At 38.8% G+C, this 246,980-nt stretch overlaps 1 protein-coding gene and 1 long non-coding RNA gene across 11 annotated transcripts; both read left to right on the top strand.

Annotated features, from left to right (window-relative positions):
- The first annotated feature begins 21,392 nt into the window (after window positions 1–21,392).
- Window positions 21,393–29,765, top strand: LOC126639819 (uncharacterized). The gene is made up of 5 exons (XR_007628889.1): window positions 21,393–21,488; window positions 23,414–23,499; window positions 23,882–23,966; window positions 24,088–24,161; window positions 29,631–29,765. It is a non-coding gene; the product is annotated as an uncharacterized LOC126639819 (long non-coding RNA).
- Window positions 29,766–50,536: 20,771 nt separating this feature from the next.
- LTBP1 (latent transforming growth factor beta binding protein 1) lies at window positions 50,537–239,183 on the top strand. 10 transcript variants are annotated; one of them, XM_050315045.1, is made up of 33 exons: window positions 50,537–51,113; window positions 51,567–51,637; window positions 65,597–65,885; window positions 97,879–98,048; window positions 116,804–116,971; window positions 135,950–136,174; window positions 138,789–139,066; window positions 149,343–149,445; window positions 156,308–156,379; window positions 168,547–168,669; window positions 170,195–170,362; window positions 173,294–173,527; window positions 174,420–174,442; window positions 175,465–175,567; window positions 176,174–176,272; window positions 176,918–177,043; window positions 178,182–178,307; window positions 179,011–179,133; window positions 181,771–181,890; window positions 185,871–185,993; window positions 188,032–188,154; window positions 193,383–193,505; window positions 196,045–196,170; window positions 203,791–203,916; window positions 206,115–206,258; window positions 214,860–215,042; window positions 216,347–216,433; window positions 219,635–219,763; window positions 221,091–221,231; window positions 223,501–223,671; window positions 233,337–233,459; window positions 236,773–236,922; window positions 238,145–239,183. In XM_050315045.1, the coding sequence occupies exons 1-33, from the start codon at window positions 50,662–50,664 to the stop codon at window positions 238,312–238,314; spliced, it is 4,992 nt and encodes a 1,663-aa protein (XP_050171002.1). In that variant the 5' UTR covers window positions 50,537–50,661; the 3' UTR covers window positions 238,315–239,183. The 10 variants fall into 10 exon arrangements, with proteins under 10 accessions (XP_050171002.1, XP_050170996.1, XP_050170995.1 ...); XM_050315039.1 differs by lacking the exon at window positions 50,537–51,113 and having other exon boundaries at window positions 51,573–51,637; window positions 139,020–139,066; XM_050315038.1 differs by lacking the exon at window positions 50,537–51,113 and having other exon boundaries at window positions 51,573–51,637; window positions 173,459–173,527.
- The last annotated feature ends 7,797 nt before the right edge of the window (window positions 239,184–246,980 follow it).

Below are 246,980 nucleotides of genomic sequence, written 5' to 3'. Positions count from 1 at the left end.
CAGCTTTCGGATGTGTACGTACACTGGTTGAAACTACACCCCTTTTTTTCAAAATAAAGAAGACAGAAAAACCTCTCAGGTATTAATTTTATCCTGCTTTGAAACAGTACTGCCCAAGAAGCTGTGAAGTCTCTTTGAAATTATTTGGCTTCACTTTTCTGTTCAGTATTTCTGTCTTAATATCAGTGACTGCATGACTGACAGTACAGATGGACATGATGTATTTCAGGGTTAAAAGGAAGCTAAACAAACTAATGCTATTTCCAGAGTAATGCAAGTTAAAATAATATACAAGTACCTAATTTTTCTTCATCTGCATTCATGAGGAGCTCTGTACCAGAAGTGCATACAAAATAGGGAAAAGACAACAGCTGATAGGGTACACAATTTGAGTTCTCTGAACTTAAAAATAAACTGGAATTTGATAGGCAAAATCTTACTCGAAAGGAAAAAAAATTGACATCAACTGTATGGAGTTGTTTTCAGTGTGATTACTCAGACTAAGTACTTTGTGTTTCAAAAATTATTTCAATAAATTATTTGATTATTTTTGTTAATACTGTGCATATGTATGTGTATATATGTGTATGCATGTATAAACATGAACATATACATGTATGTAGAATCTTGTGTCTGTCATAGAAATAGCTGTTAATTCTGGAGGTGTAAGAGGTACATTTACAGAAAGGTACATCTCCATGAAACTTGTATGCATTACAGAGACTGGAAATCAGGCTAGATGTAGGAAAGTCATTCCTGTACGTTTTACATGATAGGTATGGATATGCCAGCCATACGACTGGCAGATGAAGTGAATTTCACTACATGGATGGCAATAAAATATTTACTGTTATGCAAAAGCCTTTGTAATGCTTCAGTGCAGATAGTTTTTGCACTGTTCAGGAGTACTTATAAATAGATAGGTTTCAATCGAGCAGCAGCTTATTCAGGCATGTGCTCAAATATAGGAGCTGTATTCATTAGACAAACATTTCTACTAATCCTTCAGCTACGCTAATAAAAGGGTAATCCTTTATGGGCTGAATGTAGTAACACAGGATTCTTTTTTTAACTTAACATCCTTCAAAGATCAAGGTCTAATCATTATTAGTGACAGCATTTGGTTTTCAGCAAATGAATTGAAAATTGATAACCCTTAATATCATGTTGTTGGAATTTATCGCTGAAAATGGAGATAACCTTGCTCTTAGGAGCTGCTTATGTATTGTGTCTAAAGTAGATTTGTTTGGGCTCTTTAAGTGAACAGAACCATCATAGAATAGCAGCTGTCTTGTTGGAAATTTTGGGTTGGTTGGTTTTACTATTTTTGTAGCATTTGTCCTTTTACTTGCTTCTTTGGCACTTTTGATTTTATTGTTAAGGCAAGAAAAGTTAAGTTTGGGGATTCAGGTTATCTTCACTGAGCAAGACAAGGATGCCAAGTAGGGAAAGTCAAGTAATCACTGCCCTTCTCTACTGATGAAAGATATATGACAAATTTAATCCCTTAGTACTGATCTCAGCCTAAAATATGTCTCTACAAAAGCAGAGTGGTTTAGGATTAAAAATCTGTGTTAAATAACTCTGTGTAGAACTGTTTTCCAAGTTAACCTTAGTATGAATGTCTATTTTCCTGTTTCCAGTTTACTCTGACCTGAATGTTTTCTCAGAACACACCAAGAACCTTTTCATCACCAGTGAAGTCACATATCCCTTCTCAATTTTTTTTCCTATTTATTTTAAACCTTAGTGAGCTATAAGTCAACTATAGGAGTTCTTGGCCAAAACTCAGTGTAATGAACCAAGCAGAGAAATACCAGCCAAGGGTCATGCAATGGAAAACTGGGATTAACAGCATGAAAGTCTTCAAAGCTGCAAGTTAGGCTGTTAATGACATCACTACTGAAGTGAAGCTAAATTTTTCAAGTCACATTTAGAAGTTAACCCATACAATTCAACTCTTTTCCACTATCATCTCTAAATGAGCATCATATTCTTTCTGTCTTAAGTGCAATCATTCCATACACTACCAAGCATCTTTTCCTGCTTAGGAAAAGTTTTCAGTTTCTGCTCAATGGAATGGTGATCCTGCAATCACAGGAACCACCTCTGCGTTTCTTTCTCCAGCTTCTCTTGCACAGAGTTGACTTACCCATCTTTATGTGATCACTAAGCTCTCTGCCAGTTTTGTGACCTCTGGTCCCTGGAAAAGCACCCTTAATTTTTCTAGTTCTTTGTGTGCTTTTGCCTCACAGCAATTTCATTTTGTCCATTTCCAATTGTACTACTCCATCCTTCCCTCCCTCTAATCTCTTTTCCCTACTTCTTTAAGGTTTCTCTATGAGTTCTTGATAGGAAAGATGCTAGGAAGGTCCTCAAGGTTGCAATTAGTGTAGAGAGTAGTTAGTAGCAGTGTGAAAATATAACTTGTAGTGAGATGAGCTACTTGAAGGAGTGGGAAAAGGGTATTTTTCCCCTCTCTCTTGGCTGAGCCTCTTGGGGATGAGGCAGAGGGTAAGGACCTTTATGTTTAGCGAGGGTAAGGAGCACCATGAGTGCTTGCCAGAAAACTGAGACTGTGGAGGGAGAACAGCAGCCCAGAGACTGATGATGGTCCCTGTGGAACCACTGAAACAAGGAAAAAGCGATTAGCACTATTTGTCAGGCAGGAAGGCACAAGTCTTTCCTTGAGCAAAAGTTGGAGCCATGAATAACCAGACCCAACTACTACATTGCCAGAGAGAGATGACAGACCAACCAGAAGTAACAGATGCAGCTGGAGAGCAAAAGTAAGTCACAGTTTGGCAATAGCCCAAAATTAAAAGTACCAAAGGCACAAACACCAGTGTACTGTAGGGCTTTTAACAGCCCAGATGGTCTGAGGGATTGTGTCTGTTTGGGAATGCTCCAGCCATACCTACAATTTTTTGACTTGTTTTATTTGTAGCAGTCCATCTTGCAAGGTTCAGGTTTTGCTTTTGTCAGTGGTATCACCTCCTATTTTTAGAGGTTTGTAATTTGACTGTAAATTCTATGCAGTCCTAAAGCCAGGGATAGTGAACACAGCCTCAAACAGTCTGCATTTTCTGTTTGCAAGTGAAAAACAGGCAAGAATTTTGTAAGCTTGACAAGCTACTGAAACCAGGTAACTTTTGTATCCTTAACTTATAAGCACAGCAGGTTTTTTGTAGCTGAAGTATGCCTTGCATTTGATCTGTACTTCACAAGGGCTTTTAGTGCTGTAGTAATCTCTAAAAAAGCAGATAGGCGAACAAACAAAGTTGTAAAGAGTTGATGTAGAATAACTTATACAGTTTCAAATAGAACTTCAAACTGAGGCCTGTATAAATGAATGGAGGGAGAGAAAAAAAGAAAATGGCCTAGGAAGCAATTTAAGAAGTGAGGCCCATAAAATGATATAAAACAATTATAGGACCAAGAACACGTGGAGTTGTGACACTATTCAGACAGAGATGGCACAGGCAGTGAGATACTCACTACTGCTCTACATGCTGTTCTACTGCAGAATGAGTTGTCAAATATAGTTTAGATTCTGATATGTTTCTAATCAGAACTATACCAAACTTTTGGCAAACTATTAATCAGGAGAATTGGCGTTGAGGTCAGTAGGATTTTTCCAAGTTTCCTGAACATCTTGGACAAAGATTCAATCTCCTGAAGTTAAGACTTTACTTATCCTGTTTCCTTAGTATCTTGTGTCTGTTTTACTCTTGTAAGTGCCTCACTGTCTTGAATAACACCAAGAGTTTTCTGCTTTGATCGGCTGACACCAACTGCCTAACTTTCAGACTACTCTTACATGTATGTGTGAAAGAACACACAGGTAAGGCAAATGCACATCTCTTGCTTGTAGTGGTCCTCCCTCCACCTCAAGGCAAAGCAAAGCGATCTGGAATGTTCTGCTGCACAAGGTGACGTGTCTGGGTCTCTGGAGGTTATTTTCTGGTTTATTGTTCCTGCCTGTGAATGCTCCCACCTGTTACTGCAGTGTTTGAGTGCCTGTCGCATGCCATCGCTGACTATAATCAAGTCTCTTGTGGATGTCATGGCAGCTTTGGATTTCTGCTCTTTCAAGCATTCTGCCCAAGGCAAAAATTTAGAGTTTCTGTTTAAGGTTTTATTATTTCCATGAGGTTCAACTGAGTGAAAAAGATGTCAGTTTTGTGAACATCACTCTTACCGTGGTGGGGTGGTTTGTTTGTTGGTTTGGCTTCTAAAAACAAAGTTCTGCAATTTTTTTTCTAGAAGCAGTTGAACCCCATGTTGTTTTGCTGGCAGTACCTTCAGCTGAGTGGTCAGTTTGATGCTGCCTGTGGAGGCTTGAGGAGCTGAGCCAAGGAACTTTATGAAGTGTTTATCTATTTTCTGGACGTTTTCTCATCTATTCATACTAGAAATTATTTTGCATATTGCAAATTTCTCTTTTTTTTAACAGGTCTAGTTCCTTGTGAAAGTATTGGGAAGGCAGTGAAGGTAGCTTGCTGTGACAACAGTGAACACAATAGGATATGTTGTCACATACTGCCTGCGTGTGTTTTGGATATAGTGCAGATATGTTCACCTTCCAAGAAACAAATCCAAAGGAAAACCTGAAATCCTCCCTGATGCTGCTTCTTGCTGTAATGACATTTCTACAACAAGGTTCTACATCAGTGAAAACAAATGGGGTTTGTATTATGAGATGGCAAGGTAATATCTATGCACAAAAGCAGTTACATTTGAGTTGTTTTAAGCACTCATGCTTTGATTTACTGTCACTGAAATTTAATCTAGGGTGAGTTTTTTTTTTCTTCAGACTCTCTCTGTGAGAGTTCTAGTGAAAATATTGCATCAGCACTTCAGGAATGGAGCAGCAGTGTTATTCTGATCTGTCAAATGCAGAGGCCATGAACTTCCCCTGAGAAACTCAGTGAAACAGGCTTTCTACTCAATTCAGGACTTCTGGTATAAAGAATACTTCCTAAACTGAGGCCTCACAGTTTAAAACAGTAGCTCTCACAGCTTCTCCTGCATGTGAGCCTGACTTGTTTGCATATTCTTGTTGGATGCAGTAAAGTTACCGCTGTGTGTGGAGATTTATCAGGTTGAACCCCAGCACAGTAGCAAGAGCAGCATCCCTGAAAAAGTAGTGTTTCTTTAACTTACTTAAACATAGTGTTATCAGACCTTAAAGGTGCCTTTCTGCAAGATTAAATGTGTTTAGCCTTTATGAATATTTCATAACCTCTTTGGAAAAATAATTGAAAATAAAAAAATAGATATTTAAGAGGAAGGTATCTGAAATATTACTAGACACCTTAAACATAAAATCCTCACAGCAGTCGTGCATCTATTTGACAGAAGCTTAAAAACAACTTTGGCTGTAATGCTTGGCAAAATTGTGCATGTATGTGTGTCATTTTGTGTCTTTTAAAGGCAAATGATGCTAATATGTCTTTATAAATTTTGTTTGCACTTAATACCATTAGCGATCTCAGAACATCTCTGGAAGTGGTGTTTAATTGTGGCAGAATGAGGGCATGGGTATAAAACTGTTTTTCAAATCTTGCTCCCAAATACTGACCATATTGCAGCCATGGGATGGGAGTGTTTAAGAAATGGTGGTTGGAAGATCTCAGGGCTCAGCTTTGTGCCAGTGGTTAGAAAGTCAGATGTAGCAATGCTTTGACTAAGAATCCAAGTTAAGAAAGATTTGAGTTACTCTTCCGATTTTTTTTCTTCATTTAAAACCAAAATCTAGATAAGAATATGCACACACTCTCCTTGTTCTATTTGGTTTTGTTGCCTCTTAAACAAAGTAGCAGCAAAACCTCCATGGACTTTCCAGCACTTGATGCTTGGCCCAAGAAGGCATCAGGCTGTAAGTGTGTGTTGTTGACAGCAGGGGAACACGCACAAGGATTCTTGCTTTTCTTTGCTCCTTTCTTACCTGTGGCTTTTGCCAATAAATCCTCCTTTCTAAGGACCCATAAGAGACAAAACCTTTCCCAATTTCTTATTTTATCTTTTCTTCCCTGGACTCCAAGAGGGGCCTTAAAGGAAGGCCCTCCAAAGACGTGGGGAGACCCTCTGAGTAGTGCAAGTTGTTCACCTGCTGGTTCTGTTGCTTATTCCTTGCCTTCAGTCATCACTTCACGCATTAATTTCCCCTCTTGAAACTCATTTACAGCTGTCTTGTCTTCAGGACGCTCTTTGAGAGACTTTGTACCTCCCCAGAAGCCTCCTTTCTCCTGCAGCACAGCTCTTCCAGAGCCAGGCTCCCTCTAGGTGCCACTGCTCCAGCATGGTCCCTTATGAGAAACCCACAGGTTACACCGGCAGGAGTTGGATAGAAACCCCCAGGCAGACTTAGCTACTCCCTGTTAACCTTTGAGTTAGCAAAGGTAATGCAGATAGCTTGAGGAGAATGGGAGTGCAGAGACTTCTATCCTTTCTCTTGTCTTCTGTCAAATAAAAGGGAGATTGGAATTGAGTTTTCTCCATGAAGCATAAAGTGAGGTGTCTCTGTGCTTTAAGAAATGGATACTCAAGTAACGTGAGGAAGAAAAAAAGGCACAAATGTTCATATGTACTTCCTTATGCACTCATAAAATCTTAGAAATGGAAAATTACAGTCACTGGTTAGTGATTGAGGTTCAGGCAGCAAGCTGAAATCTCAGTCGTGGCCGAGATCCCCAGGGGATGGGCACTGCACACATCCCAGGCAGTCCCTGTTGCAAGAACTGTGATTTACAGTAATGTCTGGTGGGATGTCACCCTGCTCCATGGCGGAGCTCACATCCATACAGATAAACAATTTTCTCTCCCAAACAACATTGGACCTGACTGCCGTTTGGCCCATCTTAATGTCCAAACTTGAACTGTGGCCACATAATGCTTGGAAGAGAGTTAGCTGGGCTCAGCCAAAACCATGCCAGAGGCTGTGTTACCAATTCAGCAGGGTGGGTGGCTGTGGTGGGCCTGTGCTCAGACACTATTAGTTTGACCAGTCTAGACATAGCTGAAGAATACAGTTCCTCCTCCAGGAAAACCACAGCCCAAGGATTGCCAAAGAGGCAGAGAAATAAGAACATCAGTTTCTAGCACATTTATTTTATGTACAAGTTACTGTGATCTTCTGTGAGCAGCAAGAGCAGATGTGAGGTAAGGCTTTGTAAAAGGTAAAGGGCTTTGCAGGTGACCTTAGAGCCATTGGATTTAGATCTAGTTACACATGTGGAAGACGTCCCAGAAGTGACCTTGGGGAGCTGACAAGGAGAAGCTTGTTGCCTTTGCAGGACAAATAAGCCACAGATGGAAGAAGCAGTAGATAACAGCAGCCTTAACAAGAAAATGAGAGGACAAGGCTGAATTAAGCCAGTGTTGAAGGTCTTGGTCTTCAAATGACTGATAAGGGAGAATAATTAAACAGGAAAGTGTAAAGAGTTGGGAACCTTAAAATAATCAAACTTGCTAGTGAGCAGTAACCACTAAAATTAATTACCTTCTTCTGCCCCAGAACAAGGATTTTAATCTTCTGCTTTCATTTAGTCGGCTTTCACCTTCACCTTAATGCTATTTTTATATATTACACTTTCCTGAGAATATGGCACATGGTGAATATAGCAGATGTAACTTCTATATGTAGTCAAAGAAGCCTCTCGCAGCTGCACAGAGCAAACATTAATGGTTCAAATATAACTGTAAAAGGGTTTAATTCATAGGAAGGAATGGAAATCTGAAATTCATGCATGTCTGCAGTCCCCCATGTAACATATTCCAGCTACAGCTGACAGCACTGGTGGGGCAGCCAGGCCATAGCTGCCTTCTTTGTAAAGAACCTGTAAATTTAACAGCAGCTGGATCCATCCTATGGCTGACTGGCAAAGGAAGGTGTAGCTGTTGTTTTCTGTAACGCCATTTTATGGATCCCTGGTCATGGAGCACAACCTTGTGCTAGGCATGCTGCCACCATTTCAGTCAGTCTGTCCACATCCCTACCCAGAAAGGAAGAGATCTGAAAAATTTGACCCTCTGGAATATTTCCCTGGCTCCCCCTTGACACTGGCACAAGTACTGACTGAGCTATATGAAAGGTGTTGGGAAATAAATCCCAGCCCCTACTCTTAGCTGCATCTAGTGGGGCACTTTCAACACCATTTGGAAGATTTCATTTTAACTGACCTTCAGGCATGACTTATTTTTGTGCTCTGGGTATTTTTAAGATGAGCCCCGAGGAACTCCTAAATATCTCACTGGTGAGAGTGGAGGAGGACACATGGTGTTGCTGTTTCCAATACCTCTGAAGGGTCTGGAAAGTCCCTGTGTGGAGTTTTCAGCTTTAGAGAGAATTTTCTAAATGTAGAAAGCCTGAGCCCTTAAGTTGCCAAAAGATTGAGGGAAAGAGATTAGTTTATGGCGTGTCAAACCTACCCTGTCCAACATTGCACAGCTGGTGGCACCCAGTGAGAGTCACTGTACTTCAGCGTGTGGTGCACACATGCTTGCAGAGATACAAGGAGTTAGCACGTGTTGTTTATGACCACGCACTGGGGATGAGCAGCTGTACAGGAAGATAGAAAACAGTTGACTTCCCACTTTAAGTGCCGTGGAAAGAAACACTCTGTGGCCCAGGGGTGCTACAGCAGGTTTTTTGTAACATCAGTGTCCCTGCATCTCAGATGAGAAGCAGCAGCTCCAGGCTGGCAGTGTGACCGAGCAGCCATGACTGTGTGTGCTGCAGATCACCTGCCCTTGATCTCTACTTGGCTGGAACAGACAGGCTGGGGAAGCTGCTCTTCGCCTCTTCCCAGATGGTGTCTCTGTGTGGCTGGCCATCCAGACTGTACACTGAACAGACACAGAGACTCACGAGTGCTGAATGTCTTCCGACAGCCCGCTCCCAGTGGGATTAAGCTTGGAGCAATTGCATAAGGGAGGGCTACGAGACTGAATAGTTTGGATAGTCTCCAAATCTGACTAGTCTCAAGCTAGTAAGCAAAATAAATATACCCCACAAGGCACTCTCTTGGCTTGTTTCTTCCTTGGGAGTAAGGAAATGATCTGAATCAGGGCTTTGTGCTGCCGAGGTAGGGTATTTAAATGATAATTCTCCTCTCGGTTAGATTGCAGGGGCTTAAGCTTCCTTGGAGAAAAAGAAGCAAGATAAAAAAGAAAGACACAGGCTGCTGGGTGAAGAGGTAACTGGTAGTGGCTAGAGCCTAATTACTGTGTCTGCATATCTAATTAACTTTTTTTTCTGAGGTTTTTTTGAGTAATCGCTGCTATTACTTATAAACAATCATTTTATAAGGTGTGAAATTCCTATACTGCTGTGTTTATCATGATTCCTGACCTTACGCCCCAGGAGAAGGGTGTAGTCGGCTTGGCATGAGCAGTCCTGTGCCAGATGCAGTATGGTTCATATTCAGAAATGTTATTTACAGAGATGGGAGGGAGGGAGGGGAACAGAGGATCAAGGTCCCAGATAGCCTGGAATGTGCAGGATCAGATATCTGCTTTGGAACACTTACCCCCTTATTTTGTGTTTCACAGGATGCCTGACTCTTACAGATCACTTCTCTTTTCAATGAACATGTGCCTACATATAACTATTTCCATTCCAGTCGTAGCCCTTTTTTATGTCACTGACAGATCTCGTCACATTTGGCAGTGTTATTTTTACATAATGACTAAATCAGTGGAGGGCCATGGAATATGCAGTGGACAAATTTTGTAATCAGCTTAAAGGTATGTATCAACATGGTTTAAGAATTAGTGAAGGGACTTAGAGTAATGAATCTTAGGTGTCACAGGGTTTTGCTGGTGAGGATTCTGGTGTTTGTCATTTAGGTTGGAAAAGACCCTTAAGATCATCAACTCCGTCCATTAATCCAGCACTGCAAAGTCCATCACTAAATTATGTCCTTAAGTGCCCTGTCTGCACATCTATTAAATATCTCCAGGGATGGTGACTCAACCAAGATTGACTAGGGAACATATCAGTGAAATTCGCCAAAGATACTACAAGAAGGAAAAAAAAAAATTACTCAATGGCTTGATGAATGATCTGTAAACATTGGAGAGACATACGTATATATCATCTAAGAATCAGTAACTGTCTGGAATTCAAGAGACCCACAATAAAATCCTCTATCTAAACATCACCACTAAATGCAAAGTTGCATTTAATTAAAGTGATGTGAGTAAGCTCTGCATAGGACATGGAAACTTTCTCCTGGGGCAGAGCATTCTGTGAGGCAGAGAAGAGTTATAGCATGCCAAGCTAGAAAAAATAAGCAGGTATTTCTTTCATTAGAGAATGCTCATTATCTTCTCAGTTTCAGTGTTTCTTCTAGCTCATCTGATGCTCAGTTACCTCCTGCATTCTATTGTTGCTCCAATCACTTAAAACCTGGGTGGAGAGAATTGAAAATTAGATTTGAAGAATTTGTGACAGAACAGGTCCCATAGTAGGGGAATAAGCAGGAAATGGTGAGACAGGGAACTGAATCAACTTTTAAGGTGCAAAGTGAAAAATTATGGGGACGTTACTTAGAAAGGGATGGAGGAAACAAAGGGTATTTAAAATAAAGACTTAAGTGAGGTTTCAGAAGGGTAAGGAAAATATTAATCTATAGAAGTTTTGATCTGGCTACAGCCTAGAAGTGTTTTTCTGTCAGCCTACTAACTTGGAACAATACAGACAAGGGACTAAACTAAGGAACTTATTTTGAGCCATATTCACATGACTGCAGCCCTTCATAGACTATACTTTCTTTGCAAAGAAAATTGAAAAAAAATAAGAAAGGGATAAGAAGTTAAAAAAAGTAAGTGCAATCATGGGGTGTGAGAGAATTAGTAAATCCTTGAATCAATTGCTCTCCAAAGCCCGTGGATGGATCTCCTGTGCGTATTTCATGTATGGGACTGCAGCCACATTCACCCTCCCCGTTTTCTGAGGCTTTTGAGACAGAGCCCCACGAGGTTTATGGTTGTTGTGTTTTGGTTTGAGGTGAGTTCAGGTTGTTGTTTTTCTTTAAAGTCTGTAGCCTGCTTCCTGAAGTGGACCTGAAAAATGTAAACCAGTATATATCCATACTAACAGACCACCAGGGAAGAAAGCTGCTCAGCCTTACTTTTACAGACTGATGATACTGGAAAGCACAGAAGATTCAATTCTTTGACCCTGGCCAAAGTCTCCAGTGTGTTTTTGTGAATGCTGCTGCAATCACAATTGCAAAAGATTTCCACGACGTTGAGGGTAATTTTTGTGTGTGTACGTGTGAAATCCAGAATTTGAAGGAGAGATTATTACAGTTCTGTAACTTATTTTAGTGTTTTACAAGTACTTACTATCAAGAATACACAGGGACGTTTGTGATCAAAATTCCTTTTCTCCCAAACAAAGTGAGAATTCCGAGAAGCAAAAAAGTATCCTTACAACACTTGATTAAAATTAAAATCAGCCAAGATTTTGTATGCCTCATTTCTGAGTTGACCACCTATGAGATGTCAAAATAGATTTAGGTTTTTTTAATCTGTATTTTCAAAATTTGCTCTTGTTTCAGATGTTTTGGCATGCAAAACCACTGCTGAAAATTTAGGACAAAATGTTCTGCTGAAAATTCCGAATAGCTTGATTTTGCCTTTTTTTCTCCTCTCTCTCCATGTTCTTCTAAAGATTTACTTGTTAAAAATCAGGCATAATGTGTTGGCAAAGCAGGCGGGTAGTTTAAATTGTTCATTCTTCGTTGTTCTCAGTAGATTTGTGTCATGGTTTGGTTGTGCAAACATTTGCTCTACTCTCGTGTGCTTCATAGGTCACTAGTTTGTCTTCCTATTTACGGCAGTGAGACCGTGTGTTTTGGTGCATTAGGTGCATAATTTATAGCTTAATAAAGAGAAGTACTGAGTGAAAAAGGAAAAAAAAAAATCCAGGCTTGTACATGCCTACAGTATAGTGCTTTTTTTCAGAAATCCTGGAACAGCCATTTTGTTAAACAAGTAATTTTGTGGCAGCAGAGCTAATGAAGCCTGGTTTCCTATAGTTTTTTGTCTCATGGGTGATTGACTTTCACTATCTAAGAGGATGTGAGCCCCAGGCGAAGCTTTTCCCATCAGTGGGGTGTTTATATAAGGGCTTTCTCCCATGAGGCTTCTCTCATATCTTGAACTCACAACTGCAAGTTTTCTCAGAGCCAGGGCTCTGATAGCATCTCTACCCATCTGTCTATTTTCAGGGAAAAAAGGAGGAGGAATTCAGCTATCTTGCTCAAGTCTACCAATGTTAGAAGCTGGTTGGACATATCATTAAGAAAATGATGGAATGAATACACAGGTGAACACAAAATGAGTGATGACATAGGCTCCAATTTTGTAGGAAATTATTTACTGCAAATAACTTGGGCATTTCAGGATGCAGTACTGCAATGACTATCAGAAATATTTTGTGTGCTTGAAAACCCTGGTGCAAACTTTTTCCCATAAGAGAAGGCAGATTCGATGATTTTTTTCCCAGGTTTTCCATGTTGTATGCACAACAGCAGATGCGTAATATACTTCCAAAATTGTGGGTTTGTCCTTCTCTTTTGGTGAGTCCACACAGCTACCACCATCACCTGTTGATTAACTATGCTGTTTAATCCAGATTTCATAGTTTTGCACTTTAGAACAGAAGATTTCCATTTCAGCCCTACTGTAAAAGCCTGCACTGGTAAATGTTAAATTGAATTTTTTAGTTTTCACAATTGCACACTCATTTATAATTGTGTAGATGATTATCCAAGTATGCACTATTATTTTTTTAAGAAAGATATTCTTCAGTGCAGTCCACTAAAACAACTTCGAGCACTTCATGTATATATTTGGATAGTAAAGGCAAAGTCATAAAGAGGTAGTCCTAGAGCAGCCAGAATATAGCAATGCCTGTATTAAAGTCAGTGAAGTAAAACTCTAGCATGTATCCTTTGATGCCCTGCCTCAGTGATGCAATACAAATGTATGTTTTAATGGCGCTTTTATGATATTTGAACTCTTAGCTATATTGAAATGCAATTTTTCATCCCTGATGTTTTTGGAACATATTGAGAGCATAAAATGCATGTTTTTTATAGATCCCAGAGGGACCTCCCACTAACTTTTCTTTTGCCCATTCACAGAAAATCCTGCCTTGTTTGGGTGCTAGTGATCTCTTGCAAATTAGTCATAATCAGTGAGGTAAGAAGTGGAGTTCTTCCTTTTCTTCTGTGCAGACACCTCATATTTCTTTTAGATACTCTGATCCCATGTTTTACTAGGTAAGCCATTTGATGCTTAATCATAACCTAAACAAGCTTATTCTGTCCATGTGTATTACAGTAGGATCCTGGGCAGGACAGGCCAAAGTTTGAACTACTGTCCTGGATTGTGCCGTCCTACCTGAGTTGCCAGAGGTGGAGAAGTATTTGTGCTACTATTCTTACCTCCAGTGCCTGGAATCACAGACAGGCAGTGCCTTTTCAGCAGACAGAGGATGATCATATCTCATAGTTTATTTGCTTCTCTCACAGGCTTCCTTAGACAGAGAGGGAGGCAAGCAGCAGAGTAACAGCTTTACATGCTCTTCTGCAGAAGGGGAGAAAGAGCAAGAAAGTACAGTGGGGAATGATGAGAAACTACAGACAGAGAAACTCAGTTCTGATATATTTTTAAGTGATTCTTTTTTGTTTATGGCATTCAGAATCTCAGTGGCACCCATTATATAACATGGTCGCAGCACAGGACCTTATATGTGAACTCCAAATACACAGTAGAGAAGGGGGTGCTTGCATTTGTTTTAAAGGGGAAAAATTATGCTGAAATCTTCCTGTGAAATTTTCTTAACAACAGTGAAGAGGAAGCCTGTATAAGGAAGGTTGCCCAACAACAGTCCCTGCTTTAAAATATCCCCATATTCCCAAAGCTGTGTACTATTGTTTTGTACTGGTAAACCATCTTCTCTGTGTAGTCAATTTTTTTTTCCACTAACAACCCGAGCTGTGGGCCAAGGGAGATCAAGATGAGGTTTTCATTTCATTCAGAGCTCTGGAATCCAGCCCACTGGAACTTGTATCTTTTGAAGCTCTAATAATTAACATGCCTGCATTCCTTAAACTGGAGCACTCACCAGAATGTGCTTCCTGCAGAGCTGAATAAGGGTGAGAACATTGTCTGGCCAGCAGGAAGAAAAGGATGGCATCCCTTCCTGGAAGGATTCCTGATGTCTTTGGGCTGATTGGAATAGGGGATTCACCTGAGCTGAGGGTGGCCAGAAGGCTCTTGGCCCCTTTGCACATACATGGTGTATGTGTGTGTGGCTCTCTTTAGTTCTCTTTTTTTTAAACTTATCTAAGAAACAGGCTATTTTCCACCCCAGGGCTCTGCTTACTGTAGAGATGCTCCGGGTCCTTGTTAATCCAAAATTGGAAGCAGAATTAAGAGATTTCTGTTGACCCAAAAAAAAAAAAAGCTGTGATTTCTAACAACTGTTATGAGGATACAGCTTCTTTACCCAGACCCCTTTCTCCCTCATGTGAGAGGAGGCCAAGCGAGACCCTAACAATGACTGAAATACTGTCTTCTGAATCAGTTCCCAAATATGCAGAAATTACTTGGATATGGCAAAGGGAAGTGAGTGTCAGTAGGTAGTGTTTCACACACAATATGGCCTGAAAGAAGTACCCACAATCCTCCTCTAAAGTGCCAAGGAATCCATTTGGCCTTTTAGTATGGCACAGTCCTTGCTGACCTTCATTCACATGTGATGTCTCAGGGTCTGTAGTGTGACCATGACACATAGTTCATCTCATTAGACTTTTCTCAAACTATGCTCTCAGAAAAGTTATGAAGTCCACTCCCTGTCTCAAGGAAGGATCAGTTAAACCAACATCACTTGTCATAGAGATTTGTCTGATCTATTCTTAAATACCACCCATAATGAGGTCTCCAGACAAATTTACCAGTGTTTTATTTTCTTCTTTGTTAGAGGACTCATCTCCCCCAAATTTCTCATACTGCAAATCAAGCATATTACTTCTTATCCTGTCCACACTGGAGCTGGATAACAGTTTGTTCCTTTTCTTTTTGCAGCCTTACACACTGAAGGCTCCTGTCAACTATCTTCTCCATCCTTTTCTCTAAACAACTGTTTGTTCAGTCTTTCCTTCTGTGTCAGGTTTTCTGGACCTCAGATTAATTTCCATTGTTCCCCTGAAGGCTATCTCCACTTGGTTCCATCTGTGCAGAGTCCAAATGGGGCAGAATACTTCAGCTGAGTTCTTTCCCATGCTGAGAAGGGGGAATCATCTAGCCTTTCTGTGTGTTTCACAGTCCTAGCTGCATTCACTATTCCAATACTTAGGCCAACAACTATTCCTCAGTTTAAGGGTGAAGCAGAAATCTCCAGCCCACAGGCAAAGCAAGTGGACTGGTAGTTGAATCCACAGAGGGATCCTATTTAGCTGCCCTTCTTCTTTCTTTTCTGTCTGCACAGAAAGGGTGACAAGGTGTGACTTGCGTAGGCAGGCTGCCAACAGTGGAAATTTCCTATACATTGTAGAAATAATAAACTATTGAGTATGCCTGGTTCTCACCACACCCTTTCCCTGGCTGTGCTTTGCCCCCTCTAGCTGAAGTACCCTGCTCTGCCATCTGCATGTGCAGGAAGGCACATAGGGTCATGGAGGATAATCCCAGTCTCTTCCATCTCTCTTCTTGTGCCCACTTTTTTTTCTTTTTTGGAGGGGGGAGGAGGGGAAACACAGATCCCTTGGTATGCTGGGCTTTTTCTAGTATTTTAAGGAGATAAATTCTTCTGGATTGGTGGGTTTTATGTCACTCTCACGTAGTAGGAAAGGTGCCCCATAAATTAAGAACTGGGTGACATATCTCTACTCTGACACAATGCTTGAGCCCTGTTTTTTTCCCTTTTTTTTTTTTTTTTTTTTCGGTACAGGACAACCAAGGGATAAGACTCAGCCAGCATGGGTTTAGGAAAGACGGGTCCTGCCTGGCCAAAATGATGTTCTTTAAAGACCAAGTGTTGCACCTGGTGGATGAGGGAAAGGCTGTGAATGTAGTTACCTTGAGTTCAGCAAGCCTTTGACACCATCTCCCATGGCATCTCCTGGAAAAGTTGGCAACCCACAGCTTGGACAGGGGTACTCTGTACTGGGTTAGGAACTGGTTGGAGGGCCGGGCCCAGAGAGTGCTGGTGAACGGGGCTGCATCCAGCTGGCGGCCGGTCACCAGTGGTGTCCCCCAGGGATCAGTGCTGGGCCCAGTCCTGTTTAACATCTTTATTGATGATCTGGATGAAGGGATCAAGTCTACCATCAGCAAATTTGCAGATGACACCAAGTTGGGGGAGAGTTGATCTGCTGGAAAGCAGGAGGGCTCTGTAGAGGGACCTGGACAAGCTGGAGAGATGAGCCAAGACCAATGGCATGGGGTTCAACACGACTAAATGCCAGGTCCTACACTTTGGCCGCAGTAACTCCATGCAGTGCTACAGGCTGGGGGCAGAGTGGCTGGAAAGCAGCCCAAAGGAAAAGGACCTGGTGGTTCTGTTTGACAACTGGCTTGATAGAAGCCAGCAGTGTGTCCAGGTGGCCAAGAAAGCCAATGGCATCCTGACCTGTATCAGGAAGAGTGTGGCCAGCAGGACTAGGGAAGTGATTCTTTCCCTGTACTAGGCACTGGAGAGGCCACACCTCAAGTACTGTGTCCAGTCCTGGACCCCTCAATTCAGGAAGGATATTGTGGTGCTGGAGCAGGTCCAGAGAAAGGCAACGAAGCTGGTGAAGGGTCTGGAGCACAAGTCCTGTGAGGAGAGGCTGAGGGGGCTGGGGTTGTTTAGTCTGGAGAAGAGGAGGCTTAGGGGAGACCTTGTAGAAGGTGGGAGTCAGCATCTTCTTCCAGGCAACTAGGGACAGGACAAGAGGACATACTCTTAATGTCCTCCAGGGGAGATTCAGGTTGAACATTAGGAGGAATTTCTCCAGAGAAAAGGTGATTACATATTGGAATGGGCTGCCCAGGGAAGTGGTGCAGTCGCTGTCACTGGAGGTGTTTAAGGAAGGCCTGAATGTGGCACTTAGTGCCATGGTCTATTTGACATGGTGGTGTTCAGTCATAGGGTAGACCTGATGATCTCAGAGGTCTTTTCCAGCGAAATTGATTCTGTAATATTTAATGAAAAGTCAATGCTTTACTTCACTGATATCCCTGGGAGAAGAAGGGAACAGGCAGCCTTGAAAACTACTTTCAAAGCACCTCTTAGTTATGTTGTGACCACATCTGAAGCTGTGAATGCAGGGGCTCAGTCTTTTCAAGATGCTGAGAGCACTCTACTGCCCAGAGGTCAAAAGAAGTTAGTCTCTAAGCATTCCCTAGGAGGCTCTTACCACCCAGTAGGACAGGAACCAACTGAAATCAGTAAATGGTTGGCCTGGTTGCCCGTTTGTATTAAAACCACTTGTATGAAACTGATCCAGCGAGCAGAAGAAACTATGAGCTTAATCTGAACAGGGGGAGAGTTTAATTACACTTGGATGTGGGTTTGGTGAGAGTGAATACAGTCAGAAGTGATGGTGGGGGTTTTTATCACCGAGAACACTCTTGTATATCTTGCAGAATAAGAAAAACATACAAGCCAAATCTAATGGAGGAGGTACTCCTAGCTATGCAGAGAAAGGCAAGGGTTTTTTTCATTCTTCTTACAGAAGGAAAAGTGTATCTTTTTTCCTAACCTTGCATAACTTAAGAAACAGTTGGATATATTTACATCCAAACTTTTCAATAAAATCTACCTTTCAACTGAGAGTAAGCATGAAAAATTTAAAGAGAATTTTCAGACAGCAGAGGCAGGAAATGTTGAGGTTCTCAACCCTGACTAGTGCTACTCTTGATAGGTGATACTTTCCAAAAATAAGATAAAGACACATAAGGAAATGATTCAATATGATTAATATTCAGCATTGCAGGAGATCAGTGTTATCTTGTCAGAATTGTTCCCCTGCCCAGGGAGAGTAAAAGGAAGGTATACTGCTTAGAGCATATGAAAGGGAAGGCTAAAGAAACAGTAGTATCACATTTTTACCCAGCATAGACCTACACTCAGCTATTGTACATCAAGTGGTTTGTCACATCCCGCCTCTGTGTCCAATTAAAGCAACGACAAATCTCCTGAAGTAACAAAGTAGTTGGTCATAGGATCAGGCTCATTATAAGGTAAAAAGAAAAAAAAATCTTTACCTTCAAACGATCACATCTTTATTTACATTTAGAGTTTCTTAGCAATAAGCCTCAGTCCTCCTCAGAATCATAAAAGCTGTGGCTTGGCTACATATATGGTGCTTCACAATGCCAGAGATAGTCTTTCCTGTGTCATCTTAACTAATTAAAAACATATGGAAACTGATAGAAGGATTAATGTTTTGACTGTCCTCTCTGCAGATGCTATCGGAGACTTTAATTCCATAGCAACAGATTGCAAATATCCAGTGACTGACAATGCAAATATGCCATGATTTCCTCTCACCGTGGGCTTCATTTAGGTACCTAATGTCAGTCTGTGGTTACCATACCCAGTCTTTGAAAAGCAGCTTTTATAACTATTCTTTGCTGTAATGAAAACCAGAATTCTTTCAGGAACTGAACAATAAAATTGTTAAGCGTTTGTTTTTCTAGCTAAACTTCCAATGACAAAATATTAAAGGCATATATTGCAATTGTTTTTCATCAGAGAGATGGGATGGATGATGTCAGGCTATAAAGAGTATGTTATTCTTTATGCATACACTTTTGTATTATGTAAGTAAATATATTTTAAAAAAATATATTGAATAATCTTTCAGTCAAAACAAATATTCTGTTCTATGTGTTTACAGGATCTAAAGATCTGCTCTTTCTGCCTTTTTATTTTAAAACTCTGTGGCTTGAACTTGATTTTCTAAATTTCCATAAGACTGTCCAAATTGGTTTGCTATTAGAGCCATATTTTAAAGTTTATTTTCAATTTTTCTTGCAGTCTATCTAGTATTTATCAGTTCCAGGAAAAATCTTGACAGAGAGACTGGGTCACTTTTCATTTCAGTGTGTTTTTAGTGGCTTTTTTCTTCTTACAGATAGAGCATAATTCTATATTGTTTAGCTTGCAGATGAGAACCTCACTTACAAACAAGAAGGCAGAGACACAGAATTCCAACAGCAAAACAAAGCCATAACAATATAATGAAACAATGCAAATATAATTGTGATTTATGGCTTGTGTGATAAGCTGTCCAGCCCCTTTTAGGAGGGAGGGCTGGAGACTAGTTGTGGGACATGGCATAGAGATAATGTCTCCTAGGTTGAAGTGCCTGGCAGCAGCAGAACTCCCGGTCTTCTCCTTAATCCGTGGGTGACAGAGAATGGCAGTAGTGGTTCTCAGGGGGCAGAGGCAATCTTTTGCGTGGAACTAACAGGAGCCTGGATGGCAATGGCACATGCAGGCAGCCACTTCGTGTGCAGCAGATTGGGACTACACAAACACTTCTGTCTTAAAAATAAAAAAGGTATATCAATCGCTGTACAGAAAATAGTTTTGTGGGCAGTAAAGCTACTGAGATCTAGTATATAGCTTTCTGTCTTATGGGCGTGTCTTCTCCAATCTACAATGCAATTGCCAATCAAACCTGTCCCAGAGCTGGTATGCCCACAGTATTTTGCATTCACTAATCTCTGAAATGACTGTCATTTTTCAGTGGAGCAGTAATAGAGGCTTCTCTCATTTCAGTTTAAAAATCTTGTAGAACTGAATATATTTGACATCCCTATTCCTTTTAAAAGGTGATTGAAATTGGCCCTATACTTAGAAGTTATTAGGGGAAGACACATATCACAATTACACTTTTTTCAATGTCTTAGGAAATGAGGCCAAGAATAATAATGATATGAGTTTGTTGGATAAAATACCGAATCGCATCAGGATGTTTTTGCACATGAACTCTCCAGGTTTGGCAGGATCTCATTTGGAAAATGAATTATGCATTATAGGGGTTCGCTGGAAAGTCAGTTGTCTGCAGATTCCTTGGTAGGATAGATCTCTATCTTCTGCTCTTCCTCATATGAAAGACAGGTGATGAAAAAAGATATGCATTAACTTATTCAGATTGTAGGAAGTCAAAGGGGAAATGAGTTCAGATGGTTTATCTACTCTGAATATTATATAACAGAATAACTCTAAGTTGGTCAGCCATGTCAGAGGGAGATGATCCACTATTTATAAAATTAACTTTAGGATTCTACTTTTTCAAACATTTAGTAAACACTTAACACAGTAAGTGATGCCTGCGGAGATGTTTAGCATATGCCCCACTTGAAGTGTCTGTTAATTGCTGAAATAAGGCACCTGAATATCTTTGGAAAAAACTGTTTAATTGGCATTTTAGGCAATTGGCAAGGTTAAGCAATTAAAAAATTCCTTGTACCATCTTCTAATGAATGCATAAACCCGAGGTTGCATCTGAAGTAGACAAAACTATTTAGTAGTTTAGACAGATCTTTTGGGGAAAGTTTTTTTTTTTCGTTTCATGTCCCTCCCTTCCACCCCCCTCAAAAAAAAACCAAACAAAAAAACCTCAAAAACCCAGGAAAATAAAAAGTGGAGCAAACACTAAAAACAGGAGCATATTTCCAAAGTTATAAAATTTTAATAGTCTGAAAACAATAGCTTGGAGAATTCTTCCAAATATCTTGGTGGAATTCTGATCACAGGTCAAATAACTGGTAGATTTTAAAGCCATGAGGGGCTATCAATATTCATCTCTTTTAGCTTTTCTTATAGGACAAACCATGGAATTTCACTCTGCGGTTCTTGGTTTGTGCTTAGAACATTTCAGCTGTCAAAAAATTCGGTATTGACACAAACTTGAAGTAAATGCCTAATTTCCTAACAGTAGAAATCCGTGCACTTTACCATTTCAACTTCTGTAAATTCATTTTCTAGCCATGGAATCTTGTTATTGTCATTATGCACAGCATTTAAGCATCTGTTTTTATAATGTGAACACCAGTGCCTGCATGAGGTAGGGATATCAGCTCAGCAAAATGAGGTTAACACTGAAATGTTTGTCACAAGCTCTGAGTACAGGAACATTTTTCCAAAAGTTAAAGTATCTTATGAAGCACAAGAATGGGAAATCTGTTGAGTTACCAGCAACAGAGGTGAAAGATCAAGCAGTTTTAATACCAATTACTAGTTTCCCATGTGCCTCTCCTTAATGATAGTCTCCTATGAGACTGTGATTTAACGTAGCCACCACACTGACAGATAAGAACTACTACGTCTAAGAGAGAAAAAACACTGGCTCAGTTGTTTGTGTCCTCTTTCCAGAGCTGAGAGTATGTTGCCTGACACAAACCAAGCATCAGTCTGGTCATTTCTATCACCAGGAACACGCTCTGTCATTTTTGCTGGGGTCACCAAGGTAAGTAATGTGATTCTGTATCTTCCATGTCTGACAAATATGTTTTGAAAAATATGCTTGATATTTCTGGTCTCCTTTCTAGAATACAGACTTAGCATAAATACGAACTATTAGGTAAGCAACAAATTTTGATTAAAATTCTCCATCTAGAGAGAGAAAAAGGCAGAAAAATATTGCTATAGTGAGATTCTGATTTTCACAGAACCATAGAATCACAAAATATGCTGAGTTGGAAGGGACCCAAAGGATCATTGAGTCCAACTCCTAACCCTGCACAGTACCATTCCCAAGAATCACACGAAGTGCCTGAGAGCATTGTCCAAATGCTTGTTGAACTCTGTCATGCTTGGTGCTGTGACCACGTCCCTGGTGAGACTGTTCCAGTGCCCAAACACCAGCTGGGTGAAGAACCTTTTTCTAATACCCAACCTAAACCTCCCTGACACAACTTGATTACCTCTTAGGATATCAGAGCAAGTTCATGACTTTCAAACACTACAATTAAGAGTTTTGGGCACATGGAATTAATTAATATTTTCTTTGTGAAGCCTCCATTTCATCAGTGTCTAGTACTTTACCTTTGCAATTTAAATGGTGTGATTCTTGGGTCTGTCCTGTGCAGGGCCAAGGGTTGGGCTCAATGATCACTGTGGGTCCCTTCAGCTCAGAATGCTCTGTGATTTTGTAATTTCTACTATCTGTGTTACAAACAGGAACGTAAGGTACTTTTCAGATCAAAAAGCAGAATCTGTACCCTGAAGGCATAGTTTCACAGATTTCCACCAAACACTCAGAGTTGTTGCTAAGCTTCTCTGAATGTGAATGTTTACTAATAAACAGTGTTCTCTGAATACTAATGTTTTGTGTGTTCAGGCTAGTTTATTCCATGAACTGAATCCCATCATAAATAATAGGAGAAGTGGTAGTTTTCAAAGAGAGAATATTCAAATTATATGCATCCTTCACCCTCTGCTCATCTTTCCATCAAGCTCCAAGTGCATGTATCCCTTCTCCTTTGTTTTAAATATTCTCACTAAAAGCAGCTGGTCTTTACAAAATAATTGCTGTTTGTTTGAAAGTTTATCATAGATACAGTGCTTTATAGTATTTGCTTCTTGAAAACAATTTGAAAAATATATTTACAGCATAATTCAGTTACAAGTATTTGTAACAATAAAGATAGGTTCTCATCCATCAAAGCCAACCATCTATATGGTGCATGATATTGCTGTGAACTTGGAGCTCAACCTCACAAAGGGTATAGGTGCTCAAGCTGGAAATACCAAAATAAAAAGCCAGAAAGCTCCCACTTTGCTGCCTCACAGTCCTATACTCATCAAGTCCACCCCATCTTGAGATGTCTGGATTTCTATTCTCCATGGAGTTTGGAGCCTCAGGAGCAGTTACTTTACTGACTATGCTTGGCATGGTCCTGCAGCCCTCAGAAGGGACCCTGTGCAATCAGCAAGCTGAGATCCTGTTTAAAACAAAGCCAGCTGGATCAGGCCTGCACAAACCTAGGTGCAACTCCCTCAAAATTTAAATAGTGCTCATTAGTACCTTGTACTACTTCCTACAATAAGCTGGAGGTACCCACCCACAGCAAAAGCTCAATTAGTTAAATACATCTATCTGCCTGTATATGTATATATGCATATGTCCATTGTTTATTAAAAAAGAGCTGCAAATTATATCTGGCACAGATACCAAGACCAGAACTCTTTCCTCCCAGATGGATGCCCTGACAGCTAAGACAGAGGTAAGCTCTGTCCTGGTCATGTCCATACTGTATGTGACTTGGCTTTCACCAATCTGAGGAAAAGACTGAGCTTGTGTCTGACTGACTTGGCCCGATGCTCCCAGTAGAGACATATCAGTGTAGCACTGCATGGGCATCTGATGTCCTGCTGTTCCTGTTCCTCCAGGTTCATGGTAAAAGCCTCTCTGGAAGCCAGGATGGCTGGAGGATGCCATAGGACATGTGGCTCTGAAGAGACCAGGTCAAGTCATGGTGGGCTCAATTGCTCTGCTCTCCTAGCATGCTGGTCCCATAGGGAATCTCTGAATCACTGCATGCATGTTGGTGGAAGGCTCCCAAAACATGTTAGCTGGGGGTATCTTGCAGTCCAGGGCCTAAATGTGAGGAGGTGGGCAGCAGCTTTTCCTGCTGCTCTCAAACATGAAAGCTCCTAGCTTCCAAAAAGGAAAAGATCAAATTGTGCAGTTTCAACATTTCAAAGTGGGGAAGAAGGGGAGCATAAAGAAAAATGGGGAAGTTATAGTCTTGTTGCATGTGTGGGTCAATCTGCTTATTTGTTTTCAACCACTTAATTAAAAAAGGACACATTAAAATTGTTTAATGATTCCGAGACAATGTGTTCTTCTGTTTTCAGTGGAAGTTTGGAGAAGTTCGGGTGACAAGTAAAATTTGAATCATAGCCATGTGGACTGATGTCAGAGGGTTTTGCCTCCTACAAGGTAAGTTAGCACACATAGCATAGTGTCACTAATTCTCTTGTGGAAATGGTCCTGTTCACTTGGGGAACTCAGCTTTGTGTGCATATCTGCTATCTCACATATCGGGTGTTTTTCTCTACAGTTGCTTTCCACTTGTTTTGGTTTAACGTGTCCATGGATAGCTATGATATCCACTGTCCTGGAACAGGGAAACAGGTAATGTTTGTCATTTCGCTAAATCTGTCTCCTCTTGTGCATATTACTGCTTCATTTGTTGATCCTTTAGTGCAGCAGCATTCATGTCAGTATAAAATAGGAAAGAATCAAAATTTCCTAGTGCAGGCAGAGACCCACACACAATGACTAAACTGGATTTGTCCAAACTTTTGCCTTTTAATTCTTTCTCAGATGTTTTGTGGGGAAGCTGTTTGTGCTCTGACAAGCAAACTATTGTGTTTGTTTGTTTGTTTGCTTTTTAAGCTTTAGATATTTTAAAAAGTTCATTTTTATGCTCCAGTGACTACACAGATTGCTACTATCCGTTAGTATTTGCCTGGAGGATTAGGACTAACATTTAGAATAATGTACCCGGCACGTCTCTTTGATTATTACAGAACTACCACATGAAGTATTATTTGGTGGCAATTTTATGATGTTCCCAAGTGGAATAAAAAGTCAATTTTATTGAAAAAAGAATGCACCCAAGGACAGCGCAATGGGACCCCAATACAAATGTTTCGCAATAGGATACATTCTCATGAAGTGATTTAGTGTCTCAGCTGGGACTTAACTCCCAGGGAGAATTCCAGAATTGTCACTTACTGACACTGGTTTATTTTCAGTGGAGAATGCTGACTTCTCAGAAAAGGAGGAGGGGAGTGAAGAACCATCTCATTTGTTTTATCACTGTGTTTGGTGGGTCAGGGCAAAGCTATTTGGGGGCAATTCTTCTGCATTCCTTGTCAGATACTCATTCCTCAAGTGCTGAGCAGGGAATTTTATTGCTTTCACTTGGGCTGGTTAAAAATAATAAATTGTACCAGAGAATACGAGACACATTTTATATGTCTCTTGTAAACTTTGCGCTCAAAGATCTCTGTGAGCTGTGCAAATGCACTGCAGCAATCCTGTTAACATCTGGCAAGCAGCAAAGAGGGGGAAACAAATCTGTGGAGCAGTATTGCAAAGCAAGTTTTGAATTAGCTGGGGTTGGTTTTTCCCCCTTATTTTGTATAAACCTGAAGTGATCAGTAATTTTTTAGTCAGAAAATGAGCTGCTTCCACTGACAGTTCTGGTTACAGTGTTACAGTGTAACTACAACTACTGCACTGTGTTGTTTGAAATGATTTGTCATTACTGCGTTTTGAAAAACAGTTCTTGAGACTGACAGGAGTGGTGCAAGCTTGCAGGACTGTGTGTGACTACATCTACAGTCAGCACATGCCAGGAGTAGATTTAAAGATGAATGACCCCTTGAATTTCAGGTGGCATGAAACAACACTCATTTCTTGAGAGCTATGTTAAAATTGGAAACCATTTGAGTTCTAATTCATGAAACAAGAAAAGTAACTCCGAGCATTATTTTCTTATAGGAGGATGTTTTTTAAATGGTAAAACACATTATGACTGCTGTTCTTGTATGTGAGTCAGTCCTTGTAAACACATACCTAGACACAGAGGCACACCATTTCTTCTGGTTTTAAATCATGCCTAAGAAAAAGACCAATTCTAATTTATAAAATCAACACATATGCAACAATGTGTATTTTGCTTTGGACTGTTAACAACAGCTCTTAGTACTTCATCTCTCTATGAGAAATCCAACTTAGAGTTAAAACATACTTTGACATTTTTCAATATTGGTATCATTTTGAGAAAAGATGTCCTTGCCTCATGCTCACAAAATTCAGATATTATTTAAGTGTGCTTTCTCATATGTTAGAAAAGACTTTTCGGGTGGATGATTTGTTGTATCTTAGGAGGCCTGAAGATTGTCAATACCTATTTTACTTACATGTGTGTGCCTCCCTGGTACCCAGAACTATCCATTCCACCCTTTTCAGTGAATTAATGTTTAACTTTAGCCCAGCATGAGTATGGCAGGGCTCAGGCTGGACACTGTTTTGAGTGACACACACCCCCATGTGTGAGGTAATCCACTGCAGTGGTGATGCTCTTTCTAACAGGAGTCACTGGCTGTGACATGCAGGTATTTCTGGCAATCCTAACTCACTACATGGTTTTAAAAGACTTTACTGACACCATGGAGATCAATTAATACCATTTTAGATGTAATATAATTTCTAAAAGCTATGGGCAAAATTATTTCTTACATCTATCCTTGAAGAGGGTCCATGGAAGGGGAAGACTTTGGGTTCTCCATCTGCATTGTCTTCGCAGGCAGGTTCTCTTCTTTTCTTCTTGCTGCACAGGAATGGTAGAACAGGTGACTGTGTGATGGAGTGCAGAGAGGTTTGGACAGAAGTGCAAAAGAAGAATGAGTGAGGATTGAAAGAGAGTAAACATTACTTCCACTGCCTGCAATCCTCTGTGAGACAGGAAATGTTTTGAGATGATCCAGGCTCCTTGAAGATGTTTGACTTTTTTATAGGCTGCTGAGAAAGAAAGGGAGAAATAGAGAAGACCTGCACATCCCTACCCAATGGAAGGTCTGACCTTGATCTTGGGGAATGTCTCAATTTTAAGTCTCTCTTGGGCAGCTTAAAAATACTGGGAACTCCAGTTCAAGGGCTTAAGGGTTTACAGTTTTTGGGTTTTGGAGTAGGTCAGCTTCAAATAAGGAAGCCACTTAGGTATGTAAATGGTATCCTTCTTCCTTGTAGGTGAACATGAACCTAAGTACTGATGAATCAGAAGCTAAATTATCATAAAATTAGCCAGTGATGGTCTTGCTTCACTGGAATGGAATGTGATATGACCAGTTTAATGTATTGTTGTGATATGCCAGGACCAACGGACTGGAACTGTTTAGAGTCAATGCTTAAAGTCAACTGCAGAGCTTAAAGTATCAAAATGCAAAAAAAAGTATTTGGGAGCTGCAGTTAGTGGAAGAAAACACTCTCCAGATTGTCTGTGCGTAGGCAATGTCTTCTTTCTTTTCTCTCAACATCCAAAAGATAACTGATAGCTGTGAGGCACTGCTCTCCTTCATTGTCTGCTGCCTCTGTGGATCCTTTTGAGCAGGTATATCTGTGTCAAGTCACAAAATGTGGGAGAGTTTAATCAGAACATTCTAAAAGTCTTAGCAGATGCCAAGCAGCCATATTCAGAATTGCCAACACCTTTATTTTTATCTTAGTTTGTTTTCAAGCTTGAACATGTGTGTACACTAAGATTAGAACTATTTGCATGCCAGGTCTCAGAGTTCAGTTATTTTTGAGTTAACTCTATAAAAATAAAAATTAAAAAAAAAAAAGAAAGTGAGTGACATTTGATCAGGAGAAGATGGGGAGATGATTTTATTTAAAGCAGAAATAAAATATGGTTTTTCTTTCAAATCAGTTAATAAAGAAAAGGCGAAGTTATGCATGGAGATCAAGCACAGAAAAATTTGATTTCCTGAGGAAGGTATTCTCTCTTCCTCCCTTCTCTGAATGTAAAAATTTATCTAATTTCTAGATCCATGAGAGCTTGTCCTTATAGTCATTATGGGATGTCTGCTGTTAGAAGTAATCTGTGGCACTTTAAGGGAAGTTACGGCCCGATGCACTAATGCCCTCTACTTCTATACCAACATTCATCTATTTTATTTTTTGTTTCATTTATATTAAAAAAAAGATTGAAGTACATTTGAAACAAATATCCAACCAAACTTTTCTGATACATAAGATATTTAAGGGGTAAATTGCAAATGTCTTGCAGTTCACATCCGCTTGCAGATGTAGGCTGTGCGTTTGTGCATGTAAAAATAGGATTTTACACTCAACTAACTGATTGTTTAATAAGACTACTGATGGCATAATCTAGCTTTATAAAGTGCAATGACTATTAATTTTCTTTAGGGCTAATCCTGAGGTTATGGAATTTTTATATATGAAGGTCAGAAACAGGAAGAAACCTTCTGTGAATTCAGAGAAGCAAAACAGCCACTCTCTGTGGCTGCTACTGTGTTAGGCTGGCTGCAGTTACAGCCAAGCCCCTGTAGAAAAGCGTCTCTATTTCTACTTGGCTATTAAAAACAGTGGTGCAGATGCAACATCTGGCTCAGGAAATCCCTAAACTGCTGATTGTCGGAAGCAGGGAGGATATTAAGGGGGGGCGGGTTGGTGGAGGGGGAATCACTCTGCATGTACCCTGTTCTTATATCCTTGTCCTAAGCATCTGCCTGTGTCCGCTGTGACAGGCAGGATATTGGACCTTTCGTCTGACCTGGGATGGCAGTTTCCCTGTGTTTGGGATCTGAGGATCCCAAACATGACTTTCTACTCCTGCTTAAACCTTTATGGCTGTGGTGCTTCATCTGCTTTTCTCAAATGCCTGCTCACAGTAGAAGTGCAGTATAGGGGAGGGGAAAAGCTGGCCCCCTCCTCAAGGGCTGTGTATTTTTGTGTTTATGTATTTATTTTGGCTTGGATGGAGATTTTTATTCTTTCCCCATCTGAATAGGGAATTCAGAAAAGTGACATCATTTTTAATCCTTGACAGTTTATGGGCTTTGAAAGAGATTCGGGATAACACTGAGCAATTAAGATGCCATTTTAATAGTTCTTTCAAGTGAAATCAAGTGAGTAATTAAATAAAACTGAATGAGGACCATGTCAGGCCACCCACAAGCTCTCACATCCGCTACAAATAGATGAATAAGTCAGGGTGGGGGACAAATGCTGTGCTAAGTGGTCCTATTTATGTATTATTGGATGACTCTAGGAATGAGGCTTTCAGCTGGAAGATTTGTTTCCTTTGAACAATGTTTCCAAGCAAGAACATGCAAGATTGTAAATTGCTATTCAAGCAGCAGTAACTTTCCCATCTTTTCAAATTCTATGTGGTAATGTTAATGCCATTGTTTTGTATAGATGGCCTACTGTAAAAGTCATAGGACATAAACAGGATTTCTTACATTAAATACTGGATTAGAATTTCTGCTGCCTTGTTATTAATATGATTATATATGGATGCTTTTCAAAGTTGCTTTAGACCGCAAGCATGGGGTATGGTATTACACATGGTTTGCATTCATTCTACACAGATAAAAAAAGCAAAGGGCAGACAAAGGGAAAACAAGTGCTTTTGAGATTTACCGTATGATAGCTAAGTAGATATTGAAGAAAAGTGGTATCTCTCAGCTGTGTATCAGTTCATTTTCTTAGGGGAAAACCCCTTTTTTTTTAGGCTTTTCCATTCTTACATGTTAAATTCTGTGCTAGAATTTCTCACTGTAATTGAAAGCATTTACTGGAAACAGTATTTCTGAGGTCCGTTCTTTGTACTGTAGCTGAGATGCCTAACCCTGTCTTAGATCTCTGCAACATATTGATAAAATATTGATGATTGAAAAATATCCTATTTAAAATTAGGACAGGGACACTAGTACTGTGACATATGATAACAGCTTTGAAAACTTGACTTGTGTTAGTTGACAGTATTTCTTTCACTGAAATGAACATGGGGGAGGCAGCAGTTAATACAACACCCAAAATAATCTCACTGTATTTCACATACAGATTCACAGAAAACCTCATATTATTCCTCAAGAACTTCCTCTGTAAGACAGCTTCTCGGCACAGCTGATGGGGTGAGTACCAGGCAGCACTCCCTGCTCACCCCACATAAACTTATTTTCCCTTCACCTTGTTGTGTGTTGCAATCAGCTGATCATCACTCCATACCTCTAGGTGCTACTCTAGTACAAATACATACTTGTTGTTTTCTTTCTCTCCTAAAACATGATATTCTGGTTTTACTTGAAATCTGGGACAATGTAGGCCCCCTCTGGTGGTCAAAACATCTTCTGTACATTTCTTCTACTCGACTCAAGAGATGTTTTGCTGAGGGGCCAAAATGTCTGCTTTACATTTTAAAGTAATATGACCGTAGTTAGTTCATTTTTCTAAGAAAACCACTTGAATGAGCCAAAACTGGAGGAGAAAAATGCATAGGAGAGGTGTTCCAGTGTGTGTCAGGTCCCAGGAATGTAGTTGGTGACACTGATGGGTGGACACAGAGAATAGCTGCAAAATTCATTGCACCGATTCTCCCTGCTGAGCTGGCGCGTGGGAGTGGGGATGGCGCTCAGGATGTCAGGGTAGAGTCTGCTGCTGGAGACAGGACTCAACATCAGAGAGAAATTGAAAACAAACTCCTACTGCTGAGAAAAAATACCTGCCTAATGTCACAGGCTACTCTGATCACTGAAAACCACAGGGATACTGGATGTGGTGTGTTGAGGTACAGAAAGCAGGCATAGGTTGATTCACTGCTTTCTATGGCTCCCTTTAATTTGGTAGAATTGCGCTAAAAATAACAAACATTTTTGGACCTACGCAGAAGATTGTTATGCAACATGTATATTTAAATCACTTTTCCTCTATTATGTTTACATGTGAGAAACTGGCATTACTTTTTACGGTTGTGTTGGTGTTGTCCTCTCTGGCAAGTTATTTCAGCAGAGCCTGATTTCCTGGAGGTTGAGGTGATTTCTGAAACTGCCGTGAAAACCAAACAATGTTTGAAATTACTACGGCATCTTTAAAAGCAACCCTCAGCCATGTCATCAGGAAGGTAAGCCCAATGGCTGACCAAATCAGTCTTAACATTCACTAGGCGGGGTTTCTCCTTCCCTCCTGAATCTGGCTGATTCTTACACATTGCACAAACTTCCACTGGCATTTCTTAGTCTGTTCTCTAAGCCCTTGACTTGACTTTCTGTCTGCTGCCTCCCAGCAGCCACACATACCATCCGCCACTCAAAGGATAAAAGAGTCCTGTCAACACAACAGCTGACCAAGAAAAAGAGTAATTCACCAATGTGTTTATTCACTGAAGAGCACTCGATCAATTCTATCAATGGTGACAAAGAGGATTTAATAGTAACATACAATAATTCTTTCGTTGTTTTAAAACCCCAATAGCCACAATAATGGCTGCTGAAGCACTTATCATTGTCACATGATTCCTATTAACCTATTCTTAAGGAAACCAAGAGAGAGAGATTGTACTGTTTCATAAAAATGTATTTAATGTTATTTAAGTCTTTATAATTGCAAGGGTTGGTTTCCCCAAATCCCCTGCTTTTCTTCATCTCCTAATGGCTCTTCGGCATACCCATGGACTGCAAAAAAATTACTCTGTGCCTTAATTCACTGTGAAGTTTTAAAACTGCTAGCAGAGGTCATCCTAGGGGGCCTTCTGAATTTTTTTTTTTCTTTACCAAATCTGAAGGTCCTGCCCATTTTGCTGGTAAGTGTGTACTGTGGTGGCAGGTATGTGCTACCATCAGAAGAAGGGTGAGCTACCAGAGTAGCTGGACTACTTAGAGCTTAGGGCGTGGTTCATTTATGCAAGTTTATGAATTCTTATGTCATAAATAGATATTTCCAAAGTAGAAAGTTAGAAATGGGTATGAGAATTTTATTTGATCTTTTCAATGTAGAGAAAAAACATTTTTATGAGATTTCTGTTAGTTATACAACTACAGCCATTCACCATGTGAATAAGCAATACTTTCTCATACGGTTGTGCAGAGGAGAATGGCTTTAAGAGGGAAAATGAGTTTATGGCTGCCTTGAGATTTCTTTTTTAAAATTTCAAATGCTGGATTGCATTCAAAGAGTGTCTTCACCTTAAGAAATGGGATCCAACCTCATTGAAACTGAAACCTCATTGAAATTCAACCTTCACAGTCCTTCTCCTTTGCTGAATTGAAACAGTTATCAAAGATTTGTTACTCACGTATGAGACTCTGAACTCTGTCCTTAACCTTCTTTTTGGTGAGCTAAATAGTCTGAGTTCATGGGCTTTCTCCTGTATGATGTTTAATTTCCAGGTGGGCTAATTAGTAGTGCTTGAGATACATGAAATGCAAGCAGTTAAAGGTGCAATCTCATGCCAGGACCATGAAAGATGAGGAGTCACCAGTCCATCTTCTATAACGGCCTTGTCTCATCTTTCATGCAGTGTGTGGGAGTCCCAGGGGAACAATTTTGTCTTCTACTGATCATTCCTGGAGTTCCCATTTCCTGGCTTTTAATCAAACAAAGATTTTGGCCCAGGGCTTACAGGACAAGGAAGATTGGTCATCTCTGTGTTAAACATTGTTGTGGTTTTTCTCTGAACTTACTATAATTTATGAGCATCCCTTCTGAACTGCAGACTCTAATCCAGGACAGTATTCTAGCAGAATTTGCTCAGGCCTGCGTGCAGACATACGATAGCTGTCCTCCTGGATAGACCCTTGGGTGTATGCTTGTGTATCCAAGAGCAGCATTGTCTCTTTTAGCAGTGTGTCACATTGGGAGCTCCTGTTCAGCTGACAAAGCAGCATGACTCCAATACGTTTCCAGTGACCTAAAGCTCTTGTAAGAGATCCTTTTTTTTTTTTTTTTTTTTTTTTCCTAGCTGCAGTTAATCATGAAGGGAAACAAGATTACATTGAGGTCTTTTCAACCATTTTTTTTTCCTGGGGACCAGCTTCATTCCTGTGCCCCAGAAACAAAGACCTTAGGTATGAATTACTAGATGGCTGAAAAGACCCATTCTCTTTCTTTGTTCAGGCAATGTATAACAGATGCCAGCTAAGCTATTGAAAGAACTTTTGGTATGGGCATATGCATTCCTCTGACTGGGTGCTTGCATGCAAGAAAGTTTATAAAATTATGATAGTAAGAGCTGATATTTGAATACTATGCTTGCTGCAAACTACAAATTAAAGTTGAATGGGACTACTCTATTTGTCCTGCTGCTGATACTGAGAGCTACTCCAAAATACCATGCAAAAGATTGGGGAAAAAAAATTCTAAGATAAACACAGTATGCAAGTGAGCTTTTGGGCAGGCATAAAGGATATGCCTATAAAGGATATCCAAGCTGTTATGAGGTTCCTAATTACTGTAAGATAGTATATTGATGTGACAGAATCCAGCTAAGATTCTCCTTCCTTCTTCCTCCCTCCTGCCAGGGAAATCCAGCCCCACACTGCTGTGTGCTGCATGCCCAGAAATGTGAACATCAGAGGCTGATAAAGATGTCAGGTCAAGATCAAGGGACAAAAGGAATTAAGTGAGGAATTTCACAGCCACACACAAGGGTGCTCCAGAGGAAGAGGGAATGGAGACAAATAGGATTTTTCAATAGAAGTGCCTAGTTTACCGGCAAAATCAGCTGAGGGACTGAAAGGAAGATGAGTGGGTAGACCTAAACAAAACAAGCCACATAAGGATGTTCCTCCATAGCAGCAAGCAAATGAAGACAAAGAATCATGTGCAGGCTTCATTGCTTCGTTACAAACTCTCCCTCACAGTGCTCTGTACTTGGCAGGCTCCTGAATCACCCTGTGTGCCAGAGGATTTTCCTGGCTAAAGCAGTCTGCTGGCAGATGCTCCCCCACCTCAGACCCAGAGATACCATCTCCCAAACAGCCTGTGTGACTAAGAGGAGGCTGACTATACTATCATTCGGGTATCCTGAAAAATACAGATAGGGACAACTGATTACAGGGAAAGCTTTAAACATTGCCATACTCGCAGGAACAGAGTGCTCTAGTGTGTGAGGTTACTTAGAGTCAGATTTTCCCTTAAAGACAAGGCTTACTTCAAACCATAAATCTGTATTACCAAGGTAAGGAAAAAGTAAAACAAAACCCATTCTTAAAACAACACTTGATAAGCATACTCTGTAAGGCTTTCACGGGCTTGTGAAGCTTCAGGCCACTGTGTATTCCAGCTGTGGTGCACGCTGGTGGGCACTCAGAGACATTATACATGACTTTTAGGCCCAGGCAGAGCCACTGCCCTAGTGGAGACAGCTTTTCCCAGCCAGGATGGCAGGACTGTTCTTGTCCTGTCTCTCTGTCTCCTTTTTCAGGGCACTGGAATATCACATGGTACTAAGGGGACTATGTCATGTCTTCCCTGTTCCTTCTGCCTGCTTCTCACCCCTAAGGTCACTTGGTTAATAATTCTATTGTATACTTCAATTAGCACAGTCCTGGCTGCAGGCTACCCTCCCTTGTTCCTGGCCTCTTTAAAACGCAGCAGTTGATATAATATACATTATTTTTAAAATGTTAATTGTGCAAGGACCTTTTAGGATTTCTAATGTTTAGCTTGCTGCGACCTTTGCACAGGATCTGCCTGTGACATACATTCAGCATACATTGTTTGTGGTGGCAGGCTGCCAAAACTATCCTGCCTCTTATCACCTTGTCCCCTGCTTACAGTTTGTTATGTTGCTGGGGAGCCCTGCCACAGGTGTTAATGCAGTGAAATCCTACCTGTATGTGTTCCTTAACACCTGTGGTGTGCCAAACTAAAAGGTTGCTTTTGATTGACATCTGAGTGTCAGATGTATGGTACAGCAGAGTCTGAGAATAAGGGCTAGCCCAGCACACTGGAGTAGAGGTTTCCATTTCTCAGGAGGGGTGAACAAGAGAGGTTCATGTACCCAGGGGGGTTTGCCAGCCCCTCGAGACAAGAAATGCTTCCAATGACTTTCTGCTGCTGTAAACTCCAAACTCCTACAGCAGCCTTAGCCACACTATTGGGTGCAGGCATTAGCAAGCCCAGCGACCAGTCTCACTCTGCTTTGGTTGCCACCCATGAAAAACTAAAAAGCTAATGACTATGCCTGATCTAAGGAAGACACGGGTGGGATTGTATCTGTACTGCGAGTACCTATAAAGAAGAATCTATGATAAAGCAATCATGACAATGACAACTATGTAATTTCACAATGCCAGCCTAAACTTTCAGTGACAGAGGCAGATCTCAGGGGAGGGTAACCTCTGGCACTGAAAAAGAAAATGCAACAGTGAGCAGCTGGGAGGGTGCCCAGGAGTTTCAGTCACTGACCCAGCTCAGCAGCAGATGCAGAAACACACCCAGGCAAAGCCTCATTAGCACCTTTCTAAATTTTTGCAATATCTGAATGTTTCATAAGGTTTGCCTTGAGCACACCCACCCGATCAGAGGCCCAGTTCAGCTGTAGAATGTAGAGGAAAGAGTAACAATGCTTCTTTTTAAGAAACAGATATCAGCATCTGAAATAAGTCACTGTGCTTGACTTAGCCAAACCAAATTCCTGGTGTCTGGAGTTTTGTCTATCTAGTGATAGCAGGATTAAATACAATATGCATGAATATACTGTGCGACCATGCAAAACCAAATAGTGCCACAAAGATAATTGTGGTTTAATTAATACAGTCTGCTGCTCCATGCTCCACCAAGTTTTTGATTATTTGTCCATCTTTAGATTTTCAACAAAGCATTCCTGCACTGTTGGATGCCATCAGAAAAAGAAAAAAAAATGTATCTTCCTTTCCATTTTGGAAGTTTGGCTTGTTTTCAAGCCATTTCATTCAATAAAATAAATTTTTTTGGTTTATTAACAACACATTTGGCATGTCAATTTTTCAGAACTTTTAAAGATCTAAATTTCTGTGAATTTCAAAGTAAAGAACATTAAATATTTTTTACACATGGTATAAAAAACTAAAGCAGTTTGAAAACACATTTTAGTTAAGGACATAAACAAGTTTCTGAAATATCATTGTTAACTGTGTTGAACAATTTCACTTTCCTGTCTCAAACTCCAGCTTTTGAAAACATATCTCTCTTAACTACAAAATGGTACTTTTGCCCACTCAAAGCAGTTGACACTGGATATTTATTTTTTTCATGGTTATTTGGTGTAAAAGACTAAAAATAAAAACATATTGTTCTGAGCATTGTGGACAACTTTTCCAGACAGGGAAAACAGAGGGTTTTATGACTTAGGAAAGCAGAGTTCCCAGAGGGCTGGTCTGCTTTTTTTCCACTCTTCCCTTTAGGATTTTCTGAAAACATTTCACTTACTTTTGACTCTGCAGTACATTTATAGCCTCTTATTTTTAGGGTTTTGTGCATACCTCCCATGTGCATGTTCCTGCCTGTTTTCCCATGCACACAGAGGTATCACAGCACACTTTTCTATGATCATTTGCTGGAACGTGACCAAAGATTCGAATTGGTGGAGATGCCTGGTTTTGGTTTTCCCCTCCCCAACCACAAGGCAGTGTCCAGTCTCTGAGACTGAGCAGCGGCAGTGGGGCAGGAGCCCTGGCAAGGAGAGGAGCCCTTGGGTGTGTTTGCTCATGCAGCTGGCAGAGGGGCAGTGGAGCTGGGCTGCAGCTCTCTGTCTTCCTCACCCCACACCATGTTTTTACCCGAGTCTGTAGCCATATGGATGAGGGGGCAAGAGCTTTAAAAAATGGGTATCTGTCCAACAGCTCCCTGGGGTATGCCCCAGCCAGGAGCCGGTATCATCCCATCATTTTCCGAAGGAAAAGCTAAGCAGAAGCAGAGCAGCAAGGTTTGAAAGGATGAAACATGCCTTTGTCTGGTCCCTTGTTATCCTGAACAGCTGGGTTAGAGCTGCACACAACCCATGGCCATGAATGGCAATATTAACTTTAAAAAGAAAATCCTATTTTTGATTGGCTGAGCCAGCTGTCTGATGGTACAGCTTTCCAGCAACTCAGAATTTCTTTGTAATTAGGGAATTGTTATAAAATAGGGAACAATATCATTATATGAAGACTGATATTTAAACTGGGATAGCCAAATTTACCTTCTAGTTGCATCTAAATTAATAATCTAATTTTGAAAAGAAATCAGAACCTAACAGCTGCTGGTGACTTTCTAAAAACTGTTTTAGGAAAACTCAGATTATGATTTTTCTGAGTATTTGGATGCATATGCTATAAACATGTAATAGCCTATTCTTAGAGTATACTTCTGTTCATTGTTGATTTTTTTTTTTGATCTAGGAGTCTAACTGGTAAACGTACAAATGCCTTAAAGCTTAAACCACATAAAAACTATTTTGTACTCAACAGAGGGGTCCAGTGTGTATTTCTTGTTCAACACATGAGCTGTGATGTGATTAATTGTCAGGTAACGGTATGCCAGTATTTCGTGGGGTTTTAAACTGATGAGCTTCACTGTCAGACTAAACCCTCTAATATTTGGTGTTTTCTGCAGTGTTATTGAAGTGTGTTTTCTCTAATGTCTCTAATTATTTAAGCCTTAATTCCACACTGTTTAAATATTTTGTTAAGGCTATGTTATTTAAATGATTTTTAAGGCTAAAGCTTAGTTATTTAACTGATAAATCTGTAGTAATTTAAACTGATAAATCAGTCTACTTAGTAATTCTTAAAAATGACACCTCTGCTAGTGGTTTGAGAGAAGAACACCTCTGTAAAGGAAATGAATATTTTATATTTACACTTCCAAGGTATTAGGAAGTACACTGGATATAAAGTTCTGAATAAACATAGATATTGTTATTAATCCGTAAGTGATGTGCTAATAGACTTGCAGTCAACTCGACATACCTGTTATCCACTCAGAAAAAGCCTTGAACTTTGCTAAGGTGGAAAGAAAATTCTCATGCAGAAAGCAGGGAATCAGAACAAAGTGGTGATGCACAAATGGAGGCTGAAAATTAAAAGAGGGTGTCAGCCTTACAAAGAAGTGGTGGGGCAGTGAAATTGAGGCTGTGAAAATGAGATTGATTTGCCTGTGCGTTATGGATGATTGGGTTTCTCCAAACAACAGGGACTGCACTGTTGGCCAGTCTCACCCTGGAATCTTGCTTTATGGTCTGTCTTATTCTTGCATAATGATAGTGGCTTGGCTTCCTGCTCTGTTAAGCTTCCATTTACCTGGGCATGGTACTCAGGAGAACTGGGCTATAATTCTGTGAATGTTTCCAGCACAGGGCAGAACACAGACATCTCTCCATGGAAAAATGTAAGTGGAAAAATGTAAGGACTGCAAAGCTCAGGCATCTTTGTATTCCAGCTTCTCAAATTTAAAGGACATTTAAATGATGCTTATGCTTATGTTTTTCTGGTCGATCAAAACTTAAATGTACGAGATGGAGCGTCTGCCCCCCCTGCCCTCTTCTTCCCTGAGTGCATTTTAATTTCTCCCAGAAACACAGGAGCAGGCTGTGTTTGGGTGCAGAAGATGTGCTGTGCCCTGGGGCTGTGGCAGGAGGCTGCTGCCACACTTTGGGCTGAGCCCCCACGCCCGCAGCACAACCAGCTGCGCCTGTGAGACATGTGGGAACCCTGTGGGGCCCTCAGCCCCGTAAATGGCTGCACACTTGAAGCCCGCTGTGGCTAATTAAACCCTTTTCCAGCACACCAGAGGAAAAAAACAATATCCGTCAGGCTCTTGCCACCCAAACTGCAGCGTGCCTTAAGCAGTCCAGCGTGGGCCTCCATTTCCTTGATTTTTTCCCTGTGTAAAATGGGGGTACAGCTGTGCCAGTGTGTTGAAGTCTGTAAATTAAAAGTGTTGCATAGGTGTGAGTATTATTAGCTGCTTAATAGAACTAGACAGTGTTAGAAATGACATTGAGCCACAGCAGTGTCAGCTTAAGCCCAGATAAGTTGACATTTTTGCTGAGAACTACTGAAGTACAAGGAAAAAAAAATTGCTGTAGCATTCCTGTAATTCAGTCAAAAGATTCTGTCTAGCTGGGCCAAACACAGCAGGGACCAGGGATAGCTGCAAGGTTGCAAAGATCACTTTCTGGCTCACATTTTTCAATATCTCCTTCAAAAAAATGTCATTTTGAACAGCTAAGCACCTTCTCGTTCCTTTAGAACCTCACAGAAAGATGTGCTGACAGGCAAATAGTACTACTGGTATTATGACAGGCATCCTATCATACTACTGGCATCTGTTTGCTCAGTGCATTCGTCCCACACAGGTGCTTTCCTTGAGTTGTGATGACAAGCCCAGTTTTAAACTCCAGGAAAGCAGAAGTATGAATTGCCATCAAGGAAAAGGCTTAGAATGAACATGTCACCAGAATCTTTCTGTCTTACAACCACTGACTGAGAAATGTCTGTATGCAGAAGTGGCTGGACTGTGATCCATGCAGTGTTAGGGAGGTTAAAGCCTGTGAGGCTAAGCTAGGAAAACCTTTGGGGGTTTCCAAGTGAACTTCACTGAACTGAGGAGCACCAGGCTGTGTACAGTTATACACCATATATCACAACTGCTACCAGCACAGGGAATTTTATTCTAATGGGAACAAATGTGGGGTTTTTTTCTCCATTACCTTGCACTGTTATTTTTTGATACAGTCCCTCAGCCCCTTTTCCCCTGACTCTCTAACATCTCGTAAAACATAGTGCTTGGTTCACCTGCTGGTTTGTAAAAATGAGACTGGTCTATGTAACCTGGAGGTTTTCTTAGAAAGCCTTTTTTCTTTGTTTGTTTATGTTCCACCTGCTGCTTCTAAATCTGCATGCTACTACAGCATTTTTACTGAATTTAAAAGTTTTTGTCCTGTGTGCCAGCAAATTGTGCCCAAGCTTTAATTTGAAGATTTTTTTTTCTTTTTAAGTATTATAAGTTACAGCTAATTCAGAAATAACCCACTGAAAACTTTTCTACAGTATCTAGAGAGGTAATATCATACCAAAAAATCTGTACTGATTTTTTACCTAAAACACTGTAGCCATTGTATTTCAAACATTAGAGCAATTGTTCAGTATGTGTGGTGCAACCCTAAATTTCTATGTCAGAACACAGTGCCAACTCTGAGTCTCTGTAAATTGTGCTACTGTGGACATGACATGTTTAAACAAGTGTTTTCCTATCTCCAGGTTATATAGTCATATTTATGTGTATGGCTTGGAAAAGCCAGACAACACTCTAAAGTGATAAGAGGGAACCTGAAACATGTGCTGAGCTTTCACATCACTGTACTTTTAAAACAAAGCAAAACCTGTCACAGGGCTTGGATTTTTCCTCTATGTATACTGGCATTTGTTATATAAAAGTCCTAATGAAGTTTATTCCTGTATGCTGTAAAACATGTAGATAGAAAAAAGAGACCTAGTAAAACAAACAGAGATAAACAGAGAATAATTATTGCCTGCAGTTCAAAGGATTCTGTCCTGTACTTTCTGTTACTTCAGTACACTCATAAACCTGTGACTCTAAAAATCTTTAAATTACAGGTTTAGGCAGCCAAACTATTAATGTAACTCCTTTTGGACTCAACAGGCTACCTATTGGCTTAACCTACTACTGAAGGTCAGGAGAATATCATTCATCTTCCACAGTGCCTAGACATCACCAGCTACACTTCTGGAGATATCCTGGAAAATGAAACTGTGAAAACATTCCAAGTGGTTCACTGGGATTATTGTCTATGACAAGATCCTCTTGGACAATACACAAACCTTTGTGCATGTATCACCATAATACCCAATAAAAACCAAAGGTCCCCCTTGGGACTGCTCTGCTTTCTGTTCACAGTATTACAGATGGCTGGTAATATGTGGAATCAGCTCACTCACATTCTCAATTTAAGCATTCTTTGTTCTTTTCAATGTGTTATTTTCTTATTTTTGAAGAAAGGTTTCCTATGTACAATCCTTAACAGCCAGTCCTGGAAGATGCTAATCACTGTGCTGTATGTCCCTCTTTGGTTAAAACAGGTTGTTCTCTGAGACTGTTTCTGGTTTATTAAGTCACAAAAGTAAAAACATTTTCTTGTTTATAGGTCTTGCTGGAATTACCTGTGGAAACAATGGTTGTATATAACAGTTAAGACACTGTGCAAGATTAATTGATTGCAGGATCAGACAGTACGCTCAAAGAACATTAGCTTTTCCCCAAGACAAAATCTTTTTTCAAATTAGCAAATGGACTGTAACAAGTGGCACTAGCCCTGGAAACCAGGCTGTGTCCACCCCCACACTGCTGCTGATTTGGGTCTAAGCTTTGTACAATGGGGTGCTGTGAGGAATGATCACATGCCAACAACAAAATTTCCTAACAGAGACATGATCAGATAGTATAAGAAAAGAAGAGCATCTCGTCGAGTGATAAACATTAGGAAGATTGGTGGCTGCTTTAGAAATCATCAGTGTGAGAAGGTAAGCATGCTGTTTTCATTAGAGAGCCAGACCTAGGAAAACAGTAAGAGGAATGAGAAAATGAAGAAAACTGCAGAAGGAAAGAAGAAAAGTGTAGTTTGTAACTGCAGAGGGCTTTTATTCTTGTTAGTATTAGAGGTTAGTATTGTTTTCGGCTATGAAGGATAATTTGGATTATGCTCATCTTATATTACCTAGACAAAGAGCTGGACAGATTTTGCAGAAGAGAAGTGTGTGACTCATGGAAAGAGTAACTAGTGAAGAACTTGCTCGACTTGAACTTTTGCTTATAGGGATTTTATTTACCCCTGGGGGAGGGTGAAGTTTTCCAGTTTGGCATACAGCTAAACTACTTTACCAGTTAAAGAGAACTTAAAGCCTCCTTTGCTGAGAAGATAAGCTTTCATGATACAGGCTAATGCGCACTGAAGATTAGTGCACAGCCAGAGAGGAAAAAGATGCCCTAAAGCACGTTTCTTTTAACTGAAAACCAGATAATGGAGTATTCAACACATACTTATATCATCACATTAACTCTGTTTCATTCAATACACAAGACAAAGCATTCACCAGTTATTTACAGCAGGCACACTTATCAAAAAAAAATTAAGAAAAACGCTTCCTACTTTGAGAATTCCTAGTAGCTCTTTCAACAGCATGATACCCATATTCTCCTTCACAAAAAGCTCCGTTAGAGAATCAGTCAAAACTCCTTTTTCTATTTTTATTCGTAATGTGGATAATAAGCTACCTGGCTGGTGGCAACACTATGGTAACTTTAAAAAAAATTTGCTGTGCAAACATTTGGAAAAAGTTACATTTAATTACTTGCTAAAGTGGTTTAGTTTAAATGCAAATTCAGCCTCAGCTCATCTGTACAAACAGGTTTTAAAAGAAAGGAGGAAAAAAACCCACTTCCCTAATGTGCTGATCAGAGCCCTTAATAGCAGTCTAAAACATGCATAAGTTAAGAAAAACTCCCCAGTTTCTCCAGAACAGGGCAGAACTTAATCCTCAGGCAATGCCTGCTTGAAAACTTGGAGATCACAGAAGTGAGATGAGATTTGGATGCAGATTCCAAACAAATACTGTAAGTTATGAATGTGAATTTTTTTCCATCAAATCGTGAGGAAATACTTAAATGGCTGTTGTGAATCTTTTGTTCAACATAACTATTTGTAAAAAGACTTTATTCTACCTCACTGTGTTGTCAAATCACCAAGATCCTCTCTGAAACAAAAACAAATCTTAAATTCTTTCAGAAGGAAAAAGCTCACCTCATTTTAAAACTAATAAAGCATAAGAAAAGGTAGTAGGAGTGAAAGTTCAACTTATCAGCCCTATCTTTGAGCAGAGCTAAATCAATTAGTATAAACCTCTTCTAGTCTTTGAAAGATACATAATAACACAGATGACAAGAGAAGGCTGATGAAATGTATGACTGTGGCCTGCAAAAGTTGCTTTACATAATGAAGCACCGAAGTTGAAAATGTTGATGAAGATGATGAGCTGAACTGTAAAGAATCACAAGAGATTCCTGCAGCTCCTGAAAATGTTATGTATCTCTTTCAAAACTGGCAAACACTCAAAAAAAACCACTGGTGTTTTTGCCAGTCAATGTTAAGGACTTACGTATGGTTTTTGTTCAGATTTTCTCAACTGGAGAGGATTTCTATCAATTTAAATAGCTGGCAGTCATAATGTCTGATTTTTATAATTGCAATTACCTTTGAATCAACTCCGGAAATCATCAAACTTACTGTCCTGGAGTAGAATCCTGATCCGTGGCTACAACCCTACAGAAAATGAGGGGCAAAACAGATGAGTTCAGCTTAGGAGTATAGGTATTACTTAGTTTGAGGTCAGAGAGGGCCATCCATGTGCTCTGAATAGGAACAGATGAGAATCTTCTGTGCAAAGGTAGATAACTCTTTTTTACTTCAGTTCTTCATCTTTTCAGTTCAGGATGGTACATACTCTGATAAGTCAAAACTCTGGTTCTTGAAAATGCTAAGCTTGTTTTGGAAAACAAGAACAGGAAAAAAAGGATAGAAATTTGCTTTTTTTTTCCTGAAAATTTCAAACTTTAATATGAACAAAGCTAGCAAATTCATCTACACATGGATGCTGAATCTAAGATAACTGTCTGAATTTTCTGTGTGCTGCTGGCTAAAAGTCAACACAAAATGAGAAAAAGAAAAAAAGGCTACATGAGATGAAACTTCATGCTACAAATGCTTGCTTTCCTGGACGACCCTGATCTGGACAGATAATAGTTGTACTCTTTACAGCCCAACTACATGTGATCCAAACAAGAATCTCACTCACAGACAGACAATTTAGCACTGAGGCACATCTTCAGACTTTTTCTTCAGATAGGAATACAGATGAGTATAGCTGAAAGACTTTCTGCATGCTGTTCCTATCTGCTGCATGTGATATTATATTCCCCCCGCAAATCTGTGTATTCCAATAAATCAGCCTGCAGATGTGTAGCAGGAGTGCCTGCTTTTGTGTGCTAAAGGCTTCTGAAGAGACCGTCAGCACGCCTCTGCCGAGACACCGCCTGTGCCGGAGCCTGGAGCCCCACTGGGAGAAGTGAGTGCCTGAATGAAGGAAGGAGTGAAAGGCTGCCCCTCAGGTGGGCTCCGTTTGCCAGCAACGAGGAGCTGCGGTTGCGTGACTCACCGGCTGGCCGTCACGGGAATGTCTGAGAGCAGGACGGTGTCCTGGGCATGCTGTGGACAGAACCACAAGCCATGCACTGTTTAGATTCATCTGCTACTGCTTTAGGGAAGCATGGTAAATTAGGATGGCAAGCTTAAATCAATCTGACAGTTATAGAGACTTATTTTAAATACAGCTGTTAAAGGAGGATAGAAATTTATGATTTTCATATTCATACTTTTTTCTTTCTTTCTTTCTTTCTTTTTTTTGGCTCAGTGTTCTGATCCTAACAGGCAAACATTGCAAAATTTACTTTAACCTGAAAAAGGTTCTAGTCAAGCAGTCACTCACATCACTTTGATTTGGCTGGTTACAGACCAAGTTTTGATTACCTGGTGCAGTCAGCCCCTACCAGGCCCTCCTTGGCTAAGCCTTTTTACTATAAGGCCAGACTGAATTTCTGTTTTCTGAATAAAGGTGTGTCTCTCTATAGTACTCTTACATTACAACCTGCCCAGTGGCAAGATCAATTCAGACTGTGCTTGGAGTCATCTGTTAGCCCAGGTTTTCAGTCTTTTCCTAGGGTCTGCTTCATCCCTTCTGCCATGTCCTAGCTCTTCCAGTCCTCAATCTGCTTCCCACCTGTAGCGCACACCAGGAAGGCATCTACAGTGTTACCCTGCAGACTTGCTTTCTTGAAAACGGTTTCTGACCCACTCAAAAGGGGCAGCAGCTGTGCCTGTTTGCACCTGAGGCTGCTTGTTAGGCATGATGCCACACCTCATCACAGATGCATATGGTCACTAAGGGTGGAGGGGACCCTCAGAGGTCTTTCTGCTCAGACCAGGGTCAGTGCTCAAGCATCATGATGCAAAACACAGACACCCTGCAGACTGACATTAAACACCTCTGCAAACACATTTTGCTATTGGAGAAAAAGTGATGGAAATGAAAGCCCAGCATTTTTCTCCCTACCTACTTTAAAAAAAAAAAAAAAAAAGCTTGTAATTTTCATTCCATCACCTTCCACCACAAACCTTGAAAGAGCAGCAGACAGAGAACCTATACACATACTCTCAGCCTCTAACATTGGTGTGCTGGGAGCTGCTCCAAGTGCATCATTAGAAGTAGCATTCTGCCCTTTTTTTAATTCAGACAGTCAAGATGCGCTGCTCTGTGTGCCCAGTTGGTCTTTAAACAATTGTTTACCCTGACAGTCAAGCTCAGGTACTAGTCTCCAGCACAGCAGCCTAAGCAGGGCTGGGTTTCTGCCTCTGCAACAAGGAGAGCAAGTTTAAAGCGGACAGTAGATACCAAAGCCATCCACCAAGCATCATCCCAGGCTGTCAGAGAGGGAGACCAAGCACAGACAAGGGTGTGAAAACCTTTCAAGTTACTAGGCAGCTGCTGCAGGGGTAATCATGGCTGGTGTTCCCATGAGCCATGGCTCCTCTTTCCACAGTCTCATACCCCTTCTGTCGGCTTCACTTCCACTTATGCCGATTTGCTGGTCTGCCTAGATCATGTGTAATTAGGAAAACTTTAAGATGTTCTTCAGTGCTAATTCAAGTCAGGAGCAGCTTTATTTTACACAGACTCTTTTTCCCTCAGCTTTCAGAAGTTTGAGCAGCATGCAGCAGAAGAGTGAAAAATCAGGATTCAGTGCTGAAGTTTGTTTTTGTAGAGGTAAGTATTCTTGCATACAACATAGACACACTGTGAGAGCTTTCAAATACTAGTTATAATATTTACTTTGCTTTTTTGAAGAGTATGTTAATTTAAACATGTCTTCTTCCAAGGTGAAGTGAAACAATGAAATGTATTTTCTTATTTTTATACGCCTTTCCACCTAATTTCCTCTGCAGTTTATTTATTTTCAGTGTACATGTGATTGTACAAAGAAACAAACAATTGCAAGGATTGGTATAGTGAAAAAGTTCAATGGGTATTTTAATAGTTTTCGAGGCCAGATATATTTATTTCCTTGAGGGGAAGAATAATTGCAACAGCACAATGTGGAGATTTTCATATCTTGGAAAAAATCTTGTATTTCTGAATCAGTTATTTTGTGTATATGAGGATAACTGTGAAACTGCCAAATATTCTAGAAGGTATTTCTGCCAATTCAGGAAAATGGAATTCAAGACTATGCAAATCCATACAACTTCTTTTACTAGTACTGTTACGTCAGAAACTTACAAAGAGGCTGACTCCTACTTGCCTTGAGCATGTATTTTGCTGGACATAGTGGTGGTCAGTAGTGACAGACCAGCATCAGACTTTTTCCAAATGGATCCAACTTTCAGTGTGATTTAATGAAAAAAAAAAAAAAAAAGTCTTGATTACGATCTCTTTTGGTAGTAGTCTAAGGGGGACTGATGACCCCTACCCCCACTATCATTAGCCTGTTTTCCCATCCAGACTTGTGGCTCTGGACTATCTGCATGCTAATCTGTGTGCTTCAGAAACCCACTGCCACACAGGATGCTCCAAGATAGAAAATCATATCACAGACCAAGCTCATCATAAAATTTCCTTTGTCCATGAAAATCTAGTCTTCTTCAGGACTGTGTGACTCCCAGTCGGAAAAGCTGGTATGATTTATTGGCGCGTGTGTGTTCAGTGCCTAATGTGGCAAAGACCTGACTGCAGTTGCAAGATCAATGCTTTGGGAAATGATAACATTTTTCAGAGGAGGTGCTGGGAAAGGCACTACAAAGGTGCATTCATGCATCTTGAATTCAGTAAATCCAAGGAGGGGGAGGTAGATGGTTGTTTATCCAAGGTGGAAGGTACAGTTCTATTTGAAAAATACCATGTAGAAATTATATGAATATCTACATGGTCTTACTCTGCAAACCATGTATGTATTCAGAATCATGTGTGCTATATACTTTAGTGACATAATAAATATCAATTACTTCTTTTCCCTACTCTGATGACAATGAGACTAAGATGTTCCCTTTTATTCAAAAGAAATACCCTCTAAATTAGAGTCATGTTACCTGTACAGAGCTATGGCTAAATGTATAATTTAGCCAGCAAAATACAGGACTTTTTTGCAGATAATTGTATAGTACCGGAAAGAAGAAGAGCAAATACAGGTCTCCAGCTGATTCTCATCTTATTATAAGTTAAGAGACTGCTTTTCCTTCTTTAGCTCAAAAGAAGTTTCAAGTACTATTATTTAAGCTAGTGGAGCTACAGTACTGTAAAATTTCTCTTCTAAAGCCTAAATTGAGGCTAAACACAGCATTCAGCCTTGTCAAATTCTAATGTTAACTGTGAACTCCCAACCCAGCTTTCCTTACAGGCTAAGGCTTGCTGCCTGGTGGATCCACAAGACCACCAGGGCCACTTACTGGCCCTGTAGCTCAACACCTTGCCAATCATTCAACTTCCTACCTGGCTAACATGAACGTGGAGTCACAGGGGGGTGGTGTGGCACTATGATGCATAAGGCTCGCTCAGTGATCGCCCGTGCTCAGAAGACTTCACCCTCAACATAACGTACATCTTCACTCAAGCATCCAGCAAAGTTCCCTCGTTGCCCTGCAAGCCTGTGCACCACACACATCCTCCATGAGATAGGGCCATAGTCCTGTCTACTTTGTTTGATGACAAGAACGATGGAGGTCTGAGTGCTGACAACTTTGACAGTTCAAAACAATTGTCCTTCCTCATTCAACTCATGGGACTGGCCTTAAAGTCATGAGATTTCAACAAAAACGTACAGGGCAGTTTAGTTCTTTTTTTTAGTTCTTTCGTTTTGGTTTGAATAATGCTATTTTGGTTCTTGTTGTAGATACTCACACTCTCAGACTCGCTTCTCCCCTATCCATTAAGCCTTTAAACCTTGAAGCACTTCTGCCATCTCATCGGGCAGCAGTTCTGCCTCCTTCATATGTGATTCCAGTCCTTCCATCCAGTCCTTCTGCCTGCCTCAGCCTCAGCTACACCCTTAGAGCAGAGCACCTGGAGATCTGCCCCTCTGGTGGATGGGTTATAGACTAAGGAACTTCTTTTATGTTTCCTTAAGTTCCTTCTTGAGTCACAAACCACAGGGGAAAGAACAAAAACAGTGCAAACTGCTTTTCCAACTCTTCTTCAAGAGACAGGTGTGCCTGAAAGGTGATGTGAGATACTAATTCCTGTTTGCCACTGCTAACTCAAGTCAGTGCCTTTTCCACAGGAAGTGGAGAGGCAGCCAGAGCAAGTTTCCCACCGGCAGTCATGCCACTTACTAAAGAATCCTCGGTAATTTTGGCAGCCACTTGGCTTAATTTTGAAAGGCCAGCATCTGGCTGTTTGGTGCTGGATGCACTTTTTGTCCTTTGGAAGCACAAACTTCTACATATGAAGAAATTTTGAGCTGAGCTTTAGATTGCAGTGGTGGTTCACTGAAGTTCTTTTTTTGCTGGTAAAACTTCTGTGGCTGATCCAAGGTATTACTGCAACCAGACCTGGTCCCTAACATCCAAGACTCTCCAGACTTGTGGAGGAGGAGCAGAAAGAGGGAGAGAGCAAAATCAGACAGTAGACAAATGGAGAAGAGTGGATTTCCTTGCTAGAGGAAAAAAGAGAACACTGAAAATCAGATCTGCCATGTAAATTTGTGAGGAGTGCTTGACCTCAACCAATTAATTTCAGATAATACTAAATATTTTTTCAAGAAAGTTTTTATACCTCAGTGATTCTATGCAAGGCATCTACCTTTGTGGATATATTTCCCTTGAGGTTCCTTACCATTTGCTGTACAGTAGCCAGTAATACACTGCATTTGTCCCCTGCTTGACATGACTTAAACCCCACATTTCTTAAAAGCAACTGGCTTCTGCTGTGGAATGATGCAGTTTTTGCCCTCTGTTCAACAAATCAAGCCACACACGTAGTTGTGATCTCATTCTGGAAAACTTCTGAGGGACAGCGGCCTTGTGTAGAGCAACAATCCCTAGTACCACATCGATTTCTCTCTACTTAGTCCTCACCACCCTCCTCTGGTTTCAAGGTATTTTTTTGTTCCCTAAATACTGTTAAAACATTTAGCATGCTCGGGATTCACAATAATTAGCCTTCGGAAGGCTGAACAGTTCACTTGCTGAGAATGTCTTCCAAGTTGAAAAAACAACAGATGTATGTTTGCTAAGAGAAGAGGCAGTGGTCTCTCAGTTAACTTCTTAGTTATCTTCAAAATTTAGGCTCTGAAACTTTCAGGCTTTATCTCAGTTTTCCTCTGAAGCACTACAGATTTTCATTCTCATTTAACCCACTGTGGATTTAGAAACCCCAAGTGCTTGTGGTATTTTCTTTTTGGGTTTCAGTTCAGACCGCTGGAGGCACAGGAGCAGAAGCCTTTAACATAGATATGGCTCCCTTACACTGTGACTACAGCAAGCTCCAAACTCTCATCTATTTAAAACATCTATTTATTTTTGAGCAGTTTTAAATAGATGAGAACTAAGGAGGAAGGGACTGTTGTGCTCCCTAACACTGGCTCTTGCCTGGAATCTTGTCAATGTAAAACCCTCCTGCTTCCCTTGCCGGCTGTGTAGCTGTGCCAAGAGCATGTAAGAGCAAAATCTCATCAGTTTGGAGCTAGGGTCAGTGTCCTTAAAGCTTTGGAAAAGAGCAGAGGAGAACCCGGCGAGGAGGACCTGAAATTCCAAGCTATTGGATTTGCAAACTGATTCACCACAAAGTTTCTTGGGAAGAACTCGGACACATCAACTTCTGAGTATTTTAAAAGATGTAACCTTCGGGTTATTTTGCGAACTTTGTGGGTTTTTTTTTTGTTTGTTTGTTTGTTTACAGTGCTAAAGGGTAAGATCTGTTACGACACACTGGAGAAAAACGTGGGCAGTTTTGATTATATATTAATTGCAAGTGTACAATTGTGGTTTGTATGTACAATTTTGTTCTTTAATAATACATACTGCTTTACAAACATAAAGAAAACCAAGAAAGCATCTAGTCTCTCCTAATCCTCCTAGGATTTCTGCTAAGAGCAACCTCTGGCTCTCATCAAGCTGAGACTGAGGAATGTGCTTACCTTTAGTGTGTGAGGGCTTTAATCGGGTTCCTACCTAGACAGTGAAGCATGTATCTAAACGCTTTTGGGGATTTAGAGCCTCCATTAAATTAGAACAGAAAGGCTCAGCTATTGCAGAAGTACAGGTACGCTACCCCAACCGCACGGGACAGCTGTGCCGTCTGTGTCACCGGCAGACGGCAAGTCGGCGCCTGTAAGTTAAAGCAGGTATTTCCGAGGCTTGCTTAGCGGCGCAGGCTCGCAGCCGGGACCCCCGCGGCCGCTCCCCCTGCGCCCCGCGGTCACCTGGCCCGGCCCCGGCCCCCTCCCCAGCCCCGGGAGCGCCGCCTGACGTCACGGCGGCCCCAGATTGGCTGCGCGGGGCCGGCACCGGGGCAGGGGCACCCAGCCCCAGCCCCCTCCCCTCCGCACACGCTCAGTAGCCGAGAAACTCTTAAAGACGGGGCTTTGGAGCAGCCCGCACCGGTTTGGGGGCCGTTTCTCCCACGCGCGCGCAGACCCCTGGCAGCTCCGGCAACCGAGACATCTGCTCTCCATTGCGACCACCCCCCTCCAGCAAACACCCTTCCCCTGCTGCTCCTCCTCCCTTCCCGCTCCGGCTCCCAGCTCGGCTCGCACCCGTCGCTTCCTTTCTTCCAACGATGTTTTCCTGCTGCACGGGGCGAAGTGTTTGCTGAACTTTACAAACAGCTTGGGGGTGGGCGGGAGGATCCTGAGGCTTTTTTCCTTTTTCTCCCCACCCGGAGCAGGTTGAGGGGCAGCGAGCGGAGGAGGGATCCGCGCCCCGGGCGCAGGTCGCGCACACACACGGAGAGGAAACCTTTGCACGGCGAGTCCGCGAAGCTCGCCGGCTGCAGGGGCTCCCGCCGTGGAAATGGCTCGGATCAGATGGGGGTTCCTTCTCCTGCTCCTGGCTGCCTGTGCACTTTTGTCACCAGCGGTCGCAGCCTCTGAAAAGGGCAGGCTAAGGAGGATCACGTACGTCCTGCAGCCCGGCCGGGGGGGCTCTTCTGGCAGCCGGCAGCAGCGCCCGACCCTCCTCGGGGGGGAGCAGCAGCAGCGCACGTTCAATGTGCAGCTGAACACGCGCTACGGCGCCGGCGGTTCCCTGGAGCGGACCCGGAGGATGAGCAAGCCGGGCGGCGCGGCCGTCCAGCTCCGCGTGGGCCCCGCCGGGCAGGGCCACCCCAACTCCGCCGCTCACGCCTCCTCCTTCGCCAAGCCGGCCCGCTTCGGCCCGCGGCCCAAGGCGCCGCCGGGCCCCCACGGCAACAGCAGCGCCGCCCTGCCCCTCCGCCAGAAGCACCAGCTGCCGCCGCTGCCGGGGTAAGGCGCCCTCCCGCCCCGCGCGTCCCCCGCGCCGCCACCGCAGCCTCCCGACCACCTCCAGCATCTTCGCCACGGCCGCTGTCGCCCCCTTGGGTAGGGGTCGGGGGCAGCCCGTGCAGGGTTCCTTGGGGGGGACACCGCGGCGTTACCTGCCCGCCGCCGGTGCCCGCCTGGCCGCGAACCCGCTGCGGGCGCGGAACACACCCCCGTTTCTTTGCCACCTTCCCGCGGCAGCCGAAGTCGGGCACGGGACCAGCTCACCCCCGTCCCAAGAGTCCGCGGTGGGGCCCGGGCCCGGCTGAGGCGTCGAGTTTAATCGGAAGGTTTAATTCTTCCCGCCTTTTCTCACCCCAGGCCAGTGCCCGCCCCGCCGCCCGGCTCGGGATGGGGGGAACGGGACTGACCGTGCATGCACCGCCGGACACTCGTCCCTCTTTGCTGTTCCCGCAGGGTCAATGTGTGCGGGGGGCAGTGCTGCCACGGCTGGAGCAAGGCCACGGGCTCCCAGAGGTGCATCAAACGTGAGTAGCCCTGCGGTCGGGGAGGTGGGTGTGTGAAGGGACGCCCCTGCGGTCAGTAGCGCCGTGGGGACCCGAGGGGACCATGCATGGCATCTGGCGAGGTGGTGGCTGCTGGCATCGCCTGTAGGCAAAGAGGTGCTGGCTGAGCTACAAAACCCACAACAGCAGTTGTAACACTTCATCCCTAAATCCCTCCTTCCTAACTTTCAGAATTGCTAAGGGATGAATAGAGGATGCCTGTTACAGTTATCCTCAGCGCAAAGAGTGACATTTTTGGAGAGAGCTTTGTGGAGGCTATTTGTTTTGTGAACACCTTCTCCCCTCCATTAGTGCTTGTTTTTTAAGAGTTTTTTGAATGGGGGCTTAACAGGGTAAAGAATCCACCAGAGGGGCACAGGTGGGGAGCAAGAATTTGCCATCTACCCACACTGTCCCTTCAACCAGCAGCCCATGTGATGATCCCGTGCTTAGGGCATGGAATTCTTGAAGCAGTGAACAACGCAAAAGAAGTAGGTTTGGAGAAGGTCTTGGTGGGGGATGTATCTCTGCTTTGATAACTAGAAACACAAAATGCGTGCATAAAATAACACTGATAGAGTCAATACTGTGATACTCAGGTTGTGCTTTCTAATAAGAAAATGGAAGAATTTCTAGTAATTTAGGCAAGATTCAGAATGACTGCAAATGGCTAAAGTGGAGTAGTGTTGCCCTGAGGTCAGGAAACACTGAAATAGCATACCTCTTCAGGAAACTCTTTAGGTATCAGTGAGATTGGGCAGGTCCTGGCACTTTAGTTCAGCAGGACAGACTTCTGTCCTTGAGAGAATTGGAGTAAATGCTTCCAGGATGCAAATGCTGGTTTGCTGCCTTTTTTTTTTTTTTTTTTTTTTGGGGGGGGTGGTGGGGGGAGGTGGCTTTTGTCCCTGTGTGGGATTTTTCACAATGGAGAGCAATCACTTTTGTAATACTGAGTAAGGTCAAGTACCTTTGACCTCATGGACATGTTGCTAAGAAGCTAAGACTTTATTACAGTAGTTAAAGACAAAACTTCATAGTTTCCCTGACCAATTTAGACATGTATTTAAGATACTCTTCTAAATTAACATTTTCAGTTTAAAATATATGCTGCTGTGTTAAGTTTGTCACCTTTTTTGTTTAACATCTTATTAGTACTGAAGTGATTTCCTTCAGCTTACAGTGATATTTTAAGGTTAATTTCAGAGCTTAATAAACACCTACCTTAGCTGAAATACTAATCAAAGTGAAAATATCTCTCAGTAACTTTGTGAGATAAAGTGAAAAACTTATTTCAACTGCTATGCTATTGTGAAACAATTTTATTTTCACTGTTTTGAACAGAACCCAAACAACGTAGCTGTTTGTGGCTCTTCTTCTGTCTTCTAGTAACTTTTATTTTCATATAACTTCATCCTTTTTAATTTTGTTTATAAATTAAGTTTTCTTTACTTTCAGTCCTTTGTTTTGTCTTTTTAATTTTTCTGATTATTATTCAGCTCTTCGCTCTTTTTGGTTTTTATTTTTAGAGTCTTCAATAAAGACCAAGTCAGCCAATTGGATTTTTTTGGGATAACTACATAGAATTTAATTTAAATCCATTATTACTTGGTTCATTCATATAGTTACTGGAGGAATGGGGCAGCAGAGAAAGGGTTAAAAGAAAGGTGGGGGGGATTTTCTCCTTGACCTTTCTTTCTCCTTTTGTGCTTCTGATATTAGGGTCTCTTTAGCATTAAATATTTTTGCTGTCTCCTCTAATGCTACTCTAATACCTCCTAGCACTGGTATAATACACTTGGCTTGGATCTTCTCAGTTTCACCCCCCCTCTTGGCAGGCCTGTATGTATTGAAGCACTGAATGTACTGAAGTTGTCTGTTTTGTAACTTAGGCAAACCATGAGATAGCATTGACTTGATTTAGCTATGGAAGATTAGTCTCACAGTCATAAAAGCCAGATATCACCTTTTCTGGAAGCTGCTGATGTTCCTTTCAGAAGACCAGAAACCCTATAACTGAACAACAGTTAACCCCTTTGTTCTCTGTAAAAAGAAGTGATTTTTAAATTCAGATAGTGCGCTCTGTTGTTTTTGAGAGGATTATTGCAGTAGTGGATTAATTGTGCCACAGATGTCAGCACACCTGAGCTGACTTGATGCAAAGGCAGTTTGGATCTGTCAGGGTTTATTAGCTCAGTCTCAGTATCACTTTAATAAGCTATTTGGTCTCTAGGGCCAGATTTTATTTTTTTGCATGGTGCAAAGCCTGAGCTAATAAACCCCAGACCTACACTGGCTTTTTCCAGAGCCAACTTCCATTTGTCTGCATCCTGCTTCCAGAACCAGAGTGCTGAGAGCCAGCTCTGATCAGCAAGGTATATTAGCTCAGGTGTAATCCCAGGCTGGAACAAGCAGCATGTGTTTCTGCTCTGCTGCACCTGTGTGAATAAGCCTGCGTGTAACCCACAGAAGGAGGGGGTGAAGGGAAGAGATATGGTCTTGCAGTCCAGGCTGCTTCCCATTCCCTTTCTCTTGCATGGTGGTGTTTGCTAGCCCTACTTTCTCACGCATTAGGTTGAGGCTGCCATTCCCTCGGGTGGCTTCTGTCCCAGGCGTGTGGTGGTCTGGCTGGAAGCACTGGCGGCCCACATTGCTTTTCCCTCAATAGCAGCAACAGGGGGTATTTGAAATGTTTCTGTGCAGGTCAGAGGGCAGCATCTGTATGGAGGAGGCAAGTGGCCTTCTCAAGTCCTTTTTCTAAGTTTTAGTCTGAAGCTGAACTGCCTGCTGTGTTTACAGTTATTCATGTTCTCTTGGAAGCCTGACCATCCTTAGAAGGTGAGCTTCTGTCTTCCTCTAAACTATGAGAGTGCTTACTGTATCTAGTTTAGGCATATAGGGTTTTCCCCCCTCTGTGCCTATTATTTCAGTTTTTACATTGTTAAATTTTAAGAACCTCTTTTTTCAAACTTGGTATGACTTCAATTATGAAGAACTACATCATTGTAATTAAAAAGATGAACTCATAGTACTCAGTGTTAAAAGTATTCAGAATTGCTTTGTGCTGGGAGAATAATGTCTAACAATCCAAAGCAACCTTTTTGAAGCTTTCAGAACATCCACCTTTGGATAAGGACAAAGATGGGAAAAATTGAACCACAGCAGTAAATACCTTGGAAAGTTAGAAGTGCATGAAAGGGTTTATGGCAAAGACTGTCTTCCAGTCATAGTTATCATAGGTTATGATCTGTGTAAGTGCAGTAATAAGATACCACCAAGGCTGGAGACACCATGTTTTGTTAGTACTTGTTGCATAGGAGAGCATTATAGAAACATTAATTAGCTCTATAATATGGCTGTAAGGCAAGTAGAGCTTGGAGTGTGGGGTTTTTGTTATTTATTTCATTTATGGAAATTGAACCATAGATTAAATGTGTCCTTGGACAAGTTTTAACAAGTGTTGGGAAGGCTTGTGCTGGAAATTAGTTCTTGCTGCCCAACTGTGTGTTTACCCTGTTGAAATCTGTTGTCTCCTACTTTATTACTTGCTACTAAATTTCTATTAGTTAAAGCTACTTCCTTCTATTTGTCCTGGTTTTGTTTTTTTAATGGTTACAAGGAGCTGTTTTTTATGTTGGGAAGTTAAGAAAAAAATTACCTATTGTATGTAGGATCTGATATCTTAAAAAGATAAAAGAACTAACTTACTGTAATAGTGGATGCCTTATAAAATGTGTACTATGTTTTGTCTGGAGTATTAATATCAGTTGTTTGAGAGTGTTCTCAGTGTGAACTGAATGGTTAAAAAAGTGGGAAGGAAAGAGCTGGCTGTTGTTAATGGAGTACTGAAACATGAGCTCCTTACTGCAGAGGTGTAAGAAAGGCTCTGAGGGCAAACAGGTGAGGAACTTGGATTTTGCAGGATCATGTTTAGAGGAAGTTTCCTACAGGGAGATGAACTGCTGAGTGTGTAAATGTAGAACCCATGTACACCATCATTGTCAATTAAGATAAAAAGGATCTTCTGTCTTGCTTAGCTGAGGGTGTTGCATGTGTGCATGCATGTATTCGATGCATGGGCATAAGGAGAGGATTTTGCTGTTGGAACTGGATGGAATTATGTGAGTTTGATCATGAACTTTTCTTGTCTGTCGTGTGTTTGGGCACCTTGGAAAGAAAATAAGACAAACAGTCTGTTGTCCTTTTTTTGTATTAAAAGATTATGGTGCTAATTCTCTTCTCTTTTAAAAGACTTCCTGACTCAACATTAAAATAAACACACTGTAGAGGTTTAATTTATTTTTCAGAATAAGAAAATATACGACAGTAGATTCTTGCTGATGTAAAAGCAGGAGACTGGAAAATTGTGTGAATACTTGCCCATAGGAGGGGTCCACCTTGTTCAGCTCCTGAATCTGCATGGCCTCTGCTTGTGTACTCCTGTTTAATTTGAGCCATCTGATCCCTAAACTTCCAGAGCTATACGTCTTGATATGGATGACTTAGCATGCTACAGCTTCGTGTCTCCTCCAGGACATGGGCACTTCACACTGTGACCAGTAGTTCTAGATCCCCAATTGTCCAAGACCTGGATGGATTATGCCCTAGGTTGCTTCTATCTCGTGTTCCTGAATTTCTTGAGGAAGGTGAGGAAAAGGTTGCGTGCTTAGGTCTTGTTCTGATATAGGTTAAGGATCCAGACCTGGAAGCTTGGAAGCATACATGGGTCCTGAACTTTAGACATAAAACTCTGTATAACTAAGTATTTTAATATTGGTTGCTCAGAATCTACTCTTTTCTGTCTTCAGCTCTTTGAAATGGTATGCAAGAGAGCTGTACTTCCAGTCATGGGAACTGTGTACTTCAAATGTTTGCAGCTGTACTTTTTGGAGGTTTTCAGTCATAAACAGTTCCTGAGGCTTGTGCTTTATCAATTTTGTGGCTTTGAGTTTTACCGAGGTCTGTTTATTTACATTGTGTATACAAAGCCTAACTATAGCATACCGTCCCCAAATGTTGTTTCTTCTCATTCTAAGACCATCATCTCAGTAAAAGCAGTATCAATCTACTTCAATTTATGTCTAAATCAAAGTTAAATGCCTCAGTTTTAAAGGGGCATAACTACTTTGACCTCATGTAACTGACCTGTACATTAGTCCTTTTTAATCTATTGTTTGGTGAGGTTTTTATACAATTCAAAATTTAAACACCGAAAGCCATTACTTGAGGAGCTGGGTTTTGCCTCTGCTGTGCTTGTTACTGTAATATGTAAATAAAACTTTTGAATTTCATGTACAGGGAATGGATGGGCTTTTGCAGTGGGAAAGCTCTTGTTTGCAGTCAGTGGTGTTTCTACTCTGCCTTATTTTCTGCTTACTGCCCTTGGGAAGAGGGAGTAGTATGACAGGGTCCAAATTTTTGTAGTCTTAGTCTACATGAGCAAGCAGCATGGACTAACAGGAGCTGATCTATAAACAAAAGCCTTTGGTTTTGATGAAACACAGGGCTTAGTGTTTTATTTTGGTCAAGGTGTACTCTGGTCTTGTGGAATGAGGCTGAAATACATTAGGTGCTTTCTTAGCGTTCGTGTTTTGGGTTTAGCTTTTTGTTATTTAAACATGTTTTTTTTCTTTGCATCTAAAAGAGATAGTGCACATAACTAAGAATGGCCCCACAACTCAATAAGTGCAATTGGTAAGATGTGTTTCAAGAGAAAATCGGACCTGAATCAACAGTAATGCAGACTTCAAGCACAGTGTCCATCTCCTGGGCATTGGTTGTAGCCAACCTCCCTCCTGTGAGAGGAGACAGTAAAAGAGCTGTGAGAAGATGGAGGAGCTGTTAGCTGCTGCCTGTTGTACATGTGACCATGCCATGTGCCATTCCCTCATGTCAGTGAGGAAAATAAAGTCCACAATTAGTATAAGGGGAAACCTACCCAGCCTTTTCTTTGTGAGACACTTGGGACTTTACTGTAAACAAGCGTATAATGATACATAGTCTCTGTTTCCTACAAATACTACAAGTGTATGCTGAATTAAGACAAAACAGAACACAAAAAAGAGAACCTTAGAAGCTTCTCAAAATGTTGTGCTCCTGCACTGAAGTGGATGACAGATTGATAGTGAACTTACTCAGCTCATTGCAGCAGTTGGTGTTAACAAAAGAAGCTGGGGATGTAGTAAAGTTATAAAAAGTCCTAAATGCTTCCTTTCTTAATACATAATCAGAAGAAACCCAGAAAACCGAGTTTGGTTTTTTTTTCTCCCTTTCATGTTTCTTGGTTGTTTTTTCTTTTTTTCCGTGTGTAACTTGAAAGTTACACACAGAAAACTGTGTGCGTGCCAGGGGAAGCTGTGGTTCAGCCATCGATTGTGCGCTCTTCTTGTTCTGCATGTGCGCAGGAACAAAACTATGTATTGACAGCAAAGTGATACTTTGGTACTTACAGTACTAATCTTATACTTTTCTGTACAGTTTCTCTTATAGCTTCTCTTCCTGAGCATGGAGAAGGGGAGAGCTGGAAGCGAGGCATATGCCCCTTTCTTTCCTCTCCTGCAAAGTGAGAGAGCTGGGCAAAGTGACTGTGTACATGGGATCAGCAAACCTCCCAACCTTCAGGAGAGCAGGGCTGTAGTGAGCGGTGGGGTTCTGCTCTCTGTGGGGCCTTGAGAAGAAGTTGAGTGCAGCACCTCTAATGATACCCTTCTTTGCAGCATTCACCATGAAGGGCTGCTTGTTCCAATGGATCTTACCTTAAAGGAAGCTTGCATTGCCTGGGACATATAGGATTTGTGGAGGGTGGATGAGGAGGGATACACCTCCCTAAACTGTCTCCTTGTTTGGATTCTGCAGTACTGGGTATTAGTAGGTTATCCTTTGTTCAGGGTGTCAAGTCAGTCCATGTTCTGTAACCAGCATGGGCTGATGCTGGGTTGGGTTTGAGGTTTTTTGCTTTAGTGGTGTTTCTTTGGTTTGGTTTGGTTTTTTGTTTGTTTGTTCTGCCTTTAAAAGCACCAGTACTTGATTTGCAAAGCCTAATTTATTCCTAGAAAACAGATCCTCCCCACTGAGGATAGGAAGAAAGCAAACCTTCAGCATCTTAGCATTTATGACTGCACATAGAAGGGAAACAATTTTACATCTTAGCAAGGCAAGATGTAATTTAAATATAGAGCTAAAAATCGGTCTGCTTGCCCATGTACTTTTTTTGTGAATCTCTGCATAAACCTAGGGTTTTGGAGAGCTGGTTCCTGATAGAGGCAAATTGTTTTGTGTCCTATGGCAAGACTGCCTTTTTTCATAAATAAGATAAAGGTTTTTTTATTATCTCTAGATGGCAGTTTAGGCCTGGATTTTCAGAGAAGCTCAACTAAATGGTGAACTCTTATGGAGAGTTGCTTGAATTTAGGAAAAACTTTATTGTGCTTAGCATTTTACTTACTCTATTATGATTAATAGTCTTTTCTCCACTCTTTTTTTTTTGGTAACTCTTCAGTTGTCTGAATTCTGCATCCAGTTAAATAATTCCAGTTGTCTCTTCACAACTGCAATTTGTCTTAGTTTGTTCAGTTTCCTGCATATTTATTATGAAGGATTTTGTAACAAAATGAGTAGGCACTGTAATGAGAAAGGTTAAGACAATTAAAAGGATTGCAGACTGGAGTGTTAACCACTCCAGCAGCAAGAACAGAGTGGAACATGAGAATCTGCTGGTTTCCTTGACTTAGTCCATTCTGTAGTGTGTGATTTCTTTTTTTTAACACTAAAATGATAGAAAGATCTATGGCATGTGAAATGTTTGTATTGTCAGAATATGTATAATTATGATCTCATATAATTAAATAAAGTGTCTCTCAGATTGTGCAGTCTTAAGTATTTATACTATATAAACTGCAGTAAACAGAACATGAATGAAAATGGCAAGTATCAAAGAGCATGTTATATCCTTATGACTGATAAAATAATGCGTCCTTTTGCTCAAGTTGGTTTTTTGAAGTATTTGAGTATAGTTGCCATTGAATTCTGATGGATCTTGGCATTTAGAGATTGTACTATGAAGATAAATAGAAAATAAAGTATGTTATGTTGTCATTGGTTTAGGAGAGAAACTGGGGTTTTTTTGTGTGTTTGTTCTAAAAGATATGTGTATGCCAAAAGCATTGTTTTTTGTTTCCCTTCCTTCATGGAGGTCATGTTTACATGCCAGTATGGGAATGAATTTGATGTTTTGAAGTGGACAAGCAAAGACTTACAACACATGCTTTCATTTGAAGTATATTTAGGGAAAGAATTCCTTAAGATCTTATAGTTAGGCTACAAAGTTCCTGTGTAGAAAGACACAGATGGTTGTAATACCTCCTCCATTAATAGTGTAAAGGTCATACAGGTTTTCTGCAGTTAATGTAATTTCTAGGATTATTTAAGTAATTTAAACTTTTATTTATAGAATGGTCTTGCAACATGATTATATCAGCCTTAGTTACCAATTTCTGTCTCCTCCATTCTCAATGAATCTTTAGAATTGTTGGATATATTTCTGGTAAAGTTCGACTTCTGAAAATTGTTTGGAGCGAGATACTCAGAGAACTAGATTCCCAGAAAAGCATTAGATGGTGAACACCAGGTATTCCTTCAGTTAGCTTCTGGGTTTCTAGATTCCAGTATTGCATCCTCAGTCCTGACAATGATTAAAGGCTTAAAATGGTATCCAGAATAAAATCATAAAATTAAATGGTGAGCTAATCAGTAGGGTAATTTGCAGAACAGGAAATTCTTAGAAACATTGCTCTTCCCCAGGATGTCAGCACTGTATTCAGATTTTTCTGAGGGAAACTGGAACATGTCTCTTTCCTTTCAGAACCCACAGCTTGTTGCTTTCCAAAGAAAGCGCTTCACTACTTTTCTTCTGGAATCGGTGGGGGATCATCACTCTGTCTTTCAACACAGCAGGAGTTAAAGGTGCCTTTGTGTCACAACTTTTTGTTTAGGATGTGCACTCAACCAAGATGAGCTTTGGTTTGGTTTCCTTGTGTGCTTGAGGAACAGAAATCTTGGATTAATAAAATAAGAAAGATGGTATTTATTATGCCCTTAACAGTATTCCTGCGTGTCATGTGAAGCAACTTGACATTTCTGCTCTAAGCACAGATATATCCATGCCAGAGTGCTGGTTTTCCCCCTTTCTGTAAACTTGATGCATGCATCATTTCTCAACCATTTTATGCTGGAATCTGAAACAGCCCTGTGCTTATAATCCTCTTCCCAATTACTGTATTTTCTATTATTTGCCCTCTACCATGTATTTTGCCTGACAGGATTTATGCACTCCTATGGGAGAAGTTGATATGTGCACTGTGATGAAAATTGTTGAAAGTCAGTGCATCCTGTTTTAAACTGGTGCTTGACTATGTGTGCTCAAGAGGATGAAAAAGAGATAAATTTCATGTGGAAACAGGAAAAAAAAAAACAGTGGATGGGTGCTCTAGATATAGCACAAAACTCACAACACTGTTGTAGTGTACTTGTTGTCACAGTATTAGAAATGTGTAGAAATTAAAAAAATATAGAAATCTATATAGAAAAACTTCTGTGGACATTTAAGTACAAATCACCAGCAGTTGCTTGATAAAGGAAATACTTAAAAGTGGAGCTGAGGCTGAAAGGCTAGAAACTTACTTGAGTGCAGGAAACTTCTGGGACATGTAAATTTGTCTATTGTGATTTTTTTCTCACTGAAGATACATTTTTGTGAATTTCAATTCTCAACATGATCTAGAGACACAAGGAAATAAGTGTGGTGTTACTTTTGAAGGAATTAATTGTGAATCAAGATAAATGATTAGCATAGGAATGAGATTGTCATGATCTAATTCAAGAATTAGAATTAATTTAATACAAATATTGTTTTGTGACAAGTGGAGTCAGTTATTCCTGCATTTTGAGTAATTTGAAAGGACAAAAGAGAAATTATCTAAACTTTGTCCATACATGACAATATTTTATAATTACTGATTTCATATAATAAATTATGCTTAATTTAGCATGTATTGAAACACATACATTTTGTATATGTAGAGGTTTTTAAATATTTACATATTTTGAAACTATTATAAACCTTTTATTTTAGGTCCTTGCAAATATTCTTTAGCAATAATAACATGAACACACGGACAGAAAAGTGTGTATGTGTAGATCAGTCCCAAAACAACATAAGATGTTTTGGGTGTGTTTAAGCCTAATGGTAATAGTTATTTTAAACTTGCTTTTCTGAAAACATGTTGCAAATACAACCATACCAGTCCCAATGTGGTTGTGTCAAACCCAGTAGTAGTCTGTGAGAGTGTTGAGCAGCAGTTGATTAGGGAAAGATGCATAAAAAGTATGAGCGTCTTGGAATACAGGTTTCAGCTTTTTGTGATGTAGGTAGTTGCAGAGCAAATGCATCTCTGTGGCTTTATTCTTAGTAGATAGAGATGGCACCTTCTTTAAAACACAAAAACCAACCTGAAGAATCCCTGTTCCTTCACCATGCTTTTGGAAAGTGAGGGAAGATTGCTTATATTGTCTATGCCTGGACTTCCAACGTGGCCAACTTCCTTGGCACAGAAAGCTTTTGATACTGAAGCTAGGAGGTTCAAAAAGCAGGTTAGTGAACCTTTGACAGAAAAGGCTGCTGAGGGCTATTAAACATCAAAACCAGCAGTCTTGCTCAGGAAGTTGCTGAGCCTCTAATACTTGAAGGCTGTAGTGGTGCAAACTTTTACTGCATCTCACCGTGTCCTTAGGCATCCACCTTGGTAATGGAGGGAGAGGACTGAACTAAGTGGATCTTTAATCTGACCCACTAAACCTGATCTCATTATCTGCATCTTTGCCAAGCTCTATTTTGAATTTCCAGTCATGACCACCTTGAATTGAACAGGACCAAGTCAATTATCTTTAACAGGAATATATTGACCTGCTTTTCAGTTTTGAATTTAGTGCTTCTAGTCCAGTTTTCGAAAGCGTAGCTTTTTGGAAAATATTGGTCTTTTCAATTGTGTGCCATTATTGTTGCTTTCCAACAAAATAATTAGGTCATTCATTTGGCACACTGCAGCTGTCTTGGACAGTTTTGAAGCTAAACTGCTGTATTATGTAAATTAAAATGTTCAGTTTAATTCTTTCGTAAAAAATATGATCTTTTATCCAGTTTTGTAATATTCTACTACACAACATTAATGAAGGATTTCAGTCAAAGGGTTCATTTCTGTAGAGATCTAATAGATAATTTTTTTTAACCTGTTGTCACTGTTCATATGATCTGAGACAATAGTTGCTGTATCTCATGACACTTGTTTTGTTAGAGGCCAGTTAGAGTAATGCAGTTTGTCCTGCAGAGCATGTGCTTTATGTATATGTAATATGTATATAAACCTTCGGAGTTTATGTTGCTGTCAGTGAAGAAGTAAGAATCGTCAAGTCTATTGGGGTAAAATAGATAAGGTAACTTAAAAACAGGTTCTGTTTTCAGCTTCATAGTTTTAAATTCACTGCAACATTAAGTTCACTTTCATAAGTAGAAACTTAAGTTTTCTTAGGCTTCTGAAGCACAGCTTTGGTTCTTAACTACAGAGAAAAGAGTTGCAGTTTTTTCAGTGTTGTCTCTTGTGTACGTATATGTTATTTCCCTTCTGAGAGGAGATATGCCATGATCAGTCTCCTAGAAGAGTGTATATTTTGTCATATTGGCTTTTGGGGTGATCTTCTTAGCTAACTTCTCTGTTCAGTTTTTGTTTTTTTAAGTAACTTTTTGAGAAGCTCAGAGGCTTATATAGGTGCATGTCCAGAAGTATATGTTCAGTATTAATGTTTTTTTCTAATGTTGTAAAAATGGGACCTTTGAAAGTCCTGCTTTTTTTTTTTTAAGCATTTTTAATCTGATGTTTTTCAAAAGCACTCCCAACTGTGCCCAAACTCTTTCACTGTCATCTCTACTCATTTTCTACAGATGACCCAGATGATGGGGGTCACTGTTCTGGTCTTAAGTGTCACTGGCTTTGGAGAGATTTTTAATTAAAATTTAAGGCTTCTGAATCTATTTTCCAAGATACAATTAATTTCATTCATGTGCACATAAGCAACTTCTTACTGTTTTGTAGCATAATCTAAGTCTTAGAAGCAAGGCACAAGGAAGACTTGGCTGGTATATCACAGCATATGCTTGTTACGAATCCCTTCTCAAGCTTCCAGTGAAAATGGTCTCTAGTCTTCCAGCAATCAAAGACAAGACACAGTCTCAAAAATAAACAAATATAAGTAAGCAATGATTACTTTTGTGCTGCCAGGGAGATGCATCATTTGCAATTAAGGTAGCCCAGCTAAGTAGTGTTGAAAAGATAAGTTTCTGAACAACACATGGAGGGGAAGGTGTATGTGAGAATAACCCCATGCAAAACTCGGGTTAAAGTTGTTTGGCAACCACGTACAGTTGATATACCATGATAGGTTTGTGTCAGAGGTTGGTGTCACTTGAAAAACTAGTCCTCCAAATTAACACAGTCCTATCCAACTAAGTTTTTTCATATGTATGCTTGTGCATTTATTTTTTATATATAAATGGGCGTATTAAAACGTGACTGAAGTGCCAAGTACTCTAATTTATTTGCTCCAGGGCTGTGGACTGACTTTTTTTTCTTTTTTTTAAATAATATACCTGTGCAATTGGATGAATATAAATATGGTGTAGAATCCCATGTTATAGTTTAAGGTATGAACTTACCTATTTTAGTAAAAACTGATCTTGCATGTCATTTTGTCTATGGTTAAAAGGTCTTTAACAATATTAAAAATCTACTTAGTTTGTAGAAGCAAAGTAGATCAGCAGTGATTTTTTTTTTAATAAATGCTTCATTGTATGCCATCTTTAATGGGACAAATGAAATTATTTTGATGTTTATATTAATTAGGATTATATTTTAATGTTAAATTCCATTCTCTGAGTAAGAGAATTAATTTTGTTTTGCCATCTTTGTGTTATTTTAGCATTCTCAAAATGCAATAGCATTGTAAATTTAAATATCCAAAATAAATCCTCAAATTAGATATACTTTTGCAGTATTATGTATACATATGATCAGCAATTTTTTTTTTCCCTTTTTTGTGGGATTTACTGCTTCTCTAGGGTTCATATTCAGAGTGGAGCTGATCCTGCTAGGTCTCTGACCTGGGTGTTGAGTGTAGGCTGACTATTCAGGCTCCCTCAGTAGTCACTAGATAGAGCAACACAAAGCAGTGTAATTAATCCTTTCTGAAGGCAAATTGTCTTTTGAAGAATCTGACCCCTTTTCACTGATGGTACAAAGAATGCATAGAAGCTGCTTGGGATAATCACAAGCACCTGTCTGTTTGTTCAAAGAATGTAATCCCCAGGTGTAGTCATGTCTTTGTAGCAGCAGTTCATGCATCTCTTTTTTTTGTGTTGTTTTGGTGGTGGTAGTGGAGGGAATGTCATTTGGGGTTTAGTGAGGGAAAGGTTGAATCACTTCATGCTGCTCTGCATCATTTTTGTGGTCTATAATGTAACTATAGGGATTTAGTCTAGGTACCTAGACCAGGATCAGTAGGTTGTTAAAGAAGGAAGAACGCTGGGAAGAGAGTGTAAAAGGCCACTAACAGGAAGATTTGAAATAATGCTATATTTCTTGATTTAACTTGAGCATTTCCTGTTTTTTAGATCACCAGCATTTTACTTTTCAAAACTGTTCAAATGTTGTGCATATCTTATGTAGGAAAGCAGTAAAAGCTGTATCAGCTTGTATACTATCTTTTGTGGAGCTGAGCAATGCTGCTCTCTTGTACTCCAAGTACATTAACCATTAATGCCTTTTTTTATGATGGGGAGGGTTTGCACTGTCCTTTGTGCTTTGTTTCACAGGTGCTTTTTAAAATGTCTTTTCTTAGCTAACTGTGCACCACCATGCCAAAATGGAGGGATGTGCCTGCGACCTCAGCTTTGTGTGTGTAAACCAGGAACAAAAGGTAATTCCTGTGAGGATACAGTCGTGCAAGACACATCTTCCACTGGAGGCCGGAGCCCTGTTGTTCCCCCATGGCCCATACCCCAGCAGGCTGCCCAGCAGACCTTCTCTCAGAAGGTGCAGGTCCCACCAAAGGTTGGCCCTATGACTCAGATGGCATTCACCATCAAGCAGAAGCCTCCTGTTGGGTTACCTCAGCAAATGCAACCACAGTAAGTGTTTTCTTTGCTTTCCAAGAAGTCCAGTGTGTTACATTTGTAAAAAGTTGTTCCTTGCAAATGTTTTCAAACAATCGTGCTTGGAAACTTTCACAGACTTGATTTTTTTAAGTGCTTCTTGTTTTAGGTGTCAGATTTTAGTGGATTTTTAAACTTCTGTTACTTATGAGCCAAATTTTTTCACCTGAACAGAATGTCCCATAATATCAGTCAACTTTTATTTTCCTTAGACTGACAGTGCTGTACTAATGTCAGAGGAATTAGTTTTAATTTACACTAGTGACTTTTTGAGTTTAGCCTAGAACGGAGTCAGGCATGGAATTTCAATACCTTGCATGACTGAGGAGAGAAATTTCGTTCTTGTTGTGTTCTGGTTTCTTCTATTTGCAATACACTTTTTTCAGAAATAAGTGTATATGGCTGTACTGCAGTGGACGCTTCTGCTTGCTTGTGTTTGAGGTTCAGGATTGTATCTGACTGTCATAGGTATCAAGGAAACAAACATCTTATTGGAGAATTTTTTTCTCCACCTCTTCAGTAGCTATGACTGAAGCTAATGTGAAAGTAGCTTCAGTAAGCTGGTGACTTAGCCTGTCTTTGATATTATTTCCATTACTCACTTAAACTGAGCCTGAAATTTCTCTGTGGTGTTTTTATTGATGTGTCTGACCTTAACTTCTTTCAAGGCTGCATTTCATATGGCGGGGAGGGAGGTGCACAGGAGGGTGGCAAACAAGCTGAATGTGAACAAGTGCAGATGTCTGTAGCAACTGCTGTCCCTCCAGTTTGAAGTGAAGTCAGCGACAAAAAGTGTTTCTGTCCTCTAACAGGCCTTGCTTTTGGAGAGCTGCAAAGAGGGTGCAGTCTGTCTCACTTTGAGTCTCCAGAGCAAGATAATCAGGAATAGGAAATAAACTGTGTTTTCCTGTGTTCAAAACTGTAAAAATGGAAGGGTGGCATGTGATTAGAATTCTGCACCTGAATAGTCATATGCTTGTGACTACAGAATACATCCTACCACTCCTTTGCAAAGCTGCATTTGAGACTAGAGATCACTGGGCATTGTCAGTGTTGTTTGATGTCTTGTAACCTCTTTATCAATTTTTTTTCCTCCTAAACTCCTCCAACTCTTTTTACTGTTGTCTTGGTTCATCTAACTCTGGATCCACAAGCTAAACTAGGTTCCTACATATGTTGTAGGAACACTTTTAGAAACACAATTCGCCTGAACTTCCTTGGAGTTCTAAACCCTAAGCTAGGATGTTCTTTGAGAAAGTTAGAAGGTAGATCAGGGTGGCCTTTAGGAACAAATGCTTCCATAGTCTTGAAAGACAGAGAAGTTTCCACCCAATTTTAGTGGGTGGCAGTTTAGTATTTCTTAGTACTTGGAGTCCAGTTTCATTCCTGTAAGTGAAGCATGGGTTATTGAAGTGACTAATATAAAGGGGAAATGACCAGTAAAATCATCAGGCTTTTTTCTGCTCCTTTCCATGCAGACCAGGAAGACTGCTAATCCTCATCACCTGGTGTCTCAGGTTAGCCCCACAAAATGCAGTGCACAGCACATGAGTTCAAAGAGGCCAGACAATTCCTGTCTTATCAGTACTGATTCCTGTAGAGGATATTGCATGTCTTTTTTCTTCCTCCCTCTGCCCGTAGCCATTCTCAAGGAATTTTTCTTCCTGTTGTGATAAAGGCCAGTTTTCCAAAATGGGTAGTAAAATATAGTTCAAAGAAAGAAAGCAGGAGAAAAAAAACCCAAAACCAAACAAAAACCAAGAAGAATGTAATTTGTTCTTGCCTGGAAAAAAAACCAAAACAAACCAAAAACCTTTCTTCTTTCAAGCACAGTAAAACTATACTCAGAAGGCTTGTGACAGCCTCTTTTTCATTATATCTGGAATAATGTCCAGGGATAAATAGTTTCTCTTGTAAAAAAAAGATGATGCTAAACTGATATTCTTCTGTGCTACTATGATAGTTGCCAGGCTACGATACTTGAAGTGTTTCTAGAGGGTACCTACAGCATGTCATGCTTCACCAAAATCTCAGTACTTGTTTGCATGAGACATCATCCCAGATGTAGAGGAAGCAACTTCAGGCTGAAAAAACAGTCATCTGTTATCCAAAGTGGCTCTGCATGCTTCCATATGCAATGTGAACCCAGGTGGGCTTTGTTGTTCATGTGACCCTTCTCAGCCTAAGATTTTTCTTCTAACTGTGAAGAGACCTTTTCAGGTAGCTAGATCCATTGGTCTTTGAAATCACATAAAGATAAATATTTTTCAATCAGCTTAAGAATAGAGTGGGAAAACGGAAGCCTGAGTTTCTGGAGCCATGAGAAAGCCAGCCTACAACCTCGGCAGGAGGCAGGCATAGGAGCAGCAGATGGAGGGGAAATGGGCTATTTCACAAACCAAAGCAGTCATATCAAAGGCAGCAGAAGAAGGTGGATATTTAGATGCAGCTGTTGAAATGAGTACCAGCAGTAGTTTTTATGTATGGCTATTAGGACAATTTACAGGGCTGAGAGATCCTTTGGAGGTCAGGTCTCTACCATTGGCACAGAGTAAATGGGCTAGTTCCTGTTTCAATTCTTCTTTGAGTGTCTTGTGATCTTGTATGTTACGTGAGGCTGCCCAGATATTTTTGGAATGGCTTTTTCTGTTTCCACTCCTAGAAAGTGGAGTCATCCATTGTCAGTGTGGTTGATACACTGATCTGGACACTGCTACCATGTGGAGCTGTCAAGGACTGGTGAGAGCCAGGGCAGAACTCAACCTGGAACACCTAAATCAGCTCCTAGAAGAGGCTTGCCCCTACAGTATTTCTGTTTTGCCATCCCCTGTCAACTTTTTTCTATTTTATCAAGAGGGGTTCTTACATGTTTTCTTAGGATCGTGGTGGCAATGATATTTAGGGAAGTAGGGAATTAATTTTTTTCCAGATATCTTTTTTTTTGAAGAATAAGGTGCTGAACAGAATCTGGAAACCTGGAGAGAGATTAATTTCATGGAATATCCTGGATTCAGTAAATCTGTCATAGCTCTGGTCTGAAGATGGATAGTGTCACTTACAAGGTCTCATCTCGTAAGAATGTTAGCAGAAGGTGTAGATGGCTGTAATTGAAAACAAGTGGTGCCTCAAATGAAAATCTGCTTCTTATTGGAACCTGTTGGGAATTCTGATCTCAGTAACAGGCATGCTTTGTGGGCCTGATTTCTGTGATAGCTCTCCAGTAACTCTGGGTGTTCCTTTCACATCTCGTGTTCTCACTTGTTGGCAACATTATAGCTCCAACAGCTTGATTTTTCTGTATTTACCATCTCTGTCGAGCAGAACATTTTTTTTTAAAGGGACCTTTCTTGTACAGTTTTGGAAATGGTCACCAGAAGATGGTACAGTATCAACCAACTGGAGCTCAATTATACATAGCAGTGTCACAGCATTGCTCTTTCCGTCTCTTTTGAAGGCAGTTGTTGATGAAGTGTGAAAGTGTGCTTTAATGTTGGGCAAAGCAAAGCTCATCGAAGGAGTGATAGATGCATAGACTTCAGGTGACAGACTATGGATTTACTGGTATGCCTGATGCACCCAGAAATCTTTCCTAAGAGGTCCCCTCCAAACCTGCATTCCTGGGTCACTGGGTCTAGTTCCATGTTATAGTGTATTGCTTGTTAATTTACTGAACCTATCAACCTGTGTCTTAAAACTGATTTTTTTCCCTTCTGTTCAAGGATGTAGCATTTTTTCCAGTATTTTACCGATTTTAACTAATTGGTGTGAGATTAGTGTGAGTTTAGATTGAAAAAAAAAAAAAGCGTGAAAGAAGAACTGGGCATGCTGTTATGACCCTGCTGAAATCAGCAATGTAGGACAGTTGTAATTGAAAATTGAATATATTCTTTATATAATATATATTCCTAAGTTATGTATTTACATATATATGTATTTAAAATCTATAAAGATTGCTGATTTTGCGTTATACAAACTCTTGGCTGCGGATTACTGCAAAGTATAAGACACTGCTCTTCTGGCTGTTTCCTATCTTGCATACCAGTTCTTTTTTGTATCTTTGACTGCATATAATTTATTTTTTAGAACTTTTGGTTCTAAGATTAGCTTGTAATGACTGACCAGGTGATGACCTGAAAAGATAGAAAAGTTTGTTTATGGTCTACACAGGGCAGCTGGAAGCCACTGAAGTGATGATATATTGGAAATTATTATGTATAGTTCCAGGCAAAATATTCCATATTAATATTTTAAAATATGATTTTTCCTGTTCTCAGAACTGGGTCTGTGTTCTTAGGCACATGCATATATGTGTGCTCAGGCCTGATACCCCTAAGCACGTACTTGAGCATGTTGAGTGAGCCATGACCACACTGTTAAGATGCAACCATGGGTTGTTACCTGGTGCTTCAGAGTTTCAGTAAGTCACGGGCTATTGGGTTCTGCACTCCTAGAGCCCTGAGACATGGCTGTTTGAGTTACTCTAAGAAAAGAACATCTAAATCCTGAGAGCTTGTATTAGCACCATGTGCTTTGCAACACTGAGGTGTTACTGCTTCGCAGACTTAAAAATTTAACTTCGGGAGTTAGAAGTGAGGCTTTTTCAGCAGTTCTTGAGCCACTGGTTTGTGTCAGAGAGATGGAAAATTAGTGGTCTGTTTGCAGGTTATGTACTGCAGCCCTTCAGTCAAACTTCTGACATATAATGAACTCATGGTGTGCTTGTTTTAGGTTCACTAATGTGAGGTGGCTCCAGAGAAAATAAGGGAATTTACTTTGTCATTGTGAGCTATTTGGGGTGGATTCTGAGATGCCTCTGCACAGTGCTTTTAACAAGAGACCTGCTGCAAGGAACCATAGTGCACCCTATCATCTGTCAGGTTATTAATTTCTTCCTAATGGACTTGAGTTTATGCAGATCAGTTATCCATACTGTCATGCATGGCACATCTCTTTTCAGAATGTCAATGTACCCTTCCCTCACACAATCCCAGCAACTTGAACACACCATGAGGTAAAGTCAACTTTGTAATTAACTTGTCATTAAGTTATTTTCTTTGAGTGGTGCTGGAGTTTGTTCATACTACTGTATGTCAATACAGCAAAATAGAGACATATCAATTTAGGCATATTCTATGTATGTGGAAACCATTGTCTTGTTTTTGAGGTGCTGCTTTTCAGGAAAGAAAATGACTTCTAAAACTATACTGGTGCTTTGAGCTTAGAGGACTGTAAGCCACCATTGCAAACCACAGAATTTTTTATTTTTATTTTTGCTAACTTAAAAATGCATGTGCCTGGTCATTCAGTGTTTGCATGGGGATGTATAGGGACTTTATTAAGGAGTTTCTAGTGTTCTTTGTTGCTGTGTTGCAAAATGGTATTTTCTCTTCCGAAGTAGCTTTTCCAGGTTTGTGTTTTTTTGTTTTTTTCTTTGTAAAAAATTGTATCACTATTGAAACTTTCAAGGAATTATTTCAGGAGATGTTCAGAAACAATCAGAAGAACTTCTTTCCAGTGGCTTGCGGGGGCTGAAGGAGCACAGCTTTTCACGGAAAGCATGACAGTGAGTTTTCAGTTTCAGAGAGGTGTATTTGTATTGTTAAAGTTTCATTTGACATCTTGCTATTGTGGTGTCAAAATGTCTTTCTAGGCATCCACAATGTTTACTTTTAAAAAGGTTTCTCTATTAGCAAATGCTTCTGATACCAGAATAATTATGCAACAGTTTTATACTTTACTGAAACTTTTTAGCCAAACAGATAAAAGTAACCCACTCAGGCTACAACTTGTTTTCCTAAGCAAGCTACTGTGCAACAATAGTGATTGTAAGATGTGGCTGAAATAAAAACAGTTGCAAGAGCCCTGGTCCCCCTGCTTTAGAGCTGGTGAAATAGATGTCAGTGGAAAAGTAATGTCTGCTGTCAACATGTGTCTGTATATTTAACTTTTCAAAGAAAAGCGAGGTAAGAATATTTTTACTGATATCAGGTATAAAAATATGATTCAGGAAAATTCTGTCTTTAGAAAAATCTAGGTGTTTCTGTTTAGTGTTGTAATGATCAAATGATCACTGAATTGGGGATATTTTCCTCTGCTTCAGGTGTATTAAACTTGGAGAAAAGACTTTGTGTTTGTAGATGCCTTTGGTCTTTGTATCAGAAATCTTGCTTAATATTTGATCTTCAGCCCTTTAAAATAATATTAGGCATACCTATTAGCTAATTTTTATGTCTTGTATATTAATATAAGTTTTGGTATTGTCTTAATCCTTCCAGTCACTATTCATTCTTAATAATCTTATTAAATAGATAACAAAGACACAAAGAACCCCTCTTCAGGGGATTTACTTAGTCTTAGCTTTTTGCTAGTGTAGCAGATAACTAGATGGCTTAAGAATCTTCGTTAACATAATGTGAACTGGCCTTAGACAAAGGCAGATGTATTTTCAGGATTGGGGCTGTCTGATTAATTACAAATGCGTCATTGATTTCTCATGTTATGAATAGCCTGTTCTGCTCATGATTTAGGAACGACACACATACTTCATCTCCATTAAACTGATTTTCTTCAGTGCTTAGAGTCTGAGTACTTCACTGAGAAGCGGACTTTTTCATACTGAGAAGCAGTTTCCACATTACCTAAGCTCCATAAAGGCTACATATGCCATGTATTCTTGCACTTTGATAAATTCTACTCAGAAATCCAAAACTTTTGTTTTACAATCAGTTATTAATCTATTCATAACCAAGAAGTTTTATTGCTCGTGTTGTCTTGTGTTGAAAGTTTAGGTGTTATTGTTCATCAGTATCTGGTGAGAGACAGAGATTTCTTTGTCTATGAGTGTAACTGGTAGAGAATGCAAGGCAGATGGAGAGAGAGGGATCTTCTCCCAATATTATTATTCAAGTATTGACTGAGATTTTGTAACCAGCCAGTAGTCTATTAGAGGGACTCTGCAGTAAGTCCTTGTTTATTTTCCTTTATCAAATTTTCCCTGACATATCTCACATTGCCTTGGAGAACAGTGTTGGAGGACCAGAAGGTGTACTGTTGGCTAATTTGCAGTGTGCAGCATTGTGTTGTTTCTGGAGATAAGTCTGTTGGTGTGCTTAGAAGTTACATAGGGAGTTGAATCATGACTATTTGACTTAGAGTTAAGCAACTTCCTACACTAAGCAAAGAACCTACTGTTATTCAGAAGTGATTTTGTATGCAATATGTTAAGAAAATAAATATCTCTGGACTAATAGCTTACTGAAGTATGCTAAATATTGAAGAGAATTTCTCTGTGCTTGGAAACATAAAGAAGCATTGTTTTTGTTGCTGAGACATGAAATTTCTGGGACAAAGTATCTACCATAAAACAGTGTTCATTGCAGCTGTGTTTTGTTACTAATGTAATCTCTAGCTTAAAAAATATCTCCTCCAGACATGTGTACAGGAAAAGAAATCTCTTCTGATAGACCTTATCTATTATAATATTTTTTTTAAGTTTAAAATACTCTCTTTAAGACTTATCATGCAGTCTGAGGACAGACTTTATGAAAGCCTCTAGCAGCACTGGAGGATATTAAAAGGAGTTCTTTGTCAGCTTGTATGCTGAGATAAATCATGTTTCAGGCTTGTCAGGGATTTTATAAGCAGTGTAAAGGAAAAGATTGCCTTTAGATATTCCATGTATTAGTTTTGTGTTTTCTGTTTCATTAGAAAGACAACTGAAGATGCAATTCTGTATATTCTGTGTCAGGAAAAGACAGTCTGTTAAAAGGAGATAGACAATACCAGTGCATACTATTATGTCATTGGGCAGTAGGTGGCAAGCTTTGCTTTTCCTTCTACTTAGCTTTTATTTTCATGTTGTCGAATGCCAGAATTTTTACAAGGGTGGTTGAAATTCACTGGATTATGTCATTTATTGGCAGCACATTATTTTAAACCATCTCTTTTTTGTTCATTGTGGATAATTCTTTCTGTGGAATACTGAAGTGAAGCCTCTCGTCAAATGACAGATGGACACAAATCAAGAAATATGAACTATGTTGTTCTCTTATGGCTTCTGTAAGCAGATTACTAATACACATATTAAACAAATGAGGTGCAGTCCCAGTCAATCCCAAATTATTTGGGATCCTTCTGTTCAGCTTCTCTTGTGGACCACAGTACAGCTAGGGGTGAGGGGGCACAAGACTCTTATTTAATACAGTGTTTTCTCATAATAGGACATACACTTCTATCCCTGTTCTATACCTGAAAATGAAAAATACAGAATATTTATTTGTCTGTCTTATGATACGTTGTCCTGTCCTCCTCCTCCCCTCCACTCCTCCATGAATTGCTAGTCTGGTGTAGCTAGCCTCACAAAATTGGCTTGCACTGCTGATGTGTAGGGTCAGGCATGCGGACAGTCAAGCAGCAGCAGCAAATTGTCTAGATAAAACTAATGGTGTGTAGAGAGGGCAATGCTTGTGTGTTTGTCCTTAGGATCTTTCTGTTGGGGTGACTGTTAATACTCCTCCTCTGCTCAGATTTCTTTCCTAGAGCAAATTACCTGACTGCTGATGAATTAGTCGTCAGCTCTCTCTCTTTATGAGGGATACCAGGACTGCAGCACCTGTGTAGTTCATCTCAGCTGTTGTTCATCTATTCTTCAGAACACGTTTTTACCCATTTGCCAAGTTAATTCTTTGAGTTTCCTCATAATAATGGAGTTAAGAGTTCTTCTTACTTTGCTATTAAAGCTTATGAAAAAGTTTGTTCTGGCCTAAAAGAATTACACCCTTCTCATTTTCAGTCACTACACCTTGCATGCAGGATATTGTTCTGAGAAAGATCAACTGTCTTGCATATTCTTGATCACAAACATGATTGTATTCATTCAGTTATGTCATTCTGGAAATTCTAAAACAGTAATAAACCTTCTTTTACTCTGGCAGGGCATTTGTGGGGGGTCTCCTTATGTAAGTAGAGGCTCTCTATGAATTTACATTTTCCTATGAATCTTTGTCATCACACAATGCCTAATGAAGATCAGAAGTGTTTTGGGGCTGGTAATGAAATTCTGAGCCATCAGTCGAAGGCATGGTTAATTTCATAGCTGCAGGAGCACTGGGATCTTTGGCATCAACTGTTGGTACATTGAGGCCAGTGTTTTGAGATTCTGATGCTGCATTTATTCTCCCTTCTGTAGTCTTTGGCAGTGCTATTGATGTATATGTGCTAGAACAAAAACTGGTTCAAAGGTAGTTACTCATCTCTTTGTGCTGCCAGGCATTGAGTCAGCCCTCAAGAACACCTCCATTCATCATTCTAGGGGAATGTAGTCATCGGACTGTAAGAGCTGAAGTCACCGCTTAGTTAAAAAGGCTGGTCTCCCTTGGGACTGGGGTCGTTTGTGTTGGCAGAAAACATGGAGATGATTTTTGATGACAGTAATGTCAGTCCTGCTGTCCTTTTTGAACACTGCTGATGCACATTTCAGTGCAAATTGATAAGCTAACATGGTTTGTAGTTACCTCTGTTGGATTGAGTATTTTTGCTGTTAATTTACTTATAAAAGACTTGGGTCTGAAGACCATGGCCTTACTTAAGTGGGGTGTGAAAGGCAGAAAAAATGTGACTTTGTTGCAAAATAGGCTAATCATTTGATAGATCCCCTTAGCTCACAATGGTGTGAGAAGTGGGCAGATTGCTATGGCAAACTGCCTTGAGGGAAGCCTTTGGTGTTTAGATGGACAAAGTCGAGTCTGTTCTAATGACTTTCTGAATGTGAACACTTGGGATTTCTATTCCACCTGTCTGAGGTGAACTCTTTGAAGCTGCAAGGATCCACTTCTGTTGAGAGTTAATCAGATTACTTTCAGTGGACAGATAGCATCTGGCCCTGTCATATGCAGTGAACCTGTGTCCACCAGAAAAGCAGAGATATCTTGGAAAGAATTTTGCAAATATGAAGTATCACCATTGCACCAACATACAAGGCATTTAAGAGATTCAGCTGCAGTGTCCTACACTTTGAATTATTGTTGTTCTGAAGATGATGTAGCCTACCTTTGCATGAGCATCTCATTTTATCCACATTTGATCTATCATCTAGTTAAGTGAATATCTCACCAACAGGTGTTACAGGATGTTCAGTGTTTTCATTAGTACCTTTGACAAGAAAAGAATTCTCAGAAATAAATCTTTTTGATAGAGAGACTTAAATTTTAGGGAACCAGTGGGGATATCAAACCAGCCAGAACTTACTCCAGACAGGAAGAGGAAGCTAATCTGTGGGACTGCAACAGCCAGTTGGCTTATGGTTTTATGTGCTTGTGTGACACCACTTACTTGAGTAAAGCTTTAGTGCAAGAAAAGGGTGGTCAGTGTTGGAGTACTAAATACGAAGTTGTTGCCCAGCTATGCTGTTGTACAATTTCATCTAGTTATTGTCTTTAGTGTGAGAGAAGGATCAATCAAATGTTTGTAGGAGAATCCTCCATCCCTTCCCCTGGCATTAAACTGTGACTCATCTGCGTTAGGAAGCCAACACAGACAACCTTCGTTTTAGTGAGAAAGAAAACAGCTCCATTAAGATTCCAGTCAGTCTCCAAGAGCTTACTGTGTTTATTTCACCTCTCCAGGCACTGTGCCTGAATTGTAGCAAGCTGTTCAAAAAAACTTCATTCCACACGAAAGTAAGGAATGTTAAAGCCCATCTAATTCTGATGTGGGTTTTGTTGTGCCTGGAGTACTATGTAGTAGAGAGGTAGGATCTTGAATCTTGCTTAACTTCTACAGGTTTTGTACGAGAATTATCTGGTCTAATGACCTATTGGTGTTGCCTGACCTTCTGTTGTCCTTCAATTTGAAACAGATCCTGAGAATACCTCATAGAGAAAGACATAGGAACCTTTCTAATCTCCTTCATGAGCTTAGATGGAAAGAATTAATTGGAACTGTCTTCTTTGGTCTTTTCTTCTGTGTGCATTCCTTTAGTACATTTCTTAATTGGGTCTAAAGACTTTTGGACAGTTTTTTTAGTTCATTAACATTTTTAAACTAGCTTCCATTTTATCTTCATTCTTCTTCTTTGGAATTATGAACTGCTGTAGAGAATCTTCGGCTTTTATTCCCTCTTCAAGGACATTAACTCTATTTTGCTCACTCTTGAGGTGTCTCTTCAGGGGTAACATTTGATTTGGATCCTGTACACAGCTTAGACCAAATCAAGATTTTATTCTTCTGCATTCTGCTGATCCCTGAAGATGTTAATTATATCTGAAACTTTTGGTTTAGTGTTGTACTGTTGCTTTGGGGTTAACTGGAATATCATACTATGGTTGTTTTCTGACTTTGTGGCATCAGTGATATGGTATCTGTCACCATATTAGGCAGCTAGTAATATAGTCCTAATGCTGTGTATCCTCTGCTTTGTGTTGAAAAACAGGTCACAGATACTCTGTTAGATCAGCCAGTTAACCATATCAATCATGAATTTGAAAGGCTAGTCTTTGAGAAGTAGCACTACTCCTTCACCAGGTCAGCTGTTTCATATCCAGAATATTATATGGAGTTTTACCAGTCTTCCAATTACTTTTACTTTTCTAAGCTACGAATGTTTCCTTCCTGATGAGTCTGGTTATTCTTTCTCAGTTTTATTTCTTGAACTTACAGTTTTTCATGTAGAAGCACAGATACTTTTGAGTCGGTTGCCTCCTCTGTTAAAAAGCACACTGTTTAAAAAGCTTTCAGTTTATTCTGTTCTCAGTGTTACGTGTTTGTTACTAACTCTTGCTTTGCTCCTTGAGTGTGTTGACTTCATCAGAAGTTGACTGCATCGTTCAGAGCTGCATACTTTCTTTCCCAGTTTCTTATTTAAAAATTCTTCTATGATACTTGTGAGTTCCATCAAGCTTTAAATGGAGTTGTGTCTGCCAGAGAGGTTCCAGTTTCTGATAACCCTGCAGTCCTGTATGTTTATACTATTTTTTGAGCCACACACTTAAACTGTCAACCTTCTTGGCATCTTGTTTTTGTGGACTGTTAGCTACAAGTCTCAGACCATGACACTTTTGGAGCATGAGAGGTACTGTCATTTGGCACTTTTCCAGAATCACAAAATGGTTTGGTTTGGAAGGGACCTTTAAAGACCATCTTGTTCCAACCCTACTGTCATGGACAGGGAACCTTCCAATAGACAAAGCACCATCCGACCGGGCCTCAAACTCTTTCAGGGATGGGGCATCCACAACTTTTCTGGGCAACCTGTTGCAATGCCTCACCATACTCATCATGGAAGGTTTTTCTTTATGTCCCTTCTTCAGCCTAAAACTGTTGCACCCATAAAATGTAAATGCCTTTCTATGATAAACAAGTTTCCAAAGTATTTTATAACAATGTTATAAATATTAAGTTCTCAAGAATTAGTCTAAAGGTGTGGTACAAGAAACAGTAAACCAAGATCTAAATTAATAGACTGTAGGTGGTGCTTCTGTCATTACATCAGCCTTCTAGTTACAAAGTTTACAATCTTCATACATTTACTTTTTTTTTTTTTTTGAAATCTCACTGCGATTCCATGCACACATTCCCACCAGGATGCTACTCAACTTCTTTCTGAACTACACTCCCAGATCACCTTGGAGCAAAATTAATACTTTGGTAATCTTCAGTGATTGCCTCTTGACAGCAATATCTGAGTCTGGAATCCCTTTAGCTTTAAGTATTTTTTAAAGTACTTTTAAAATGTGACAGTTTTGGGGAGCATGAAGTTAGTCTTTTCTTTGTAAGGGTTTTACACTGGGAGAGTTCTTTCCTTATGCCATTTTGTGTTTTATAACCTGTATGTGCTTTTGGGAAAGGTTGCAAACATATAAACCCTGTTCAACTGATGAATATTCTGATCTTAAATATTACCATGATATGGATTCTGTGCTGGTTTCTGCATGGTGGACAGGGATGGCTGTAAAATTGATGCCACTGTGGAATTAATAATGACAGTGAAGCAGAAATGCATGTATGCATTTCTATACTAGAGCAAAAACTCTGGTGTCTGTCTTGCTTCCTGCACTGGAACCCTGAAACTCTGAAGTAGAGGACAATTTCTGGTCACCACAGCCCCAGCTGTGCCCCCTTGCTGCTTTGAACAGGTTTTGTTGTCATTATGTAATGCCTGTTTGGGTATTCCAGCTGTTGAACAAATGCAGATCCTTAATAAGAAGCCAACTCCTCCACATTACCCCTTTTGCTATTCCAGTGGTTTTTAGCAGCTTTTCACTTTAGAGTACACTTTGCATCCTGAAGTATTTTCCTTCTGTTGCACCCTGGAGGGCTGTATCTATAAATTCGGGGTTTTTTGACAGTCTACTGAAAAATCCAGTGAATTCCTAAATTGGATTGTCTCTTGGTGTGCTTCTGGAAGTGATATTAAAAATAAATGTAACCCTCGACCATACACTTGGAACATTTCTAATGGGAATTCAGGGGATGTAGACTGAAAAGCATGAGATTGTAGAAGGAAAAAGAGGTGTATAAATTCAGTTATTTATTTATTTTCCTTTACTCCCTTTCCTCCTATTCATTGCCAATGTCTACTATTATTTAAAGAGTAGAGGAGAACTGGCAATTCTACATGCAGTACTCCTTGTAAAGGAGATGATTTTGGGGTGCTTCCAGAGTAGTCAGTCTGTCGGTCCTTTCTGTAACAGCTAGTCTGCTTGAAGGGATGGCATTTCACACCTTTTTCATATTCCCACTGGAGAAGGGAGACACACTGTTCATAGCTTCCTGGTTCTGTAGCTGGGGTGTAACTTTTTTTGGCTGATGCAGGTTTTGCTTCTGGCTACTTCAACTGGTCAGAGTCTTAGAGGAAGAGGACATAGGCAGATTTTTTTGTAGTCTTTCTGCCATTTTGCTTTCAGGCACTTAACAGATCTTTGGAGAGCTGCTTTGTGTGGATGTTGCCATTTCTTTTTGAGTGCTGTTAGTGCTCTTAACTCCACCTGCGTGTGGAGTCCTTTAACCAAGTGAGAGGAAAGTACCAGGTTTACTGTTATGAACACAGTTTTCCCTGAAATGTTTCCATGCTTTATTGCAAAACTGCTTTTGGAGATGTCATGGGTATTAGTCTTCAGCTTACCTGATTCCCTGGTGTGATATGAATTGGAACAGTGTGACTGTGTAAAGTTTGTAGCTTCCCTAGTGACTGCATTAACTTTATCCAAGAGTAAGATCTAGGGAGGCCTGGTAAGTACCCATGGAGACCCTGAGTTCCTTTAAGTTACACACCATCAGGGTTGCTCTGTGAAGGGTAGCAGCACGTTGTCATGTTGTCCTGTATTGTCACGTAATATGAACTGCAGCTGCTTTTTCTATGTGATGCATAGTTTATTCACACTAAGATAAGATGGTATAACTGGTATCTACTTAATTGATATTTACTTGTGTTGTGTTGGCATTGTTGAAAATGAAATAAATACTTACAAAAATTACTTGGGAGGGGAACTCTGGTGACAGATTTTCACTTTGGGGAGCTTGATATTCTTGGAGCTCCTCTTTGATTCTCAGTTCTTGTAGTGAGAATGTCTCCTGTATGATCCTTGCACTGCAATTTTTGTGTTACTGGGCATTTTTTAAATGTTTCACATGGCAAGATTGGGATCCTGGTTGAGGTATCTAAGGCTTACACTCTACTACTAATGATATTATAGAAAGGTTAATGTATTATTTACTGTTGTTTTGTTCTTTACCCGTTTGTTTTCCTCCAAAGTTTAAAGCAGGGGCTGCTTTTGATTATTGTACTTCTTCGTGAATGTTTTCAAGTAGCTCTTTCTGAGAACAACCAGTTTAAAGCTATTCATAGTAAACAAGGTCATTCTAAGAAACGATAAGCGCTTATGATTGTTTAAAAAGTAGCTATGGAAACCAGATGATTCTCAATTTAATATGAGTGTTCGTTGCTTTCATTGGCTGTGCTCCCTTCTTGAAAATGTCATGCTTCACAGGCACTCTATAACATTTCCAATTAATTTAATTTTCTCTAAATGGGCAAAATATTCGTCCTGATTAAGATACGATAGAGTTTTAAAACATAAGACTGCTGTTTACTTAGCTTTCTGTGTTTGTTTAAGTTATGCAATCATAAATAGGATCTTCTTTTCTCTTTCAAACTAGAAATACCTGGTTAAAGAAAGTTTTCTTGAAACAAGACCAAAAGTGCCAAGTTACAGCTTTCATCTTTTAAGACAAAAGACTTGTCTCAGTGTATGTTACAAAACATGTCCTGAAGGCTATAGGAGTTGTGTACCTAGGCTGAGGTGCAGAGTTTAGTGGGCGTAACTTCCTGTTTGTTAGATTATTACGCTGTATACAATGCATCTCTAACACAAATGGTTAAGTATTACCATTTAACTTGATTATGGCATTGAAAAAAATACTTGTGTGTAGTTTATTTTCTCATTAAAGAGAAAGGGGAGGAGGAAGATTCTTAGAGCTTAAAGGAATGAAACCAAAGAGGCAATAAAAGGTGGTGATTGGCGCTTGTTTCTTTCTATTAAGTCTGTGGTGGCTATATTGTTGTAGATAGAAAATTCTGTGGGAAGGCTTGTTAAATGTTTTTCTTTCTACAAGTAAGGTTCAAACTCAGAGTTTCTTTTTGATCATAAACTCTATGTATATTAGTTGTCAAGCCCTTTGATATGTTGAACTTGGTGTGGTTCTGCTAAGTTTGCGCCTCTTGATTATATTTCTGAACTTCTAAAATTCCAGTGACTCACACTAGAAGCAGTTGCTATTCTGATTCAACATCCTCCTGGTACACAGAGTATAATGCAGTTATAGTAACTGAAAACAGTTTGATAACTTTCCTAACTGTATAGAAAACAGTATACATGTGTTCTTAAAATCTTTATCTTCTTAATATGGTAGAGCTTGCTAGAAAAGGCTTATCTGTAGACTTTTAGCATGCTTGGCACAATCTTCCAGAATTACTGTTTCTGCTGTACCCTTAAACACATGCAATGAGGAGCCATAGCTGGTTTTGACTGGAGCTATATGACTCAGGAAAATAGTTTTAGAATCAGTTAAACTACAAACTACAGTGATTGTCTTCTGAAAATACATAATTTTAATTGTCAGACTTGTTACAGAGAATTGAAGAAGCAATATGTGTCTCTATTCTAAAATTCAAATGTCAGCTCTTGGCTTTCCTGATCCCTCCTGCTTCTTTTCCTCCCATCCCTCCTGTGTTACTGGGGAAAAAAAAATCAAAACAGAGATCCCCAACAGATCCTGTATAGTTTAAATAATTTGTAATTGTTGTGCACTATATTTATTATAATGGTTTTCTAAATAATTTTTAATTTAGTAAAATGAAATTATTGCAGTTTGGATGCAGTTCTCAGTGTGTCTGCATCATACAGAATGTTTTGGCATTCATAGGAACTATAGTCAAGAACTCAAGTGATCAGTAGGGAGGAAAAGTAGTTATGGTTGGAAGTACAGCCCAAATTTTACCCTTTGGTATGTTATTTTAAAACATTGCTCTTTTTATCATTGTGTGTTAATTCACGGTTACTAATAAAGCACTCAGAACAGTAAAACTACAGAGCCTCATACATTACAGAATAGCTCTAATAAATACAGCAACTTATGCCATAAGCTGCAGAACAGAGAATGCAAAAAAAATTTAAGGATACTTGAAAATCAAAATATTCTCAACATCAAGCTGATTAATTTTAGTAGGAAATTGCTGTGTGCCCTGTACTTTGAAATTGGGTATTTTTTCAGGTGCTTCTGGGATTTTATCTTCATTTCTGTCAAGGAAGGTTCTTCATTTGTTTCTTGGCCCAAGTATTAAGTGCGTTAGTACTGAATGAAGAGTTTAGCTGAGCTAAAAAAAAAGATTCTCTTTTAGAAAAAGCATGCACAGAAGATACTGTTTTGGTGTAACTAGATTGCTTTAATTGGGAAAACAAGCCTCTGCTATAGCTGTTTCCACCTGCATGTGTGTAGAAGTCTGTGTTTGAGAAAAAGCTTCTTATAAACTAAGAAGCAGCAGGCTGTAAGGATTATAAAAGATCAGCCAGTCAGCTCTGCTTGTTATTTGACTTTGGATGGTCCTTGACATACTATGGCTCTTGTGTGGGGCTTTTAGCTGTTTTGTTGGGTTCCCCCCTCCTCCTCCAGTCTTGTGTCTGATTTCCAGACTGCAGCCCCAGTTTGTTCATTTGTGGAGCAGAGGATTATCATCTGCCTACTAATAGTATCAGTAGAGTCACTTATCGTTGTCCTGAGCAGGGATAATTGGGCAAGCCATCTCTGTGGGTAGGATGCTGATGGTATCTCCTTGTTGCTCAAAGATATCCAATTTTATCTATCTCCCCTGGAATGAGGCTGCAGATACGGGGAAAGTACCTGTGGGTGATTCAGCCATTTTCCACTTCAAAACAGGAGCTGACCTCAAGATGTCAGGCTGCCTGACCAGCAAGGAGCAAGGATAGATTTGCAAGACTTTTGTATCTTCTACTCAGCTGAAAGGGTAGAACCAGGGCCTTCATTACTCAAACCCGTTGCCTGTGGGTATACATAGTGGAGCTTAGAGCGTTTGCTCATTTCTCATGTGAGGATGAAGGCGTTTGAACATTAAATCCAAAGTAGAGTTGAAAGAACTGGAGATGAGTAGTGACTGCTCCATCTTTCATTCTTTGTTCAAAAGTAGTGTGTTAAGCCCAGGGATTCCAAACAGCTATGCCTTTTCAGCATTAAATGGTGTGTAGGGGCAGGTACCTATGGTATTTATTGCTGGAGTTTCTAAAAATAGCAATGAGCAGTGAGTCCTGCCAAAGAACTTAAAGTGTTCAGAAATACTAGGTAATTACAGGAACATTTAAGTGCTGGAAACAGGAAGAATGTGCTCAGCGTCATCATGACTCAAGGTAGCGAAGTGACCTGGAAATGTGTAATGTTGGTTTCATAGTAGTACCCAGAGTTTTCTGAAATCCTTGTTGCTTTACTAAGGTAGAGGTGAATTTTCCTCATGTAGAACCAAGGGTTCTCTCTCAAAAAGGTCTCTTTGGCATTAATGCCAGTTACCAGAAGTTCGGAGGAACAAGTTCTTCCAGGCTGCTGAGGATGTGTAATTTGCAAACCAGCTGTCACCACAGACTAGGATGTTTCCAAAACAGGCTTTTATTAGTGGTTCTGAGATGGTACTATTTTACTTACATTCCCACCATGACAAATTATCTCAGTAGATTTTGTTTACAAGTTGTCTATGTTTTAGTATATGCATAAGGTTGTTGGATCAGTTTTGTCATTAAACATGCATTAGCCTATGCAAATATTGTCAACAGTAAGTTTTCTGTTTTCTTTTGGCAGTAGGTTGTCTCTGTCAATATCTGATTTGAAAATACAAATTCTGATTTGTTTTATAATTAAGATACTTATAGTAACAGACTAATTTTTTTTTCTGCAGAGCCCAAAATATAGTCATTAAGGGTGGTTTTTCAGTTCTGTTGAAACCATGTTTTAATTTTTGAAAATTCTATAATATAATTCATTGTTGTAGAGGGTAATGCTGTACTTAAATTTTTGGTTTTTATTGTATTAATAAACCTGGATATAGCAGATGCTTTTTAAAATTATGATATAAACCAATGAGTTTGTTAGATGTTAATTGCAATTCTGAATTGTTTCTTTGTGGAAGGTACATAAGTGTTATCTTTTTTATTTCTCTCCCTAGAAAATAAAGAGCATAACTGTTCTCTTTTAAATAAAAATAGTTTAAATAAAGTTATTTTCAGATTTTAAATTTATTTTTACGTTTATATGTTACTGTGATGCCTTAGTAGCGTTAACAAACTCCAAATTATATGTGTATGTATTGATGATATTCTTTAATTAGATGTGTTTATTTTGTAATTCATTATGCATGAAGTTCAGTAACTAAATACTATATTATTTCCAGAAGCACAATTTACTTTTTCTGGCTTGCTGAGCAGTCACTAAGTGTTTTAAGGTAATTTAAATTAGTTTAATATATTTAGAAGTTCAAGCATGTGTTTCTTTGAAGTCATTAATGAGGAAAGAAAAAGAACTCTAGTAGACATTTCAATAATGAACCATGCAAATCAAAAGAATGTGAGAAGAAGCTTCTAATTTGAGCCCTAAGGATGTAATCTCAAACACTTTATAACCTGTCCTTTTTATGGTTTAGACTTGTTGGAATGACGGTATTCAGTTTATGTTTAAAAAACACCCCTTATGCAACAAGGAGAGAAAAAAAAAGAAGTATTGTGAAATGTGGTTTACTGTTATGCCTGTGTATAACACGAAGCTGTAAGTCACAAGCTTCAGCAACTTATAATATACGCCTAGTATATTGTACCAAAACTAAGGACTGGGACAGTATCAGAAAGAAGGCATGTATAGCAATTACATTTTCTCAAAATTACCTCTGAAAAATATTTCATATAACAAAGCTGTAGTTCTAGGGAAAGCAAAATTTTACATGTAGAAAAAGAAGCAAAGTGAATTTTTGCGGAGAAATCGGAGACATCCTTAAAAACCAGAGGAATGCCTCACAGACTTCAAATTTACCAACTGCAAATAGGAAAACAAGCTATTCCTAGACCTCTGGAATGCAGTCTGGGCTTTTGGTCACAGTATTTTTATTTTTTTTCAAGTAGGCAAAGTGGTTTGGAATAGGAGACCCAAGTTCTTCCAGACATTGTTGGTTCAACCGTGTGTCAGAAATTCTTCATAACTACTTTCTTGCAGGCTGAATTTGAAGTGCAGTTGGACTTATAATAAGGAATTAGTTTGCTTTCACATACTTTATTCCTGTGTTGATCATGGGCTAAAGTCAGGGATACAGTGTTCTTTAAGTTTGTTTGCATTTCACTGCCTTCCAGGGTGACAAATGTGGGTTTCAGCAACTAGAGTTAGGAGCCACGAGGAATCTCTGCTTTGGCATTCCAAGACAGGGTAAAGACCGCTGAGTGAAGCATCTATGGGTTTAAAGTCCAAAGGTACAAAGCTGTGTTTGACAAGTAACAAAGTCCTGGGATGAAATCACGGCCAGCAAAGAAATAAATGGGAGTTCTGCCTTTGACTTCAGCGGAATCAGGATTTTATGCTAGTGTCTGGGGAAACAGATTGTATTAAAACCAGTTTAACTGTTTTGGTATTGTTTTGGCATATGTACCAACCTTTCATTGTTAAATACTTTGTTATTAGATGGTGATGTAGATCTTTGTTTTACAGATACAGAAGTGGAGAAAAAATAAATGTGTGCCTATTCTGTGCTAACTTCTCTGTCTCTGGAGTAAACTGTATTGCTTGGTAGAGCAGGATCAGTAGTAAAATTGAGAATTTCATACAGTTTAGCTTTCATCCTTGACCTCAGCACACTAGAAAAACTTACCTTCTACCTAATAATTTTAGAAATAAGGCCAGTGCATCATTATGATAATAATTATAATTATAACATTAATTGGGCTCATTGGCAGTGGAAGGGTGAGTCATTTTTGAGTTGAAATCTACACTCACCTTTAGCTCTGTAATTTTTGCTGAAAATCATGAACCTTTCTCAGAAAGAAAAAAGTATTATTAGCTTTATTATCTAGGTTTGCTTTCTTAAAGACTTTGAACACAGTTTTCAGGCAAGCAATCTTTTTTTAGTGGGATTAAATTAAGCAAGTAAATGAGGAAAAGACAGCCTATTTTTAGATCTAGATTGTTCACATGCTATTTTACAACATTTCACACAGCAAGTAAATGTTTTTGTGATGTATATATGGCAAGAGTTACTACTGTTGATATACTGAACTTATTTTTTCTTCCTTTAACATCTGAAATTAAAAGGTGTATATTGTACCTCTTCTGATTCAGGGACACTAAGCTAGCATAGGTACTCCTAAAATGCTGCTCCTCTTAAGCCTTAAAGTGATTAGTCACGTAGGTAAAATTTACCTTATCTGGTCTCCGTTATTAAACAATCTCACAGTGTTGTGTTGGAGTTTAATTATTTTTTGTACTATCTCTAATAGTATAAATAAAGCATGTTGATTTTTGTTAATCTATTGTCAAGGTTCTTTTCCAAGGTTTTCTCTGCAGAGGAATTTCCCAGGTCATGACAGTGAATAAATACATTATTAGTTCTGTTAGCTTTAGTCTGTTCTTTAGATCCACTGAAGTAAATTTTTTTACATCAGGGATCTTGTACTGACACAAAAAGGATTAGAGCTATTTATCTTTATTGAGGCATTAGACCATGTAGGCACAAACATTCCTGGATATTATTTTTCTGAAAATACATAATCATTAATATATAGTTATAATGCATCATATGTATGCATTTTTAACGAACAGAAAGTTATATGGCTAAATTTCAGCCAACAACTAAAATTCACTAGCAATTTTTTGAAATTGCTGTCATCTGATCTGTCATGAGTTTACTATCTTAATTAGAAAATTTATTTTTTGTGATGTTATGTTCAAACTATTTGTACGTGGATGTCACAAGGCTTTGGAAGCTCCTGACCCGCAAAGTTAGACTCCTGCTAAGTGTAACTGCTTGCTGTTGACCCTTCTTTCCCTGGTTCTATCCACAAATGAAAGCATTCCATTTTGGTGATGACTTAAAACAAAGGATAATCTTTATTGCTCAATTTTGTGGTATGAAAAAATAGATGAAGTGTTTATCTAGTTCAGCTAAGAAAGTAATTATACATTTAAAAACTTAGATGTTAAAATTGTTTTTGGCCTAATACAAAACTTTTCACCACTCATCTTTTCATCCTCTGGGGTACAGCACAACATGTACTTCTGTTCTTGGCTTGCATCACTTCCAGACTTCCCAGACGTGGCAGGAAGCATGCCATTGTTTCATCACTTGAATTTAGGTGACTACTGTGGAGAATTTGGGTAAACTTTGGGGTTTGTACTTCATTTATTTATTTATTTATTTATTTCTGACTCTGCTTCTTTAGGGTTGCTAAGTTTTGTGGTGTAACTTAGAGCAGTCCCTGGGGTGTTTCATTAAGTGTATCCTGTAGCTAGTACAGTCTTCTTACTGCTGATTTCATATACCAAAAAGAGCTTCTGCTGATAAATATACGTAATGAAGATGGAGTCTGGATTTAATCTTGAAATTTTCAAGACTTGCTCATCATAAAGTAGTATGCATGTTACACTTCTTGTCAAGTAAAATCAGAAAACCTTCAATAAATGCGAGTAAGATTCTTAATGGGCAGTAACTGTCCCCCCATTCAAACATGAAGGCATCATTTGTTCTCATATGAGCACATGGCACTTCTTGTGTATAACACTTTGGCAGAGTCAATATCGTCATACATCTGCTAGTAATTGCTAATGTAAGAAATCAGTATGTATTACAGAGGGATAAAGTGCTCTGACTTGCACACCTGACACTTCCTTCGGAGGAGAAAAGTAAGGTCTGTTTACATATTTTGTTATGTTGGGAAACTGATATTCTTAAGCATAAGGATTTCTGAGATTTTTTTTCTGTGATCTCATATTTGAATTTGGGGTGTGCTCATCACCCCTTTACATTGGCATTCTTGAAAGCAATAATGATTGATCATATCTTGTCATAATTCTGATTGTGCAGTATGTGGAGAAAGTGGTTCTTTTTTATTGTAGAACTAATTGGAGTTAATTTTGAATTAAGGGTTATTTTTTATCTTTGTCATACATTCCCTAAGGAATTTCCTCTGTGACCAGAGCCTGGCTTTTCTCTACCCAGGCACTTCATGGACACCCTTAGCTTTGTGAATATCAGTGCCTTTAAAAGCCTTCCTTGTTGTTTTCCCTCAGCTCTCTGCACTCAGTAATGCTTTGAATTTTATCTTTTAGTCCAATTTTTTACACTGGAAACTTTCATGGGGCTGATGCTGGAGTCTCTTGATTGGTTGGCTGCAGTCAGCGTAGACATCAGTTATGTGTGTGACAAGTTCTGGTTGCTTCTGGGGCACATGGTCATATTCATTGGTGCTTGATTTCATCTGCAGTCCAGGTCCTCGGAGTCTTCCTGTCTTCCTATCTAACCATTATTAATTGTCACAGGTTTTTTGTCTTTTCCTACTTGTACATGAGTCTAATTTATAAACAGGTTATAAACCTATGATGTGTTCCTTATATCTGACTCCTTTTGAGCAGTTCTGTTTATACCACCAAGATCATACTTGTAGAACATTTTTTTCACTACAGCTTGTTATATCTAGAAACATCTTTTGCTAATCTATCTGCATCTGTGCAAAAACGTGATGGTGTAGGTACTTGCTGGTTGCATTTGTTTTTCATAATTATGAATTAATGTCAGAATATCAAGGATAGACCAAGGTTTTATGTTCTTTAGTGGCACTTTTACTTTTATTTAGGTATTATATTTCTAAATGACAGTTTTCTGCTTAATTCAGACAAGGATGTAAGTGTATTCTCAAAGTGAATTGATCTTGTTTAAATATATACATGCTAGTCTGAAAGACAAAATTATAATTGAGGGTTTGCTGAACTACTATAACAAAATGATGTATACTTTTAAGATACTTAATTAATTGAAGTGACATATTACCAAATCATGTATGTGTTTGTAGACTTCAAACAGTTTTATTGTAATTATATGTCCAAGAAAGTTAACTTTATCTCTTCTGTTCCATATATTTGCCTATTCTAAGCTTGAGACACTGTTTTATAGTTTAGAATTTCTCAATAGCCTCTTGTAAGATAAGTCTTCAAAGGATTTTTCAAATTTCAAATAAATTATATCAACCTCCTGGGCTCTTTATCTCCTGCTTTGTTTAACATGCTCAAGAATTGGAGTAGATTAGTGATGCATGGTTTTGCTTTGCTGCAGCTGTGCTTATTTGCCTTTATCATAAAACATCCATTGTGGGAGTTTGTTTCTGTTTTGAATTGTCATTTCAACATGCCTTTCTAATCCCAAAGTCTTTCTCATGGGTGGACAGATTAGAAAATACCACTAGTTAATAAGTTTTTATCTGAGTAATTTTTTTTGTTACACAGTGTCAGTGTAATGTACCATTAGTATTATGAAAACAAAAGTGATTTTTCTGTAGAAAATTTATTGTATGACAGAGAAGGGAATAACGTAAGTGAATTTACTGGAGATTGTGTTGAACTGACTAATTGCTTAGTTAAGTAAATTTGCTACTGACTAGTGAATTTTTTCATGACTCAGTGCTGCAACATAATATCTGAAGGTCAATTTTTAATGCAAATACTTGACATAAGTAGCCACTCTTTTAAAAACTAAATTACTGAGTTTGATACTGATCAAGTGTCTTATCTGATTGTAGTATTAGCAAATGCAGCATCTTGGAAAACAAAAACTACAAAGAATCCCAAAATAATCAATAAACGAATAAAAACAGGGGAACAAGAACAAGAACCTGACTTTTGTGGGTTTTTTTGTTGTGGACACACCTAGGTTTTTTTGTTGTGGAGTTTTTTCCTTCTTGAACTTTGCTGCTAATTGAAGACATATGTATGGCTGAGAATCTGTATAGAATATTCCAGATATCAAATTAATTAATCTGGATTTGTGAAGAGCATCATTGTTTAAGTGTTGGTGAAAGTGTGCATGGAATAATGAATAACTTGTAGCTCCTAGTTGTTCATTTGGTTCATGGTGAAAATGGGAGTTTGTGAATTGCTCTTACTGTGAGACTTACAGACTCATGACTGTTTTGTGTTCATCATTGTCTCATATCAGATTTTTCTAGCCTTTATTCATACTGTTTCCTTTAGTGTTTGTCTACTTTGAGGATACTTAAGACTTAATACTCTAAGAAGACTTTTTTTTTTTTTTAAATTTGTATGACTCCTATCTTGATGTCACTGTGGGAGTGGGGGTGGAACAAACTTTCTGTATTCATTCTATGGAAAAGATGTACTAGGCAAGCTTTCCTTTTTTTTCCCCTCAGAGAGAATTACCATTTATAATTTAATAGTCTTCAAATTTAATCTCTGAATGCTGAATTATATGAGGAATGCTTGCCTACTTTTACATAACTTGCAAGAACTGTAGGTTCCTTCATGTTATGTGACTGAGCATCTGTATTTTTGCTTTGTATCTGAATATGCAACGAGAAGATATATTTCTTTACCTTAACACCTCTTTGCACTTTTTGACATCTAGGAAATTAAACATTGTTTGGGATTCTGGAAGACTTAGTGTATGTCTTTAGAAACCTGGAAGAATTTTCATAATCTGCCTGTTTCAGTTTCTGTGTTATATGAAAGACGGAATATATCAATGTTGTGCTAAGCTTTCAGTGTCGTGTCACAGAGCTTTTGTTCAGCTATTAGACCAGCTTATGCTGGCAAAAAGATTGTGACCAATGAGCAATTCAGTTGTGTCTGGAAATACAGGGCTAGCTTTATTAGCGAACACTTAAGAGTTACATGGTCTTTGAAAGTGCCTTGGACAAGGCTTTTACCACAGAAATTGTATATAAGATGGGAAAAACTGGTACATGCGTACAAAAGTTTATCTCACGTTTCTGTGTGTACCTTTTATAAACAATTTGGATTTCCTGTTTAACCTTTTTTATCTTGTACATTAAATCATTAAATATCTTTGTTAGGATTTGTTGTACTTGTGGTATTACCTTATTTACAAACCAAATCAACTTGATAATGATCAAAAAAGATCTTGTCTGTACTGTAAATAACATTCTAACCCTTTAAAAGGGTAAAAAAAAAAAAAAGTAAGAAATAATAACTTGAAGGTATCGTTTTAAAACAAATTAATCACATCCAAACACCAAATTAGTCTTATCCAAACAATATCTTTGGAAAGATATGGGGAAAAATGTATTGCAAAGGTAAAAAGTCAAGGCAGTTTTATAATTAAGATACAAATGCAGCCCTAATTGTTTTAGGGTAGGCAGGTCTCCAGTGCTTGTTTTGCAGGGTTTGCACTGTATTTCAGGGACAGGACTTTTATGTATGCATTAAAAATACATATTTGTACATAAAATCAATTTTGTGCAGAATTTTTCCAACGAAGAAAGAAAAGCTGAATACTTCCTCCCTTTCATCTCTTGTGACTGGTAAGACCTTACGAAATAGGCCATACTTGATTAATGTTAGGTATGATAATGTAAAAGGCTTTTGAAGAAATCCCATCTGTTCATCGTCAGCTGGGAAGTTAAACTTTTTCATGTATCTTAAAAAAATATATATCAGAGAAGCAGTGGAACGAGGAAACAGCTGGCAAAGGTCAGGCAGAGCCAACAACTGAATTTTAATAACTTGCAGGGTGTGTGTGGGGGGATTTAGTTCTATTTTTGTGCCTTTTGAACTGGCCTGGATATTTTCTTTACTATCTCATAGTTTTGGAAAATGCTGGTTTTCTTCTCCTTTTGACTTTTCATTGTGACTTTGAGAGGAGGTAGTGAAGAAGGTATTAATTTGTACACTTGCATGAAACAACAGTGTTAGCAATTCCTAGTTTTTTATGTGTTACTAGCTGTGGGCTAAGCATGGGACCATCAGACTTACAGTAAATAAAATAAAGTAGCCTGAATGAGGTTCATCTGAGTCTAGACAGTACTTGTCATGCCATATGTTGCTGGTCTCATTTCTTCTTGCCAGAGCTATTCTGATCACATTCCTTGTTTGCTTTTATCAAGCAAGGGAACTTTCTTTCACATGATAGCTTCAAATGTTTCTTCTCCCTCTGTAGTGCTCTTGTAACCTTATGAGTATTTATCACCTTGGTTGTTTGTTGAAGATGCAGTTAGACACTTCTCTACCTAGTGTACACTTCAGGAGTAGAAAGTTTTCCTCATGTTTATTAAGTTAGTATCAATTTTGACTGTCAAACTAAAAACTGCCAGATCAACCTGTGTAATGCAAAAACCTTGTTTAGTCTTGTCCATTTCATAAAAAACTTAAAGATTGGAACTGTCTCTTGCGTCTTTTTAACTAGTGTTACAGGAAGCTTTAGTAATACTTAAATATTTTGTATTTCAGCAATGCCAAGGGGTTCCACTGAGTTGTGTAGTGTTCAAATGTGCAATAAGCAACATGCTAAAGTTGGGAAACAATAAAATACCTTCACACTTGTGACGATTGTTATTAGTAGATAAGAGCTATTTATCTTTTAATGTTAAGTAGAGTGGCCCTGAGTTGATGAATATGCCTTTAATTTCTTTGTTTTAAATAATTAAAACCTGGTTTAGAGTGTCTGTGACCTACTTCAAGTATACTCCTGTGGACTGTGGTAGCAAGAAGGACACTGACTGTTCTTAGAGGCCTCGAATCTTGAGTGGTGTTAAGGAAATTAGTCTATTCTGCTACTTATTTATTTGGATATTCCAACACTAGGACTAGATGAAAACACTCCATTCAGTGCCTAGTGTTGCTACCCTAGTGTACTTTGAAGACAGGATAACCTGCCTGAGCCATTTGCCTTGGGACAGCTAAATGAATCTGAGCATAGTAGCGGGTTTGGCTTCTGTTTTGTGCCAGGGCCACTGAGCCCACTAGAATTCATATGTTAGAAGTCCTGCAGCACTGAAGGGCCTCGTGATCTAGGAAGAAAAAAATCCATGACTTTTATTAGCAACTATACCAAAGTCCTTGAAAAGCTATGTGACTGATTTCATACTGCTCCCGTTGTGTTATTAGAGGAGTATCCTCGGTTCCAGTAGAAGATGCAGCATCTCGGTTAGGTATGCAGTATCCTTTGCATTATGGGCTAACATCTCTAAGAACTAGACTTTGATTATCAAAAGAAGAGACAGAACAGAAGGATCTTGAGAATGTTTTGATGTTTGACCACGTCAGCTCCTACTGGAACTGCTTTTCTGGTGAGCAAGACCAGTCAAGTTGGTCTAATGGTTGACAAAACCCTACTGCCAATTAGCTGACATGCACAGTCACAGCAGATGCCCGATACTGGGCAGTATCTAAACACTTGGAGCGTTCTCATGTGTACCTGTACTCAGGATCTCTTATGCTCATCAAAACTGAGCATAATTGTGCAAGAAAAAGGGTCTTAACTTTGGTTTCATGTGACTATTGTAAGCATATACTTGATTCAATAATAAGTGATTTAGTCTATATTGAAGTGAGGATTAACAGCTCTCATCATATGAAGGTGTTTTCTTTTAAAGAACTGGAGTTTCTAGAATAAAGATTACAGCTTTCCTGTGTACTACTGAGGAGTAAGCCACTCTACTGCAAAACAAAGCTTACTTTTTTGCTGTTTTAACAGTAATTCATTAATATTTAATGCAAACTAAATTATAGAAGAAAATTACAGTACTTGAGAAGGAAGGAAGAGACAACTCTTATAAATTCTGGTGGTTAAGCTTTCAACATCCAGCATATGGTTTTCATAGTTTTGAAGTGGCGTGGTGTGTTGTTGGCTTTTTTAAATGATTTTTTTTTTTTAATTTTATCACAATTTCAAGTTTTATGATAGAATTTACTGTAGACTGACAGTTGGGCTACAGTGTGACTGGGTATGTGGCAATGTAAAGAGTGGTAATAAAAATAAAAGGATCTTATACTAACAATCAAGGGAGGCCTTTTTGAACATGGGGAGGTTGGGGCAGCCTTGGCTACAATGACCATGAAGTTGTGGAGTTCAGTATCTTGCATGAAGGAAGCAGGGCAGCAATTAAGTTTGCAATCCTGAACTTCAGGGAAGTTAACTTTAGCCTCTTCAGGGATCATCTTGGACCAATCTCATGGGAATGCGCCTGCAGGGAAGAAGGATCCAAGACAGACAGTCAGTAATCAAACACTACTTGCTTCAGGCTCAAAACTGGTGCATCTTGATGAGCAAGAAATTGAGCAAAGAGGGCAAGAGACCAGCGTGGATGACCAAGAGGAGCTCCTATCAATACTCAAGAACAAACAGGAGATGGACAGGAAGCAGGGACAGACGACTTACAATAAATATAGAGATGTCAGAGTATGCAGAAATGCAACAAGGAAGGCCAAGGCCCATCTGGAATTAAAAATCTGGTCAAGGATATCAAGTACATCAAGAGAACCATCTTCAAATGCATCAATAACAAAAGGAAAACTAAGGAAAATGTGGGCCTGTTACTGAATGGAGCAGGGACTCTGGTGAGAGAGGATGCAGAGAACACAGAGTTACTGAACACCTTCTGTCCATCAGTCTTCACTGAGAAACCCAACCCTGAGTAATATCTGACCCAGGAGACCAGGGAAAGGGAATGGTGGAAAGAAGATTTTTGCTTGATCAGGGAGGATTGGGTTAGAGATCACCTAGGCAAACTTGATATCTTCAAGACTGTGAGCTGTGATGGGTTGCATCCACAGGGGTGCTGAGGGTGATGGCAGACACCATAGCTAGGCCACTCGTGATCAACTTTGTAAGGTCATGGCAGTCGGGAGAGGTGTTTGAGGACTAGAGGAGAGCAAATGTCACCCTGGTCTTTAAAAAGGGCAAAAAATGAGTACCCAGGGATCAGCTGGCTAGTCAGACTCACCTTAATCTCTGGAAAGGTAATGGAATGCCTCATTCTGGAGTCCATCGTTAAGTATATGGAAGTACAAGAAGGTGATCAGGAGTAGTTGGCATGGATTCACTAAAGTAGTCACGTGGATTCACTAAATTCATGCTTGGCCAACCCAATTGTGTTCTACAATCACAAAGCTATCTGAATGGATGAGGGGAGAAGAGTGAATATTGTCTACCTGGACATCAGCAAGGCTTTCAACACTGTCTCTCACAACAACCTCATAAGCAAACTTGGGAAGCATGGACTGGGTGAGTGGACAGTGAGGTGGATTGAGAACTGGCTGGATGGCAGATCCCAGAGGGTCCTTGTCAGTGGCACAGGGTCTGGTTTGGGGCTTGTCACTAGTGGTGTCCACCAAGGGTTGATACTGGGTCCAGTATTGTTCATTTATTCATCAGTGACTTGGATGAAGGGGTAGATGCCTCTTCAGCAAATTTACTAGCGATATGAAACTGGGAGGAGTGGCCAATATCCCAGAGTGCTGTGCAGAAAGATCCTGACAGGTTGAAGAGATGGGCAGAGAACAACCAAGGCAAATCAGGGTCCTGAATCTGGGGAAGAATAAAACCCCTTGCAGCAGTACAGACTGGGGGCTGACCTCCTGGAAAGCAGCTCTGTGGAGAAGGACCTGGGGGTCCTGATGGACAACAAGCTGTCCCTAAGCCAGCAGTGTGTCCTTATGGACAAGAAGGCCAGTGGTATCATGATCTGCATTAGGAAGAGCATTGCAAGCAGGTTAAGAGAGGTGATCCTGCACTTCTTTTCAGCTCTGGTGAAGCCCCATCTGGGGTACTGTATCCAGTTCTGAGCTCCTTAGTACAACAAAGACTCAAAGTTCCTGGAGAAGGTCCAGCAAAGGGCAGCAAAGATGATTAGAGGACTGCTAATCAGGGATGATTAGGAAGACCCTGCTTGAATAGTGAGGTTGGACCAATTGATCCCACCAGTGGTTCCTTCAAACCTTAACCGTTCTGGGACTCTCTAATGCTTTACAGTGTGTTATAGCCATAACAAAAAACATTCATCCACCGAAATGGCAGCACCTGTGTCTAGTATTTTGAGCTCTGTTGTCAAGGCCTGCTTATACATTCAGAATAGGCACGCTCGTCCAAGAACAGAAATGGATGTCCTTCGACCTAGGCATCAGGTGAGGTCTGTTAGGTAAAACAGGTTGTGTCAGAATGATTGCATTGACTCTTTAAAGAAATGAAATTCAGTGGTAAGCAGTACTGAAGGCAGCAACTTCAGCTTTATCTCAGGCTGAGGGCTTCCTGGTCATAATTCTTAGCAGACTGTTTTGAATTCTGAGCCTGACCTCCTTAACCCTCTCTTGGGTCAGCTGGTAGGAAACCTCAAGACAACATAGAAAGGACAGTACTCTTTCTTAGTCTGGGGAAAGGACTTTTTCTGAACGTAGTGAGACTGTGTAAGGACTATATTTAAAAAAATTGACTTGGAAGACAGTATGAGCAGTTGTGTTTCTGTTCTACTTACGAGTCACAGAATGTCACTGTTAATGAATGCTCTTTTTCTCAAACTTATCCAAGTTAACAAGAGCATCTTTTGTAGGACAAAACCCCATTGTTTTTTCTAACCACAAATCCATTTGCTACAGCAGTTACTAAGCATCTTGAATAACATGACCAAGGAACTAGGCATTGCTTTGGAGATAAGGGCTGGCTCAGGCTCCACATGTCAGAAAACAATGCAGTAGTCATCTAACTTCTTAGCTGAAACTCAGCAGTCTCACTGCTGTGGGAAAGTGCTGCTCAGCTGTCCTGTATGATATAGGGCTCAAGGGTTACTCTCAGAGGACAGTTATTTACCCTACAGAACTGTGGCTCTGAGGGATGGTTTACAGACTCTCAGTTGAGAATAAAGTGAGGGAGGCTTAAGCATCCCACTCCTCATGCCTTCATTTGAGCAAAGGACAACGTAGTCTTAATAGCCGCTCTTACTAAGTTAGTAATTGATACTGCTCTTTGAGTAACATGTGTCTTTACAATCTGATCTACACTAGCTATGACTTCTATACCTGATGTGAATTGACAGTTGTAAGAAATTGAGAAAGGTTTGAATGCACTGCTGCTCTGTGTGTTAATGAAGTTGAGCTGCAACTCATGTTTTTGAGCAGGGCTTTATCCTGTTCCTTCGTGTTTGCTGAGCTATCTATGATATTTCTCTTACCATGTAAAAAAGGAAGTGATATATCCCTCCAGATTTTATTTGTTGGGTGTTTTTTGAACTGACAAAAGACAATGAAAATGTGAAGTGTGTAGAAAATCAGGTGCTTACTTGGAAGCTAATAAGTTTTGTAAATGGTATTTTGAGAACTTGGAGTACAGATGAATTTGTCTTCGGGGTTTTTACCAGTAGTTTCTCAGTCTAATTTATTAATTCTTACATAATTCTGTCTTTTCTATCTTTTTCCAAAACAGGATGATTTCGTCTCAGACACTGATGATGAATCTCCATCATGGCCAAACACAGGAATATGTGATTAAACCCAAATATTATCCAGTAAAAAAAGTGATTTCAGGAGAACAGTCCACTGAGGGCTCATTACCACTGAGACTGGGCCAGGATCAACCAGCGTCACCTTTTCGATGTGAGTACAACTACGAAAAGCATATTCCCTTCTTTCCTCCCACAAAGCCCTCACCCCTCTTTTTTAAGAACTTGAAATTTTCTGCACTGACACTTCAAGACAGAAAAAGGTTAAAATAATTATACATGAGAATTTTTAGATTAGCACATGCTCCAACATTCTGCATTTTGTGGAGAAGCAAAACAGATTTCCTGGATTCATAGTTGGAATTTCATCATGCTATTTCTAGATGATAGTTTTTCCTTCAGATAAAAGGTGCTTTGTGAAGACTTTGCTAGAATAGGCATAACTATGAGTGTATTCACTGTCAGTATGATGGATATCCTTTTTGGAAAGCTGGAGTCCAGGACTGTGGTCTCATTGGTGACTATTTTTCTCTATATTTAATTTATTATGTGCTTATGAACTTTTGCACAGTATGGAGGCTGCAAAAGAGTTTCTGCTTCATATTTATTAAAAAAGGATTGTGTAGGTGCCCAGCTTGTGGCCTTGGCTCATGCCCTATTGTGTGGGGAGCTTGAGGACAAGTTTTGGCTTAGAAGATGAAGAGCTTGATGAATTATGGGTTAGGTATTACAGAGCGTCTGCTGGCTTGATTTGAAGAAAAGTTCCTGCAGTTAAATAATGGGCTGATTAACATTGAGACCTTAAGGTACTTGCAGTCTCCTGACAGATTTCCTCTGCTGTAGCAGAGAGAATTACGTTCTGCTGAGATTTTAGGGAAGAGCCTTTACTTCTAAATCTTTAAATATAATTTCTTTGTGTATCTTTTCATTTCTGCATTGCACATCTTTGGGCTCTGTCCATTTATATTGAAATACAACTCTCTGCTTCCTTTTTCACAAGTATAAGCTCATAGATGGTAAATGAGAATATTGCCTCTGATGAGAAGAACAGTGGGCAGCTGGAGGTCTTTCAATTAACATTTTCAGAGTGGTGAAGTATGCTTCTTGCTAAGCAGTAACTCCCTTTCTCAGAAGCATCAGAAATATATTTAATCAGACTGTCAACATGAACTAGTAGTCCCTTTTGCAATTAAGATGATATTGCTTTTCTTCCAATTAGCAGCAATTTTCCTTAAAAAAATATTAGTGGCCACTGGGATTGGATTATGTTCCTCACTTCTGACTCTTGCTACTCAAAGAGTACGCGAATTCCAGGTTGTATAGTACTCCAGTGTTTGAAGTGACTGTTCCTGGCTGGGTTCTGTCCAAAAAAATCCTTACTTTTGCCCCCTTTTTTCAGGCTCTTTGACTTAGTCTACCTGCAAAAACACTCAGTGTTAATTGCAAGTACCAGGCTGCCACTAAATGAATAGGTTCTGTGAGATTTTTTTTCTTCTTCTATAGTAGAATGAGAACTTCATCCAGCTGTTTGACAAAGGAGCCAGTGCTTCCACTTCTTTCTAGCTTATTTGAGCCCCACTGTTGATTACAGTATTCTGAGGGACATGAAAAGGAGAAGGAAAACCAGAAGCTGAAGAAAAAGAGTATTTTTTATCAAATTCTAAGAAACCCCTCACTGAGCAGTGCTTTAGTAAAACATTCTACCCTTGTCAAAAAGCTTATGACTCTTAAAACTAACGGAGGACAGGTAGTTAAAACAGATTTTACGGCCTGATAAGATCATCCATGGCTTAAGTGTTGACTTAGAGGTAAAGTGCAGGGCTAGGTGTAAGGCTATTTAGACAGTGTTGAAATTTCTGATACTGGGCTCTTCAGCAGCCTAAAAAAGGTCATAATACCTGTTTTGCCTCCACTTCTACATCTGTGACGTAAGAGTCAGTGATGGCAACTTGTGATGAAGCAATTTGGATATTTAGTAGTTCAAAGGGCACTTTGAGCTTTGTTATTAGAGTTTAAGGTTGTGTATTCCTTACCTGATGAGGAGACCTAGAACTTGGCTAGCTATATCTATTTAGGGTGACTTCTGGTTTCTGGAGGTGCTGGAATGAACTCCTAAGAATAGAAGATTACTTGTTTTGCTAAAAAGTGAGTCTTAAACTTCAACTGTCAGTATTTTCATGTTAGGGATGTTTGAATTAATTACAATGAGGTAAGATGTGAACCTTCATGTCAGGTGTTCTATGATAACCACCAATATGCAGTTCCTAGTCCTGTCTTGAACAGAGAGATGAGCTCTGTGAATTAGTTTGTACTTAAGTCACAATTGATGTTGTCTAGTTAATTTAGAGTGGCTGATGATCTCAGGGTGTTTTGTCACTGCTCTTAAATGTATAATCTTGTTCAATGGCAGAGTCTCCTATTTCATTGAGCAATGGACTTGGTAATGACAATGTGGAAATACTTGAAAAGGAAGAGGTGGAAAATGTAATAATTTTACTAAAAAAGCAAAGGCAAAAAGTTTGTACTGAATGCTTCACAGTTTTTTTTATGTTATCATTACGTAATTTTTTTTCAAAGAGAAAAAATAGTAACCAGGTAATACTTAGTGGTATTGCCCAAGAGTTCATAGTTATCAACTAACATGGAGTGCAAAGCAAGTCATTCTGTTATTTTTTTCCTGAATGTTTCAATGCATTTTACTGTAAGGTATTAAAACTGTGACAGAGATTGGCATCTGTGAAAGATGTATGCCATAGAACAAATTTTTGTTTTCTAGGTATAGCTACAATTGGTATTTGTGATTTTTCTCGACTCCTCTAGGTTATTTTCATCTGGTGACATGAAATAGATAGTCCTGAAACTGGAAAAAGTGTCAGTCTTCAGTTACCTTTACTGACAGGTCTGTGCTGGCAGAGGCAAATGAGATGTGGGGTACTAGTAGAAGGGGAGGAAAACTGCCAGCCCTGAGTAGGTGCTTCTGAGCATCTCCTCATTCATAGAAAGTCAGTCACATTTGAATGCCCCAAAATAGTGTTGTAAGATCAACATTTTTTACCTTACTATCTCCAAAAACTGAAGATTACTCACTTGAAACATTTTTCAATAAAAATTAACTTAAGGTTCCTCCCAGAATGTTTATTCTGTATTTACGAGCAGTTTCCCTTCTCTGATAATGTTCAGAACATGCAGTATAGTAGTCTTATTAAAGACAGCAAATGTTCTGTTCTTTTTTGGGTTTTTAGGCTGAATTTTACTGTGAAGTTATATATCACATCTACAGAGCTTGAAAATTCAGTAAGCCATTTGGGTTCCAATAATAGGATTTGAAGTTACCCTGGGTTGTGAAATCAATTTACCTGGCAGTAGCCATTTCTACTATCAAGCGTTTTGAACTTCTGTCCTGTGGGATACAAGCCATCTCTAAAGACTAGCTAGCATAAGGAGTCATAAAGCTTACATAAAAATTTTAATTTCTTACCACTAAATTTGAAATTCTGATTCACTGTGGCTAATAGGTGAGGCTGTTGAAATTGTTCATAGTGATTTTTTCAAAGGGCTCACACTACATTCAGTATAGAAGGGAAATAAAATCAGGACTCACAAGTATGATGGTGAATAATTTTAAAGTGTTTGTTTCTAGACCTGAAATGCTCTTCAGCTTGCATGCTTCTAAATAGTCTGTAAAAGATATTACACTACAAAGCATTGATCATATTCTATTTAATCATTATGCTGTTATATTTAAGCTACTGCAAATAATCATCAGATATCTTTGTATTGAATTAGCAAATATTTAAGGATAAGGCTTTGGAAATTCAGAGACTTCTCAAACAAATAAAAATTACTCGTGTTGAATAGGCTGACAGCTACAGAGAAAGTATAAACATGGTTTTGTGCCACTAGGAAGACTGAATATGTAGTGATAAAAATTAGCTTGCAGTGGAATTGATATGATCAGCAAATAAAAATGGATCCATCGTGTGGATCTCAACACTTGTAATGTAAATATCAAAAATACGATAATATGTAGGTGAGGTCAGCCAAATATAAGTCTTATAAGCCAATATATAAGCTCACCATGAACTGAGTAATTCTCAAGAGATGCATTACTTGCTTAAAAGTACATACTGTCACACTTGACATGTAATCTGCCTAAATATTTAGAATGCCAGAGTTAAAAATTCTCTAACAGTAGCAATGGCAGCAGCACAGAAATTTCAACTGTAAAATTTTACTTGCAACCTAGTAGCCTGTAAAACAGGAGGAAGATATTTTTAGTAATTCAAGTACATCTATCTCAGACATTTCCTACTACTCTCTTAATGACACTGTTAAATAGTAATTACTAGTCAGCTGGGCAAGGATCCTCTAAATATTTAATCAGTGCTTATCTCCCTGGCTTTATAAAGGCAATGCTGAAGAAAATTAGTTAAAGGAATTCTGTGCTTTTTCTCTTGGTCTAAGATGTAGAAGTATAAGATAATAAACAAATTTTAAACTGAACATACTTTTCCTGGAATTCCTTTCAGCATAGTTTTTGTGAGAATCGTTCATTACAGGGGTAAGAGGCTGGCAAGTTCTCATTTTCACTCTACCCACTTCTGGTGCTAAATGGTTCTTCAGAAAATGCAGGCTTCATTTTCCAGCCAGAGATGGTTGAGGGCTAGTTTTTAGTGGCATTGTGCATTTTTCTCATTGAGCTGAAAAAAGTGAAATCAGTTGCCTGCGTATGTAGGACAACTTTGTTCACCAGGCTACAGTTCCCCATGAGTACAATGATGATGCCACGACTTCTCTGTCTTAGAGGCATGTCAAGAAAATATATTAATTAGTGCCTGAGGTGACCACAGAATGTACTAAAAGCAGAAAAAAAATTCAAGAGGAGCAATAAAGTACTTTACCCGAACTGGAATGTTATCATGTGAAGTAAATAAAGCATGTGTTTATATAATGAAGTTATCCAAAGGAAGAAGGGAGGATAAGAAGGAAAATGAGACTAATCTCTCTGTTCAGGAATACAATATGACAAGTATGTGAATTTTGCAATTGAAGTTGTGTGTTAAGTTTATAAAATTAAATACTGTGGCAGACTTTTTTCCCTTCTTTTAAGTAGATGGAGTTTTTTTGATCTTCACCAAAATTTCTTATAAAATGCATTAAGGAGACTTGCCTCCATTTTAGGTAGTAAGTGAAAATATGTCTTGAATTCAAGTAGCACAGGTTAGAAAATATTCAGTGACATTGGGCTTGCAACTCCCTACTGTGGCTTAGTTGTGTGTGTTGTGACTAGAGGTTGAACTGTATGAACTGTATGAAGATTCGACTCCTAGGATCTGCACATGATTCTGTGGGCAACACTTGAATTCCTGTGTAAAAATGAAGTTGAAACAATATGAAAGTCATGTAATTCTTCTAACTGTGGGTATGTTATATTGCCTCATTTCACAACATAATTTTACATGAGTTTATTTACATGAAATATGGTTAATGTGGAAGAAAATGTCCCAGCATTTACATGTGATGTTGTGATGTGCAGAATACCCTCTTACGAGTTTGGCTTAACAATAGCTTTCCTACTACTGGAAACATAATGCACTGATAACTTAGAGAAGCTCTTCTTTAAGCTCATTCATAATTTACACAAGCTGGTTTCAATGGTGACTTTATAGGTTGATTTGAGCAAAACCAGGAGTCACTTTGAAATTCCAATTTAAACTATTTTTGTGGAATAACACCATTTTGACTTCATTAAGTGGCACTTGGTTCATGAAGGTAGTGTTTCCCCACCAGGAAGTATGGGTAAACAGCTGTAAAAGACATATGTGTTTTACTGTTTAAAAAGTGCACACAGAGATACAACATTTGTTCCATAAACGTGTCTGTATGATTTGACATTCTACCTGAGTTCAGAGTTGACTTCAGAGGAAAGTGTCCCTCTGGTCTTCACTGGGTTAGATATTCTTTCCACCCTTCTTTTGATATTTGCTTGTGGAACTGCTCTGCATAAACATCAAAGTAATTCCCTCACTGGCTCATCTTAACTAGAGCACTGCATCATGATCCTTGTAATTTCTGCTTATCAGTGGATTTATGGATGTTAAACAGTGGAAACTTTCCTAACAAAGTTTTGGGAAATTTGGAGGTAAGGGAGGATGTTATAGCTATACTCTGAACAAGGTGTAACCAGCAGGATAAGGTTGGTAAAAAGAGAATGAAAGTTAGAAGACTAACAAGAAGAAATAACTGAAAAATCACAACATAGTATAATTGGAGGGAATGCAGAGTCAAATCCACTTCAGTCACTCATGGGAACTGACATTCATGTCTTGCTACTAAAGTTGTACATAATCAAATACAAGGAAATAAGGTTAGGAATAATAGGTGTAGAAATGTCCGGGATTTTTTTGTTTTGTGTTCTCAAATGCAAAACATTTGCACGTGTGTTCAAAGTTTTTCTTCCTGTTTGAGAGTTGGGATGGATTTTTCAGGGACGTTCTGAAAAGTTGAAGGAAAAAATTTGATGCTGTCAGCATCGGGGTCAAACAGCACTGTGGTTTTTTTGAGAACAAAACCCAAACAAGTTTAGTGAAGCATCCTTTTCCTTTCTCCCATTTAAGAGCATTACCCATCCTGCTGTGGAACGGCATGGCAATTCTTAGCAGCCATTTAAAGTTTACTTTTGACTCCAGCAGGACTTGGAAACAATAGTCTCAACTCAAGATGTAAATTAAGTGGCTTAACCAGATTCACACTAAAGCAGCTAACTCTATCAAAGCAAGCAGCACATTTACTTGGCTTTTGCTTCAAAAATCAAGTGACATATTCTGAAAAAATAACTTTAACAAATGAATGTCACTTATTTAGCAATTATAAAAGACTATGGAGTTCTTTGAATACTTGGGAGTCAGAATAGCTCTGTATAAATACAAACTGTTTCATTCAATATGCTATAGCTGTAAGCATTTTAACAATACCCTTTCTAAGCTGTCTTCATGATTGTTTGTGTATCCATGAAAGGCTTACAAGTGACGAGGCCAGTAAATCAGCATCCCAAAAAAAGTACTGTATTTTTCTCTTTTGGACTCTCAAAAGATTTTATGGCCCTGAGGTCATCAATTGAATGTTTGTGTGACAGGCAAAGGCTGATGGTGCTTTTATAGAAATGATTTTAAATGCTGCATTCACCCAAAAATGAATTATCATCTTTATACTTTAAAACATGAAGACAGAGACTGATATACAGCACCATGCAGAAAAATGTTTGAAAACCAGAATGGTGATCTGGCAAACAGAATTAAAATCAGTTCAAAGTGTACTGTAACTGGGGGAAAACATAGATTGAGAGAAATGTATCTTAACTGCTGCAATGGAAGAGAATTGGCTCCAAATCCAAAAATTTCTCAAGAAGAAAAACAGAGATTTTCCAGAAAATTCTATGAGGGAAAACCTCTATGATGTGTTTGAAAAATGTTAATTTAGGTGGATATAGAGACTGATTGAGCCCACACAAACATGGAAAGTCCCTTAGCCTAGGTAACTCCAGACTTGCTACGATACAAGTCTTTGATACCGAGAACTGATTCTGATTGTTGCAAGTAGCTGAGTCTGGTTTTCTTCACAGGAGATGTAATAGTACTCTTCTCTATCAGTACCATTGCCTGTGCCACAAGGAATGAACAAATATTGACAAAAAAAAGTACTGCAAGAAGAATACTACCCAGTGATTCTGAGATTTCAGAATCAGTGACATCCTTGTTTCTGTTGTCATTTTTTCCCTCCTCAGAAAATTAAGGGGGGAAAAAAAGGTCTTGGCTTCATGCAGTGCTGAGAGAGAATATTTTTAATGGTGATTCAGCATGCAGAGGTGGCTATGTTCCTTTATAACTTAATTCCATGACGTCCTGTCCTTTGTCACTGTTTACAGTTTGTTGACTTCCTTAGTGCTGTTCGGTTGTTTCCTTTCGGGAAATGGAATGTTAAGTGCATGTACTTAGTAAGGTAATATTACTTTAATTTTTATTCACTTTTCTTCCTCGAAATGATAAATATTGATTGTTGCGCTTTAGACTTCTTTTCTCATTTAAGAGAGTTGCTTATGTTGCTTATGTCTGTCTCAAGAAATTATTTTCTCAAGAAACAATGGTGTTCCAGCTTAAAACCTGTAATACTGTTGAGTACTATTTGTATTACTGTTGTGAAAGAAGCCTAAGTAATTACCTTAGGCAAAATGCATAATTTTGAATGAGTGAGATCAGGTGGGAATGACTTATTCTCAGTGTATAAAGGCTGAATTCAGACCTTCTTGAAAGAGTCTTGTTGATAAAGTGGGCAGTGGCATTGTATTTAGCTGGTAATAATAAAGCTCCTGTATGGCTGTAAGTTTGTGTGTAAAGATGTTCACTACCTGAAGTACCTTCCAGCAGAAAGTTGCTTGTAGTGGCTTGTGCAGTCACTGCTGCTTCATTACAGCTGAGATAGGGATTGTGTAGACTGACCTTCTGCCTTAGATGTATGTCTGTGTTTAAATGTGGCTTTTTGGCTTTTGTTTCCATATCCTTCCAGTGAAAACCTTCTGGGTCCAAATATGCTTTGGTGCATAAGAAGCTAAATAACCTGAGTGGAAGCTAAAAACACTTGTACATCTGAATACTGTGCTGGTTTGCTTACAGCTGGAGTTGTATCCAGCCCCAAACCTGAAGTGTGGATGTGGACTTTGAAGCATGAGACTCTTGAACAGCTTGAAGTTCTGTTTCACAAGAAGTGCTTCACTCTGAAAAAGACAAGTTATTTGGGTTCTAATATTTTGCAGTTCACACCTGAAGCTGCAGCTGAAGCACTTGACTGCCTACCTATCCTTAGAGGGGCAGTCAACTAAACTCTCCTGCAGGATTAAGCTCTATAAGCGGTGCTGTAGCATAGTCATAGTGGTGTCTGGAATCCAGCTATAGTGAAGAGTCACCCAGATCTTCAAAGAAATGTGTCTGAGCCCTAAATGGATTTGAACTAAGCAGTCTTATGTCCTCAGCATTTCCTGTTTCATGAGTTGGGCACAGTCTACTCAGTGTGCTGGTTAGGCTGCCTGCTCCATGCAATTAACTTTTGTTGTCCCTTGGAAAAGAGACCTAGGACTGATTAGCTGTAGAACTCGAGGCTTAAAATCAACTCCTTAGCATCATATCCATTTGTGGATACCTTTAAACCCAATAAACACAAAACAGATTAAAAGAATTATTACCCAATAAGTTTAGTTGAATGGAGTTGAGGTCGTTCTATCAGACATCAAACCACTAAGCAGTGTCTAATTTATTTGGCTTAGTACCTTTTTCTGGATCATTCTGAACTATGTGAAGGGAAATTATAGTTATGTTTCTCATTACCAACTATTGATTGGAGTTCTTAACAATAATTTAAACAGGGAGTATGGCTGTAGTTTAAGATAGGGTGTTCATTGCCTGAGTATTGCATATAAAGAATATTTGTAGTGGTAAAAAAGACAAGGAAGACAAAAAGGGGTTCATAAAACCTGCTGACAGAGATCCTAGACTTCAAATCTATGCTATGCATTTACACAGGTCAAAAATGATGGTAATTTCTGTGAAGTCTTCTGACTTGCTCTTAAAAAGGCTGTGTCGGTGAGGGAATTTGTCAGCAAAGGGTTTCCGCTGGCATGTGAACAGAATTATGAATGTCTTTCTAAACAATATTGGCACTTGTGCCTACATGTACTCTTTTGCTACTTGTAATTGACAGCCATCCATATAAAACACAAGAGACCTGTGTTGTAGACAGCAGAGAGTTTGTCAAAATTAATGAAGGAAACCTACTTGAATGAAGCAAGTGTTGCTGTAATAAATGACTTCAAACGGTACACTGTTCACATTTATCTTAAACTGAGATTAAGAGAATGGAAGAGTGGGTTACTTGCGTCTCCTAGAATATCCCATAAACTTTGCTGTATTTTAGTGTCTTTTGAAGGGTGGTAGGAGTGATGATAAGGAAGACAGCATAATTGTCTCTGTTCTATTCTGTGACAGAGAGCAAGCAAGAGTTTGTATCCCTGTGATAATCAGAAAGGAAAAGACTTTTCCAGATAACTGAAAAGAAGATATCTTCTTCCTTACCCTCGAAGCATCAAATTTTCTGGATGATTTATTTTCCTGTCTCAAGCATGCTGAAGAAGCAAGAAGGGATTAAAAAGAGGGCAAAGAAACAAGTGCCCAAGAGAAGCAGGAAGTCTGAGAGCTCAGTTCAGATTGGAGGGAGAAGATTGTGGTAGGAGCACCTAAACAAGATAGGAGAAAACGATGCGAAGATGTAGTGACATGGCTAATCAGAAAGAGTTATATAGAGAAGTGTAATAGTGGCAATAAGAATGGCAACAAAAAAATCTCCGTACACTCCTGTTCGGTTACTGTCACACGCTGAATTGTGTTTTGCTTTTTTGGAAACCCTTTTGGTTTGCGTGGAGGCAGTAGAACTGAGTACTTGAAAAGTGACCAAATGTCAAAGTTGCATTAGCTAATAAAATATTTGTAAGATTATACAAATGCAACAAAAATATGAGTTACGGAAACGACAACAACTAGAAGGAATGCTAAATTAATTACATTTCAATAATGCGTTGCTATAGCTGTATAGGTGTTAAATACAGCTTGTACTGTCATCTTGCTCTAAATGTTTGACTGGATGAGTGTGCAGAAGTACACTTCATGCAGAACTGTGGGGTGTACTTTTGAGCATTAGGAGAAGGTGTTGGGTCTTGGATGAAATAAACCTGGATTATCTTATTTTTAATTTTGTTGATGTGTCTTAATTTCTCCCAATTGTTGTGAAAAGAGAACTGGGTGTGAGGTGCACAAGGACACGGTAACAAAGTTTCTGGAAAGAGCAAAGATACCTACCTTCAGGAAGAGTAGCTCATTATATATTGAAGCCAAAAATCAAATTACTTAGCTGTGCCTTGCCTTTTTGAATCTATGTAGTTTTCAGACTTGTTTGTGCTTGTGACTTAGAGAAAGAATAAGGATCATATTCTACCTGATTTTTAGTTGGATGAGGTTTGAATGCAGGAGATTTTACTCCTATGCTCTGAGCAGAGTAAGGACTGAGTTCAGTCCTGCTAAGGTCATGCAAACAATGTTCAATACTTGCTTTGCTGGGATGATACCTGTATCAGTAAATCAGAAAGTTATTTGGGAGATCTGTGCCCCTTTGGCCTAGCCTGCAGATTGGTTCTGAGTATGAGGTATGAGTAGTGCACTGCAGGGAGAGAAAAATAAGTTATACCAATAGAAGCATTTTATGTAAAGCTGTATTAAGTAATTATACTGTTCTCTCCAACACTAATCAAACTTCAGCTACGGTATAGTGTGGTTTTGGACAGCGTATTTAAAGAAAGATGAGGACCAAGTGAGGGGTATCAAAAGCAAAACAAAAAGGATGGATATCTGCAAAATATCACAATCATAGAATATGCTGAGTTGGAAGGGACCATCCTCAAGAGTCACACCATGTGCCTGCAACTATGATCCAAATGCTTGAACTTTGCCAGGCTTGGTGCTGTGACCATTTCCTCGGGGAGTCTGTTCTGGTGCCCATCCACCCTCTGGGTGAAAAATCTCTTTCTGATATCCAGCTTCACCTCCCGTGACACAGCTTCAGGCCATTCCCTTGGGTCCTGTCACTAGTTACCACAGAGAAGAGATCAGTGCCTGCCCCTCGTCTTCCCCTCACAAGGAGGTTGTATCTGCAATGAGTTGTCCCCTCAGTCTCCTCCAGTCTGAACAGACCAAGTGACCTCAGCCTCTCTGCTCATGGCTTCCCCTCAAGGCCCTTCACCATCTTCATTCCCCTCCTTTGGACACTTTCGGAGACTTTAATATCTTTCTTATATTTGGTTGGGAAAGATATGGCCTGTTACACTGGGAAAAGTTTAGGTGGTTTTGGTCTGGTGAAAATGAGACTGAGGGAGAAAATGAGAGATGGTAGCAGTTGTCAAGTATGTTAGAAATTGATCCATAGAGGAATAATGTCTTGTGGGAGTTTGCTGTGGATAAAGCAGGTCAGTAGTACGCTTGAATTGCTACAAAGGAATTGTGGGTTAGTTATAAGGAATACCTTTGTAATAAGAAAGGCTAGAGCACTGTAAAAAATTGTTCAAGGAGGCTGTGGAATCCGCAGAATAGAAGGAGTTTGACGATAGTCTGGACAAACTTTTTGATTAATATTGCTGTTTTATTGGGAAAAAGAAGAGAGGAGGGGTGACCTCTCAGTCTCTTTCAGTCCTTTCTGTGCCTCACAAGGTCTGTAGTCCTCTCAATGTGTAATCTGAAATTTAGGGAAGATCTGCCTCTGGTCTGTATGTCAGTCTAGTGTGTCAGTCTCTCTTTTTTGTTTTCTTTTTCCTGATTGTTTATTTTCCTTCTTCTTCAGCTTCTAGCATTAGAAATCTTCAGATGGTGGTATTCCTAAAATATGTGATAGCTAAGTTCAACTTGTTTTCATCTTTGGGAACTAGGTTTTTATTTTTTTTTTCCTTTTGTTTCAAATTGATGACTAAGTGGTGACAAGGCAGAACTTCCTCATATATTGTCACAAGTGGAAAAAGGTAATTTGGCAAAAATTCTGAGAGCTTAACTATTTTACTTGCGTGGTTGATTTTTATACCATGTCATCTTTCCTTTTGGCTGAACAAGCATATGTAGTAGTAAGGACTAAACCAGGTGGACTGGTGAAATAACTGGGAGACATCTGCTTTAGGAAATGAGTAATTTCCTTCTGCTTCTTTCCTTTTTTTTTTTTTTCCTTTCCTGTCACCATTTAACTACGAAAAAAGAGGGTGTGGGTCATCTGAGAATTTAAAATGTTGAATGTATATTAGCTGTTTAAAAGCTAATTTGCTTTGATTTGAGAAGATTGAATTTCAAAGCTCTCCTCATGCATCATGGTAATAATTAAAAAAAATGAAATAGCCTGAGATAAACTACCCTCATTGGGAAGAGAATGTAATTTTAAGATCGAATCTGCAGGTCCAATAACATTGTGTAGATAAACATATGAAAACCTACTGGATTCAGTGCAGAAGTAGGGTGTCATGAAAAGAGAGTAGTGTATATCATTCCTGGAGGTACTAATGGAAAGCCTACAGTTCTAGTAGTTCTGTTTCCTCAGGAGATTTGCCTCAGGATAAGGATTTGCCTTATATTTGTCATAAGTGAAGGTATTAAAATAAACCCTCAAACCATGACAAACAGCAACAACAAAATCTAAAAAACCTCACCAAATACCCATAACCCCTCTTAAAGTAGCTCAGAAATTTTTGTTCAAAGATTATGGGATATATATGTGTAAGCTGTACTGCGTATTTGGCTGGTAGAAGCCATTTCTTGTATGTGGGTTGTTTGTTTTTTTTTTTTTAAATTTTGTTGTGAATCATTTTGATTAGATCACTATGAAGCACAAAACCATCATGCACACATTAACATCAGTGTTTTTTGACATGTTAAAATATTTTATTCTCTTTGCCCCACTTGACCTATGTAGTCATCTTTTTAACTGAATACCAGTTCTGCTTTCACTTGTGTTGTTAGCCCATTGTCTTCCCACAGAACGGGGACATGCCACAAATCATCTGAGCTCCACTACAGCTATTGAATGCTGTCAGAATGTTGGAGCGGTGAGGGCAGCCATTAACCCAAGAAAAAATAGTGTTTATAGAAATTCTTCTAGAAAGAAACAAAGTCTGAGTTGCATTACACAGGGACACAGGAGGTTGAGGAGGAATTCTTCCCCTTACACAACTCTATCCAGGCACAGCTGTGTGAGCCATTGTGACCACCTGGACATACAATCTGCCACCTGCCTTGTCTTAACTCATTCACCTTTTCTGATAATGCAGAAAAAAAAAAATCAGTTTGCCATAATGGACAGTGGGGGCAGAAGGGACTCTATGAAGAAATACTTTTACTCGTATTTTCCATTTCTCCTGCAGTTGTTGTTGCTAAACCATAAATTTATCACAGCAGGAGCTTGCTGTGTTCATGATATTATATCATAGTGACTTACGGAGATGGAAAGAAAATCACATATATATGGTGCCAACTTTCAACTAAAATCTCATCACTTTAGCCAGACATCTTTCTTTTTTTAATCTGGCTCAAGAGTTTTACAGATTTTGGAAATTCTGGGTGCATTCTTCTGCTGATCTCTTTTGACAAATATATTATGGAGCTCTTAAGTTCAAGTGAGTCTGGACTATGAGGCAGGATGATGGAGCTGTTGGCTGAGTATCCTCATTGTGTGTTTGCTGCCTAGCTCAGGGATGAAGCTTTATCCAGTATTAATAATCTTGTTTATCCTGTCTTTATTAAAACAGCAGTCTGAGTTTGTCTCCAGTTCTACTTTTTTTTTTCAGTAGCTTTGCTATTTATTTGGTGCTTGTGTCTTCTACTTTTGTAGTCTTTCATTAGACTTATTTATTTATCTGCTCTCACTTTTGCATTTCTTCAGTCTGGCATTATACTTAAGAGCATAGTGAGGTGTTTCATTTCCACATGTTTAAAATTGGTTTTGAAGACTTTATGATAAATTTCTCTCTCTAAATTATCCCAGGTGTGTTGCTGTAGCACCATCATTTTTTTTCCAGAAATGAATTTGAGATAATCTAAGGTGCACATTTTGTCATGTCTGAGTGGCATCATCAGTAAAGGTTCTGGAATTTAAAGAGCAAAATAATGTATATGCTTCCTTAAAAGTACACTGTCCTTTAATACGATCTAGTCCAAAGTCAAAAGAGGTCAAGGCTATAGCAGTAATGGTCTTTTTCTAGCACGAAATTATGGGTTTTAACATTAATACTGCAAAATCAGCTAAGAGATATTGAAAGATATAATTTCTCCTTTAGAATTAAATTTTCCCCTTTGGAGAAGAGGGAGAAAAAAACCCAAATACAGAAGGGAAGAAAGATTCAAGGAAGTCCAAGAGTCTAATCTTGAAGTTTCTGCTAAAAGCTTCCTTTTAAGAAAAGGGTTTGTGGTCTGTTTTCAGTTTAAATTTGGTTGTATTAAGCTCACTGTTAAGGTCCCTAAACCTCAGAATTTGTGAGGATAGTACTGTCAACTTAGGTGCAATGCAGAGAAGAATGATAATAACATCATCACCTCATACACTGGTCAATTTTCATTTCAGGGACCATCATTGGCTTTGTATCCTTCCTAAATGTCTCCAGAAGAATTGAAGTTAAAAGATGTGGCCTGATAGCCGAGGAGAAGAAAATAAGTGTCATTAGAGTTTTCATAAATCTAAAAGGTTGAGAAAATATTCCCACGTCTAAAGAATATGAAGCTGTCTTATTTCTATCTCTTGCAACAACCAAAACCGAAATATCTGAGAATTAAATGTGTTTTATAGCAAAATAAGTAGCATATCTCATGTGATGGGTGAAAAACTGGCTGACAGGTTGGGCAAAAAGGGGATTACATGAAGCTGTCAACTGGATTTCTATAGAGCTCCATTCTAGGGCCAGTGCTCTTCAATGCAGTTTTGGGTGCCACAATAGAAGAAACCTGTAAAAGTACGAGAGAGCATCCAAAGGAGGGCAACAAAGGTAGTGAAGGGCTTTGAGGGGAAGCTGTGTGAGGAGCAGCTGAGGTCACTTAGTCTGTTCAGACTGGAGAGTCTGAGGGGAGACCTCATTGCTGTCTCCACCTTGCTTGTGAGGGGAAAAGGAGGGGCAGGCACTGTTCTCACTGTGGTGACCAGTGACAGGACCCAAGGGAATGGCCTGAAGCTGTGTCAGGGGAGGTTTAGGTTGGGTATTAAAAAGAGGTTTTTCACCCAGAGGGTGGTTGGGCACTGGAACAGGCACCCCAGGGAAGCGGTCACAGTACCAAGCTTGACAGAGTTCAGGAAGTGTTTGGACAATTCTCTCAGGCACACGGTGTGATTCTTGGTGTCATCCTTTGCAGGGCCAGGAGTTGGACTCTATCTTCGTGTGGGTCCCTTCCAACTCAGGATATTCTGTGAAAAACATTGCTGAATAATGATAGAATATTTGTAGGGACTAAGGCTTGCACCATGTTCTTTGTTAAGACTTATTCCTTGAAAAGCTGCACTTAAGTATTCTTTCATGGTTGTTTGTTTTTTTTTTTTTTAGATACTGATCTGTGTTTTTGAAACTACAGTTCAACTACTGTTACTCTTAAACTTAGATTGGGAGTAACTAATATTTTCTCATCTGAAAGGATAGAAAGGCAAACTTTACAATTTCCACTGAGTCTCATACTAAGACATCTCTCCCCCTAAAATACTTGTGCTACAGGTTTTTCTGGTAAAATCTAGACTGTGATAATTTTTGTTGTTGCTGTTGTTATTATGAATATTATACCCAAGATTTGCTGCAGCTCGGCACTCAACACCATAGTACAGAATACTGTGGAAGAGGATTAAGCCATTGTTTAGTTTCACTTATACTGACTTACTGACTGTTTCAAGAACGTAACTTGGGCTGGACACTGGGTGCATGAATGGTCTTTGCACTGTAGGTCCAGTCGCATTCAAAAGAGCCAGTTGGGTTCATGAATAGTACGATTTATTGAATGCAGCATTTGCAGATGGTTCTTTTGGATTGCTGGTGATAAATGCATTAACCTCATAGTAGCTATATATAGCGCTAACAATACCATTGCAATCACAAGCTTAATATCCTGTGTCAACTCAGCATAGTGAGGATGCAAGGCTTGCCAGAAGATGTCCCTTCTGGGAAGGGTGGGGACAACTAACCTGTTGATCTGTACCTGCATTTCCATGTCAAATTGTCATCCCCTAGTTAGACAGAAAATTGGGATGCTTTTTATACCTTATTAACCACTGTTGTGCAAAGTGCTGTGGGTGGGACTGTGGTCAAACCTTCTGTTCTTTGTGGTTTGTACAAAATATTTCCAGGTGTCAGGTAGAAGAACGAGACCACGCGGCCTCAACGTTCCTCCCCAATGCCATGGCAACACAAAGCACATGACCTTCATCCAGTTTCAGTATTGGCTCACATATTGAGCTCTGCATTTTCTTCACTTCTAGCACTGACAAAGCCAAAATATTTTGTTTTTAGCTAAGCTGGAAAATTTGTCAAGGTCCCCCAATACTGGTTTCTACCGTGTAGGCAGGACTGACTTTTGTGACTCAACTAACCATGTTTTTTTAATTAGATCACATCCTAAAGGAAAAATATTGCTAAAACATCTGAAAATATAAAATACAAAATGGACTCTTTTCTTGGAAAACATATATATATAACTTTGCAAATAAAATACAAAGATGGCAATATTGCTTGTGAAGCTGTGCTTAACAAAAGCAAAGCCTAGAAGTTCTACCCTCAGCAGTTCACAAGTCACTTATCAATTTACTGGTAAAGGCGTATTAATTTTTGTAAGAAATGCTTGGCGTGCAAGAAACCAAGGTATCTTCTAAATCCACTAAAATCACAATATTAACCTTTAATTGAAATACTTTATTCCTGTGTCTGTCTAGTCTCTACTTTTTCTAACCATTGTTAAGGGAGAATAAGGTGGGACCATATGCACTACAGCTGCTGTTCAAATAGAGGAATGCCTTTACTGTAGACAAAACAGTTGGCACAGTTGCTTTAATTTATTTGTTTATGAAGAGCCAGAAGTAAGAAGGCTTTATATTCTTTTGAAGTGGGAAGATTTTCATAATTTTCTTGAGATTTTCAAAAAATGTTTGTCCAGAGGGTATTTTATAAACTAGGTCAGGCGACTATCCAGCAACTTTTTTATTTCTATGACATGAGGAAGGAGATTCTTCTCTTTCTCTGCATCATTTCTTGGCATTGTTAGGTTTGATATGAAAGTATTTATTAATAGTTTCCACAAAGATGCTATTATATATTTACAAGAACTTGTTGAATTTATTAGGAAGTATGCAGAGGACAAACTGTTTTCTTTTTAAATAATTGCAAATGGAATCTGTTCCTTTTCCTAATTTTCCTAATGAACAGTTTTAATATATTTTTTGTCTTCAACTGTTAGATGTAGAATCAAATACATCTGGTTTTAAATATAATTCTGTGAAAAGAAATTCTTCTAATTAGCTTAATTTAAAAGTTAGTGTTTGTGCAGTCTTTATTGCGTTCAAGTTTTTAAAATGACTGTGAGGAAGTATATGGAAAATGGCTAGATTCTCTTTTTTATCTTTCATTTCAGTATTTTAAAGCACTGATACTTCTCATGCTTTTCTCGGAGCTATTTATTACTTAAACAAAGGCTGACAGCAAAGATCAGTATGTAAATCCTTGTGGAAAAATAGTGCCAAAAAACTGTGAAGAAAAAATGGGTCCAGGCAGCTGCGTCACAAGGTTTGACCACTTCGTGCTGGGGTGCCAGGAGATTTGAGACAGATGTTTTCAGACATGCCGCATGCCTAAAACATTTCCAGGGGTCGAGCTACAAATAGTGACTTAATATGTGCAGAAACAGGAAAAGTATGTAGGAGTACACAAGCGTTTATTCACCTCTAGGTGCACAGCCAGCCTCTTTACATTACATCTGCCTGTCAGGGTTGGCTATTTAAGCTGTCATGCCCTTGGTATTGCTCTTTGTCTGCCTGTGAATAAAGTGCAGCATTGTGATTACTAATCCCACTCCAGTGACTTGACTTTAAATGTGGTTTTGGAGCGGATCCCGGAGTTCTGTTTGCTAAGCTTCCTACTCCTGTTTCAGAGACACCACTGGAGATCTATGAGAGAGAGCACTGCAGACTGCCCTCCTCCTGTAGACCTGTCGCCTTCCCCCCCCCCCGCGCCTTTTTTTTTTTTCCAAAAAACTTTTTGAAGGAAATCAATGGATACCAAAGTGATCTGTTTACTTTTTCTTTTTTCTTTGCCTCCGCTGACAGTGGGAAATCACACTGGTCGGATCAAGGTGGTCTTTACACCCAGCATCTGTAAAGTAACTTGCACCAAAGGCAACTGTCAGAACAACTGTGAGAAGGGAAATACAACCACCCTCATCAGTGAAAACGGCCATGCTGCTGACACTCTGACAGCCACTAACTTCCGAGTAGGTAAGTACTCTGAAACTGTATTTGTCCTTAGCTGTCCTCTCTTGACTAACAGAGGGAGGAGATGTTTTGTTATTAATACCAGTTGTGCATCTGTTACTCTTTGTTTGGAGGGCTGTGCTGAGTAGGAACCATTGTATGTTAGACAAGCTTTCTGGTATCCTTCGGAAATGTTCCCAAAAGTTCCTTTTGTCTCAGAAGAGAAAAAGCTCCCATATTTTTCATCTGAATTTTCAGCTGCAGGGCTGCAACATGCTAAGCTGAAGCTTTTGGTAGAATTCATCCCTCAGAGCTTGTGTTAGTAAATAGAGAAAATGACAGATTCCATGAAAAGTTGTTTCCTCTTTTTTTACTTGTTTAATAGGTATCAAATGCACGTAAAATCTAGCTAACGCAGTGAATTTGTCTTCAAAAATTTGTTCAGCAGTTCCTTAAAACTACAGTCCTTTTTAAGTATGCGTCAGCTTAGAACTTTCTCTTTCTGCTGAAAGTAAATCAGATTTCATATTTGGCATTTTTAGAAACTGAAATAATGTTAAGTCTAATTAAAGTTACTGACGCCAGTAATTTCTTTGTTAATGTTTATTCTTTCTGCTTGCTCAAGAAGGGTATCAACAGTATGCCAGACTAAACCCTATAACTGCTTGACTGTGTTGAAACAAATCCTGAAAGCTATCTAGGGTAATGATTAGCATATTTTAACTGTACACTACACAAGAATTTGTGTGCAAGTATTAGTCTTGTAAGCTAAGGGAAATACAGATATGTGGATACATACCTCTAAACACTGCTAAATTTGTTGTTTTACATTATGATATCCTTAACTGTTCTTGGAAGGTATTTTGTAGTTATCCTGAAAATATGAACATTGTAATTTTAGTCTCTATCTAGTATAAATATAATGTGCAGGCAGTGCTGAGACTGGCCAATATTGCCCTTTTTAAAGTGCACTAAATTTTATGCTCTGAGGGTGGTGGTGGGGAAGCTGTTCCAAATTATTATTCTTTTCATCCAGACAGTTGATACAAAGAGCAGTTCCCTCTTTTAACACTCCTACTAGACTGTCAGACTGTGTGTGAAACCCTTGAAGTTACCAATGCATTTCTGGATAATATGCATATTTGTAAAAGGGTGCATGTTTTGGACTAATAGTAAAATCAGTGTTTTAAACAGCAATACAGCAAATTTTTGGGTTTGTTTGTGGTTGTTTGGAGGCATTAAAAAAGAAAAGGATTTTGTAACGGAATGGTAAATCAAATGCTATAAAGTTGTGTTTACTGCCAATACAGAATTTTTAGCTGTTTTGGCAAGAACAACAGGTAAGTAAGTTTTTTGTTTAATTTTCTGACTACTGTGAAAGGATAGGGTTATTCTTCCCCCTTTTCATTTGACCTAATTTTTTTCTGTTGAAATTATGAAATGCTGAGAACAGGCAGTCATGTAATTTGTCTGCTATGTAAATCTGTGCTGTAACATGACCTTCTCTCAAATACTTGAAAACTTGGAGAGTGGAAATGGACCTGTGAAGACGTGTTCCACACCTTCCTGCCTGGCCTCAGGCCATGCAGCTTGTGATGCACTGTGTACAATGGGCTGCTGGAAATATTCAACAAAAGCAGTCCATAACAGTATTCAGTGAAAAGATAAGGGAGTGTTATGTTTAAAAATGTATAAAAGCAACTTGCTACAAAAGGATAAGGATTTTTAATCTGCCAGCAGCCATCTGTCTTCTCTATTATCTTTGAAAGACAAAAAGGGTTCACCACAGTTCTAAGTGTTGCCCTTTTCACAGAAGAATAAGAAAGATGTCTTAGCTAAGACTTCAAGACTCCAGTTAAAAATGCTGTGTAACATCGTAATAGCTGGAGAAGAGAAATCCTACACCTGTAGATTGAGTTCTTTCACTGTTCTTGGATTTTCAAGAGTTTTTGAATCAAGGATTAATATATATACTACTGGAATAATATTTTATATCTGCTCTCTAACTAGTGCTTCTCATTAGCTTAGGCTTGTCCTAATGAACATGTCTCCTGATACATGAAGCAGAATTAATTTGGGTTTTTGCAGATACTTAACTTTGGTTATATATTTAACATCTGTATTATATTTTACTTGTGCTTTTTGCTTTTGAGTCTCTCTTCTAAAGTTCTTTATTTACTGCTTATCCAAAATGCATGGAAATTATTATTTGGATCATTTGACATTTAAAAGTGCAACCATGAAACAGAATGTCATGTCAGAAAATGCATATTTAAAGCAATGGACAGCACTTTTCAGTATGCTTTTTAAAAAGTATTTTTCTTCCTAAAATCAGGAAAGATAGTCACATACCCTATTTGGAAAACTAACTGCTATTACTAGTAATAGATACATACTGTGAGTGGGGAAATTAAGGAACTGCTTTAGGTTTTTTTAGTTTTAAAGGAATTTCTGTAGCAGGAGCAGCATTCTAGTATACAAGATTGAATTTAGCTTCTCTGATGACAGATTAAGTTAGACTTCAGTTTGCTTTGATCTTATTAATCTATTATTTCTATTAATGAACAAGAGTAAATTTTTTTATTTAAACTAAAGTTTGTGCTGGACTTCGTAAACACTTCCTTTTATTTTCTGAGAAAAATAAGTTGTAATACCTGTAATGAAGATCCTCAAGCTTTTCCATGGGCTATTTCAGGTTTTTAAAATGTGCTGAGTTTGTAATTTCAGCTGAAGCTTGGTACCAGTGAGTCCAGGCAAGGAACAAATCCATTTTCCTGAAAAATTTATAAGATGCAGTTAAACTATTAAAAATAAAAAACCACAACAAGGGACAAACTGGGGAAATGCTGCTTTTCAGGTAGCTGAAATTTTTGGCTCTTGTCAGTGATATCTCCTAGCATTGCAATGGAAGGTGATGAAAGCTTGGTATTTAAAAGGAAGGATCTCCTTGATTGCCAGGCTGCTTCAGTGAAACTTTGGAGGTTTTTGCCATTTTGTGAATGGGATATGTTGCACAGTTAAACTGACCAACCTCCAATATTTCATTGGCTTAGGGAATGAAAGCATTTAATCTGAGTGAAAACTTCTGCTGAATAGATGATTCTCATTATTCTATTGGATTGATGCTTGTGCAGTTTGTATGGTATTTCAGTCCTGATATATCTACAGAGGCTTGTAAAACAGGGTTGATATGTGTGCATAGGAAAGGCTGCAAATAGAATAACACATGCGGTTTCTGTCTCTTTTACTGTTGAAGTTACTCAGTGATGTGTCCTGTTTCTCCTCAAAATTATTCCACATTCCAATTTTTAAATGAATTTTCTTTCTGTAACGAGTGGGAGGACAGTGACTAATTTTTAACTGTAAAATGAAGCACTAAGGGATTAGTAAATGCCCAAAGTAATGTTTTCATGTTCTCCTATTTTTTTCACTATTGTGTATGTGTATTTAATTAGAGATTTACATTCTATTTTTTCCATAGGATCTCTGCCTTATTCGTTGAACAGGAATGACAGAATTTAGTAAAGGAAGCAGTCATTTAATACTTTTTAGGGTTTTATTCACTGTTCATTTGCAACCCTGCATCTCATTTAAACCAGTCATTCAAACTGTTAAAAATGAGAAGTTAAAGTTGCATGTTATTCAATGAAAGTGTGTATCTTTCTGTAGGAATTTTCTGTCTGAGCACTTGGCAGTATCTGTGTCGAACAAGGAGACGGAATCACAGAATTTACAGAGTGGCTTGGGTTGGAAAGGACCTTAGAGATCATCTAATTCCAACCCCCCTGCCATGGTCCAGGGACACCTTCCACTAGACCAGGTTGCTCAAAGCCCCATCCAGCATCTCACCACCATAGTAGTGGTAGTAGTACCACCACAGTAGACTTTCTTTCTAATATCAAATTTAAACCTACCCTCTGTCAGTTTAGAGCCATTCCCCCCTGTCCTATCACTACATGCCCTTGTAAAAAGATCCTCTTCAGCTCTCTTGTAGGCCCCTTTAAGATGCTGGAAAGTTGCTATAAGGTCTTCCCGGAGCCTTCTCCCTCTCCAAGTGAACATGGTGCCCTAAGTTAAAATGTATCTGGTCCTTCATATTTAATCATAAATTTTGAAACTTTCAGCCCAGATCACAGCAATCTGCATAGGATGTTGGAATAAAGCTCAAATTGTGTTGCTTCTTGAATTTTTGCACTTTTCCTATTGTAATTTTCTATCAAATTTTTCCCTCATTTTGTGTGTTGACTTTGTATAAATATTTTTAGATAATTGAGGTTGTTCAGAAGTTTCCAGTTATGTATAAACAGAAACTTCCAAGAAGCAGCAGAAACATTTTGCTCAGATTTTATTTGGACTTCTGTTGAAAGTAATGAAAGAAAATTTGACAAATATATTTGAAAGCAATAGGTTATTCAAAGGAAATTTAGTAAAACAACTCACTATGTAATTTTTATTCTGGAGGAATTTCCTATCTAGAAGAGAGTCTGGAGAGCAATACTTATTTAGAACTATGAAAATTTAAAGCAAACAAAAAGTTGATTGAGTTTCTGAATTTTATTGAGACGTGATCATGAATTACTATCAATGCTGTAGGAGTTAACATTTCTTTTTATTCAAGCACTTTTTAGGTCTTATGAAAGAGCTGTGTTGGTTAAAAATGGCAACTACCTGTAAACAAGCCAGCCTGTTGCCAAACCAGGCAAAGTTGTTTCTTTGCTCCAAGTGATATATACTATACATATCCTACTACACTGAAGAGGAACTCTAAGACTGTGACATTTGAGGAAGATTTTTCAGAACCATTTTGACGAAAAGGCATTTTGTAAATAGTACTGAAAGGTGAATTTGGTGACATGTGAAGGCATATAAAACACCAGCAACTTGTGGAAGTATTTGTATGGATTTTTGAGAATTTACAGTCACAATCTCTTTTGGCAGCTTGCAAGGTGTACACTGTTCAGTTTTCTACCCATTATATTTTACTCTTTGTTTTGTTATAATGGGTTTAGTAAGAGTTGCTAGAATGGCAACTTGTTACAAGAGATGCTTTCTTTTCCCTTTTGAAGTAGTGTTTGCTACTTGGTGAATTGTGTCAGCCTGAGTAGATAACCCATCATGGATGACCTATGTAACTCGTGCCCCAGCAAAACTCTTCCTATGGCTTCATCTGAGACTTAGCAGATGCATATGTAGCTTTTCAAATGGAGGATTAAAAGTAACTGGTAACAAATGTCATGCAGAGATTTTTTTGTGATTAATTTTGGTAACATAACTGGGAACTGATTTTTCTTTTTAATGCTTTTTTTCCCATCTTGATTATGTTCCATCAGACAACCTAATTGATGAGAAGCTTATTTCTGAAATAACTACTTAGCTCAAGAACAGCACATGATAGTTCATAGTCTGTTTTTAGTAGTGTGGCTAAGAAATTACTTTGAAATGTCCTTGAGTTTTGCACTTGAACTTGCCAGTCTGAAGAAGTTATGATGTAAGAACTTTGCAATTCGTTCAGTGTTATCAGTTTTGTCCTTTTACTGTCTCTGTGGTGGCTACCTTGTAGCCTTATTTGGTAAAAGCTTTGTTTCTACTGTTCCTGCAGTAGTTATAATTTGTGCCCTGTCAGGCTTTGTTGGTTTATGGGTTTTTTTGCTGCCAGATGAAATATTGTTTCTTTTAACAGACACTGGCAGACACTTGAAAATTTCAGAATTCTTGGACAACTTGGCTAAAAGAGTAACTTTTTAAACTTCCTGAAACAATAGTCAAGGAAGTTGGTCAGTCTGTCAGAGTATGTGTGTCTCAGAGAAAAAAAACTAAGAAAGAAAAGGATCAGGACACTAGAATTTATCCACTGCTTTATCTGGTAATTTGAAATTTAATCTGTATAAATGATGACCATGCTAGAAATATTTATTCGCAGCAGCATTGTAACAGCTGTAGCAAAATGAAGGCCAAGTATTTTTCCTCAGACAGTGAACTGAGAGGCTAAAATTGAAAGAAGGACAAATAATGGTGGGACTATTATTACTAATTATCCTCCACCTAATAGAAGACACCGGGAAAAAAAGTTATTTTCTAGATTCAAGAGCCGATGCAAAATGGTTTTGGAGAAACCACTTATGAGCATCAGTTTAAAAGACGTTGGTTTTTTTCCAGTCTCCCTTTGTTCTATAAATAAACTTGAACACACAGCAGAATGAATTAATAATTTACTTACAGGTAGTTCAGCATAGGCTTTCCTAATCTGAACTACTAGTGGACTAAAATTCTACCCTGTAATATAAATGTACCATTCTGTAGTCTAAGCAACACTCAGGGTTTTAATGCATCTTCAGTTATGGGCCATCAATATTCAAATTCCAAAGAAAAATTGTATTTTAGGGATTTTGTTGCCATTGATATCCACATCTGTTTCCAAGGAATGATTTCTTTCCCCCTTGTATTTATTGGTACTTGTCATCAATAAATAGCTCTGGCTTCTACCATAGGTACTTACAGTATCTGTGAGCTCTCTCTTCATAATCTTAAAATAATTATTCTAAATTGACATCTTTACCTCTGATTCTAATGGGGACCAGATGATAATTTAAAGAAAAGAGATTTTTCTGTCAGGTGATTTTAATGAGGTTGAACTTAGACAAGCCTGTTAGCAGTTCATTTCCACTCCCTTGCTCACCTTAAGGGCTTCAGGCCATCACTGTGAAGCAAAAGTCCATCTGCTCTCAAAGTACTCCCCAAACTATATATTACAGAGAACACAGTTTTTGGATGTGCAGTCATAGGAAAAACCACAAATGGAAATGGTACAAAATCCACACCTGCAGCCATTCAAAAACACATGGAGTATGTTTCCCTCAAAGTTAAAGTAAAACAGAACACAAAGTTAAAATGCATAATGTTTTATTTTACTGTATATGGTTTTAATTTATAGGGATTAGTTTATGTACATCTGACTTGAAGTACTGTAAAAAGAGAACTAAGAGCGCATTTATTTGAGTGATTACATTGTTGCATATTCAAATAAACACACTACCTTGTACAGCTATAATTTTGTTATTGCTAAACTAAATGTCTTTGCACATACCTCACTGAAGACGAGGTATATACCAACTTTGGCTTAAAGAAGAAAGTTTCCTTTGAATTAAGCAAGTACAGAAGAAAGAGTCTGAAAAATTTTTCTACTGTTTAAAATTATCATTTATCATGGATAGATTTCTTAGCGAATGCGTTTGTATTTAATGTGTCTGGACATAGCATGATGAGAAGGAAGCAAGCTGCTCTACTGATCACAGTCTTTCCCAATTCAGCCTCTCTACTGTTTCTTCTTGGTTTGTGTATTCTGCTCCAGATAATTCCCCTGTCTCTGTACCATGTAGCCCATATAACTTTCATCTATCCATTCCACCTATAACTGGTTCTTAGATTTAAACATCACTGTAAACTGAGAGGCCTATTTTTTAGTGTAAAGGCCCTGAGATTTCTGGATCTTTCTTTTGGAACATGGACTCTATCTTCATTATGCATACATTTAACCATAAAATATCTGAACTGTTAAAAAAGGGGAACTATGAATTTTCAACCAGGGATTTATTAATGGGAATCAAAGTGAAGTCCATGGGAACTGTAAACTTTTTTTTTTTCTTTTTTCTTTTTTTTACAAACTTCTTGCAAAGTCTTTAGGGATATTCAATAAATAAAAGGAAAATTTTATATTTGTGGATTGCACAGGAAGAGGGTTTTAAGAAACCCAGTCAGAGTATTTTTCATCTGTATCTTATTCAGCCAAATACTTTGTTGATTTGCCATGTTGGTTGCATTTTTCAGTTTAATTTAAAGATGATAAACTGAGCTATTAAATAAAATTTCTATATTTGATATTATTCAGATATTTCAAGTTTAGGAGAACTTTCAGCAACTTTTCATCTCATAATTTAGGAATGAGCTCTTTGACTTCTCCTTGAGAGAGACTGCCTCTGTCCATAGGTTTTATAGGACAGTGGTCTCCAAATTTTTTTGATTGCTTGTCCCTATTGGTAAAATATTTTTGAACATACATCCCTAATATATGTATATTTCTAAATTCTATATTATATAATTCATCTATTATATAATTCATCTCTATGTGATCTCTATATCATCTACATTATAAACCATGTACAAAATAGAAAGTTAAATGGATGAAAGATAAGTAAACTCTGTTTTGAAAATTTATTACTGGTACAAACCATATTTTTTTCCAGCATCGAGATAGATTGTCTTGCACGCCGTCTGGCGTGAACACACCCTGCTTTGGGAGACCAGCTTCATAGCATAAGCTGTAATATTACCTTTTTGCTGTTGGTACAGTCCATCGTGTCTCTCTAACTTATTGTTTGATTATACTGAATGCAGCCTGCTATGTTAGATGCATGTCGTGGCCAGCAGCCAAGCCCCACACAGCCACAAGCAGGACTGGGGAGAGAATCATAGGGGTGCAAACTAGAAAACTTACGGGTTGAAATAAAGGCAGTTTAATAGGAAAAGCAAAAGCCACACAAACAAGCAAAGCAAAACAAGGAGTTAATTCACTGCTTCCTGTGGGCAGGCAGGTGTTGAGCCATCTCCAGTAGAGCAGGGCCCCATCATGCATAACAGTTACTTGGGAATAAACTTCATTACTCCAAACCTCTGTGCCTTCCTCCTTCTTCCCCCCACTTTATGTACCGAGCATGATGTCATATGATCTGGAATACCCCTTTGGTCAGTTGGGGTCACCTGTCCTAACCTCCTCACAACCTCCCATGCACCCCCAACTTCCTTGACAGCATAGCAATACAAAAAGCAGAAAAGACCTTGGCTCTGTGTAAGCCCTGCTCAGCAATAACAAAAACATCTCTGTATTATCAACCCTGTGTTCAGCACAAATCCAAAACACAGCTCCATACTAACCACTGTAAAGAAAGTTAACCCAAGCCCAGCCAAAACCAGCACAATGCTATATATGTAGGTGCTAGAACACCTTTTTCTAGCTAATCAGAGTTACGTAGAAAGCCTGTTGTGGCGAAGGGGGAACAGCTCTGGGGAGTTGGGTGCATGGTTAAATTGCTTGGAAATGGACATGAGCAGGCAGAGCATTGACTGTATTTCAGGTTTACTCAGCCTGTGCAATAATTTATACAGCTATTGTGCGCTGTTATAAGAACTGCCGTGAGTGGTGAAATTGTGTGGTTTTTAATGGATTTCCAACTGTATGTTCTTGACAAAGTAACCTTTATCTTTCCTACTCACAAGCAGTGACTCTGCTCCTTTCCTCCTTCAGAACTCCAGGATTTGAGTCTCTTGCATTTCACTGGTCTCTGATGATCTAATTTATTACTCAAACGCTGAATAATATCCTCCGCAATCCTTGTATTCTGTCAACTCCCTAGGAAACTTTCCAATTGCTTGTGATGTAACTAGTGCCAGAAAATCATAGATAGCCTATGTTTTTCAAGTTTTTTAACTATTCCGGGGTGGTCTGGATTATGAGCTGTTATTGGTTAATGAATATTCACTTGAAAGATTCTATTCCTACTTTATTCTTCTTGTAAACTTTTTCACACCAAAATGAGCACTGTGGTAATGTCATAGTAATCAGAGAGCAGTCTCCTGATGTTTGGAAATTTTTGTGATGACTGTAGTTTTTGTGGCTTTTTCTATTCTAAACATAAGTCTGTTATTGGAGGATGTCTTGTGGTATGGCAGCATGCAGTGGATCAGTGTTTGTAGACCATTTTGAATTTAAGTTTGGGAGTTCATCTCACTCACCAAATCATACTGAGGTACCTCAGTCAGGAGCCTAGTAGCTGGTGATAAGACACATGAGAAATTCCACCCATGTGACAGCTTGGCCTGCGGGTATCCTGAGTGGCCTGCTGGGCAAGCCTCTCTTCCCTGAGAGAGTAAGAAACCTCAGGTAGAGTCATTCCCAACTTATATGGCTTAAGAAGGCAAAAAGGTTAAATGTGATGAATCTCAGCAGTTGTGTTTTAACCCCAGCCAGCAACCAATTACTATGCAGCCACTCCCTACCTCTCTTACCAGCAGGATCATGGAGAGAGTTGGAAGGGTAAAGGATGGAAAATTCATGGGTTGAGATGAAGACAGTTTAATAGGAAAAACAAAAGCTGCACACACAAGTGAAGTAAAACAAAAAATTAATTCCCTGCTTCCCATGGGCAGGCAGGTGTTCAGCTGTCTCCAGGAGATGAGGGCCCTATAACACGTAATGATTACTTGGGAAGACAAACACCGTTACTCCAAATGTTCCCTCGCTTCCTCCTTTTTCCTCCCACTTTAAATACTGAGCATGATGTCACTTGATGTCACATGGTATAGAATATGCTTTTGGTCAGTTTGGGTCACCTGTCCCAGCTGTGTTTACTCCCAATTTTCTGTGCACCCCTAGTCTTCTTGACAGTGTGGAAGTACAAAAAGCAAACAAGGCCTTGGCTCTATATAAGCACTGATCAGCAGTAACAAAATCATCTCTATATTATCAACAGTGAATTCAGCAGAAATCCAAAACCTAGTCCCATACTAGCCACTGTGAAGCCAAAACCAGAACATCAGCTTAAACATCGATTATTCGGTTGCCAGAAATGGTGAGGGTGCTGATGTCCCTGGCCAGTGTCAGCTTTGCTGCTTCTGTGGTCTTCAGAGCCTTTGCATGGCAGAGGCATGCCCAATTGCTTGAATGTTTCTCAGAACATTTTTCTGTTTTGTCTGATGGTAATCAAGTAGTTAGATGTCTAGGAGCAACTCTTTTCTCTGCCTTACACTACTGGGTGTTACTCCGTGCAAGAGTCCAGTACATTTTTGGAAACAGCCTAATAGGAGAACGGTATCAGAGTAGAGAACCAGGGACTTCATCAGATTATAACAGTGCATGAGCAATAACAGCCTAGTGTCATTATGGTCAAGTTACTCATTAATCCTCTTGTCCTTTAAGGTGGGTAATGCTGCTCAGTTAACACCTGAAGGAAAGAGTAGAGTCTGGAAGGATCCTGTAGCAATAAAGATGCCTGCTCTTCATTGTTACCTGTCCTTCTGTTGAAATCTTGTTTTACTGCAAGTGGGTATGTTACAAAATTAACTAATACTTTTTAGTATTACACATCCTCAGGCACATAAAACACAAAAAGAGTAAGTCTTGAAAGCCCTGGGAACATAGAAAGATTTAGTTTTCATCAGACACTGGGCACCTTAATTTCAGTGTTCCCACTTTCACAATGGCAATTAATAAGTTATTCAGGATTGCTTAAAGTGATACCTATAAAGTTCTTACCCTGCAGCATGGTATTTTGCAATCTGTTTGTTTTGTATTCTGCAGGAAATTGTTTTAAACAAGTGTGCTAATTTGTTACCCTTTCAAAGCCAGCTTTCCCTAGTTGCTTTATTTCAGTTGCATTTATCTTGCACAAAGAGCAAAATTACTGTCAACACACCAGAAATCTGAAGAAATGTCTGAAGTAGCTCTTCTGTATGTGTTAGCATAATTAACAAGGATCTGATGTTTGACCATTTATAATGCATTATTTCCTGATAAACAGTAACTGGGTGGGTTTTTCTTAGTATGCTGATTCTAAGCATAACTGTTGTCTTATAATCAGTATATCAGGGTGAGCTCTAATAAAATAATAGATTTGCCAACTATGATTAGGGTAGGAGTGAGTCAGATGACTCCTTAATGCTCTGTCTCCTTGCCTGTAAAAATAGTGTCTGAATCATCTCTGATATTGAGAATATTGGAAGCAGATTAAGCAAAGAGGGACTGAGCATTGTGCCTGTTAGTGACTCAGAATTCTCCTGTCAATTGTTTTGCAACTACCATAATTTTTGCTATAGTAAGCACAGCTTTAGGCTATTTTCCATGGCAGAGCATGCATTTTATTTTTCTGATAGCATTGGAATATTCTAAGACTGTTTTTCAACCATCCTGTTCTTTCCAAACTATAACGCTAAGAGGTTTTTTGGCTGCTGTTGGTCAGATGATGCTATTTCAGTCACCTACACACAGACCTGTGGTTGCGTTTGACATGTCTGAGATAGCTGGCCTATCCCATGAGTTTGGAAGGATGTGATACAGGTCCTGTGAAACTCCCATCCCCTTGAAACCTGCAATGAGGTATGGGGCCATATGGATGTCCCTTGGTTGACTTTGTGTATATCTTCAAGTTGCTAACACAATTTTTCTTCCTGAGGTGTTTTAAAGTACTGAGTTTAAAACTGAGGAAGACAGGTGAGTAGTGCAGTGAAATTATCTTGTCCATCTTCATTGTGAATTTCTTACTGATCATGATGCTCACTCGACAAATATATATCTCTCTAAATTGTATTGCAGCCTTCTCCTTTATGATCTGAACTTGTTTCCCCATTTTCGGTATTGGGATCTCCCATAGTTGACAGTGTAGTCTCCATTACAGAATGAATAATTCCCTGCTGTTGGTATTGTTTTATACTGAAAAACTGAGACATAATGCTATGTGCATGTGGACTGAGACAGCTAAAATGTTAGCATGTATGTTGAAACTTAAGTTACAGGTGATAGAGATTTAGAAATTTGGTCAACTTGCTGTAATGTGGACACAGAGAACTAAGGCAATACCTGTCTGATTCTGGTTTTCCTTGTGTGGGATTTCACAGCTTTCCATTCTCGATGAAGACAGCATCCCTTCCTCTTTTTCTTAAGTAGACAGTTATTCTTTTCTAGTGTATACCTCATTTGTTATGCTCACCGCACCTTATTTACAGTGAATTGACACTGCCATTAAGTGATGATAATGATTAGACAGCCTTTCAGCATATCAAATAAAGCTCAATTACTCATGGAGGTAATGATCATCCCAGAAGCACAGCCTATATTTACCAACTGAGTTAGAGAATGAATTTTAAATTGAAAGTTTGCTGTTGGGAGACATGAAATGTAAAATTCCTGAAGATGTAGGTGATCTGAGGTTGTGATGCGTTCTTCTACTTGGTGATTTCTGTGTAGTACTGCATTAAGTAGCGTCACAGACATTCCTTCAATTAGGATTTAAGGTACTTACATGGTTTGTTAAAACTTGGTGCTGATAGTGGTACATGGAGGAGTTGGAGAAGAACTAGTGAAGTACAGTTTCGTTTGAAGAGATATATCTTCCAAAATTGTGAGAACAACAGTGAAAAAACGGAGAAAATAACTGTACTGCATTCCAACAGTTGACTTTCTTTAAGTGTTTCCTTCTAGTGTTTTATTAGGTTTTTAGTGTTTTAAATGTATTATTCTGAATCTGTAAGAGAATTTTTAAAAAAATTATGTAGTTTGTGGTTTTGGAACTGTGCTTTTAATGTGTGTAGTACAAAAAAAATGCATGTTTGTCTATAAAAAGTTTTGTAAGACAATATGACTACAGCCTGAAAATAGTTATGGCTACAACAGACATATAGTATATCTGTAAGCTTTTTCTTCACAAATGTAAACATGCAACAACTTTCAAACAACTGAATTGATAAATCATCAAATTGCCATAGGTACGATGACAAATCTAAAGCTTTCTTAGTGCAGTGTCTTTAAAAACTTAGCATTAATACTGTTTTGTGTGAGAGGAAGGTCTTAATAAGAAGTGGTTATATGTTTTCCTGAGAGATGTCATTGTTCTGCATTTTTACCCCCAGTGTTGTTGTTTTTTAAAAAATAATGTTGATAATGCAAACGTAAGAAAATTTTGCATACAGAAACCAACACTTATATGCAGAAAAGCTTGGTTGTATTTTAGAAGTGTTAAACTTTTTTCAAGACTCTTCTTTGTGGCTAACTCTCTTGATTTTTTCTGAGCCTTTTTCTCTGAGCCTACTGCTGGAGCCCTTGCCATCAGATTTACTTCTAAAAATTGTGTTTTGTTATTGCAGTAGAATGTTTATGTTAAAAGTTGTCAAAATAAAAACAATAGGATGAATTCAGAGATATAATACTATTAAGGCCAGTTAAAGATTTCTTTTTCCCTTTACTTCCCTAAGCACAAGTTTGTAATATCAAGATTATCTTAATGTTACTAAAATAACCAAATAATGACTTTTTTTTTTTTTTAATTTACCACATCTTTACATAACACTTCTGAATTACAACCACAAATCTGAAGAGAAAACAATTTAGGATGAATTTAGTTAGAAAGTTAAGGGATAACAGGTGAGATGTAGGGAAGAGTCTAAACTTGAGGATACTATCATTAGTGTAGTTTCATGCCCCTGTGCCTTTTGTGAGTTCTTGTTAGAGTTTCTGTGATTAGAAGGAACTAAGTTTAGAGTGATTGCATGGACCTATGTTTAGCACCTCTGGTTTTCAACTTTCACCTAAAATTTGTGATGTTGAGAAGTGCTGCATTTACAAGAATGTTGCTTCCCCTCAGTGAATGCCATCCCTGCTTTCCTGTGAAAATTTGTGTTGGGTAGAACTGTGTACTAGTCACTGCACTTTCTGTGTACTAAGTAACAGCATGGATGAAAGATGCCCAAACAGCTGTGGGGCATGTAGTAATGCTGGATGACTGTAGTACTCAGAGACAAAATTAATCTGCTCTTTGTGATGCATCCAGTGGAAATACTGTAATATAAATGAGCAGTTCAGGGTTGTCCTTGGAGAGCCTGTTGACGTAATTGTGAATAGTGCTTACACTTGAATAGTTGATAGCATGTAAGTAGAAAAGGCAAAAAGAGTGGTGAGGAAAAGTGGGACAGAAACTCTTGTGTTCCCTGAGGTGTAAAAAAAAAAGGAATTTGGAGAGTCAGATGAGGAACATTTCAAAACACTTCCTTAACTTTCTCAAACACTGTTACAAGAAGGGAGTTTCCATCCATCCTAAGGGCTTGTTTGGGTAAGCATGGGCTATTTATGAAGAATTAGGAGGATTTAGGTACTCGGAACTTGTTTTGTTACACATTGTTTTGATTAAATGAAAACATTTGGACTTGATTAAATTAATTTATCTGGAGCTGTTCAAGGTTGTTTAAATATTGAAAACAAATTAGATTATGTAATTATGTGGACAAACTGTGTATCAGTGGTTTCTTAGCTGCTTTGTTGATGATTTCATGCCCTGTTCTTGTGTTTCCAACCTGTAGCTGTGGCAGCTTTATTGGGATTCATCTTGCAAGTGTTCTTTTTCTCTGCCTTGAGCCTTTCAGAGACTATCTGTGGGGCTTCTTGATGCACCTTCTCTACTTGGCTCATTTCAAACAGCGATACCCACCAAACTATGCCAGACTGAAAAGAGCTAAGGCTTTTGGATGCCAGAGAAATCAAAACTTGCCAATTAAATTCCTGATAATGGGAAGAATACTTAAAATGTTTGTATTTATTTAAACCTGTCTCCATGTTTCTAAAGGAGGTATGTTCATTGATGGAAAAAAATAATTTTGTTCAATTATATGTTGGCTGCTCCTTAAGAGACCATTGGGAGACTTACATTACAGCAGACCCAAATGTGGAATTTGTTGCCTTTCTTAGGTCCATTAGTACTTTCTTTGCTTTGTCTGTAAGATACCCACACGTGACCTAATATTTCCTCTCATCTTATGTGACCTATTTTAACATTTTTACCAGGCTTTAAGCAGCTAGAGTGTTTTGCACCATAATGGGTATTTTTATTTCCTCTTTTTTTTCCTTTTCAGAGGAAATGGCAACAGCCAAGTGAGAACCAATGCACTTTGTCTGAATGCCAGTTGTGAACATATGTGCAAACCCTACATCTTCCAATGGTCTCTTCCAGCACATGGGTCTGTTTTTGGTTGGGAATGTCCCCTATGCCTCTGGCAGTATTCTACCATTCTGTTTAAGTTCTTTAACCTCAATGACAAGACAAAACAAAGCAAAATCTCGCATCAGAGGTTGAGCTGTTCAAACATACCCTGGCTTTATATCCTGTTCCTATCTTAAATGGTCCTTTCCCCAGGGCTCCTTGGTCTTTACTAAACTGAGGTTCCCAGAGGCTTGTCAAGCAAAAGTAGAGTTTTCTTCCTTTGCCTTTTCAGAGGCTTACCATCCTCCAGCTCACTTTTCTCAAGTGGTCTGTGTATAATTCCAGCTCTAGTGAGGCTGTGTGCCTGTGATTTCCAGCACCAGTATGTAGCCCCTTCTCCTGGCCATAAACTACCTGAGGAAATAACACAAGAACTGTGTGTTCTGCTTACACCTACTTAAAATTAGCAGAAATTTTATTTCAGTGTGGGTGGTGGTTGTTTGTTTGTTTGTGGGGGGTCATGTTTTGGTTAGGTTTTTTTTATGTTCTTGTAATATTTACCATTTGAAATTGTCAAGTTTTGAGTTTAGCCTGGAGATTACATCCTATTTGTTTTTACATGGCTGAATTTAACTTAAAATTGTATATTTCAGAATTTAAAATTTGTATTACAGAATTTTATATTCTCAGAATAGATTTCATGTATTCTCATTGAAAGTTCATTCTTCGTACAGGCCAGACCTTCAAGAGATGTAAATCCATATCAGTTGACTGAGTGGTTTGCACCACATGTTAATGTGGGCAGCTTGGAATTTGTATTTCCTGTTATGTATAAATATTGAGGCATTAAAAATTCTTTACTACTTACCTCATACTAGACCTTTTAGAGTCATTTGTTTGCACTTATTTGCACAAGTTATTTGTGTGAATACCCACACAACTGTTTGCCAGTTATGAAAAGGGAATGAATACACTCTTTTCTATTGGCATCTTCCTTCTCAGTACTTTTAGCACAAACTTTTTGCCTTAAGCAAAGCTTTTCACATGTCCATTCATTCAATACCCAGTGGACTCCTGCAGGAGAGGCATGCCTGAAGAGTGCCCTGTAATGCAGAGATAGCCACACAACTTGGCCTTCTAGATACCAACTGCTTTATAGGAACAGGAGGTCAGAAGAAACTAATTTATTTTTAGTATCAAAACTGGGTATATTTATATTGTTTAAAAGGTGCATTTTGCACGTTACCTTATTGCTTTGAGGCTGGAGAGTGTGGGAAGAAAATCTGTGGGTTAGACTTCTTGCACTCAATGAATTCCACAGTGAGACTGTTTCTATTTGCCTTTGTTTTATTGTACTTCATTCAAACACCAAACTGTTTCCCCCGTGATGCTGTTGTGCACGGTTTCATTCTGTGATGTTACTTTTGCAGAAAAAACACCTTAGTATTCAACCTTGCTCAGGCACATCTTTAAAATTACTGAAATTCTTTTTATGTTGTCTCCACTACAGTGCACCCACTTGTTTGTGACTGCTCAGAAAGAAATGGTACCAGAGAGATAGCTGTCATGCTTTAGTTACTTCTGGGGTTGACCCCCTTCATTTTGTCCTGAAGTAACAGCAGTTATGTAAGGACATCTTTTATACACTTAGATAAAGTCCCAACATGGATTGGGACGCAAAAAAGCGAGGCTTGCACTGGCATGGACAGCCTTCCAGCATCAGCTAGGCCTGCTAGCACGGTCATACAGCTTGAAGTACTTTCCGTCAGTTTATATGACTTTAAAATATGAGATAAGAGAAGAAAAATATTAAATATACATTTACAGAGCACACTGGAAAAATAATTCTGACTGTTTACATTTGTTCGTGGCCCTATCTGGCGATCAGGCACTGTCTGTGATGGGCCAGGTTGATTGTACTGTTTTTTGAGCACCCTTCCTGGGCCAAGGGAATTACGCAGCTAGGTGTGGAATTCCTTGGGCTGTTGAGTGTCTTACTTTGTCTTCTTGTGACACTCAACACACAGGTTCCTTTTCCGATACTTACCTTCTATGGTATTCATACTAGTAATAGTCTGTGCTTATCCAGAGGTTACAGAACCTGGAATAATGAGCACTAGGTTCTTGATTACCTTGTATTATCTACAGTTTCTCATTTTCGTCATAATTCGTTGTAGACCAAGCAATACCAACCCAGCAAAATTCCATGATTACTGTAAATATTTTAATTAATTTATTTTCAAAAGTTAGAATTTATCTTAAATCTGACAGATGAATACTGTATGTTATTTCTCAAATTATATTTGATTTCTGAAAAAATGACCTTACTCCATCTTGACCCAAAACTTATGGTATTTTTCCTGTTGTTTTCACATCATTTAGTTCTTGAAAATGCTGACAGCTCAGCTAGATGGTGATTCATTAGAGTCCTACATCATATTTTTAGAAAGTACTGAACCATACCTATTACTGTTTGTATCTCTTAGTTAAGAAGTAGCTTTCATTTGATGTTGACATTTTTCATGTATCATCTCATAATTTATATTTGTGTAGATGTACAAGTGCTTAACTGGCATAGAAGTAATCATCCTTGTCTTTATATTGGAGTCTTTATATTTTAATACTTTGGATTTTTTTTTTAAATCATTTGAGTAGACTCTCTTGATATTTTTATGATCTTCATGGGTGGATGCAAATTAACTTCTTTTATCTGAGTGAGGAATGTTAAACAAAAATTCAGGTAAAGAGTTTTATAGAGAACAATCAAGGCTTAAAGTGAAAATGGAAAATTTGTCCCCAGTACTGTCCACACTCTGAGTTTTTCCCCAGTGTTCCAGGGAAATGTTAGTGGTCCAGGACTTTCAGAAATGGGAGGCTGACAAAATAAGAGTACCTGTACTGAAGTGTGAATAAGAAGTTAATAATAATTAGTGTCTTGCTTAATAGCATAATGAAATAAAATAGCTGGGATAGCTAAGGGAAGAATGTGCCTTGACATGTGAAGAAGATGCGAACAAGGCATTCAAGGCAGGGTTCAAAAGGAGGGTTTGACATGGAATGAAGGTGAGAACCATGATAGAAGTCTCAAGGAGGGGAAGGGAAGTGGTTCTACCATAAGGCAATTAAAAGATGGATAGTCATTCCTCAGATGTCAGAAGAACAAAGGCCTCCAGCCCCATTCCTTTCCTCCTCAACTTTTGTGTGGTATTTGGTCAGATAATACTAAGGTTACTCATTAACAAAATTTTTCTTTCTGTTTTCATTTCAGTGATTTGCCATCTTCCATGCATGAATGGAGGCCAGTGTAGTTCTAGAGATAAATGCCAGTGCCCTCCTAATTACACTGGTAAACTTTGTCAGATCCCTGTGCAGACTGCCAGTTCTCCAAAACACTACCATAACCCCCAACAGGTGAACAAGGCTGTAGGATCACAAGTTATCCATTCTACTCATACTTTACCACTGACGATGTCTGGACAACAAGGTGTAAAAGGTAACTTCTTCCTTGATAAATGTTTTTGCCTTTAAATAATTTTGGGTATTCAGCCAGTAACAGTAGTGATATACCTACATGTATTGAAGATAAACACCACAACTTAAATCATGAGCTCACCAGAATGGCCAGAACATATTTTGCTCAATGACTGAAGTAGTAAGAAATAATAGTGATATTGAAAAGAGTTTTTAAGTAAATTTACTTTGCCTTATGGTACAATTTAGTACAGATTGCTGAGTCAAGGAATAATGCAGGGGGTTTCTTCCAGAAGTGTAGACCTGTTCAAAAAGATAACGTTTGTGGCTGAACACAGAGTCCATAAATTGCAGTATACCTAGACAGAGAGTTTCAGGTCATTCCATAGATTCTAATGGAGGGAAGAGATGATGCTTTTCAATATAATAGAAATTTAAATCTAACGTAAAACTGAAAATACCATCTGTGTTAATCTTACATAATTTGGTAGAGTCCTATAAGTTAATTTTGTGGTGAACTTTTTAGTGTAGGTAGGCCTTGCTATGATTCAGTTAAATAGAACATTCTTTCCAGGTCAAAGAAAAATACAATTTTAAAAAGGGTAAGCTTTTCATACTGCTAATGCTGTGAAGAAGGCAGAAGATAAGAAACAAGGAAATCTGTCATGCTAGTCAAATATTGCCCCAAAAAAGTTCATTCAGCTTCAGATTCTGTTTTCCTTAGTACTTTTTTGGTGAGGTGACAAGTTCTGATGACTTTGAAGAGAAGTGTTGAATTTGTCTCTTGTGTGTCCTATGACACCAGGTAGCATTTTATCTGGGTGGGATCCTGTCTATATGGAGTGACCCCTGAAAGTCAGATTCACAACGTATGAATTAATGTGAATTTTGTTTGTTTGTCTGAATAGTCAGCTTGATTTTTTCCTCTTTTTTTTTTTTTTTTTTTCCCCAAGAGTAATTAGCTCTCCAAGGTTGGTACCTCTGAATAAAAGCAAAATAAATAGGTAAAGAGGTGAGAAGGCTCAGTTGCTGGCAACTAGTTCCTGAATAACTTTGCTAAAACAAGCCAAACTATTTATATGTTAATGATAAATATAATCTAATGTAGTAATTCTGTTTTCAGAAAGTGACGTAGCTGTGAAGGGAGTGTTGACAGTATCCTGGAAACACAATATTTTACAAGTACTTTTGAGTATCTGCTCAGTCAGAAGAAGAGACTGTAATTACCTAAACATTTAGCAGAGCAGTGCCTATGTAATTACAGATGAAATAATTTTAGACAATAGGGTGGACCATAAAAACCAAATTTTTAAGACGTAGCTGTTTTTCAGATCTATAGTTCCTCTCTTAAAAAGCACAATAGGTTTCTCATTGCTAAACAGTCCAATCTCTTGAATAATTTTTTCCTGACCTTCAAGTCCTCATAGGAACCATTAGCAGTCACAATGCCTTTTCTTCTCTTTCTATGCACAAATGAGAATGTTGGATTGTTGAGAGAGGAATATTTCATTTCTTTAAAGGAAATAATAAAACAATTAATCCTGAAATGGCTGGCAGAAATAAAAATCAGCACATCTAGGCAGTGATCCAAGACCTGGAGAGGATTGTGATAATAATACTACATGAGAGGACCCAGCCTAAATTTGATGTTTTCAGCATCTGAACATCTCTGGTTGGATTGATAGATTAAAGTAGAGCAATTAGTGATTTCTTTTGAGGACTAAGATATTTTTTAAATTTAGGAGCTAGAGAAACTAGTTGAAGGGATTCCTCTTCATACATAAAAATGTATGACATGGGAGATCGAGCCAGACCCAGGAAATGCTAACTTTGTTATGCAGCTTACAAACTGTAAAACTTTTTACACCCCTCTTCTCCGTGCCCACTCCAGTAATAATTTGAGTTATGTCTTTAAAGGGCATTTTGTGCTCCCATGAAAAGAGGCCTGAGGGTCATAAGCGCTTCTGTGCTGATTACATTGACTGGAGGGTCTCAGTCTACATACCCAGACTTAAAACTACAACCATATTTAAAAATGGAAGTATCTGAAAATAATTTTCTCCGTTTTTATCTGCCAAACCCTGAATTCAAAGTTCAACAAAGGGAGTGGTGATTTTAGATGGTTCAGATGCTGGCAACTCTTGCAGAGGCAATCTTGGGACTTGGCAGGTATATAAAGGTGAAGGGTTGAAATCTGAAGCTTCTTCTGTGTTCCAGAGAAAGATGATGGATCTGAAAAAGAAAATAAAGCTTACTATATATCCAAAAATAACCCAGTAGAGTTTGAATTCTGGAACTTTGAATGGGATTCTTATTACACAGTATGACCACAAATATTAATGTCATACCAGCCAATTTGGATATCCATGTTTGTGTAGCAGTCTTTACAATCTTATAATGTTGTTCTTTCCTATGCGAAGAGTTTTCATTTTCTTGCTTTGTTAGTGAGGTTCTATGCATTCTTTTGGCCTTCCCTCTAACCCCCAAATTTGGACTTCATTTATATTTCAGTTGCTTTGAGGCACTCTGTAAAAATTCTGAAATACAAAAACGAAATGTCTTAGAGGTGCCTAAGAAATATTTTTCACATATTTTATTACCAATTTTTTTATATGTTTTTCCTTCAATTATTTTAGTGAAGTTCCCTCCTAACATAGTGAATATCCATGTGAAACATCCCCCTGAAGCCTCAGTTCAGATCCATCAAGTTTCAAGAATTGACAGCACATCAACAGGACAAAAAGCGAAAGTACCTCAGCCAGTACATCCACAGGTCTCTTACCAAGGTCTTCCATATCAGAAGACCCAGAAAGGACATACAACTTACACAAATCAACAACCCATTCCTCATATGTTTCCTGTTTCAGTTAAAACTCAGCTTGGGCGCTGCTTTCAGGAGACTGTTGGGACACAGGTAAGAAATGTTTGCTAAGGCTTTTAAGGCAGGTAGCTTTAAAACAATACTATAAAAGAATGAGTCTTTTTGCATGTGTATCTCAACAGCCAGTATTTTTTAATGAGTTGCCCTTTTCATGGAAATTCCTATTAATCATCTTTATGTGTTTTACAGTATTGTAGGCTCATGTTTCGAATCTGTCGAAATGTGACCATTGAATGGAGTAGAAGAACCTTAGTTCAGTTAAAAATAATTTTTTACATTAGGTTTTACATATGACTATCTGAAATTTGTATCTTCTTTAAACTCCTAAAAGCATTTTCATATGAAACACAGTTTTTTATTTTTGTATATATATTTAAATATACACTGAGATCATAAGGGTATGTGAAGAGATTGTTCAAAAGTTAGTAAAATCCTGTTTTTATTGGTTATCTGATTATCTTACTGAAATTTAACTTTTCAGATCCAGAGTTTTTAAGCTGAATGTGTGCCTTAGACTGAAATTTTGTGAGAGGTTTCAGAAAAATCATGAGGCAATGTTAGAGAATGAATGTTGTTTTTCTCAGGCTAAAAAAATACTTTACGACTTTATCATTGAAGATTTGAATTTTAAATTTATCACGAATGCCACTCTGCTTTTTGTCCTTCCAGTAATATGTACCCAAAGTTAGCCAATTTTCAAACATCTAAAATTATATCTATTTTCAGTATATTCCACAAACATTTGTTAGATGTTGGCAGCAGAATTATCCAAAGACTTCACCATAGTCTGCCTTCGCCTCAGAGGGATGGCACCCATCTTCCCTGAAATGCAGGAGTGGAGTGAACTGCCCTTTACAAGTGTATCTTCTAGCTGTTTCTGTGAGCTGTCAGGGAAATTTTTTAAAGGCTCTTAAGCAGCGTGCAGCCCCTGGCCCCCAATTAAAAAAAAAATCATCACTCACAGATGGGCAAGGGGAAAGGAGCACTAATGGGGAAAAGACAGAAGTAGAAGCAGGATTCAGTCAGACCTGGGTGATGGTAATGTAGTTGTCAGATCATAAGTAGTGATAGCAGTTTCCTTCTGGAATCATAGAATGTTAAGGAATTGGAAGGGACCTTAAAGATCATCTAGTCGCAGCACCCCCCACTAGACCATGCTAGAGCATCTCATGAGGGTGATTAAGAATAATTCATTCTGAAAAATGCTGTGGAAGAAGCAAATTTAAATGTCATCATGCACCAAAAATGTTTCTAGAACATCAGAGTTAAGTTTGAGTATGGAACATTATAGGCTAGTATTCACTAATTCACAAACACTTGATTTGGGATCTACAACTAATTTACACTGGTGAGCTCTCTGTGCTTGTCTGTTTAAGGAACAGTAAAACCTTCAATTTTTTCTTTGACAACTGTTGAACCATATGTTCAAAAGAAAGTTCATGAATTTTACATGACAAAATGAAGCAGGACCTGTGTCAAACAACCATTTCTCTCTGTTTCCTAAGAATGAGCAATCTAACAAACATGGTATTATGATGCACAGTCATAAAAATCTGGACATAATTATGATAATTAACAGTTGTTTAGTATCTATTTGTATTTCTATTTGCACTCATATATAGAGGAATCCAAAATTCCTTCCTTGATCTTAGACTCGACAGTGGGTGCTCTATCTTTTATCTCCTACCTCTCATGCTTGATCATTTCCTGTGTGTTGTTTGTGCAGCATGCATGAGCAAGGCATTTTGAGTGACATACCAAAACTTTGTGTTCTGTACCTGCCCCTCATATTACAATGGTTTTAAAACTAAAGCTTACTCATCGCTCTCTGGAAGACAGTAGTGTGCTCCTTTTAAAGGAGGAGAAAAGGGAAAATATGCTTGCATTGCCCTCATGTCTGACTTGGAATCCTACTAAATGCTTAGTCACCAATTTGGATATTTTTTTTTTCAATATTCCCCAGGAAAAATGTGTCTTTGCAGTGCTCTCAAGATATGCCTTTTGATATGTAATTTAATGGTTCAATTTAGAATTGGAGTTCTAGGCTGGTATTTTGTAAAGCATTCATTTAGGACCTTGCCATAAATATAGATTTAAGTGACTTGTTTACTGTTCAAATTTGAATCTGAAATGTTGTTTTTCCTGCACTCAGGCAATGCTTATTTGTATGTTAAATATACCTTGAACTGGGAAAAACACTTACTTTTTTTTAACTTTTAAATTGATTTATTATAAAAGAATTAGTGTTTTGTTTCCTTCATATTTACTTTGCTGTATTTGAGGATTCTCTTTATCTGTGCAGATGAGATACTAAATTGAGCTTTCCCTGTTAGAAGTGTGTTGCAAGTCCTTTCTGGAGTTGATGCTGGATAATTTTGATATCCATACTTTGTTCAACAATCATCAGATTTTTATACATTTTTTTGCAGGGTGGATTGTGTACTTGGCTTCAGAAATGTTTTATTAACCATCCTGGGATCAGAGATAAATTTAGTGTACATAGAGCAGATTGATGGAAGTATATGTGTGTGGCCTCTTGTAAGCAAAGCAACCAAGTTAGTAAGGACTTTGGTCCAGGTTAAAAGCACAAGATTAAAAAAGTATCAGAATCTCTTTTGTGGGTTTATGTGCATATGTAACTTCTACCATTATATGTTTCTCTCCATCTCTTATTCTCTCCTTCTATGAATTTCAGCTACTCTTCAATTACAGATCTTTGATTCTAGTGCTCTGAGGTTTTTCTCACAACCTTCCGTGGAATATTTTTCATCTCCCAGTACATTCTTTATCACCCCACCTTTGTTAAATTCCCTTACTGTATCTCATTCAAAACCAGTTGGATAACTGCTATACTAAAATTCCAGGACAGTGTGTTTTCTGCAGTGAATTTCCAACTGAATGCATACTTTTAAAGTGAGCAACTGGAGCCACCTTGAACTGAAGCTCAGAGGACATTATGGTACAGATAGTTAAAGAATCTGGTCATATTATCAGGCCTCAGAAGACATTTAATTACTGACATAGGAATTCTTTTAGACCTTCTATTCGCTTAGCTGTCTGTAGTATCATAAGTGACTGTAACCAAAGGCAGCAACGGTGAGAAGAGGCTAGTAAAAGATGTGTGAAAGGGTGTCAGTCTACAAGTTTAGAGGACAAAGAGGGGCTAGAGGAATGAAATTTCCTAGTTTGATTAGAATAGATAAATAAAGACACATGTTTTCATAAATGCATATACACATGCATGTAGGTGTTGCTTAATTGTGACTGTTTTCTGAAGTGTCCTCAGTGCTGTGAAATAAAGTGGAAAGAGAACTATAAAAGTAGTATTAATATTTGAAATTTTAAAAAATAACATAGGAAAAAAATAGTGTTTTGGATGGTTCTCTTTTGTACTTAAGTCAATTTACTTTTCCTGGCTGTCATTCTTTTCTCTGAGTGAAATGCGTAGCAATTATTTTTCCTCTGGAAGATGTTAATGGTGGTTGCTCCAGGGTAGCTTACCATGTCACATGATATCTTGCTGTGATACCTTGCATACAAAAGTATGGCTTTCCTAGTACCACAAATATTTTTGCAAGGTATATCATAAACTAACAGTTAAGTGGCAGGCCAGAAACCTTCTGTTGTCACAAAGATATAGGAAACAAACCTTTACCTAAACTTGCACCTTGTTATATAGAAAATAATGCAGAGAACATTGAACATAAAGATTTGAAATTAGGAAATGAACGCGGTGGAAGCAGTAGGGCAAAAATCCCACTTAAGATGGAAAACAATAAGTTTCTGGAGAGCAGTATATGTTATGGTGCCTTCAAAAGCTGGAGACTGGACAGGGAAACTTGGTCATCTTAGGCCACTGATTCTCTAGGTCCTATTTAAAAGCAAGCAAATAAGGGAGATTATGTTTCTCTTCTTTAATACCTCATTTTCTGCTGATTTTAATTTTAATTCTAATAAAAATGCCTTATGACACAGAATATCTTATTTTCCTAAATACTTATATAGCATAGTGGTATATCTAGTAAAGATTGTGTTGGAATTCTTGGGTCCTGTTCATTTTGCATATGGAGACTTTGCATTTAAATCAAGAAAAAAATGCAGATTCCTACTATCTGTCAAACTTCATCTAAAGATAGTTAAGCACTTTTTTTCATGCCTTAAGACCACTTTGAAGTGTTAACTAAGTATATTCATGTGTTTCCCTGTGGTTAGGAGTCAAATCACAATATGTCACCTATAGCAGACAATAGAAGCACATCTTGAGAGATTGTTCTAATTAAGCTAAATAATGTTAATGAGGAACACTAGGGAAGACTTTATTGCAAATTAAATGGGCTGTCCATTTTTCAGTGCACATATGTTTTCAAATGTGTTTCAAAGCTGCTTAGTATGCCTGATCAACAGATGTTAGTTAATCAACATCTCAAGTGGGATACATTTCTATGGAAATTGTTTATTTAATACTGTGTTTCAGTAATGTCTTTTACAGGAAACAATTGGTTTTTGTTTGAGCAACACACTTCTGTCTGCTGTCAGATTTGGTAGAACACAAAATAAACCAAGTGACTGGTGGCAGCTGGAAAAGGTCAGAAATTATCAACTTGTATCATGGTAAAGATTCTGACTGCAAATCATTAAGAATTTACTTAACGTTACTCAGACAAGGGCATACACTGATCGGTTACTTAACTTTGAGAATATACATAAAGTGTTTAGGAACTGGGCTTAGATAATTGATGAGGTTTTCAAATGGGAAATATTAAACAAAGGCAGCAAAGTTTCTGAGTTGGAAATCAGAAGAGCAAAATGTGTTGATAGCTCTTAATGCCTAACCTAACATATTGATACTGCTGTATGCAATATGATCATAGTGTATGTACTGTGGAGGTGATTACAGTAGTAATATGCCAGTTGAAGTTATTCATTCAACTGTACAAGTATTCCTGTTGAACTTCAGATTTAACAAACTTCAGATTTACCTCCTATGGAGGTAAATTTTAGGTATTTTGATTTTGTGACAGCTGTATGAAATGAACTTTCCTATTTATATTCTTTAGGCAGGAAAAATGATACAGTTTTGTGCTTCATACTGGTACTTGTTCTCTTAGAGCACTTTTAAAACCTTTTTTCTTTAGAATAGTCTCAAAAAAACCATCTCATAAAATAAAATAACTGTCTGGAATTCCTTGAAGCTCATGGTTTGGCTTCTGAAGTTCTTAAACAAATAGACTGTCAGAAATTGGTGTGGATTCATTTCCAGGATTAATGCTTCATTCGCAACAGTTTCTTTGCAGGATCAATACTCTGAAATATCAGAAGATTAAAGATGTATCAGATACCAAAAACTCCAAACATTGTTTTAATTACTCAAATAGAAGGAAGCTGGATAATTTTTACTTGCCTGTGAAGAATGTTCTGTTTAAGCCAAAACAAATTCTTTACCAGTTTTTCTAGAAAGTCTGGAAATATTTAAGTTTCTCTCCTCTGCTTATGAGACAATGACTGTTAGTGAGCCAGTGCTACATGGGATAATACTCTTAATTTGTAACAACCTGTCATTCAGCTGGTCAATTAAGTGTGTTTGTTAATTGTTTCAGTAATGCAGTTTACTAAGTTTGAGGTTTCTTACTCTGTTTGTCGTGCCTATAGGAAAAAAAAAAAAAAGAAGCAACAATCCAAGGTCTGTGCCTGTTGAATAGTTTACAGAAAGTTAAACAGTGTATCCATTCACTTCTCCTATTGTGGTATGTGAAATACAGTCTTTTGAGCTGAATCCCGGAGTCATTAGCTATTAACTCAGGCAAAGCACCTATCAATTTCAATCATAGTTAATCATATGACACCCCTTTATTTATGCCTCTATTGCGGTTTTAACTAACAGCTTGTGACAGGGATTTGTGGATGGGTCACGCAGGTGTCTGAGTCCCAGGAAATGTTGTGGTCCCCTGGCCAAAATCCTCTGTGATTGCCCTGAGAGTAATTGCCAAACTGGGCTTCCTACTGCACTTTACAGAATAAATTTCCTCTACTGCCTTAGCAGAGGGATTTCAAGGATATAATCCTTCCTTTTCCCTTGGCACTGGAAAACGCATGAAATCCTGGTGGCAGTGCACTACTGTTAGCACTCCAAGACTGTAGAGATGGGACAGAGGCTGGAGTCTGGACAGAGTAACAAAGAGGTGATGTGGCTTGGGGTGGCCTTTGTGCACCAGCACAGGGTCAGCCAGAATTTCAGTCTTCCAGTGGGAATATTCAGTACTTCCTTCAGTTATATAAAATATTGGCATAGAAGCCCAGGCACGCATGGGGAAAAATATGTGGATTCGAAACAATACTTTCAGTGTCTGTGAGTGCTTTACCCAGGAAGAACTTTGTTTTATAGCAGTACCATGTGTGCATCATACTGCTGCTACTGCTGAGCCTCTTTCAGCACAGTTGGGCTCTTTTATATGAAACCTTCATGACATCTTTGCTTTCTGATCCAGTAAGAGTGATTTCCAAATCCCAGACTTCTGACAGAGATATCGTTCATGAAAATCTGTTCTCTTTTCCAGGAACCCTCAGGAATACACACTGGATTAGTTTAAAATATATGTAGGCGATGGATAGAAAAGTGTAAACCTAAGCTTAGGGAATGGCATTATCTTCATGGACAGTCAAGCTGTATGCCTGTTTAGCTTTCCTGCTTCTTTTAGGCTTTTATGTGTGTGTTGGAGTTGTGTTGAATGGTCAGATAAACTAAAAAATAGTTGTGAATTCCCCTAAGTGATGTTTCCAGTCACTTGTGACTCAGAGACTGGAAAAGACTGGCTGAAGAACTAATGAGTTCTTCTTGGTAATAGGAAGTGGGTAAGACTTTTTAACTGGATAGAAATTACCTATAAAAGTTTTTGAGACCTGTAAAAACAGAGCTTCAGATCATAGATGCTTTGCTTAAGGGTTGTGAAAGGGGAGAGTATTTTAAGAAAATGCAGCAGGAAAACAGTTTGTGGAGTGACATGAGCATTGAGAGTATCTGAAGCACTATTAGACGTATCAGAAAAATCAGGGTTTACTAGGCGTAGAAGAACTCTCTGTTTCTGCTTGGATTAGGACTTTGCAGAGTAGTCATGTTTTCTGATACATAGCTCCAAAATTACACAGATCTTACAGCACTGGGAGCCCCATGTGGCAGTTGCTTTTTCTCACTGGCCAGTTTCTACAATGATCTGGATGTTAACCAAATTATCATTGATTCTTCAAGCTTTAATTCACCATAGAGGCAGTGGGAGCAGCAGCTTTAATCATTGCCAGTTTTTACTGACAGGACTACGAACTACAATTGCCAGATGACTCAGACTTTGGCATCCTTATTTTTGCTCATGGTTTTTATATGGAAATTTGAAAAAGTTATGACCACAGAGATCATGATTTTCAGTAGAGTGCAAATGCTGTAGCACCACACCTAAACTATAAGTGGGCATCAGTTCATCTTCCTCCTCCTCCACTACTTTATTTTTCTCCCCTCCTTCTTCTCCTTCTTTGCTTTTTATATTTTTAACTTATTACTATTAAATCACACCTTTTCTATTCTGGAGTGGGGGAGGGGGGGAAAGGCCAGTTCACGATGGCATGTTGGCTCTCAGCTTAGTGGAATCTTGCCTTGACACATGTGAGCTGCTGGAATGTGTCCTTGAGGCTTTTGACATTGAAGAGAAACACTAGGTTTTAAGTAATGTGCCTCACTGCCCAAATGCTCCATTTCTGAGATCATAAGGGAAGCTGCAGCACCAACCTTGATTCCTTCTACTTCTTTTCAGAAAGAGGAGAGTTGTAAAAGCAAGGTACACTGAGGGAAGAAGAGTTGAGTGCAACATGCTTTAGCTGACTCTTGATAACAACCACAGTGTGCGACTTCAATAAGTGACTTCTTTGTCCTTGAAAAAGCAGTCTCAGTTCTAGGAAAAAAGTTGAGCATCTGTAATTACAAAGTAAAACCGAATAGCTGTGGTTATAGTGTAAAGTGGTCCTTCCTGGAGCGTGCTCACCTGGGACACAAGTTGAGAAAACCAACATTGCTTAAGGATGTAACATGAATTCTCTAAGGTTTTAGTGTAGCCACTTGGAGGAGGCATTTTGAGTATTCTCCAGCTGAAAGATTTTTAAGCTTCTGGGAACTGCAGCACAATCTGTATGTCATCTAGCTAGGGGCAGTTGAAAGAGCTAGTTCCAGTTTTGGAAACAGCCAAGCTGCTACAGCAGAGAGGGTTGTGCAGAATTCCCCATTTGTGCATCTTGGTGATCTTTGTGAAGTACCAGGCTGAGGGTTGCTTCTGGAAGCAACTCAGCAGACTCTGACTGGTCAGGAATGGCCAGTCTAGCGCAAGACAGCTGAAAGATGTGTTCACATAACATAAGCCTGGGCCAGTATCTGAAAGGTGAGACTTGCTTAGATACTTTGCTGCTTTAACACAGCCAAAGTGAGGATGGTATTTCCTATGTTGCACCCCTTGCAACATAGGATAATTTGTCACCAGACCCTCTGCAGACAGCAATTGAAAACAGACTCATAAAGTTGCACAATAACTGAGCAGTCTTTTTGAATCCTTTTGGCCACTCCGTTCTTTTTACTTTTCATGTGTCACCCTAAACCGAGACTCAGAGCACAAGTGCTGGTACCCTGTATATGGGTGGTGTGAGTAGGCACACCATAACTGTGCTAAGGTGCCCTAGTGCCAAAAACTTTGACATGTGTGGCTGTCACTGGAATGGAGGATGCTTCCAGCTTCTCGCTTGTCCCTTGACAGATGTCTAAGCTGCACGTTCAGTAAGTGCTGAGCTGCTGCAGGCTGCACATTGCAGTTTGATGTTAAAAGAGTGTACTGGAGCTGCTTTGTTGCGGAGATAGTTCAGGAGGCGCCTGGGGGGGAGTATCTGTGAGAAAAGGATAGAGAAGGTGTCTGGGATGATGCCTTGCTGGCCCTCCCCACGCAGAGGGGGCCCTCTGCTGAGTCAGAACCCTGATGTGGGGTAGCTTGCTATCTTGTTACTAGTCACACTATGAAGCTACAGAGAGTAGCTCTGCTTCAGAAACATCATTGGCTCATGTGTGTCCATATGATCAAGAGGACACTGGAAAAATTTTGGGAAAGTTGGAGGAAGCTGTCAGTGCCTGTGCATTCAACATGATCTGCACTGCGGAGTGACTGGGTTACCAGGTGAAGTGAAAGCAACTGCAAGGCCACAGCCTGTGGCATAGGATGAGGCAGCTGTCTTGAGCTGAAAGCTAAGCGGCAGTGAGCATTTGAGTCAGAGGTTTATATGCTGTCAGAAAGAAGAGTTAGAAAGTCTATTCACTCCATACTGAGGATTCACACTTTGGCCCATTTGAATTGTATGCTGCAGTGCTTATTTATATCAGCATTTGCTTTGAAAGTATTACTAAGGGCAGCTGTTGTGAACTTCTCCTGTGCATTGTTCATTCCCTTTTATACATCATTGGCAGATTTTGATGTTTTGGGTTTTTTAACATCTGCATCTGAAATACATTTATGCTTTCTTTACCATGAGAAACAGAAGAAAATTACAAAAGTCAAGAACATAACTAGTACCTTGTAAGCTTCTAAAAATTAGTATTCTTAATAATAAAAAGCATACTAAGTATATTATTGATGGGGGAATGACAATTGACCTCAGAAATTATTTCATGATTAATTTGAATATTTGTATGGGGAGGGAGAGAGTTCTTTGGAATAACACAGGCATCACTAATTTCAACTTTAGTCATCTTACATGTGTTATCTTCAGTTTTTGAGCAGCAGAATTGTTAAATTTGGCAGTTTCCAGTAACTGATCATAAACATTAAACATAAGTTGACAGTAAATTGAGGCTATTTAGTAGGAAATAACATAAAAACCAGAGTCATACTTTTTGTCTTTCTCTAAGAGAGTAATTAGGTGTTTGAGATAATTTATATAGCTTCTGAAAAGGTGGACAAGGATGTTTTGATGAGGAAAAAGGTAGGGAATAGTGGTGAGTTACTACCTTTAGAAATATACTCACCCATTCTTGTGGCATATTGTTTCCTTCTGTTTCTTTCTCCTTCTTTTCAAGTTGCTACAGGGGAAGATAATAATGTCACCTAACTGACTCATGCCTGTATAGAGAGGCTTTGCAATGCAAAGGCACCATTTAAGCTCAGCTGAGAGCTCCAGTGAATCTTCAGTGTCTCAGCAAGAGGTTCATCCAAGAGGACTGAGAAAACATTGTACTAGAAGTGAGCATTTTATAGTATCACTAACCAGAGTATTCTTTACCTGACTATTCCAGTGTGGCAAAGCACTTCCTGGCCTTTCCAAGCAAGAAGACTGCTGTGGAACCGTGGGTACTTCCTGGGGTTTTAACAAATGCCAGAAATGTCCAAAGAAGCCATGTAAGTGCTATTTTGTTGTTATTCTCTGGATCAGCTTATGCCTTTTTTCCCCCTTAAGTAGTTGGGTTTTTTGGGTTTTTTTTTAAGGAAAAAAAAGCAACAAAAGGAACCTACTAGAAAGAATGTGCTATGATTTGATTAGGAACAGGTTGTAGAAACTGGAATTCCCCTGCATGCCAGCAGGGTTACATTATACAGGCACTCAGTGTAGCCAGCAAAGTTGACATCGTTGGGTTTATTCTCCCCTTCCTCCTCCTTTAAGTCAGTGGTGGACTGTTGTGTTTTCCCAGTGCAGGAAGAATAATCACATTGAATCATCTTGCCTTTTCCAGCTGGACTTATTTTTTTTTAAGTTTGCACAGAAATCTTAAATTATAGAGGCGCCAGTTACTGCTTGGAGAGAACGCAGTGACGTCTTGGGACTGCAGATGAACTTTCAAGTTTGGAGCCAAGGTCTTTCAGGCTCTAAATTGTCAGTTATTTTTTTTTCCTCTGCTTTTGAAATATCTTCCCCAACAATTAGACAATGACAAAGACTTCTTTCACCATTTTACTAACTACAATTTGACATCATATTATAAGGAGAAAGAAATTTCAAATTTTTTGCATGATAGGTGAAGATACTCTCTTAAACTTTCTGTGAATTATATTATCGTTGCACAGGAATAACGGTACTCCTGTGTCATGTTGTATCTTCATCATTAAATGAAAGATGGGTAAAGGTAATGTAATCTCAGTTTTGCAGATGGAGTGGACCTGCATTTAGTGGGCCAAAAATAGGGCAGGAGATTGCAGTCATTCTTATCTAGGTCTTCTGTTGTTTGTACAGATAGCAATGTTGGAAACATGTTCAGTGTTTGATCTTTTTGGAAGCATGTTTTTGTCAGCAAGTCTCAATGTAAATGTAAATACAATTCCAGCAGAAAACCTGCTTTTGCTTCTATTTCTCTGACTCCTCCTTCCATAAGAGACTGACATAAATTTATACTGACTCAGTCTGATCTACTAGTTTATGGAGCATATAATTTTCATTCATTGGAGTATGTTTATTTTCTAATGTGCTTCAGAGAGAGAGCCTCCTTGGGGTCGTATTTAATAAGACTCAGGTACCTGAATTTTTATTCCTGTATTATGTAAATACAGTTTCTAACAGAGGCATGCATGCCAACTGTAGGAAGTTTAACAAAGAAAAGTGCTGGATTCTGCACCTGGGATGGGGCAGCCCTGGATGTACAGACAGACTGGAAAATGAGATGCTGGAAGGCAATGCCATGGAAAGGGACCTGGGGGGTCCTGGTCTGTGGCAAGTTGAATGAGTCAGCAGTGCCCTGGCAGCCAGGAGGGCCAACCGTGTCCTGGGGGGCATCAGGCAAAGCATCACCAGCCGATCGAGGGAGGGGATTGCTCTGCTCTGCTCTGCACTGGGGCAGCCTCACCTTGAATATTGTGTGCAGTTTTGGGCACTGCAATACAAGAAAGATATGAAGCAATTGAGAGTGTCCAAAGGACGACAATGAAGATGATGAAGGACCTTGAGGGGAAGCCATATGAGGAGTGGCTGAGGGCACTTGGTCTGTTCAGCCTGGAGAAGAGAATGAGCAGAGACCTCATCGCAGTCTACAACTTCTTCACAAGGGGAAGAGGAGGGGCGGGCACTGATTTCTTCTCTCTGGTGACCAGTGATAGAACCTGAGGGAACGGCGTGAAGATGTGTCAGGTGAGGTTTAGGTTGGATATTAGAATAAGGTTTTTCACCCAGAGGGTGGTTGGGCTCTGGAACAGGCTCCTCAGGAAAGCGGTCATGGCATCAAGCTTTCCAGAGTTCAGGAAGCATTTGGACAATGCTCTCAGGCACATGGTGTGATTCTTGGAGCTGTCCTGTTCAGGGCCACGAGTTGGACTTGATGATCCCAGGACTTCCCCCTCATGAAGCTGTACTGGCTGTGACCGATGACTGCGTTGTCCTCCAGGTGTTTTTCAGTATTTCCCAGAAAAATATTTTCCATGATTTTACCAGACTCTGAAGTGAGACTGACAGGCCTGTAGTTTCTGGGGTCTTCCTTCTTGAAAACTGGGACAACATTTACCAGCTTCCAGTCATCTGGGACCTCTCTGGATTCCCAAGACCAATCAAGTGGACCACAGTATAAAAATTGACATTAAGCTATTAGAGAGTGTCCAAAGGAGGGCCACAAGGATGAAGGGTCTGGAGGGGAAACCTTATGAGGAGTGGCTGAGAACACTTGTTTTGTTCAACCTGGAGAAGAGGGGAATTAAAGAAGACCACTTGTATTCTAGAACTTCTCATGAGGGGAGGTACAGATCTCTTCACTACCGTGATCAGTGACAGGCCTTGAGGAAATGGCATGAAACTTAGTCAGGAGAGGTTTAGGTTGGATATCAGGAAAAAGATTTTTCTCCCACAGAGTGGTTGAGAACTGGAACAATCTCCCCAGGGAAGTCAGCTCCAAGCCTGTCTAAGTTCACAAAGCATTTGGACAACACTCTGAGGCACGTGGTGTTATTCTGGGGTGTCCTGTATAGGGCCAGGAGCTGGACTCGATGATCCTGATGAGTCCCTTTAACTCAGGATATTCTGTGATTCTCTATATTGGTGTATGAATTATTAAATGTGTCCTGATTTTATAGTTTTTTTCAAATAAGTAACAATTTCACTACAACTGAAAGTCTTGTTGATTGGAAGGATATGGGCATGTGGAATATTGCTTAGTTGGATATAAGTGTGCCATGAGAAAAATCACAAAAGCCTGAAATGTGATTCAACCAAAAACTGTTTGGAACTACTCATACAGTAGTTTTGGTTCCTGGTTTGAAGTGAAGTCCACTTGTTAGTTCTTCATTGTTCAGGTAAAACACTGGTTGTCTCAGCCTGGAATCCACAGTGGATGTGTTGGTCAGGCAGATGTTTAATACCAACACATCTGGGGTAGTGTTAAAAGCAAGCAATCAAGGAAACACTGGGGCAAACCACGTCTGAAATCCTGATGTACAGATGCTTCCTAGATGGCTACAGAGACGTGCCTGAACTCAACCTAAAAACCTCTCCTGAAAGGAAGTCCAGCACCCTTTGTTCAAAGCACTGAGTAAGAATACTTTTTTTTAAATGCTAATGAGATGAGCAATGTCTTTTTGTTATAAAAGCTTAATGGCCAGCATGCTTGCTCAAGATGGGACACTTCAGAGTTCCTTTATCTGCCAGAATAATTTCTAATCTACATTTTATACCTATGAGGAGATGCCCTAACCCATAAAATGTAGAAACAATTCTTGGAACAGGACTAGTAACTCAGTCTCTTTCCCAGAGTCCTTAATTACTTACGGTATGAGTCATGCTCACTCCTGCTTTCTGGCTCAATTTGGAATTGTTTTTTTGAATGTAACTGTATGATCTCAAGAGGAGACAGAGAATGTTGCCACTTGGAATAATCCTTTACTTCTGATTAAAGCATTCCTGGAAAGTAAGGGTTTGTTTCTCCTAGACGTAATCGGATACATTTCTCGTCTTTCTAGGTGGGAGTTCTCACATACATTAGTGTTTTAAGAAGGGAGAAGGGTGCACTGTCTGTTTTCTCCAGATTAAAATACAGCGTCATTATATCAAGAACATAATTTGGTAGATGTATGCTTCAGGAATATTCATTAAATCTGTTAGGGAGCTTTGGTAGCAGTGTAGGTGTTTTTTCTAGACCAGCTTTGATTTAGGAATGGTTCTCTGCGTGATGCTATTCAATCGTTCCGTGTCTTATGGCAATTCTGCATGGGTGCAAATGATGAATTTTCAGATTTCTAAGAACTGTAGGTGATAAATTTGGAATTTTGAGGGTGTTTAAGTGACCTTACAGCATCTTAGAATTTTATAAATGTTCAGTTTGAATTTAGGCACACAACTGAAACCTCCAAATCTGTTTTGGATCTGTGCCTAAGTGTCCTCAGGGCATAGGTGTCAAACTAAGCCTCATGCCAGTATCAAAGTGTTATGTTTCTGTAGAGTAAACAATTTTCAAAGATAAATGTATATTTATTATAAGACTTAATGGAAGTATGGAGTGGATGCTGAAGGATTTATGTTCATCAAGTATTTTTACTTTTACAACAATGAGAATGGCTCAGTGGTAGAAAGGGTATGCATATATATTTACATGTATAAATTTATATGATATTGGATGAAAAAGCTTGCCAGTCAAGTAAATCATTAGGAAGTTGTTAGTTAAGTGATATCTGTGGTGGTGCCTCAACAGGCAAAGTTAGTCCCACAGTAGTCCCATATAGTTTTGACCTGTTCTGATACTTCACTAAATTGGTATTACCCTTTTTATTCCTTCTTGGAAGCAAACAGACTTCCTTTTGCTTTTATGGTTTTATGCTTCATAAACTTAGTTTAAGGTTGACCTGTTTTTATAATAATATGTAGTCAGGTTGCAATCTTTTGTGTAACACACTTCAGCAAAACATTTAAGCATATACTTCAGTCTCACTAGCAGGCACTTTTCTTCTCACTTCAATCAGCTACTTAAGGACATGCGTGAGCTTATGTGTGTGTCTTGTTCCCATGGTCTTAAGTAGGTCTCTGTCACTTTCTAGAGATGTACTTCAACATTTTGGGTTACAGCCATTTTGGGTTACTTCTCAGTCAGGGCTTCTGTCCTATTGCAAAGTTAAGTGCCTTGGCCTGAGACAGCTCCCATGTCTGTAAGTTTATGGGTTATTCAGTTTTACTGAAAACCAAAAGAAGAAATTTTGGAACAGATCTCCATTTTTGAGGGCTTCTACAGAAGACAACGTTTAAGATAAAGTGCATTTCTGTGTTACATGGGGAATGTTATGATTGGTCAGGCTTCTTGTTAACAGTTAATAATTACAAACTCTAAGTGAGTAAAGGGTAAGCGATGTAGGACTCCATCCAGCTCCCACATGGATCACTAGGCATCACTGAACAAGCTCCTTACTCTACTGTGACCCACTTATGTTTCTGCTTTTTGTAGAAGGAAGAAAACAGCTGCTAATAAGCTGCCATTTCCTGTTCGGTGTGGGAGTAGGAGGATGAGGAGGGAGGGAGGGAGAGGTTAAAAATCTCTGACCTCACTCCACCACTGCACTTTCTAGAGCAGCTGAGTCACCCTGGAAGGGAAAATGTGCTGTAGCACTGGAAAAGGCCTGGCATAGCTTATGGGCTGGTCTCCATCTACAACTGGAAGAGTTCTGCTCTTCCTCTGTTTTTGTTCATCAGACTGCACTGCAGGGTATCGTTCTTGCCCACAAAAAGTTACAGAGACTCTCTTGGGTTTAGTATGAATTGAATCAGATCTGTAATGGCAAATACAGATCAGTTAGGACTGATCAGAGTAATGAGTGCAATTACAAGTCTGACTCTGCCAACATGACTATTAGGAGTTTCATTGATATTTTTTGGGACCAGATCATTGTGCTTTTGTAAATCTCACCTTAAAATTCAACTGTTTTTAATGTTAACATTGTGAAAAGATTGTAGCTGCCACTTAACCCAAATTTTGGGTTAAGTTAAAATGGTTGTAGTCAATGTAAAGCTGGAAAAGTATGTGTTCAAAACTCTAATAATATTATTATTGCTGTGTTTTAGCCTGTACTATTTTTGTGTTTAACCATTTTGTAATTTATGCAATATCTAAGGAGAATCCTAATGTTGTAATTAAGCAATTATTTTCAGTAAGTCACAGCAATTTGAAATAAAACTATCTCACTCCAAAAACTGCTACTCAGTATCATGACTTAAAATTTTTCAAATAATGGGAAAATCTCTAGAAGTAATGAAAATAATTATTAGGTTTTTTCTTCTTCCTTTTTTTGTTTTTTTTTTCTTTTCCCCCCACTGTTACAGTCAACCAGATACCAGTTTTAAAATAAGCTGCAGGGATAAATGTGCAATTCAGGCATTCCATGGTGTGAAGCCAATCAATGACAGTGTGTTACTCGGTTTTTCTGTCTTATATACAGTAAAGATGGAAAGTACTGCATCTGTTTTTTGTTGGGGTTGTTTTTTGTTTGGTTGGTTTGGTTTAGGTTCTTTTTTTTATGCCTGCTGAACATTCAGAACACTTTTAAGGAAACCGAAAGATGTGACAAAATATAAGATATCTCTGTTGTAGCAAATTATGAAAAACTCTCTTGACTCTTATCAAAGGCATCTATGTGATCATAGTGCCAAAAGTTTAGTCCTGTATGTTTAACGATTTACTGGACTTTGTCAAGAAGTTAGATTTTAGTGCATAACCATACAAAGAAGTTACTGCTCTTATTTATTGTGTTTAAGAATCAATACACAGTTTTCTGCAGTCTCAAAAGCAACCTTAAGGGAACAAAAAAACAGTAAAGAGAAATAAAAAACTGATTAACTGAACACTTTCTGTTTTGGGAAAATTGAATTCAGTCTTTATTTTGCAGTATTATATCTGTGACAGTTTGCACTGATCAGCCAGTATGTGAAGTTCAGTCTTCTAAAATTCAGCAACTTTGTTAGGTAAATCACAGATGTGTCTTTTTCTTCTTTCCTCCTGCCCCTTATTTCAAAAGTTTATTTGTATCTATTTCCTCTGGATTTCAGGTATTTTTTTAATTCAGCATGGCAGGAGAATTGATACCCAACAATTTTGCTTTCTAACTGAGATCTCAAGTGGTACACATATGGAAAGAGATGGAATTAAGGTTACCTGTACAGCCTTTAATTTTAAGTTCTTAATCTTTTATGCTTAACCATGCATCAAAAAAACTTGATTTTTTAAAATAATTATATGATGAATTGGATGTCAGGCTCTGGAAATAATTATATAAATTAGCATTATTTAATTGATACAATTCTTTTCTTCAGCTTACCACGGATACAATCCTATGATGGAATGCCCCCAAGGCTACAAGAGGATCAATGCTACATTTTGTCAAGGTATGATAGTGCCCACAACTGATTGTGTCTGTGTACTTGTTTTCTGTGACAGATTCTTTGATATTTATGACTTAGATGAATGAATCTAGTTCATTGATTTGTATTTGAGAAAAATTGTTGAGGCTACTTTTAACTCTTTCCAAATATTGGCAACTCTATAGGGTGTTTTTTTGCCTTCAGGGCAAAAAACTTTTAGAACTTTTACTTATAGTCTCATTTTCTTTGATGATGTATATAGATGATTTCATAAGGATCTGTTTACTTTGCTCTTCAGTATAAAGACATTGTTCTGTCAGGTTTTTTGCTAAACACTGAATCTGTAGACTTAGTTAAGTCAGATGAAACCAGCAATATAGAATAATTTTTATAATCACAGAGGTTTAGAGTAATCAGAGAAAAATTCTTTTGGACTTAGAAGTTAGACACAACAGTACTGAGAAATGCCAGACAATGTCCCTGGCCAGTGGAGATGAAAAATATGTGTACCTGGCTGCCATGTAAAGCAGTGACCCACATACTTCCAGAATGTGCATAGTGCAGGTGAGGATGTATGGAGTTAGATACTGTGTAAGTTGTGTTACTCCAAGATTAGACTGTATTATCTCTTGGTGGTAACCATAGTAGTTATCAAAACATACAGGGTTGTGGGATCTGCAGGATCATGAAGCTACAAAGAAAGGCTTGGGACAGTTACATTCTCCTGGCCTATGGCAACTCTATCTGATGAAGGTGAAGAGATACCCATAGAGATATGATCGTTCTTGCTGTGTGTCTTTGAGCACTGGACAGAGGTGCCAGATGAGGATGCAGGAAAAACCTTAATTGCTTGTCTGACTTGATTGGCACAGCATGAGCAAACAAGAAGGAGCTCTGAGAAGATGTGAGCAGTCTTGCAGTGGTACTCTGGAGAGAGATTTGGGAAATAAGGGAAAACTGAGCTCAAGGGAGACTGATACTGCTGTGGTCAGGTTTGTTAGTCATTGTTGATCCAGCAAGGGCAAAAGAGGTCCCAACAGAGAGGAGTAGCGGTGGAGAGCAGGATAAAATGAAAGAGTAAATGATGTTAAAGGATATTTGTAGGCATTTGAGACATAAACTTAATCTTATTTAACTGAAAACTTTCACTTAGCATTCTGATGACAGAATGTAAAATAGCCAGTTGCATAAAGAAATTATTTACCAACCAAAGTAATGAAGTTCATAGAGCATTAAACACAGATGTCATGCTGTTTCACTGCTGAGGGAGATGTGAGCTGCTATCTGCAAGTATAGACACCTGAGCCCATCTGCTGCTCTGGCATCTATCTAGTGGTTTACCAGCAGGGTAGGAGCATTTGGAAGACTCCAAGAGAAAACTGGGATGGGTCAAAATAGTAAAAACTAAATGGAGGAGAGCTGCCAATTGCATCTCAGGAGCTTGCTCCCTGCTCTGCAGTGAAAAACTAGAGTCCTCTTAATAAATAAAAGGAGTGGGGACATGTTGATGGTAACTTACTAATGAGAACTGAAAAGTGAAAAGGTGAAGGAGGTGAGTATGAGTCATAAATGGGCCACCTTTTCATGCCTCAAATTAAACACGCAGGTGGTATGTATATTTCAGCAAGATGTTTCCAGCTATTTTAATGGAGATTGTCTCATTCTGCATATTATTCATGAGGTTTTTTGGAGTCTGCAAAAGAGAGGTTTTCTAACTTTGAGCACAGGAAGTCTCTAGAAGATGCCATCATGGCATCTCTCTGAACATGATCCAGGAGGAAAAGGAGCTTTTAGTATCTTCAGTAGTTGGGCACAAACTCCTCACAATAGTTTCCTAGAGAGCAGCAACCCAGCAGGCATTTGAAGGCACATAGGGCATTCAGTTTGTTTCAAGAGATTGTACCTAGGTGTTGGCAAATCTTATTCCATGGAAACTAAGATAGTCAGGGTCTACAGGTGGTTAAAAATGGTCTGCTACTTGTTGAAGGTTGCCTGTAGTAGGCCAGGAAATTGTTTCATTGGGCACTGACAGGCTGATAAGGGAGGGAGAACATATGTCTCTGGGTAGGAGCATTCGAGGGAACTAAGTACTGCCATGGTAGTGTACAGAAATAGATCCATACCTAGTAGGCTAGTCATTGCTTTTTGCACTGGATTTTGATAGATTTTCCACTGACACATTTTTGTACCACATAACTAACACTGCAAGAAATATGAGGCTTTAAAATAGTTTGTTTTATACTGCTGTCATTATCCCAGAAGAGAGCAAGCTGTAAACTCTAAATATAACTTGTAATTGATACATAGAAATTTCTAATCTAGAGCTTAATCATCAAATGGGAGTAGGATTGTCTCACCAGGAAGTAGACTGTTGAATTGAGGATGGGGGCAATCTCTTAACTTTCTGGAGAGGGCAGAGGTGGTGGCTGTTGGATGTTCCCCCTATTGCCTTATCAAGGCTTGAATGGCTGAATGGCTTCTCTGTAATTTGCTCACCAACACACTCCAAAAGGAGGTACAAAAAAGGAAGGAACTGGGAGAAGAAATACCCATGAAACAAAGCCACGATGGAATTTAGTACTGTTGAAGTAAGTAACAAGATTACAATTTTCTTTCTGCAGGTCATGATTTTGACCTCTGTTTGAATGTTCTTTAGGAAAGCTAACTTCATTCGTGAAAGCTGCTGTCAGGGTGCGTTTCAGTCCTGAAGTGGTTAATAGCATGTGCTTTTCAAGGGGGCAGCCAAAAGTGTCCTGTTAGTTTATATGAAGCAGACATGCTTTTCTAGGAGCAAAGAGGACGGGCTAATGAAAGAAGAGCTGTCCATATTACTAACACGGAGTAAAACTACAGCAGTAGATGTTGAGAGAAAACTGTTTAAGCTGCTGTCGTGGGAGTATTCATGTTCTTTCAATGATCCTTACAATTATATTAGAAGGGAGTGGAGCAGTATGTCTATATGCAAGTGTACGTTTTAATTAGATTATTCTTTACTGAAAGGATACACATGCTGTGTGCATGCTCAGAAAGGGCCAGGGCTGCCAGACAAAATAGTAATGAGGATACATTTCTGAATCCATGCCTCCAGCTTAAAGAGATTGTTGTTTTCACCTAAATATTGTCCAGCTTTCACTGCCTTTGAAAAATTGGGCCTAAAAGCCAATTAACCTTTTGTTCTACATTGGTTTTGCAGTCAAAAGCCTACAAAGGCTTCATAAACTAAGAAGTATTAGTGTGATTAATAACCAGATCCTGATTTCTTTGCTTTCAAGTGAGTGAACTAATACAATGAAACATTCTTCTCTCTAATGTGTAAGTAGGACAACAAAGACCCATCTGTGGGTATGTTAATTCAAACAGTTTAGTGTAATTGCTATTAAGAAAGCTCTTTTCCCCCTCAGTAATTATCCTTTCAATTGGGTGATTTATTACATGTGCACACATGGATGCCCTAAGGCTGTCATTAGAGCCAAAATACAGCTTATCAGACTTGCAACTTCTTTGTCAGAATCCACATGTAGTGTTAATTTCTGGTTCCCTGCTTAGAATTATACTCCTGTTTCCTTACTCTGCTAATGGTTTTCTTGGAAAACCGAAATAGAATGAAAAAAACAGCTGGTGAAAAGGTTGGAATCATTTTTCAGGAAACTAGCATATTGCCAGTAGAGCACTTTAGAAATCTTATCTTGAAGAACTGGAAAAATACCTGGACACTTGTTATTTTACAATGAAGTAAAAAGTGCATGGAAGTTCATGGAAAGTCCCTATATTCTTAAAATAAAATGTATATGAGCTTGTAGAAACTAGTGCTTGTATGCTGGTGGATCAAATTCTATAATCATGTGCTCTGGGGACTTAAATCATGATGAAGCCAAGGGAAAAGAGCTTTAAGATATATTTTGAGGGTATATTCTGCCCTCCTACATTTATCCCTAAAATACAGTAATAAATTTGTTTTCTCTGCATGTTGTATATTTATTTTACTACTTTTAAGTAATAAAAGAGCTTAGCTTGCTAAGAAATGCTTTTTATGTTACTTAGCTACTAAGTCAACAATCGTCTTTCAAAGAAGTTCTTTTATAATGATCATACTGAGAAATAAATGTATCTCCAGAAACTGGGCTGGGTTGCTGTTTGGACATTGATTATGTGTTTGAGAAGTGTGGATCTGCAAACTTGTGTTCCAGTAAATTCCATGCAAAAGCACAAAATGAGTTGGACTGATTTCTCCTGCTGCTGTTCTGTTAGCTCACAGAAATCAATGGGTCATTTCTTAGAATAAGCGACTGTTTTTCCTGTAAGTTTAGAAAATATTGCAATAGATTAATTAGCAATGAAACCTTGTTTTTTATTTCTTTTGCCTCTTGTTCTCACTAATCATGTTATTATTGAAACAATCAACTGTAACGAAGGCAGAAAAATCTGGATATTATACGTTTCTTAGAACAGAGGATATTAATAGTGATTAACAATGTACCTATAGTGGAACCAGTTGGAACACTATTTTCTGTTGTGTTAGTGGGTAATTGATTGTAATTGATTTTCATAAAGAGAATAAAAGCTGATGTCCATATATTGAGTCAATTTGGAGATCGTTCAGTCAGATGGCACTCCTAGTGAAGCGTAGCATATAACTACCAGAATGAGTCAAATTTTTATAAATAACGTAAATTATATATTCCAGTCTAAATTTGCAACATGATTTATTGTGCATATTAAAGCACTTACTGCATGAAAAAATCTATCCAGGCAGATATTTACTAAATAACATTTAATGAGTAATTTTAATTTTAATTTTATGAGTAATTTTAATTAAGAAGTTGCCCAGTACTGTGGCAAATTAGTATATAAGTGATCTAGAAGACTGGCTTTGCTTAAATGCAGCAAAGTGTCTTAAGTGTGTGTGGGTGTTATTGAAAGTCAACTTGCTCACTTTACATCATAAGGAGACAAATATTTTCTGTTCACATTTATTACTTAGTAATTTAACCAAAATTAGTTGGTTTTGATAAACACAGAGACTGAAATTCAGAGCTAAATGCAGAAGTCTCCCTTCGGAAATTTCCCTTTCCACAGTGCTTAGGGCTGGAATCACTGTCTCAAGCTGTTGAGATTGCTTGTGTCCTCTGGCACCAGACACTGGAGACAGAGGGGTAAGATGGGCCACAATACTTTGTAGCCACAAGTTTATTCTAAATATTTCAGTGAAGCTACCAGTGGTGGTTTGACTAGAAGTTCCTGCTTCTACAAGTTCCCATTCTTGGTCCAAATTTCATAAGAACCTTCTGGATATCATGATTGTCCTAGCTGGAGGCTGTTGCTTATTTACTTTTTATACCTTTTTATACATGTTTTCTTAAAAATTGTGAAATTAAACATTGTTTTCTTCTTCTAGTGCATGTTATGTGACTTTAAAAATCTGAAATGTTCATTGTCTTTTGAGACGAATTTCTTCATGTAATCAAAAATCACCTCAAATTTGTAACACAGAAAACTCAATGATACAAGTGAGATCTATTGTTTCAAAAGAGATTTTTTAAAAATTAATACTAAATCACTTCTTAACATTCTTCAACCTTATTTATGAAAATTTTAAATGCATTTTAGTTTACTTCAACCTAAAATAAAACCAAACCCTGGTCCAATTTTGATAGTGGAATTTAACCATTTCAAAATTATCAGTGCTCCTGAAAACAAAATTCTCTGTTACCATTATTTACATGAATGGTAGCAATAGTTTCTTTCAAAAAACAAATTACAGACTGGTTTTGTTTGTATTTGCATTGTTCAAAATTCTTGCTGTGACCCCTGACATTTCTGAATTCGTAGACTGTTTTTCTTGAGTAAAAATGTTTTCTTTAAAATGAATAGATAGATTTAAATAACATAATGTCAGAAGATTGTGGCTTTGACCAGAACACATTAATAAACTTGTATGTTCAGTTCTAGAATTTTAAGATAATACTTAACGCTCCAAGCTGTGATGATTTTGATGAGCATAAATTCAATGTGCTATGCCTTGAAATGAAAGAATGAATTTAATTTTATAGGAATGTTTCAAATTCTTGTATGTCTGTGACCAAATACGGGCATCGCTCACCATTCAAAAAGGGACTTGCTCTGTGTGTCCAAATGACCTACAAGGCTGAAGGCAGAGAGGACAGCTTTACACCACCTTAGTGTTTCTGCATTAGGCCAGCTGGGCCTGGGTGGTCTGAAGAGCTGTTATAATGGTTAACACAGCCAAAACACAGTGAACTTCTCTTCCTAAGTAGTCTTACAGCTGGAAGCTGCCAAAAGGAAACACTACAGAGCTGATACTCCAACCATCAGCTTTTGTAGGGTGCTCTGTAGCGAAAAGTTCTCTGCTGATCAACTAGTCCTTCTGCAGCAGTTTGCTTGGCTGTAGTTGGCATCAAGCTCTTCAGGTTGTCTTGGCCTGTCAATGTGTAGAAGAGCAGTAGGCCGTGAAGCGTACTTGTTTAAATGAACACCATCTTACACTGCTCCCATCTTCCTTCTTTATTTCTGTTTCGTTTTGAAGGGAGTTATTTGTTGTGTGGGGGGGGTTTTTTGTTTGGTTGTTCTTTTTTAATGTCCATGGAGATTACTGTGTTCAAAGTCACACTCTCCACATGAGCAGACAAGCATTCAGTTAGGAAATAATTGTTTTAGCTTGCTTTTTTCCCCAGGAAATTCAGTGGCAGTGAGTCATTAACACATTGCAATTTCTGAGAGCAGGCTGACCTGACACCCAGAAGACCTATAAAAATGTGTGGGAAGGTATCAAACACTAACTGTTCTTGTTAAGAGAGACTGTTTCAAGGTCTTCTTGGTAGGAAAGATTGTGGGATAGATTAGCAGCAGTTTGGTTACAGCATCTGGGTTACTGGAATCTGGGAGCACAGTGGTGGCTCTGGAGGGCAGTGTGGTGGCTGACCTCACCATATATCAAGCTGCGTGCTTAGAAGAAGATATAGGAGTAGCTGAGACACAGCAGAGTCATCTGTACAGTGCTGCAGCATCACTGTCAAGACCTCGGTTATGGCAAAGCTTCTGTGAATTTGGGTGAACCCGTGAGAGCAGAGTCAACCAACAGGGCTGCTGAGATGGCAGGTGGCTTCCCCTGCCATTACTACAGACTGAAAGTATGAATCAAACTTTCATGGAGATGGACTATCAAATTGAGGAGCACAGTATGCCAAGGAACAGTTCCTGTGTTTGGCACGTATAATACGAAAGAGCAAAGGGTCGCGACTGGCTGTCAGTCAGTGCAGAATAAATGCTTCTTTCATGTCAGTGGAGTTATACCCATTTATTACCATTGAGAAAGGTCAAGTCATTCACATTATCAAACATCAACTATTACAAAATCAATGCTTTATTTATTAGTTCTTCATAAGTAATGGTGCCTAGTGTGAGAATTTATTGCATAGCCATGCAAGGTGCTGTGTGGAATATCTTTTTGCTTAAACTCGTTTTTTCTGTCTCACTAACACAGAGGCTTTTTACCAATGGAACTTCATTATTCCACTTTTCTCAAAACCTGAAAGTTGCTATTGAATTGGTCTTTGGAAAGCTTTATTTACGTGTGTAAATAGTACTGCTATTTTATAGTACTGCTACATAACCCCCAGTATTTCCTCTGTGTATATGAAGGTGTTTGGTGAAATCACTTCTCAAGAGTGTCATCAGTTCATGCTTCTGCACAACAAAAGACTATTCGGACGTTTTTCTCTAGTTAGTACAATGGAACAAATGATTCCTCGTTCCTGTACTTATATTTTATGTCCATATACAAGAAATAGAGGACTAAAAAGGAAAAAAGAAAGTCTGTTAATCTTGAATCGGATTTCTTTTCCAGCTGCCTGAACAAGTTGATTCCAGTGCAATTTGCATAGCTGGGAAGGCTGGCAGGTGGTAGGAAACATTTTGGATTGGTGGCCTTTTACCACAGTCTGAAATTAAGTAGGTAGTAAATCTGGAAGGGATTTTTTTTTCCCACCCAAGTTGTTAAATAACCACTATTCTTACATACATGTATGTTTCTTTTGAAAATGTGAAGGCTTTGTGTTTTTTATGGCTTGATTCTGAGGAATCCCTAGATAGGCTTGTGTAATTCAGCATAGAGCATCAGCTCAGTAATTCTATGAGCTCATTGAGAAGACATGACTTGGAAAAGAGGCATTAAAATACACTATAATTAAGTTATGCTGAGGCATCAGAACATGCACAATGAAGTTTACTTTGAAAAGTGCATGAATTTAGAAAGAGAAATATCTGTACTGGGGACTCTGAAAGGAATGTTCACTGGTATTTAGCTGGGACTTAAATGTAGTGGTGCTCATATTAAATAGCAATAACAGAGTGCATGTGAATTGGGAGTTGTATTTTTAAATACTAGATGTGCAATCACAGTTTGTCTGCAAAGAGATTGAATACAGAGGCAATAATGACAGCATCTGTGAATGTTTCCTGCAAAATAGTTGAATCATTTGGAAAGAAAGATGCCTGTTTATTCATGAATTGTAGGAAGATCCCATTTACCCGCAAATCAGCCACTTCAATAAATAATGCCACTAAACCTTCACTATTAGTAGGCAAAGCTCCAGAGGAGGATTCTTCAAGTCTCACCAAATGTGTCTCCTTTGTTCCTATAACAGTTTTCGTCAGCAATGACATGAAATACAGTTCAGATCTGTAAAAACATGCATAATTTCTATTTAGATTATATGCAAATTAAACTCACCCTAAAGTTCACAATTACAGTTTATAAGCTATATAAAAAAATTAATTCTAAAATAATTCTAAAATCCAAATACCCCAGTTTATCTAGTAGGTGTTCAAGATCATTCAGCCAGTTGAAGTCTTTAACCTGTAACTAGAATTTTGTACCTCCTAACATTTCATTGTAAGTATATTTATATATGTATGCATTTCAGTTCAGTAGCTAAGTTATTCAAAGTTGAACAACTGCTTGAGAATTACAACAACAGGCACCATTTTTATCTTCTGCAACATACGGACATAGTTCTAAAAACATAAAATATATCGGTGTCTTTGCAGGATTTTACTTTCTGTTTTTAGCATGCCTATATACTTTTAGTATTCAAATAATAAAGTTTATCCATATATAGACTTTTGACGTTCCTTAAAATTAAGGTGGATTCAAACTATGTGTAAAATTATCTAATAAATGCATCATTAATAATTTTAAACATTAAAAATATAAATGCACTTATGTTAATCTATATAATTACTTACCTTGATTAAATACACGTAAAACAGTAGAATTATTCTCCTAGACAGAATGGAAAAGTGCCAGATTTTTCATGGTCACATATAATCAAATAGCAATGTATTTTATGAGATTTAGTCTTTCTTTGAAAATTAGAGCTATAAAATCCAAGTCAAATTTAAATTATTTAAAATAAGTTACCTTCTTTGCTGATTTAAAACTTAAATGCTGTTTTAACTCTACAAAGAATTTCTGCTAATTCTACATGGAGGTATATTCCAGAAAAAGTGACCCAAAAAAGTGATATGTTGCGTAGAAGTCACCTGGGAGATAGCTTTCATTTTTTCACATTAGAATAGGTTAATTTTCCTATAAATAAAAATGTACACTTTTAATTTGGAAAGGGAAAAAAGTTGTTTAAAAATGTCTGGTTATTACAGTGTAGGAAGTAGAGCAATTATTTTCATTATATGCATCAATTTCTCCTGTATTTTTCCTCTTCCTCCAAAATCTTTATGTACTTTTTGCCTGTGTGTATATAATTTGTGTATTTGTGTAATTTTGTTGAGGTTTTTTTTTTTGAAATAAACCCAGATATTGAGATTTTTCTTGTATTCACAGTAAAGGATACAGTCTCTTCCTCTAACTTATTTCCAACAACAGAGACAGTGCTCATCAAAGCAAGTAAAATTGTTTCATGGTTTAGCATTTGAGGACCAAACCACCTACGGGCAAAAAATTCAGTAGGGGGTTGTTGAGTGTTACAGTATTTGCTTTGTATTAGCTTCAAGGTATTTCAGAGTCTTCTCTTCGGTCAGGTCTTTGTTATGCTGGATTTTTGAAAGTGGTGGGTTAGTAATACTTCCTTTCCTCCTGACAACTTTACAGCAGCATCAGTGTGTTTCTATTAAGGGATATTTCAATAATGTCTATAGTTTACTAACTATTAACATTTAAGTTCATTCCTTGTTATGCTCACAAATTTTAATGGTATTGAAGCAATTATGATCTTCCTTTTCGGGTTGGCTGGAACTGTGTAGATGCCTTCAATCATATTTTGAGATCTCAAGACAAAAGAAAGAACCTAGTCTGACTAAGAAATGGAAGAAACTGTCTGAAAAGAAATCAAGTATATCAGAAAATGTCTAAATAAATATTCTGTGTTAGTGCAATCCTTAAATAAGATACTCTTGTGCTTATATGGGATATCGTCCCACTCAAAGGTTGGATGGGACAAAAGGTAGACTGCTGTAGGAGAATATTTCAGATGTTTTTTGTGCTCTTTTCTTATACCATTTTCCTTTTTTAATAGTCCACTCCCTCTGAGGTTAGAAAGTCATGTAGTCTGGGAATTTCACTTGAAAATTCCTTTGAGGCAAAGCTGTTCCTTTGTAAATCATGTGGTTTCCATCACATTTCATCCAGAGTTATAGTATATAAATTATCACTCTCTGTCACACATAGCTAAGTGCATAGAAGAGAAGTTTATCCAGGTGGTGTCAAGATACTATATTAGGTATAGCACTGGAAGAGCTGAGGGATAAGCTGAACACTAAGAATTTGGAAAAAAGTGCAGCTGGTATGGTAACTGCTAGAGTTTGCTGTACTGTTCACTTCTCTGTAGTGGGACAGGTAGCCAAACTTGTGGAGAAACATAAAGAAGAAATGTTCTTTCTATAGATTTCCAAAAGCAAACTCCAACACATCTGTCCTATTTTGTATATTCAAGTTCTTACCCTCATTGGTTATGTTGAATTAGGCAGCAACATACAACAAGGTGAAAAGAAATGGTAATGGTTTTATAAGACCCAAGAGGAAAGATAATAAAAATATTGTATATTTCAGATAAAATGGTCACTAATACCTGATTTTCAAGGAGCTAGCAGGAATATCTTGAATTCCACTTGAAGTTTACCCAGCAAGGTGGTAGGCGTTTTTTCCTAGCCTTAAGGATAGGGAGGGAAGTTTTATGTAAAAATCATACATGTAAACATTTTTAAGTAGGTCTATTTCAATGTACTCTCTCATTTTTTCTGCAAGAGGAGACATGGAAATTTATGACAGAGGTAATTATAGATTAGAAGGGGTTTTAGTTTTATTTTTGTTATTATTTTAAGGTTTTCATGATCAGTCCAAGCTATGTTGTTGCTGTCCTCTGAAATAAAATCCTGGCTGACTTAGTTACAGATGGTATCCAGATGATTGTCAGGCAGGTCCTGTTTTAAGAGTACGTGCATTACAGATGCAACCCCAAGTATGATATAGGCTTGAGGTCCAATGCTTGTGTCATGGGACAATGATTCAGTGAGACCCTGAAAGGGACACTTGTGCTGTTATTCTCATAGCAGCAAACTTTATCAAAGTAGTTCTCAATTGTTGCAAAGTTGTGTTCCCACAGATACAGGTTTTTTCATGTCACATGTGTTCTCTGCCTCCTAAAGCATATTCTTATTATCAAGACAATAAGCTCTTTAGACTAGAGAAGATATTTTTGCACTGTGCTTCTTCCAGCACAATGAACCTTTGAGCGCTATTAAATATAAATACTAATAAAAACTGTAGTAAATGTGTTGAGCAGTGTTCCAACCCTGCATAAAATATATACTACATTGCTCTAAACTTGTCTCTGTGAACGTTCTTGTGAGCTGTGTTTGGCTGCACAAGCAATCATCTAGTCAGGAAAAGAGAGGTTGATAAACCAGCCCAAGTCTATTTGTTTTTTTTTAATTCAGAGTACTCAAGAATGATGTATAAATGTAATTGTGTTTCTGTTATGTTCTCAGCAGTGTTTTAAAAGATTATAAATCAATTGTCAGTATGGGAAAAAGTGTTGATTACAGTGTTAACTTGTAACGGTCCTCCTACACGTATTTTTTGAAAAAAAGGTAACGTCTCAAGAAAGAGAAGTATTAATACATGCTTCAGCATCTGATTATTTTCAATTTTCCCACAGATATCAATGAGTGTCAGCTACAGGGAGTATGCCCTAATGGTGAGTGCTTGAATACCATGGGCAGCTATAGATGTACCTGCAAAATGGGATTTGTGCCAGATCCTACTCTCTCAAGATGCATACGTAAGTAATGGTACTAAGCAAAGTACCAAAACAGATACTTAGTTGCATTTCAGACAAAGATTTATTTGATTGGGCCTAACTATTCTGTCACCTTCTTTTTGCTGTCCCCACCTCATCTTCTCAGTTTATTCACTTTCTGTAGTCAGTCTCAGTGTATTCATGCCTATTTTCTGTTTCTTTGTCCTGGAAATGTTGGTTTCCACCAGTGGCTGCCCAAGATCTTTGCTGTCTTTTCCTGGCTTGTCACAAAAAACCTTCAAGGACACATCCAGCCTCCTCATACATTCAGTCTTTCTCAGTAGTTTGGAGTTCTCCTTCCTACACATTTTTTACTCCTGTCTCTGTTACTTTCCCAGCCAAAATCATCTTTGTGTTTTGCTCTTCCCTCTTCCACCTCTGCAGCTTTGATCTGAGTAGTTTCCATGACTAAAGATTTAGGCCAGGGTGATATTTGGCACATTTTCCTTCTCATTAAAAAAGATTAAAAATTAAGAAAGAATTAGGAAAAAGTTGTGAACAGCACGAATGCAAAGATTTACCTATTCTAGTCAGCTTTTATTTTGAGATCAACTAGCTCTGTGAGAAGGAAAGATGGTATAGAGAAAAACTAAATTTTTCGCTTTACGTTTTCTGCGAAGAATATGTACAAGTGAAAAATAGCTTATCTCCTAAGCTCCTTCTCTGAGCTGTCTTCACAGCTAAAATGTGGTCTTGAGTTACAGGTGAATTCTTTCTTTTTTTTTTTCCCAGCAAAATTATCCAAAACTACTAGTTAATGACACTCAATTACTGAGAAAGTTTCTTAGCAGTTTGAAGAACTTCATATCATTTTTCAGTTGAACACAAGAAAAAAAAGCGGTTGGTTGGTTTTGGTTTTGCTTTTATGTGTCATGTTGAAAATCAGGTAGTCTTTGTATTTTTAAGTGAACAAGTTACCCAAAGCTGTTAACCATAGGCTAATTTGGATGCATAAATTAGAAAACTGGATGGGTCTTAGCTTTCTCATACTAGTCATAGCTTATGGCCTTTGGCTCTTCCACATTAAAACTAAGTGTAACAAAATGTAAATATCTAATTTTCTCTTTTATAAAAAAAAGTGTCATGTATGATACTTAATGCTTTCACAGTCTCACTGACATAGCCTACTTCTGGATGAATGTTCTAGTGGGTATGTAGCTTTGACACAACTGTGTAATGCCAATGACTGACCTTCAGTAACTGGACTTGTGAACAAGTGAGAGAGCCGATTCTGACTCTCTTGTGACAGCACTGCAACTTTTAATTTTTTTTTTTCTTTAAAATACTTATCCTTGGTCTAGGATGAGTTTGAATTCAGGAGTGTTTGATGCAAATAAGATTTTTTTTTTTTTTTGGTGTTGTGATTCTTGTTTGAGATAGGTGTTTGAAGTAAAACTTCTGCAGACGGTAATATTAATCCACTTAACTGGTGTTGAAAATCTCATGGTGTTTCTCTGTTTTGCTTTTTGCCTGAATAGTAGCATCCTCTCTTCCACTTTCATTGCAGCTGATACTCCTGTAGTTGCTGAAGAGAAAGGACCCTGCTATCGGTTTGTCAGTGCAGGAAAGCAATGCATGCATCCTCTTTCTGTTCAGCTCAGCAAGCAGCTTTGCTGTTGCAGCGTTGGCAAAGCCTGGGGCCCACACTGTGAGAAGTGCCCACTTCCAGGAACAGGTAAGAACATCCCATTAAAAATACAAGCTTTTCCTCCCATCCCTACGTTTGTTATGCATGCTTTAACCCCCCTACCTTTCCCCCCTGCCCACTATATATTATAAGTATAGGGAAATTAACCCAAAATCTAGTTAATACTCCTCAGTTGTAAAAGGATCTGGTGAAAGGATGGCAGCTTTTGAGAGTTAGGTATGGAAGAATGTGGGTGGTAGTTTATATTACAGTTAGTAGGATATACATGGTAGTATCTCTTCTTTCTCCCCTTCCTCCACGTCTTGACCATCCATTTTGAGAATTGTGGTAAGGATGGTGTTGCCTTCTTAACAATAAAAACTTGTAGTTAAACATTTCATGCCAACTTTCACTTAAACAGTTCCATAAAGCTCATTTGTATTATCAGTTCCCTTGGAGTTCTGCTGTTCTTTATGTATATAAGGATTCTGCAAATACCAGCTTGTTTGGTCACCACCCTCATTTAGGCTGCTTGTAGATTAAGATACCACATATTGTAGATACTGATTGCTGCTTTTAAGTACTTTCTAATTCCAGATGTTGCTTAAAACTTAAATGCCCATGGATTCTTCAGTCTATATTAATTTAATTTTATCTTTTTGTCCAAATGTATGGCCAAATTAATCTTTTTTAAAAACATAGTCGTTTGTTGCAATATACATGATGTCCAGCCTCTTCAGTATTTTAGCACAGGTATTTGTAATGGCAATCCACTGTGCTTACTTGAATCTGCTGCTGCAGATGTCACTGATATGGTACAGATCATATATTTCTTTGAAGTAATATATAGTGATTTACATTGTCAAAAACAGTTAGCTGCTTGGGGAATCCACAGCTGTCATTAGAGACATGATGAGAGCAACAGATTCCCTACTTTTTTTAAGTTGGTCTTACAGAAATGGAAGTGACCAACATTTTTGAGCATTTCAATTGTTTTTTAAAGCCATTGTTTCCTGCGTGACCATTGGGTCACTAGATCACTGATCTGAATTTTAAAACTCCAGTCACTTTCAGATAAATAATATCTATGGATTTGAATGGAGAAAAACATATATTCTCATGAGATGACTCACAATTTAGATGCAGGTGCTTTGCATATATGAGAATATTGCGACTTCCTGCCCAGTTGTGTGTGTTATGGAGCAGAGAATATATCCTTTTGTTGACTGCTCTCTAGTCACAAAAAATACGTTGAATAACATATAGAATTGGTTATTTCAGTGATTTTTTTTTCCCCTGAATGTAAAGGCTTCGAGGAGAAAATCTGTGAGTAGAAAATTTTGATGAGCTTTTCCCATTTAATGATTACTTTCATAATTTAAAAACATGTTCCTTTCTGTAACAGGTTAAATTCATAATGTTTCAGAGTTTTCTATGAAAAATGTGTGAAAGTGGCATACTCCAGATTGGGGTAATGTATTTACTGCAGCATCCCATGTAAAAGTCATGATCTCACTCCCTGATTGCTTCTAAAATGTTTGTATAGAGTAAATAATCTTCTAAAGAAATACTGAAACCAGATATGTAAGGCCAGGTTTTGAGAGCATTTATCACAGCTGTGGTAGAGTAAGGCTCACGTTTCTATTTTGCATTTGAGAGAATATGACCTGAGGCAAGTTTGCCTAAAACCTGAGTATGTATCTGAAGGGACAGACATCAAATTTTCTCTCTTCCTCCTTTGACCAAAATTCCCACCCTCATTTGGGCATTTTTGTGGCAATTTTTGATATTAGCATATCCCAGCTAAAAGTATTTCATCATTCTGAATCCACTGAATTTAATCAGTTTGTTGACCCTTCATATTTTCTATTACTAAGACACCATGAGAACCGATTATACAATTAATACATACTGCAATTTAATGTATAATGTAATGAATTAATCTGTAGAGTACCTATAGGTAGTACTTTGTGGTTTTATTTTAGATGCTAATTCATTTTAAAATCCTGGTATGTTTAAAGCAGAATTTGTGAACTTAGCAATGCCCCGCTCCACACATCTCTTACAAAACTGTAAGAAATCACATTGGGCACATGGAAGACTAAATGTTCAGTATTTCATCCCATAAAACATGGCTTAACCTGGAGTAATGAAGCACTGCCCCCTCAAGACTCCTGAAGGTCTCCCTGTCCTTGAGAGGAGCAAAGCTGTTATCTTTGGTAGGGAGGAAGACTGACCTGTATTTCTTTTTCATTTTAGTCTTTCAGTAGGATTGCAAACCCTGATATTTATGTGGAGCAGCTGCAGAGATCAGAGCAGGTGCAGCTGCCTGACTTTCATTACTTTTATCTGTAGCAGCTTTATAAGTGAGATTATTTCCCCTCTCTTCCACTGGTGATTTGGCTTTTTTGTGATCCCCAACTTGTTTTTATCCAGCCCTTTTCAATTCAGTGGAATTTGGATCAGGGCTGGTATGAGATCTCTGATGTAGTCAGATGGGATCCTGTGAATCAATGCTGTTACTGGTTGATAGTCTTCTGCTCCTCTAGTACATGAGTGATGAGCTTTTTCTCCTTTGGTTTCTGCAAAAAAGAGAATGATAGCAAAAATGATCTTCATTCCTTATGCAATAAAGATGATAATGACAATTTGCATATTTAAATTAATGCACAGAAATAATATATTGTTTTAAGGGGATTAATGCCAAAAAAATGTGATATAATGATAGATTAAACATAACTGAAGAAAGGTGGTAAACTGGAGTGGAAACCACCCAGAAAAAACAGCCAGGACATGCTTTTGGGAGAATGCTCAGTCATATTAGCATGCAATGCATAGCTTGTCTATAAGTAGTTTTTTGTAAAAATGTATATACAATATGAGATTACATTTATTAGTGGTAGTCATTATATTTTCCACTATGTCAACATATTGCACTTTTAGACTCCTAAAAGGAATATTTTCCCATCCCAAATCTAGCTGCTTTTAAGGAAATCTGCCCTGGTGGAATGGGTTATACGGTTTCTGGCCCTCACAGAAACAAGCTATATCATCACCCTGCAGTTAGAGTACAGCCACCTGTCATTGGCAAGACCCCGATTACTCAACCTGTTGCTAAAGGTACTTCTCCTCCACCTCTCCCAGCAAAGGAAGAGCCAGTGGAGGCACTGACCTTCTCACAGAAAAGTGAGACTGAGATGGCTGTGCAAGAAGGTGAGAGTGGGAAAATTTAGTCTTTCTATGTTTCTGTGCATGTGTCTTCAATGGTATGTTTCTTTGAGTAGTGAGTATGTTTCTTGAGCATCCAGTGCAGGACAGAGAGGCATCACTTCCCACAGCAGAGCGTTCCGTGTCGTGGAGTGTATTGCATTACCTGATTTACTTCTGAAATTTTAGGTCCTACAAGATGCTGGGAACACCATGGAGAGAGAGACTGCTTTAATCTCATTAATTTTCATGATAAGAAACAGTACATATTTGTTGTAAGACTTTAAAAAAAATTATAAGTAAAAATATATATTGATAAATTTTAAAAGGCAAATTGCAAGGGAAAACAAGAACTTACATGAAATTCCTACTGCTCCTTCCCAGAACAAAAAGTCACTTTATTGAAGGAAAAAACTCTAAACCATTCTTACTTGCTTAAAGAAAAGGCAAAGTTTAAAACTTGTTTTTTTTTTTTTACAATAAATTCTTGCAAATTTGTTAATGATAAGTTATATATCATTATGATATTATTTTACCTTGAAAATATTTCCAGATGTTGATATTCCTTTGAAGGAATCGAAAAAGTTGAATCAGTGAGTTAATAATCTGTGAGTCTGTCAGATTGTTTCTAAGAAAACAGGTGAACAATTCAGAAACCTACAGGGCAGCTGAATACTAAGTAAATAACCATTGGACAATGTGTAGAGTCTTATCCTGGTTTCAGATTAGTTTGTATGCTTGCTTCAGGAACAATTACTTCAAGTTTGCACTGTTTTGAAATGAGGTTAGAGCCTGAAACTTTTTTGCGATGGCAGCAACCACCTTCAGATGTGATAAAATACATAAGTAAATGTTTTTGTGAAAACTGATTAATTTTCCTTTTTCTTTCTGGTTTTAGTGGCAACTGCAGCTCCTGATCAGGTAAAACATGATGTGATTTATCTAGGAATTAAAATGCAGACCATGTGTACAAGATATGATAAGGATAACTCTGAAAGGATTTAGAATTTAGGATTGATAACTCTGAAAGGATTTAGAATTTATGATTAACAAACAACTCTCACTGTGGACTTACTGTGCAAACCCTAAGGCAAAAAGAGCTCATGTTATTTATTATATTCAGCAACAGGCAGGTAGTGAGGTACAGGAAAGAGATTACTTTAACCTCTCTTAAAGGCATTTGGTGGAGGGTCTAGTATATATTGTTCTATCCCATTCTGGAGAATGTACTTTAAAGGGGATAATGAAAAATGCAGACAATATGAAGAAGAGACACAGATACTGACAGCTAGAGAAAATGAATCAGAGAGAAATCGTATGAAGCTTTGAGAAGCATTTGTGACACCTGCTTATGAGACTTGTATTAGCACCTAAGCTGTTTTTTTAGGGTTCCTATGTATTCAGTGGAGAAGAGCGAGTGCATGTGTTAAGTCCTCCATTCAGGAGGTTTCAGGTTCTCTGTGCTGAAGATAATGGGATTTGTTGTGAATAACTGCAGCTGTACTTCATTTATTTTCCTAAAGATTTACAAGCATCTAACATTTCTATGAAAATAAGATGATCAGTGCAATAGATAAGAGAGAACCTTTCACAGCGGTCAGAGACTTAGATGTGATTGTATACTTTTTTGTGGTGCTGAACTGCAATTAAATGCTATTCTAAGCAAATAAAGACCAGGGAATGGGAGAATTATGGAGGGACAAAGCCATAGAAGCTCCGTGAAATGGCTGCTTCAAATAAAATCAATGTTAAATTGTATGCAATTGTATAAACATAGTGTTCTATGTTCTTTCAGGCTTAAATTGGTGGTGATTAATGATCTGCTATCAAAAGCCACTCGTGAGAATGTTAGCAGTTTTCTCAAGCCAGGAGTTTGTGGGTTGTTATGATAGATGAAATAACGGAATGTTTTCAGAATGTTGTTTTTTTAATCTTTCTTCTAGGAATTAGCTTCCCTTGATCAAGAAAAGCAGCCTTACCTAGAGCCTGGGCAGCCTCAGCTTTCTCCTGGAATTTCAACAATTAACCTGCATCCACAGTTTCCAGGTAACTTATTTTAACATTTCTTTCAGTATGAGAGAGTGCTTACAGTTTTTCAAAGAATGGGAAAGTAGCAATTGTAATAGAGGTTAACAAAAAATTGATTGAAGCTTCAGAAGCAATTTCTCCATTATCCAAAAAAAAAAAAAAAAAAAAAAAAAAAAATCATGGAAGAAGCGGGAGGAATAGAGGTTGGCATCAACTAGGTGACTTGTTAGGTGGCAAAGACATATTTTAAGCAAAAGTGATATCTTGGATTATGTACATGAGAATTTTAATATCAGCAAAGGTGAAACCTTGTACCCCTTTCAAGGGGAAACTGTACTTAGGTGCCTCCTTATAGATTTATGCTTAACTTTTGCTGCAAAAGTTTTATGACTGTATTTGCTTTCTTTAGCACCTCAGGGTTTCTTCACAAGCAGTAGAATGATGAGAAACCCAATTATACTGGGTTTTTTCCCTACTCCAGATCAAAGCAGAATAAACAAATTAAAATCTCCATAGTGTCTGGCTCATTCAGTATCATGTGTGAATTCTTTAAGGAGTAGGGGGTCTTGAATGCTTTAAGGTGGTTTTCTTGGATGTGATTGATTTCCATTCCATGTCACACAGTAGTGATTGAGAAAACATCCCCTCCTTTGCCTGTTGAAGTTGCTCCTGAAGTCTCTACTTCAAGTGCAAGTCAAGTTATTGCACCTACTCAAGTTACAGGTATTGTACTTCCTTTTTAGAACTAAAATAAATTAAGACATGACTGAGCTCCTGACACTTCTGTTGTGTGCTGTTGTTGAATTACCATAGTGAAGAGAAAGTGGCTGTAGAACACAAAGGAATCCTCTTGAGAGAAAGTACAGAACAGCACAGCAATGAGGGTGCTGTCAATAGAGACAGGACTGGGCCCTCCCAGGATGTACCTGCCATTTTTGTGCCAACATAAAAGGTAAAATTAATAATTCTACCTCAGATTACATGATCTGCAAGGAAAGTCCAGAAGTAAATACTTCTTGGATACAAGTCAGATCATTAGATAGTCTGCACATGTGTTCACGAAGTATACGTGATCATGTTCATTAAAGGATGTAGACCTCGTGGGATGTAGATCAGCATGTTCTGCAGAAAGCAGATGAGGAGTTACTGTTAGATGTATTTTTAAATGTTCTTTTGATGTTTGTGCTTCTTTTTTTCTGATGTGTTAGTTGTCTTGTCTACATCTATATGTCAAGAAGTGAAAATAACAGCAATGCAAGTCATAGCTGAAATTTGTCTAAATGATGGCTGTGTCCAAAATATATGAATATTGTGCATTTACTGAACTATGTGGAGATTTTAACATGAGACTTCTTTTTGTTTACTTAGAAATCAACGAATGTACAGTTAATCCCGATATCTGTGGAGCAGGACACTGTGTTAATTTGCCCGTGGGATACACTTGCATCTGCTATGAGGGGTACAAACTTAATGATCAGCAGACAAAGTGCTCTGGTATGAAACAATGCTTTCAAAAATCTGAAATAACAATGCTATGAAATGCTTGAAATGTAGAATCTGGTCAGGGCAAATATCTACAGAGCAGTCAAGAGTTCCTTCCTCTACTGAATGCTTCCAAAGTTCAAACAAGTTTTTTATGTCAAATAAAATTTGACAGTACTCTCTTATATAGCCTTCCAACTGCTCAGAAATGAACATGAATTTAATTGAATTGAGTGAAAACCTTTCTCATTGTGACATGAAAGAAAAACTGATTAGGCAGACCATCTCCTCTCAGCTTTATATCAGGTATCTAAAATGTCAGACTGCTAGGAAGAAATACACTTCTCTTTGGAGAAAAAAATATTTGGTGCCCATTTCTCAGAATGATTCACTCAGCTATCAGCTCTGCAGCTGGATTAAATCCAGGAATTTTGTTAGGTCATTCCTTTCAGCCTGCTGCTGAAAAAAGAAAGTATATCATAGAAATTGAAGAAGCACAATAGGAGATCTGCAAAGTGAGGTCTTCATCCCCTTCTAAGCTAGTAAATTCTGGAACAGAGGCCTCTGGTGAACATTAGGAGAGCACAGACTGGCTCTACATGAACCATTTCAGATTTGGAAGCAGCTGTATCAGTATCTTTTCTTTTATTCAGAGTGTACTGGTTCCTCTGTAACTTGGATCAGAAAAAGTGTATTATATCATGCTGCCAGATGATATACTATCAACTTTTCATGCCCCCAAAGCCCAGTAACTTCATGCTGTAACACGTACTATCAGGTACAAATACAACATTAAAAAATAATTTACGCAGCATAGCCAAATCACAGCTTACTATACCTTTATTTCATCCAAATTGTTTTAATGTTCCATGCTTGCGGCTTGTTGCACACAGTGTAGTGATTTGAAAAGTAATCATGTCACGTTCTTCAGGCCAAGGCAATATTCCTATAGTCAAGCCAATAAGAGCATTTTTCTCCAACCAAAACTATTTAATGAATCTTTTTTGCATCTCTGAGGGAAAACCTGGACTTTTTCAAGTAGTTAAAATAATTACAAATTAGTTTTTTCAAATGCATGGAATAGAATGCACAAAAATAATCACAACTAAATATGTTATTCTATAGTCTTACGTTTTCATTTCTTTCGTAGATATTAATGAGTGCAATCAGGCACCCCATCTCTGTTCCCTTGGACGCTGTGAAAATACAGAAGGAAGTTTCCTATGTATTTGCCAAGCTGGACTCATGGCCAGTGAAGATGGAACCGACTGTGTTGGTAATTACTGATCTTCTTTATAGCAAATAAAAATACAAAAATTAATCAAGAAACTTACCTAAACCCCACTAAAGTCTCTTTTCCATTTTTTTTTTTTTTTTTTGCCTCGATGCCACTGGTACTGGATTGATGCCTGCAAGTGTTTTTAAATGTCTGTCACCAAGAGAGGTAGCTCCAATCACTTAGGTAGCTCCTATTACTTTTCAAAATGTTTATTTGTTGAAAAACAAGAATTTATTTAGTATCATCCTGGTTTAGGAAAATTACCATTTAGTAAAATACCTTCTGTTGTGGAAAATCTCCTTCAATAACTAACAACTGCAACAAACCATATTTTTAAATATAGCTGCTAACAGCCATGGACAAAGCAACACAAACGGTGTGAATTGGCTGTGGTCATCCTCAGGATAACCCTGTCTTGGTCACAATTTACACACAGCAATACACGTTGTGTTTGCAACCACAGGGCTGCTCGTAGTCCTTATTCCTATAGCCTGGCTGTTTCTAGAACTCATTCTCTTTGTGATTACAAGCCATGAGGTAAAGACTGAACTGCTCCGTAAGAACAACTGTAGGGCTGGGGCTTGCAAAGATCTTCAAAAAGCCAAACTTACTTAATGTTTAAGTAAAGCAGAGTTTAGAAGAGACACAAACATTCAAGAATACCTGGTGAAGCAGTTTCTCTTCTCTCTGTCATCTGCAGATTTTGATGAATGTTCAAGACCTCATATTTGTGGAGAAGGCTTTTGTATAAACACCCTTGGCTCATACAGGTGTGAATATTGTGATAGTGGATACCAAATGAACAGGAGAGGGGAATGTGAAGGTAGGTTTGGACTCTTCACCAGGAGTGATGGTGAAGTGAAATTACCATTTATTGATAGCACAATAACAGTGTCTAATGTTACTACTGCTTGGAATGATTACCACTCCCTGCTGTTCAAGGGAGGCTTAACACACTGCAGCTTGAGCTGCAAAGGGGCAATTCTCAGAGGGTACAATCTTAAACAAGAAGCCTTTGTGGGTACTCTTCAATCTTTGTCGTTATTTGATGTCTGGAACTGCAATTCAATTCCTGTTATTTAGACTTAAGATGATGCAAAGGAGTTCCCCCACTATAGACAGAACCATGCTGGGACAGCTATTCTAATGGCTCTCACCATGGAATCATTTAACTTCATTGTTAATCCTTCCCTGCATACTTTACCAAGTTTTTGTTATTAACAGGTAGTAAATTATAAGTTGAATTTTTAATGTCTGTATCTAGCAGCTATTTCACATTGCAAGAGATCTCAGGATATCTGACTTAAAGCTTCACATTATTTTTTAGGGTGATTTGTTGCCTTTTTTCCTTTTTTTTTTTTTTTCATTTTCAACTTGAATTGTGAAATAAAAATCACAAGCAGTCATTTCATTTTAAACATAGTTTTGTTCCTGCTTTAGTCTAAGTTACATAGGACAGAATAAAATTACTAACATGTCAGGTTGCCTAGCAAATAAGCAACTTAAAGCTACCATGGATATATCTGCTGCTCTGAGCATTGCTAAAAGATTCCTCTTTCTATTTTTTATTTATTTAAATATTTCACACGTTACACTTTTACAACTAGTCTTTGCAAATCTGCTCTGTGAGTAGGCAATCTGTGATTAAAATAGGCTAGAATTCAGAATATTACAGTATGTCAAATTTGTTATTAGCTTGTATTTTAAGTAGTGTGGTGGGAGTCCTCTGTAATTTAACTTAACAATATGTAATTTCTGAAACCAAATTCTATGTTGGAAGTTATTTAAGGTTGCTTAAGGGAAAAACTCTCCTACACTAAATACATCAAACCAAGGAAATGACACATTTGGGGTATCGTTTCACCATGTCATTATACCTTCACAGTATAGTCACCCTACTGACAGATTTCAGATTCCACAAATAACTGCTTTCCACCTCCTCCACACTTCAAAAACAAAGGCAAGAATTCTCCAAAATGCTCACAATACACACAGTTCACTTGCACTTCCTCACCCCATCTTCATTCTGCCCTCAAGTTGTACTCATTCAGTCCAGACAGTTCTGAGAACAGGTTACAGCAGAAGTGGTTGGTTTTGTTAATTAATTTTAAAAAAATCTCACAGCACTTTCACTGAGAAACTTTTGCAGGTCTGCCGTGTAGTGGCTGAAAAGGCCTGTTTCTGTTTTTATGAGAAAGTATTCTCAGCTGGACAGTGACGATTCTATGAAAAATTGTGATTTGCCTACATCCAGTATGTATGCAATTTTCAGAGCTGGGATATTCAATTCTCTGGGGTCTGTAGCCTTGTCTAGTTCAATTACAAGTACTGGAGGCTACTTGACTTCTGTGAGCTAGTTCTCAAAACTAGGAGTGGATTACCCCCCTATGATACGTGCTGGAGCAGCAGTCCTTAACTGCAGAAAACAAACCTGTTAGGCCTGGGACAGTAAAGGAATGGGAGTTTAGGAAGCTGGGTTTAGAGGTGACTTTGACAATTTAGTTAGTTCTGTGCACTGCATGAAGCAAGTGTTTGGTGGGAAAGGTTATAATTATTGTGTAATTAAAGATCATATTATAAAATGATACTCATGCATGGGAGCAGACTGCAGTGAGGCTGCGCACACGGTTTTAATTTCACCATCTTCTGATTGTTGGTCACTTGACAGCAAGTTGCATCAAAATGTAATTTTTTGTATGCAGTCTCCTTTAGATTGCATATGCTTCATGTGCTATGGGTTTCTATGGTGCAGGATAAGGAGTTCTTGCTCAGAACCTAGATAATGAGTTCCATGAATTTTTCAGGACCTATCTCTTGTTGTTGTGGGTAAACTAGGATCTTGCCTGATACAAGTCCCTCTAATACCCTAAACACAACCAGCCGCAGTGCTGTGGCTTGTGCCTGCTGTCAGACAAAATTAACTTCTTCCTCCCTGTAAACATCTTTAATTATCATTCACACAATTAAATTCTTAGTCCACATAACACTTACATGCCACATAACTCTAGAACAATGGAGAATACAAAATTCCACTTGGCTTTTAGAAGACAAAGTTACAATTTTTATTGTTGTTGCAATGAACTTCCAAAGTCTGAATATAGGAAGAACCTCAGGGCACTTCAATATGATATAGGAGTGACATAAGCAAAGTTATTCTTACCTAAGCCAGAAATCTGACATGCTGTATGTTCTGCAAGGCCTACCAAAGATTTATAGTGTAACAGAAAATTCAAATTCAGTTGCATGTACTATGATCTAATATATTTCTCAGAGATGTCCCTTCGCTGGTACAAATCAGTGTGAACTTGTACTTTCCTGTGTCTAACAGATAAAGTAAGCAACTCTTTACAATGCATTAATATAACAGGAGCAGAGTCAGAATAACCAATAACAGAATAATAGTAGTTCAGTGTTCTGTTACAGCTTTGACCAGTATTTCCTTTTATCTTCTCTTTTGAAGACATTGATGAGTGCCTGACTCCAACTACTTGTCCAGATGCACAGTGCCTTAACGCTCCTGGCTCTTACCAGTGCATTCCGTGCAGACTGGGATTCAGGGGCTGGAATGGACAGTGCCATGGTATGTTTAGTACTCTTTGTCTCTCCAGTCATCTGTCATCCGTTCTGAGGTGCTTTATTCCATATTCCATCAGTGCTACAACCTGATGACAGTGTTGTGCCCTGGGCCCTCATTTTATTCAATAGTAATTGAAAATATGGAACAGAAAGGGGATTACTGCCAGTGAAATACTAGTAGGATGTTGTTTGGTATTAGCAAATGGAAAAGCATGTGAGTGCTAACACATCAGTGTGACTGACTAGCAGATTTTTCAATAGGATATGGGACTTTGCTCACAAAGCATATTAATAAAACTTCTTAGTTATCAGTATGTCCAGCAAAATATTAGCACATCTTGAAGCACCTTGTCTCCCTTCAGGTTAGGATTTTAGGACAGATTTCTGACATTTTACTTTTGTTTATTTGGTTTTAAATGTTAGATTTTTATTTTTTTCCAAATCAGTTTTGGCTATTTGAGATAAAGGTAAGAAAGAGCAAATTAATCCATTGTGCAAAAAGAAATCATCTATTGGGTTTTGAATTCCACTTTTTGGGACACTAGCAGAAACTTACATTTAACAGCAGTTGTAAAGGATCTGCTGTCTGTTGTGAGTACTCCTGACCACTCCATGTAGTACGTGCCCTATAATTTGTGATGGTTGGAATAAGCATGGTACCTAAACAGGTGTACAATAACATACATATAGGGAGTGTTTGCATTATTATTGTAGGTCAGATTGTCAGCGTACTTCGACAGCTCATTTCCTAATGTATCCCAGTTGCTGTGATTTGGTTCATTTCACAAAGCAATCTAAGAGCATCGTTTGGTTGAAATAGCTCTGGAGGATGGGCACCTGCTGTGCTCCACCTGCAAATGTGCTAGAGCCAGGTTGCAGTGAAGCATCTTAAAAATGTATGGTGTGGCTATCAGAGCCTCACCACAAGTTTTTACTGTACAGGGTATACCTTTCTCAACCACCAGGTTTTCTAAAGAAGGCATACTGTCTGAACAGATCTGCCATGTCATAGCGGCATATTTGGTCTTGTAATTTGACTTACTGTGGAGGAATGTATTTCTCAAGTAATTTCATGGGTTTTAGTAGAGTTGTAGCAAGATATGAAATGTTTACAACAAGTTAATGGGCTTAACTTAGCACAGATTACTCCACAGTCATCTTTGTTTTGTTCCTTCCCACCTGCCTGGCTCCCTGCTGCCCTTGCAGAGTGTGGCGCATGTACTCTGCTAGAACAGTTCCCTCTTACTTAACTCCTTTTTTGCAAAAATTTTTATTAGTTTTGCATTCTTTCCTAATATCAAACTTGATTTCTATACCTATTTATAAAAATAACCTGGTTGAAAATGCCATGGCATAACTTTCACTTGTTCCATTTTTGCTAACCAGGTTAGTAGGAGCAAAATGAGAGAACTCATTGCTTTGCTCAGATTTACAAACAGAATTATGTCATGTAAGGAATAAATCTTTGTTCCAAGTTACTGAAACTTTTTTTCCTTGTATTACTGCATGTGGTTTCCCTTTTTTCATTTGTTTTATGAAATGTTCTAAGCATCTAGACATTCTCACTCACTTCATTAGTGATGTGATCAGTCGATTTTTTGTTTATCCTAGACTTACATCATATTGGAAATGAGCCATAGACATTTCAGAAAATGTTATGCAGACAGTTTGTCTTAAATCTGTAGCTCTGCAATATTGTACAGCTTAAATACACTAGAAAGGAAAATATGTTCTGTTATCTGTGAAGGATATGTAAGTCCATTGTTCCATAAATTCGTTTGTTTCTCCTGTTAATTTAGGTCAGTCGCAGCTCTACTGGTTTTCCCCAATGCTGTTTTCAGTATTTTTTTACCTCACTTCGTTCCTCTGCCTGCGTTTTATGCCACAGAAAATGTGTTGTAAGAATTCTACAGTTCTTTGATGCCATTTATATTGTAATTTTCCAGGGTTTAAAGCCAGGAACATAGCCACTTCTGTTTCTTTAAGGCAAGCCAATCAGTTCACTTCAAACTTGGGTAGAGTACATTCAGTTAGAGTTTAGGTGGGAATATCCAAATCACACTGGAAATAAAAAAATGACACCTGCACACCTCGCCTCCTCATTGTCTTGAAATTGCCACTGTCCCAGATCTTTCAGTGCATTTGTATTGTACAGGCACTATTTGAAATAACTGGTTTTTAAGCTTTCTTTCAATCACTGATTTATTTCTATTCCATTTTTATCTCTCTACATTTGCACATTCAAATACATTCATGTATCATAATGTATCTAGAGCACACTTCTGTGGGGTGATGAACAAATTAAAAAAAAATAGATTGACAAAACTCCCCATCCTCGTGGTGGATTTTAGAGCTCTGTGGTTAACAATTTTTATCACTGTGGTGGATTTTAGAGCTCTGTGGTTAACTATCAATATTCAGCTTGTACAGCTTTAAGGACCCTGTTAGAAGATATCAACAGTAATACACAGGTCAGCAGGGATGATCCGTATACCTCTAACCCTACTCTAAGGAGCTTCAATAGAATCAGTTATAGGTCTCATTTCATCTCAGAAGATTTAGATTCTGTTCCTGTTTTTCTGCTGGCGTTATTGGAAAGTCTCTTGGTCTTGAAGTCCCATCCGAAAATCAGGTTTCTTTTTCAAGCAGATTGGAGGTAAATAGATGAAAATGAATCTGCAAGAAGCGGGTTTGTTGTTCAGTTGGAAATTCGTGTGCTTGACTGCTAAATTAGGTTCTGTGTGTTTTAACAGATTCTTCAATTAGAGCATTGATCATGAATGTTTAGAGCAAAGGTCATGTTTTGTAGAGCAGGCACATTTTGCAACAGTAGGGATCTGAGAAATTAACCTTGAAGAAAGGTAACACCTACTGAACTGCCACAGCAGAGCACCTACAGATCTGTGCTGGATGCTACTTCATCTTCTTGGCAATACGACATCTTATTTAGAGAGTTAGAGGCTTAAGTGAGGAAACAAGAACTGTAGGTCATTTGAAATATGGATGCTAATGGTGATTTTGTTTGTGTCTGGGGAAAGTGGGCTTTATCAAAGTCAGATTGTACAGGAGCTTTTAACGAGCCATGAGTGATAAATACATGAGGAAAATGGTTACTGCACATATTCACAATAGCTAATAAGAGCTATGATGATGATTTAAAGATGTCTAATCTTTTTTCAGCTCTTGCTGTGATACAGCTGCCTAAATAGCTCAAGTGCCACTAACAATCTGCTGGGTTTTATGTTGATGGGGTTTGTGTGCTTTCTGGTGGTAAAAGACAGGATAATTGGGAGTAATGTGATTTCTGGCACATAAAAGCACACAAAATGTAGTTCTTATTCTGCAGCAGTGAAGCTAAAAAAATACATCTTTTTTCGTACAAACAGGGACACATGCTTGCTGTTGACTACTCCCCCAAAATAAATAAATGAAGTTTGAAAATTAAACTTTTATTTTTTTAAGTGAAAACCACTGCTAGGAAAAAGACAGTAATTGTTATTTTAGAATACAGAATTAATTCTGGCTGCATTTATAACAAAATTTTTTTATTTCTATGTCTGATTTCTGTTTTGTTGATTTATACAAATTGCATTCAGAAGGAATTCTTGAAAATTATTCTTAAATAGTAACATAGCAATTTTCATGTTGGCTAAGGAAAGTGGCCTGTCTAGTTAATACCCTTCTTTCAGACAATGGTGAAATTAGGTGTCTACAGGATAGCTTATAGAAAAAAAGTTCTTTTCAAGTCCTTCTAAATAAAGGATGGTTTGTGACTAGGAAGATTTTTTTATAATCCTATGGAGTTCTTTGTTGCATATGTAGATTAGCCTTACAAAGGGACTTGCATGAAGTGCAGAAATCCCACTGAAATTCCTCAGGGATTATAACCATGCTTATGGCAGAATTTGAACAAATTCCCAAGCTCAACTGAAAGGTGGTTGTACCCAACTTAATTTTACACTTGTGCTTTCTTTCTTTTCACAGATATAAATGAATGTCAGTATGGCAATCTCTGTACAAATGGACGTTGTGAAAATCTGGAGGGATCTTTCAGATGTATTTGTGGTCAAGGTTTCAAACTCTCCGCATCAAAGGATCAGTGTGAAGGTAGGAAATCATATGATTAAAATTCATACGATTGCACTTACCTTTTAGATAATTTTTTTTTAATCTTCCTTTTATTGGAGAAGCACCAAATGTACTACACTGATACTAAAAACCCCAAAATATGGGAATGTGTATTTCTGTTTTATGGCTTCCATGATGTGTTATAAAGGCAATATAAAACATGTAGTAATATTTATATTGCTAAATTGAAATTTCTACAAAATCCTTGGCATATCTGGCATTTTGGAGGTTTGAGGACAGTGGCTTTTGCTGCCTTAATTGCTTTTGTTTCTACCTATTTTCTTTTTCTTCCATGAGAGTGAGTGCAAGCAAAAACCTAGGCTGCTCCCTTTTGGAACTCAGCAGTGTTAGTTAACACTGAGCTGCTCCTTGCATTGGTGTCACTACAATTCCAGTGGTACATTATGAGAAAGAGAATTTGGTGTCATATTTCTAAGAACAGTACCTGTACCTCCGAAGTGTCAGTTTCCACATTTCTTCCATGTCTAAAATTCCCTTTGGGACTGCTCCAGTGGAACAAAATTAGGTCTGATGTTGGAGTGAAGCAGTCTGAGAGAGAACCTAGAGTGTGTACAGGAGGTATGAATATTCTTCTTAGGGAGAGGGGACTTGAAACCTCTCCCTAATGGTGAAAATCTAGGACAGTGTCTCCAGGCTGTGGAGGCACACAGAAACCTATACATTTCTTGTCAAAACGCTGGATTTTCTTCTTTTCCCTTTCTGTCATCCTTCCCTAAGTGTCTCTGTACAGCACCAAACACTTGCAGACTTCTGAGTGCTAAAAATAACACAGTAAAACTAAATGATCGTTCATGTAAATTTGTCGGCAAGTTTGAAACAAAACATCAGTGTAAGTTATGCGTCTTGAGTGAGTTAAATGTGCTGTTCAGGACACACAGCAGACTGGTCTTGGGGAAAATATGTAGACAAAATTTGACTGCTTCCTCTGAGCCTTCCATGGAAAAGAGCCCTTGCCAAGCTGAGCTGGCATGTGCAGACTGTTCTCTTAAAGTGCACCCTTCTGAAGTAAAGACCCATACACATACCCAGATGCTTCGTGCAGCCCCACAGCTTTCGATGATCCTTAAATTCTAAAATTCTGTCGTCATAAAGGACCATTACTCAAGAGGTCAGACTACATAGTCATAACAGAGACCTGAAAAACCTCATTGAGTAACTTTCTCCTGTTTAAATTCAAGTGTATTTTCAGAAAGACACTCAGCCGTGCCTAAATGCTAGAAGTGACTAAGAACATACCATGTCAATTTAATTACGGGTTCTTAATGAAGATTTTATAAATCGCAGAGGGAAAACAGGCTTCCTAGCTCAAACAAGACATGTGCTATGTTCTGAATTCAAAGCACCACTCCCCTCCAATACTTTGAGTTTTCCATAGGAAAATTTAAGTTTGGTGTTCAGTTCCATCTGTTAACTCAGGCTGACCCCAGTTTATGAGAAATGAAGCACAGAGGGATTAGCAGTGTTGTGGAAGCAAAGAGACATTTCCCTCCACTTAGATGACTAATACTGTTACAAGGCAAGTATTTTAAGGAGCCTTAATGTACAATTTAGCAGGGGAACAGCCTGTCAGTGTGCATCTGAAAACCACACCCTGTTAAAAGGTGGTGATCCTGCTGGAAAGTATTTTGTGGGTTTTGCTGACTCACTGAAGTGACTGACTTGTTACCTTTGCCAGATATAATAGAAACAAAAGCAGCTCTCAGGCAGCCTGTGTGTGTATTGTGAGTCTGTGTGTACCCATTTGTGCACTGAGGGATAAGTTGACACTACAGAAGAGAATGCTGAACACAGTCATCTCAAGGAAAACATGCAGTCTGCAATTTCATATAATTTTATGCATCATATTGCCTGTCTGTATTTCTTCATAAATAAGAACAAGAGAAGCAGTAGTGGGTATTGACACTCCACTGTTTTGTTCAGAATTGGTCTTTGGAAGAGGTGATTAGTAATGGGTATTTTCAGATGTGTTACATTTTCAGTGTCTCTTCTGCTGCAGATATTAATGAATGCCAGCACCGATCACTCTGTACAAATGGACGCTGCAGGAACACAGAAGGATCTTTCAGATGCATTTGTAACCAGGGCTACTCATTATCATCTGCTGGAGATCAATGTGAAGGTAAGCTTAGGGGCGTAAGCTACTGATTCATTTTTTTCAGTAAGATCTTGAGTATTTCACCTATAGGCATGAACTCTTTGGCGAATGAAGCAGAAATATGTGTTGCCTCTCTTTCTTTCTCTATAATGTCAAACTTCAGTAATCCCCACCTACACAGCCACATAATCAATGGAATCTTAGAAATAGTCCCTGTCATCTTTCCATATGCAAGAAATCAGTACACGTGTTTCCAACGTAAGTAAGATTGGAAGAGCAGTTGACATTATTACCGAAAACAATTAAGGCTTTCCAAACCTTGTTGTTTATATTCTGACACAGAGGTTCCATATTATAAAAACTTCTGCCAGCAGACGCTATTCTCATGGGGGCCTGCTAAGTTCAAACTTCTTCTCCAGCTGGTTTTAGGAACCTGAAGCCAGCCCGACAATCACATGTGCACTGGCAGGAGAAAGTATGTAGTATAAGACAAGCTCCAGGGGATCTGCTGGAGGTCACAGCTTTGCACCATAACCTATGTACTGAACATGTAAAAACAAAAATAAGAGCTGAAAGATGTACAGTAAATGCAGGGAGAAATGTTGTGTTATAGAAAACAAAAACTTACTGTTGTCTCTCAAGTAGAACAATGTATTTGTCCAGTAATTGACTTTTTCTAGTGAATCATTTTAAAACTACTGCCTCTTCTCTGTCATTGGCTATAACACCTGACATGGTACGTCTGCTGTGCTATTCATGGTCACCTTGAGCATGTAAGATTACTTACTAGTGAGCTTCAGAAAAGATTGTACCTCAGTTGCTTTCTTATCTCACACTGGCAGCAGGAAATAGCTCTCAGTTAAGGTCTCACTGTACGTGTGGTATTAGCATATAAAACCTTTTTGGCCTCTAGTGTGCTTTCTGTAACTGCTGACACCATGGAAGATACAGCTTCTTACTGCTCTTCTACCAAATGGTGTTCTGCTGCTAGGTTATCGTCCACACAGCACTTGGAAGGCTCACCTTCTCCCTCACAGCAGTGTCAGGAATCCTCCTCTTCCAGTGATCCAGGCAAAAGGGCAGTTCCCCCTGAGCCAGCCAAATGCTGTTTTCTCCAGGCAAGCCTATAACAGACTTTATCATCAGTGATTATACTGGATTGTGAAAATGAGTGACAGCACCTCTTGAAGTTCTCACCAACAAGGAATGAGGATAATCTCATAAAATCTCCCTAGCATACTGATACTCTTTGGTACTGACCTATTTGGAGAATATGTTCATGCAAGAATTTAACACAAGCTTTTCAGAATTCCTGGTGAGTACCAGCATCACTTGCATCAGCTTTAAGAAATGTGGGCTGATGATGCAAGGCACTAGAAACTTGTGTCAAAGAATTTTGCTCTCATCTGGCTTCAAGATCCTCATGAATTGCAGCAGATGCAGAAATACTGTGTCAAGAATCAAAGAAAAATGTGGTGAAAGGGATCGTGGGTCTTCCTGCCTCCCAAAGGCAGAACAGACAAGAGGTATCATGCCTGGCAATTACTCATCTAGCCTGCTCTGGGTACATTTCAGCAGATGAGATTCCAAACTTCTCGTCAGACTGCTTTGGTGCATTTCATACATCCCAAGAAGTCATGGTAACTGTTGCAGTTCTCCATCACCAGACCTATCAGGACCATGGTCCATGCTTTATTTTCAACCTTTTCTTGATCTTGTTCAAATGTAGCTTTCAAGACAAAATAATTTCGGACTCTTTCAAAGCAAAAGAAGGATTGGATCAAACAAGGAAAAAGGTTAATACTGCTCTCTCACCCCAGAATCTTTGTCTCATTTGCAAGTCTGCTACCAAATCTAGAGCTTGTCCAGCCAGTGACAGAGTGATTAATTTCTGTAGAGACAGTTTGTTCAGTTAAACTTTTCATAAATATTACAAGTCACCCACAAAATGTATTCATCTCTTGCAGTGGAAGGAATTCTTCTGTGCTTTTGTTATATCCCTTCAAAATTTTCTGAAGTATAGGATATTGCAGACTACTTTTTGCACCTTGGAAACTAAGATTAAACAGACTATTCTTGTTCTTCTGTCAGTAAGAGTGGTTGGTACTAGTGCTTTAGCTGCTATACATTCTCCTCTCTTGTTTCTCCTCACCTTGTAATGTAATTATTTTTGAAGGCTCCTTGAAGCGTTCAGGGCACATTTGGGGAACTCAGTTGGGCTACAGTTTTAAATCTCACATTATTTTCGTATCAATGAAGGTCCTCAACTTCACAACCGTGCTCCCATCTTCATGAAAATGGCTTTTCTTGTGACTGTTAGTTCAACCAGATGTGTGTGTGAACTACAGGGCAGAGTTTCCATAAAGACAAAATAACCTTGACAAGACATCCAGTGTTTCTCTGCATAATGGCCTCTGATCTTTGGATTAGCCTGAATATTTTCTAAGACTTCACAGAGAAATCGAGAAAGAGATGATAAAAATGTGGTTATGGTACAGCGCAGTTGTCTGGAAAGAACAAAGTGGTTCAAAATCTGTCCAGTTTCTCAAAGCATCAGGTGTGGGTATTTATCATATCAGAGGATACCCAAAAAAGTATGATGCTGCAAAGCCAAAGTGATTGGCAAAACACTTGCAAGAAATGTGTTGGTTTAATTAGGATTTCTTCTGGTTCAGGAGCTTTCTTAAAGGTGAAAACAAAAGAAGTAGTTTGCTGGTTTGATCTTTATAACTTGTGCAAACTTCTGGGGTATTGCAGAATTTGGCAGAAGTATGCTGTGCTTATTTTCAGCTATGATTTTTGCAACTCTCTGGCTCAAGTTTTTGTCTGGAAGTCTTTGCACAATATTTTACTTGTTAAAGAATAAAGGTTATTTGCAAATAACTGTTATATACATTGGTTTATACAAGTATACATGCAGTATATGCACTCTATGTGCATCCTCATGCTGAACTCTTCAGAAAATACGAAAGCTGGACTGAGGCCTTCAATCCTTCAGTTCTATTTGAGAACAATAATCCATATGTCCATTCCTAATGTAAATGCCTGTACACCCTTTTATCCAAGGCTGAGGAACTTTTTCCTTCTTCAGTACCTCTAGAGACTTGCTATTACCTGCTTGGAAACCTTCCACTTGAAGATAGTACTCAGAGGTCTGCAAGATACACGCCCACATGCATGTTAATCTTTTTTCTGCCTTAGTCTCTCGTTCAGCGTCTTGTTCTTAAGTAACATTGAGACTTATCTGCTCAGTCTTGCTCTGAATAAGAGGGAACATGAAGTGTGAGTGCACTTGTGAGTCCTTATCTCAACTTACAGGAAGTAGGAATGTGCACCAGCGGGATGTAAATACAGACTGTAAATCTCAAAGAATTCAAGTTACTGCAAGAAAGTCTGTCTGAAGCAGAAGAGGCTTCAGTGTTCTTCTAAGAGCTTTCAGAGGTTTTTGTGGCCAAAACAATAGGACACTCATGTGTAAACGGTGGTAAGAACCACTGAACGTCATAAGCATGAGTTACTCTGATTTTTCTGAAGATTCTCTTGCAGCAGCTATAGGATCTATGAAGAGTTGCATCAGAGAAAGGGAGGTTTGCATCCTGTATGGAAAATAATGCCTTTTGACTGAATTTGGCAGAAGGCACCTTCTTGTTGTGAGACTTGGCATTAACTTAGCACGAGGGAGTCATTAATTTTTTTCTTATGATTCTAGTCAAAATCAGTTGCTTTTTAAATAAGCCACAATTTATTTCTCAGTTGAAAATCATTATAAAACATATGGTTTATCTAAAGATCACAACTTTGTCAACATTAAGTACAATTTTATCTTCAATAACATTCATTTATGTAAGAAAACTATCCCTATTTCTTATTTTTATCAAATAGATTAAATCCCAAGGAGAGGTATATAGTGTGGGCTTTACAGAGATAAATGTAGAAATGAGGTCATGTCCTCTTTTTAATTACAATTGTTATTCATTCCTGCAGCACAGGAAAAAGTTACAATTCTAATGAGCTAAAATCCATGCTTAAGAAATCAGAATGACCAAAGGCACTGGGAAAAGTCTTTGATTACTGTTTTTCAAAGGAAATGCTACATTATCAAAGCCATAGACTTAGTAAATCATTAGGTAGGGGACTGTGAAGGCAGAGGGAAGTTGCTTATAGGAGGCTTTTTTTGTATTTGACCCTCTCACTTTCTGTTTGCTTTTAAAACTTAGAGGTACAGTCTTCAAATATCTTGTGGTCTTTAGCTGTAGTGAAACCAAAACTGTGTAATATCACTGGAATGCAGGCACTTGCTGAGTTAATCCTGTGCCCATAGTAGCTGTACTCTGTTTCCTCCACTGGACTGCCTTTAAGCCCTTTGAAAGACAATGGGAAGAAAAGACTTTAGGTGGAGACAATGCCAGTGTCCTGTTCTTGTGATATTTTATTACCTTATGTCTAGTTTGTATCCTGAAACTTTTCCTGCTGTGTGTCAGCCGGCACGCTTAGCCCATGGATATCAAGACACTAGGGCAGAGTCTACAGGCCTGAAGGCTTGATGCTGGGAGTGTGTGGTGTAGAGGCAGCTGGGAACTAGACCCTGCGTGCCCAGCCTCTGCAGCTGGATTTATGGCTTGGGTGCAGCACTGTGCAAAAGCAGCTATTCAGCTTCATGACTAAGCTGCTAAGCCTGTGAAACGTCCGTGTCGCGTCGCATGAGCTGCCTGAAGTACCCGTTAGCGCAGCAGAGTGCACATGTCCTACAGGCCTCCTGCCCGCGTGGCTGTTCTGTGAGTAGTCTCCGCAGGCATGTCCTGTCTGGTGTGACACACCAGCTGCGCTTGGGCTCGCCCATACTCAGGGGGATGTCTGAGTAGGTCACTTCCAACTCAAGGATCTCAGTATAGTGGTTTAAACATGTCTAAAGACGCCTATTGCAAATTCGCATCAGTAGGTATTTTTTGTGTCTCTCTTCTTAATGTACAGCTGCTTGGATTTCTTTTAACTGCATTACTCTTATGAGAGGTGCACATGGCATAAGTGAGTCATAATTGCTAGGAATAAATCACATAAAAACCCAAATTTCAAAGCCCTCTAGAAATACGAGAAATTTGATGATATGATGAAAGGACATCCTAAACTGTAGTAAACTTGATTTCCACATATGCACACAGTTGCTTCAAGTTGCTGTTAGTATCAAGGTATCACTATTAAAAGTTTCATTCGTTTTTACATCATCTAATTCAACATTTGACTTTTCATTTCAGATGTTGATGAATGCCTTCAAGACAGCAATATTTGCCTTAGAGGAAACTGCATAAATACTGATGGGTCTTACAAATGCACTTGTCCAGATGGTTTCCAGCAGATAGCGAATAGGGGATGTCAAGGTATGAAATAGCTGTAAAAAATACCTGGATCATTATTATAAATGTGCAAGTTTGTAAGTGTAACTTGTGATATCGACTAAGGAATGCTAAGGAAGAAAAACTAATTTATCATTTGTAGTACTTTCTTATTCATTTTGTATTACTCTCTGTAAATGTATGCTGGAAAATTATTTTAAATGGCTGAAGTGTCAGCCTCTGCATCTTGAAAGAGATTCTGTATTAGAACTAACAGAGATAGAGTGCTGTTCTTTTCCCAGGTCCTGGAAACTTTTATTGTAACAGAACCTTCTGTGTGTTGTTGAAGCAGTGATGCAACAGCAAGAGCAGTTTAGTTAGTGTCAAGTCACATTAGATAAACCCCTCTCACTTCTAAAACACTTTGCAGTACTTTGTGGAGGATGGGTGGGGAGGAAGAGAATGTGTTATCTGAGACTGAGTCAGCCATTGCCAAACCCAGAAAAATACTTCCCAGGTTTTAGTTCTGAATGATACCAACTTCATGTTGGCACAACACCCAGGCATGCCTCACAACTCCATTTTGCCATCCATTTTTATGAGACAGGAACCGTGGTATCAGAGCTGGAAAGTGAGAGCATGTTCGTGCTCTAAATGACTGTAGGACCAGGACTTTTTTTTGGCTGCTCTCTTATTCACAGTTTAGACTTGAGCTAAGAGACTGTATTCTAGCAGTAAATTCCCTGTAAAAGTTCTGAGAATGTGACTGCTTTCTAATTCCAGAAATGTTGCATTCAGAATACGAAGTGCTGTATTAGACCTTGCTTTAGCAGATAAAAGAGAATTGATCACAAGCCAAAATCATTGCCAGCTTTGATATCCCTCTATTCTCTTCACTCTGTCATCTAAAGTAGTAGGATATAGGCTTCATACTTTAAATGGATAAATATAATAAAACTGAAAACACGTATGAGCCAACTAAGGGACAGACAGTACAGACAGAGAGCTATTGAATTAAACTGGCAAGTTTATCACAGAATGCAGTGTCTGCAAGTTGAATCTGGACTAGACTTGAAATTAGGAACATGCGTTTTGGTAAGGAGCAAAGTTGAAAAGAGTCCAAAACATGAGAAACTGCAGTTTGCTTTTTCTGACTTATTATACTCTATTATCCTAACGTTGTTAATTTTGTTTTCCTGTCTTTTAATACATCATTCTACCTTGTGTAATCAGCTGGTTCTGTTTCCAGTATTTTTCTAGCAGTTTTCAGAAACTGACTGCTAAGTCTTGAGAACAGTGTAGGTCCTGAGAATACTGCCGTATTGTCCTTGTCATTGCTGATATCCTGCCCTTCCCAATTTCCAGAGAGCTTCAGGAAGTAGTTGTTGGTTTGCATTTGCTATGAATTCAAGAGAACTTTATACATGTAGGTGTTGTGTTAAGCACAGTTTTCAGCAATGACTTTTTCTTGGGCACCTCATGCAGATACAGCTTCCCCAAGCTGCCTCTTCCCTTTCTTCATGGCCATGATTTTAGGACACTAAAGTCTGGAAGGTTTACATAAGGCTAGAATAAGTTTGTATCTAAAGAAAATTCCACAGTGGATGTCATGGTCTTGAGATGGTGGTATTGAAATCATAGTTTCTCTAGTATATCAAAATTACTGTCTACTTTGATACATTCTGGATGGTTGTAACAGCAGACAGAATCTAAGCAACAAAAGATACAGTTAAGAATGAGACATTCTAGTATTGTGGTGATGGATGAATAAGCCACATGTGTAAGTTTTGTTTGCGAATTTGAGTTCGATCTCAGCATGGTACTGAATGCATCTTAATAGGGTTTTGTAAAGCAAACTAAAAAAGTGCAATTACAATGTGAATGGTAATTAATATGAAAGCGATAGTTCCTTAATGAAAGAATGCAGTCTTTAAGTTCTGAGGGCAGAATTGGTTGCTAAGATGAGGTATCAATCAAAAAGAAATACTTATTTTTCAGATTCACAAGTTTGAAAGGTGGTGTTTGAAAAATGCTTTTTTAAGTTTAAAAAAGAACCCAGCAAAACAGACAATGGTGACAAACTCTCATATAACAAACTTTTTGGATCATTCCCATTCTCCGTCAGGAAAATAGACCATTTGGCTTTAAATTATAGAAAATCAGCCTACTGGGAAAGGTGCAACTCCAAATCTGCTAGTAATATGTGAAGCCAAATGCTCAAGTTGACTAGTGTGCAGGAATCAAAAAGCAGTCAGATGAAGCTGTCTGAGAATTCCTCTAACACAGAAGAAGTGTGGACTAGGATGGATCTTATGCTGATATCCCACAAATCACTCTTCTCTCTGCTCATCTTCATCACAGGGAGTTCTGTAGAAAGAATATGCTGCAGCAGAACATAATGATGCCTATACAGAGTTTGGAAATGATCCCAGGACATTTGGTTGCTCTGGAAAATGAGCGCCCTGTTCACATGGCTATTTCCATTGCTACTGGAAATAAAAGCTACTTTTAAGATAAATTGAATTTATGCTTAATATTAAGGATATGATGATCTGCAAAGCTATTAATGTCTCTGTGCTTTCAGATATCAATGAATGTGAGAGGTCTGACCTCTGTTCACCTCATGGGGAGTGCCTAAACACGGATGGTTCCTACCAGTGCATATGTGAGCGGGGCTTTTCTGTGTCTGCAGGTGGCCGAACATGTGAAGGTGAGACAAGTTATAATAATCCATTCTCATTGATTTGCTGTTGTTAATTGGGTGAGAAGAGCAGTCTTCTACTACTAACTCCAAAATCTGCCACTTAAGGGTCCTTCATTCTTTTTCTTGTAAATGTGTGATGTGCTATGTTGCTGTTTGAATCATAGGAAGTATAACAGGAAATTTAGAAAATTGGCAGCATAATGGAGTTAATGTTTATTACAATCTGTGCTTTACATTTCTTGATTTTTAACAATTTTGCTATCTTAACATTAGATTACATTTTTTTGAGTAAATTGGTAAAAAGGAGTACTAACCTAATGATGGCAAAGAAGGGAATTGTATTCTTATGCTGAGATATATGAAACTAGTGGATGTCTGTAATAATAATCATAGATAGGAAATTATTTCTATCTTATGGTAGGGGTAGAAGGAATAAATATATCTAAAATGCATGTAAAGTGTGTTTGGAACTCAGGCTTCTGATTAAGTTTCAGTGGCTAAGATCTTCCTACCATGAATATTTAGGATTATTTAATTTGAAGCATAAGCACGTTATCAGCAAGCCTGAGCTTCCTGAATGTTCTCATTGCTGTGTGGGAGACAACAGAATCTTGCTTGTTCAGACTTGCTGTTTTTTAAATATGCAGATTAAGCATCCATACAACAGAAGTAATTCCAGTGAGAAATTGTAGTGAAATGCTACCTATGATAGAACTTCAGGCCTTTTGAAATGGTAGAAATGGAGTAAATAACAATAGTTAAGTCTTAACTAAAGTGCTAAAGTCAGCTTATTGTTTGTAAGTGTATGCAGGTGTGCTTATACAAGTATCTTTCATATAAGGTTGTAAAAACTACTCCAGTAATAACACTGGTGAAAAGCTTCAATCAGGAACCTGGAATTTAGGGTGACTAGGGTTTTTATGAGGTTATAGCATGACAATATATCCTGTTGCTAATGGAATGCACACAGTTGCTAGTGATGCTGTTCTCCTACACAGAATTTAAAGTAGGAGAATTGTGCTCAATGATACCAAGAAGCTATGAGGCTTTTTGTGGTCAGTGATGCCAACAGAAAACAAACGATCCCCTAACTGGATGATTAATGTCTGTTCTTAAGGATGAGAGGACTGTTCAGGACAAGAAGCCTTGTGGGAAAAGTTCAGAAAGGAAAGAAATTTTATGGTAGCATTTTGACGAGATGCATGCAGAGGAGCACTGAGTAGATGATAGCTCAGTGTTGGAACCTATATGTAGTGGATCTCAAGCATCCAAGAAGTAAGCAACTGTTCTTTCTACCAAATTATAGGCCAGTAAATCCATATGTGATTAGGTTTCATGGGCCAGCTCTTCTCATAGTTCACTTAGGGATAGTGAAAATGTTCGTCCTTCAGTGGACAAGGTGTATTGAAACTTGTTGCATTTACTCCCCCTACTTATACCAGAGGAAAATCAGTATTACAGCATTATTATTTGAGCTGGCACATAACCAGCCATATAGTTCGTAATGTGATCTCTAGTGAAATGAAATACACTGCTGGCAAGAACACTATTATGCTGCTGTAAGGGAATAAGTGCTGTATATTTAGATACAGCATGACATCAAGCACAATATTTGTGTTTCAATTATTATTGATAACTACAAAAAATCCTGCAATATTTTTACTTCTTTTTTCTCTCTAAACTTGTGCTTTGTTTTGTAATCATGGTGTGAGTTGAAAGAAACATTCTCTTACTGCCAACACAAAAGCCTGGTTAAGTAGGCTAGAGAGAGCAAATCTGAATTATTCCAGTGATTGACGGACAAGGCAGTATTTTGTGATTTCAAGTAATGGGGATAATTCCGAAGCATGTTCATGGATTATTTTGGCAGCATGTATACATTTCACCCAGTTCTTAGGAAGGATATGGTTGGATACCTTCAATTTCTCTGCTAGAAAAGTGGTAGCAGGTGTTTTGCCTCACTGTTGAGCACAGCTGAAAAAAAAAAAAAAAGGCGGTCAAAGAAGAATGCAGTCTGCTCTAGTAAAAACTAAGCACTTTATTTCAAATCAAAGTTAGGAAGATCACTTATTAATAGAATTTAAAAAAACCTAAACAGAATGGAATAGAAACACAACTTTCAAAAAAAATCCCGAAGTCATTAGCATCTAATTTTAGGAGGTGTACCAGAAACAGCACTCCCTCTGAACCTCTAACAGTTAATAAAGTAGCACAGTTTCCAGGGAAGGGTTGCTATCACATACGATGAAATAGGACAAAGTTAATCTCCATTAGAACAAAAAAGCCAAACTTGTACTAAATACAAAAAGATGAAATCACAAGATCTTATTTCCAGGGTTGTGAGCAGTTTTGGAACTTTTTAATGAAGAATAAAACAAGTACAAAACCAGCTGAATGTGCTTCACAAGTAATTGGTATTGTGTATGGAATACAGATCAGACTTTATATTCAGCACTTGGAAAAGTATTTTAATAACTTGGCGAAGCAAGGGTACTTCTAGTCTCTGAAGCAGCAGCACTCCTTTTCCACCACAATTAGTTTCTCCATTCTGTCATTTTAATAAAAACAACTCTAGAGTTTTGACAAAACTCATTTGAAGGGAGCACTGATGGCATCAGTGTTACTATTTGTAGTGGTGTCAGCTTCATGCGAATTGGCAAGATGAAACAAAAGGAATGTGTGACATTCCAGGTACTGAGAAAGGATGTGGCTTCCAGTCGCAGGAGCTACTGTTCTTTACACTAGCTGCCTCTGTGAATTTAGCTGTAGTTAAGTGAGTGAGAATAACTGTTTATACCATCAGAAAAAGAACCTGAGGGAATTTTCCTGGATTTACACACCTCTCTGTACCTGGGGAGCAGATTTTCCATATCTCCAGTCTTCTTTTTTTATGAGTTTGACTTGTTTTTTTAAAAAAGTTAGAAACAACAACAACATAAAACATTTAAGAACCTCATGTGGTTCAGTTCTGGTATGGAGTTTTTATGGCCACTGGCCAAAGTAAACTGAACAGCTGTGGAGACTCTGTCTTCTTCCAAGGTATAGACAACCTTTTGTTGTAGCAGTGACGTTCCGCTGCTGCCTGGCCCCAGGCTCAGCGATTTGACTGTGCCAGGCTTTCTGAGCTGGAGGCTCTCAGAGCTCTCCCTAGTTCCTTGTCAAGCTCTCTGGGGTTCATGTAAAGATGGTGTTTTACCCAATTGGCTGCTAGTCAACCATGTTGGCAAAACCTCAAGTTAGAGGTTCCCTGATGCTTAAGTCAATACCCTGCCTCAAGCACCTCTTCTGTCTCCACATCCAATCCCATATGTTTCTCAGTGGCTCCCTTGCGTTTCTCTCCTACTACAAGCCCCAGGCTTCACTGCCTGCTTCAACAGGCAGTCCAAAAAAGCTTACACATCCCACCAGAGCTCTCCAAGCACTGCTTCTTCCTTTTTATGTATGGGTGTTATAGGCAGCCCTGGAAGTCTGAGTATCAGAGCTCTGCTTCCCTAATCACCGTACAGAGCTGTTCTAGGAAGCAGCTCCTCTTCCAGACACTTTGCCATGTGAGTAGATTTCAGTGAGATCTCAGTATCATGCCTGAGGCTGAGATGCCCTCATCTCGTTTGGGTTGGCAGAAAACAGGAACACAGTGTTGAGTTGAATAGTGTGCTTGAGTGCGGACATTTTTTTGCCTTTCCTTACATCTTGGTGACATTAGATCAAACGAGTTTTGATTAAAGCACACAGCACTGACTCACGGATTCTAAAACAGGTTGTAATTACAGAGAACTGCTTTAGTTGCTGTATAGACATAGGATATATTAGTTTCATATTTAGTTTTTTTCCACTTAATTTTCTCCATGTAGCAAGAGAATCACCACTTACAAGCCTCACTCTTTATGGGGTGATTAAAGAAGCAAATGTCCTTTCCGGCTGTAAAAAAGAGTCCTTTGAGTGAACTGTCTAGACAAGGAAAAATATTTGGTGCTTGGACCTTCTCTGTAATATCCCATACATTGAAGATGTTTAGACTGTACTTTTTAAAAACAAAACTGTCTTCTGTGGCTGTATTATATACTGAATTAGGACACTTGCTACAATCCCAAGTTTTATTTCTACAGCTTTTTAGTTGATGACCTTGGGTTTACCTATGAAGAACCACCTGCATGATCCATTGCCCTGTTTCCTTTAACACTTAGCTTTTAAGTAAGTGAAATTCCATAATTTAGGTCATTCCAAAATCTTCAGTAGCAGTTTCTTCTGCTTAGGTTTTTAACAGAGTAATTGTTCTGTGGCTCAGGAACTTTTTTTATTCAACTCATGTAGGCCACTGAAAATGCAAACACTGAGCTATTGTCTGTTGTCCTAAATTCCTGGCTGTCAATCTACCATTGTTTACTCATTTTGAATTCCTTTTCTGAATAAGAGATAGAGTATTCAGATTTTTTGCTAGACATGTGAAACTGATGATCACGTGGGACTAAATAGTAAAATCAGATATGTTATGCAGGTACAGTGCACAGCAGCAAGAAGGAGGAACCAGAAAAACACAACCGTAAAGAATTTTTATTTTGTTTCTCCCAGTAACTCCACATGCATCTTTTTATAATTTTGTCATTATGGTGACTTGAAAAGGAAAAGGTATTAAAGGTAGTACTTGGACCTCTCACCTTTGACAGTATTTTTAATACAGATATGTTGTATACTCTATTTGTTGAATTATTTCTACTAGGGAGAGTTTGTGGTAGATTTAAATAAGTTTAATATGTAGAAGCCACCCAAAATTTCATATTCAGTTCCTTGAGAATAAGCATACTGGCTATTGTATTCTTTGCCAAATACAAATTACCATTTCTAACATAAATTCTTTCAATATTTTTCCTTTGTTTAATAAATCAAGATATAAAGACTATTAAAATCTTTATTGACAAAACTTACAAACCAAATAATTTTTTCTGCCAGTTCCATCTGCAAGTACTTTTTTAATAATCATAATTATACTCATAAATTTTGCCTAGATTATGGTGTATGTAGCTCATACATTTTTTGTATGAATTGTGTGTTTTAGCTCAACGTTGTTAACCAGTGAATCAGTTCAGTAGGTGTAAGTTTCCAACCACTTAAGCATCCTAAAGAGAAATTAAATGCCTTTCTGAGAAAAATGTTAAAATTCCACAGTTTACTCCATTGGTACTGAAATTGTCAGAGACAGTTTTTTAACCTATTTAAGAGGTTGTGGGTAGTCTCTTATGGCCTTAAAAGTCTATGTGCAATTCTAAACCTGTTCACACCCTGCCACAGCACATAGGAAAAACTGGTTTTCAAGACCCCAAAAATGCCTGTCCTTGTGGCATGTGGAAGTATGTGTGGATGAATTTGAACACTTGGGGAGCAAGAGGGCAACACAATAGCTAACAGGTGTAGATAGTAATGACATGCTGTTAAATTTTGATAGCTTGGGGGCCTGTGACCGCTTGGTTCCAAGACCAAGACTTCCCTTTCAGCTGAGCATAAGGCACAATTTAAAAGGAAAAATGTCCTTGCTGGGTGAGCACTGTCAGGGGAAGAATTTGTAATGGGAAAGCTAAAAATTCTTGTTTTCACTTAGGAAGCCTGCAAAGTGCCTTCTCAAGAGGATTAGATGTTTTTTTCCCCTTCTGCAATCCAGAGGGTGTTGCAGAGAGCTGTGTTATCGCTCTCTCTCCTGTGCTGGAGAGAAATGGCTCTAACAGACATGTTAGAGTTTTGGGAAGGCAGGGGAGAAACACAGAGGATAAAGGGGCCCTTAGAGGGCAGGAACTTTCCCTTTTTGTCCCTGAAACACAGTGTGTAAACTGCACTGTTAGTATTTTGTAAGTTTCTCATGAATAGATAAACTTTTTGAATTCTTTCCACTGCCTTGGCGTTTCTGGGGATACCTCTGTATCTTATTTTACAGAGATGCATCTTTGCTGACTTCTGAGATCTTTCTTTGACATAACTGTGAAGAGCTGGAGGAGTAGACAGGACTATGTTTGAGCCCTGCTCTCTCCCAAGAGAAAGACACTGAGAAGCAGTGCTGCTCACCTGTTCTAAGAAGGCCTTTCTCTGTAGCAATGCAGTCCCACCAGCTCTTTAGTTCAGGGAGCGCCTAAGGCCTTCACTGGAGGTAGTATGATGGCAGGTACCATCATATGAAGGGCTACTGTAATGTACAGAATTAAACATAATTAATAAGTACTCAGATAAATCAAGAACAAATCCCTTTATTCCCCATTTAAAATTTAGTTACCCTTTGAGGCACTCTGCAGAAAGCAAGGGGACAGCAACCTTATTTTATGTCATAATGCTTTTTAGGAAAGAAATACAGCAATATTTTCTCTCCTTCAGACTGCAGTGGAATTTAAAAGGAAGAAGGTACTAATCATAGTATCCTGGCAGGTTCCCTGTTTCAGCTCATGTTCTTCCTCCTGAAAAGCATACCATGACATCTTTAATGACCACAGATGGTCAGGGCTTTGGGTTTAGGTCTTTCTTTAAGTGGAGATAAAAATAATACATTCCTTGCACTTGTCATACACTTACGAAAATAAACCATAATCTGCCACAAGCAGCTTTGCTTCATTATAGTATGATGGGCAGCTGAGTCAAAGAACAGACTTACTCATGCAAGTAACTCTTACTCCCAAGGCCAGCAAACCACAAACAGGAACTACAAATGAAAGGGACAATATAGAAAGCATGCAGGCATTGGGATTACTTTGCCTACTTGAGTAAGATTATTTGTGTGTGTAAATTTACAAGATTAAAGACAGAAGGCTCAGTCCACAGATACTGACCACTTAGACCATGAAATTCTCTTCTGTGATGGGAGCCAGAATGAGATCTGTGCAGCACTTCTGCACAGGGTGGGTATAGCCCTACCCTTGAACTCATTTTTAGGCACAGTGGGTTCAGTTTTGCAGGTGCTGTTGACTGCATAATACTGCACTGGTAGAGTCTGTAAGTCAATCAGAGAGATTATTTAAGCCGTGGCTTTATTATGTGGTATGTATCATTGAAAAAAAAAAAAAAAAAAAATAATGGTGGTCTAGTGGTAAGGGCGCGGTGCTGTCACCGCGGAGACCCGGGTTCGATTCCCGGTCAGGGCCACTCCCGGGCAGGTGGGGCTCGTTAGCCCTTAAAGGCAACCCACCTACGTCCTAAGGACCTCGCTGCCACCGTCCAAGCTCGCTTGGTCCCGGCAGATGAACCTTAGGATTAAAGGGTGGGCTCAGTTCCGCGCACACTGTGTCTCACCTAAAAAATCCAATGCGCAGGCTGGAAGGTGGAAAGACCTTCCCCGGATCTTCGCTCGCGAAAGACTGGCCATTATTATTATGTATCATTGGTTGGCAGGTTTGGTGAAACAGATGGGTGAGGACAGTTGACCAAAACCATTGTCTGACATATTTCCTGCAAAGTTAACACTGAAACAATTTCTTAAATAGTATGTGTGCAAATTTTTGTGTCTTGTCCTTTGTGTGTTGCTTCCCAAGATGTAGAGGCATGTTGCTGCATCTGTTTGCAAAAATGGCCTGTCTGTTAGTTTTCTGCACACTTCACGAATGTCTGCCTTTGGCTGTCACGCAGCCTGTCTGATGTGAAAATTCTTCCTTGCAGATGTGGATGAATGTGCAAATGGCACAGTATGTGGCAGTCACGGGTTCTGTGAAAACATGGATGGCTCCTACCGTTGCCTCTGTTACCAAGGGTATCAGGACACACAGGATGGACAAGGGTGTACAGGTGAGTTTTTACGTGCAAGTAGTCATTGCTGTGAAGTTCAAGGGATGAAAAAGCAGCATTCAAACAGAACTCATTTCACAAGGACATTTTAATTTTCTGTCATTTTTTGTTAAAGTTATACCACTTACTAGTAAAATGAGGTTGAGCTGTGCTTTACTGACTGAACTTTGTGCCAGATGGAAACTTAACTGTGTATCTATTTAATGAGAACCTGCTATTAGGACAAATGGAAGCCAACAGCAAGTAAGCTGAGCCACTCATTTTATCTCCTTTGAAAAACCCAAGAAACCTCACTGTTTCTGCATGTCAGGACCATTCACAAATATAAATCATAATAGGTTGAATTTAATACCTCAGCCTATTCAAGTGCACCATCTGTTTTGTGCCTTAGCTGAATAACCGGGACCCTGCACTACCCCTGCAGGAAATAGTGTCTGGCATTTCCTGCCAGAAATGCCAGGCTGAATTAGATGGCACCTCCTTAGGTGCACGTATTTGAACAGATCTTAACACTGGCTTCTAGCTCCAGGAAAGACACCTATCACCATGAAATTATGTGAGATTTTTGTAGATGTGAAAATACTGCACATTTCTTTGTGAGTAGTAGGTTTCCAGATCTGCTGTTAATAGTGATGGTTGGACCTGAGAACCGTCTGAGGCAGCACAAGTTTCTAATATAAAATTAATACCAGATCAAGGAAAGGTATTCATTAAGCAATTTCTTCAAGCCAGAATCAGGATGAAACACATTTACCAGGAACAGAGACTTAAACGGAATGTCAAACAGAGAGGAGGAGTTAGAAGTTTTACAGAGTGTTTGTATGCGTTTTCTAATATATTAAATAGTTTTGTTACAAAATTCTTTATGCCATTTGGCACTTAGCTTGCAACATACCAATGCATATTTTGGCATGCAGTAACTTTTCATGGAAGAAAACAAATGAAGCAAAGAAAGGGAAAAAAAGGGGGAAAGGAAAAGCTGGTATGGAGCTAAATTTAGTTTTGAGTTCCTAGTGAAGTAAAACCATATTATAATATATTAGCTTATTTTATCTTGAATACACAATATAATATGAAATATTCTTATAAATTTTGAAGCCAGTTATCTACAAAAACAGTTTTAGAAAAAAGTAAGTCTCTAGTTCCTGACTAGGCAGTGTTCCCCAAAGAAGACTTGTTCCTTATGAGAGAAACCCAGTATAAAGAAGAACATAAGTATATTTTTAAAGTGTTGAGCAAACTCTAAGTTAAAATGCATATTTATATAAAAATATACAAAAATAACATTTATTCATATGGGTAGATTTTGTTGGGCAAGAGGTAAAATTGATGAAGCATTGCCTCACAAGTTATATGTTAGACCACACTCAGTTATAGAGATTTCTGAATTGTGATACAGAAATTATCATTTACAGATTCTGTCATTAGTAGACAAAGTAGATTTTCAGATGTCCACTTTCGCAAAAGAGAGTAAAGTTAAATAATCCTGACAATATTTGGTAATCCTTGCTTAAATACAGTCAACTCTCCTATCAATCAAGCAAGCATTTCAGAGTAGACTGGTTAGCAGGTGTATGGAATCCAAGTTAAAAATATGTGGAATGAGGAGTTTTGCAGTGTTTGGCAGGGGCCCCTGGGTGACCTGTGCATAACTCTTCTGGGTTCCAGACCAGCCTGTGAGGCAATGCATATGAGAGGCATATGGTGACAGTGGGGCTGGGGAATGCACTGATTTGTTGTTCACAACGAAAATGGGATCTCGAGGAGGAAAATTAATTCTCTTTTTATAGTGCAGTCTGAATCACACCAAAACCTCTTAATTGTGCTCCTCGAGTTTAGTGAGAGTTTGATAATAGGTCAAGAAAACGAATTAAATTAGTCTGAATATTAAATGCCAAGAAGAGGATACACTGAAAAGCAAGTATTTAAAAATGAGAAACACCAAAAGAAAAAAGAAAAAAAAGTCTACAAGTAGCACCTAATCATCACTAATAGCCTATAAACTGTCGCTTTCAGGGACCTTTATTTCAAAGGACTGACTACTTGTTTATGAATCCACTTAGGTAGTAGTGAGTTTTTAATCCTTCCCTAGAGATCACATCAGTAATCTGGCAGACAATATTGGCAGAGATACAGCAGATAAAAGAACAAACTGTCAGTAATAGGTCTCAATTTATGGTTTGGATTTTTTTCCCCAGATGTGAACGAATGTGAAATGTTGAGCGGAGTATGTGGTGAAGCCCTCTGTGAAAATGTTGATGGTTCTTTCCTGTGTCTGTGCTCTGATGAAAACCAGGAGTACGATCCAATGACCGGACAGTGTCGCTTCCGTACCTCACCAGGTAAAATGCGAGTGGAATTTTGCGTGCTTGCCATTATTTCCACTGCATATGTAACCACAGGAAAGGCGAAGTTGGTTTAAGTGCTGGTGTTGCTTTAACAACAACAGAAAAATTTAAAACTTTGTCTTCTTGGAAGTGCGTGCATGAGAAGAGGTTTTTCTAGGACAGAATATTTAATCAGTGAATCATTAGCAGTGAAAACATAGCAGAAACACCTTCTAAATGTTATATATCAACAGACTTGGCAATAATGATGAACTGTTACAGCAGTTAAGAGTAAACAGTTCCTTGTTTGCTGTACTGTAATAACGAAATGTGATATGGAATCAAGTCTGTGGCCTGAGTGATTTTATTTTTTGTTCACATTTTTACAGACATCCACTAGTATGCTTGGACAATGTTTAAGGGAGCATATTTTTAAAATCAGAATTTGTATATAGTGATATCCTGTTAGCATTATCTAGTATTAACATAAGTCCTAAGAAAACATGGTGGGGACAGCAAAAACCCAAACCACTAAATTGTTGACAATCTCCTGCTGTTGTCAGACACTCAAAGAGTGACTGTTTGAGGGTCCTTGCCTACTTTACTCCTTTTTTCCCCACTAGTCCATTGTACTTGATTTGTGAGGGTTTTTTATCAAGTGTTTTTTGTGTTAAAAATACTACTGGAAAGCTGCCTTCACAGTTCTACACTGATCCATTTTGGAGAAAGGAACAAGCCCTCAATAAGGATCAACAGAGTACAAGAAATGAAAATATTTACTTGGACACCTTTTTTTTCTCCTCCAGAATGCAAATCTTGGTATTTTTTCTTATTTTGTTCTTACACTACAGGCTGATCTAGCTTCTGGAAAGCTTTGGTTCTAGTGCCAGGATGTAGACTCTACAGTTTCCAATGTTGTGGCTATTTTCTCCTGTCACTCATGGTCTTTCAGACTTGTAAACAAGGTTGAAAGATCCGTGACCTAATTGTGACAAGTATTTAGATCAGTGAAGGTAGAGCTCAGCAGCACTCAAGAAATTGCCTGTGACACAATCATTAGTAGCTGATTGACAAACGTTTTTGTCCTGTGAGGAGGTAGTACTCTGGAGAGTTCAACTACTTGATGAAACAAAGCCAAAGCTACAAAATTAGTAGAGGACGTGAGCCATGAAGTCCAAGGAACATTTGAGCACGTACCTTAACATAACTGTGGGGAGGAAGCGGCTGAAAAATAGAGTGTGACTGATTGTACTGTCAACAGATGGGTACTCTACTGTCAGTACTAACTCCATTTTGTTGTCAGCAGTGAACATAGCTTTGCTGTGATCAGTTTGGAAAGAAAGTATTCCTCCTTCCCCTCCAGCCTTCATCAGGCTCTAACAGAACCCATGCTTTATCTTTGTCTCTTCTCTGATAAGGTCATCAAGGGGGACATCGGAAGGATCTAGTGTTGAGTACTTTACACTATATGCTCTTGAACTAGAATAAGGCAAAGTGGCTGTACCAGGGACAAAGATCTTCCTATTCTCTTTTCTTCCAAAGTAAAAGGAGAAAAGACTGCTGTTAGTTCTTAAAAACTATACTTGCTGCAAAGACTGTTAGGATAACCACACATCCTCTGCCCTTAATGAGCACATACTCAAGTTGGGCATGGTGCTTTGGGAGCTCCTGTGGTACATGTGGACATCATCTGTCAGTGTCAGCTTGCACCTGCCTATTTTCAGGAAGGAAGAATTTAATCTTCATTATACTGTTGCAGATATCCATCGTTCAACATGGTTTACTCAGCTCTTGCTTATTTCTCATTCTGTATTTTTGTGCATAAAGAAGAGTTTGTCCAGCTCTTATGAAGTGCAAATAGGTGAAGTTTGCTCAAATGTTACTTTAATTTGTGACGTTTCTTCCATGTCATTAAAGGCTGTTAGATTTGTGTAGTGCTGTGTGTTAACACTTTTCTTATCATTAGGGCTATTGAGACGTCCTTTTATTTAGATTTCACTTGCTCTAAATTTGTCTATTGTTAGCTGTGTCTTGAAACAATCCTAACAGTGTACGTATAAGGAATTGAAGCCCATATTGTCACATTCCAGTCAACAAAAACCAACAAAAAAAGTAATTGTGCAAGGTTTGATTGTCTCATTCCCCTCCTCTCCAGCCTGCCATTCACAAAATGTAGGAAATGCTTCAAAAAGAAGAAAAGGAGGAAATAACTTTATTCTATACGAGATGAAAATTTGCTGTTATATACATCTTTGTATGTAAGAGAGAAAAAAATGCATGGGTTAGGTTAAATTCTTCTCATTTATTCTTTTAACAAGCTATATAAAGCCATTTGTGATTGATTTCTGTCAATTACCAAGCTCAATGTAGTTCACGTAATAATACCTATAATTGTGGGTTTAATTGTTGCATGTTGCAGAATGCATTTAAACTACTAATAGAGACTAATATATTAGTAACATGTCTCACTGCATTAAATGCATAATGGAAGCAATAATGGATAGTGTATATTTGAGGATCAGAACAGGTATGGTTTGGGGTGGAATGCCAAAACTTAAGGAACTGACTGCTAGTGAGATCCCTCAGTCTGCTTAGTGAGGTGTCAGCTACGGTGACCCACACTTGAAATGTCTCTATACCAATGCTTGCAGCATGCAGAATGAGCTCGAAGCCTTGGCCCAGTCACCTCTAGAGATATGATGTCATTGGCATAAGCCAGGCCTGGTTGGATGAGTCCTGTGACTGGAGTGCCATGTTGGATGGTTACAGGCTTTTCAGGCAAGGCGGGAGATGGTGTATGTAATGAAGGGGCTGCAATGCATGGAGCTTACAGATGGCAATCGCACAATTGAGAATTTCTGGGTAAGGATTAAAGGACAAACAAATAACGTGGATGTCATTGTGGGAGCCTACAATAGACCATCTAGCCAAGACAATCTTTGAGAAAGTAATGGACACCTCCAAATCAACTACCCTTGTCCCTGTGGGGAACTTCAATATGCTGGGTGTTAACGGTGAACACCACACAGCTTGTATAACCCAGGCCAGAAGATTCCTAAAACACCTGGATATGCATGTGCACTGCACACACACACACATTAAGTTTTGCAGCTTGTCACATGTGAAGTCAATTGAGAAATATAGACAAGTTCACCCTGATGATAGGCCCATACAAATCCATTTTTACTGGATTTTTGAAAATCAGATTCTGAAATTCAGAATCAAAGAATGTGATGAGTGGAATGGATCCATAAGGATCATTGAGTCCAACCCTTAGCCCTGCACAGAACCATCCCTAACAGTCACACCATGTGCCTGAGAGTACCATCCAAATACTTCTTGAACTCAGTCAGGTTTGGTGCCGTGACCATTTCCCAGGGAACCTGTTCTGGTACTCAAAGACACTCAGAAGGGTGAAGAACCTTTCTCTAATATCCAACCTGAAGATCCATCAGTTCTACACGTTTTGTGTTTTTTTCAGATCAAAGTGTTAGCAGGATAATATTAGACAAACACTTCAGTGTATGCTGAAGTCTGAGCATACACTAATATCCAGGCTATCCACTGAATCCCATATTACTATTACATATTACTATTGCACGTTTTTGCATCAAACATATGCAAAAGCATATTGTTGAATCAAGGCTAGTCTAAGGTATATAAAACTATTTCTAGTAAATACTTCAGATTTCAACCATTCAGCAACTATACAGAATTTCTCATATAGGCTGTTGTATCAAGAATATGATAAAATTACGTTCCCGTACTAGCATATTTTAGGTAGACAGATATTGTACATTTTCTAACAAAAAAACTGAAGCAACAATACAAAAATAAGTATCCATTTCCTATCATATTTTTCAATATACCTAGTGAAATCACTTTCAAAACCAACCTTTTTACTAAATGGTTAATAATCTGTGAAAGAGAAATTATAAACCTGTAGACACAGACTGGTCTTGGTTTAAAAAAAAAAAAAAAAAAAAAGATTTGTGTCTCATTTGCCTCATTTGCTTTTCCAAACAGTCATGACGCCTGCTTGACTAACCCTCAGTCACAGCTGTGTAAACAACAGCCATTTAAGCTGCTGAACAGATAATGGGAGGAGAAATCAACACATCATATGTAAAATGGGAATAAAAAAGGACATGAGACTGTCTCCCCTTCCTCACAGGGCAGCTTCTGGTGTTCTTTCTCTGGTAAAAAGGATGAAAACTGCCATGCTTTCTCTCCTGTTGAAAATTTGGCTTTGATTCAGTTAGACAGATGGCAAATGTATGATTGGGTGTCTGAAGTACTGCTCTCTCACCTTGGAATGGCAGATTTCATCTGCATTTCTGTGCCATGATAGTCTTAACGTAGTTCCTATTGGATAGCAACTGATACCACAAAACCACCTCAATTGATGCAATTCAGAACATTATGGAAAACTGTAATTATCTGATGAGGGTTGACCACACGCTAAACTAACAAAGCTGAAATAAGCACCCAGCTGGGTGTTTCTTTTAATGTACAACTTAGTTATATTGGCAAAACTGCAAAGGAAAGTTTGCCTTGTAGGTGGCAATGCTATGCTAAATTTGAATAGAGGGTCTGCCAGTCCCTGAGCATCCCAAAACTCAAGTCACTTTTCTGAGGAAACTAGAAATAATTCCATTTGTCAGTTTGGAATTCAGAGACAAAAGAACTATTACACACGTTTATACCATTGAAGTGCAATCCATACTGGCATTATTAAACCTGCTTTCCTCAAAATGGATCTAGTATTTTCATGCTCAGTAAAGTTGCCTTACTCCATCTGCTTGAGGGAATGTGGGTGAGCAGTGATAACAGGACTGAAGTAGCAAGAGCTGTAGTTCATTTAATTCCTTCAGCATTTGTTGGACAATCACTATCTTCAAGCTCCCACCTCACAATCATTATTTTTAAGTGGTATTTTTGAATCACAGAACTGTTTAGGTTGGAAGTGACCCTAAGATCATCAAGCCCAACCATTAACTAGCACTGCCATGTTTGTCACTAAACCACGTCCCCAGATAGCACATATTTTTTGAACACTTCCAGGGAGGGTGACTTAAACACTTTTCCTGGGCAGCCTGTTCCAATGCTTGACCACCCTTCTGTGGAGAAGTTTTTCCTAATATCCAACCTAAATTTCCTCTGGAGCAGCTTGAGGCCATTTCCTCTCATCCTTTCATTTGAGGCATGGCATAAGAGGCCAAACCCCACATCACTACGATGTTCCAGTTAGCTGTAGAGAGCGAGAAGGTCTCTCCTGAGCCTGCTTTTTCCAGGCTAAACAGCCCCAGTTTCCTCAGCTGCTCCTCTTAAAACTTGTACTCCAGACCCTTCACCGGATCTGTTGCCCTTCTCTGGAAATGCTTCGGCATCTCATTATCCTTCTTATACTGAGGGCCCCAAAACTAAGCACAGGATTTGAGGTGTGGCCTCGCAAGTGTCAAGTACTGGGAGGTGGTCACTGCCCTGGTACTGCTGGCCACGCTATTTCTGATACAGGCCAGAATGTCACTGACCTTCTTGGTCACTGCTGGCTCATGTTCCACCAGCTGCTGACCAGCACTCCCAGGACCTTTTCCACCAGGTAGCTTTCTAGACACCTCCCCCAGCCTGTAGTGCTGCATGGGGTTGTTGTTGCCCAAGTGCAGGACCCTGTTGAACTCCATACAGTGGGCCTTGGCCCATTGATCCAGCTTGTCCAGTTCCCTCTGCGGTGTTTTCCTATGCTCCAGCAGATCAACATTCCTACCCAGCTTGGTGACCTCCTGCAAACTGACTGAGGATGTTCTCAATCCTCTACTCTGGACCATCGATAAAGATATTAGACAGGACTTACCCCAATACAGAGCCCTGGGGAACGCCACTTGTGACTGGCCACCAACTGGATTTAAATCCATTTACCACCATTATCTGGGCTGAGCCATGCAGCCATTTTTTCACCTGGGTCTTCCTTCCTTATACATATCTATCCTTCTTATAGATGGGTGTCATATTTGAACTGGGACCTCCCTGGTTAGGCAGGATTGCTGTTGAATGACAGAAAGTGGCTTGGTAAGAATTTCTGCCAAATCCCTCAGTAGCTCAGGTGGATCCCATCCAGCCCCATAGACTTGTGTCAACATGGCATAGCAGGTCATTCACTAACTATTTCCTCTTGGATTACTGGGACTTCATTCCGCTCCCCATTGCTGTCTTCCAGTTCAGGGGGCTGGGTACCCTGGGGATAACTGTTCTCACTAATAAGGACTGAGACAAAAAAGGCATTAAGTATCTCAGTCTTTTCCTTCTTCTTTGTCACTATGTTTCCCCCCCCACATCCAAAGAAAGGATGGAGATTCTCCTTAGCCCTCCTTTTTGTTGTTTTTTTGTTGTTGATGACAACAAAAAACACGTTGTCTTTTATGCAAGTAACCATATTAAGTTCTAGTTCAGCTTTGATCTTCTAAAATGCTCTCTGCAAATAACTTACTGACATCCTTGTAGTCCTCCAGAGTTACTCTTCCCTGGTTTTAAGGGTGATTCACCTTTTTTCTGAGTTCTAGCTGAAGTTCTCTGTTCGGGCAGGCTGGTCTTCCCTGCTGTCTTGTCTTTCACCACGTAGGTATGGCCTATAGCACCTTTAAGATTCCTCTCTCAAAGTACATCCAACCTTCCTGGATTCCTTTACCCCTCAGGACTGCCATCCAAGGGATTCTCCTAAAGTGGTGCAAGTCTACCCTCTGGAAGCTCAAGGTGACAGTTCTGCTGGCACCCCTCCTTACTGCTCCAAGAATCAAAATCACTATAGTTTTCTGATTGCTTTGGCTAGGACAGCCTCTGACCATCACATCACCCACCAGTCCTTCTCTGTTCACAAACAGCAAGTCTGACGGGGCACCTCCCCTGGTTTGCTCTCTCATCAGCTGTGTCAGGACGTTATCTTCCACATATTTTGCAAACCTCCTGGACTGCTTCCTCTCTGCTGTCTTGTATTTCTAGCAGACATCTAGTAAGCTGAAGTCGGCCACAACAAGAGCCAGTGATCGAAAGACTTCTCCCAACTGCTTATAGAAGATTTTATCTCCCTCTGCATCCTGGTTGGGTGGTTTGTAACAGACTCCCACCAGAATATCTGCCTTGTTGGCCTTTCACCTGATTCTTACCCATAAACACTCAACCCTATAGTCTTCATCATTAAGTTCCAGACAATTGAGACAGTCCCTAACATACAGGGCTACCCCACCACCTCTCCTTCCTTGTCTATCTCTTCTGAGGAGTTTATAACCATTCATTGCAACACTCCAGTTGTGTGAGTCATCCTGCCATGGCTTGATGACAACAAATATGCTATAGTTTTCCTACAACACCATGAAACTAGCATTTGCTGCAGTAGCATCTGGAAATGTACTCTCACGCAGGTATAAAATAAGATTCTGATTCTTTCCTGGATACCTGCATTGCCTGAGAAATGTCATATGCCTGGCTTATTGTGCAAGAACCTGAAGAGAAATGAATGAAATCTCGAGGAATTGAAAATCGGCCAGCATGCAATAATTTTTAGTAGGTTTTTTGTGAGCTAGACATTTGTTAAGTGTTAAGCATGAAGAATTATTTCCCTAGATAAAAAGGAAATGGGCTAGTCATCTCAAGATTTATCTAATATTCCTAAACAAAGTTTTGGGTTTGATTAATAAATGTGAGCATATGTAATTTTAGAACTTGGTGACTTTATTGATGGCCTGAAAAAAGTTGTTCATATCAATCAAGTGTGAATAACAATTTTATGTGGTAGTTCCCACTTCTGAGCTCTTGATGAAAATTTCTGTGAAGTGCAAAGTTAGGTAGACAGAAACTGCAAATACAGAAGCTTTAACTAGGTATTTTTTTTCAAACTCACTTCTTGGTGTACTTTAGGAATGCCTATTAATAGGGTCTTTTATTGGATCTATGGGACAGACTATTTTGCCTCCGGTCCGTATAAATATTGTGAGAGGACCCACTCAGCTGCCTAAGGCAATAAATCTGACTTCTTGGCTGGATGCCTATTTAAAAGGAAAACACAGAGTCAGTTAACTTAACATCTGCATTATATTCCTCTGCTTACCATGGAGTCAGTAAGTTATTTTTGCAAAAATCATAAAGTGCCTTATATTCAAATGTGGAACATGCTTTTTTCCCAGTGAAATTAAAAGGGACTGTAAATGTTTATTCTTTTGAAAATTGTGTCTTTTTCAGTCTGTGCCTTAGCTCCTTTATCTGAAAAATTAGATTGTAATGTTTGCTTCCCTCTGTGAAGAGCTTCCAGATTCATATGTAAAAAGCACTGTGTCAGTAGTTGGGCATGGTTGTTAGGTAGTGGAACATGAGAGCAAGTACTTCAGGCATTGCTTGAAAATTACAGAAGTGCAAAGGTCTAGGGATCCCTTTGTGGCCAAGTTGGAGAACAGGTCTGAAAAAACCAAAGGAAGGTTATCAACTTCCATCATTCTTTCTAAGAACTAAAAAGTTAGACCAAAGTTTGTTCTCAACCATTTTCTTTCCTGCTCTTCTCATTCTCCTGTAAGACTGATTCATATCATATGTTGTCTTGTGTGATTTATATTTTCTTTTCTCCTTTAGAAATGCCAAGAGAGACCGATCAACATGAAGATGGAAAGAAGGAGTGCTACTACAATCTGAATGATGCTAATTTCTGTGACAACGTGCTTACGTCCAATGTAACCAAACAAGAATGCTGCTGTACCTTGGGTGCTGGCTGGGGTGATAACTGTGAAATCTTCCCATGTCCTGTCATTGGAACTGGTAAGAAGGGGCCTCCATGTCTCTTTGCAAGCTTTTGAAGCATTGTGTTTATGTTAACAGTAATGTGCTTTTGCCTTCAGAGAAGGCTTGCCCATTAAATCCCGTAGTCTGTAGTATTTAGTCATGATTTGTTCATGGGAACCTTCCACGGAGGAAAGGTTAATAAGAATAATTCTTACCTGGTGTAAATCCACTGGCTTCTCTGCAGTTGCTCTAGGGATAAGAAGAGCCTGTTACTGAACAGCATTAACTCCAACTGATTTTAAGGAAAGCTAGGTTCTCACAGAGGCTTTTTCCAGATGCTGTGGTAACGTTAGATTTTTTTTCTACAAGATGGAAAACAAAGGGAAGCATTACAGCATTTCTGAGTCTGCAGCTATTCTTTGTAAAGCTATTTCTACAGCACTATGAATTACTCATTTATAACCTTAGTTTTACATTTTGCTAATTCCTGAAAAATTCAGGTGATCATGTTGTCAGCAGACCATTTTTTAACCTCTAAATAGTAAATTAGACAAAAATAACCATATGATATTTGTCACAAATATTGAAAACAGTACTTGAAACGTAAACAGTGATGACTGAAATTCAGAATCTAGCTGGGAAAAATCACATAAGAGAGAACATGTGTAAAATTTTTGAGATAAAATGCTAAAGAATACAAATGCATCACTATGTTCAATTCCTGTTTCAACTATACCTTCGAATCAGTGAAACTTAAATTAAATGCATAACAAAAAAGAGGCCTCCTTGCTTTGATAGGTTTATTTGATTCTGTATAGTCTTCGAGACACTTGAAATAATTTCCCTCTGTAATCCACACCATGTTCTCCTGTTGCAGTCAATTAGTCTTTTTCCTATATAAGGACTGAAGAATGTGAACAGAGGTTTGTATCTCAGTCGGGGTATGTCTGGATTACAGCTTGCAGTATAGCTCAGAGAGGCCCTTGCTAGCTTTAATTAAGTTAATTTGGCTACTGGTATTGTTATAGCTGCAGTGCACCATGAAATCAAGTAAGGTCTACATTCTCTTGCCTAGGAGCAAGAGAAATGAGTTTGTGTGGAGCTCTGTGATGCTGTGGGTACCCTAGCTAGCTTTGTCAAGGCTAGCTTGGCAAAAGGAGAGCAGAGGAAAGTCAGGCGGTATCATTTAACATGCCCTGTTTAGCTAAGGGTGTGCATGATTGCCTGATAGATGAAAATAAGGCAGGTTTCTCAAAATACTCTGAAACACATAAGTAGCACATACATGTGTGAGTACCTTTTTCTTAATGACATGATTTTTTGTTTTCTCTCACTCCCAGCTGAATTTACTGATTTGTGTCCTGAAGGAAAAGGTTTCATTCCCTCTGGAGAATCATCTTACGGGCTTCTTGCTCAGAATTACAAAGGTCAGTACTGATTTGTATTAAGTTTAATTATTTGAGTTCTGGTAGTTGATTGACTAGAAATGTGATCCAGCAATGTAAACACACTAATTCAACTCTTATTAGGTGATAAAAGCACCTTGTGATATGAAACATTACTTAAAATCATCATTTGACAGATTGTTAAGAATGTCTATTACACAGTCTCTGTAATATTCTGGTTTAATTTATGCTAAGTGCTGTAAACTGTGAGAACAGGTGCTGAGAACACAAACCTCAAATATTCATTTACATATGAAATACAAAGCCAACTTAAATTTGTAAATAGGTGTATGGGGAGTTGGGAGAGAGAAGAAGAGTTCTGTTAAACATTAGGAGTACAAGGGAGAATGAATATAAAAACTGAAGAGAAGTTCAGCAACAATGTTTTCAATACAGAACTTCATAAAATAAGTGGTAGAGAAATAAGAGGGATAGAAGTTGGTGGATGTGATGGAGGGAACTGGCATCACCAAGAAGGAAAAGTGAGATCAGTGGAATCCCTTTTCAGGTTTGAGAAGTAGCCATCAATATTAATAATTTGAGAGATCAGTTTTCCTTGGCATAAGCACACTAAATTTATGTTAGCTAAAATGAAGTCATCAAATCATCTTTTACGTAACAGCTACAGAATCTGTAGAAAAGCACACATTTTATATATTCTTAACTATTGGAATGACTGTTTTAGAAATCAAGAAATAAATACAGCAAATACTGTGTGTTCATGTCACATAAAAATGCAGTAAAAAATACTATTTTTTAAAGACCTTAGTAGAGGCAGAATCATAGAATTTTCAGGGTTGAAAGGACCATGGAAGACCATCTAGTCCCAAACTCCCCTGCCATGGGCAGGGACACGTCCCACTAGAGCGAGTTGCTCAAGGCCTTATCCAACAGGGCCTTGAATACTGCCAGTGTTGGGGCATCCCCAATATCACATGGTTGATAGCTAAGCATTTGTCAGACTTGCTTCTAGCTAAATAATTAATCTGTCAGACTTAATTGTGAGAGATGAAAAAAAATGGTGGAAAGATTTTTGTGGGTTTTTTCCCTAAAGATTATTATGTATACTTTTTTAAACTACTCTTGCTCACTGAGTAGGACACTACTAAGTCAGTTTTCCTGTTGTGTTAGTGAGTAGACCATAGCTGAGTTCAGTTCTCTGTCCTTCTAGTACTTTTTTGTGTTATCTTCAGCAGGTGCTTCTTTGCACTTGTAAATTGCATATGACATGGAAAAAATACCAAAGGCATTAATATATAAGTTTATAAGGACTAATACCCAGATTCATTCAAATTAAACTGGGCTTTTAAATGGGGTAACTCCTGTAAGACTCCACTCTCTGGAGGTTGCATTGTCCAGCAACTTGGAGTAAAGAACAAAGTGCCATTTGAGAGACTTACAATTTTCATCTAGACAAGTTAGAACATTGTCACAGAGCTCATCTCAAAGGATCTGATAGTCTCTGAGAGTATTTTGGTGCAGGAGTTGTGTAAGGGTGTTGTTTATCTTTACAGATCTAAGATTTCTGTATATATTCACAAGGGGGGTTTGGGACATGCTGTGTGCACAGTATGTTTTTGTGTTTTTGTTGCTACCTCAGGTTCGATAATATCTCTAGCTGCTATAAATATTGAAATGTGGAAATAGTTCATCTAGAAATATCTTCCACAAATCCTTGCCATAATCAGACCTTTTCTGTCTGTAGTAAATATATTTTTAAAAAACCTTAGGAATGACACAAAGGACAAATACTACATGAATAAGTAACTTTTAGTAATGTGATCTTTCTCTGTTACACTAACTCATATGTTCCTGTTGCTTTTGTCCACAAGCTTCTGCTTGTAGGAACAACTCCTGTTTTCTTAATTGGAATTATCTGTCAGAAGTTAATATACTCAGCCAGCCTCTCTTGACTCTGCATCCAGGCTTTCGCATTTTTCTCCAGACAGAAAATCCATGTTCCACAGGAAAAAGACAGATGTGTACATTATGTTTCTTATTAATGATTATGTTTCTTATTAATGTTTGCATTGTTCTTGCTGCTAAACAGTCAAAATATTTAATGTTTGTAGCCACTTTGTGACTGGAAGAGTGGCTGTAAAAATAAATAGTTTTATGGACCTTTCAATTCTTCTGGAAGAAGTAAGCTTTCGAATAATTCACTGTTAAAACTGCCGTACAGCTGGAAATGACAGCTTTGGGCTAAAGTCTGTGTTGCCCCAGAATAAATGGGGAGTAAATCTATAGAAGACAGTGGATTAAGACAACTGATATTGAGAGAAGAATTACGTACTTACACTGTGCTTTTTATTGCCATTTTTAATACCAGCATAGCTTTAATAGACTATTCTAAGTAGGTCTAGCAAATGAAAAGTAGGTTGGAAAAAAGGTAGTGAATGGAATTCCAGCAGTAACAAATACATAAATACAAGATTGGGAAAAAATGTGTACAACTGTGAAAAGCTACATATGAGCTGGCATGTATTTTCCGTTAAACCTTCCTGAAAACATTTAGCCTCATTTGATTCTCTTTGTCAGCTGTCACTAGTTCTATAGTATTTGCAGCCTTATATTTAGCAACAGACACAACTGGTCCTACGTGGTGGGAATTCTGTACAGAAATTGTGTTTTGAAAAATGAAGCCACAAGTGGTGCAGATATGAAGGTTTGCTGCCATGCACAGCAGAGTCACCAAACTGTATGGAAAGAAGAGATCAGTCACAAAGTCTATCCACCAGCATAACTGCTTAGTTTTGTAATCAGATGGTGTGCTTAAATTAGATCCATGGTGGGAATCCCTTTGGTAAAGCAAATTATACCGGAAAATACAGGCCATATTCTTCATCTCTTTTGGCTGGAGCTAACAGCAGTGTGATACCAAAGGAGAGAAAGGGTAACTGCAGATTCTTCCGGTCTGTGTCTGCCACAGGACTTAATTCTGACATGGGAAAGGGAAAGTAATGATCCACCAGTTTTTCCTTTTCCGTTCTGGCTACAAGTGCACCATAGGCTTTTCCACACCAGTTGTTTGGGTTTTTCCCTGTGGATGTCTGTGTTCCTGGGACTCCCTGTTTAACGTGAACTCTGCTTGAACAGAGAAGCATATGGGATTTATTCCATCTTGCTCCTCTACATGGTATCATAGTAACGATGGTAACAAAGCCTTTAATGTTTTCTCCCCAGATGCTGATGAATGCCAACTCTTTGGACAAGAAATCTGTAAAAATGGCTTCTGTTTGAATACGCAGCCAGGCTATGAGTGCTACTGCAAACAAGGCACATACTATGACCCTGTTAAGCTCCAGTGCTTTGGTAAGTTTATTTAAAGTGGTCTTGTCACTATAATGGTATGCAGATGGGCAAAACAAGCAGACTTGTACAGCGGGATTCCCATCACAACTGTGGTATTCCCAGCAAGGGGAGGAACACCAGGCCTTTGAACTCCTGTAGCAGCTTTTTAAGATGCATTGGGTCATTTCCCTTCCCCTCTGCTTGGCTGGTCAGAAATTCTGGATGACGTGGCCATGGCATGTGGAGCAGGGTTTGCTTTATTTGCTTCCTTTTTCAGCAAATTACTCCCAGGAGTTTGCATCTCCAGACCAGTTCCTTGTGCTCCTTTGAGTGCATAGTCAAGAGCTGGTGCCAGCCTTTATGAAGGCAGCACAAGGTAGTCAGAAGGTGCTCCCTCCTTACATGCACACTGCTACTTCACTCTGCTCAGGTACAATTTAGCCTTCTGTTCTTTGTATGTGGGGTGAGCAGTTGAAAGCCTGTATATTGAAGCTCACCTTTCATTTGATAAGTGTCCCAGGTTTACTCTATTAAATCAGATTAACACATTTTTCTTTTTCTTTCACGCACAGATATTTTCCATGTAGGAGTTAATATGCAATGCGAAATTATAGTTGAGGTCATTGATAAGCCCAACCTTAGTCTGCACAACCTTGTACTCCTTTTGTTCTGTTACTCAACTGACAATTACTCAAAATCATGACCCTGGATTTTGCTTTGTAAACAGAAAACCATGTATAATGTGCAGAATAGCATAATGAAAGGAAGTAATTTTTGCAACTGCAGTAAGAGAGCCTTTCACCTAGAAATTCTATGATTGTTCTTTACAAAGGGTGGGAGTTCTGCTGATTAAATGTAATTTCTCTGAAGTGGTCTGCTCTTCCCTTCACGCCAAATTTTGGCTTTCCGTTTCCAAGACAAACTAAGGAATATAACTACTGTGGCTGGGTAAGGTGATCCCTTTTCCTGACAAGCTCAGGAAAAATCTCTGAGAGTATGCCCACCTCTAATACCTGCTGGTACTGTTCTAAAGGGATAGGAATGTGGGAAGCATTTGCAGCTATGCTGGATGCAGGGTATGCCTGGCACTCCAATCCCCCCAGCAAGCCTCCTCATCCTCCCTAGTACTTCTCCTTAGTATTTGAGGATTAGAGGTCAAGATCCTGCTGATCTGTCTGTCCTTCTCCATGGGCACAGGCAAGTTTTATTGTCAGCAATTGGTATTTGTGGTAATTAACAGAAGGCAGGCAGGGAAATCTGTTCCTAATTAGGTAAACATTAACATAGAGTAACACAATGCAACTACTTTGTGCTGGCTCTCCTTGATACATTTCCTTCCATTTTAAAGACACGGATGAATGTCAGGACCCAAACAGCTGTATTGATGGCCAGTGCATTAACACAGAAGGATCTTACAACTGTTTCTGTACACACCCAATGATTTTGGACGCAACAGAAAAGCGATGCATCAGACCAGCAGATTCGAGTGGTATGATCCATTATACGTATTACTGAAGTGAGTACACCTCTATGAGGTGGTGCTGACATGGCTACAGGCCCTAAGTCTAAGCTTAGACTGGGTTATCCTTGGATGAGCCTGGTCTTCTAGAGGATTTTGGAAGGCAGTGCTTGGACCATCATCTGTTGATTCAGAAGGCATCATGATGTAGGACTCCGCAGTGCTCCACTTTGCCAATGCAGACAGGACACTGCAGGAAGTATTATGAGATTAGATTCAGCCCAACCTCATCCCAGTTCACCAGCTCTGTGTCTGCCTTGTCCAGCCTTGTAGGTAATGAGACACAGCCTGGTTGCTGTCTCAGTAAGGCTGGGGTTTGGCTGCAGGCTAGGTCTGGAGATTCAGTTCTACCAAAGGAATAAGGAATAAAACCAGGAGTGGCAGGATGTAGGAGGAAATAGCTGAAATTGTATGTGTGCTTTCAACTGGTTAACACTGAGGGTACATTGAGCTCAAGTGGCGGACTGCAGCATCACTGTTAAAGTGATGTTTTTGCATGTTCTTTTAATTTCAGTAAAAATGCTAGATATTATGAAATTCTTATAAGCATCTCAGAAATCTAGAGCATTATGCAGTCTGCACAGCTTTGTCTATGCCACACACATCTTTGAAAGAAATGTTACAATGGGTTTGATTAATACTGGCACTGTATAGCCATAAATCCAGACCTCGGGCCCCTGAAACTCGCAGTGCATTTTCCTCAGATGCTTCTGTGAAAAGAAGTGGGAATACAGACTGAATGCCTGTTTTAGTCATTCCAAATTATAAGGTTGATACTTTTGAGGAGTATTGTGGTCATCCTGTTGCCTGGAACTGTGAAAGAACCCCACGGCATTTCTATTGTTCAAACTTCAGTTAAACAAACCAAGAGCAGGATTCTCCTTCGGGTTCATCTAAGGGTGTGAAGAGAATGCAAGGCCCTAAAGGGTCTTCCGTCATGGGACATTCAGGCTGACACAGCAATGATCATCTCACCCAGCACAAAGCACTCAAGCCTTGTATCGCTACTGGCAATGTCCTCCCTCACGCAGAGGAGGAGGGGACAGGCTGGTTCCTTTGCTGCCAGCAAAATTTGGATTTGGTTGCAGAGATCCACTGCTGCACTTCACTGCATGTTCTGGCAAGTTCTTAGTAGAATAGGTATCTAAATGGTGATCACCTTTGCGCTCTCAGAACTCAGTTTTACTCTTGAGCGAGGTTTCAGTTCTGTACTCACCCATGCCTCATGTAAAACCACAGTAAATAGATATGCACAGATAGAACCTTGGTTTCTGACAAAACTTATTTTTCACTTTGCGTTGGAACAAAATCAAAACCTTGCAGATGTCTTTACAAAACAATTGTGCTGAAGTTTTTATGTTCCAAGTGGAAGGATAAGTTTACAGTTCCTCCGATCAGCAGTGACCAAAGCTTGCTAGGACTAGGAATGATTCCTACTGAGATCTATGTCAAAACTAGTATGCCTCTGAAATATTCCAGCTTTGACAAAAATATGTGTTTTTGTTAATGTTCATAAGAATGTGACAGCCGTTCACAGCAGTATTCTGTCTCTAACAATAGCTGTAAGTGGATGATTAGGGACCAGAAGAGCAGATAAACAATACTCCTCCTCACCCTCCCCAGCACTCCCTCAGCCTCCAGCTATTTTCAGCTCAGGGGATTTCCTGAGCCTGATGTAGTTTGTCTGTTTAGTTAATGGGACTCTCTCTTCCAAGTATTTATCCAGTCTCCTGTGGAGCCCACAAAAAATTTTTGTTCAGCTCTGTCCTACTTGTAAAAGTCCTTTCAGATGCCATTGATGGCAATATAAGAAAAGCAAAATAACAACTTTTGAAAATTCATTCTGTGGATAGAGTTGCCCAAGCATTCACCTCTGTCTCAAGGCTGGTTTTTGTCAAGCTCTGTTAACTTCCATGAGAGCCGAGCTGAATCAGTGTTAAGTGTTTAGCAATGAGATTTAGGAAGTTTTATTTCTTGGGCGTCCAACCCAATATGCTTGTAAATTGGCCTAATGTGCCAACTCAGAAGTTTTTAAGATTTTTGTAAAACTGAATGCTCAAGGGGTGAGCCACCTCAGGCACTTAAAAACGGTCATGACCTCTAAGCTTAAATTTGTATTCAGCAAAGTCTCTAAAGCTAGGTTATTTTTCTAATCTAAATTTAGAAAATTTTTCAGTATGCCAGTGTCTTTTTAAATAACAGTGCTGCGATGATGATCTAATCCTGTCTTCTCCATCAGAACAAACTGAAGAAGCTGAGGTCTACCAGGACCTTTGCTGGCAGCACCTAAGTGACGATTTTGTTTGTAGTCGACCTCTGGTTGGAAAGCAGACTACGTATACTGAGTGCTGTTGCCTGTACGGAGAAGCCTGGGGCATGCAGTGTGCGCTGTGTCCTATGAAAGAGTCAGGTAAGGAAACACACGTTCCAATTCTTGATATGAAATCTGAAATACTTAATCGTTTTAATCCGTCGTGTTTGTAGCTGCGCTAATAACATAAGGAAAAAAAAAACCCTAACCCCTCAAGAACTAATGGAAATTTTTTTCTCATTAATTAGCAGAAAATCATTAGAGTCTACATTTTGAAAATATATTTGCTTTTATTTTTTGGCATTTACAGGACTCGTTTCCTTCCAGTGGAACTATCAGTGATAGGCAATTTAGAACTTTGATGGAATCAGGGGACATTTTAAGGGTAGCGGAGTTCCTTAACATGGCTGACATAAACCTTCTGTGAAAATGCAGATGCAGTTCATGTGCACACACAGACACACACACCCCCCCCACACACTACTCAACAGCTTACATAACTGTTTTGCTTTTTTGTTGCTGGTATTATACATTCAGATGCAGTTTTCAGTGTGGTATTCTACCAGGCTGGCTACAATTAGATGTGTTTGATAAGGATCTGGTCAGTTGTAGTTTAGGATCACGAAGCCCTTCAAAAATGAGGTGTTATTATATGGTTGCATGTTCACATATTATTAAATGTATACATGAGCAATTTAGGATAGCTAAAGGAAGTGGATTACCAATAAGGACTGAAGAATTTCCAGGGAATATAACTTAATGCTAAAGAAAGCTGACAGTCATATTTTTATAAGACTGTATTTTGTTTATGTGTTTAGAAATCAGATATAGTTCCATGATATTTCAGGTAGAAGTTGCTGCTTGTGGTGACTACAAAAGCTAAAAAGGATATACAGAGAAATGTCACTGACACACAGATTTATGTCTGGGGACTGGAGAAGGGACCAGTATAAGCAGCATAGGTACATGTCATGCTGTGCCTAAGATACATCAGCCCTGGTATATACAGTCTGGTACAATGCTAACTTTTTCCCCTGCATATAAACTATTCCGAGGTCTAGTTTGGATGTAGCTTTCTTACCATAAATATGTCTTTTGGTGATACGGCTTTCCATGTAGGAATACCATGCTGCACTTGTAAAACATTTAATTGTGAACATACCTGGATTTTCACTTGGGCCTATGTTACTCTAATGATAATGTCATGGCTAAAGCAGTACATGATTTACTTGTAGCAAAAACCCTGGAGTTAAAACTATATAGGGAAGTTCAGTGAAGCATTTATGTGGTTGTTTCTCTGTGTTTGGTTTTTATGCTTTTATAATTTACTTGCAAGGTCCCTGAACCTGTTCTTAGATATCTTTACTTGTTTGAGTTTGCTTTGGAAGCACAGCAACTGAAAAGAAAGCTCCTGATTTTGTTGATGTTGGCTCAAGTAACTGCTGGCTGATGCTTAACCCAGAAAGAGACCGAAGAAGAAAAAGAGGGCATGATAGGAGCTTAATTGATAAGATATGGAAATCTCAGAAATATCTTTGTCAGAACAAATCTTACAGGAGGACATCGAATTACTACACTTCCTAGAATAACAATTGCAATGAAATTAAATGTAATATTGACAAAAAAATCCAGGGCAATAGCTAGTAGAAGAATTGTTGCTACGACCTGGAGCTCCTCAGGTGGAAAGATCGAGCAGATTAAAGCAGTTTTTCTTTGTACAAAGTTCGTCACATGGCTACAGTGACCCATTTGTGTCATGTAGTCCTGAGAGAAGGAAAAAACTGTTCGTGGTAGAGAGAGTTCAGGTAAGTATGAGACTTGCTTCTGGAAATTTCTAGCTAGTTACATTTGAAGCAGGATAAATCTGAAAAGGAAGAAAGACTACCAAGATGGCCAGGGAAAGAGAACTGTCTTATAAGGGAAGATGAAAAATTCCAAACATGGATGCAGAACAAATGATGACTTTACATTACAGCACAGTCATGGAGGATTCCTGCAGACTTTTTAATTAAACAAAAGTGCTGATGTGAGTTAAAAATTTTAACTATTTCAGTCTGAAGATATTAGAGGTATTTTGATCATTAGGACCACAGGATTCTGGTCCAACAGTGGGGTGCAGATCCCCACTAGCTCAATGAAGAAACTTGAGAAATTAATTTAAAAAATGACATGGAAGTTTCCAATGTACAAGATGGACAATATCCTAAACATCAGTTCAATGATCCTCAGTCAAAGCTGAAGAGCATTATGTTGGATCATAAAATCTTTCTCTTTCCAGACATAAGATAACTTTTATGTGACATTTAATTTGCATTGAGAAGTACCTGCTTTAACTAAAACTATTAGTCATACTTTGATCCCAAATACTTTAAATCATCCTTATGGATTGGAACGTAGATAGTTTTAAAAAAAAGCATATTGAATCTTTATTAGGTCAGAATAAGCATACAAGGTTACATTTCTTAGTGGAGATGGTATGTGCTCATTTGTCCTCACACACATGTGCACACACCCACACAGAAACCTGGAAGCCTTTCTCTGTTTTCAGGAACATTTACCAAGAAAAATTTATAGCTGACTGAGCTGAATAAATGATTCATTTGACATGTCTTCAGTTTGTAGCACTTAAAGTGATATCATTGGCTCAAGAGAGTGCTTTCACACCTCCAGGCCAGTAGGTCACAGGTTCAAGTCCTGGCTGGGGAACCTGGAATTTCTCCATTTTTAAATACTTAGGTATTGTGTTGGCCAGATTTACTACTGAAGGTGTTTGCTTATTTCCCCAGTTAGGAGCCTTCTGAAGATTTGCAACACATGGTAAAGGAGGCCTGGTGATGTGAAAAGCATTATCACCAGAAGACTTTCACCATGAAATGGGTTGGATCATAGAACAGATCATTCACTGATCTGTGATTTCCTTTTACCTTGTTTATACTCTTCTTGTATTTGAGGAAGGTTGCCACCCTCAGAAAGAAGGAAGTACAGGCCTACCAGCATAAGTGGTAAATTTGCAAGTCCCTTCTAAAGAGCGTCATGCTTTAATAAAAATAACCTCCAACTTTAGTAACCCAGCTTGTCTTTAAAGCCCTTCCATTTTTCATGAGAAGATTTAAATGACCTGTTTAAGTAGCATCCAGCGTAAAGCCAGTGGGAAGGTAGAGAACTTCTATAAGATGAATCACAGACAGAATTACATTGTATATTAAGTAAAAAGAAATACAGTCTTAAATCAGCATGAAAACAGAATTTACATGTTTGCTGTGATTTCTAAAAACTACTAATGGGTGCTTAATCAAACAAACCCCACTGAGAATGACACCAAACATTCAGAGCCTGAGACAAAAATATTTATTGCCTGAGCACTTGTTGAAATACTGCAACTGAACAGAAACATGTTAACAACAGTAAGACTGGTAAGTATTTTGATGACAACATTGAGGAACAAACTCAAAATACTAGCTCAGAGTGCTGCTCAAAATACTGCAAACATGAACTATAGCGCTGTGATGGAGTACATCTTACTGGTGCATACAATTTCGTGGGGCAGGCCTTCTCATCATTAAACAAAGGATGCAAAGACAGATTGTTTTCAATCACATTGGTTCTAACATTATGATCATATGATATCATCAAATTGCAGATAAAGACTTCCACAAATTGCATCCAATGCCATATCTGAGATGCATTCTCTCTGAGCTCTTGTGGCTTTAGTAGCCTTTCTTTGTTGCACCCAACCACAAAAAATATCTGTGGGATGGTCTGCCTTCAGAATCTCTGCTTTCTTGGTCAAAATAATGTCCCAACTCTCTCCATCCAGAGTCCATCCATGGTCTAGGATATGGTGCAGGATAGGCACCAATAGGTTTAGCAGCTGGGTCAAAGCCTCCATGCTTGAAAACAGAGCAAGTGGCCTAGACTGAAAAAATTTGGAATCTTAAATAAAGCCGTGTACACCTGAAGTTAACCTGAACATGTAGGACCTGAACTATAAACCTTCTGAGAGTCCAGAAGTTCCTGTGAGACCCTTATGGAACTATAGTGGATTTTAGACAAGGTGTATTGTTACAGGTTACAGGAAAATTGAAAGGAGGAGGCAGAACTAACAGCTAGAAAATGTTGGGAAAGGTGGTGTGCTGGGGTCAGCATTTAATTTACAGAGACTGCATATTTTTGTATTTGTAAAATTATCTCTTTGGAGTTATTGCAGTGCAGTACCCCCTTTGTTTCAGTAACACCTTACGATGCTGGTAAGGTGGAATAAAGAGCCCCTGAACTAAAGATATGTCAGTCAGTTAAGGAGGGAGGGTGCTTTCTCCTGTGCCTGCCTGGAGAAGTTTTAATATAGAAAAATGGGGTAAGGTAGGACTGGGGCTCTGCAGCTTTAAGAGATGTTTTAATAACTATTGAGAGTGGGGGTACATTACTACATATATAACTTAGACTTTTCATGTGAGTGCTAAGATAACATCATGCACACGTTCTTAGGCAACTGGAAAGAGCACCAGCATTCAGTTTATCAGCCTTCTTATTTGTGTATCATTATACATACCTTTTTTATTGTAAGTTTTAAATTCTAGTACTTTGTGGGTTTTTATAGAACCACTGTAGGTTTAAAAGATCTGCAGAAAGGACAGTAGATGTTACAGGTGTTCTGTGGGACAAGTAGCATAAAGAATTGCTGAAGACTTATGTTGTCATTGAAATTTCTTTTATCTCCACCTTAGCATTTGCAAAGCCCACACAAGGAGAACACTGAAGGTAGGGGGTAACATGAATCACCTGGGGTGTTGTATAATGTAGGATTTCTCTTGGCTAACATCACATGGTGTTTTTTACGCAGAAACCCACATCGGTGCTGGTCCTGTCAGTTTCTCCTTCCATCAGCACCTTGAGCAATATAGTCCTCTGACCTGTTCTAGACAACTACTTTACAGTGAGATGGTATCCTAGAAGTAGTTACGTGTTTCCATAGACAAAGAATGGACACTGGATAACTAATTCAGATGCAGACTTTGGAGATGCCTACATGTAGTTGAATTCTACCCGCTTCTGGCAGAACAGATTATTTGGATTGCATTTTTGTTGCAAAGGAACTCTGTGTATCCTTTGTAAACATCACGAATTAGTTCTGGGCTGAGCTTCCATATTATGAGAACATAGTGTTCCCTTCAAATTCTGGCTAATGTCACTCATGAAGATCTGGAAGTACAGGGAAAACCAATGTGTGTAAAGGATAAGTTTCCATCTGTCCTCTTTTGAGATGGTAAAGATCAGCAGGGAGGCACTGGATTCATTTCTGGAGACCATTGTTCATCTTTCCGTTTAGGATGGCATTGTGCCTCCCTGCTTTTGGGTAAGGACTCTGGTCAAATCGATTATATCCTCTGGGCTTAAAATATTACAGTAACTGGGCATTGACTATTCCAAGTCTTGTGCTCAGTTGTGCAGACTTGTTTCATTTCTATTGATGAAGGTTTTCAGTGTTTTTTCGGAACTGTAGGAGAGACATGCAGAATAGATTTGGAAGGGTTTTCCTCATGAAACCTCAAGTTCCAAGCGTACATAGAAGTCAGCAAGGAGTCAGAACACCATGTGCAAAGTTGCAGCAAAAACAAACTGACTCCTATTATAACTTTTAACTATCTACATCTAGCAGAAGGAGAAAGATTGTTTTAGGAAATTTGAGCAGCATTGGTTGAGGAGCAAAAGGTAAGGAACAAAACCAAAAGATTTTTGAGATAATCAAATTACTAGTTACTTCAGTTTTAGCAAGAGCTTTGCGTTCACTGTAAACTCTTTCTCAGCAATTTCGTTTAGAGTATATCCATGTGAAGACATGAATATGCTTCCTAACTCATGAAAAAAATCCCTTAAAACTGATAGCATTCCCTTTTTCTTCAGTTGTAGAATGTACGTGAATTCTTTCCACCTCAGACCTCAGCATCTTTTCGTGGGCGATATCAATGAAATTATCTAAATAGTCAAATAGCACAATCTAAATGTAGATCAGAAATACCTTCAGCTTTTGTTCACAAATGATACATTCTCCTGAGACAGCTTAAACTTAACCAATTCAGACTGATGTCCAGAATCTCTGGTTGGGAAGGGATGTATATTACATGTGATAAATGCTTTCTTGGTTTTGTTCTTCTCTCTGGTGATTTCTTCCATGGCAAAACTGTTGCACTGTTCAATAATTTGAAGGAACTGCCTTGGTGTCAATAGTTTTGGCTCCTTGTGTGTGTGTGATGGTGACAATTCTGAGGAGCTGGAACAGAAATAAAGCTTGCCTTATGGGCAGGAGCTGAATTGGCTGTGATGCAGTTGTTTCATGGTTGTGTCAGGAAAGCTTTTTTATGTAATATTTTGCTTTAAATACATGAAATATGGAATAATTTTTCTGATGGGAGAATTAAGGATTTTTAGGCCTTTGGGTACAAGTAAGGCCCACACAAGCTTGCACAGCTACAACAGCTGTATATGCAAATCAGATGCACATTTGCACAGCTGCATTTGTGCTAAAGAGAACCTAAAAACCAGTCAGTCCATCCAATTTATGTTGCGTTGTCTCTGTCAGCCGAGCTTTCATCACCAATTACAGCTAACATCTGTGCCAGTACGCATGTGTGTCTAGCTGTAATCCCATAACACTTGTTTAATATGCAATACATCTGACTTTAAAAATGTCCTTTACATTTTTGGAAGCATACATCAGCTTCCTTTTAAAATAGCTACCCTAAGTCATACAACAAGATGTCTTTATGCTTCATTTGCAAGTTATGAGAAAAACTTAGAAACACATGGACCAGTGTAGACTAAACTATATACTGAAAACAAAGTCTTTTTTTTCCTCTTGAACTGCAGTTGTGTTGTCCCTGATCGCAGCCAGAAGATGAGCAAGTAGAAAAAATAAACCCATATAAAAAAAAAGGTTTTTTCATTGATTGTGAATTATAGATTTTTTTTTTAAACTTTACACGACAGATTCTTGTGAAAGTGAGCATTAATTTTTGTGACAAATAAAATGTCTTTGTCATTCAGGGGTAGTTTCACATTCTCTCTTGCTCTTTGCCCCCTTACCACTTTCTTGATCTCAGTCTCCTACTGTCATCTCCCTGGGGCAATGTCATGCTGTTCTCCCATTTGTATACTTGCTGCAACTTTCTGTGTGTCAGTCATGCTTTTATCCACAAATCTTAGACCGCTCTGTTCATTTAGTTCCCTCCCCTGGAAAACTCTGACCAGCACACAACACAGTGACCCAAAATACATCATTTTTAATTTGAACTGTAGGAACATAGCATAGCAAGGGGAAAAGTTTAAAACAACAGAAACTGTCGTCGCTATAACTTGTTCTATCCTCTGCAGGGGCACTCTGATGGGTTCATTTCTCTCAGGCATCCAAGTCTCAAGTCTACCTTATTTCATAACTCATGATCTTTCCAGAAGAATGTGAACCACCACCCCCCCCCCCCAGATGCTTTTCAGTCTTTGTACTCTCCTCTCTGCCCATCCTTTTCTTCCCTTGGGGGGGGAAGAAAAAAAGAAAGAAAAAGGAAAAGACAAGCAGAGGAAGGTAACATAGATAACTTGTCATTGTTATTGGTCCTGAATTGCTAGTGTTGATTTCTCAGGTGAGTTGCTAAGAGCAACTGAGCACCTAGTGACTGAACCAACACATAACTAAAGGCAAGAGATTTAGTCTACACTATTTGTACAGCTAAATAAAACGTAAAGTATTAAGACAGTATTATAGGTAATTACAGAGAGGTAATTAACAAGACCTAAAAATGCAGATATTCAGAATTCAGTCCTTCCCATCAGATCACATTCACACAGAAGAAGCAGTGATCCCTAAGACCTGCTTGTCTTGTCCCCTTGCCTTTCATTGACTGTTTTTGTGTGGTGGTTTCATCCACACAGGCCACATGAATTAGTATTTTGTGGTAGAGCGCAGATTTCCTTTGCCAAGAACATTTATGGGCATCTGTGAGAAAGTGCTTTTACTACTCTGCACAGCTTTTCTCTATGTATATACGAATGGAGGAGTCGCTCTGAGATGATAACCTGGCTGTCTCCATGCATGGATGTTATCTGGGGTTAGGTGTGGGGAAGGAAGAATGGGGTGTTTCTGGTCCTATGACAGCTCTTAAAACCATACTTATTATCACAGTATCTCAGTGGGAAGCTGTGCAGTCAGGGATGAAAATAAGTTTTGCTATATGCTGTTTATTTTCTCATGCTGACCTTGTTTCCTGTGCCCTGGGATACGTCTCTCAGGCAGTGTACTTTGTCAGCTGGGAGAGGATAGGGTTTTTTGAATATTGTTACTGTATATAAATATATTCTGGAAGACACACCTCAAAGGAAACCACCATGCTCATGAAGCAGAAGGTGGTGAAATTTACAATGATTTGTAAGTTCTCGGGGGAGTTCATTCTGCAGACTTGGACTGGCACCCTTGACAGCTCTGGATGTTCACAGACAAGCTTTGCCTGTACTGTACTGTCTTGTGCTCTCAAAGGGTCACATTGTTGACCACAGAATTCAAACAGACTTTTTGAACACTTTTTGGGGTTTTTTTCAGTAAATAGTTACAGGTGGAGGAGATACTACCTGTGAAAATAAAATTACAGTGCTGGGCAGCAAGTGGGGCTGTGCTCTGCAATGTCTAGAGCAGTCTGGATTTATCCAGCTATTTGCTGTCTGGGACAGTTCTACACAGCATGAGGTTTCTGGCTCTGTAACCATCTGCAATTCTTGGATTTTGTATCTGCTTAGGGCTTTTTTTCCTCTCTCTCTTTTGGTGGTTTTTCTTTCACGTCCTTTCTCTGCCTGATTCTCAGAACACCAGGCAGTCTTCACAGAACCAGATGCTAAATAGTCTGCAGCAACATTAAAGAAGCACCTGGATTCTATATTTTAACAACATTTTTATTTTCAAATAAGTTGTTTTGTATGTGTTTTAGTAAAGGGTAATAAAAACAGAGTTGACATAATTTTAATTTGATATTATAAAAAAATTAAGCTCTGCATCAGCATTTCAGGCATGGACTCTGGCACCTGAAATGAAGATTTGCTTTGATCTGCTTCAACTTTTGTAGTCTAGCTACTGGAGAAAGGCATAAAGTCGGAGTGTAACTATTTCTCCCGTGCCTTTCCCCATGCCCTTTGAGGTTCACAGCCAAGGAGACTTGGAACAGCACTAATATTTAAGCCTATGTTGTTGTTGAAGATACAGTTTGTAGATAAGTGCGGGCTATTTTAGAAGTATTTTTCACTCTGATTTCTGCAGGTTAGCTGACAGTGCCAGTGGCTGTACCTGCTCCAATTTATTTTCTTTGGGGTTGCTTCTGAGAGCAGCCATGATGTTCTGGAATAGCCTCTGTTCCACAGAATGAGGACTATAAACATTGATAGCTTTGGAGAGGAATGCATTAGCAGTGGGATACACAGCATCCCTCTCCTCTTCTTCCCATGCAGACCAGAAGAACCTGACCTATAACTTTTTGTTCAGTTATTGACTCAAAGCTATCCCTGGTGTTATCCCTAGTATGACTTAATAGTGTATTTTTGGCTCATTAACATCTTAATGACGTTCTTCTTGAAGAGAGAATGCTTTCTGGAAATTGCAGATTTATGGTGTTTCTAGGAAGATAAGTTTATTTCCAGCAAATATGAACCACAGCTCACTGGGACTAATGTAATTCAGCCTGTGTTACAAGTGTGTTTACTTTTATAATCTATTTTCTTTCCCCCCTCAGAGGATTACGCCCAGCTGTGCAACATTCCTGTTCCAGGATCAAGACGGCCATATGGACAGGACGCTTTAGTTGACTTCGAGGAGCACTACACTCCAGAAACTAATCCGTACTTTGTTGAAGACCGTAAGCAAGTTTCTCTGTTATGTAAAACAGTTGAAATGAGGGTTGTAACTTGAATTGTTTCCCTGTAGCCAGCTCCATTCTTCTCTTTGCTTCTGAGTAATGTGGCTTTTTTATGTTTTAGTTATTCCTATGACATTAGCTTTCAGTCAGGTGTTCCAGTTCAAGAGCCAGGTTTGTATGAGAGTCCAGTTGAGCTCAGAGTACGATTGATTTTTAATATAGTGAAATAGTTTGTGCCAAGTCTACTAAACTTGTGTTTACCAACAGATTTACAGCTCAAGGTCAAAAGAATTGCCAGTTTTCCTTCTCACAAAAATAATTTTCCTTTGGAGCACGGGACAGATTTCTCCAGAGTGCATTTAATTTAAAAGAAAAAATTTCCATGATTTCCCAGTGGAATTTATATGGGTGAAATGAGAGCATGCAAGTTATTCTTGCTCAGTGGAGGAAAATGTACAGCACAGTATGATCAGAGAGTATGCATACATATAGCCTTCATGCTAGAGTGTATGGCCTGCCAAGCAGGGTGTGAGGGATTGTACACAGCATCTCAGCTGTACTTGAGGAATATTGGGGTTCTTTATGGGTCTGGCCCAGCTCATTGTTAAGACTTGATGGAAAGTAATGTTTACAGATTTCAGCATCTTTCTCAAAATTTGCCACAGGTCCAGTATACTTAATAACAGTTTTAGAGGAGAAAAATGGAGGTATCAGAAGGAACTGGTAACTTCCCATGCTTTATGTATGTGGTCTACAAATTGCTGCTATGCTCTTTCACAGTCAGTGTTATCAAGTGTTGATGTTTAATTGAAATGTAACAAAGTTGAAAACTACCAATGAAAACTACCATCCACACAAAGAAAAGGTCAGAAAGATGCCTGGGAAACCAATGTTCATGTACTGTTAATCAGATAAAATACCGAGTGGGAAAGAAGCATTTCACAAGCTATAAGCAGAGGTAAATAAGTATGATAAAATGTGGATGGTTTTGAATGCACAGCTGAGACCACTGTCTTCACAGAATGGCTTCAATTGAAAAGGACCTTAAAGATCACCTACTTCCAACCTCTTAGGGACAGAGGCTTAAATACTTATGGCTCTTGCTCCTGTCCTATCACTGAATCAGATGGGGCATCCTGATTAGGGCATCAGAGACTTCAAGGTCACAATCCTGCTGCAGGTTGTATGAGGAATCAATACCTCCCATCCCCTAGCAGGGCCATGTACTTCAATGTAGTATTTGTCATTGTGCTGTCATTTTCTACAGAACCAAATACGTATATTAGGATTACAATACAAATTCAAATTACATTACAATACAAATTCAAAACATCCAGCTGTTTTGAAGTACCTTGTGAAGTAGAACTTGCTGTGAGTGATAAATATTTTAGTTTCAGCTAGTTAAAATTACAACATAATGTGTTTATGTGAGAGAGAGAGAGAATGAGAAAAAATATGTGTATAGGTGTGTACACATGTTTATGCACATGCTTATATACCTATGTATAAAATATCTGTCTAATAAATTATGCCTTTTCTTTATTTAAAAAATATCTACATATCTGGGAGGGACACCTTTCCTTGGCACTGTTTTACAAATTAGAAAAAGTCTTCACTTTAAATGTCTCTTGTAGAGCCCTCTGCAAGCTCTGCCAGAGAACTCGAATGAAACTTGGTTAAGTTTCTTACTATGTTATTACCTACATCGTGACAGTGCTCAATATCCTCCACAGTTTTGCACCCAGAAGTGATTTACTAGGTTCATGGAAAAGGCTGAAATGTTTACCAATTAATGTACGCCTGTACATTATATTTATTATAATAATATGTATTTATTATATATGTTCTTGAGATGTGACATGTCAGCAAGTACATATGTCACATTATAGGTTCAGTGTCTTCAGAACCTGTTGAGTGTATGACTGACCAGCATGATCCTTACTAAGAATCCCGCCATGCTAGAAAATCCAGGATAGAAACAATGTATGTAGTCAAAGAGAGGGGGAGTGGAAATGGCAGTATGGAAGTTACATGGAGGATAATATGGAAAGGACGGAGTAAGAAAGGCAAAAGCAGGCCAATAGAAAAGAGAGCCTCAAGGACTGAGACAGGATGGAGTAAATATGAAAGGACAGAAGAACAAGCACGAGGAAAGGGAGAAATGCAGAGTCCTAGGTATGTTAGCAAATATACATATCACATTGTTGTAATATAAATGAGTAAACAGGTTTTCGGTAAATCAATGGCTTGTTTTGGTGTCACTATACGTTACAGGGCAGATGGGGAGATATATCCCACTCTATTCCACTCCAGCTCCAATTTCTCCTCTATATATTCATTATGCTGTTAAAACCTATGACTCAAACATTCTCAACTTCTTCCACAAAAGTCTTTTTGATGTGATGGGCTGCCATCTGCAGTCCTGTTACATCACTGCTCCATGAGCAGAAAGCTAGTGAAAAAAACTTACAGGAGCAATTCAGTCCTAGAGAGAATCTCTGAACGTGTAAAAAAATAAAATAATTTTGTAAGTATAAATCCTTTCTTGTACATAAACGCATATCTGTTGCAAAAGCCTTAAGGAGGGAGCACAAAAGGCATTGTACAAACCACTGAGTACAAAGACAACTCTTTGTATAAGAGGTAAAAAAAAAAAGGTCAACCCTTTAAGCTTTGACTACTCACCATCTAGAATTATGACAAGGAGCAATTGGTAGATTATAGGTATTTGTACTGGCACCAGTCACTGAAGGAGAAGCCAAGGGCTGTTAACCAAAACCACAACAGGAAAGCAGTCTCTGATTTCTTCTTACTTTCCTCAAGGCAGCTGAGATTGATTTTTTGTGTTTTCTTCTAGATAAATTATGCATCTCTTTCCCTTCTACACACACCTTATTTTTCTAGAATACTGTTTTAAGAATCTTTTACCCCAAACTACATTACCACTTGTTTCCATAAAGGTTGATTCACGTAATGATTTAAATAAAATGTCCTATTTGGAAAACACTGACTTATCCTTTAAAAAATATACTATCAAATTATGCAGTTACTACCAAAAAAAAATACAGACCTTTAAACACAAAATAAAAACTTAAGAGTTAACAACGTTATTCAGTTTCTATCTTGAAATATATCGCAGTACTTCTCTGGTGCATTTAAAACTCCAGATGGTGCAGCTCTGCTAAAGCTGACCTATTTTCAGCAAAGTCGAGTCACATTCCAGTAAACTTCTGAGAGAATTTGAGACTCTCCATATATATTTGGGTATACTGATTCAACAGCTTTCTAACTTTCTTGTTCTTTCTCCACCCAGGTTTCCTGAACAGCTTTGAGGAGTTACAAGCAGAAGAATGTGGTATTCTGAATGGATGTGAAAATGGCCGATGTGTAAGAGTCCAGGAAGGCTACACCTGTGACTGCTTTGATGGTTATCACCTGGACATGGCCAAAATGACTTGTGTTGGTGAGGATAGCATTTTACTTCTCCTGTTAGTCTGTGCATTTTACTCAGTCACTTGACCTAAAGAGGACCTGGAATAAAGGAGTTAGAGGCAATCACCTGAATTGTATTACAGATGCCAGTTTTGTTTTATTTGCTGCAAAAGTCAGTAGTTACTGTTACATAAATAACTGTGTTGGTGTTCCTCAGCTCATCTTAGTCATTGCAGCTGTATTCAGCTAAGAGTGTAGAAACGAATAGACATTTGTGGAATGAAGCATAGACTTCTATGAAGAATTTAACTCTAATATACAGACCAAATGTTTTTCAAAAGCTTTAGTGAGCTAGGAGGATGGAACTGGGAGTGATTTTAGGAACGGATTTTTAGAGCAGTTGAATTGCCTAAATATGCAGATAACCACCTGGTGAAGTTTGGCACCTGATTCTCACTCATTTCAACAGTCAACAGACTCAACTATTCCTCTCACTCTCAAACTAGTAAATCTGCACATTTACTAACCAAGACATCTAAATCTTCACTTAAAACAGCAAAACATGGGAATGGCAGGTGTCAATGAGAAGATGGAGCAAAACAACCTCTCCTCAGTGTAGAAGTCTAGTAGAAATAATGACCGTTTCACTTTAAGGTCTGCATTAACCTCACTTAGCATTACACTTCGTAACCCACAGCTAAGGTCTCACAGCTCTATCAAGAGAAGCTGCCTACATGCCTTGTAATCTTCAGGACTTTATGGCAAGCTGGCCTCCTTAGCAAGAAATTGTGGGTCCTGTATGTCAGGCCAATGCTGCACGATGTTGAGTGCAGATGGTTTGCTCTTCACAGCTATTTAGCTGACAACACCAACAGCTCATCAAGTGTTCAGTTGTGTAAATACAGATGTTATACTGAGAACTTGGAGCTTCTTTCTTATAAGCCACTTTTCATCAGATAGACACCTGTAAGTGGTTATTTAATTTTGTTTAGCAGCTTAGGCTGAATTTGAACTTGGTGATCTTAACAGTTTAAAGCCCTTTAAAACCCCATTGATTTCCTATGTTAACTTTCACCTCTTTTCAATTAACCTATTAGAGCTTTTGACCCAGCCTAATTCCACCTGATCAGAGTTGAAAATACAGTTCTCAGCATATTCATGCAGATTGTTCTGCTCTTGACAGTGCTGGAAATAAATGAGTTTTACCTGCACACATACTTAAGTACATGTCTTTTGATGGCTCCTTGTTGCAGATGTGAATGAGTGCAGCGAGCTGAACAACAGGATGTCTCTCTGCAAGAACGCCAAGTGCATTAACACGGAAGGTTCGTACAAATGTTTGTGTCTCCCTGGGTACGTGCCTTCAGACAAGCCAAACTACTGCACACCACTGAACTCAGAACCAGAGAGTGAACTGGAGTAGAGGAAAATCTCAATATCCTAAGCCCATATACTCTGCACTGTATAAAGAAAAGGAAGAAAAGTATTTAACTTGAGAAGGCACCAGAGTAGCAAACGGAAGGGGAGAAAAGCATTAAATGTGTCAAAGGTGAGACATGATGGGTTGATTGTTTATCAGCTTCACTGAAGTGACAGACCAAATGGACACATTACTCTGTATGAAAGAAACAATCGAGTATATAGTGTGTTCATAAAAAAAAAGTCTTTGACAATATTCAGAAACAGTGCTGTTATTTTAAACAGAAGAGCTTTGGTTTTTATGGTTTTTTGTTTTGTTTTGGATTTTTTTTATTCTTGCTTGATTAATTTGGCATTTAAATAGTGATGGAAATATTTTATATTACTGTGTCATTTTTTTGATTGTTCAGTTCCTTGCCTACTGTTTCTTTTCAGACCTTTTTCTGATAAGTACAAATTCTATGATACAGATATTCGTAGGCCATTTTGTAAGAACTGTTACACAGGGTGATGCTCCTCCTTCTCTGGAACATTGGTCAGTGACTTTTTTTTTAATTTGCTAGTTGTCTGCCCTGTGGAGCAGGCACCACTTTATTTTTTTTCAAATGTTTATATACCTTGGCGAAATGTCCTTATATTCATTTTGTATCCTGTATGGTTGTTACTGCACCTAAAGTCTTTAGAATCTTTCTTGCCAAGTTCAAAGCTGCTAGTGGACAACATTGGATTCCTTTTGTACATTAAAACAAAAGATTTTAGCTCACGTCTGTATTGTAATGTGTAAATTGAACACAAGAGAGATCTTGTATGATTACCCTAACATATTAAAGCTGTATATTAAAACTCAATAAAATCACCTTTTTTTTAGAAAAAAAGAAAAGCTATTTACTAATTGTGGGTTTTTTTCCTTTTTTTTTTTTTTTTGGCGCTTATGTTGCAAGAATCAACCCTCAGGTGTTTACAGTACTAGCTTTAATTTACATTACAATAGTCATAGGGAGTTGTCTGGCTGGTTTTCCTTCTCATGCTGTTTTAATAAGACCAGAATCCGAATTAGTTAATGCCTGAAGTTGGGCTTCCAGGGGGAAGATTTCAAACACAGACCTACAGAAACTGTTTGACTTGGAAGCTGATTCCCATGGAATTTTTCTTCTTTCCTGGTTTAGGCATGTTTCCCACTAAATCTGCAAATACAGATTTTCTACAGTATGATGGCCTGGTTTTCAGAAAATACTGAAGGAAAGGGGCAGAATTTCCTTTTCCTGATGAACTGTACTTTCCCATCAGCTCTTATTTTTCAGTGGAAGGAGAGAAAGAGATTAGGAGGCTGAGAGATGTTTTACTTTGACCTTCTCCAGCATGAAAGAGTTTCTTTTGGTAATCTTGAAACAGGTCCTTTTGATATTTTTCGAATGAAACATTCTTGCTGTGTCTTTTATACCTGCCCGGCATTTTTAAGGAGAAGGATAACATGAGGTTTTAAAAAGGGAGTCAAACGCAGTCCAATTGTCAGAAAATTAGATTATTATTTCTTGTAAAAAGCAATACTTGTTTCGATTCTGAATAAAATTTATTTTCCAATATTCAGGTCAGCCACTGAACCAAAAATATCGTAAGTTGTATCCCTTTCAGAACTGCGTACTACAGTAGATCTTACTAAAGTCCATGTGACTGAATTTTCAGAAGCATCTGTCTTTCCCAAACCCTTCTCTCTGTCTGCTGGAATTTGACTCCCCTCTTCTTCTGCTTCAGAAACTGACTGTGTTCACCTCTGAAAGACAGCATAGGCCCCAAAGGTGCCACTGAAACTGGCACTGCAGCCTCAAATTTTCAACATCCCAATACTCCATCAATCTATCCCCAACTAGGGAGCTAAAATGACAGTGTGAGTCCCTGCTTTTTCCTGGGAGTTCACCAGTATGACAGCTGAGGAAGTAACACTCAAAATTCAGTACCCTTAGAAGTCTTTCCTTGGGGGCCAAACACTGTACTGAACACGTAATTCTGAGCCACAAGATTGGCTTCTTGCTGATCTATTACATTAAAAAAAAAAAAAGCAAATTAGGATTAGCCTGGGACTTTACCATTCTTATAAAATATACACTCAGAGACCCTTACTTTGTGTTATTTCAGACAAAAAAAACAACCAAACAAAAAGCAACCAAACAAAAACAAACAAAAAGAACCTAAAGTTGTCCCATAAGCAGCAAAACTAAAATGAAACCTGAATTCTTATAACCTCTCTTCATAACACTCTCCTCAGCAGACTAACTGCAGCTCCAGGTCCTTGCATCTCTGCCGCTCTCAACAAGCACAGGTAGCACCTGTCTGCAGGTGTGGGTGTCAGGACAGGGTGACAGATGCAGACACTTTGACACAACTGCTGCCAAACCAAATGTTGTCCATGGTCTCAGCAGGCAGAATTGGTTGAGTCATTTGTCTCTAGCTGTTAATTGAGCTTCACAGACCTCAGATTGTACTGGCCTTTTTGTCTAGAGTGTCTTACACACGTGGTTGAAATTGGTCACAATGTTAAAAGATTCAGAGAGATGGCGCATGCTGGCTCTGGTTCCATGGAAAACAAACCAGCCAGCAAACTAAGTTGCTTATTGGCCTATCAGTTTTTGTTACCAGCAATTCACAAAAGAGATTTTGGTGTGCCCAGCTATCTTCCGTCTCCCTTGCCTAATTCAAGAAGGCAGCAGTTGACCCAAGCCCTGAAAGAAGCTTGAAGCATTCTTTTGTTTCAACGACCGTGTCCTCATCACAGTCACGCTCGTCTATCAATCACAGACACTATACAAGCAACCAGCAGACTTTGTGTGTGCTTGTGCCTTTCCCTTTTACCTCTTTGTACCTCTAATATGCCTTAAAACACACACAGGGTGCCAAAAGCAGACCAAACGGCCTACATCCCAGTGCTTAGTATTCCACGTTTCCTGGCTCCAGGCCTTCAGAAATACTTTAATAAAGGAACCACAATTGAAGGAATTAAGTGAAATTCAGACCATCTGACCTCAGCCTCTGGAGCCCACCTACTTTGCCCCAGTGTAGCAAGGCTGGTTGTGTCATTTCACCTGAAAAGCTGCATGGCTTAGGAATACAATTTTGATTCATAGCTAAACCAACGTTTTCTTAACATGATTAAGACAAGGGATTGGACACCATGGATGTAGCCATTTACTTGTTACAAGACCTGCGGTTTAGGTGAGAGCCCTCAAAATACAGAAACCACCCTGTACAATTCCATGATTCAAGTTTCTGAGTGCAGCAGAATCTGGAATTGATTACAATTTATACCAAATGGCACCAATACTTTATACATCCATATGGATTCTTTCAAAAAAAGTATTAGTCCTTTTTCAGCCAGACATTTCCTTGCTACAAAAAATAAAGTTGCTGACGTGGTAGAACTGAATTCTACTAGTTCCCTTATAATGCTGCTGTGTTAATGAGAATGAAGTTACTATGAAACTAGAGCTACACACATTTCAGCTAGAAAAATATTTTATATGAACAGATACTTTCATGTTGGGATGCTATTCAGTGGAAAAAATTAGCCAGTGTTAAAACTATTCACCGAAGTGAACACTAACATTCCTTGGGAAAAAACAGTCACAGCTGGACAGATCGTTTCGATCCAAGAGACAGAACTCTCGGTCATGACAAATATTCAGCCAGTCGGTGGCAACTGACACATTCAAATAAATTCCTGACTAAGAGAAGTCCTAAAATGCTAAAGGTACCAAAGTGGTTGTCATGACCCATTAGCTCACAGTGATCCTTACCCTCATGTGGGTTGAATCTGAGTTTGGCGGCAGAGGGGCTCCTGGCTTTGGCAGTCTTTCCTAATTTCTCAAAAGGAAAGGTGACAGACCCTATTAGAGCATGTCATGGGCCTGATCTGGGCAGCAATTAAACCACAGTGCATTCCTTCAAAGTGCACAGCAAACTCACAAACCCCGCTGCTGCCTCTAGAAGACACTATTGTTCTTTTAACAATGCCACCCACGTAGAAGGGCAGTTTGTACTTGCTGGGGACTCAGTTAACACCAAGCAGGCCAAAGCTATTAAGGAGCCATTCTAGCAAAGAAGAGGTGAATTGCTGCATGTCACAGAGGCTACTGTTCCCTTCGGAGTTCATTATTCAGTAGTTGTATAGCTCTCTCTATCAGAAGGTCTGCAATTTATCAAGGGAAGCTAAAAGCGATGTGTCCAAAAGAGAAGCAAAATAACTAAGAGTGCATGAATGAGGAAAATCAGCCACTTGCTGAAAGCTTCTCAGTGAATGACAGTGTCACCTTGTGAGAATAACATTGTTACAGGACTGGGCTACGGTCACTACATTCAGCTACTCGAATAACCTCAGAACTAGAAAATTAGGACCCACCTGAGACACCAACGCTGCAGCTGGTACCGGCTGTGTTTGCACACCAAGCTGTGCGAGATCTTGAACCCAAACACAACCCCACCTCTCACCAACCTTTACCATTTTAGTGCCCACGTGAAAATCAGAGAACATGTAGTGAAACAGGATTATCGTATGAAAACATGCATTAATAAGTGATCTTACTATCTGGTGGGGAAAGAATGACATCAACCAAAGAAATGCAGGATGTCAGCCATGTCAGGTTTCCTTCAAGACCACTGAATCACCATATGCGTATTTTCACTCACAGACTCCTAATGGAAGAAGGCTGTATGTTTTGTCCCAGCTGTGTCTGTGGCCTGTGATTACTCTGCTCTTCTCCCTCTCATTCTCTAGGCTTGAGAGGAGACCACTGTGCCTCTGCAGCTGAGCAACCTCACTGAACTCTGAAATTTGCCATGCTTAAAGCAGGAAATTGCATTAGGAGCCTCCAGAGTTCCCTTCCAAGCTACATTTTTCCATGAGACCAGGCTGTGACCTGACACAACAGCCTCTGCTTTCTATCTCTGTGAGATAGGGAACTAGACAAAGGGAACATGACCTCCTCCCCCTCTTTTACCACACCTGAGCATTTGTCAGGTGCACTCTAGAGAAAACAGAGCACCAGTCTGCTCAGACCACCTCAGGAGAATCCTATCCAGAAGGAACATTATGCCCAATGTGCACTGTCGCTTGCAATTGGCCGATATGTTCTTGAAGAGTTAAGGGGCAACCTCAGGTAGAAGGAAGTTCTGAGGTAAAGTTTTTGTCCTGACAAAGGACACAGAAGAGAGAAGAAATTAGGATATTCATATTTCATTCTGCACTGACTTTCCCTTCTCCTCAAGTCATGCTTTGCCACACGCTGCTTTCCATTAGCTCTGAACCAAGGAGAATGGAGAGGATACTGCTAGCCAGAATGGAAAATTTCTACGTGACAATTTCAGCATCACCTCCAATCCCTATCTACTCACACTGCCAGGATCCATCTGAGCTGCATTTTTCCAAAGCACTCCATATTGATTTAGTTCCCCTCCCACTGAAACCTGTGGCACCTACATGGATTCCAGTGGGAGCAGAGAAAAGGCTGTGCCAAGCTCTTTTGAAAAAATTCCCATAATGTGTGTTTAATGAGGAATGTCTCTGGCAGAAAAGTTTTGAATGCAGTTAAGCAGATTTTTTATTGCTTTCACATTAACAATTCAATTTCTACTGCTTCCCATCCAGGCAGTAGCTGCCCGGAAGGGTGGGTAAGACCTATTCCAAAATCTCCGGCAGGATATTGTCTGTTTTCACCTAAAACTGAAGGAAACTTTACTGTCATTGAAGTTGCCCTGTAACTTTGTGAGTGAGCACCATTCTCAGGATCCACAACTCCTCTTCCTGCTGCAGGCAGCCATCCAACTCAGCTCCAGCCGCAAGGGCATTCCTGGCTTTCTGTTTCATTTGATACCGCTTTCCAGGACCAGCCTTCACTGAAGTCCTGCTTCTGCTTTTTTTACGTCCAACACATCCTGTCATTTGCTCATAATCCAAAGCCTCAGCATCCCATGCACCCAGTCCTTCCTGTTCTTTGGCACTGGACTCCATAAAGTAGTTTTCGCTCTCTAAATAAAGATTTGGCATGTGGCGAAATTGATAGGTGCTATCCGGTACTTAGAAAAATCTTCTGCCAAGGTAAACCGATCATTTCCCTCACAGCGATCTCTCCTCACAGAAACAGAAGGCACCATCAAGTCAACTAAACTACCCAGAAAGATGTGACATGTTCATTGTCCTTCTTTTACCATAAGCAAGAAATCTCAAACATGCCTTTAGCAATGAATGTGTTCTTTGGCGTACAGCATCACCAAACTGAGCTGAACAGCAAACACGAAATAAGGAAGCTTCAAAAATAAAGCAGGAAAAGAGAAAATTTTTGCTTTGCACAACAGTGAGTTGAATGAATATGGAACTTTCATTCGTATTTGCTCATAATTAGACATAATTAAAAAAAATAAAGAAAAAGAAAATCATTATTTTAAAATTCCCTTAAGCTGCAAAGAAAAAAAGGGAACTCTATTAACTATACTACTGATTGCAGTGTAAGTGCATTTTAGCACATTGAATATAAACCAAAGCAGATGATAGGAAGCTTTTGAGGGTTTTCACTATTGAGTGAAACAATATATAGTGCATTTAGACATGTATATTAATTTCACATCTGGTAATAGTTCTGGTATTGGGTTACTCCACCAGAAGGCAGCAGTAACTATTTTTAGCCAATATCTGGCCCTTACCTCATCCAGTAAAACTGGATTTACGTTTGAGTGTTTTTGCTAAAAACATTACATCTACCACATATTAGACCTAACAAAACACATGCAAATGTGTACCACAAGGAAGATAGTCTAGGAAAATCTATCACTATAGGTACTTTCCCCGTTTAAACACTTAACTCAAAGCAGCTCCTAGAGACTCAGGAGCATACAGGACTCCTGGGCAAGGAGCTTCTTGCACACAGTCTACCAGCCTCCAGGGCAAACCTGGGAAAGGTCCCCCCAGCTCTCTCTCACTGTGATTCCCTTATACTTCTAATGTCTCTGTTTAGTTCCCTGCAATTTCCACTGTCATCTCTTCATCCTTCTGACAAATGCAATTGACAGTGTCTGTTAATATGAACATTTTCGCACCTAATTTTGGTGCAACTCCACTGACTTTAGTGACTCACGCAGGAGTAACTGTGCTCCCAATATGTAAAGAACCACAGCAATTTTCTAACACTTCAAATTTTCAACAAATAAAACAATTCAAAACTGCGAGGAACAAAGTGTCTAAAACCTTCTGGAAAGATCTAGCAACGCTGGAGAAATTTACAATTATAAATCTTTTTCTGTGTTTCAAATCAAGTAGCATCTCACTGAACCCTTCCGACTCCCCTGCTGGCAACAAGAAACATGAATTGAAAATAATTAAAGAACAAACTGTAAGAGTCAAATCAAGCTTTTTAAATTCCAGTTTTCAAGGTTTAAGTTGCCTTCATATGAATCATTTTATTGTAGGATTATAAATGAAGTATCAGCAGCTTGCAGAATTTATTAATTTTATAATTAATAAGTAATAATAAAAGTTAATAGAATTATGCCATTGCACAACCAGCAGATCTGAATCCTACACTAGATGTTCAGTAACTGGGCAGAAGTTTAAGCAAATATAAAGGTTTGGAGATACAGTAGGAGAGATGAAGCTCTTGCGATTTGTTTGGGCTGAACACTCCAGGGGAGGCTGCTGTTCTCGGATTTGAACGGCAAAGATACTTTCTGTTCTCCTGACTTGTCACTAGAGGTCAGCGCAGCACCTGAAGTGCCACATTGTTTTCCTCCTTAAAGGAATGGTAAGAAAATCCACAACTCTTAAAGGGAAGCAGTGGTCTTAAGAAAGAGCTCCAAGAAGATAGAATCTGTGTTTCTGCAGTGGGAGAAATGGGAAGCCTCGGAAAAAGAACACAGCAGGAACCGAAAAACCTGACCCCAAAACGAGAATAAAAGCACACTACAAGTTCAAGCAGTCTCGCAGAGCAATTAAGTCTGATGACGGCTATTTTTAAAAGAGCCATTAGCCTAAGGTAGAAGTTGTCACCTAGGAAGTCCAGCTGACTAACACTCTGATGACTCTTCCTGCTGCATGAAAAATAAACTGTTTAATCTCCCTGCACAACAGAATTCCTACCCTAGGCTGTGAACAGCTGGTTTAGCTCATGTAAAGCTAGCTCATATATGCAGGACAAGGAGATATAGGGAAAGTATTAACTGCTCTGGAACAATTCCTAGGAATGTCTGGTGTGGGGTGGAGGAGGGGGAACCACCAACAGACACTCATCTTCCCAGCATAACACAACAGATATCCACTATGTGATCCTTGTCCCTTTGATGTCACTGAAGAAAGCTCATGATTAGGGAGTTTCACTGTGCATGCTACTGGTCCTGTCCCCTGGGACCTCTCAAGGGCCTGACTGCACTCAGCCAGGAGGTGACACGCTATCATGGCACCTGACAGGAATCGAGATGGAGCAGCTCTTCCTATTCCTTTTAGAAGGAATCTAAAGACAGGTGCAAGCAAGAGAAATTTGGCACCAAAGAAATGTCACATTGGCAGGGCAAATGAGTCACCTTCCCCCCTAGTGCATGTACCAGAAAGGGGTCTGTGTTCCGGTAGGATTTATGGTGCTCAAATCACCACTCTAGCGGAGGAGCACGTGTTTGTCAGCATGACTTGGACTCCAA

This window comes from Myiozetetes cayanensis, unplaced genomic scaffold (assembly GCF_022539395.1).
Source record: "Myiozetetes cayanensis isolate MyiCay16 unplaced genomic scaffold, myiCay2020 scf2-11, whole genome shotgun sequence".
Taxonomy (NCBI): domain Eukaryota; kingdom Metazoa; phylum Chordata; class Aves; order Passeriformes; family Tyrannidae; genus Myiozetetes; species Myiozetetes cayanensis.
Note: the sequence above shows the minus strand (reverse complement) of the source record. Positions and strands in the feature narration are given on the sequence as shown.

Coding starts and splice junctions, on each gene's coding strand:
- LTBP1 (XM_050315045.1), top strand. CDS start 50,662: ATGGCTCGGATCAGATGGGGGTTCCTTCTCCTGCTCCTGGCTGCCTGT. Junction 168,670..170,194: donor TACTCTCTCAAGATGCATAC/GTAAGTAATGGT, acceptor CTTTCATTGCAG/CTGATACTCCTGTAGTTGCT. Junction 174,443..175,464: donor CAACTGCAGCTCCTGATCAG/GTAAAACATGAT, acceptor TCTTTCTTCTAG/GAATTAGCTTCCCTTGATCA.